The sequence below is a fragment of the Ixodes scapularis genome, unplaced genomic scaffold, assembly GCF_016920785.2.
Source record: "Ixodes scapularis isolate PalLabHiFi unplaced genomic scaffold, ASM1692078v2 PGA_scaffold11__112_contigs__length_91849675, whole genome shotgun sequence".
NCBI lineage: Eukaryota > Metazoa > Arthropoda > Arachnida > Ixodida > Ixodidae > Ixodes > Ixodes scapularis.
Genome location: NW_024609837.1, coordinates 85346157 through 85632690, shown reverse-complemented (window position 1 = coordinate 85632690; position 286534 = coordinate 85346157). Strand labels below are relative to the sequence as shown.

Here is a 286534-nt window from a genome sequence, read left to right as displayed (position 1 = left end):
TCGAAAGACGGGGTCACACATTACGCATCCTACGAATACGGTTTGCAGACAAATAGTAATTCGAGGCACCGCAGCATCCCTGCTTTGTATGTCGCACGGCAACCAATGAAAGGAGCAGCCTGGCACGCGGCTTATGAAACACGGATGCGTCAGTGAGTCGTGTTCGATCGATGTCTGCAGACTGTTTTTTTTGTCTTTTGTATAAGCAGTCTGACACCGGCCTGACTTGGGCATAATATGATAGCTTACAAAAGTAAGTGGTGAGCGCCTGGAGCTGGGCTAGTTGGCTAAACATGCTTCTGAAAGTTTAACCTGAACGTAGAAAACACGGAGCGAGGGAGAAAAAAAAACAGACACACAGCTTTTCAGATTCAGTTACAAAAGTATTCGCAATTGTTAAGCGTCAACAAGTATTTCTCATATTTGAGGATGCATTTATTACCAGTATTACTATAGGTAAAGTAAGATTACATGAACGGCTTTTAAATAACAACGTAAAACCATGTGTGAACGTTGTGCTGTACTTCTAGTTCCCATCAAGAATCACAGACTAAGGGAAATTGCCAAGGGCTTTGAGACAGGGCGGAATTTTCCTCATTGTGTGGGGAGCGTTGACGGAAAACACGGACATATCGAAGCCCTTGCCGATTCTGGAAGCCTGTACTATAACTACGAGGTGCTGTATATGGGTCTACAAATTTACTTTAACACATATCATGTTTTGTAAGAGCGCATGAAGTGAGGTAACATTCGGCTTTTCAGGGTAACCCACTCTATAGTGCTGATGGCCGTCGTGGACAGCAAGTCGAGGTTTATGGCCACAGACGCTGGAGCGTATGGCCACCAAAGTGATGGTGGCGTCTTCAAGGCGTCAAGGATAGGACAGTGCCTCAGTCAAGCTGCCTTGAATTGTCCACCACCAAATCTGCTGCCATCTTCCCATGTTATCGCCGCGTCCGTCTTCGTTGGAAACGAGGCATTTCAACTGAGGTCGGACTTTCTGAGGCCCTGTCCTGGTTGATACCTCAGCGATTATCTAAAAATATTCAACTATCGACTTTGTAGGGCGAGGTAACCTTTAGAATTGTTGCACTTGCATTATAATAACAAAAATCACAGTGTTGTCTTTGTCCCATTTCAAGAAGGGGCGTCTAGAACGCATTCGAAATTTTGGATACTAGATTTTGCATCTTCCGCAGGCCAATCGACCTCCTCCCAGACCACGCCACTGGAGTCGTCCGCGCAGCTTGTGTACTGCACAACTACCTACAAGACGACAAGTTGCCCATGCTAAATGCCAATGCTAATTGAAGTCGACCACTTCAGCAACCTCGTTGATGGCCAGTGGCGCAAGGAGGTCTCTCAACAGACAAACGCGTTCCTTTACCTACCGAGGCTGAGATCGCGGCACGTCGACCAATCTGCCCGAAAATGAAACACAGCGGCCACCGCAGTGAGAGACCTGTACTGCAGGTACTTTGTAAAGGAAGCTGCAATGTCATGGCAAAGGAACCGCGCTGGATTGAAATCCTAAGTAGTGTCAGCGGTATGGTGACAAATCACGAAGTTTTCAAGTTTTTGTGTGTGAGGATCGTCTGACCTATTTCCGGTGGAACAGGGAGCAGAGGCCACCATTAAAACAATGTTCTGCCGCTGCTAGTTAGCTACTTTTGAAAGGGCGCTCTGGTGAGAGACGGCTTCCGTGTGAGGCCCACTAGGACTTTGAACAGAGAAAGTGTAACATCTGTATTGTACCAAGACCGGTGCTACTGGAGGGGGATGAAATTAAGGACTCTCCCTGTTCATGTACGCTATTAATGTGCTTAACTAGGGGTGGACGTAATTTATACTCTACCGCCCGTGGAGGAGTGACACAGTCCTCTCAGATTCTGGGTTGGATAAGTGGGACGAGTGTTTTCAGTGCACGTTCCGCAAGATCCTGAGCTGAGGCGCAGTCCTTAAAGGGAAGCCGGAACACTTCTTAAAAAAAAAATGAGATAGAGCTTGATTCTAGCGTAGTTTTATCCCGTGGATATGAATATCGCGTTCGTTTTCCCCGAAGATGTAACTTAACGCGAGAAAACACGAAAAACACCTGACCCGCCGTGGCGTCATAAGAGGGCCTTTCGGCCGCAAAGCTCGTGTCACTCGAGGGCCGCGCATGCAATCCCTAGCTTGCCAGGTGTATTCCCCCGTACTGGCACAAGTGTTAACATCTTTTTCTGCCCTTCTTAAAAAAAATAGCAAGAGTACGCGTGCATAGCTTTGGTGGACGCTGCTAAAAGGAAGATTCCGAAAACTCCTTTTGTGGCGACACGCTCCTGGAAGGAGGGCCTTCGGCGGCACTTTGAAAATGATTTCCTGCAACCTCCATGCACCAAATTATAAAATAAATAATTTCTATATTCAAGATCCTGGAGGTGAAATGAAGACGATTTAGGTGTGTTTCCTCAAATACAAAACCGCTTCAGCTTTCCTTAAACTTGGTGTGTGAGAGTTATTTGAGTGGTCTCCGAAGTATGTGCATTTAGGTGGTTCAGGTAGATCTGCAACGTGCTGGAGGTAGTGTAGTGTTGAGAGGGAGTGTGTTTGTACACGCCGAAGAAGCGTAGAATCTGCCCTCTTTGCAGTGTGGGGATGGCTGTAGGGGGTTATGTGGTTAAGACGAAACTATAACAGAAGGCACAATGAGTTTTCTTCTCGTCGTGCCTTGCGTTGTAGCTTCCGGGTCAAGTAGGGGTCAATTTCGTCTGGCCATTGACAAGGGGTACTCGGATCGTCGGCGGCGTGCGTAGATGAGCGGGCGGCCTTGCAACACCGGCGCACAATTTAAATATTTGCCTTTTGGCGCCGGTGCACCCCATGACTCCAGCAACGTGTTATGTTCCTCTTTATTCATATTTGATGTTTGCCAAAAAGGTGAGCCTGTACTTAATTTTTTTTTCTTTTGTAATTGCATCTTTTTTGTCTTTTGTTAGTTGTTATCTTTCAACATTTAAAGCCAGCAATAAAAAATCTATTCCTGGATCACCCTTGCCTCATGTCATCTCTCTAGTTCATTTCCACCCTGGACCTGTTGCCTGCAAATCAGTCAATTTTTTTTTAGAAAATGGGTTGTGGTCTTTGCCTCTTTTACGGACAAACTGGCGGAAACTTTTTGAGGCAGGTATAGCCCAAAGTAGGTCGACAGAGTACCGGCTGATTCCCCACAGGGTGAGGTGCTATTTTACTGTTTTCATTGGACCTACGCTGCCCAATCGGGTCTTTACTTAACACAGAATGCGTTTTATCGGCCGACTTTCATGAAATGAACGACACGCTGGACGTGCAAAACACATTCTGTACTTCCTCAGTGTAGGTCAGCATGAACAAGCTAACGTAAATGTTTAGCTTTTTTTTTAATTCAAAACAATATTAGCGATTGCGAACATGACAAAAACACTGAAGATAAAGGAAACGGCATAAATAAAAAAAAATCAGGTTTTCAGATGCAAAAAAAGCCAAAACAATCATGTTGGTGAAATAATCGCAAACTATGCACGAAACCAAATTGTCGCAGGATTTCTATGACAAATGTCACGCGTGGCACGTGTGACATTTGCGTAGGGGACTCATTGAATAGTAGAAAGACCCTTTCTTGAAATCTGTTTCGGGATCTGACACGAAGGTCTGTCCAGAAACCGAGAATCGCTGATCGGCACCTTGTAATTAAAGCCATTTTACACGCGTGTCGCTCGCGTAGCACGCGTTTACATATCAATAGTTGTCGTCACTATACGTAAAAATGTGAAGCTCGATTTTTATCAAGTGGCTTTAATAACAAGCTGGTGTTCAGCGTTTCTCGGTTTCTAGACAGACCTTAGCGTCATCTGCAAACAGATTTGAAGAAAGGATCTTTCAACTATGCCACGAGTCCCTTACGCAAAGTGTTTGAACAGAAGCGTCAATTGTTATCGCCTGGAATTTTACAAAGGAAGCAACCACAACCCTCGCGTGGTACGCAAACGCCAGTTCGTTTTAATGCCGAACTGAAGCTTACATCCCCCGGCGAAAAATATTCACATGGAAGAAGCACATCTGCCGCCCCACCCCCGCAGCGAATTTTGAAGACGACGACGTAGGTGACGCATTTTTCGTATTTTTGGTTCCCAGGTTGCTATGACCACCATGACGTCTTTCACGAGCCGCGTTTGATTGGCTGTCCGTCCCCTTCGCAAGAGCGGCCGTCCGCAAGGAAAGTTTGGCAAAATACGGAGTTGCGAATTAGTCGAATTCGCACCGCAACTGCGTTGTGCCGCAAGAACGGCGTCGCAATTGCGAAATCGCAGGCAAATTCGCACCATGTGAATCAGGCATTACGAGACTTGGTTGTCGAAGAAAAAAGCGATGATTTTGGTGCTGGAACGTGTACGTCGTGATAACATATATAGTAAAATCCAGCTACATATATCTTAATCTCCACATAAAGGTGGAAATTAGTAATGGTTCGCAAGGAGTCGGACTCTTTTTACTAGAGTTCTTGATGTGAAAACGGGTATAAAAGCTGTGTTTGAGACTTGTCTTGTGCGTTATTTTTATCGTTTCGTGTCTCCCGTTACTATGAAAGTTCTTCACCAGCTCGCCAGTGTTTTTGAAGTGTTATAACGGACTGAACGGTTTTGTAGACCGCAAAACGATTAAATGAACACTTTGTGAAATAATTTGATACAAGAGGGCTATATTCGCGTCCGTTTTCAGGCTTCTTTCAAACGTATTTTCTTTTGATCCACACGCCTGGCTTGTTCGTGTCACATCGTGTTTCTAGGGGTCCTTCTTTCTCGTTTCCACGCCGGGACCCAGCATCGGGAGTCGAAGTCGAGCTCCCATCCGGTCGAGTCGGGGAGGCTCTTCTTACGGGTCTTTGCCGCCAGCGTATTTGCTTACACTCCCGAGCTCAAAATCCTTGCGCCCTCGCACATTTTGTTAATCTTGTCATGATCCTCTGTTATGCGTCTAGCCATCGTGGAGGGCGGCGTCGGCGTGATGCGCTTGTAATCGGAGGATCTGCTGCGGTGCAAGGCGAGTTGGTTGAAATCGACGTCAGTCGCTGCAGGTTGTTCGTGAACAAAAAAAAAAAAAAAGAGCTATCGTGCGGCAGCTTGGCGGCAATCCGGTGTGCCTTGCGGGGTAAACCTGGAAATGGTGTAGGTTTGATTGTTCACGTTGGTGATGACTTAAGTGTCCGTGGAAAAGCAGGCCGAATTTCGAGTAGGAAGGCCGTTCGTGTCCCATACCCTGTCCCTGACGCTGTATGAAGCTGGTCGATGTTTTGCATCGTAGGAACGCTTAATGCCGTGAAGGTAAGCGAGGTTCGCGTTTGCAGCGTCGCAGTTCGCGCGGACGTCGCCGACCTCGTCGGGAAGCGGGGAAAATTCTATTGGTCGACGTGGGACAAATTAAGTTGAACAGGAGTTCGAACGGTGATCTCTGGAGTCTGGCGTACGGCTGCTGGTTCACTCGAAAGCTGGTTGCCTGGAGATAATCGCTCCAATGGACGATGTCGCCGTTGACGTTCTTTCGCGCAAACATGGAAGGATTTTTCCGTTGGCGCGTTCGACAAAGCCGTTCGCTTCGGGAGCCTAAGGTATACTGTTAGGGATGCTCTGAATGTGCCTGTCGGCGAAGTACCGCGAAGCCGAACGAGAGGTTAGGACCCTGTCGTTGTCGGTGATGACGGCTTGCGGCGTACCGAATGAGTATGAGTTCTATAAATCGAAGGACGTGCTCGGTCGACTTGTTAGGCACGGGGCGTGCGACAAGCGCGTGGTGAGGCGGAACGCGGTGATAAAATACCTGTTGCCGTCGGTCCACGTCTTGCGGAGGATTTTGCGGCGCGGCTGCCAGCCGGCGACATATTCGCTTACAAACGAGAATAAACAAGACGCCGAAGTACTTGATTCTTCAAACGGACGCTCTCTTCACCCCCCAGCGAAGGCTGTATACCTCTCCAGAAAAAAATAAAATAAAAAAGTGTGTTCCTTTTTATGGTTACTTGGATCTTGTTTTCCAAATTCAAGCGGCTCCGTCCTCTCACCCTCAATCTCTAATTTACACCCCCCCCCTCCCCCCCCCCCCCCCCTCCCCTCCCTCTTCCACGCCAAGCCGCCGCCGATCCGTTGATCCCCGTGCCGTCAACACGACCCGCCGGAGGTACAAACACCGACGCGCCGCCGCCGGCGATTTCTGACCGGCACACAGGTACAGTGTACTAGAATACTTGGGTAGTGTTGGGACCGGAGCGGCTCGGCAACGGGAGCTCGTGAGGACGCGTGTATTGACAGTTCGTGGCGGCGCTGTAGTGGAGTTATCCGGCTCGCGCAGCCCGCCTTTTCTTTCTTTCTTTTCTTTTTTTCTTTTTGAGCGGTGCATGTAGCGAAAGCTAGGAGCGCGAGCTCATAGCGTTGGCAGCTGCCCTTGGTGCACGGGAGCTCGTGCCGCCGAGATGTGCCCTAGAGCAAGGAGCTCGCGCTTCTAGCCTTTCCTGCGGTACAACACAAGGTGAAACAGAGTAAGGGCACGTAAAAATAAATCGGTATTTTCAAATCTTTTTTTTTTAATTTTTGCGGTAGACAGAGGGTTAATGAAATGTTTGATGGGCCATGTTGCAATTGCAGCTTTAAAGGGAGCCATCATTAAAGGCCAACCTAATTTAAAATTTCGCGAACAAACAACAAGCTTTGAGCGAAAGTAACAAGGCGTTCGTTTTTGCTGTGTTCGTCCGTACATTTTCGTTTCTTCCTCAAGCCTAATTATCTCTACCAACCCGCTCGTTCTGTCCTGAGATATTCATCGCTAAAATTTTTCCTTTCTTCACTTAATTAAAAAAACTGCGCGCTGAAAGCGCGAATGAGGTTGTGCTGATATTGATGCGTAGAAGAATGACGCAGTTGTTTCTGTCCCCTCGTCACTAACTCGACAGCGTTTCTTCGGTGGACTCGCCAGCGCCACAGATCAAGACGACTAAGTTACTATTCTACGTATTATTTTCATAACGCGGTTTCTGAATCAAGCGAAGAAAAACAAACTTTTACTATTAATTTTGCCAACCTCGTTGCCTTTTCGCGAGTTGTCGAAATTGTATTTGCCTTCAATAATGACTCCTTTTAAAACTGCAATTGCACCATGGCCAATTAAGCCGTTAATAAGCAAGTTAACTAACAGATCTTGGTTCATTATTAAACATTGCAACGGTTATTCACCCGTTCATTGTCCACCGAGCCCTACAGATATAACGAAAGACGGCATCCACATATCTGCCACATCCTTTTTTTTGTAAGATATGTAAAGTTCTGTAAAGAATAAAACAAAAACACCCTGAATGTCTGCGTGAACCAGATACGTCCCCTGTGGAACCATGGGTCTTTCCCTTCGAAGACCCAGCTCAGGCAAGACTTGCCTGGTTGTCAGAAAGCAGCTGTCGGTTAAATGCATTAAAATCATCTGGTGGGCTAGTTGGCTATACATAATGAGGAAATTAGCGCAAATACAAGGAAGGAAGAACGTTAGGACAGGAAAGAGCGCTACTTACAACTGGCTTTAATTATAAGGTGAAAAAAGAAAAAGAAAACGAACCCGGAGAGGGGAACAAAGTACTGACAAAAAAGAAGTGATACAGAGAGCGAAAATAATTAAGGTGAAAATACAAATTAAAATAATAAAATAATAAAATAGAATAAAATAAAATAAAGGCAGATCTGCAGAATCGCATCGGCAAATGCGCAGGCAGCAGCACTAGCAGCACACACACGAGACACCGGCAAACCCTTTGCGAGCATGAAGAGGCGAACTGCTGCCGGTGACCATCCCGCAGACCTATTGGTCACACATGAGTAACTTGCAGTAGCCGCACACACACACACACTGGACACACCGGCAAATCCTCCCAGCATGAAGTGGCGACACTGTTGCCGGTAACCAAGCAGCAGGACGCAAATATCAGGGGCACGTGTCGAGGTATCTCAGCTCTTTCTCTGAAAGGAAGACTGACGGGGCACTAACACATTTGCTTTCTTCTTTCTTGATCTTGTACGCTTCATAGATTTCTCTAGCTCTTTTGTCATTGAGATGTTTTAACACCTTCGTCTGATTAAACAAAGGGGTACAATGACAGTCACGAACATGCACCGCAAGATGACCAGATGGAGAGGCTTTCAGTGAGAGGTCATGCTCTCTCAATCTATGTATAGCCAACTAGCCCACCAGATGATTTTAATGCAGTTCCTTTCTTCTACAAAGGGCCCTTTTTCGTACTGTAGCTCTCCCCTGGATTCAGTTTCTTTTTATATCAATGTTATCGCCATGTCCACCTGCAAGGCGAGATTCTATTCCTTCGCCATCAGAAATGGAGTCGTCCCACACGACCTCTATGGGTTGTTCGGCTGCGCAAGGCCGTCTATTCAGCATTCCAAGAGGATTTGCAGAATTGTTCGATCTGAGATGTGGCGACAAGTCCGGTACTACAGAACTTGCCTCTGGGTGTTGGCTGGCTGCGGGTACCACGATGGCGGTCAAGGACAAAGACACAAGGCCTTCCTGGAAGCAGCAAGCAGGCTGACGGAGTTTATCTGGTTGTCGTACGTGCCTCAACTCAAGAGCCTTCGTGCCCAAAGCAAGCAGCAAAAAGGCGAGTGTGTCACATTGCTGGATGTCCCTTCTTTACCTGAAGAATTTACGAAGGTCCTTGAAAAAGGTCCAAAATTTTGTACTCCTCCAAAAAAAAAAAAAAAAAGGGAAGGTGTTCATCTTTTGTCAACTGTGCACGACATAGCTTCCAAAACTCATGAAAATAATAAATCCAGATGCATAGAAGACTGTGTTGAAGTCCGGCAAAAAGCTACTGCCTCTGAAGGAAGCCAGACAGTGTTTTATCCGATTGTTGATTATTTCAGAAAAAATGAATTAAACCTAATTATATCTGACAAGGAAGGGGGGTTCGTTGTAACAAATAGAGCTATCTACCTAGAAAAAGCCCAGTGTGCCATAGACAAGAGTTTCAACCAGTTGCAAGGCTTCAGAGCGAAGGCTGTCAAATCCAAGGCCATTCAGTTGTGCAGCCGCCTGGACTTGGTGCCTCTAAGGAAGCTTATCTCCACATCAAAAAAAAGACCAACTGGACATGTTTTTTACTGCAAAAACGCACAAGCTAGGATGTCCTTTCCGAGTCATTGTAACAGAAAAAGGATCGTGGCAGGCCAATATGTCGCGATTCCTCCTCCGTCATCTGTCTACCCTTCCACTGAATGACCCTTTTTTGATTTCAAATTCTGACGTGCTGGTTCAATATCTGCAGCAAAACAACACGTCTGTTCGCTATGGGTTTTCCCTGGATGTTGAAGACTTGTTCTACTCCATTCCGCACGTCAAGCTCTTCACAGCCGTAAGGGAATCCATCGAAGAAAACGGGACCATCTCCTTTCAGAATCAATGTGGCGTTCAGGTCGAATCTTTTTTAGAACTACTGAAGTTCTACTTGTCAGCCACAATTGTCACGTTCAATGATGCATTTTACCTGCAAAAGAAAGGTATATGCATAGGGTCGTGCGTGGCGCCTGTCCTCTGCGACATTTTTCTGGCCAAATGTGATAGGGCTATAGCCGACAGGTTCACTGACGCACATGTCTCACACATTTTTCGCTACGTGGACGATTACCTTGTCCTCCTTAAACAACGACCTGATAGCAACGAGAAGCAGTTTTTGAGCCACATACGATCCACCTTCATCGAGCAAGCAGAGGGTCTTAAGTTCACTGATGAATCACCGGAGAATGCCACCCTCCAGTTTCTGGATTTGAGACTGTCGTTCCTGCAAGACCACACCTGTTGGATGTATTCCCCACGCTCCAAGAAACGACTTTTACCGTATGACTCTGCTCATTCTAAACTCATCAAGAGAGCTATTCTCACTGGATGCTTCAGCACGGCTCTTAAAAAGTCATGTCCGCATTCAGCGGGGGAGAGCTTTGACGCTCAAGTTCACCGACTGAGGTGTTCAGGTTTTCCTGACTCAATCTTATTTGATGTTGCAGAACGTCTGCTCACGTCACAGAAAAGACAACGAAAATCAGAAAAGACACGGCGTCCTGCTATTGTTCCCTATATCCATTGCTTGGCACACAATCTCAAGAGAGTAGCCTCCAAGTATGATGTACAGGTAGCACTTTCAGCACCGGACAAGCTCAAAAAAAAAAAAAAAAACTTTGCCCAAGAATAAACAACACAAAAGAAGAAAATGTTCAATGCCAAACAAGACACCAACATAAGTACGTGGACTGTAAGAGTCATGTCGTTTATGAAGTACCTTTTTCCTGTGGAAAGGTCTATGTGGGGCAGTCGGGTCGCTGCATCAATGTTAGATTGAGAGAGCATGACCTCTCACTGAAAGCCTCTCCATCTGGTCATCTTGCGGTGCATGTTCGTGACTGTCATTGTACCCCTTTGTTTAATCAGACGAAGGTGTTAAAACATCTCAATGACAAAAGAGCTAGAGAAATCTATGAAGCGTACAAGATCAAGAAAGAAGAAAGCAAATGTGTTAGTGCCCCGTCAGTCTTCCTTTCAGAGAAAGAGCTGAGATACCTCGACACGTGCCCCTGATATTTGCGTCCTGCTGCTTGGTTACCGGCAACAGTGTCGCCACTTCATGCTGGGAGGATTTGCCGGTGTGTCCAGTGCGTGTGTGTGTGCGGCTACTGCAAGTTACTCATGTGTGACCAATAGATCTGCGGGATGGTCACCGGCAGCAGTTCGCCTCTTCATGCTCGCAAAGGGTTTGCCGGTGTCTCGTGTGTGTGCTGCTAGTGCTGCTGCCTGCGCATTTGCCGATGCGATTCTGCACATCTGCCTTTATTTTATTTTATTCTATTTTATTATTTTATTATTTTAATTTGTATTTTCACCTTAATTATTTTCGCTCTCTGTATCACTTCTTTTTTGTCAGTACTTTGTTCCCCTCTCCGGGTTTGTTTTCTTTTTCTTTTTTCACCTTATAATTAAAGCCAGTTGTAAGTAGCGCTCTTTCCTGTCCTAACGTTCTTCCTTCCTTGTATTTGCGCTAATTTCCTCATCATTAGTCGGTTAAATGTATTGTTATGAGCGTGTAAGTTTCAGATGGTTTACCCTCAAGAGGATAATGCGCTGCATATTGTAACCATGTATGCGCCGCACATTTTAACCATTATTTGAACGCCGTGTTGTAAACTATTACAACTTTTTCTTTGCCCGATCTACGTGTGCTTATGTTTTCTGCTCAAAATGATGTGAAATAGTTGCTTGTTTTCTTTGAATCTTATAAAGCATTACTTGTTCAGCCCACGTTGTCTCAGTTTTTGGACTTAAGTTCAATGTTAAAACGCGTGATAAAAATTGTCACGGCGTATAAGCCATTTCTTACAAGTGAACGTCGGGTGGTCCTCGGATGGTCGTGGCAGCCATGAAGAAATATAAGATTCTCACCTTTCTGCGACCGTCGCTTGGGTGGTTCGTCTCATAAATGAACACAACAATGAGTGACAAGTGAAGCGAGCTGATTAAGGTCAAGAAATAGAAGACGGGCAGAAAAGAAGACAGAGAAGTTAACCTAGGGTAATAAAACCATACTAAAACAATCTCGAACTTTAGTATGTGCCGCTTTGTTTCATTATAAAATAAGATAGGAAAAAAAAATACTGCTTCCAAGTTTTAGACATCCCTTTCAAATAACTAATGTCCGGCCTTTGCGACCAAGGAAATGGGCATTCCATTTAAAATGCTCACCATCCGACAAACCGAAAGTCGCAGCTAATTCTTCGCTGAAAGAACTTAAAATTCGCTTCTTTAAAGTTGCAATTGTTTTTATGTAAAGGAAAGGTAATGTAGATTGTACCGTCCAATGCATTGAAGCACCATGTTGCTAATGATCGTGCCGCAGCGTAATTGATGCCGCGGTACGACCGCTGGCAGGTCATAGCTGTATCAGAAATCCTATGTGCACTCCACCAAAGCGGCACCAAAGATTCGTATTTTCGCGCGTGCAGCCGCGCATGCGCACACCTTCCGGATAAGGCGCCGGACGCGACACCTGTCGCGATCAATACCACGCGCTTCAGGCGAGACCCTCCGGTCCCAACACTACCCAAGTATTCTAGTACACTGTAGCACAGGTCTACTCGGAGGCCATGCTCTGGGCTGTGTTCCAAAATTTACTCGATCCGACTCCGGAGTAAATTTTTCGTACCGTGGCGTTCCAAAACTTACTCGAGCTCACTCGATGACGTCAGAACTCCCGTTCCCGAGGCGGGTAGTTTACTCCGGAGTAATTACTCACGCTACCCTCCTCGATCGGGGGGTAACGTCGGATCAAAGCGAGTAAATACGTCACCTGATCTGTTCGTCGTCTGCTTTCTGCGCCGACAGCCGTCAAAGCTCGCTTGCTCCGTTGGTTTTGGTGGCGGACGTTCGAAATGACAAAGAATGAGGTGCAGCATGTGTGGTTATTGCGATTTGTTGTTTTCAACGCACGAATTGACTGCATTACATCCAGACCGTGCACCTTCCCCGGGAAGGTATACTTGTTATTGTCAGAGTGCGAGCGTAAACAGGAGCTTCTCCGCATTCTCGTCCTCGGCGCTGGAGGGAATGTCGTATTCTCACGTTCAAGGCTAAAAATATTTGAAAGCAGTAAATGATAAGGTAGTATTTTTTGTTTTCTCTAGAGTGTGTGAAGTGAGAGGATAACGCTTGTAAAGCAGTGAAGGCTTCAAAGATTTTATCGTAATCATATTCGCGTCAAAGTTTTATATCATTCTTGAGAAAGCAACCTCGCGCTGCACCACTACACCGTGTGGAATCAATTTCTGCAAAACATGATCAATGCAAATTACAATGCGTGGAATATATGCGTTTAGGGCAAAACACCGCGTCGTCATAATTATTATCGTCTCTTCGAGTGCTTTCTTGATGATCAAAAAGATCGTCTGCTATTTTCTGCCATCGCTGCTGTGGTTTCTTTTTGTCGTAGCCCAAGACAAAGCCAATCCGCATAGTATCCAGGTAATTAACCCGGCCGTTCCAAAATCGAGTCGCGGATCGTTTACTCGCGATGTCACGTGGTATTACCCGCTGACGTAGGAGGCAGGTTACTCGGGTAAGATTTGGAACATAGCCCTGGTCCTGGCCCTGGTGTAGCGTAGGGTTCCTGTATAGGCTCTAGTGTAGCGTGGTGATGATGATGATGATGATGATGATACTGCGGCTGCTCCCTTTATAACGGGCGGGCTCAAATAATCGTGCCCAAGCCTGGGGGTGAATTCAGCGCCCCCTCTGTTGTGTATGATGCCACCAATCCTCCAGTCGTCTTTTCGTCTGCTCGATGGTCTTCCAAAAGGCTTCAGTAGTGTTGGCTGCCTCGCTTGTTGACGAGAAGCCCAACGCTGCCGCTAGAGGCGGGACACCTTCGTGTAGTCGGTTCGCCTCTTCGGTGGCAGAAGTGGCAGAAGGTCGGATTCTGCCACAACGGAGTATGATGTGCTCTGCGGTTTCGCTCTCACCCTCGCATACTCGGCATACAGTCGACTGCACACTATTGTCGAAGCGCTGTTTGTACACCAGTGTGCGCAGGGCTCCAGCACGAGCCTCGAACAATAGGCGGCTGCCCAAGCTGTTGTCGTACAGCCGCGTCTCTGCCGTGATTTGCTGTTTTAACTCCGCATACATGGTAAGGGTTGACTTTGTCCGGGCAGCCTCCAGCCACTGCACATTCTCCTGTTCGCGGACCCTCTTCCGCACCACAGACTCCCATTCTTTCTCTGTGGTCGCCTCCACCGGTTCTGTGAAGAAGCCGAACTTTTTCTCAAGCTGGTAGAGGCGCTTTCGCCAACGGCTCTGCAGGGAAGTCATATGTGTGCATATGAACAGCCTCTTGGCCCAACGGCACCGGTCCATGAGTCGAAGCCGCCCGTCATAGGAAACCTTGCTTGTCGCCTCCCTCGCTTCGAAAGACGACCAGCCCAGGTCCCCCTGCACTGCCTCATTCGCCAGCGTGCCATGGCAGCCCAGCGCTTGGCGTCCCACTTCTCGTTGTCTGCGCTCCCAGGCGGTTCTTGTGTCACCTGGTACACACACCACTGCGTTGGCGAACGTCAAACCTGGCACCACCACCGCCTTCCACATTTCGCGGCTCACTATGAATCTATTACAGCTCCATAGGCTGCGCTTACGGAGGATGTTAGCTCCCCGTGTGGCGGATTGACGGAGGTGGACGTAATGCTTTTTCAGATAGTCTGCCTCGTTGGACAACTCAACGCCTAGGTACTTATACTTATTCAGTACCGGTAATACGTCAAGCCCCAATCTGAGGCTATCGAGCTTTTCTTTCTCAGTGCCCGTGAATTGTATCACGGCGGACTTGGATGTGTTGTACTTGAGACCAAGCACGGCAGCCTCATCAGCACATATGTCGAGAAGTTGCTGCATCGCCGTTGCACAGCCCGCCGTCAGCACAATGTCGTCCGCGAAGGTCAGACCCGGTAGCACCCAGTTCACGGCCTCTCCATTTTCAACGTGCAGTAGCGAGAAGCCCAGTCCTGATTTTATCAACCGCTCCTCTAGTCGCGCGACATACAACATGTAGAGAAGCGACGAGAGTGGGCATCCTTGGCGCGATCCACGTGTTACGACGATTTCTTCTGTTCTGACCTCTTCCACTTGGGTTGTCACCGTATTGCCTGTGTATAAGCGATTAATAAGCTCAGTCCACTGAGTCGGCATTTCGAGCTGCTCCAGTCTTGATAGAAGCTTGTCGTGTGGAACGCTGTCATAAGCCTTGGAGACGTCTAAGAAGGTGCATATTAGTCTTCTCTCCTCTTTTCGAGCCACTTCAATGCATTGTGTAAGGGTGTACACGTTGTCCTCCAGTCGCCGGCCACGACGAAACCCTACTTGGAGCTCGGTGAGAATACCCTCTTTCTCCGCCCATGTTGTCATGCGCTCTTTCAGGATGCCTGCGAAAGCCCTGTACACAATGCTGGTGACTGTAAGGGGCCTGCAGTTCCGAAGGTAGCGCCGATCTCCTCCTTTCTTCGGCACAAGCACAACCCTACCTCGCCTCCAGTCTCTAGGTACAGGCTGTCTTCCGATGAGAATGTCCGTGAAGATCTCAGCCAGGTGTTCTCTCGAATCCTTTTGTAGTGTTTTGAGGGCGCATGCTGGTATCTCGTCTAAGCCTGGAGCCGTGCTGCTTTTGACGTGGGCCAGAGCACGTACAATTGACACTAGGCCAATCTTCTCGTCGGAACTCGCGAGAGTACATTCCGTGCTGTTCTCTATAGTGATTGTTTGGACCAGCGCCGTTTCCTGTGGTGCGAACACTTCCATCAAATGCTCTGTGAGACACTGGTCAAGCGCGTTCACCTCCAATCCTGTGCGCTCGTCTATGATGACTGGAGTTTGATCCCCGCCGTCCAGGGTTCCCAGGTATTTCCAAAACTTCCTGGGCGCATCTTTCCCACTTGACCGTATTTCCCTAATTTTGTCTAGGTGTGCAGCAGCCAGCTTCTGTTGTACCAGTTGTTTGGTGGCGTTTTTTTGTTCCTGGTACATTTTCCACTTTTCTGCGATCTCGTGGCTGGATCCCGTGTGGAGTGCGAAACGGTGCTGCCGATTCAACTCTTTTCGCAATTGGATTGCAGCTTGAACCTCTCCATCCCACCATCGCTTCCGTCGCCTCCGGCTACCATGACTCTTTGTTGAATGCTGTCTTATCAGTTGTTTTAGTGTATCTACGTATTCCACGTACCCTGATACGTTCTTCCTCTGGTCGCTTTTCTCAAACATTTCAACTACATTAGCCGCAGCTGCGTGGGAAAGATACGGCCGACTTGTGTCATGCCGCTTGTTTCTCTCTTTATTCCACACTCCTTTAGACAGCTGAAGAGTAATTCTATTGTGATCACTGCCTAGGCTATTCTCCCCCGCTTCATCAATTTGGACGCGTAACAGGTATCGCCCCAAATGATGTGAGATCAGGGCATAGTCAATGCAAGATTTGCTGTCGCGTGCATTCCATGTATATTGACCTTCACAATTGGAGCGTAGGTTGATTACTTCTAAGTCTAGCTCTTCCGCTATTTTCCGTAGCATGCGCCCGCTGTCGTCCTCCCGTCCATCCAACTCGTGTATATGTCCATTAAAGTCTCCCATGATTAGCAGATTTTTTCCGGTTTCCATTGTTCGTGCGTCGTTAGCTATATACTCCATAGATAGACGGTTCTCCTCACGACGCGCGCTTCCCACCGAGAGGTACAGAATACACACTGCCACAGGAAAACCTAAAAGTTCCCCAGTTAACCACAAATGTTCCTTGTACCCCTGGAGGTCTCTTTTCCAGTCTGACCCACTGCGCCAAAAGGCCCCCACTCCGCCTCCACGCCGCTCTCCTTCTACACAATTGCATCAGGGTGTAGCGCAATCTAGAACGCCGTCTCTCGGCAACTAGCGGCGAACGCCCGGAGGTTCCAACTGCGGTCAGAAATGCAAGGAGAACGTGAGAAAATCGTTGTTTCTTCAGTATTCTGGGGATTTACGGAATGGCAATCGTTTTTGACATAACAATGAAATATTTTAGAATAATTTGCGCTAAGTTTTGCGCCACGCAAAGACGTAACTTTTTTTTTTTAATTGCCTGAGCGGCATTATGCAGCAGACGACACGGCGACGTCACACCATTCACGTGACCCGCTCCGGCCAACCCGAAAAGCCCATCTCCGCTGCGAGCAAAAATCGTCCGCTTCAAACGCCATTGCCTTGGAAATTGCTTCTCAAAATTTGCACACGCATCCGATATTATTAAAAATTTGATAAAGTGTTTAGCGCTTTACGAACCTCACGACAGACTAGTTTTGAAAAGTTTGAACTCGCGGTTAATTTTTAATCAGCCGTGTTGTGTCGATATCCATGTATTCTCCCATAGGGCGGGCCGCCTCCTGGAACCCTGAGTACCACGTGACTCGCGCCGAGCCGCTCTGTCGGCCATGTTGTCGGCAAAACACGGGCTTCAAAGGATTGCGCTACTCTGCTCCGTAGGAGCTATATAGTGCTCTAGCACGGCCACTCGATCCCCCCTGTTGGTGCGGCCTGCCGATGTTCTTCCGAAAACAAGAGAGCGCGCGTGAGAGGAGAACTTCTCCCATTTTCCGTGGGGGCGCTGCACATCGGTGAGCGTTCACCTAGAACAGTTAGACATGCCACGGCAGTGGCTGGCCCTCGTCCGATGCCTGTATTCGGGCAACGCGGTGACAACAGAGTTGAATGGTGCCAAATCGGAGCAAGTGACTGTAACAAGAGGTCTACGACAAGGCTGTCCGCTTTCTCCTCTCTTATATATACTCTATGTGTCGAAGCTAGAGAGGCGCTTGCTCCAGTCGGGGGTAGGAGTCTCTTTCACCCATTTAGAAAAAGGAGAGCCAGTGAACTGGACGCTACCAGGTCTCACCTTTGCGGATGACATCGTACTTACAGCGGAAAGTGTAGAGTCACTACAGCAGCTTTTAGTCATTTGTGTAGAAGAGGCGGATGCGCGCTGCCTTCGCTTCAACAGCAAAAAGTCGGCAGTCGTGCAACTAGCCGGACCTGAAGAGCCGCGTCTTGGTCACTGCGTGCTGAAGGGCGAACGAATCCCCCTGCAAGGCACTTATAAGTACCTGGGTATTCTACTCACAAATAAGCCAGAATACCTAGCGGAACACCACCTCCACCTCAGAAAGACGGCCGTGCGAAACACCAGTGTCCTTCGCAAGCGTAACCTATGGAGCTGCAATCGATTTCTGGTTAAAAGGGAACTCTGGAAAGCACCCATGGTCCCTGGCCTAACGTTTGTTAATGCTGTTGTGTGCATTCCTGGAGACGTGAGGGACATTCTGGAGCGCCGGCAGCGCGAAGTTGGGAGGCAGGCCCTAGGCTGCCATGGCATGGTGGCGAACGAAGCGGTCCAAGGAGATCTTGGATGGTCATCGTTTGAAGCCAGAGAAGCAGCTAGCAAGATCGGCTACGACGGGCGTCTGCGACTCATGGACCGAGGACGGTGGGCCAAACGACTATTTGTGTACATACACTTGACAGGGATACAGACAAAGTGGAGAAAGCGACTGTACCAGCTGGAAAAGAAATATGGCTTCTTTACTGTGCCCGTGGCTGCCACTACAGAGCAAAAGTGGGAACTGGAGGTGCGGAAGAGAGTGCGCGAGGAAGAGGCTGTGCAGTGGTCGGAGGCGGCCCGCTCAAAGTCAACCCTGCAAGTGTACAACCGCTGGAAAAATGAAATATTGACAGAGACAACCCTGTATGACAATAGCCTGGGCAGCCGCCTGCTTTTTGAAGCACGTGCGGGAGGGCTAAGAACGCTAGTGTACAGGCAGCGTTTTGACCAACAGGTACAATCAACATCATGCCGGGCATGTGGCGAAACCGAGGAAACTATCAAGCATATTGTGCTTTCCTGCCCAAGTCTCGTACCAAGACACCCGGTAGATTGGGGCCAGGCGCCAGACAACGGGCTGCATCTAGACGAGGCACAATCACACGAACAATTTCTGGCAGAAGCCCTCGGCTTCCGAGTTGGGGACACAGGCAGGGATGCTGTGTGCTGGCCCAGTGCGGACTTAAATCGCGCTGCAGTGGCACTGCAGCCCAGCTGCAGCGACGCAGTCGAGAGGACTAAAAGGAGGCTGGAGGACTGGTGGCGAAGAATGCAACAGTAGTGCAATTTTTTTTCTCTCCGTTTTTTTCGGCTAGGTCTGATTTCTATTCAAACCGCCCGCTTCAAAGGGAACAGCCATAAAATCATCATCATCATCATCGTTCCGAGAAGAAGATCAACAACCAAAAAGCGAAAACAAGGAAGTGTTGTGGTAGGTTTTTTGAATATGAATGGTGCGCGCCGTCAACGAAAGTGGCTTGAATTGTACACGACTCTCCTTACGAGGTCCGTTTCTATATTCGGTGTAGCGGAAACCCACTTGAGGGACATGGAAGAACCACCTATAGATCCAGCCTGGTGCTGGACTGGGTGCAATCGAGTTGAAGGAGAGAGGCGAGGGGGAGGCGTAGGACTGCTTTGGTCAAGTCACGGACCAGCGTGGATTCGGACATGTGAGAACTGCAGGGAGCACCTATGAGTACACGGAAAGATAGGTAACGTGCTGACAGCCGTCTGCATCATTTATCTTTCCGTGGGAAACAACCGCCAAGAAGAGAATAACAATATCATCGAGTGTGTTCGTCGAGATATACACAACCTGCCCACAGGTCTCTGTGTGCTGATGATGGGAGATTTTAATGGCCACCTAGTCGAATTGGATGGACGGGAAGATAATAACGGAACCATGATGAGACACTTGGCGGAGGAGGTCGAACTGGAGATCTTGAACTTGAGAGAAGATTGTGAGGGACAGCACACTTGTATGGTGCGAGACCGCCGGACGTGCATAGACTATGCGCCCGCGTCAAAAAGACTTGGGAGCAATCTTCAAAAGGTGGTTGTGGACGAAGGTGGCGAGCGGAGTGTCAGCAGCGATCACAACAGCATTTTCCTGCACTTCGGCACTGTTCGAGGAACTCCGAGCCGCTCACAGCGCAAAGCTGTAACTCACCTACGCGAAGACGACATATCCACTGTCGTCCAAACTTTTGACGAGAGCACCCGACGTATGCACGCACTAAGCTACGACGACTTTGCAATAGAGCTCAGGACCATTATCGCTAATCACTCCACCGTCAAAAGCGCACGAGGAAAACGAAAACTTGTCCCATGGTGGGATGTCGAAATTAAGAGGTCCATCCAAGTACGACAAGAAGCTAATCGGCGACATAGGCAAGCACTGAGGACTCTTGGAAAATATCCCGTGACCTTGCGACTATGGGAGGAATACCGCAAGTGCATGATACAAACGCAGGACACTGTGGAAGCAAAAATACAAGCCCATGACTGCAAGGTGATGGCGGACATCAAAGATGCAGGAAAAAAGGCCGTCGAAAAGTTCTGGAGATATTTGGGATCTTTGGCTGGCAAAGACAGTACTCCAGAACTGCTAGATTACGACAGTGGGTATCCAGTTCAGAATATCGGACAACTTCTTGAGACACAGCTCTACACACTGTTCGGAGTTGCGGATGTAGAAATTTCCTCGGAAAACTGGAAAACTCAAAGCCGAATCATAGAGGACGTTCCATTGTCAGCGTCTAATGATGAATTTGTATCACTAGTGGGACGAGTGCATGTAGACCGTGCACTCGCGCGGTTGAATGGCAACACTTCTCAGGGCTTAGACGGAATCTCGGCTAAGGTGCTGAAGAATTTGAGACCCGATTCCCGCACCCAAATGGCGCACCTGTTTAGCCGTGTAGTTTGCGGCGATGAACCCATCCCAAGGGACTGGAAGCGTGGCGAGTCACATTCATTCCTAAGAAAGGCGGCAACAAACAACATCTGCGTGACTACCGCCCACTCACTGTAACAGCTGTAGCCTACAGGGTGTTTGCAACCATCCTTAATTGGCGCATCTCATATTGGGCCGAGTGTGCTGGTGCTCTCACCGAGCTACAAAATGGGTTCCGCAGAGATCGTCGACTGGATGACAACTTGTTCACCCTCACCCAATGCATTGAGATCGCTCGGTTGGAAAAGCGGAACCTTCTCTGTTGCTTTTTGGACGTTGCTAAAGGGGTATTCACACGAGAGAGAAATCCCGGGGATTTCTCCCCGGCACGCGCGCATCACGAGATGAAAACGCGAGGCTTTTGCACATCGCAAAGCCTGACGTTTTCGTCGTGGGATGCACGTGCCGGGGAGAAATCCCCGGGATTTCTCCCTCGTGTGAATACCCCTTTAGGCTTACGACAGTGTTCCCCATTCCTTGCTGATCAAGCGGCTCCAGCAGCTCGACATGCCGGAACCTTGGGTGGAGCTAATAAAGCGGCTTTATGATGGAAATCAAGTTGTGGCAACGTTCAACGGAGCCTTTTCTGGTGACGTTCCGGTGCGTAGAGGACTACGTCAGGGTTGTCCGTTATCCCCCGTTCTGTACGTGCTCTATACATCCGGCATGGAGAAGGAGCTAGAACACACAGGTATTGGCTTTACTTTGCGACACATGCAACACGGAGACATGGTTGAATGGCGGCTCCCCGGGCTCGCTTTCGCGGATGATCTAGTACTGATGGCCGACAACGTCTCAGATATGAAGAAACTGCTGATCGCCTGCGAAGCGGAAGCGGCTCGGCTTCGACTGCAATTCAATGCCAACAAGTCGGCCGTGGTGCTTTTCTCCGGGCAGGGCGAGGGCCTTGAATCTCTCACCATCCAGAACACTGCGCTTCCTGTTAGTAGCCGCTACAGATACCTTGGAGTGACCCTGACCAGTGCAGAAGACTACCTAGCAGGGCACCATGAAATTCTCAAGGCGTCAGCGCTGAGGAAGCGAAATGTGCTACGTCGAAAGAGCCTTTGGTGCTGCGATCGGTATGTATTAACCCGCGTACTTTGGAAAGCTATCGCTGTGCCAGGCTTGACTTTCGCCAATGCCGTTACATGTGCCCCCAGCGAGATCCGAGAATACCTTGAGCGGCGCCAAAGGGAAATCGGACGTCAGGCACTAGGTTGCCATGGAAGAGTCGCAAACGAACTGGTCCAAGGAGACCTTGGCTGGTCCTCCTTTGAGGCACGGGAGGCCAGCAGCAAGTTGGAATACTACGCCCGATTGCGACACATGAATGGAGATCGCTGGGCACGGCGGATTTTCATGTACATTCACCTAAGAGGCGCGCACACAACATGGAGACGCCGTACCATCCGACCGGGCATGAAATACGGGGCTTTCTCAATGTCCGACGAGCCTCCGACAAAGAAAGAGTGGGTTGCCAAGGTGAGAGAGAAAATTAAGACCGTCGAGGTGAACCGGTGGAGAGCAGACATGCAAGAACACTCAAGCATGCACCTTTACGCGTCTTTCAAGAACACCATTGCTCCAATCCTCTGGTGTGGTAATACGCTGCAGGCTCCTCGCTGAGGCCCGAGGGGGCGCCTTGCGTACACGCCTCTACCGACGAAAATACGACAGTAACGTGACCGACACCCTATGCAGTGTTTGTGGGGAAGTGGAAGAAACTATACACCACTTGGTACTTGAGTGTCCGGCGCTCGCATCGAGCAAGCCCTCGGGTTTACCGAGGAGAACACGTATGTGCAGTGCTCGAAGCGGAGACTCGAGGCCTGGTGGGCAGTACATTGTTGAAACCAGTGGAAACACTCCGCTTTCTAACCTTTTTTTTTTACTTTTTTATTAATTTTTTTGGCGTGTCTATTTAGTAGACGCCCGATTCAAAGGGAATCGCCACATAAATACAATACAATACAATACAATACGGTCTTGTGAGCTGTTTCACCTTATGTTGTACCACAGGAAAGGCTGTAAGCGCGAGCTTCTTGCTCTGGGGCAGATCTCGGTGGCACAAGCTCTCGTGCAGTAAGGGCAGCTGTCAACGCTATGAGCTCGCGCTTCCAGCCTTCGCTGCGGTACAACATCAGGTGAAACGGAGTATAGAGAAGGCGCCCAACGCGCTCTTGCTCCGCTACCCAGATAAAATATCTGCCTGTCATTGGTTTCGCCGATACCGAGGCGCTGCCGCGGTTGCAGAAGGCAGCAAAAATCGCTCCCCCCCCCCCCCCCCCCCCTATGCACCGCTGTGCTTGGCGAAAATATCGTAGTGTCACTCTGCGCTCGCGTGTGTGGTTTGTGTTGGCATTTTGGAAGCTGCCGGAAATGTAAATGCGCGTTCTAGTTTTGAGTGCCAGACGGCGATGAAATATGCCAACTCCACTCGTGACACAGGAAATCCTGCAGTTGATGAAGTACAATGAAGTCTCTTCCGAACTTGAGTTCGCACCGCTGACTTACATGGCTGGCTACTTGGCCTTCGTTTGCGAACAAAAGGTGACCATTTTTATTTGTAGAAATTGTCGTAATTTCAAAGTAATTAGCTGAAACATTCAACCTAGCAAAGCAATAAGAATTTCTCAGTGAAAGCAAGGAAGGCTAATGTGTAGAACCCGCTAAACTTTGCAGGTGACGTGTCCTGAATGCAAGCGCAACTTAAGGAAAATGCATCACATGACGGAGCATATCAGTTCATGTTTAGCCTTGACCAAGGAGGACTCAGCTATCCACGACCTGAAGCTGTCTGGCTGTGCAAGCTCGTTTGCACCTTTGTCGAGAGAGCTCTACAGTCGGCAAAGACTCGTGGTTGTGGAAGGATTTGCAAGGTCCTCTGCAGCGCTGCGGTTCCACACCTTATGGACTGCCCACTGATGTGGTGTGTTAACTGCCGAGACGCCTACCAGAGCGAAGAGCTCTGCGAGCTCTTTCTCAGAAAACTCTTCAGACCTTTTTTTGTCAAATTGGGCTGGTGACCTAAACAGCCTACTAGAGGATATATTGAGGCTTTCGCGGAAGCCTCTTTCCCGAAAGGTACTCCGCTTGTGAACTATATGACTCTTTTGGTCTGTTTTTTTGTGAACAATGAAGTTTATATTGCTGAAGTTATGCACGCGGAATCCGATTTTATATTGTCCTTCACAGATGAATAAATGGCACAGCTCGCGCGTGGGTTAAAACCGGAAATCATACGGCCTAGCTATATCCAACTATAACTCCTATGTTACAGTGGTAATAGAAACGGGGCAACAGTTACGGGAACAAGAAAACGAGAATTCGCTCATACTGCCAGCAGAATGGAGCTTTAACGCGCAGCCTGCAGCTAAGTGAGCTTTTCGCAGAAAGAATCATGTGCTTTTATTCTACACAGATTTGTCACATCATTCATGCAATCTGGCACTCGTTTCAATACGCCTCGCAAGTGGGCTCATTTTCGCCTTCTGCGCATGAGAAAGGAAGTAGCGGTGACGTCAGAACGCCGAGCCTTGGTTGGCTGATCGCGACCCCCTATCTGAGCGTCGTCTGCTCCTTTGCAACGTCGTCTGCTCGCAACGTCGTCTGCGTCTGTCTTACCTTTCCTGCGACTTTCGGAAGTCGAGCGAGCTCGACTTCGCCTTTCAGAGAGGGCAGACAGACGAAATAACTCGAGCGGTACGTTGTTTTTGTCGAACAACTAGCAGACGCGCATCAAGGAGGGAAGTCAAAGGACTCACTGGCGAGGTGTCCCGAGGCGCCGAGGTTTGTTTTCTAAGAACCGAGAGTGAGGGTGGTTAGTGTCCGCAAGTTCTTTCCCAAATACTTTTTCCCTCCTTTCGTGTGCGGCGAGACTCCTCACTCTTTAACGGCGTCGGCGGGTTGGCGCAGTTAAACGTCGTCTGCTTTGCAGCGCGAAACACATGTAGGACGAAACCGTCCGATCCGACGTCCGACCGCGCAATACGACGGTCGGAGGCGAGGGTTTTCCACGCTCTCCGATGCTACGAAAGCCCTCTCCCCCAAGGTCATTCCGGCAGTCCGCATGTCAGATCGGACGGTTTCGTCGTACATGTGTTTCGCGCTTTAGTCTGCTAGTCAAAGCAATGGTTGCTTTACCTTTCCTGCGTCTGTCCGAGATTCACCGCTTTTTTACCGGCGAGAGTCACCGTTGCCTCGGAAAACAAGGAGATGACAAGAGGAAGAGATTGACCTCTTAATCTAAAATTGAGGTCAGCGATCAAAGTATAAGACGAGAAGGGTTCACAAGGGTCGCGCGGGCATATTCCATTCAGCACGCCAGCCGGTCGTGGGCAGACGGTCGCCGAGTCGGAGTGCCTGCTAGGCCTATCTGCCGTGCTCGCTTGGTCATTGTCGGTGGAATTGTGGCCGTCAGAGCTTTTCCCGGGTATTTGTGGATCTAGCGTTCTTGTTCGTCATGGTCTGTTTCAAGTACTTTTTACTTTTTTATTGCTGCTTGAAGTCGGGACGCGTGAGAAGCGCACGTAGAAAAATAAACGTCCGTTGGTTGTCGCGACCGCGACGCTGTCGGCCATGCTGATTTGATCGTAAGAAGTGCGTAAGACAGCTTCGGAGCCGTCATAGGATTTCGTCGTAACCTGCGCAAAACTTACGAAAATTTCGTTTCGTGAATACGAATTTGTTCTCAAGTTTTGTCTTACGCAGATTTTTGGCGTCAGATCGTTTTGTGAACGCTCTGCACTTTCGAAAGTCGCAGGAAAGGTAAGACAGACGCAGTCGACGTTGCGAGCAGACGACGTTGCAAAGGAGCAGACGACGCTCAGATAGGGGGTCGCGATCAGCCAATCAGGGCTCGGCGTTCTGACGTCACCGCTACCCCCTGCGCAAGGAGCAGACGAACTGGCCCTCCGCATTGAGACTTGCAGCTTCACGAAAAAAAAAATCTAAATAGCCACACTGGGCTGGGCCAGGCGTACCGCTCCTCTCTGACTATAGACGCTTTACACACGCGCCAAATTACAGCCGCCATGAGTGACCTTCTCTTGTCTTACCGAGATGCCGAGCAACTGAAACGGTAGTTGACGATCCTCTACAAAGGCCGATGCTTTAGAAAAGAACACAGTTGAATCTAATATTCTCACGGGTGGTGACTAATAAACAAGAAATAAACAGGAATAAATAAACGTTTAATGTGGCGAACTTGTGCCAAAAATATAAGGGTACAAAAGAAAGATAACAACAGAGCGTCGCGGGCGTCGAAGGCGGCGAAGCAGCACGATCAAACGCTGAGGCGAGACTGACTCGACAAGGTCGCGGGCGGCCTCTTATCTAGAGTGCGTCGCTATCTCGAAGATTCGGCGAAAGCGGCTCGAGCGTCGCGTGATCGGGGCGAGAATGAACACGCACTTTCTAGAAAACAAAAGCAGAAGATACATGGATATAAATAATAGAAGTTCCGTGTGCTACATGAATAAACGGGAACTTTCTGGAGGTCCGTGTCCGAGCGTTGCTTTCTCAGCCCTGCGCGCGGCATTACTCCCCCCTTTAAAAGTGCATCGCCCCGATGCATTGTAAAACAAAACAAAATAAAAAAGAACGATAAACTAAAGAGTCTTTTGGAGCACATAAGGTCCACAGTCCTATCGAGCGTAGTACGGCTTCAGGCGCACGACGTGGACGACCTCAGGTCGTGGTGGGCGGCGTGTCGATGTTCGTGTTCCGTCGGGCATCACCTCGTAGTTCAGCTCGCCGAGGCGACGAAGTACCTTGTATGATCCAAAGTACCGTTTCAGCAGTTTCTCAGTGAGGTCGCGGCGACGGATGGGCGTCCAAACCCACACCCTGTCTCCGGGCTGGAAGTGAACGTCCCTGCGACGAAGGTTGTAGCGGCCCGCGTCGACGCGTTGCTGGTCTTGAATCAGGAGTCGGGCGAGCTGGCAGACTTCTTCGGCCCGTTGAGCAACCACCTGGGCGTCGTCGCTCTCACTGTCAGCTGGCTCATGGGGCAGCATTGCGTCCAGCATGGTCGTTACTTTGCGCCCATGCACCAGTTGAAAGGGTGTCACTCCGGTGGTCTCTTGTACGGCCGTGTTGTAGGCAAATGTGACGTACGGCAACACCTCGTCCCATGTCTTGTGCTCCACGTCGACGTACATGGAGATCATGTCGGCGATGGTTTTGTTGAGTCTCTCCGTCAGCCCGTTGGTCTGCGGGTGGTACGCCGTGGTGCGACGATGGCTGGTGTGGCTGAGACGAAGGACTTCTTGCGTCAGCTGGGCCATGAATGATGATCCGCGGTCTGAGATCAGGACTTCGGGAGCGCCGTGCCGGAGGACAATGGACTCGATGAAAAACTTGGCGACCTCAACAGCCGTTCCTGATGGAAGGGCTTTTGTCTCGGCGTACCGCGTGAGATAATCGGTTGCGACGATTATCCATCGGTTTCCTTGCGTCGACGGTGGGAAAGGTCCGAGTAAATCCATACCGATTTGCTGGAATGGGGCAGATGGCGGCGCAATAGGCTGAAGAAGTCCTGCCGGTCTTGTCGGTGGCTTCTTCCTTCGTTGACACTCGTGGCAAGATCGGGTGTAGTGGTGTACTGTCTTCGCAAGCTTGGGCCAGTAGTACTTTTCGCGTATCCTCGCAAGAGTCCTGCTGTAACCAAGGTGTCCCGCCGTCGGGTCATCGTGGCAGGCTTGAAAAATTTCTTCTCGAAGACTGGAAGGGATCACCAACAGCCACGCCGTGTTGTTGTCGCTGAAGTTCTCCTTGTACAGTACGCCTTGTCGGATGGAGAAGGTTGGCAGTGTTCGTACAAAACCGCGGGGAACGGCGCTTCCTTGCCCCTCTAGGTGTTCGATGAGTGCTCGCAGCTCAGGGTCGTCTCGTTGGAGTGCTGCCATGTCGCTTACATCCAGAGCGCCGAGGAAACACTCATCGTCGTCCTCTTTGGTGCAGGCAGGACCGGCCTCGACTGGGGCCCTTGACAGCTAGGCAGTCGGCGTCATTGTGCTTCCGGCCGGACTTGTACACCACGGTCATGTCGAACTCATGCAGTCGTAGGCTCCACCGAGCGAGGCGTCCGGAGGGGTCCTTCAGATTCGCCAGCCAGCAGAGCGAGTGGTGGTCTGTGACCGCGCGAAAAGAACTTCCATACAAATATGGGCGAAACTTTGTTATTGCCCATACGACAGCGAGGCACTCCTTTTCGGTCGTTGAATAGTTCCTCTCCGCGTTAGACAGCGTCCGACTTGCGTATGCGATAACTCGCTCGGCTCCGTCCTGCACTTGGACTAGTACCGCACCCAGTCCGGTGTTACTGGCGTCGGTGTGGATCTCGGTTTCAGCAAACTGGTCGAAATGGCCAAGAATCGGGGGCGTCTGGAGTCTTCGTTTGAGCTCGTCGAATGACCTCTGGTGTTCTTTTGTCCACTCGAACTTTACGGCGTCCTTCGTGAGGTGTGTCAGCGGTGCGGATAGCTTGGCGAAGTCTCGAACAAAGCGCCTGTAGTAGGCACAGAGTCCGAGAAATCTTCTCACGGCCTTCTTGTCAGACGGCGGTGTAAATGCAGCTACGGCGCGGGTCTTCTCGGGGTCAGGTAGAACACCCTTGTTGTTCACGACGTGGCCAAGGAACTTTAGTTCCCCATAGGCGAACCGACACTTTGTTGGCTTGAGTGACAGGCCGGCGGTCTTGATGGCTTGAAGCACGGCTCGAAGTCGTCTGAGGTGTTCGTCGAAATCTCGTGAGAATACCACGACATTGTCCAGGTAGACGAGGCAGCTCTGCCATTTCAGACCTGCTAGCACGGTGTCCATGACGCGCTGGAAGGTGGCTGGTGCTGTACAAAGTCCGAACGGCATCACTTTGAATTCGTATAGTCCGTCGGGAGTGACGAAGGCAGTTTTCTCCCGGTCACGTTCGTCGACTTCAATCTGCCAATAACCACTCTTCATGTCCATCGACGAAAAATATCGGGAGTGGCGCAGTCGGTCTAACGTATCGTCGATGCGAGGTGAGGATCTTCTGTTTATGCTGCCAAATATTCAGACAGGAATTAAGTATATTTTTATTATCATCGATAAATTTGACTTTATGAACTTCACATAACCGCCTGAGACCGACACGGAAGGACGATACTCGAAAATACGCCAGCTGTTGAGTCTTCGGCAACGTGCTTTTGTTAGCTGTTTTGCAGTGTAAAATACTGGGTTGCAGGGTATGCCAAAAAACACTGTGGTCACATGATATATCGGAAGGAAAATACACGAAATGGGCAGAAAGAAGGAGATGACACGCAATTTTTTCTAAATAATCCCTTACACAACGCTTACTGCAAAAAGAGATGCATAGAAATGCATAAAATGATATTCCTAATTAAACATAGATTCCGCGCAGGGCAAACAAAGATTTTATAAATCCTAATATAAATCACTTTTGGGCATCAGCTTACCTCAGCTCGAAACGCCGCGAGATACTACCTCGGGAGGCTAATGTTATCTTAGGTTTTACGTGCACTTGTTTTGGAACCTTACTTCACGACTCTGTTCTTTATCAGTCATGTGCTCCAACATCTCATTACGCTGCCGTATATCATCGCGAGACTGCTATAAATACTACACAACTTTACACCTTGGACGTCTACTGCTGGTGTTGCGAACGTCGCACTTCACCAGAAAGCTGAAGTATTTAACATGGTTTGCACGTGACGTAATCGCACTAGATAGTGGTTGTCATTGCGAGTTGTTCTTGCTGAGAATATCAAATTCGGTGGGGCAAAATGCACGCTGCAAAAGTTTCGCGCTCAGTGCAAGCTGTGTATTTGAGAGGCACACATTTTTCTTGTTGGTGCATCGGCGTTAGGCACGGCGCGAGTAACTCGCACGACGAAAACGTGCTTTCTGGCAAGAGTGTTTTTACAAATAAAAGTTTTACCAACTACCCATCTGTCACTACCGTTTCCAGGCCACGCTTTGTAGTCTGCGCCGAAAATGCGGGGCAGAGGAATCTTTACGGCACAGTATGCTTTAAAACTACCCCCCTCCCCACTCCCTTTTTTTTTTTTTTTAGTTGCTCCTCAAGATACTTTTTGTTCCTCAGGGATTGCCTGCTCCGTATTGAGTGGTGTTCACTCGACAATTATATTTGTGTCACTTGTTAACAGTAATTCTTCCTTGCTTTTACTTTGCACCACACTGTGAAGTTTAAACAAAATACAGGGCGGTCGAAACTTGGAGAACTTGAGAACGACACTCCTGTGAGACTTAGAGCGGCTGCTATCCCCCTGAGGCCACTAGGATCTTTCTTTTCAGGTATCCATCGCGTACACACTAAAAGTTTCATGTAACGTCGGACTAATACGTCACATTTAGACCCTTTAACACTTCTATTCTCGGGACAACTTTTTGAGGCAGTTCAGCAATAACGAAAACATGTTTGGGAGCCTCAAGGGTGGGCATACATGTAAAATGGGTCGTGCAGCATTTTTTTTTTTACCTTAAGTTCAATAAATACCGCTAAGATGTAATCCCTGACGTTGATACCTTACAAAAACATCCATTAGTTTGCCCCTCCGCGAAATGGCAGACAGTCGAAAGAAAGAAATGAGATTGCTTTCCCCTCCTCAACTCGCAATTAGAACTATCAGCCACGTGATCTGATCCTAATATACACACCGTCAGCGTTTATCATAGTCATACGCAGGGTTGGCAAAGCAGAGAGCATGGGCTGATCTTCAGATATAGTTTTAGTTGGGCTACAATGCCCGAACCCCACTAAAGCGACAAACAGAAACAAACGACAGCGGCTAGCCTTAAACCAGAGTATTTCGCGATTTGACGGGCTTCGTAGAATAAAGAAGGCTATGCTCAAACATGAGTATCATGTACACGATGGTACCATTTGCAGGCTTGTAAACGCTCGTGCTAACTTCTCGAGCACCGAACAACTCAAAGCCGTATAAAGGCACCATCGCGAACATGCTGCATGTGTCTGAGGCTTGTCGCTGTCGTTTGTTTCTGTTTCTAGTTCTAGTGGGACTCGGGCCTATCATAATCTTTGAGTTGAACACGAGCCGTCACCCGAATGTTTGGCGATGTTGGTTGTCATGAACTAGAGCATTCGACTCGGGATCATGACAATCGGGTACATCATGGTGTCACGCGACTCTCAGTGCGAAGTTGTGATGTCATGTCACGTCACGGTATCAACAACGTTAATATATCTAGCGACGTCCTTAATTTGAATCTACGCGGTGAGTCACGTGACGTCGCGGGGTCACGTGATGTGACATTACTTGACAGCATGTCTTGACATCATGACGTCACGTGACGATGTGACACATGGCTAATCACAGTGCCAATAAGAAAGCGCCGCAGAAAACCAGGATTTATTATACATTGCAATTCTGTATATGACGATTTGATCAATATAGAAACACAGCTGCCAGTTTTTTTATTCCCAAATAATAAATTTGTAACACTAACAAAAAAAAAAATACCGCGAACCGTTTTGAACCGGTTACCGTTATATTTTTTTCCGGTTCAGTTCCGGTTCAGTTCCAAGATGGCGGCGAAGATTTCGGTTCGGTTCAGTTCCGGTTCGGCTAAAAATAACGGTTCTGTTCCGGTTTTCGGTTCGGTTCGGTTCCGGTTCGACACCCTGGTCGGGCTTGCACTGCGGGTCCTGGGAGGGGAACGCTGCACGGGCATGCGGTACCCCGCACCTCCACCAAAATGTCACGGGTGGTGACTAATAAACAAGAAATAAACAGGAATAAATAAACGTTTAATGTGGCGAACTTGTGCCAAAAATATAAGGGTACAAAAGAAAGATAACAACAGGGCGTCGCGGGCGTCGAAGGCGGCGAAGCAGCACGATCAAACGCTGAGGCGAGACTGACTCGACAAGGTCGCGGGCGGCCTCTTATCTAGAGTGCGTCGCTATCTCGAAGATTCGGCGAAAGCGGCTCGAGCGTCGCGTGATCGGGGCGAGAATGAACACGCACTTTCTAGAAAACAAAAGCAGAAGATACATGGATATAAATAATAGAAGTTCCGTGCGCTACATGAATAAACGGGAACTTTCTGGAGGTCCGTGACCGAGCGTTGCTTTCTCAGCCCTGCGCGCGGCAATATGGCAATAACCTGGCCTGCTATGGTAATGATGAAGTGAAATAAACGGAATAAGAGGAAACAAAAACTGAAGGTCAGTTATGGCGGCGTCCATGCACAGCTGCTGCAAAGCGTCTATATTTCGTCTTACCTTACACTGTAAAAAATTTCCGTAATTTTACAAACAATTTGTCGTAATTCTGACGGACAGTGTGTCCGTTTCTTACTTAACGGACATAAAACCCGTTTTTCGTTAGGTTGCAACCTAACGTGAATAAAATAGTACAGTTGTGTGCCAAAGAGTACCATAGTAGAGGATAAAAGCGTTAGAAGTGCTTTTATCGTCTAATCCTGCTAAGAGCAATTCGTTATAGTAAAGAGGCCAAAGACTATACCAAGAAACCCGCAGTACCCTGCAAAAGGAACAAATAAAAGTGGGGGGAAACACAAAATAGAAATCAATTAAAAGTCTGCAATTCACGTTAAAGCACATAGGCACTGCTCTACCTCAGTGGGAGTGAAGGTAGCGAGTTTCCTGTCTACAGATGTTTTCGAGCTTGTGATGATTGTTAGGGGGGTTCTGCGTGAGTGCAAATAAAGGGATTGCCAGAACAGTGAAGACCACACCAAGAAGGAAGGCTGTTGCTCTACAGTACGAAACGGTTGAAAGGCACCAGCCCAATTCTTGCAAACAACTCCCTTCAGTGCTGTCTCACGAACTTGCAGTTCCACAACGCTGTTTAGGAGGCATAATAAGACAACCCGTTGGAGGGCCACACTTGAGATCAACTCTGGTCGTCCATTGAAGGGCCAGAATTCTAGCCAATGTCAAAGCAGTGAGTGATGCGGAGTGAGCTTGGCTGCCGAAGAATAGTGTATAGTTGCCCTTCGATGAACACTTTCAACTGATCTTACAAGATCAACCTCACAGGAGTCTCATATGGAGCTGCAATACTTTAGGTGTGGCAGGACCAGGGCTGTGAAAGGCATGGGCGTACCAACCGGGTGGTCAAGGGGGGCGCTTGTCCCCCAATTCTTAGAGTGGGGGGGGGCAAGTCATGTGTTTTGCCCCCCCCCCCCCCCCCCCCCCTAAAACAGCCACCACTAGACCACTAGGCAGGGCAGACACTGGCTGGCAGCGCCCAAGGGATACCAAGGGCACCGCTCCTCAGTCCCGGGGGGGGAGGAGGGGAGGGGAAGGGGGTTTAGTTTGCCCCCCCCCCCCCACTCAAAACCAAGTTGGTACGCCACTGGTGAAAGGCACGTAAGTCTGTTATGGCCTGGTCTACTGGACACGCTAAGTACAAAACCCAGTGTTCCGCACGTTTTGAACAAAACTGTCGTCAGGCTGTGCGAAGAAGCATAGCTGGCTGTTTATAGTAGACCTTGTCGATGTTGTTCTGCAAACCCTGGTGGTTTCTTGGGCCACCTGATAAGCGGCACCAGTATCAGGTCGTCCGTTACAGCAGTGGAGTTGATTGCAGGGATCACAATTAATAAACATGTTGAGAACAAGTGGACTGAGCACACTGTACCGTCGAACTGTCGAGTATTTGGGGCCACTGGAAATGGTTCCATGGTATACACTGCACTCCGAGCGACTCAACTTGAAGACGTCTAGTATGCACACATTTAATTAAATCGTGTTAATGAGCACCAGTGGCTCGCTGGGCAGGTCATAGGACTCAGCTTTCACGGAAGCCAGGTAGCATGCACAGTATAGCAGCCCCTTGCCATGCTTGTGAGAGGTTCCAGCTCCAGGTCGTGGCGTCGCCAAAAGGGTAGTAGAAAAGGTACCACGACCAGCACACCCCTACAGTTCTTAGCACGATCCTTTCTCTAAGCAGTGTGCTCCACTGTAGCAATTGTCAAGGTGACTGCCATAAACCGAATCCTGCATCCACGCTTTACATGCCGCTAGAACTGTTCAGGGATGCGTCTCATGGAGTGAGTGAAGGTGCAGCAGCTTATTCGGGACCAAGTGCCCTGCTTGAGAACCACACTGCGAGTTGAGGCAACGCAAACCACGGAGTACAGGGATGGGGTTCGTCTGGGCGGGCCAGGGTGGTGGAACACGGGGGGCAGCGTCGCTGGTTGCCCGGGCAGGCCAGAGTGCGGTGTCCGTACTCGACACAGCTGTTGCAATGATGGGCTCGAGGTTTGTGGGGACGGCAGCGAAATTCAAGGCGGCGGTAGTACACTGTGTAAGGGACATGGGTTCCGATGAAGGTGATGATGGCTGAACCTGTTGTGCCTACTCGCCTTGCTTGAAGGATGTCACCTTGATAAGACTCCAGATCATTGATGATCTCGTCGGGGGTAGGTAGGAGTGGACGGGAGGGGAAATGTTTTGTAAGGTGATATTGGTGATGCGAAGTAGCCAGTTGACGATCGGTTCGTGATGGGTGCGGAGGACGGTTATTTTGCCGGAGGTGGAGCGACACGTCGGTACATGTATGAGCAAGGAGCTGTGCGGCTTGCAAGAACGCCGGCAAACTGTCAAGAGGCAGCGCAGCTGCGCCAGCAGGACGGACTGGGAGATGCACTATAACTACGTGAAGTTCGGGGTCAAAGTCGGCCGGAAGACGAGATTTGCGGGGCTTTCCAGGGGTGATCCATTTCCCACCTTGGTCGTCTCGCTCTAGAGAGATTTTCATGTCCTGTCTCAGGATGGACGCAGAGATATTGGTGAGCTGCGAAGCGGCGATGTCGGCTGTAGCCATATTCGAAGCAGAAACGGGCGTGCCGCTCGCAGAACGAGACTCGAGCGAACCGATCTCTCGGCGGACGTGCTGCGGCGGGCCGACGGAGCGCGGCGATGTTTATACCAGGATCACGTACAGTCGCGTACAGTTCTCTGGGCTTTGCGGAGCCCGGAGAAGACGTCCGCTCTCGTCGGAGGTTTGCAGCAGTCTCCGGACACTGAAGGTAAGGGCGCTCACATCGCAGAGTTCACTATTGAAGGGGGGCTACTGAGGTTTTAAGAGCCACTGATCGTAGCAATCGCATTCCAAAGACACCGCGTTGTCGTAGATTGTTTTTCACCGGATACGTCCTGTAGGGCTGAGGCCAGGGCTGGGGGATCCATCGCCGGAAACGCGGAGGAACCAAGCAACGACGTGAGGCTTGCGGAGTCGGTTCGTGGGTGCCGACGACATTCGAGCAACGCTTCCAAGAAGACTGGATATTTTTTCCGGCCAGGACACAATACTTAGACAGCATGCTTGGGGCTGATGAGGATCGCAAGAGGTGGATAACAGGACAACCAATGCACAGCAAATAGGTCGAGCACGGTACACGGCACAATAGTGGTCGCCGCCATGTCAAATTGAAACGAAGCTGACGAAGCCAAGCTCCAGTTTAGTACACATTGCGCTTCGACATGCTTTATTACAAATAATTTTATAAATCTTAAAACAATTTTTTTATATCTTAAAGTTTTAATTTAAGTCGAATAAAACAAGTAAATTCACGTTGCGTCAAATAAACTTGGTCGGAACTCGGAACCAACGAGCATCGCCGCATCGCCATCGCCATCGTAACAAAACGCAAAAACTTTCAAAAACGAAGCGAGTTTCAAAACTTTCGGGCGCTTTCAGACTTTAGGAACAAGCATCGAAGAACGTTCTTGGAAATAGGAAGTGTCCTAGGTGCCGGCGTGCCCATAAAACCAGCTGTGGATATGAGTCTAATTGGTGAGTGCTCGCTCACTCGTTTTACTTTTTGAGTCCTTTCTGTTCGGAGCGTTTATAACGTGATCCTTTTGTGTGCAGTCGGCGTGAAAGCGAACGTGTGCGGTTCCTTGTCGCACAGGTGCTTTCCGCATTGGATGACCCTCGAGCTTTTGCCAAGGAAGCCACGGAACCGACCTGTCACTGCACGGGCACTCAGATTGCGGGAACGCAACCAAAGGCAAAGGTCCCACCGGAGGCAAGGGGGGCCAAGCGAGACACTTGGTGAGTGTATCAGGGAGCTTGATTTCTGCAAATCGGGTGGCGGCTTGGTACCAGACAGCTAGGCGGTGTGTTTTGCGGAACCCATGACTGCTAAAGGTACCCGTTAGTGTGATGGCGCTTGTATTCGCTTCCACTGTGCGAGGTTAGATTCAAGTTCGATTTTCGTCCTCGGAAACTACTCGAAACATTGCGTGACGTGCGCCTTTAGAAGTAAGGTCTGTATTGATGATGTTGCTTGCGAAGGGTATAAACGAGTTCTCTCTCGACTGGGGCACTGACTTCTTATAAAAAAAATTCTGTGTATGGTGCACTTATTTACCAACCCTCTGGCAGTACTTCACTGTAAAGGTTAGGAGAGACAAAAAAAAAAAAAAAACGCGCATTGACTAGTGTCAAAAGAAACAGAAAAAAAAAAGTGTTTTAAACTACTTCCTACTCAACTCATAAGCAAAGGGAGAAATCACGTGGTCGTATTTCACTGGAACCCAAAGTTATCCCAGCAGTCTGAGAGTCAGCAAGGGCAAAGCCCTGAATAAAATGCATGCTTCACATTTTGGCAAGTGCCAACAACTATAAAGTATAAAACGCATGTAAGCAATTTAGCGAGCAACAAGAAAAGTGAGGGCGACCCTTTTTGCTATCGCTCGATCAGCTGCACGACGAGGCAAGCCACATGAAAGCGACGGGAGCAAGCGACCGAGGCAATGAGCAAAGCTTTCTAGAAATCCAAAAACCGAGCAATGAGAGCTCTCCATTGCTCATTGCCGTCGCTCGCTAAATCGCATACATGCGGTTCAGCTTGAATTGTATGAATGCGAGAGACACATGCAACTCACTTCCAAATGCCTTTCATTTCAGGGCTACACTGCCATTTGCGTCCAAGTGCTGCACGGGCCTCGTGCATTGGCACTTTGACACCACTTAAGAAACTAACACAAACATATCCAGGGGTTTTAGGTTGGGTTAGCCATCCTACAGAAAGGTGCTGCTCAGTTAATAAACGATTCGCTATTTTCCCGAGCGCCCCGGCCCGCCCGCGAGGAATTGTGGGAGAGATTGTCCTCGCCTGGCCGCTCTGCCTTGAGATCGCATTGCCTTGTCGCTTGCCTTCTCTTAATCCTGTTTTTCGATTCCATTACATATTTTTATCTATTCCAGTGTATTTTTTATCGCTTCCAAGGGTTTCTATTCTCTTCTGTACACAATATTTCTTGTATATATATAGTATTTGTGTCTTTATTTTGCCTTTTTCGATGGGAGTGCCGACGTCGTTTCCCGGTATGAGTACTACCATTGCTACAGATTCCTATCGCACTGTTAGCTGTTTGTGTTGGTTCAATTAGACCCGCGTACAGTCGAGAGGAGCCGTTTATGAACAGCCGCGCACATGTCATAGGGATAGGCACAGCTCTGAATCAACTATCGTGATGCGAGAGCCGAGCGCGCTGTGATTTGGCCACCCACGCTCGCTCCATTTACTCGCACTGTAGCGTATGCCTTCGACTGCCGCTTACTTAACTAAGATACAGCACACCGCTGTATCTTAGGGGGGCAGGGCAGGACCCGAGGGTAAGGCCCTGCCCTGCCCCCCTCTCCCCCCCGCGGATCTCACCAGGGGGGGCACGAGCCTCGATGCGCCCCCGAAGTCTACGCCTATGCTTAGAAGCAATAAAATATACATTGGAATTGATAAGGACAGGTAATGGAATCGAAAAACAGAGGATTGAGAGCAGGCAAGCGACAAGGCAATGCAATCTCAAGGCAGAGCGGCTAGGCGAGGGACAGTCTCGCACAAATCTTCGTGCTTGGGGGATTTCGCAAAAGGGCTATTGATATCAAGTTCAAAATGAACAGCACTCTTCATTGATGGCTGATTCACACGACGAACTGATCCACAGACAGATTGATCATGTCCGCGGTTCGTCCGTCTCCCAAGCGCATCCACACGAAGGAGCAGACACGCAAATGACAGCCAGGACGAGCCGAACATGTTTGTGACCACACTGTGGCACTGTTGTCCAAGATCGAAATCGACATTTGCTGCTTTGAACAAGAACTGTGCGCCACTGTTACGTGCGGAGTGAGACATAACACCATGATAGGCTTAGTGCGAAGTGCCACTAGCCTTACTAAACCAAACCATGGCAGAGACAAGCATGGTCCTGCTCGAGGAGACTTTGGCGTGGAGGCGGTGAAGTCCTGGGCCCGCTAAGTGGCATTTGGAGATGCCTCCACTCACTTTGCTCTTGTGCCGTCAGTAGACCACAGCCACAAGAAAGGTCTTGCTGGGTGAAAGATTGATTGGAGATTCAAAGTGATTGTGGCGTGGTAGGCGCGTCTTTACAGAAGCTTTTCGACGCAGATGAGTACCAGATTCTGCGTCGTGTCAGTTGGGCAAAGTTCCTCATGCCAACCTTTTTGGTATGAGAAATGAAATGAAGGAATATTTTGTTGCAATAGTTTGGGTCATTTTTCTTTAAAAGTCTTACTTGCAACTTTCAGGAAAGCACAAGCATTACAGACCAGCTGCCCTCACAATCATGACCCCCCCCCTTTCTCTTCCTGGTAGTTGCTGTCGGTAAGTAACCTGATAGCCTTGGGCTTTTCCGCTTTTCTAATAGAAATTAGCGGTTCTTGTACATGTGCAAAAGTGAAACGTATGCTACTGCCATGTTTGTCAGTTTTGTAACTCTTTATTCCCTCAGACCGCAAATTTGCCTTCAGCTTGGTTCACATGCACAGCACATTCATGGCATCTTGTATCCAAAAATATCTATTGTGGGTTGGATGTGTGTTGGGGGGGGGGGGGGCATTACTTTGCTGGTTGAGTTGGTAGGCAGGAGATTGCGAGAAGCAAGAGGGTGTATAAAATACAACCGTCACTTTTACTATGAAAACCTTTTAATACAGGACTGGCGAAAAAATGAGAACATGAAAAGGTATGACGTCCCGTCCTCCTCTTACTCTTTACTTTCTGTAACCTAGTCTGGTAATTTAGGATCATATACTACTACATAAGATTCAACAACGTGGAAGGTGTTGGTGCACCTTAACCCATTTTGGACGAGCCTCGCTCGTCCACCTAGGGTTGTTCCTAAACCGTTTAGGATGGGTGTAACTCATCCGCGCACTATACCTCGCCCCTTGGCTCTTTTTGGACATCCCAGGCTTGTTCCGAGCATAGTTTGCGGTGCTGCTCAGAGATGGCAACATGTATTTTTTTATTGTACACATTTTTAAGGATGGCGACCGATTGTGGAGACATGTGCAGCTTGGGCTGTACGTGCAATAAATATAGAAAAAACAACTTAGGATCAAAAACTGAAGAAAAAAGAAACGGTTAAGGTAAACAGTGTGCGACATTATTATGCAGTTTCCTCGTTCCTTCGACAATGTCTAATTGGATACGAGACACACTTTTATGACGTGCAGGCAACGTCAACAAAAATGTTTGGCGTGAAATGACACGCCAAAAATACAATATAAGATAGCTATACTGCTAGGACCCATTGTATGTTCCTGTAACCCTGCTAGATTTGTTTTGAGAATGGCGCAATAGTTTCGTGGATAAATCCACTAAAATGTGAATCCCTCGGAGGGGCGGATCCAAACAGAACTGGAGGCAACTGGAGCAGAACTGGAGAACAAAGCCAGCCTCCAGCGCGATGTCTCCTTGCACGCACTGTGGCTATTTTGGCGTCTCGAGCTTCAGTTTTCTCATTTACCTTCCACGTTTCGAGCATGCGGTTTGTGATGATTACGTCTACGACATCGCTCGCCTTGTCAGAGTGTTCGACATTGATTGCAGCAGCGATGAGTATGATTGCTATCAAGAGATGTTGAAAGCTCTTCATTTTGACTGCGACCCGCTGGCGACAAACTCCAGTGACGGCGAGTTACGGACGAACTCGTTGTGGTCACTGTCGCCCGGGAATATCTCGCAGGCGCATGCAGGGTGGAAGGTCAACGGGCCGGCGGCGAGAGCGAGAAAAGCATTTGGGTTACCGAGTTGCGCGAGCGGTTTTGATCGTACCGCGGCAAGGAGAGCTTGGGCGATCATGGGGGCCCCTAGAATGAAAGAGCGTTCATGGTCACATGCTTTATGGGCACCATGATGCGACTAACTTGGGCAGTGTTGCCTGGTCGCCAGATGAAAATGATACAAATTCGTAAATTGAATAGTGCAATTACCAGAGCTCTAAAATTGCGTAACTTGGTGTATATACTACGTAGTCTATGAGCAATCCATTTCAAGAATAATAGATCCGTTTAATTTTCGTGTTATAACCCCTTTAAGTCACCGCAGACTCCGCTGTCCACTTATCGCCGATTCACATGAACTTATCCGCAGATAAATTGATCAAGTGACAAGACGTCAACGGAACATCAGTCCTCCAAGCACATCCATACGGAGGAGACGAGCAGATGACAGCGAGGACAAACTGAACCTATTCCCGGCCCTGCATTTCCGCAAAATGCAGTGATGTGATTGCTGCGCCCATTGCGCCAAACTGCGCCAAGGAGCTAACCCTGCTACATCCTGCTACATTTTGCCAAAATACGGGTAATCTGCGCCAAGCCTGCGCCAAAAGACCAATTTTGGTCGTCTTTCAAAACCGAAACTAAACTGAGTACCGTAATTGAGCATGCGTGAGCTAGGTGGCGCAAGCGGCCGCCCTACAAAAAGTACCCTGTATCAATCGTCCATCCGGTCGTACATAGTTTTTCCCGCCGTCTTTCGTTTTACGCTTTCGTCGTCTCATGTATCTCGTCTCGCGTCTTAAAAAAAAAAAAAAAAATTCAACGAAAGACGCGGGCGTGTGTTGACGCTTCAGTCGCTGCACAAAGCGCTCCTGTACTTTTTGGCCCTAACTCGCGATGTCTTGAATCGATGCGCTCAGGTTCTTTTTTTTGTGTGTGTTTAGCTTGTACCTTGCCTGCCGGCCTGGTAAGCACGTGCCGCGGGACTGTTTCTCGTCGTATGCTGGACAATTACATTTTGAATACAATTTTGCGAACCAGTTGGCGACGGAGCGGAGTGGCATGGTGTCTGTTTCGATCGAACAGCCATCTCGGCTCACGCGACGGAGCACGTGAAAATGCAAGCCTGCCGAAGTTGCCCTCACGTGCATGCGAACATGATTGCACGACAGAGGCACTAGCCGGGACGCTTGCAACCCACTGTTTTACGTTTGCTTACTTTTGACGAAAATCTGGCACGTCGGGAACCAGTAAAATGACAAGCGGTTTTTCGGAATAGCTCGGCAACGCCCAGAGCACTGTACGCTTGTGGGATGTCTCAATGCCTCTTTGGAGACATTTAAAGTGGACATTCATTACTATCTGAAGGCAAAGCGAGGCTTCCAGTAGCCTTGCAGAAAGTTTCGAAAAGCAAAATGAAAAGCACGCGCTAGCCTTAATGCACCTTTGTCTCGTGTAGAATTTCACATTGCACTGCAGTAGTTACGTGTTTCATCAGTCGGGGACTGCTTCCAATTATTATATAACTACAGTAGTCAACCTAATGCTGTGATATTTACTATTAAGCTTGTCGTTTTCAAATAAATTTTAATATGTGCAGTTTGGTTCTTATTTATCTATAACGGGTACATATATATGTATGATTTAACTTAAGCATTGCGAAATGTGTCGTGCCATTGGCATTTCAGTTAAATGTTGAAAGACACCCAGGCGGTCTAACTTGACCATAATTTGTTTATTGCGGCGAGCGAAGTGCCCTTCGTTCGTCCAGCACTTAAAACGAATATGTTTATTTTTCTAAAAATATCTGCTCCAAAAGCCACTTTTGCTGCTCCGAAACACTGTTTTGGGTGCTCCAAAAGTCACTTTTGCTGCTCCAAAACACTGTTTTGCCTGCTCCAAAGGCGACATTTTCTGCTCCAAAACATAGTTTTGGCTGCTCCAAAAGGTGCTCCAAAACGGCTTAGGCCAATCACATCACTGAAAATGCCAACATCGCACTGTGGCACAGTTTTCCAAGGTCAGAAGTGATGTTTGCGACTACGATCACTGTGCTATTATGAAATAGTATTGTGTGCTGCTGTTATATACCGAGCAAGACAAAGCATCATGACAGGCTTAGCGTGAAGCGCTACTAGCTTTACTAACCATAGGACACAAGTATCGTCCTGCTCCAGGGCCGGTTTTCTCGAAGCGATGGTAAACCCATTTTGGTAAACCACGGTGCCTTGGAAAGGAAAAGTACCTAGGTACTGTAATAAACGGCTGGATATAGAACAACAATAATTATCTTTGATTGGGTAATAAGATGCGCCATCTATTGGTGGAACAAGCCAGTCATTTTGTTTATCCTCTTTTTCCGCTGGTTGTTATCGAACTAGTATGGTATTTTAAGTCAAAATATAGTAATTTTGTACTTGAAGACCAATTTATTTGCTTCAGATGGTATGAAGAAATTTTAGCTACTATGCTAGAGTTTGTCGACGAATATTCGAAAATGTAAGAAACATTTCCTTCAATATGTTTCGCCATAAACAACGCATAACTTTCCCGTGTTTCTTTCAGTCTGGCAACGCCGGTGCTGTAGTCTCGTTTTCGTTCCTAGCGACGCATGTTTCTGCGATTCCTGCTGATCTCAACTGTTTGCCCTCTCTTCCGTTTGCCCAACCGATTCGCCGGTGACGAGAAGCTAAGCTTCTCGTCACCGTTGAATTGCTGGCCACCGGGGATATGATAGAAACCTCAATGCTGTCGGCATACTGTCGGCGCACTGTGAACAAAAAAACAGTACAATGTCTCAGCTGTTCACCCGGAACGAAGACTTTATTGAGGGTAAACCCCTTTCTCCGCAAATTAATCGCTGCTCAAAAGTTGGCGTGCATAGTGTAACAAATTAAACGTCCTAGTATAAATATGTACCAACACTCGTTCGCAAAATATTTTTTTTTACTCACCATAAAAACGCTTGCGAGGCTTAAGTACCGTCATATGTCTAGGATCCCGGACTGCTGAAGAGTGATGCGTTCGCGGAATGCTGCCGTCGGTTAGTTTAGTAGTCCCTCTGAACTATCGCTTTGCTTGACGTGCTAATAGGTTGATGGTGAGTCATTAATATAACAGCCAGATCGAAATGAATGTTCAGCAGAACCAAGCAGAACTATTAGCCCTCATGCAGCGACGCCGCGGCCATTTTGCTTCTAGGTACTGCTCCTCCCTCGGCGCCCCTGCTCTTCCAGTCACGTGACCTGGAATTCCCCCTTCTAGGGACAATAGTTAACTTTAAACCACGGTTCGCGTTCGAGAAAACGGGCCCAGGAGGCTTCAGCGTCTAAGTGATGAAGTCCTGGTGTTGCGGAGGGGCATTTGGAAATACCTTCACGCACTGCTTGCTTGTGCACCACTCTTCAGCACACTACAGCCGTAAGAAAGGTCTTGGCTGGGTTGAAAACTGGGTGGACATGCAGGGAAGCTTGCAGCTTGCTAGGCAAGTTTTCACTGAAGCTTCTTGACACCAACCCGGAGGAGTACCAGAACTTGCGGCTTGTCGGCTGGGCAAAGTTCTTGCAGCTTCTTTCACAAGTGAAAAATAAGAATGGTTCGACAAAATGAAACAGCGAATGGACAAAGTACAGTGCACTATCTTTGTTTGGCTCATTCGAAAACCAAAAATATTGCTCTGCTGTTGGTGCTCTACCGCAAACGCTTTTACTGTTAAGGCCCGTTCACACTCTTGCGACTGACTTCGACCGAGAGAGACCAGACCGGTTTTTAAGCCTTTTGCGACTTCTTAGGACCGGATGCGATGCAGCGGAGTTGGACCTAAGAAGTCGCAAGAGGCTTAAAGACCGGTCTGGTCTCTCTCTGTCTAACTCGGTCGCAAGAGTGTGAACGGGCCTTTACTCACCCGCTAAAAATCTGGGCATAGAAGGGCACTTTGCCCTTAAGTCTGGGCGTCTGCTGACGAGGTGCAAATCGGAGGAATAGCCGACATGATGGTAACGTGACAAACGGTCCACGGATGAAAATTGCGATTCAATCCATCGCGTGAATCTGACATTATTTGACAATTGTCCTAATATGATTAATTGATCCCTATTAAAAAAGAACAATTGTTCTCTGAAACAATGTAATGAAGCGAAGTTTTTATGAACAATGCCTGCTCCTTTGACAACGGAATAGTATGAGCCTTGGTATAACAGGAACTTTCCGTAGATCAGACATACATTTATTCCATGCTCAAAGTAAAGACATGAGTTTGTCTTGGCAATGCCAACTTCCTGTGTATGATCTGTAAAAAGTCGTTAATGACCGTGGTCAAGGGAGAGGATTTTCTGCTTTCAAGAACAGGATGGGGTGAAAGAAAAAGTGTCTCAATGAACGCTCCAGCTTATCCACTCAGCCAAGTTTCTGCAACATGAACTAGGCTCTAAGAGAAAGACGTAGGATAAGCACTTCGAAATCTTTAGGATTTGCCAAGGGATGAAATTAATTAGATGCACAAAAAAGTAGACGGAGGAGGATGGCAAGAAAATTTTGGGGCTTGTGTTCTTACACTTGAATTGTTTGTGCAGGAACCATTACTGAAGCAGCACTTCATTCCTGAGGCAATAATTTATTGCTAGTCAAAGCCTGTTTCCAGAAATGCACATCAGGTGAGCGGCTTTTTTTTTTTCTCTTAAACATGAGGTGCTCTTTAACATTGCCCTCCAATCCCAAACCACGGCTAGGAGATTCTTTTCGGCTTCTGGTTGGCCAAAAGATCTTGTCAAGCCCTCTATTTGCGTCCCGGTGTTAGGCATCTGCATTGCCCTAACTTCGTTTGCGCTTTCTTCTCTGTTCTAAACTCCCAAACTTAATTCAAGCAACAAGCATCGATGGCGACAGTCCCTCGGTCATCGGGACACCATCGCTCGGTTTTAGGGTACACGAATAACGACAGAAAGCGTTGAATACAGTCTGAGGACCTATGTATCTTGCACGGAATCCGGCAAGGTGAGTGCGGCTGTTTCTACATGACCCCAATCTCCGGTGGCAGTGGTTTGCTTCTGTAAACTGAAAAGACTTTTCTCCAACGCTATCCTCTCGACCGTGCTCGTAACATTTTGTGAATGGAGCGCACACCGAACTTAAAGGGTAACTGCAAAGAAAAAAAAGTTTTTTTTTAAACAGCCTAATTGGGACAAGCATGTCACAAAACAAATGTTCCGCGAAAAAAATTATTTTTTTAATCAATATTTACGCCACAGGACGTAATTTAGTAGAGTCAGAACCTCTCCACATTTGAAACTCCCGCTCTTTCGACCCCCACGGAAGAGGAGTACGCCCCGCCCCTCACTCTCCTTGCGTTGCGGAGTTGAACGACGCAGCGTCTCGACTTCCGGCAAGATCTGGCAACCACGCCAGGCCGCGGTATTTTTTTTGGTTTGATGCGGTTTGCGAGCACATGTAGCGAAGACGTGACCGGAGAAGTGCCCCTGTGATGTTCCCGGAAGATGGAAAGTATCGTTCGTAATCGTCGTGCGCGCTTTGAAAGCGAAGGGAGTCACAGAATCCACGAGTGCGCAACCACAAGCCAAGGTTCACGACAGCGCTGCGTTGGTTTCGGCGATCTCGTTCTGTTTGGTGCAACACGGCGATGCGACAGAGCTGAAACGTTTGTGGTGTGTGTAATGCGGTGCTAACACGGAGCGAAATTGGTTGTTGTGGGGTTGACATTCAACCAGTTAAGTCCCGTCGTCGTCAGCTGATCTAGTCAAACTGGTCCGGGAGGACGCTGGGAGCGTTTTTAAAAGTAAATCTGCCTCGTTCTGTTTCAAAATGTGGAAGTTTCCCGACGCATACCGTGAGTAGAAAGCTGCGTGCGTTTTCAACAAAATTACGTCGTTTTAATTGAACAATAGACTCCGCATTGTTGTCCTAAATCTGCCGTTTTTATGCTTCGTGTTGGACTGCGTTTGCAAAGCGACGTGTTGCATCGTGTGGTGTGAATAAATTTGGGCACGATTTCGTACCTGCCTACAGATGCATGAACTGAGACCATTTTTATGTAGTGGACATAGTGCTTTTTTATTTTCTGTCTAGTCGCGGACGTTAGGTGCACACGGGGCGAATCTCGACTGCCTCCAGAGCGATATGACGAGAACGTAACTAGACACGTTAGTCGCTACGCGAACGCCCGATTGCCTCCAGCCAAATAGCATCCCTTTCGGGGCGACATGGCTGCTGGAAGGCTCACTGTCGGGATCGCGCATCTGACATCTCCGAAAAGTCAGCATTTGCACGCACAAACAAGCAAAAAAAAAAAAAAAAAACACGCTAAGCAAGCAAAGAGGAAAACGAAAGAACCGCGCTATGAAAGCCAAAACTCCGCGTCGCTTCCTATCACTAACACCTGCGACAGCTGCTAAACACACACTACTTCACTTCAAGAAGTCTCACTCAAGCACCTGGGTCAGCACGAAACGACGAAACACTGATCACTTCGGCGAAACGATTAGTCGAGGTAGGCGAGACAGGCGGGAGCAGACTTCGGCGGCCATGAAAGAATGGCGAAGCTTTTGGCTTTTGTTTGTATGAATGCAAACGGAAGTGCCCGTCTTGTAAACCTTTTGTAAAGAATAATAACTCTCATCACATGGGTTATTCTTTAAACGTAAAAATATGCCGCTCAAAAGGAAATTGCAACATATAACAAAGGTTTAACAACCAAAACCTAAGCTGTCAATCAAACTCTTAGCCAATGAGAACCTTTTGGGATTGACGTCACATAATCACAACTTCGTGGCGCGCGATTTAAAACGGACGAAATAGCCGCAAACTAAAACGAGTCTTACGCAATAAATATTGCTGTAAAAAATGTTTTTTCTCGCGGAAAAATTGTTTTTTGACATGCTTGTCCCAATTAGGCTATTTAAAAAAAAACTTTTTTTTCTTTGCAGTTACCCTTTAACGCTGTACCGTCGATGAACATGGGGTACGCTCGCAAGGTGCGTGCAAGTTTTCTCGAGATAATGGCTGTTTCAGGTTGTAACATTTTCTAACTTAATTTATCTTAATATTGATATTTCAAAGTGTTGACAATGACTCAATTTTATCAACAACGCTGAGTTGAAGGCTCATTTCTGCCGCCGGGTGTGGCTGAAAATTGTCGAAAAGCTTGTTCTATTGGTCTTCCTGAATCACGATTGCCTGAGCAATACCAGAGAGCCATGAACCTATGTTGACCGTCACAATGCGACTAGATACTTATTCTAAAAATTAGTACATAATGTAGCCGGGAAGAAGCCTTCAATTTCTGTTGCTGAAAGTTGAAATATGCTGATGCATCAATTTTGAATCGTTGAATCATTGACCGACTCGCTCCGGCAAAAGGCCCATCTCGACTTTGCTGTTTTCAGCTCTCGACAAAAGACACACTCGTTGGCACGGGATCCTCAAATAAAACGTTTATAAACACCGATGCATGAGCATGTTTCTATGTTTATAAACAGTGATGCATGAGCATGTTTCTATGTTTATAAACAGTGATGCATGAGCATGTTTCAACTTTTAAGCAACAGAAATTGAAGGTTTCTTTCCAGCTACATTATGTACTAATTTTGAAAATAAGAATCTAGTCGCATTGTGACGGTCAGCATGGGCTCATGGCTCTCTGGTATTGCGCAGGAGATTGGGATTCAGGCAAAGCAATAGAACTAACTTTTTGACAATCGCCAGCCACACCTGGCGACGAAAATCAGCCTTCAACTAAGTGCTGTAGATAATAAAATTGAGTCAATGTCACCACTTCGAAATATCTATATTAAAATAAATTCAGTTCCAAAATGTTACAAGCTGAAAGCAAATATCAGGAGAAAACTTGCACACACCTTGCGAGCACACCCCGTGTTCATCGACGGTACATAGCAGCGTTAAATGTGATGCCCACTCCATTCACAAAATGTTCCGAGCACAGTCGAGAGGATGGCGTAGGGGAAAAGTCTTTTCGATTTAGGGACGCAAGCCACTACTGCCGGAAATCGGGGTCATGTGGAAAGCGATGGAGCTTAAAGGCACTGTAGTCGCACTCGCCTTGCCGGATTTCGTGCAAGCTACACAGGCTCTCGGACAGTATTCGACGCTTTCTGTCGTTATTCGTGCACCGTATAACTGAGCAATGGTGTCTTGATGACCGGGGGACTGTTGCCATCCAAGCCCGTGGCTCTAATTAAGTTTGGGAGTTTAAAACAGAGAACAAAACACGAAGGGCAATGCTTACACCGAATACTGGCAAAGCCTCTCATCTGGGGCTTTCACTGTCTTTAACGCTCCAGCAAGGGGGAAAGCGCCGGTAGCCCTTTCCCCTTTTATCTCTCGCACTCTTTTAGTAAAACAGTTTATACACGGTTCTGCTCTGCTTTAACCCCGTTAAACAAATTTCTTACCAAGCACCGGTGCACTGCGGAAAAGCAACACCAGCGGAAGCAAGCTCCACGGGTGTTGCTTCTCCGCAGTGCACCGGTGCTCCGAAAGAAGTGCGCTCAATGGTGCTGCGAGAACAAAAAGTATGAATTACACGAAAACATTGTTCGAGTTAAGCGGCTTATAAATACATTGAAAACGTAGCGGGTCAACCAAAGTTTTGAAATTCGTTTGACTTAACCAGAAGTATTAAATATCCGAGTTTGAATTATCGCGAGCCTACTGTATATACTAAGGGAGATCTGGCTCAATCCAATATGCTTAACATCACTGAATAGTTGTGCAATTTTAATTGGCTAGTTTTATTTCTCAAGCACTTGATATGTTCGGTATTCAAATCAATGCAAATTTTTACTTTGGTTCAATTTATGGGGGGTTTATTTTATATGTCATGTTTAGTAGGAGCTAGGCTAGTTCGTAAGCATGTTGCTCACTTACTTTAACCATGCATGTCATATACAATTTGTTGCGATTGTGTTTGAATGCAAATCCTCTTCTGCTCTTTATTTCAAGCTGCCCTTACATGCACCATGAAGATACCGAGGAGGTCTTCAATTGAATGACAACTTCAAGCACAAGCATGGAGGGGCATCTAAATGGCCAGCACAAGGACAACTATAATGTAAATTTTCTCCAAAGTTAAAGCAAGGCATGCCTTCTTCCAATAAAGGTATTGTGGCGAAACTTCTTAATTGGTTCGTTTGTTGAGCTGTCATCTATAGGAACAGCTGAGCTCACACAAACAAAATCCTCGCAGTGAGAAGTACCGGTTGTGTGCTCTTCCTCTTTTGCAAAACATGAACTTTTTGGCTGAGGATGAAAGATTATTCAAGTTCATATCTACAATGACGGAGCTATGAACTCTCCATACCAATCTACCCCAAAAGCTTCATGTGACTTAGGCTTGCTTGAATATGGAAGCTTTTTGCACTAAATAATGAAACACTTGACATTTACGTCTTTTTGAACTGGACTCTCCGTAAAAACAAGGCATATAATTTTGTAGAATGGCGAAATTTCTGTAGCCCACATTACGGACAGCTATCCATATGAAATGTGAAAGCTGTCCGCACTAAATACCGAAGGACTATACCTTTCCGAATTATATAAGGCCAAAGCTACGAGTCATCCGCACCAGTCCTGCACCTCTGATAAGTCAGGTGACACCCCTGGCAGATCTAGAGCTCTGCCAGGTGAGTCGCCTGATGTATCGGAGGTGCAGGTGGTACGGATGGCTCGAGGCTTTGGCCTTGTATAATTCGGAAAGGTATAGTCCTTCGGTATTTAGTGCGGACAGCTTTCACATTTCCTACGGATAGCTGTCCGTAATGTGGGCTACAGACGTTCTGTCATTCTACGAAATTATATGCCTTGTTTTTACGGACGGTCCCGTTTCTAGATTACGGCAAACCATACCGGCAATATTGAACCGGCAACTTTTACCCGTAAAATGGAAAACGGATAACTGTCTGTAAAGTGAACTACGGACGTTTCGTCATTTTACGGAATTATATGCCTTGGTTTTACAGACAGTCCCGTTTCTAGATTACGGCAAACCATACCGGCAATATTGAACCGGCAACTTTTGCCCGTAAAATGGGGTGAAAATTTTTTACAGTGTAGCATGGACCACGGTGGCATGGACTAACCGCGAACGCTGTGCTAGCGAGAGCGGGTACGAGCGCTCATGCAGCCGCCGAGGCTTCCTTCGAAGCAACTATCTTGCGCTTTTAGCACGCGCGGCTAACAAGTACAGTCGGGAGCAAAAGTTTGCGGGGCACGGGAGCGCGTGCCGAAATGCATCGCCGCGCCCTCCGACGGCGCGCCGCCGCATTAAGGAGACGCGATTTGCGCATGCGCGCCTTTCGTGTTCGCATTCATGTCTTTTTCGCTCGTTTCTTTCCGACGCACTCCTGATCACAGGAGTCGGCGGCCAGGCGCTCCGTCACCCAACGCGGCTGCTGTGGCGGCTGAAGAGGACGCCAGCGAAACGGCAGCTTGCGCCCCTGGCGCCGACTCCGGTTATCAGGAGTGAGTCGGACGGAAACGAGCGAAAGAGACATGACTAGGGGTGTCGCGAACCGGCCGCGGTTCGAGTTCGACCAGGTTCGACTTTTTCGACCTTTTAGTGGAAAGTTCGACGAACCTTGTATTGAGGTTCGACTCGTGTGCGCATGCGCGACAGGCTGGCCAGTTGGCTTCGGATTGGATGGTAATGGCTAAAAGATGAAATAAGTGCAGCGCTGATTGTCTATTTTAGTCAATACAGTACTAAACATTAAGTTATTAACTTACTCAGTGATTAGAATTAGTTTCTTTTAATTGCAGCTGTTCAGAAAATAAAATAACCCCTTGCATAAAAAAAAATTCTCCAAACCTAGACATGCTTGTATTAAAGGGATACTACAACGAAATTTCGGCCCAGGGATCCTGGGTTCAATCCCCACCCCTGCCCGTTTCGATCTGGATGAGCATCGTACCGGCGTGCGGTCGTGTATCACTACTGCGTGGTGCACGTTAAAGACCCCAGGCTAGCGGTTGTACTGCACTGGCTAAATTGCTCATCTACAGCTGGGAGACTCGTCGCCCCTGTGAGGCAGACCAAGTTCTAGGCTGTATAAACATACCACACAACCCAAAAAAAAAAAAAATTTCGGCGCTCATTTTTTGGTCTATATGTGTTCAAAAGAGCAGTATCACATGGAACATACCAATATCTTGTTAAAAAAGTCTCGAAAAGGAATTTTAAAACGAATTAAACGATCAGCTAAGAGCACCTGGTGGATGTCGCTAACGCATCGTTTGTAATGCTCGTCTAGGAACCTTGACAGCTAGTGACGGAGGTTGTCTCGTCTCCGGCCACGACGAGAGAAGGGGGGAAGGAGGAACTCCCCTCTTCCCGAGAATCCCTTTTGTGTGTCGCAGAAGTCGCTGTTGTCCCCCTAGAAGATTATAGAAGATTAACCCGTCACTCAAAATTCGTACAAAAGCAGCCGCTTCGGTGGCTGGAACGACTAGGCCATCCTCTCAACGTCAGCCTCGCCGTAGCTTTGCTCGTCTTGAGACGACCTACGTCACGATTGCGTTGGATGTCACGTGCTCTAAGCTGGGCCTTCTCCGAGCGCTTGCCAGAGTGGACCGTTTCTAACGAAAAATACAGCCACCAGGCTCAAAATACAAACGTGCGATTGTCATTTACGGATATTGTGGATCATATTCAACCCTTTTTTTGAACACGACGGGAATATTTCAAATTTCGTTGAAATATCCCTTTAAGGTCTGGCCACACTGTCCATAAAGTCGAACCGGTCGAATCTGGTGAAAAGTTCGAAGGTTCGTCGAACCGGTTCGACTCAGTCGAACCCCGGAAGTTCGACCAAAAAATCTGGTTCGACAAAAGTTCGCGACACCCCTAGACATGACTGCCAGCACGAAGGGCGCGCATGCGCAAAGCGCGGCTTTTTAATGCGGCGGCGCGCCGTTGCACGGCGCGGCGATGCATTTCGGCACGCGCTCCGGTGCCCCGCAAACTTTTGCTCCCGTCTGTACGTGCTAACGTGAAACGAAGTATAGAGTTCCTCGATATGCTCGCCCGAAAAGAACTCTATCTCTCACCGATAAGGAGCGCCACGGCTGGCGCTGCGGGGTAAAGTAGAACGGTAGAACTATCGCTCTCACCGGCGGAGTCAGGCATACGGCAGGCCGCTCCCAAGGGGAATCCTAATCGAGTGGCCGTGGCTCTAGCCATGCCCGCTTTCGCATGTTTCCAATTTCGGCCGCATGGTGGCACGGTGGCGACACAGTTCGAGCCTCACTTTCTTTGCAGTGCCGGAGTGATTTCACATTTCAAAAAATTGGGTTGTGTGTGTGTTTATACAGCCTAGAAGTTGGTCTGCCTCACAGGGGCGACGAGTCTCCCAGCTGTAGATGAGAAATTTAGCCAGTGCGGTACAACCGCTAGACGCCGGTACGATGCTCATCCAGATAAAAGGGGCTTTACATCCAGATCGAAACGGGCAGGGGTGGGGCTCGAGCCCAATATCCCTGGGTTCTGCAGCGCGAGCTTTCGCTCCACGTGCTCCGAGCTGGTGTGCGCTAGAACACTCGGCCACCGATCCCCCCATTCACATTTCAATATTCTAAGCTTAAAGAACAAAATGGCTAGGTGGCGTAAGCTACCGCCCGATCCAAAGGGCTCAGCTGGATTCATCCATCTATCTATCAATCTCGAAAAAAAAAAAGTGAAATTTGCACTGATCTCTATGACAATTGACATAGAGATCAGTGGAAATTTATTTTAACTTTTTTATCTTTTGCTTTGGTACAGTTACTCTGCACTGCAGACGCGAGCACGAGCAATGCGTGTAACTTCTCTCGTAGCATACTCGTGCAATTTAGCGCCCGTTGCAGTACCCACGAGAATGCTGGGAATGTAGCGCACGTGCTGGCGTAAGACCTAAAACAAAAGGCATCTTGTACAAGCTCGCCTCATTATAATTTTTTTTTTCTTTGAATACGAGGAATGTTAGCGCGTGCGGCGTGTAGACCTACATTCCCAGCATTCTCTTTGATGCCTTGTCGTCGCGAGTCTGCCTTCCGAGTGCCTGCGAAGCTGTTCCAGCATATCGTACGCAGCATCGTAACCACAGATCGCAGCCAACCGGCCAAGCTTGCCAATCGTCGCGACTTGAAGGCCCTCATCTCGCGCAGCGCCCGTTGCAAGTGCAGGTATGTGTTGTGTCACACAGGCGGAAACCATGCAACTGGGGCTGTGTTCCAAATCTTACCCAAATGAACCCGAGTTACTCCGGCGGGTCGTGTCACGTGACAACACAGATTGAAGAACGCTGGACGCGGGTAGGTTTTGGAACGCCAAGGTACCTTGAAGTAAGATCGAGTAAATTTTTGAACATGGCCTGATAGTTCCTCCAGGCCGGCGCAGCCGTAGCCTTGGCTATTAGCCTCGAGTAGGCCTCGAGAAGTTCGCGTGGCGCCCCCTTACGGCGAACCGGGGTGACGTCACGGCGAGGAGAGAATTTTTCCCCGACTCGCCCCGCTCGCCCTGTGGGGGCCGTGACGACGCTAGCTGTCGGCGCGCTCGTTTCTAGTTTTTTTTTTTTTTTTTTTTTTTTTGCATGTTTTTTGTAGGAAGTGTAAATTTTTATATGTGCCTTTATTGAGGTATGGCCTGTAGCTACAGGCGAAACTTCAACCAACATTCGGGATTTGTAACCCAATTTTAAAGGTAAAAGGGACAAGCAGGCTTATAAAATGTACGGAAGCACGTCAATATCGGCCTAACTCAACGTCTTGTACACCGGGTAAATGAAGTCCAGCTCCTCGAAGAGCTTGCGGCACACAACGCCAAACCAGGAAACCGGTGCTGGGAAGCGAGCCGATGCGAGATCGCGGAGCGGAGTCCTCCCCCTGACGTCACGGTACACCTCACCCAATCAGGGCGCAGCGACCGCAGCGACGCTTGTGTTCGCTCTCGGGGCTAATAGACCTGAAACGAAGCGATTTACAGCGCGCGTCCCTGGTTTTGAGAGTGCACGTCTGTGTTGCCCGACTGCGCTGAGCTGTGGAGTTTCTCGTCAGTGGGCTGTGGCAGCCTGCAAAGGCGCAATTCTGGGCGCTGGTGGCGGCTGAATTGCCGCGTTTTCTTTCTTTTTTTTTTTTGTTCTGTGGCGAACATAATTTATAGAGGTCTTTAAGAAAGCAGTGCTGTATTTTTGGGAACAAAAACAAATATTTTAAAGCTGTTTTGGTGAGTCCATGCGCGACAGAACAAATGCAACTGGAATGTTTGTTTCATTTTATGTTCCTCGTTTTACGGCACCATACACTCAGCCGTGTCAATCAATGGAGGTAAAAATATTCGCCCACACAGGATATCCGAACTGCATAGATATTCCCCACCCACAACATGAAATTCAATGAGTCTCATCAATCAAACAACATATATTGTACGTACCCCACGGTGCCGCGTTATCCGGACAGGATTTGAGAAAGGTTTCAAATAAAACAGCATATCCAATATACAGTGTCGACGATAGTCACTTCACGACGATTGGACGGAATCCGGCGTGTTTTGGGAAACATGTAAAAGAGAGCTCCTTTTTTTTTTTTTTTTTTTTTCACAGCTTTAAAGCAAATGAACGAACGTGTCTATTCCGTCCCCACACCCCGGACCCAACCCTATCAGCTATTTTACGCGAAAACCCGGAACACAGCCGGGAAGGCTTTTTTGAGATTATCTCAACAGAAATAATCCTCCAAGAACGTCGAACTGCCTGCGTCGCGGGCTGCTTGACGTTCGCTCTCTTCATTCGTTTCCTGCGAAGGCCGAGCAGGCTACGAGCCCTGGTATTCACTGCTTCTCACAGTGGAAGATAACATACAAAGGTAAGCATCCTAAGCAGGCGAATAAAGTAAAAACTTCCAAGAAAAGCCGGCGAACTCCAAATATGCAAAATGCAGGTGGGGAGTCACGCTGCCTGGGTTTCCACGGCTCAGGCGGGTGCCAGAAATTTCTGGCTGATAGGGGTCGCTCGATTCGCAAAATGGCAGCGGCCAGAGCGCTCTTTTTGCAAAGGTCTACGCTAGGGGTGTCGCAAACTTTTGTTGAACCGGATTTTTAGGTCGAACTTTCGGGGTTCGACTGGGTCGAACCGGTTCGACGAACCTTCAAACTTTTCACCAGATTCGACCGGTTCGACTTTGCGGACAGTGTGGCCAGACCTTGATACACGCATGTCTAGGTTTGGAGCAAAGAGTTATTTTATTTTATGAACAGTTGCAATTAAAAGAAACCAAGTTTAGTCACTGAAGACGTTAATAACTTAATTGTTTTGTACTGTATTAACTGAAATAACCAATCAGCGGTGCCCTTAATTCATCCCTTAGCCATTACCATCGAATCCGAAGCCAACTGTCCAGCCTGTCGCGCATGCACACACGAGTCGAACCTCAATACAAGGTTCGTCGAAATTTCTGCAAAAGGTTCGAAAAAGTCGAACCTGGTCAAACTCGAACCTCGGCCGGTTCGCGACACCCCTAGTCTACGCACTCCGAGCACCCGAGCGAGCGGAGAAGCGAGAAAGGAGTGACCGATGAGCGAAGAAAAAAAGAGAAAAGTAGGATGACGTCACGGTGACGTCAAATATGGGCCGTGTTCCAAAATTTACTCTATGTTACTCCAGGGTAAAGGTTTTGTGCCCTTGGCGTTCCAAAACCTACCTGCGTCCAGTGTTTTTGAATGTGTGCTGTCACGTGATACGATCCTCCGGAGTAACTCGGATCCATTTGGGTAAGATTTCGAACACAGCCACGTTGACCACCCCCGGGTTTACTACGGCTGATCGAATGCCATTTCATTGAAGCACGTTTTATCAAAGCACGGTTCAGAGAAAGCAGAGCCTCAGTTTAGAGGAAGTCCGTTTATCAAAAAGGGGACGCTTTTTAAAAAAAGGCTTTCCTACTTCTCGCCTGTTTCACTGGTGTGCGTGTTAAGCCAAGCCCCCCGCTGCGCTCCCGCCGCTTCGCGGCGGCAGTCTGCGGCGGCTCATTACAAAAATGTTAACTCACCTGATTTACCCGTACACGCCGCTTCGCGGCGGCCAAATTCGCTAAAAGAAGGCTCATCGCCATTTTCTTTAAACTGGGTTCTCTATAAAGGCATTTGATAAACCGGGGTCGGTAAAACGGCGTTCGCTGAAACGAGCTTCTCTAAACCGCATGCCTCCGATCACCCCCTCCGACAACTAGGACGGGTACCGCCGTTAACATCCATGTTCCCTCGGGGCCAAGGAGGATAGAACCGATAGAACCTCCTTGCTCAGGGCACTCTTTCTGTGCTCAAGCGTAGGGTTCTTGTTTCCGCCGCCTCAAAACATGGCGTTACAATCGCCGCCTCTACTGCTGCCGGGCCAGACCTACTTGCCCCTAGACGGCGCAGGTTGTCCTGTCGCGTCCTAGGCGGCCGGTTCAGTGCCGCTCGTACCCCGCCCCCCCCCCCCCCCCCCCCTTAATTTGCTTGCCTGATTTCATTTCTCCTCGATTTCATTCTCGTCTTCTGGGGCTTTTATTTTATATATTTTTTCATAAACCACTGTAGCGCAACTTCAGAGAAGCTGCTCCTCAAGTGGGTAGAAGGCAAGGAGCACACATTTACTTTTCATACATTCTTTATTATTTACACAGTTTTCATACATGAAATGGAAGATATATACAGAGATAAAAAAATTTACGGAAGAATAGAACAGGTGGCACGAGAAGCACTTAAGAGCACACTGAAAGAAATATACATTTATAAAAGATATCGCACTACAGTTTTGACCAGCAGAAACTTCAATGTTTTGTAGACAAAAATTGTGAATTTTTTGTTACTCAGCTGATAGATGACTTGTTTTACGGTTTTCGCGCTTTCCTATCAGCTGCAGACCTTTTCAAACGAGGTTTTTGCAGATCTCTTCTTTTAAAAGGCTTAAATTTACCAAGGTTCATAGCAGAAAATCTGGAGGAAATTCTAGCCGATTGCTGGGCAGAGAAGGTCTTCGACTGTTCTGTCAAAGCACTAAGATTCTTCATCACATTATCCTTGTATACCAGACTGAGAATGCACTCCAGAAAGCACTCAAGCTTGCCCACAAAAGTAACGCAAGGCTCTGTGGCCAAAAAGAGAACACCAAAAATGCCTGTGTCGTCCTGTGCGCTTAGCACGTGGTACGGCTCGATCTGCCTGCGAATTTTAGGTGCAACGTCGCTCATACGTGCGAAAAAACGAAACAAACGTGTGTTAAGTGCTGTGTTCATGGGGTTTCTGCCGCACGAGACTGAAAATCGCAACCAGGATCGCACAACATGAAATGGGCTTGCAACGAAAGCGACAAAAAACAAAACTTTACCTCTCACTTTGGGATTAGAAAGAACGACAACACTTTCGACTTGCTGAAGTTCCCGCACCATTTCGCAGCGCAGCAGCGCCAAGGTATCCTCTTCCGAGAGCACCAGAACTTTAGAAGTCAAATTAGCGCGGACCGAGCGAACACCACGTTTTCCGCAGAACACTCGGAGCAGATGATCACGCTCATCGGATGTCGGCAACCATTGCACCGGTTGCGCCGTTGCTATGGCCACCGGCCCGGCGGCAATGTCGATTGTAACGCCATATTTTGAGGCGATGGAAACAAGAACCCTACGCTTGAGCGCAAAAAGCGCACCCCAGAGTAACACGGATGTTAACGGCTGTACCCGTCCTAGTGGCCGGAGTGGGTGATCAACATATTTGACGTCATCCTGACTCTTGGCGGCCTCTACCGAGATTTCCTTGAATGCCGCTGGCTGCGTGAGCCTGGTTCCTCTTTTGTGTGTGATCAAAGGCGTCGCTGTGGTCGGCCTGCCACGATTGGCCGAATGCTGACTATGACGTCAGCCATAGATTTCTCATCGACGGAAATAAGAGGAATGTAAGAACTTGAATTTTGACAGTGTTGTCAGTGTTCCTTTGAGACAGCAATGATTTCAAGCCTCCACCGTGCTAATTATAAACACCATCGAACTTGTTGCTCGCAATGTGATGACGTGGCGAGAGGAAACCATGGGGGGGCGCCACCAAAACATCCCGCCGCTAAATAGAGAGGACTTCTTTTTTTTAGGTTACCTTCTGCAGCAGTATGACAGGTGGCACTACCTGCTGTGTGCCAGGCTGTCACAACAACACTAGCCGCAGTAGGCATGTGTCCTGGCACCGCTTTCCCAAGAACAATCAGCTGCGAAACGTTTGGGTCAAGAGAATCGACAGAAAAGGTATTTACTATATTTTGAATTTATTGTAACCTATGGTCGGGGATCGAGACACGGTGTTTCTATTGAGGCACGGTGTTTCTGCTATTCAATGATACCAATGTTATACTGGTACGTCATAAAGTTGATGAACAAGATGGGTGCCGGACATTTCATTGAATGCCATTTCATCGAACACCGTTTCATCGAATAAGTGGACATTTTATCGAATGCCGTTTCATCGTATCACTTGACGCCATTTCCTCGAATTTCCCTTCACTGAATTTTGGAGTAATAAATACTTTTACATAATTTACTATCGCTTTTGAGATAGTTTTGACGTCGCTCTAAGTTCACCAGAAATAGAATTACTACCCCGTCAATTTTTCATCCACCTAAACGTTGGCTACTGAATCATAGAAGGTAGCTATCATATTAAAACTTGAGTTGATATGCGACTTATCCTTCTCTGGCGAGGTAGGCGGCTGTTCTTGGCTACACACTTTTTCCCACTTCATCCCTCTATTTCTCCCCCTTGAAAGGCACCTTCTTAAAACAGCTCATCTCTGCAGCGCCATTTTTTATTTTGTATTTGCTGATTTACCTGTATTTTCATTTTATCCTAGGAGAAGAACTTATTTTTTTTTAGAGGATATATGTTCTTAAAAAATATCCGTCTTCCCTCTTCAATAATTTATTGTAACCGACAGAACCATGGACCTGTCGGATCATTGACATGCAGTATATATACTGTAATGCATCTGTCTCCGTGTCCCATATTATGGGACACTGAGACAGATCGCTGCTTCAAGGATGGCTTCGTCTTGAAGCAGAATGGGTCTCTTCAAGGATGAAGATAAACCTATACGCCCTTGAACGGACGTGTGTTCATCACTGCACCTGATGATCACAGCTTTAGAAAGTGTCGGCAGTCTTCCGTTTCTTATTGGCCACATTAACGGAGGTAATAATTTTACTGAAGGTGTCTTCCTTTTATATATGTATAAGTTTATAAATTATAATAAATATTAAAACACTAGCTGCTATTCCCTTGGCGTTAAAAATATTTCCTAGATGTAGAATTCTTATTGCTCAAGTAAGCGGCGTTCGATGAAATGGCGTTCGATAAAACCGCGTTCAATGAAACGGATTCGATGAAACGACGTTCGATAAAATGGCCGAACCCAGAAAAAAAATATGGTTGAAAGCAGGACTCCAAAACCAAACATCAATTGAATAAAATAAAAAAACAACTTTGTTTAGTATTTTTGAAGTTCCGTGTTCTCTTCTCTTGTGGACTGCCATGTTGGTGCACCGTCAGTTTGTGCATTGTGGCACATTGGGGCTCCATTTATCTGAGACGTTCGGTGTTCTTTTATCAAAGGCTCCCCTCTGCAGACGATAAAAAATGTTATTAGCTTTGCGACTAATATGCATGCCTTCATTCTAAGGTACTTTTTCATAGTTGTGTTTTAAGTTTACGAAGAGAGGCATGGCGTAATGCTAATGCTTCTCTTGTGTGCAGGCACCACTGGAAAGCAGTCATTATGGACGCCGACTCCTAACAGCAGAATATGCGGTGCCCACTTCAGCGAAACTGGACGAAAAAAGTACATGGACAAAGCCCCCCGGTTTTTCGGAACCAGGACACTTCCTAAGTGTATGTAATTGCTCTGTTTTTGCTTGCAAGAGTTGTTATTCCTCCCTACTTTCATTCTTGTTTACTGACCATTTTATTTGGGGCGAGATGTTTAAGTGGCGCCACCTCGCGGGCGCCTTCCTGTGACAGAGCCGGTAGGATGCGAGCAGACTATGCGCTATGTCAAAGCACGGAGTGGCTACATGCATATCTATGCTGATTAAAAGCAGTTTATTTATGAAAGAAACATGTATGACGTTTCTTGAGTAATCTAAGGAATAACAGTGCCTCCAAATTGCTTTTTATATAAAAAAAAAAAAATTAAAATGTTCAGAAACAAGTTTGGAGCTTATCATTACAGCTTGCACGGCGTGCGTCGGCTATTCACAGCCTCTCTGGTTCCTGTTTTTTTTAGATCTCTGGAGGCTGCTGTAGAAAAAGGTTTTGCATTCACCAGAGTAAATGACGTGCTGTCTTCTTAGCTGTGCATGTGCACACAATTGTGTTGCAAAGCGCTGCACACTTGTTTTAGCTATTGACCTTGCTGATACCATTCTTCTATCGAAGTGTAACTCACACTTGCTGACGAGCCTTTGCTCGTCAGCAAGTGACACTTAGCTCCTCCCGCATCGAGTATGTGGCAAAGAAGATTTTTTCACATCGCGACTTTTCCTCAAAAGGAAAGAGGAAATTTTCATCAATTCTTAAATTGTCGGACATGGCCCAGCAAATTCGGGCAATTGATTAATTTGTTCTATCCAATTTTTACTAAGCATTGTTTACAAATTTAAAATCGCTCGCTGAGAAGCGCAAATAATTATGCAAACGGTAGTAATCATAGCAGTGTGTATACCTAATTTTTTTGGTTCTTGCACATCTTTTTAAAAACTGGAGACGACTGAGAAAGAAGGAGACAGACACAAAACATCTCGAATGCAGCTCCTAAAATTTACTGACACAACTGTTTTTTATCGTCTCTCACACACACCTCTCCCGGAACTTGCACACGTCTTCGTGACCTTCCCTCATAAAGACGTGTGCAAGTTTCGGGCGAGGTGTGTGAGAGATGATATATAAACGGTTGTGTCAATAAATTTTAGTAGCTGCGTTTGAGACATTTTGTGTTTGTTCCCTTCGTCCGTCGTCTCCAGTTTTTCAAAAATGTGTAACATCAACCAGCTCGCCTATTTACTTACTCTTTCTTCAATCACCGACTTACTAGATTTAAGACTTTGATTGCGAGGGGGTCTTACACGTTTCACGTCGACCAGATGAATAAGCAGGCATTCAATTGAAACTGCTGTTTCCATTGAATTGAAAGTGTTTGTTTGCTGGTTTACGAAATTGAGAAAGTGATCAACTTGGAACCAATAAGGGACCAGCACTCACAAAACCCATTGGAACCAACAGAAGACACAGAGCTGCTTTCACTGATGTGTTTACTACACACACAAAAGGTTCTCAAATTTCGATTTTCTATTTTCAGTTTGATAAGGCATTTCTTCCTCAGGCTAATTTTGTTTGAATCATAACAAAAAAATACACCCTATTTGCCGTGGTAGATGAAGTAGGGTAAAGCGCTGGATATTCTATTTTCATCATCCAGTTTCTTGTACTGAGGTAGAGAACAGCACACCATCATCCAAGCACTTTTGCACCTCAGTACCAAAAGTGTTTGATAATCATGACTACACGTGCCATGGTTTCAGGCTTTGGTAAAATCTCCTACTAATATCACTTCATCAAATAAACGCAACACATGAAACAGGCTTTGCCGAGCATTACCAAAACAGTTGATGAAGCGAGCTGGCGAGCCGAAAGATCCAAGTTCTGCACGGTTTGTCCCAGTCCGTCCTACCCATGACGCCATAAACAATGATGATGATGGCCAGAGAAGCACCCCTTGGAGTTTGCGCATGCTGCTATATATGCAACAATTGATCCTGTAAGTGATGACATCACAACATGGCGCTCCGCTCCGAACAAACCGTTGCATAGGGACTTGACGTGAGGTCAGAAATTGTTCGATAAAAAGTAAATAATCTTTTGTAAGCGCTGCGACTTCTCAATGCCTGATTATGAAAACTTTCTATCGTTTCAGTACCATAAAGCGATGACAAAAGCCCGTAATAAAGTTTCACGATCGGTTTTTCCTCGCTAGCAGACGACACAATGCCTTCGCGGGTTCAGTGGTTCTTTGAGTATGCAACTGCGTTGAATGAACTTGGTGACGATCGACGAAACTTCTATTCTCGGGGTCAACTTTCTGTGGGATTTCGGAAGCGAAAAGAGCCCGTGCACAGCCTTGATCAGTGCTCGAGGTGCAATCGCGTGCAAACGCCTCTCCGTGGAGCTTGCTTCCGCAGTATTTGAGAAGGTGGAAAACATTGGGCTTGTTCGACTTACCTGCATCTCCTGCACCGGTGCAGAAAAGTGTAAGGCCATGTACTTCCCATATCTGTATTGAGATGCGACCGGAAGTATGCCGCCATACCCTTTTCTGCACCGGTGAGGAGGTGCAGGTAAATTAAACGACTACCGTGTAGCCGAATCATGTACGACGACTTGAAGCGTGTCAAGGTTGAAGTGCAGGCCAGCACACGTTTCAAAAATTTCTGATAGCACAGTTGCTTCAGTGCACATCTCTGTGATCAGACGAACTGTCCGTAACAGATATATAATGTTGCAGATGGAAACGGATAGACAAGCGTGAAACAGAAATTTAAAAAAAATTACCGCATCTCCACGTGGTGAATGATGTTGATTGGGGCGAAGCTCTGGTGGTGCTTGTCTGCGTAGATGCTGAGCCGCAGCATGCCGAGCCTTTCGTTCGTTTTCATCCATGTCACGGTACGGTCAAATGCTCAAATGCACATATAGCCACGTTCCATACCACACATTCTCTTTCTGACATGGATGAAAACGAACGAAAGGCTCGGCATGCTGCGGCTCAGTGTCTACGCAGACAAGCACCACCAGAGCTTCGCCCCAATCAACATCATTCACCACGTGGAAATGCGGTTGTTTTCTTTCTCCCCTACACAAGCACGGGAGCACGTGCTCACATGCTCGTGAGCGCGTGAGCTCACGAGCAGGAGCACATGCACCCGACGGCGGACGGACATACGGACATGGCTAGCCCCTAAGGAGCTTCTCCCCTAAAATTTAATCGGCGAACTTGCACCTAGAAACAAATGGAAAGATGAGTGTCGACGGCGGCAGCAGCAGCTAGGGACGATGCATTGGCATGACACCTGGTTGCGAGTCGACAAAGCTGCGCTCGGCTCCTTGTTTACTTCACTGGGCATCTCGAGCCTTCAATCTAGAATCTACGTTGGTGAGCTAGGGAGAGACTGACTAGGCGAGGTCACTCTGGCCTCTTTATCTTTTACACTTGGGGTAAGAGTAAGCTCCAATCTTCTAGAGGCATGGAGAAGCATTCCTTCTCAGTCGTGCAACTAAAGAATCGGTAGGAATTTCTCTCAGTTTGGTGATTACAAGCTAGGTACAAAAACAAAGTTTGGTGTCTCGAACCCCTCAAAGCAAAGTCAAAATAATTGTTCTTTCATTACAATGCACATAAACTGCAAAATCAGAAAGAGGGCCTGACGCTGCTTTGATATCATGTTCTAAACAGATGCTTTTCTCGCTGTATTTCTGGCAGATCTCTATGCGTGTGATGATTTTCGTCAGACAGTATCCCGTATCGCTCCCAAACACAATTTGTTTTTATAAGCGTCCTGCAATGTTCCAAATAAATACAGAATCAAAAGTCTGAGGACTCTTAAAGGGGCCCTGCAATCATATTTAAGCATCTACCTTTTTTGCGGCAAGCCAGCAGGCACGGAGAGAGTAACTAAATATCAGTGCATCATATTTTAACCGGAAACTTGCTCCACCTACGAGGGCGACCCGCATTGCCGAAAGCGCGCGATATGCAACATTGGTCCTGGGCTTACTACTGGTCAGAGCCGCTAAAAGCTTCTTTTTAGCCTAAATACAAAATATAAGTGTCGCAAACCATTTCAATTATTTATAAAAGTAGTTTTTGTTCAGTATTTTAGATCAGAAAAGTAAAGCCTGGTCCTGGCAAAAGGGGCCACACGCAAGAATGGGTATTCTAAAATTATGTGTCCTCTGTATGCAAACGTGCTAGTCACATTTGCATACACTTGGAGGAGGGGCTATGACCAAGGCAGCTGAACTGGATAATAAACGAGATGAGACGCTAATTTAGAGGCTCAAACAATATCGCTGCATGCGTGGCGGAGTGGGCAGCACGTGCAGCTGCCACGTGGAGGAACGAGTTTCGAATCTTACTCGGTTGGTCCTTGTTTTCTTTTTGAGCGTTGTCCTTGTAGAAAGTTTCAGCGTGTTCTCTGCTGCTGTCGTATGTTCTAGATGGGAACATTCCTAAATGTACCGCACGTATAAAAGCTGCAGTAACATGCTGTTTTGGGACGGTAAGTCGTATGTTGGGCCGTGCAGAATGTATCTCTGTCCCTTTTGTCTGATGCTAAGCACCAGTTTGCCTCATAAAACATTTAATATATTCAGTTCTCCATTCATCGGACAGTTTCTACCTTTGGGAATATGGTGTCACATTTGACATACGGAACTTGTGTACCAACACTTTATTTTGGTCATTTACTTCAAATCTTTTACACGGACGAGGCAAGTGCACCTTTGGTTCTAGCCAGTGGCATAGCTGGGAAAGAAGTGCGAGCATTCTCCTTGATGCCGGGCAGGGGGCTCCCCCCTGAAAGTTTTGAGATGTGGGCGTCTGACAATTTCCAGGGTGACTTTTGGTGTTCACGATTCTCTCGTAACTGCACAGCAGTGATTTTGTTTGCGGGTATTATGCAGTTCCGTTGCATTGTGGCACACAGGTCTGTCAAAAACGACAATCCGGGGCATCGTGCGCTTTCAAAATGAGTGTCGTCTTGTTCAGCGGAGGCAAAATATGGAGGTGGGCCGGACATAGTAGACGTAGGCAGCCATCCAGATCAATGGGTGGCAAGGCCTCTGCCACCCACTGTGGGTAGAACCCTACGTGCCAGTGTTATTCGACGAAAGGACTATTGCTCCTACTGGAAACGTCGTAGTGTTTAGCCGATTGTGGATGGTCGACCGCAACAGCACTTTTAGTCGTGCACTTTGCCAAACTAGCTTGTGCCTGCATAGTGCTACACTCCGTTTCACTTGAAACGTGCGAGCGTAACAGAACGTAGAGTGAGATGGGGGCTTTCAGCATCCCTGCCAATTGTGGGCAGTTGTGCGACAGAGCGCTGTTGGGCTCAATATGGTCGTGCTTATAGCTTTGGCTCTGCCGCCACACGGAGCGGGACAAACCCTTTCTAGCTTTTCCCACTGTTGTGTGTTATTTACTAAGTTGCATCTTTGTATGCAGACGTTGCAGCACACCCAAGTGCATCTTACACAGGGCAGCACCACATGCAACTACCACAGCTATTGGAGCTGCAGGTGTGCTCTCTTTCAAATCTCGACCTTGGACAGACAATGACCCGCCCCGCTACCCAGGAGCCTGTACAGCCTGGCTGCCCTTTGATCGACGATGGTGCCCCCGACGCCGGGGACGTCGCGTCTAATGGTGAGCTCACAATCCCGAGATAAGCAGTAGTGAATAATTATCTGAGAAAGCCGAAAAAAGCCCCCAACCTGAGCTGCCCTTAGAAGACATCTCTGTCTGCATCTTCAACTTCTGTTGGCCCAAAACAAAGTTCTTCCCAACTGAACCGTATGCAAACATGATGCTTTCTTCAGAAATTGCATCCATTGTCCCATTTTCTTCCCTTTTTTCTGGTGTTTAGGTCGCAGACACGTCTTCTCAACGTTGAGGAATCCCGTGTTTGTGTCCCGTTTTCTTCAACATAAGCACCAGCAAATGCTGAGTTTTTGTTTGACTACAGCAACTGGCAGCAAAAACACTGAATCCGCGTGGGGGAAAAAAATTATGCATGCTCGATCATTTTGACAAAGACCGGGGAGCACAGTATGTATTGAGCACAAAGTACCACCTCACATTGTCATCTTGCGTCTCAAGGCCACATGATGTCACATGACTTGATAATGTGACGTGGCCATGTGAGCCAATTTCTCTGCTTAACTTGGCGTTTAAATTGATGCAGTGCTTCTTTCGTGACGTTTATGTGTGGCAGTTCTCGGTAATGATGGGCCATACTTTTTCCGAATCGAATGTTTGCCGAATTTTTCTAAAGATTCTGTAAAGACTCTGCCAAAATACATTATTGCCAGACCTAAAAGTTGATATACCGTTTATTCGTGCAAAAAAGATTTTAGGTGTTTTTTTTGTAATGCATATTGACACAATTAATTATTAACTAGATATTCTACAAGATAATTGTATCGGCGTCATTTTTGTGTGTTTACTGGTAATTTTAAAGTGACGTTTTGCAGAAATGGTGTGACAATGGGGTTGGGTTGTAGCAATAAGCGCAGTCAGGATACTCGAGTTTCAGTTTTTATGCTTCATTAGTGCAAGCTTGCAAGTGTGTATTGTTGAAAAAAAGGCAGTAAAACTGTGTTCTATATTCCTCTGCGAGTAACCGTTTCGTGCGCAAAAATGAATGCAACAACTGTTGAGCCTTCCCAAGAAGAGATAACAATATTCTGTGTGTAGTTTTATGCAGATAGATGAAAACCGCGAAATAGCGCTAATTAAAAAGCAATATTATATTGTTTTGGCACAAACTACTTGTGAGCCAAAAACAGGATTGCTTTGATGTCAACGAGAGCTTTAAAGCACCTGTCAGTCAATGTTGCAACTATCTCGTTTCATCACTGGAAAGATCAAATAAAAATCACGTTATCCTAAATGTACCAGATCATTTGCCACTTGTGCAGCGAATTGTGTCATTTTTGCATTCATTTCTGATCGATCTTCTGTTCTTGAGGCTGAAAATATTGAAGAGAACCACACTCACAAAGGCCGACAAACACACAGTAACCATGTCGCCTGCTCTGTATCTCGCCGTGACCACATGGTACTGCACTGTACGACAGTAATCGCACGACCACGCGGCTTCCATTTGCAATTCATGGCCCCGTCGCGTTCTTTCGCATGCACAGACATTTGCCCAATCTTTGCCGAACTTCCCTTCAAAAGTTCCGCATCTGCCGAACTTTGCGGAATCTGAAGTTCGGCAGATTCGGTCCATCACTAGTTCTCGGCAACGATTCTCCGATAGAATTCGGTCAATAAGACATGAATTGCCTTAGCCATCCATCGATGCATTTAATCGGCGCAAGTAGCACAGTGCACTCTGTCTTCAACATTGCTCTGACTGTGTGCGTCATCACCGAGGGGCACTACGCACCGAGGAGCGCTGCGGAGGGGCTGGGCAAGTGGCAAAACTTAGAGACACAGACGGTCATCACCTTTTCTTCCTCCCCGCAGCTTGATTGCAGAGTGACCCATAAGCCACGTGACTTCGATATAGCACTTGATAACTGTGTTCCGTTCTGTTGTGCCTCGCTCCCAGAGTTATGGCGCCAGAGTTGCCACGGCAACAGAAACGGCGGCACTGCAATTTCATCTGGCTTGACTCTGCATTACATCCTGCGTTACTGCCACCTTTGCCATGATAGAGGGTGAAAGGGGCAAATTTTTTTTTTTTACATAAATGGTTGTTTGTTTATTCTATTTAACAGGTGATTCGAATTTAAAAACGGGGTAACCAGATATTCGATTTACCACGGTTAGGCTACTAAATTCGGTTGCAAAACGCTCGCGAAAAGCTCGGCATTTTACTCTAAGAGTAGGGGGTTTCGACAAAGATTAACTTGAGCAAAAATGTCTAGAAGTTTGTGTTTTTTTGGCATGGAACAGTTTTGTCTTTTTGGCATGTTTATCTGTTTTTTAGTTTTAACCAATTCTCTATTTTTGACACCCGACACATGTTCCTCAACGTTTTTAGGTTTTAACCGATTTTGTATTTGTGACGCTGGCGGATGGTTATCTGTGTTTCTTGGTTAAGACCGGAAAGTCTACGGCTTAATTCTGAACTGCAGTCGAGATCGTTTGCTTGAAAGGAATATTTGCTTGTGTAGCCTTCTGCCCAGGGGCTTCACCTTTGTCACCCTCATGTCTTACAAATCAAGGCCGATCTTCAGATGGAATTTCTAGCCGCATGTTCGGGGGCTCAATCCTTGTTTCTGGTGAGAGTGGGCGAGAGAGAGCTTTATCGACTTCTAATTCCACAAGATGTCATAGCGTCTTGCAAGATAAACGTTATTGGCATATAAAAGAATATATATATATTTTTGGGGAAGCTGAAGTTTGAGGTTTTCTCACCAAAATAATGCTTCAATCAATCAATCAATCATTTAATTTTCAAAGGTGAGAAAGTATTGTGCTTGGAAGGTCCAAAGGTACGAAAGGCAAAACAAAGCCGCCTAAAAGGGCACAATGGCCTGCATTGGGGGCAAGGTTAAACTGCACGCGACGCGAGAACCGTCGTCTACTTCTCATCAACCGGCATACGTTGACGACAGAAGTCACATGGCTGTGGATGGGCTCGTTTTAAATGCTCTTTTCCTCTCCAGCAACGGTCACTTTTTGTATGTGGGCAGCAAAGCGACTACATTTTTTTACAAGAGAAGCATTGTTTGTTGATTGGCTGCGCTGCAAAATCAGATTCATTCGCAATACAAACTTTTGTTAGATCACATTATGTGCTAGACTCAATTTATACCAGACGGTTCATGTTTTTTTGGTTGAGTTAGGAGGTGATGGATAAGTGCTTGGTTTCATCTTGCTTCCGTCTGGCAATGTTGCTTCAACGCAGTCGAATCCCCATTCTTCTCTCATGTTAGCAGACGCACCCCCCCACCCCACCCCCCACCCCGTCGCTTCAGGGCAGACGAACCCTCCGCCGACACATTGATTGTCACGAGCCCAAACTGAGTGCTCACGCAGTGCTCACGTCCAATCTGTGGGCCAGATTTAATTATCGTCACATTCTGAAAATCTCCACACCACACACACGGCTATGAAGATTGCGACCGCTATGTATGTGCAAAAAATGAAAGCCGTTTACAACTCCCTGTAACGCCGAATTAGAGCGCAGCTCTTGGGGAGGAGGAGAGAAGGGTACTGGGTGGTTTGGGTAGACCAAGTGACCTCGGGGGGCGGGGGGGGTCATGTGACCTTGGGGGGTCACGTGGCCTTGTGGGAATTACGTGACCTTGGGGTGTCACCTGACGTCGGGGCGTCACGTGACCTGGGGGTCACGTGACGATGCCGATGACGTCATCAATGACGTCACTGATGACGTCATCAGTGACGATCACGATGCGGATAGCGGTGACGTCATCAGTGACGTCACTGATGACGTCATCAGTGATGATGCGGATGCCGGTGACGTCATCAGTGACGTCACAGATGACGTCATCAGTGATGATGACGATGACGATGCGGATGCCGGTGACGTCATCAGTGACGTTGCTGATGATGTCATCAGTGATGATGCCGATGACGATCGGGATGCCGGTGACGTCATCAGTGACGATGACGTCAACGGGGGGTCACGTGACCTCGGGGGGGGGGGGGGGGTATCCCCAGGTCACGTGACCCCGGGAGGGGTCATGTGACCTGGGTAACCATCGTGACGCTCGTGAGGGTAACCCTAGTACCCCTTGTGAGGGCAACTCTCGTGACCCTCGTGAGGGTAACTCTCGTGACCCTCATGAGGGTAACTGTCATAACACTCGTGACCCTCGTGAGGGTAACTCTCGTAACCCACGTGACCCTCGTGAGGGTAACTCTCGTGACCCTCCTGAGGGTAACTCTCATAACCCTCGTGAGGGTAGCTCTCATAACCCTTGTAACCCTCGTAAGGGTTACGAGGGTTAGTAACCCTCGTAGCCCTCGTGAGGGTAACCCTCGTGAGATTAACCCTCGTAACCCTCATGAGGGTTACGAGGGTTACTCGGTTACGCCGACGGCGACGGCGACGCCGCTCAAGCCGGGAACGGGCGCCTAAGAGCTGCGCTCTAAGAAGGTAACCTAACAGAGGCTAATACAGGAAAAGGTCGTGAGGGGCAAGAAGTATTTGTGGTAATAGGAAAGTTTTAATTAAGATGCATGATGCGAGTCCTACGCTATTACAATCCCTGGGAATACTATGTTTCTTCATTGTAATAATCCATAAAACTCAAATGCAAAAAAAAAAAATTGTCAGGCTTAGGAAGAGAGGTTCAAACTTGTGTTGCTTACTTTGCATTATTGCTGTCTATTGGTATCCTGGGGAATGTTACGATATGCGCAGTTTTTCGACTGCAATTAGTCTTTTACAGCGCTTTACGGAGAGAAGGCGAGAGAGGGCGCAGGATGCTCGTGGACAAGAAAGCTAGGGATGTTTATAAAACAAATCTCTAAAGCTTAAATAAGGACAGTTGTATAAAAAGAAAAAGCCAACTACGCTGACTTGATGTAACAATATTAACATTTTAATCGGGCGTTTTGTCTCCCATGCAAGAGACATATCATCAGTGCATGTTCAGGCACTCGGACGAGGGGAGTACAGAAGCGGCATTCACACGCACTTTGGGAAGGGGGCCTCGGCTTGCATTGCAGGCAGATGCGTCACTATGAATGCACCACGACTGCAGAAACTTTTGCGGGCCTCACCTTTGTTCTCGTGCCAAGGTAGCTGCACTCTGAAAATCCAAGCGTTGACCCGTTTTCCAGCAGTGATCCCTCGTTCAGTTTTTGACTTGGCAGCATGTGTGGCCTTTTCTGCGTCTCAGTGTGGTGTGAACTGTGAACCGCCAGGATTGTGACTCATCCTACAACGGTGAGACCGGCCGGAAACATGTCCGTGGCATCCTTGTTGCGACTCCTTATTAACCTATACTTGTTTTCACCTCGAGAGCCGTAGTAAAAAAAGTCCGGCTCCTCGTGGCGAATTACTCATTTCCCCCTTTATGTAGATAATTACGATATATAGAGGTGCATTCTAGATTAGGTACATGTTACCTTATCAAGACCTACACACTTCAAACGCTCAAAGCATTTCTTCCTCCGACAACCAAATCCTGTAAGAACTACTTTGCGCGACGTATGAACAATACACAAAACTTCTTTTTTTCTTGGGGTGAAAACGCTTCCTTTGTGTCTTGGCATACGCCAAATACTTTGGAGCATCTCAGGTTAAACCAGCATCATCTCGTTTCTTTTTTTTAAATATATATTTGTATCCTTATTTTCTTACCATTGTGTAAATGCCCTTTTGAGCCCTCGAGGCACAATAAATGATGACAATGAATTGTTTTTAGTGCACCTTAGCATAAGCTAAAATTTCAATATGGCGTCCCTCCGTTTGCAGAACCCCCAAATTTTATTGAGTGGTACGCAGCCATCTTGTCTCTCTAAAATTAGGTGAATCCATGTCTCTTTTTAATAAACCATGTTAATGGCACCTCTGTTGTGGCTGCTTGACCCGTTTCCGGACCCTTTGTGTAATGCCTTTTTGGGCATTAAACCGAGGCACAATAAATGATGATGATGATAATGAATTGTTTTTATCGCGTTTTAGCGTAAGCTAAAAGGTTACTATGACGTCAACTCTATTTGCAAAACTTCAAGATTGTGTTGAGTGGGACAAAGAGCCTGGCAGCCATCTTGTATTTGTGAAGTCAGGTATGTTGTTGAATCGGTGTCTGTCTTGGGGCTTTGCACCTTGCAAAACATTAGCATTATTAAAAAAGAAGATGTTTACAAATCTCTGTAATGGGAAATTAGAGCGCAGCTCTTGAGGAGGAGGAGGGTGTGCCTTTCCTCTTTCTTCATACCGTCTTCTCCTCCTTCAATTCAGTTTCCCCGCTAAATTTAGCGGGGAAAATGACATCACATGACTTGGTGTCTTGTCCTATGAACAAATTCAGTTTCTCTAGGTTTAATAGGAAAATTGATGTCGCGTGACCTCAACACCATTCCAGTTCCCCGCTACGTGACCTCAACACAAATTCAGTTCCCCGCTAAATTTAGCGGGGAACTGAATTGGTGTTGAGGTCACGTAGCGGGGAATGCAATTGGTGTTGAGGTCACGCAACTTCAATTTTCCCGCTAAATCTAGCGGAGAAACTGAATTTATCTGCTAAATCTAGCGGAGAAAGTGAATTTTCCCGTTAAATTTAGCGGAGAATTGAATTGGTGTTGAGATCACGTGACGTCAATTTTCCCGCTAAATTTAGTGCGGTTGTGCCACGCCAACGCCACGAAACATGGAAACGGGCACCTAAGAGCCGAGTCCTAAAGGGATCTCGCTTTCTTTTATACTCGCAGAGCCAGATTACTATGAGGAATACCGGGAACCTGACAGCCCAGTGCCGCCTCTTACGAAAGGTACGTTGTCGACAACACTTTTTTTTACAGCTTTGGTTTTGCAGCGATATTGGTGGCCAAGTGAGTCCACGCATTGCAACTCAAAGCACTTGAAGCAAAAGCTTGCGCTGCGGAACCCAGGGTTCAATCACCACTTCTGCCCATTTTACTAATTCATTCATTCATTCATTCATTTATTTCACCCTTTAAGGCCAGGTTAGGACATAAGGGGGGATTGAATTGATCAACACAATAGTGACTCAGAGCGGTAACGCGTATACAAAAATAAAGGCAGCAGAGATTACTATGCATGTATTCGATTTAAATGGGCTGGTAGAAGATTATAAAACACTGCTGCGTTGGTGACACCAGCGACAGAGGATGGCAGCTGGTTCCATTCAGGGATTGCATGAGGAAGGAATTGTTTGTTAAACACGTTTGTTTTACTGGAGATTCGTTTATTTGGACAAGAGTTCTACAGGTGGTATGATATTTTATAGGGGGCTTGAGAAGAAGGCACTTGTGAGCTTTGGGCAATGGTAATAAATTTTACAAAGTGGGCAAGCCAGATAACTTCCTCTGGGTTTGAAGGGGTGATAGTCCAAGTTGTCTTTTAGGGAAGAGATACTGGCAGAGTAGACATGCAACGAGCATGGCACATTTATGCAGTCGTGCATTGCTATTGTGGGATGCATCTTAAAGACCCCAGGCTTCATACTGCACTCTCAGGTAAAAATTCCCATTAGATACAATGGGAATTCTAACTTGTTTAATTGGAACCAATTGGTTCTAGTGGGTTCCAATTGGAAGCACACTGGCCAATTGGTCTCACCAATTGGAATAATTTTTCCAGTGGTAACCTGAATGGATTCCAAATGGTTCCCATTGGTTCCCATTGGTAGTGACCGATTGGTTGTTTGAAAACCTAGCGGAGGCATTGGACGGCCATTGGGGCAGGCTATCTTCCCACTGTATAAACATACACGCAACACAGTGACCCTATTCGCTATATGTCTCACTTGTTTTTTTTTTGTTTTTTTTTTTCCTGCTTGCTGAACCCTCAGAGTACACGGATGTGACAAGGGTTACATTTCACTTGGGTACAGGTCTGTAGTGCATAAACTGGCAATTTCGGCCGTCAATCGCTGGCAGCAAATTTAGTGTGATGCCATTCTTTGCAGAGTCGGGGGTTTTCGAAGAGAACCGGCTACGCAACTTCGCAGCAGTGGCCGTTAAGACTGGTCTGTTTCGTTAGTATATATGATCTTATGGCTAGGTGCCATTCTAAAGTTTGCAACCACTTCTACATGCAGAGCCACAAGATCCGAGGGAAGTCGGCGCCGAGGTGGTTTCTGCTGGGACAGGCACATAGCTGTGCTATTTATCTCGCAGTTTAGGGTCTCTGTTGGCCATGAGATTTGGCCATCACGTGCACTGCAGTGAAGAGAGCACCTGTATGCACCATTTTACGCTAACTTGAAGCACGGTATAGTTTGCAAGTAATATATTGTATATAAATAAATCTTTTCAGAAATTCAGTCTGGCCACTTCGATAACAGTCGTCAACAGAGTGATCATCTGTCATCCACATCATCATCATCATGAGCAGTGAAAAAAAATTTAGCATACAATAAATTTTTTTGGAGCGATGCTAAAATCATAAAAATGGTTTTGTTGCACTCTCTAATGTTTGCGGTTTGCTCTTCTAGAGTGGAAAGAACTGGGAGGAGCTTACATTTTATTTTTAACCTCTTGACGACTTTAGGATCCACGAAGCCTTGCTCACCAATAAACCCAACAATAAACTTGGTTTCTTTTTTTTTCCCCGTATAAACAACAAGTACTTTACCTTATTTTGGGTCATTCTTTTTCGTATACATCAATGAGAAAAATTTAGTTTATGCGAGCACTTAGCTATATAATATTCCTTTATCCCTTTATAAACACAATTATACCCCAGATCTTTCCTGAGCTCCCCACACTGCAGATCCTATCACTTCCGCCGATCCACAAGCAGTCCATGAAACATCAGTGGTTGATGACCACTAGTCTGGGACACAGTTATCAAGATGAACGACTCCGCTCCACCAGACATGGCGTGTGTGTTGAAAAATGCCGGCGCACACACTTCCTTGCAGAACACGCAGGAGTCAAGTCCTGCAAACTTCGGAAGGGACACGCAAATGACGAAGCTCAGGACGGGCTTAGACGCGAAAATGCAATGTGCGCAATGCGCCAATAAAAATGAGCACGACGTTTTTATTGCTATCTATTTTTACGAGCATGTGGCATATTTCAAGTGTAATCCTATTCTGAGATTCATCCCACCTCATCTTCCGTCCATGGGCCAAGTTCGACGTCAGCGAGTTGGGCCAAGTTCGACGTCAGCGAGTTGGTCCAAGAGATGTCGGTTGGTCACGCCGGGTTTGCCACCCGCTGCGATTAGTCAGCACCACACCTCACGGGATTGCAGACGCTCGGGAAAGTCGGGAACACCCCAGTACCTCCCCACGCGTTCTGCGACAGAGTACATACCACAGTGTGTCTAGGGTTGAACGACAACTAAAAAAATTTAACCCGATTATTCGCTACCGAATAATCAAATACTTGTTAAATTAATCAATTGCGTCGATCTCCAGGCATAATATGTAGAGTGTGTATTTTCCGGTTTTAACCGAAAAACACCGATAAACATCCGTCGGTGACAAAAATACAAAATCGGTTAAAACTGAAAAACACCGGTGGTTGGATATTTTCGCCCCGGTTAAAACCGAAAAACACCGGTCGTTGCACGTTTCCGACCTAGCGAAACCCTTTCCCCGGAGAGGTTCGTCAAACGCGTTATTTCGTGGATCCTGCATTCTTCCAGTGTCTATGCATGGCTTGCACGTGGCGTCGGTCCGCCCTCCTTTCTGGGGGTGAAAAGCATCTAGTTAACGCAGTGAAAGCTAAGCTCTCACACGCCTTTCCCCTACTATGTCGCCCACGGCCCCCTTTTGTGGAAAAATTAACGCAGCGGAGGGTACGCTCTCGCGTGCCTTTTCCCCATTGTGTCTGGCCAAGTAATGTCGGTGCAAGCCATGTATTCAGAGGTTGCTGTGGTTCCTGGAAGACACTACCAACATCCGTGTCATACAGGGCTACTGAGCTTTCAGAACTGAGATGCGTTCCTTGTTATCTGTTTAGTTTCCATGGGCTTTAGGGGAAACGGAAAAAGGGTTTTGTTGGCGGGGGAGTTTTTTGCTGTATATAAAAGAACCGTTCTGTAAAAAAATTTGCAGACGTGTTTGAGAAGGCGCGTCCGTCCCGCGTCTGCGGGTTTTCTCAACGTGAGACTGGCATCCCTTCGTCGTCACGCGGAGTAGAAGGCCACCAGGGTGGGAAGTAAGCAAAAAGCTCAGGATGACTACGCTACAGATTTCATGGATGAATCGTCGTTCTGGTTCCGCGTGGCAATTGTTAATCCGTGCATAAACGTGGAGCTGCCAGAGGGATTTGTGCCTTATGAAAGTATCTATCGGCTGGTCCTCCGAGACGAGAGCTAGCTGAGTGACCTAGGATCAGAGTTTCTTTGTTACCGCCAGTATGCTGTGACTGGCACCGTTGATCCAGTGTTATTTTGGAAACTTCATTTACCTGACTGTCCACTACTGTCCCAAGCCTGGCTGGACATTTTGGGATTTCCTGTGTCCAGCGAAAATGTGGAGCGTGTGTTTTCGAAATTGCGGGTTGTGAACCGCAAGGAAGGTGCTGCCATGACGGATGCAAGCCTCCCGAAGTATGCTTGCATCGACTATAATAACCGAGTGTGAGAAATATATGCTTCTTCGAGAAGTGTATGAAATATGTGAATAAAATTAGAACTCTCTGTCTGTGATCAATCGCATTTTTTTCCACCGATAATCACCGATTTTAGCCTCGTCATGAGACGTTCCACCGAAATACACCGGTGTTTCGAAAATAAATAAACATCGAAAAACATACGCCAATTTTTCTCACAAATAAACACCGGAAAGTACACACCCTAATAATATGCAATATATAAAAGGACCAAAACATTTGGTGCCTATTTCTCGTTTTGTATAAATGGCAACACAATAATTTGAAACACGCATCATTGTTCTGAAACAGCTCGAGTAAATAAAATGACTCTGCATGCCTTTGAAACGAGTGTTTTAACTTGCAGGATTGGAAATTCTCGTTCAATATGAACGGTATTGTGTAAAACAAAGGTGGAACCAATAGAAAACACAGCCGGGCTCGGGCAAGGTTCGGGCCCAAGCTTTATTGGGCAGGGCTCTCTTCAGCTAAAATAAATATATAATAATAATAAAAATAATAATTCCGGCCCGATCTGATCTTTAATGCAGACATCCTTTGTGCCCTAGGTTTTGATGCAGGTACGGTAAGAATGTTGTGCAGAAATATTTGTGGTAATGTTAATGTTTACTTGAAAATAGTAAAAGATGGGAAAATAAAAGAAGGGTCGGTAAAAACGAGGAAATGTACGCAGTTCGGAAGTGTTTCGGGGCTATCCGATCCGACGGATGGCGTCGGCGTGGTTTCTCGTCATAAGCAGCAACAGGCAGATGACACATACCCCGTCCCACTCAAACGCAGTGGACTCCATTACCCACTAAGCTGACGAATTGGTGGCTTGTTGAGCCAGTCAGCCGTCGCTTTTGCATTGCATGATCACGCTCTTTTCACATACTATCGTGCAGAGAATGGGGTTGAGCAATTAAAGGCGGGCGATTGATTGGTCCAGCGAGTACGAAGTATACTCTCTTCCTGTCGGCTTAGATGTGTGTTGCAGCAACTACTATAGTGGGCGACAGGTTAAAGCTGCAGTTCACGTATACATTGCAGTGCGAAAACAACACTAGGAGCAATGTAGACTTGAACAATGCACTGTTGCAGCACGAAGTCAGTGCTGCATTAATTAGCGTGGCAAGCACTATTTCCAGTGTTGACCAGTAGCGCCGAGCGTAACGGAATCCGCGCCGCTAGCGAGATCACTTCCAACCTCGGTGAGGTCGAGCATGGCCAGTTCCTTGTTGCCACTATTATTTGCTTACTAAACAGTTCCGAAAACCATCCCACTGAGTAGCACTGTGGCCTATTTGTGAACAGGCCTTAGGGTTCAGTAGATGCTTGAGCTTTTGGCCTTTGATAAACGCTTTCTTGCGTGGACAGACAAAGTGCAGTGGGGGGCGACAAGCGGACGCTAGAGGTAAGGTTGCTGGGAACGACCTGTACAGAACAGGAAGCAGACGATGCAGTCGAACAATTGCACTATTTCTCTTTCTCCAGGGCCGTAGGGTAGGTTTTGATAGCTTCCGTGGGGAAGGGAAAGGCGTGCCAAATACCTCCTAAATAAAAAAGCCTTAATGCCAACATTGCTACAATTGGTTACACCGTAAAGGCTGGTTTGCACATTTGCGTCGACTGCATTGTGTCATGCAGCACAGTGCCTCCCTATTGGCTCGTCGTGAGTGTTGCCATAGCAACAGCTCGAAGCAAGCAGTCTTATTGAGGTGCAAGTGGTTGCAGTCACACTCAAATGCAACTGTGTGAACGGGCCTTAACGCTACCAAACCCGGCTAATCGCTGGGCATGCCATCAGGGGCCATATTGCCAAAGCCAACGATTTGCCGGGCTGAATAAATTTCTGTTTTAAAGGGATACTGAACCGAAATTTCAAGCTCGCTAAACAAGGCCGGGCGGATAGGCGGGAAGCTGCAAAACCAAAAAATATCTCTTCTACGGCAATATATATCTAACGGATCGCCATATTTTTTGGAAAAGAAGTGCGCGATTGAACCTGGCCAACGAGACAAGGCACGTCACGATTCTCATTCTCTCTCCTCCGCGCTACATCCCGTCAAGCTGGTGAACCGAAGCGAGGAGGAGAGAAGCAAGCCGCTTCTCCTCATTCTCAAATTCTTCCGGAGGACAGTTACGTTAAAGAACTCGCTTCATTGCGCCCTTTTCCAAAAGTATGGCCATCCCTTTAAGATATTGATGTACGAGTGATGTTTTGGAGTTTGTAGCGTCCAGTTCAACACTTCTGCCGACTTACTTTGCGAAATCCAAATTTCGGTCAGTATCCCTTTAAGAAGCCATTCAAAGATGGCGCACTATGTAGACTTGGGGCATTGTAGCTAGATACATTGCCAACAGATGGCGAGAGTTCTGTTCACTTTGTTTGAGCTTATTGTTTTGTATGGCATTTTTCCCGCTCAATCGCTGCCTGCTTGGAGGAGATGTTAGCGTCCAGTGTACAGTGAGGAATTTCTAACAAAGAAATCATAGATCCTCTTCGACAGGACGGGACGTCTGGTGAGGATGGCGAGTTTTTTGGAGCCTTCTGTCAACGACTGGAGTGATTCTGACAGCAGTTCTGAGTCCGAATCACGACAAGATAGCACTGGTTGTGTGATGCCTAAGCGACCGAGGATGGAGTTCTTCCAGATCTTTCAAATGAGGAAGAATCTGTGAGGGCCTAGTGATTTGCAGACTTGAACGAACCACTTAAAGACCGACGACCAGTTCGCGCTTTCCACTTTTTCTCTGCTTCCTCCTCTCCCCCTTACCCGTCCACCGTTGCCCGTTTTCTCCTCCCCCAAGGCGAGGAGGATCTTCTGCCTTGCAGAATCTCGTGCCTGGTCGTCGGCCTTTAAGCATGTAAGTAAACATGTTTTCTTGTTTTCTGCACTGAGTTTTACTGGAAAAGCTTATGATACAAGCAAAACAGTCGACCTAGCGTGGCGGGTTTTGGGGAAAAACTTGCGGCATGGACGGCCCGGCAGCGCCCGACGCGGGCGGTTGCGGATGGGTTGAAGGTGCACTAAAGATGTTTTTGAGATTGTATGTTCTTGGTGATAACTCCTTCTACGGGATCTTAGCATCCCAGAAATCGAGAAATTATGCTGTGCAACGTCTATTTCATTACTAAAAATGTGATTGAAGTTTGTGCCATGCTCCTTTCTGAGCAGAAAAATCTGGAGCACAGAATTCAGCGAAAGCGCCGACGGCGTGACGATGGTCACGTGTCAGCCAATCGCAAGCGGAGGCACTGCTGGTGCCTCCGCTGAATTTTGTGCTCCAGATTTTTCTGCTCAGAATTGGGGCGTGGCACTTCTATCAGATTTTTAGTAGGGAAATAGACGACGCTCAATCAAAATTTTTGGATTTCTAGGATGCTCGGAGCCCCGTAGGGTACTCCTCCCACCTTTTTCTACTTTAGTAGAGTGGACGCTGGAAAGGAGGTCGCCTCCTTTCCAGCATCCACTTTGCTAGAGTGGAAAGAGGTGGGTTGTCACCAGCTACGGGTTACGCACCCCGGCCAGTTGTGGAACTTCTGCGGAGGGAGGTGTGCCCCCTCACTCACTTCAGTTCGTCTCTCGTCGTTTGAAGCGCCATCTAGACAATTGTTTAAAAACTGTTTTCCATAGAGCATGAGCCAGTATGAGCCATAAAGTATGGTGGAACAGGTGGAACGCCATTTAGACGCTGTGCTTCGAAACTTTCGAAACCTACGCAAGCCGTGGTGAGAGAGAGGGGGTACGGGTACTCTTTGAAGCAGCGTCTAGGCGTCTATGACCAGTCCTGCCTTCTCCTGCGTCATTAAAGCAGGCCACCGAAGGCCAAAAATTACATTACTAACGTTGATATTAAAAACACTTGCTAGGTAGCGCAAGCTGCCGCCCAATTTAAAAAAAAAACGTTTTTTTATCAAACATTATTTTAGAAAAATGAAATCATTTTTTATATATGAATTAGGCAGTTTTAGGTTATGCCAACACTATCTAACAAATCTTTTTTTTTACACACAATTGTATTTATCACGATTGTTGCAATCACAGCCTCGACGCCAGGCGCTAGCAAGATCAGCAAGATCGTTTCTAGTGATGGGACGAATCACCGGAGATTCGGATTCGGTCAGATTCGGAAATTTCCGAACTTCCCGCGACGAATATTCGGGAGATTCGGAGATTCGTCGGATTCGTCGCTGGTTGCAGGCGGCAGCGTGAACCTTGTCGTAAACCTCGCGAATGCGGTTAGTTGTGTCTTTTTTAGGTACTGTTACTGCATATAACCAGATTTCGTCTTGTTTATTTCAACGTATGGTATGTACTGTACTGTCATTCTAAACCCTGGCACGCGCCCAGGTCCCGCTGAGCTGATCGGTGTGGTTGACGTAGCCCTAACCAATGCACTGTCTCAACTTCTGTGCGGTTTCGTGGTGATCGGTAAAATGTAGCGAAATGCTATGCATTATATTTATACATAATGTGGCGCAACGCACAATAAATATATTCAGGCAAAGAAATAAATCGTCTCCTCTAGAGCTGCGTGTAAGGCGCGAGAGCGAGATGACTGTTGCTCGTCACAACTTCCGCGTACCGGCACCAGTGGCGAAGAAAAACTCCGCACTGTCGTCACTGTCGTTTCTTCGTTGTCGGCAGCAAGTTTTGTGTGCGTGAACTTCATTTGATGAAAAAGAAACACAACATAGGGGGGAGGGGTCGGTCGGTCCAACGCAACTTTATTGTTCGGAAACAAACTCTAACTAAATCGAATATCATTAACAGTTTCAGATTGTTTCCTCTGTTCTGATAACAAGACCTCATTAGACACACGTTGAAGATAATCGACTCGAACAAACTCACTTGTGTGGTGGAAATACAAATACACGTGAAAATACAAACTCACTTATGCGCCTGTATTTCCACGTGCACCAAGCATGCGTATTTTGGTCGTAATCCGGAACCGAAACCAATTTTCCCGCGATGTCTGGCTACCGTTCTCGACAAACATCCAAAATAGCAAAGCAAAACATTTTATTTATTACTTTGATATTATATTACAATATTATTTAGTGCACTTTGTAGAATTTAGTGAATTTAATATCACGAAAAGTTGAAACACTCATCAACGTGATCTGGCAACCATGGCAATGCTCCGAATCTTTCCGAACTTATCCGAATCGCTTGAGATTCGGCTACTCTTCCGAATCTTTCCGAATCTTCAGATTCGGCTCCGAATCGAGATTCGGATAAAGATTCGTCCCATCACTAATCGTTTCGTTTCACTTTCCGCTTCGCTTTCCTTTCACTTTGCGCCGAGTGGACCGAGCAGCATGGCAGCCAACGTGTCTGACGCAATGGAATCTATGAGTTTAGGCGACCACGAAAAGGCATGGACCTTTTAACAGTGACCCCGATTTTCTGACGCACTCGCGCCTCGTAATGTTGGTCCCTTCATTTCGGCACGTTTGTGCGAAACGCTTTGGTTACCACCTTGTCTCCGTGCGTGCTTCATGCCGGGTCGGCAAGGTGCGTCGTCTGGACAGAGCTGTCGTTCCCGTCCTAGCAGAAAGTAACGTGCCCCCGACTGACGTAGTTTTTCGTGGCTACCGTGGTCTAGCATTTGGCCCGCTTAACGCATGCTAGGCACTGCGATGCGGTGGGACATTTCGATGTCGTTTGCTGACGCTTGATTGCGTCTTTTCAGGCTGGTGCCGGCAAAGCGAAAGCTGAGGTCAGGGCGCCTGCCCAAGAGGTACGTTTTCAAGCCGGATTCTAGAGATCCGACTTATTTATTTGCTTATTCTTCACGCTTGTTGAGCCATTTCCTTTACGGCCTGGACGGGGCCGAGGTTGATCGCCGTTTTGTCACTTGCAGCCGCGAGAAGGTCATGTAATTTGGGGTGACGTGAGCTAGCAGTACTGCGCCTTTAGAAAGATGTGTTCATTCATTCATTCAACTCTGAAGCTGCACCGTTAAGAGAACAATTGCTGAAACCTTTTTTTTTTTTTTTCGTTAACTGTCTCCCCCTTTTTCTTTTTTCGATGCGTCGTCTCAACCAAAATGCCTGTTTGATATGTATTTATTTATTGAATAGCTTACAGGTTGAAGTTAAATTACACAAAAGGGGGAGAAACATTTGGAGCTGGAGGAAAAGGAAAAAAAAAGAAGTAGAGTACTCGAAGCAAAACCATAAAGCAATCGATGCACAATAAAAAAAATCTGAAATAAAAAAAAAAAAAGAAACGACGCCGTTACTTGATGAGCAAATCGGATCCACCACAATGTTAACCAAGAACCGCAGTGGAACGAGCGAGAAGCTTGAAAACTTTTTTTAACAGTGACGCACAGTCTTGGAAAAAAAGTGATTTGGAGAGAAACCTCTTGGAGACCTCAGAGGGGCAGCCAAAAACTTAGTAAGAGGCTTTTACCGTGTGGCCGGCGTGTTCAGTCAGTGAGAACACGAGTCTTGGCCAAACGCTTGCGTTGCACTCTTGTCCCACATGGGCCCTAGGCTGACCTCTTGCAGCTGACGTGGGAAGTGCAGCACTTGACCTCGTTATGAGCAGGCACCGGTACAACGCGGGGATGGTCTGAGTGGAGAGCATCATAATAGCACCAATACCGGTGGATAATTCCAAGCAAAGCAACAGGTTGGTGGCACGAAATCACTATGTGCAGATGAAGCCGTGGCCCGGGTACATAGAGGAGCGCATCCGCCTCTGGGACGAGCTGAAGGCGAAGCATGATCGGGAGCTGGCGGCCCGGGCGAGCGAGCCGATCAAGGTGACCCTGTTGGACGGACGGGTGCTGGACGCACAGTCGTGGAAGACCACCCCGTACACCCTCGCCGCAGAGGGGATCAGGTGAGCCCGGGACACCATGACTGGGACGGGCGCGTTTACTGCGTCCTCAAAAGTGGTCCCTCGATTTCGGTTTCGTGATGTCTTGGAAGCGTCGGCCGCAACCCCGGTGACATCGCAGCGACGGTGGTTAAGGCGGGCGCCTCTTCCGCTGCAGGTCGCACTCCGGCTTGACGGTCCGTCAAAGCTTTGGCGGCAAAGAGTTGGACCCCGCAATGACGGCGACGGATATGTTCCTTCACACTTTTTTTCCGGGACTTCTATGCCCAACCGCCAGAATCGCTAAGTTCGGCAGCAGGACACTGGGTTTTCTGACGTCATTTGTTGCCACTTTGGGGACCGCTTCTGATGCATGGATGGGATCGGGCGCTAAACACACCCCAGTCAAATGCATTTCAGGCACCGCCGTTGGAGAGGTGGCTTAGCTAAAGCGGTGTCTGGCTGCGTCTCTTTACGACTCTCGCATGGTCTGCCTACTTCACGAGGTCTAAAAGTGTGCAAAATATTTGCGTACACGTCCCGCTCAAACGTAGAACATGCTGTCAAAGTCATGCGCCAAGAGGAGGGGTAGAGGGTTTGTTGCCTTCCCTTCCTTCAGTACAACAAAGTGAAAGGGTGTGGGAGTTTCATTAAGGGGCTCTGAGACTTCGGAACTAGGGTGAATGGTGTCCAAGGGTTAAAAAGGTAAACTTAAAAAGGGAGGGGGATCATAAAGAGCGATGAGAACCGGTACGACAGCACAATACCAGTGTTCTGATGGGCGGAGGCACGTTAGGCTACGCTTCATTCGTAGTTTGCAGAACCCCCCCCCCCCCCCCCCCCAGGCAGTCCTTGTCACTCGAAGGAATGCCGTGGACACTGGCACCTCAAATGATATTATATTGTTTATGCTGAAGGGTTTGGGAGACAGAAGAGTGTAAAGCTTCCCTCCCTCTCGCCCATCTTACCAGCAGACGACAGTACAAGCTTCCAATTACGGGGGAGCTTCGACTCTTGCTTCCGAGCAGCACGAGGGAATTAGTTAATGCGAACTGTTAGCGAAACGTCTGGAATGTTCTAGAAGTTTTTCTGCATTGCAGTAAGGGCCTGGCTGACAGCGTGGTGATTGCCAAGGTGGATGGCGTGTTGTGGGACCTGGACAGGCCCCTGGAAGCTGACTGCTCTCTGCAGCTCCTCAAGTTTGACGACCCCGAAGGTTCGTGTCGTTAAACCTCCTCAAGGTTTGGCAGAATCTAGTCGTTACATTGACCGACATGTCGCCGCGTGCGGGGCAGAGTTTACAAGACGTGCGGCTGTCCCACTCAGCCCAGCTTTCTTTTATAATTCTCCACTCTTCTAGAAAGTTCCAGCTCGTTCTAGGCTGTCGTCGTGTGTTCTTGTTTGGAACATTCCCAAGCTTAAAGGGCAACTCCGCTCAATTCCGAAAAATTTAGGCTTCCATGTGATTCACATTCACAAAGCACTACTAAACAACTCTACGTCTTCGGATTCGCGAAATGTGGAATATTATTTGTGTAATCCTAATTTAAACATCAGCAGATACCGAAATTGAAACTTCGGTTGCGTCAGGCAACATTGGTCTCGGGTCGTCAGAGTCATGGCACGTCACGTCGAACTACGTGGTCTTGTGACGTTCGGGAGAAAACAAAAAACCAAACAAGGTCTTTTTTTTTTTTTTTTTACTTGTTATTGGACGCGGGCAGGTTGCTTTGCATGGCATGGACGGTGATGGCCCGGGGGCGAGGGAGAAGGGGACTAGACGAAAGAGGAGAAAAGGAGCGGTAGGGCAGCGCATCCATGTTACGGTGATCACGTGAAAGCCCGGTCAGCCAACACCGGGAGGAGAAACTCATGACGTCATTGTTCAATTTCGCTCTGAGAAGTAAAAACAAACAAAACGTGAGAATGACGTAGTCATGCCTCTGACGTAGTGGTTCAACGTTGGCCGCTCCATCTCCGTGGCATTGACTGCGCTGGTGATTGCGCCTCGCGCCGCACGCTAGAGTTGGCAGATTTCGGCGACTTGGCTCACTTGAAGGTTTGCTGGCCAGTTTATTAAATATATAAACGGAATTAGATTGTAATATTTGACATGGGGTCTTCCTATGTGATACTGAAGAGGGCTACATAGTTTTCTAAATATAAGAAATGAAGCAGAGTTGCCCTTTAAAGGGACACTGACACCCCCCAAAATTGATTTTTTATTTTTTGCCAGGCGATTCATTATGGTATCAGAAGACTACCCAATCAATATTTTGCTATGTCTCATAGATTTTTTAATAAAATTAAAAAAACGCAACTGCTCGAAACCGAAAGGGAGGAGAAAGATAGAGGAGGAGAGCGGTGGCAGGAAGTCACGTGGGTGTGATAATTTTTTGTCCCCCAAACAACGCATTTGCAGCTTTTTAGAAGCCACAAAAAATGGGTATCATATTTTTTATTTTTAGTATTGTGTGTGCCTTCGATGACCTACGACTTTGATTATATTTGGTGGTTGTGTCTAAACCATAAAGAACAGCACGTGGCCAAAGAGATGAGAGTGAGTGCGACTCAAACCGGCCAGTTCTCGGTTGGCTGTTTTTGGTCGTAAAGAAAACGAATTTCGAGCCGCGAATTGTTTTCTGGATAGTTGGGATCGCATATGTAATGTACAAATCGGGGTGTGACATCTGCACCAATTGCACCATTTTGATACAAACCCAATTTTCTGTGCCTAGTTGCACCATAAACGCGAAATCGGTCGAAATTGCGCCACACTGTGCCAAAGTAACTCAAAAGCTAAAAAAAGAAGTTTGCCGCGACGCTAGATTTAGCGGGAAACAAGAGCTTGGTTGGCAACATTTAATCTCGTCGTAGTAAAGTACACGGCACGGGTACAGGGTGGCGCAAGCAACCGCCGGATCCGAAGATTTCAGCTGTAGTACCTTTCTATTATACGTGGTCTTTTCTCGATTTTCGTTCTACTTTCTGCTGTCATTTCCGACTGCACGCTAATGGTGCGCTGTTAGCGGTCTCGCCGACTGGCCGCTGGAGGTACAACGCACAGGCTATCAAGATGAGCAATACTAAGTATTTCTTTCATCTTGAGAGTAAACCTTTTCTTAAAAGAGCCATTGAGCGCCTCCATTGTGTAATCGTTCATTCGTGTCCGTAATCTCGTCAAAATGGACGGTGCCGTCGCCGTGAGTACTTTTGGTTATCACACAGGTGCTTCCAGAGTGTTAGCAATCGAATGAATCGGTCACAGACCCGTATTTAGCGTGAATGTGGTGCTCGTAGTTTTTCTACAAATTCATTATTTACCTTGCAACTCACTTTTGTGGGGAGTTTTTTTCTACCTGTACGTGCTTTCTACGAGTGTCCGATCGATGTATACTTGTAGTGAAGCTTGTGGAATCACCGCTTTAGAAAGTTTTGCACTACAATTGCGCTTTGGCACCAGTTTGTATAAGCTTGAGGTACCTGGTGCCCACCTAACTTTGCAGCAAGCCTGTTTTTCTTGTCCTCATTTATGCGCTTAGAACTCGCGTGTGCCTTTTCCGTTTTTTTTTTTTTTTTTGTGCATATTGGCGTTGATGACTTATTGGAAACAGGGTGGACAAAAATAATGATTAAAAAAGAAAATCTGATTTATTTGATTTATATCAGATTTTTTTATGATTTAAATTGCTGATAAGCTGCTCTAACATTTTCTGCTCCTAAACTGCTCCAAAGTGTAGAATTTTTGTGCTTCGAAGTTGCTCCAAAATGCATAAACTGCTGCTTCAAAACGAGAATTTTGTGCTCCTAAGCTGCTCTAAAATCCAAAATTTTCTGCTCCAAAAATTGCTCCGAAACCTGTTTCACCTGTCTCACCCCTGAAAAATAAAAACCTCGGCGGGCATAAATACCCTGCGAGTGTTTAACGCGGGTATTAAAGCGGCAGTAATACACTGCTTTGGGGCCGTCGCTCTTCCGTCGTTTGTAGAGGATGCTCAATACCTTCTGTTTTAGTTTGTAGGCGCAAGATTACCTCATTAATTCGTAATACTAGGGGATGACTCGAAGCGATTTACGTGGTAGGAATAATGTCTTATAGGTACGGTATTTACATGTTACTTGTTCTATGCTGCCAGACTTCATTGCTCATTTCTTCCTTTTGAGCACTGGGAAGGAAATGTCGGCAGTATACCCTGATGGTGCACAGTGTTAGCCGACTCTGTGCAGATATATGTTGCAAAATAAAGCGAGGGGAGCATGAACGGCACTTTTATACATGTAACATTGAGAAGACAGACTAATTAAGAAATGATGGTCGATAAGACAAACATGATGTTGGGACTTAAAAGGAGCTGTGCAACAATTTCGGTGCTTTGCTTAAATAATTTGGGAGTTGGTGTCTCTCGACCTTTCTGAAGTAAAGAACAAAAAAACGCTTTTGCCTGCATGTCCTTTTTTTTTATTTTAAGAATGGACAAAGATTGAGGTTTTCGACACCTCTCAACTCCTTCACCATCTTCAGAGTCACGTGCGCTGTGACGTCACTGGGGGTCGTGCGGTCGCAGCGAGAACTCATCCGCTCGTGACCGCGTGACCACGTGCTGGCGCAGCGCGAACAATATGGTGAAAGGAAGAAAGTCTCATCCGGGTCCGGCCATCCCTGTCCCCCTCCAGTTCGCAGTAGCAGATAGAGCTGACGGTTTTGTAAACGTAGGATAGATGGCGCCACTAAAACTCCGCATAATGAAAGTTTTGTCGATGATACCAGGTTTCTGACGCATTTATGGTTACGTTGGAGCGACAAGATTTATAGAAAAGTTACCTTTTATCCAGCAGGTAGTCGCACAACTTGCTATCTTTCTACAAGGTCCCCATTGATGTCATGCTGCATGGTTCTCATGGCTTCCGCTCGCGGCTGCAGGTTGGGGAATATCCTAATTTTTGCCTCGCGATTATGCGGTGGAATTGCAGCATTTTGAAGGAAGGAGGTGCGTTTTCTGTCCTTTGGGACAAGATAAACAATGTCAAAAGTAGAAGAGGCCAATTCCTTTAGCATCAAAATCGTTGCACAGCTCTTTTAAGAACATACATGTGATGACCGCAGTTTATTGCAGAAGTCCGTTTGTGCTCATGCACAAATGGACTTCTGCAATAAACTGTGGTCCTATGGTGAGAAGTCCATTTCATGCTCATGCATATGTCGTTTGCAAGTATGGCCTCAGGATTCCGCCATCTTCCTCGGTTCGGGTGCACTTGGGCGCGTCGGCGTCGCAATCGGATTGTGACGCACCCGAGCACACCCCAACTGAGCAAGATGGCGGCACCCTAAGGCCGTACCTGCAGTCGTGTATGCATCCTCTCAAGTTGTTTCGCATGCAATACATAGTGATTGCACAGCCATATAGTGGTATGATGCTTGTCGATGTCGAAAGTCGTCGCTCTACACTTTTGCATTGTACTCATTGTGCATTGTGGCTCTCAACACATTCTGCATCAAAAACAAAACATCCGAAAAGCTTTTCCAGCGTTCCTTTGGCGCTGAAACGAGCGTGGCACCCGCCCCGTGTTTGGGTGCAGGGCAGCAGGTGTTCTGGCACTCGTCCGCCCACATCATGGGGGAGGCCCTGGAGCGCATCTACGGGGGCTGCCTGTGCTACGGTCCCCCGATCGAGGGGGGCTTCTACTACGACATGCACCTGGACGGGGGCCAGGGCGTCTCGGCCGTGGACCACCCTTCCATCGAGCAGCTCATGCGCTCCATCGTCAAGGAGAAGCAGCCCTTCGAGAGGCTAGAGCTGCCCAAGGAGGAGCTCCTGCGCATGTTCCAGGTGAGGACGTCTGCTTCTAGGCGGAGCCCTTGCAGCGTCTGGATGGACGGACGAATGAACGGAAGTTAACCCCATACGACAGGTGGTAGGTTGTGTCGTCTATATTCGTTTTCACCTCAAGAAAAAAAAAAAGGAAGTTTTGCGCATTGTTCATATGCCGCGCGAAGTAGTTCTTGCAATAGTTGGGTGTCGGGGGCAGAAGCGATGCTTTTGGCGTTTAAAGCATGTACATCTTGCTAGGATAACATATATCTGACCTAAAATATGCTTACATATATCTTAATTCTCTACATAAAGAGGTAAGTTAATAATGGTCCACGATGGGCCGAGCTATTTTTACTACAGTTCTTGAGGTGAAAATGAGTATAGCCTAAAAACTAATATGAAAACATTCAGTTTTTTTTTTTTTTTTTTTCTTTCTTCAAGGTAGGAGCTGGGTTTGGAGAATAACTTTCTAAGAGCCAAAGCTAGGCTAATAAAATTTATGCCGTCTTTGTGCTTTGTTGAGAAAGTAAACTGTACAAGGTTTGAAGCCTCTTTTATCATTATAGTTTGCATTAGAAGATTTTTGCATGTTGCTAGCTTGTGCAAGCTCCTCAGATCTAATAGCACACTCCACCATGATAAAACTTGACCTAAAATGCCATGATGCATGCCTCTGAAGGGTGAAACTTTTGGCTTACTTTTTAGTTGCATTCCAATAAAATTCACACAAAACAGTTCTGTAATTCTTCACTTTTAATTATTATAAAAAAAAAAAAAAAAAAGTTATGTTATTTTCCCAAAAGCCACAGGTCATATATTGATAATCAGCGGCATAGACTTTCCATTTCCCCGGGGGGGGGGGGGGGGGGGGGGGGGGGGGAAGAAGGGGAAGGGGAAGGGGAGGGGAGGGAGGGAGGGAAGGAAGGGAAGGGAAGGGAAGGAAGAAGAAGGCGTTACCTTCTCGCCAGAACTGGAGATTGAAGCTAACGAAAGCAGGCTGAAATTCCATTTCCCATGTATTTTGTCAATAAAGGCAACGTGGGCATTACAGTCTAAGCTCATTATAACAGACCTGGTTACAACGGACATTTGGTTATAACATACTGATTTGTGAAGTTCGGTTGGTTTTCCTTTGCATACCATTGACTCAACTTCATATCTGCATACAACATACTCCTTTTACAACAGACCGAAATCTTGGTCAAAATCAAGGTCTGTTATAACGAGCTTAGACTATTTTGTTTACATGCCACTACTATGTTTCACACTTAGCATACAACGCTGTCAAAGTTACTGGTGCAAGCATGAGGCGTGATCTCATTGATCATTTGCACGCATGCTCGCACAAACGAAACCATAGAGAAAGCCACGTGCTTGCGCCAGTAGTTTTGGCAGCGTTGCATACTAAGTATGAAACGAAGTACAGTTGAACCTCGATCTAACGAAGTCACCAGGACCCGCTAATTATTTAGTTAAATCGGGAACTTCGTAAAATCGAGGAAGGGATAGCTTGCGCATAGGCTGTGCAAGGAATCCGTATTTGTTTGTTAAATCGGGTTTTGTTAAATCGAGGTTCAACTGTATAGAAGCTTGTTACATGGCGCGTAAACAGCGTCTCGGTAAGGATCATGACCCAAATCTGTGAAGAAAGCTATTTCACAGGGGCCTGTTTATTCCCGCTTCTTATTTCCTTTCAGGCTTTTAAATGGTGGATCTCGGGACAGTGACAGGTCAGACATTCAGTGGAAAATTCCCCTCAGACGGAGTTAGATGCGCGGAATATGTTGTCTGAATGAACAGCTGAAGTGCCCGCTTCAGCTATGACAGGCTAAAAAAAGTCTTGAAAGCGTCGCGACATCTCTGTCGGTTTTTAGACAACAAAAATGCTTCTGAGAATAGGAAGCATCCCCGACACAGTGAGTCAGTGACTGATTCTGCAGACCTGCTCGCCAAGAAAAAAATTTTAATTTCTTGCGCGTCTACAAATGAATGCCCTTTCGGCTAAGAAAATATTGTACACATTTTTGATTGGTCAGTGAAGGGCTTTACTACCAGTCTTGTCACCGAACAGCGACTCGAATACTCGTCCAGAAAACAACTTTTGGCGGAAAAATTTGTAACCCCAGCTTCGCACAAGGTATAGTGGTATCAAATGGTCTTTGCTACCGTCTGAGAATTATTTCTGGCCCTCTTAAAATTGAAGTCAGTCGTATAATTAAAGCTTCTTGTGCCACCATTACCCCACTCTCCCCTGCTGCATGTGTTAACAAAATAAACAAAACATGACAATAAAATACACACCAGAAGCCAAATAACAGCATCGCAAAACACAACAAAAACAAAGGGACACTGCTTTGAAACAAAAGCCTGTGGGAAAGAGAGCGATTGGGCCTTCGGAGTCTCTACGAAGGCCAACTTTGGGGAAAGAATAATCATCATGCCCGATACGTGTTCCTTTTGTCATTTTTAAAACGTTTGTATGGACAGTGCGGCGCTAGGCGGCACAATCCGCTCCCCTTTTCCGTTTTATTCTGAATAGGCTTCATGAATATTCCCAGGGAAGGCATTCATACATATACGCCGCAAACAGTCAGTAGAGTAGCAAGTGCTTGATCACTTCCTTTGAGGCAAGGTCACCGGAGCTTATTACCTGTGGAAACTATTTTATATTAACTCCCTGGGTTGAGGCTTATTTGACAAAGAGACGGAAGCAACTGAAGGATCGTGATTGGAGTCCCGGAATAACGAGCGGGGCCAAGCGAAGTTCAATTGAAACTTAAACCGTGAGCCGACACGAACACCGCAAATGGAAACCTAAACTCAGAACCCATTGACATTCTTGAAACGTAAGCCGTTCTCATAGGAAGTCAACTCGCCCAGTTCCGACTCGGCTAAGAACGTGACAGTTCATCCGGTATCCTGTGTAAAAATTAAGAAGAATGGCTCTCCGATGGGTCCCTGCATTGAAAAGCGAAGTCCAGCTCGTCAAAAAGGGATTACACGAGGCGGAGCACCGAAAGGAACGAGCATCCGGGACAGCAAGGTCGCCGCGTGGGGAGCGTGCCTCCAGGCGGAGAGTGCGCGTAGACAAGCCCTGCCAACGGCAACTTGTGTCTGCTAGGGATCAAAGGATTAACACTTTTGGTGCGCCTGCGTATCCACTCGGGGAGTTTGGTACTATATGGGCATCTCAAAATACACTTTACACACAAAATGGCCCGCAAAATTTAGATCCTTGGTGCAACAAGTAGGAATATTCCTGAAATACGTGTTTTACTGGTCACATTTATGCAACAAAATTTTAGACCCGAACTACCCCTGCAGAAAAAAAAAAAGATTCGCTTTTTTGTACTGGTAGTTTAGTCTTGCAATATGTTTGCATAAATGTGGCCAGTAAAACACGTATTCAGAGAAATTTCTACTGGATGCGTCAAACCGCTGAAGTTTCCGGGTCATTCTTTTGCGGAGCGTCTTATTTGGGGACACCAGGTGGTTAGCTGTCACAATGTCCGTGTCCGTTTGTTTATGTCCTTGTCCCTTTTTCTCCAGTCTCGGGTTTACCAAAATGCTCGGTAAAGGCTCCGACTGCTGCAGGTGACCCTTATGGGGAGAACCCACGGAACAAATAACACAAGGACCTTCTCCTCCTCTCCCCCCCCCCCCTTTTTTTTTTGAGCCACATTCCGGGTCTGCCCCCCCCCGGGAAAATGGAAACTCTACGCCGCTGAACCTTAGCAAAGAATATCTCTACAGTGAGAACTGAAAATCTCGGTGTGTATCGCACTGATCATAAAGTAGTCATGAATGTCGTTGTGAAGTAATAAGGGGTGTGGTTAAGTACATTTCACTTGTCTCTGGTTTCACTCTTTGTAGAGCCACGTGTGTGAATTTTCAAGTGACGTCGCAATGGGTAATTGTTGTGGGTGTCGTTTACAGCTTCGCCGTCCAACCACTTTAAAAGCGCGGATTGGAGCCACAGTTTTTTTTGTCATTTCGATCGAAAATTCTTCAAATGCGCTTGTTTTCGGTTGCGTTTTCAGGACACAATAATTAATTTGTTGCTAGGTTGGTTGATTATAACATAAAGGATGAAAAAAAAAAAAAAAATTTTATGTCTGCAAACTCAAAAGTTTTGTCAGTTTTCTCAGACGCGAGTTTGCTGTAATCGCCGAGGCTGGTCCATGTTTGCGCAGTACAACCCGTTCAAGGTGCGCATCCTCCAAGAGAAGGTGACCACCCCGACGACCACGGTGTATCGGTGCGGTCCCCTCATCGACCTGTGCCGGGGACCCCATGTGCGCCACACTGGCAAGGTCAAGGCCCTGCAGGTCACCAAGGTGGGTCGGAAACTCTGCAATGTCGGACTTCTGCGAAGCCGCCCTAGGGCAGCCCCGTGCGGAGCAATCTTTTTCGGCCCCTCAATGTTGCGACCGCTGCAGCTTGCCTACTCTAAAAAAGTGAACACGCAGGCAAGCTGGGGAATTGCTTCCATGTGTCAAACTCAGACGAGGCAAAAAAAGTGTACACTCGCTTCATCTTGCTGACAAAAAAAACAGAAAGCACAGAGAGCACTGTCTCTTTGATCATGATTGTCATGTTACGCTGCGACGTAAGGTCCTGCGACTATGTGCTTTCCTAACGTTCATGTGACATCACTGACACTGTGACATCACGTGACATTGTGATGTCATGTGACGTGAAGTTGCATCGCACAGTCGCATGACTAAGTATATGTGCTTTTCTGTTGGTCACGGGACGTCTTGTAGTCAAGTGACATAAGCTCCCGTATTGTACACTTCCCTGGTGGTGATGCGACACCATGGCACCGTGACATCTCAGACAAACTATATACCGTAAAATCCCATAAGGGCGCTCTTCCCCGAGAGATCGCCCATCCTGTTTTTCTGGTTGAATATCCGTAACATAGAAATAGAGAAGCATCTGCCGCTCCCTGATTTTTGTTGGATATCGCGTGATATCCGATGGGAATCGCATCAACCGCGCGATCTGCGGTACAGGTATGTGTGACAAGCAAGTTTGCCGCAGCTTCACACGTTTCTGTCTGTGATCTGTGCGCGCACCGCGCAGTGTCGTTTCCGCGACATGCTATTTCCCTATGTTTTGTCCGCTATCTGCGACCCCAATGTCAGTTCCCGTGGCGTGTAAGTTTGTAATGGTTTCCTTGTGTTTATCGCACGTGAAACGAATCTGCTGCATCCGCAGTCTGCAGTGTCCTTTCCCGTGACTCAGGGGTTCGTTGCGAATTCCCGCACGTTTATTGCATTTTGAAATGCGAGTTTGCTGTGGCAGCAATCTGCACTATCGGTTCCCATGTCACGTGGGTTGTAGGGGTTCCCCCGTGTTTATCGTTAATGTTTAACGAAGTTTTGCTGTCTCATTCCCAAAGATAGCCCACCTCATGTTTTTCACTATTTACCTCTTCATTTTGTGTGGGTACCCCTTTGGGATTAACGCCACGCTACGCATTGAGAGCGCCCTTGGTATACGCCAGAGTCGGGCAGTTTCTCGAAGGGTGTGTCTCAGCGGGGGACGTCCTCTGTCGCTCGCCGGTGCAGAACTCGTCGGCCTACTGGGAGGGCAAGGCGGATGCGGAGGCGCTGCAGCGGGTGTACGGCATCTCCTTCCCGGACGCCAAGCAGCTCAAGGAGTGGCAGAAGTTCCAGGAGGAGGCCGCCAAGAGGGACCACCGCAAGATCGGACGGGTGCGTGACCACACCCTCCAGACGAGCGAAACGCCGTTTCGGCTTACGACGGACCACAGCACGTCGCGAGCCGTCCTGGTCGATCTAGCGCTCCAAACTTGTTGACGGACCGCGTGTGGGGGGGGTGGGGTGGGGTGGGAGGTGGGAGGTGGGAGGTGGAGGGGGTTCAAGACAGGAGCAGAACCGATACCACCTAGAAGACGAGGCCTGCACGCGACGTCGTCGTTAGTGGACTTGCAGCCCGCGCCGAGCGAAAAACGCATAGAAACTCTATGAGAGACCTTGCGGCAGATGCGTCTGTCTTGGTGTCTCCGCGTCCTGGCGTCATGCTCGTTGCGAGACATTGCGAGATGCGCTGGCGGCGATGCCGACGCAACCTTGGCGCTGCGTCGTCGTTACCGCCTACCAAGAGGATACCGTGCATCCTCCCATTCCACACGAAGCACCCACCCCGAGAATTTGAAACATCCGAAAAAATATGCGCAGTGCATATATATGTAAAAGTGATGACCTCACATGTGCCCATCCCCTATTTTTTTTTCGCGATTATCTTCAAATTTTGAGCGAGCGCTTGCTCGGTATTTTATGGTAGGTTGCGCCGCCAACCTAGGCGATGCAACCTTGGCACAATGGGGCAAATTGTGAGCGCCTTCACATTGGTGGTGCCAAAAGGAAGGAAGAATGTGTTGGAAGAGTGGAGAAACTAAGCGGATGGTAGGTGAGGCGCATTCGTTTTGCCGCAACAAAATGAGGTTGTTGCTCGTAAAATTTTTCTGCTTTTATACCAGGCACAACGCCAGTGTTTTTGCACAAACTGTAGCTAGGAAAACACTACATATAGGCCTTGTTGCAATTGATGTTTTCCTGCTTTTTCGCTGATATCAAAGCGCCGCCGGCAATACGGTCACACCGGGTCCGCGTCTGTGCCCCATTGTTCCGAAGCTACCGGAATGCACGGGACCTCTCCCTCTAGAATATTGTCACGAATGACAGTTGATGAGGCGACGAAAACTGAAGCAAACTAAATATTTAATGGGTCAAACTTGTGCTCAAAATAAAATAGAAAAAGGCTAGCATCGATGGCGGCGAAGCAGCAGGATCAAATGCTGGAGCGAGACTGACTCTGGCTTGCCACGCGGAGCCCCTTATGTACACGCTTGGGCTTCTGGAGCAATCGAGGTTAGAACGTTCTACGCGTAGAACGTTCTAACCTCGAACAAGCAACAGTGTTCTCGAATTTTCCAGAATGCGACAATACAGAAACAACAAAAAGGTGTATCTGCAGTCAAGCATCCAACTGCGATTTTTTGTGTGGGAGTCAAGCACAGTAACTGTTAGGCAACAGGCGCGCTGCCTACTTGGCCAACTGTGCACGCTGCAATATTATATTAACTGTGTGTGCCCTGCACGTCGCTGTGCCTCGCCCAGCCAAAGGTCGCACGACGCTTGCCTGGCGTTGGATTGGCTCCTATGGCTTGTGGCGTCCTTTGCTGTACATTGAAGGGTGAAACGGAGTGTAGTAATGCCTCTGGCACTGAGAGTAAAATAATATTAAACAAATTAATCTAGTACTACCGTTCATTTCTTTTCCACCATCCCAAAACGAGTCTTGTTAGACTCGTTTGCTCATTTTCCCTTGTTCGAGATATGCATCCCAAAGTTTTATCTAACCTGTTTAAGAAAATAAGCTTTTGGTAAACTTAATTTTTTTTTTTTTTTTTTACAAAACATACAATGTTGTTTATACGTTGCACTCCGGTTAGGGCCTGTTCCTTTAGTATCTGGCCAGAATGTTGTCTTTAACTGAACTGCAGGAGCAAGAGCTGTTTTTCTTCCACGAGCTAAGCCCTGGGAGTTGTTTCTTCCAACCCAACGGTGCCTACATCTACAACACCCTGGTGGACATGATCAAGGTAAGGGCCGACGTCTAACCGCTTTGGGAACTCGTCGCTCGCATCCAGGGGTGTAAAAGTCGCTCTTAAAAAGTAATAGGGTTACAGATCACACTTACTAGCCGAGCTAAAATGTAATGAAGATAAAACGTACAGTTACATTCTTCCATTGCTACGTATCGTTGCTTGCAGTCGTTCACAAAAAGCAACCGAGTTGAGTTTCAATTATGGCAGTCGAGTTCTGCTGCGATTGTTCCCCTAGAGCTGGGTTTTCAATGCTCAAAAGATAATGCAAACTAATGCTAAATCTTTGTGGATTTCTGAACATCATTTCATGAAATAACTTAGCTTGACCGTGTTACACATTGTTCCAAAAGCATAACTTAGTTGTAGCTAAGGTTGCTGAAATTTAAATGCAAGTTGGGAAGTACTTACGGTCACCGACCAATTTTTCTAACTTCACAGGGACCGAAAAACTTTCCCAATAATAGTGCAGTCTGAAATATCGGCAGATTAAAACACTTGCCTGTATAATGTCCAAACAAGCTTAAAAAAAGCTGAGTGCCTTGCTTCAGGTTACGCCTGCGCGCCTTGTTTCAGTTACGCTTTTGCTTGAAATCGGCCACTTTCTATTAGCTTGAAAATCGCTGCCTTCTTTTCTAGCAATATGGTCAAGTACTTTCCGTGCTGCTTAGTGACACTTAGCGGCAGCAAAAGAACAGATGTGGCCATGACCTCCAGGCCAGCACAGTCTGTAAACATGAATCACCGAGACGAAATGAAAGACACAATTCCACAATTGCAGTGGCGACTGAACGAAGCAAAACGCTAACAATAATAATAATAATGACGTGCAGCTAAAAAAAAAAAAAAAAAGTTGTATAGCGTTATTTAGCGGTAGGACTTGGCAGTTGCCGAGTAGCACTGCCAAACCAAGCCAATCCATGTGCAGCCAACCTAGAATCCAAGATGGCGGCTTCTCGGTGGTATATCCTGCTGATCGCATGCGACGATTTTGTCAAAAAAATAGAACTTGTGGACTTCAAGCTGTCCGGAACATCGGTCGTGAATACGCATGATTTCTGTTAGGTAAGTCGCGGTTCCTCAAGTCAGAATTATTGGCGTCCGAAAATCTGTCGGCAACTGCAGTTGCTATTCTTGTAACTACCGTAAAATATTGCAGAAGCACCCACTTCGTTCAAGCGCCCACTGCTTACATTTTCCAAACTTCAGGATTCTGCAAATTATACGTTAAAGGGGTACCTAACCGATTTTTTGAGCTACCTCAACTAACTATATTTTCTGACTCCCCGGCCTTTAGCCTTTCCGGTATGCTATTTAGCATCGCGAAATTCATAATAGGTATTGTGAAATCGGCAAATGAAAATGGTGCAAAAACCAATATTCAAATATTCGCGCACTTTTCAGTGATGTGACGTCAGTGGAAGGCAGGCTTGCCAGTCGAGCAAGTAGTCTAAAAATAGAATATGCCCATCATTTGTTCTGTGCTGGAGCGCGGATACGGGAGCGAGCTTCCAAAGCACTCATTTGGCACCAAGAAACTGCTTCAAATCCGTTGGGAACAACTTCTGTAGTAGTTTTGTGGACCTAGGATAGATGGCGCCACTAAAACTCCGTATTATAAAAGTTTTGTCGATGATACCAGGTTTTTGACGCAGTTATAGTTACGTTGCAACGACAAGATTTGTGGAAAAATGAACTTTTATCAAGCAGGTATTTGCACAACTTCCTTTCTTTTTTACAAATACCCTATTTAGGTCATGCCGCGTGCTTCTCATGGCTGCCACTCGCGGGTGCAGGTCGAGAAATATTCTAATTTTTGCCTCACTATTACGCTGCGGAACCGCAAGATTTCGGAGGAAGGAGATGTGTTTCCTGTCCTTTGTGACAAGATAAACAATGTCAGAAGTAGAAGATGCAAATTCTTTCAATGTTAAAATCGTTGCACAGCTCCTTTAGTTTCCTGGCCAAACTTGGAAAGAGGCTCTCTTTGGCGAATTCTCGGAATATTCAAAATGTGCACCACTTGAGAAAGAAGGAAAGCCTCCAAATTGTTGGAGTTATTTGGGAACTGAGAAAGTAGGTGAATTATAAAAAATGTTTCCTGAAATGTTTTTCATTGTGCACCTTTTGGTTTACTTTGTCCCACATTTCACTTGACAAGTGTGCACAAAGCCTGTTATCTTCATTCGGGATAGCTCCGAACGCAGTCTTTCCGTGAAGTCTTCTCAAATGTGCCTGGAATCTTGAATAACAGTTGGGGCATTCAGAAATCAAGTTATGGTAGTGGACCAACTTTTTCCCTAGTAATTTCATTTTGTGAGGGTTGAGATTTGGACTGCATAACAGAGTGGAATGAACAGACCTGGCAGTATCTAAGTATTCTAAGAGGCCACGGTTCACATAACTAGAGCACAACTTGCACTACAGGTCATTAAAGGGCCCTTGTCAAGCTCAGTTCAAACGTTCGATGTAGACTACTGCTGTGCTTTTATGCAATCATTTCACAAGCAAGTTTCGCATTATGTAAAACAAATTTTTGTTTCATCTCTTGGAATGCAGTGTGCATCACACAGCAAAAGCTTTTTCTTGTTTTCCCTAGGCTGAGTACAACAAGCGAGGTTTCCAGGAAGTGGTGACTCCCAACATGTACAACAGCAAGCTTTGGCTCACCTCTGGTCACTGGCAGCATTACCAGGTACTGGCTGCCCCATCAGCTCTTGCTTAGCAGGGGCAGTTGGTTACTGGAATACAAAAAAGCTGGGGGATTTGAGTTTGTTGTGATGTTTGTGCCCAACCAGAGGCCCTAAACTCGTCAAAAATCAAAGTCGGAGCCGGAAGTTTGCGGAGCACGCCGATTGGACGTCGGCGAAAAAAGCGCGAAGTCATCGTCGTGATAGGCCAATCAGTGCGCTCTGTCAACTTTGGATCCAACTTTGTGTTTGACGAGTTTAGAGGCCCAGATGGCACTGGATGCTTTGTGCAAAAGAAATGTGCCTTGCGTTTTGAACAGGTGATGCAGCGGTGAATTTTTGATGACCATTCAAGTAGTGTATGGCCGATGTCCAAACTGATGCGTGTTTTCTTTTTGACACATTCTTGCTTGTTTTAGGGACATTTCTGTTTTCCCCTCAAAACTTGTGTAGTGCAACATGTTGGCATTGTGACTTCTGCAGCATGTTAGTGCAACATCTTGGAATAGCACATGTAAGCCTTGCAACTTACATGTGCTGCATGTTGCACAGGTGCAGCATGTTGGGAGTTATGTTAGTGGCGGTACACTCAAACCCGTTTATAGTGAACCCGAATACAGCGAATTATTGTCTATATCGAACACTGAAATATTAAGAACACAATTGCATGTAAAAAAGTATTTTTATAACAAGCAGCCCATTAGCTATTTTGAACTGAAAACATGTGAGCACCCATCTTGTATAAAAAGAAAATTGAAAATATGCGAGTGCCCCCGCCTCATTTAAAAAGGAATGCTTAAAGTTAAAGCCTCTCAAACAGCAAATAAAAAGAGCAACCTCTGAAAGTGTAGAAAGACACACAGACATGCACAAAAGAAAAAAGAAAATGAGCAAAAAAAAAGTAGGGGTGTGCGAATATTCGATTATACGAATTTGAATTAAATCGAAAGTTCCCGAATAATTTGTTTCACGAATCGAATTCCTAGTATTCGATCACTTGAATATTCTATATATTCGGGTAAAGACGCGCAGTCGGCGCGGAGCTGACAAAAGAGACGTTTTTTTCTCCTGATGCTAGTGCCTTGATGTTCGACAGACCATCCGAGAAGCATCTCTTGGTCCTACCATTGCACAAAAATGTAATGCACAGGTTAGAAAAAAGAAAAGTAACGAACGCCACAAACTTTATAGCACGCAAATTTACTCATGATCGTGGCACAAATCTAACCTTGAATCACAGCCGTTGTTGGGAGGCCGGGATTCCGCGCCATGCCTACTTCTTTTCACGAGCAAAGCCCCTCGTTTCAAATTGCGGTGCCGATGTAGAACACATTTGCCACACTCACAGAAATCGGCGACTGCAAGATCACAAAAAGAAAACCACGTTAACCACGCCGATGAAACCAGCCGAGTTGTTGTCGTCGTCGTCCTCTCGGAACCGCAAGTTGCAAATTCTGATTCGAAACGGAACGGAAAAATAGTGTGCCTAGATTCGAGAGAGTTTCCAACCAGGACTGGTGTGGCGCCTAGGTCAGTGCCCGATGCACGCGCCGCGTGCATGCACCCGCTCGAGATCATGGCTTGTGCTGTCCGGATGTTCTGGGCGGCAGCTTGGGTGCTTGATACATAACAACACAGCGCACAGCAGGCCAAACCAACGACGTGCATCTGGCACACCCCAGCGGAGGACTGAGGATTAATTTGGACCACCTGGGGATCTTTTGACATGCAACCGAAAGCTCGGTTACACGGCACCTGCTCCACAAAAAGAAGAGCGGAGAAGCTTAACTCATCGGATCCGGAAGTAGTCACATAATCCGTAAACTGTGTGTGTGTCATTGAAGCAGCAGTAAGCATGATAATCAAGCTAATCCTAGACAACCAGGAAAGCTAAGAATAACCAGCTGAACCTAAGCTTACGCTACGTATATCCTGGCATAGCCGAGCTAAGCCACTGTTTTTTTTTTTTTTTTTTACTTCAGAATATATTGTTTAAGCCTGTTTATTCAGATTTTATACTTATTTGTTTATTTATATAAAACCAAATCTCGGGTTCCTTCCTCCCCCCCCCTTAAAGTTGAGATCAAATATCGCAAAATGCCCCTCTTTTTTTTAGATATATAAATATAAAAAAGGACATGTTGAGGTGTTAGGTTGTGCTTTTAACGAGAAAAAAAAGGCACGCATGGCTGTAACTTTGTTTTTCTTTGCAATGCTTGGGGTAGATAGATTATGTTTGCACCGTAAAATTAAATCTTTAATGTTTTTTTGTTTTTTTTACCAGAATTTCTATACATTTTGAGCTCCTGTTTTGTACGAGATGCATATTCTGCACCAGGCGCATACTCTGCACATATAATCATATCATTCACAGCACACTTTGAAAAATCCTACAAATAAAATCACTATTCGATATTCGATTGGATGTTTGGCTTTTTTTTCTTAATTCGTTTTGGTATTCGATTCGATAACTACTATTCGCTATTCGCACACCCCTAAAAAAAAAAGTCAAGGTCAGGACACGCTGTTGTGTGCAGTCTCCAGTCGAAGTTTTTTCTCCTCGCCAAGTGCTCTCTTATTGGGAAATTTCAGAGACTGCATGGCTGCTTCCTTACCACCGCTTGCTATGTTTTGTTTGTTAGCACTCTCTTTCGTTTGACTGTGACTTTCGTGTGCTAATCGGGTTCGCACAGGAAATGGCCGCCGTCTTTGTCAATCTTTGACAAGCTGGAAATGTTTCCTTGGCGCAAAGTACAGATTGTAGCGATCGTCAAACTTCTGCCTGCAATCATGGGGCATTCGCGACTGGATAAGTGGCAAGGTTTGCGTGTAACCAGCAGTCTTCTGCAACCAGCAATCCCCGCTGCGGCCTGGCTGCTCTGGGCGGCTCTTTTTTGTTTCTTCTCTGTACGGTTCAGCTGGTTTTGTTTGGACTCCAACTTCACTGGAGAAAAATCACAATTCTTTCGAGGACACGATTGCCATAATGCAGATTGTAGATCTTAGCCCAGATGAAAAGGCGGTCAGTTAAAAGGGTAAAAGATTTTTTCTTTGGTACGCGCCTGGGTTTTTTGATTCTGTTAACGTCCTCGCAGAATAAACAGTTGGAAAGCTAGTTTTTGTTCCGGTGGGAAGCGCACTCAATGCGGTGACCTGCTGAGATTTTGCGAGGGTATGTGTTAGGCAACGATGTTTTGACAACCTGCACTCATCATATGTGCTTGTGGTCTTTGTCAAATTTGAAATAGAAGAATGATTATTTGCTTATAGCAAGCATCAATCCACTCGGTTAGGATAGCTGCAGGAATTTTGTCAGTCACGTGCCACAGTTCATAAATACTGTATGTTGCGGCCGGAAGTGGCAACCCTGGCCAGAGCCGCCAGCCTACTTCCGGAAAGACGAACAACGGTTGTCCGCGCGCGACGCCATCATGCCGACTAGGGTCGGACGTCTGTAACCTGTACCCTAATGTATTCACGTTTCTCATCTCCTATAAAGAACCCGAGTTACAAAGCGTTGTGTTTCCTGACGCGCTAACAATGGCGACGAGGCTCGATAAGGAGAGGACAACCGAACGCCGGTACGTGAACGTCAAGTGGTGTTAGTCGGTGCGTCGGTGGGACCCGGGAACAAAGGAGAAGCGGTGGCCGCCATGGCACAAGCTCAAGCCCTCTACGCCGCGCCGATCCAGTATGACCCAGCGGTGGAGAATTGGACGAACTACGTGGAGCGACTGGAGGCGTACTTCGACGCCAGCGGGGTGAAGGACGACGGTAGGAAACGTTCGATCCTAATATCCGCTCTCAGCCCGGAGGTCTACGCACGACTGCGAAGCTTGGTGGCGCCAAACAAACCGCGAGACGAAATCTTCGACACGATCGTGAAAGTGCTTACGCAGCACCTCAGTCCGGAACCGTCCGAGATCTACAAGACGTTCAGGTTCCAGTCACGAGTGCAAAATGAGGGAGAAAGCGTCGCGGACTACCTGGCCGAATTCCGGAGAATCGCAGACCACTGCGGTTTTGGGGACGCACTAGAGCGCAACCTAAGGGACCGATTCGTCATCGGACTGCGCGAGAAGACTGTGCAGAGGATCCTCCTGGCGAAACCAAAGAAACTTACGCTCAAAGAGGCGCTGGACACAGCGTTGGCCGCGGAGTTAGCAATGCGGAATGCCGACCGGCTTCCCGGCTCAAGTTCGCTACCCACTACTGCGGGGAACGTGAATGCCTTGCGGTTTAAGAAGCACAAGGGACGTCAGCAGAAAACGTCTGGGACGAAGACTGCGCAGCCCTGCATTCGTTGCGGAGACAGCTCTCATGACCCGCCGAACTGTCCGCACAAGAAAACGACGTGCTTCACGTGTAACAAGCAGGGACATTTGGCGAGCCGGTGCTTTCGCACTCAGTCGACACCGGCGATCAACCGAAAGAAGCAGCAGGCCAACCTGCTCACGGAAGAAGCACAGCTAGGACAGGCAGAGGAAACTTTCCACTTGTTCACAGTGCACTCTCCAAAAGCTACGGTTGAGCCAGTCAACGAAGTGCTCCAGTGGGGAACAGTAGAGGTGACCATGCAGGTTGACACTGGCTCCCCTGTGTGCGTGATTTCTAGGGACACCTACTCCAAGAATGCTAAGGTCTGGCCACCCCTACAGGAAACTACCAAGGAGCTCCACTGCTACCTGGGGAAACTACCAGTGCTGGGAGTCCTGGCGATGCCAGTAAGGCGTGGAGACAAAAAAGTGCAAGGACAACTGTACGTTGTGGATTGTACGGGTCCATCCTTGTGTGGTCGAGACGTCATCCAAGCGTTGAACCTCCTGGAAGAGCATCTAATCGGGAGCATGCAAACAAGTGACAACCAAGTACAGGACACGGTCAAGAAGCTGAAAGAAGACTTCAAGGATCTCTTCTAGCCGGGGACGGGGTTGATGAAGGGACCTGTGGCCTACATCAACTTAAAGAAAGAGGTAAACCCCAAGTTCTGCAAGGCCTGGTCTCTTCCCTATGCCCTACGTGACAGGGTAGGAGAAGAACTGGCCTGAATGTGCAAAGAGGGGATATTGCCTCTGGTATTCCACAGTGAGTGGGCAACGCCAGTAGTGCCAGTGACCAAGGCCAATGGAGGTCTCAGGATCTGTGGGGACTTTAAAGTAACCCTGAACATGGCATGCGACATCGAACAATACCCACTTCCCAAAGTGGAGGACATCTTTGCGTCTCTGAAGGATGGCCATTGGTTCTCGAAATTGGACCTTCGGGAAGCCTACTGCCACGTGGCCTTAGATGAAGAATCCAGACAGGCAGCAGTGCTCAACACCCACAAGGGTCTCTTCTGCTACAACCGGCTGCCATACGGCATCGCTTCAGCACCAGCGATCTTCCAAAGGAAAACCCCGCAGGGGGCACCTGTGAAAGCAGGTGTTTGGAGAGTGGCGTCTCCACGGACCCCGAGCCATGCGGGTTCGCCCGCCCACGTATGGCTGTGCGTGGCTTTCCCGTGTCCGGGGAAAAGGGCATCCTGGTGGTTGAGCCGAGCCCGGGGTAGGTTTGGACCCTTCGGGGCCCCCCGGGTGAGGCAATACACCACTTCGGCCCCTGCTTCTCGTAGACGGGAGTCCTGGTAAGGCCCGGCCAGGATGATTCAGTCTAGTCGCCACTTCTACTATCCCCTCTCTGCTTTCACCCTTGTCTTCTCCTCCTTTTCACTCTTCTCATTTCTCTTCTTTCCTTTTCAACTCCTTTGGCGGCAAGGGCTAACCTTGGGTGGCGACAGACACCTTGTCCAGAACCACTCTTGGTTATAGAGACTGGGCAGCACTAATAGCGTAACGTCTTCAGCCAAGCCATTCTTGTTATGGAGCGTTGCCTATTCCCTTGTTGGGCTCGGTGGTGGGCGGTGCACCACAGTTTCCGAAAACCCTCCCCCTTCATATGGGTTCTCAAGCTAAAAAACCTTTTGATTGGGCCCCGAAAAGGGTCCGCACCGAAGCACTGCAGATAGAAAAACCAACATACACATTTTCAAAGTTCCCCAAGTTTCTTGTCATGCACTCTGAGGATGAAAAACCGCTTGGCAAGTCGTCCCCTTTCCTCATTTCAAAAGTGCTTGAAGGAGTGATTGGGAAGAATTACAATGCAAAAAAGATGGCATCTGGTGATCTCCTAGTGGAGATACACAGTAAGCAACAAAGTGATTCACTATTAGCACTAAACTGTGTGACTGATTACAAAGTCACTGTCACACCTCATAGAACACTTAACACAATTCAAGGAGTGATCTCAGAAGACGACCTGCTCGAATGTACAGAAACCGAAGTAGTTGAGGGCCTTTCCACACAGGGGGTAATCGCTGCTCGGCGTATTACCCTTCGCCGCGATGGTGTTGAACGCAAGACGAAACACATCATCCTTACATTTGAGTCAACTACACTTCCTGAAGTTGTGAAGGCAGGATATCTCCAGTGCCGCGTCCGCCCCTATGTGCCAAACCCTCAGCGGTGTTTTAAATGCCAACGGTTTGGCCATGGGTCACGGAACTGTCGAGGAAGTGACACTTGTGCCAAGTGTTCTAGCAAGGAGCACGTTGCTGATGTGTGCGAGAATGAGCCCCACTGTGCTAACTGTAGCGGTAAGCACCCAGCATACTCCCGATCCTGCCCATTATGGAAACAGGAAAAAGAAATCCTCACCTTGAAGGTTACCGAAAATATTTCATACGCTGATGCAAAGAAGCGTTTCGCCTTTGTATCCAAAGGCTCTTATGCCGAGGCCGTACGCAGGGGACCGGTACGGCCAATGGTTTCGACGGGAACTCAGACGTCTACGGACAGTCTGCGCCTCCCGTCGAGGTCTCCGTCCTCGGGAGCGGTGCCAGTGACACCGCTTTCGAACCGTAAGGTGGATGCTGCCTCTTCTGCATCCACCTCAGGGCAGGGGCTAACCCCCCCTGCTCCACCTGGCCCTTTGGCCCCTAAGGGCCGAGGCCTACCCCCTCGCTCCTCTGCTCCCCAGAGGAAGCCCGGTGAGACGTCGAAGCAGTTGGCCCCTAAGGGTCAACCGACGACACCACCGGAAGAGCCCATGGAAGAGTGTGGGCTCAGATCCGACGACGAGGCTATCCTCTCGGGATCGGAGTCCTCCCTCGCTGCTCCCACTACCTCTAGTGGGAAGCAGAATGACTGCGCGAAAAAGAAAAACGCTCCGCGCATAAAAATCGATTTTAAACCTTAGTAAACCGTTTTTTTACCCATTCTTGCAGTTTATAAGTTAAAGTTTATTTTAATTTTAGCACTGCTATGAGTAAACAATTAGGTATCATGCAGTGGAACTGTCGCGGCCTTCTTCGTAATATTGATGACGTTAATTTTTTTCTCGATGAGCTTCGTCCTGTGGCACTCTGTTTGCAGGAAACCCATCTGACCGACAAACACACACAGGTCTTACGCCGGCACCAGGTTTTTAGGAAGGATCGCCTTTCTCCTAGCCCTTCTGGTGGTGTCGCAGTTGTAGTGCAGAGCGGGGTTGTGTGTGCTCAGGTTCCTCTACAAACACCACTCGAGGCAGTAGCAGTTCGCGTTCTCCTTGACCGACTCGTCACCCTGGTCTCTCTCTACCTGCCACCCAACGTTCCACTGCAGCTCCACGAGCTACAAGGACTCATAGATCAGCTGCCTAAGCCTTTTTTAATTCTAGGTGATTTTAACGCCCACCACCCACTGTGGGGTAGTGTTCGTCAGGATTCTCGTGGTGGAGTTTTAGAACGACTTTTATTATCCTCCGGGCTCTGTCTTCTGAATAAAAAGGAGCCAACGTTTTTTAGTGCTGCTCATAACACCTTTACTTCAATAGACCTTTCCATATCATCACCAGCTTTACTTCCATGCTTTTCATGGAAGGTTTTAGATAATCCATTTGGCAGCGATCATTTCCCCATAATTTTAGAAAGTTCAATACCCCTTCCTTCGCTTTCGACCCGCCTTCCAAAGTGGAAATTAGAGAAGGCTGACTGGGCTCTTTTTGGTTTAAATGCCGTACTGGATCCATCGCTTTTTCGCAGTATGTCCCCCGAGAAGCGACGGTGTTTGTCACTGAATGTCTAATTAATGCTGCTGCATCTTCTATTCCGCAAACATCCGGCGTCCTACCCCGGAGATGCAAACCCTGGTGGAATGAGGACTGCAGAGTCACTCGCAGGAAACAGAACAAGGCATGGGGTATATTTCGCCGTTATCCCACTGCTTTGAACCTGATTGAATTTAAAAAATGTAGGGCCAAGGCACGTTGGACACGGAAACAGGCAAAGAGGACATCATGGGAAAAATATATATCTTCTCTAAATAGCTTTGTCCCAGCTAAAGAAGTTTGGGATCGCCTGCGGAAAGTTCGAGGAGATTACCAATCTTTCCGAACTCCTCTGTTTTCTTCCCCCTCTGTATCGCTGAAAGATCAAGCAAATGTTCTTGGGGAGCATTTCCATCTTATTAGTAGCTCCTCTAATTTTAGCGAAAAATTCAAGAAGTTCCAGTCGACTGTTGAAAAGCAGCCCATCTCGATGTCGGAGGGTGGTTCATTTTTTTACAATAGACCATTCACAATGTGTGAACTCAAAGTCGCTCTTGGTGCAAAGAAGCAGTCTGCACCAGGGCCAGACAGACTCCACTATGAAATGTTGAGGAAACTGTCCCCTGAATCTATGAACGGTTTGTTAACCTTCTTTAATCAACTATGGCAAGCTGCTGCCTTTCCTTGTTGCTGGAAACATGCCCACATAATCCCTTTTTTGAAACCTGGGAAAGACCCTTCTATTCCTACGAGCTATCGTCCCATCGCACTCACAAGTTGCTTAGGGAAGACCTATGAGCGGCTTGTGAATCGTCGTCTTGTCCATTTCTTAGAGACTGAGAATTTTTTTGATGTAAACCAGTGCGGCTTTCGGGAGGGACGAGCGACCACCGATCATTTGGTTCGCCTAGAGACCTCTATACGTGAGGCATTTGTACACCGGCAGCATTGTGTCTCGGTGTTTTTCGATTTACACAAAGCATATGATACCACATGGAGGTATGGAATACTTCGCGACTTGTACAACTGTGGTGTACGAGGCCGCATGCTTCAGTGCATACAGAGCTTTCTCAGCGAAAGAACCTTTCAAGTCCGATTGGGCTCCACACTTTCAGATGTTTTTTCTCAAGAAAATGGTGTTCCTCAAGGAGGAGTGTTGAGCGTTACCCTCTTTGCTGTAAAGATTAACAGTCTAGCTAAGGTTATGCCATCATCAGTAACTTACTCTCTATATGTGGATGATGTGCAAATCTCTGTGTCTTCCTGTAACCTCTCCAGTTGTGAACGACAATTGCAGCTTACAATCAATAGAATGTGTAAGTGGGCAGAAGAAAACGGCTTCAAATTTTCTCCTGAAAAAACAGTCTGTGTTCCTTTTTCATTACGCCGGGGATTGTCTCTTGATCCTTCCTTGCATCTTAATAGCATTGAGATATCCGTCCAACAAGAACACAAATTTTTGGGTGTTATTTTTGACAAGAAACTTACCTTTGTACCCCATCTGAAGAATTTGAAACGGAAATGCTTGATGTCATCAAGCATCCTAAAAGTGCTATCGCATATGTCGTGGGGTGCTGATAGGCGCTGTCTTCTACGACTGTATAACTCCTTAGTTCGATCCCGCCTCGACTATGGTGCAGTAGTATATGGGTCAGCGCGGCCATCCGCTCTTAAGATGCTTGACCCAGTACACCACCTTGGACTACGACTTTCTACAGGTGCATTTCGCACATCTCCCGTGAAGAGTTTGTATGCTGATACGCATCAAATGTCCCTTGAGAAACGGAGGCAGTACCTCAGTGTCTCTTATGCTTACAAAGTATTTTCAAATCCAAAGCATCCCTCCTACAGTGCCCTTCATGCTTGCAGAAGTTCACAACTTTTCGAAAACAAGCAGAGCATTGTTAGACCATTAGGCCTCCGTTTATTAATATCCCCCTCCATGAGATTCCCTTGCTTAAAAACACTCATAGGGTTGCTCCATGGGATGTTCTGCCGATTTTCTGTGACTGGTCACTTGCAAAATACAGTAAGAGGGTCATTTCACCACAAATCCTCCGGCAGGAGTTCCTCTCCTTGCAACAAAAATATGCAGACTACCTGGAGTTTTATACAGATGGGTCCAAATCGTCGTCTTTTGTAGGGTGTGCTTTCTATTCCGCCTCCTACAGCAAAGCCACACAAGTTGACTCTAGAGCAAGCATTTTCACTGCAGAGCTTTATGCTATTTTACTAGCGGTCGAACATATACTCGACAATAGTATAATGAAAGCTGTAATTTTTGTCGACTCGCAGAGTGCCTTATTGGCTGTGTCCTCCCTGATGCCCACAAAGAACCGCCTTGCACAACATCTACATGGTAAGATCAATAGCGCCCTGCGATGCGGTCGGGACATTAAGTTCTGCTGGGTGCCAAGCCACGTTGGGATTTTGGGCAATGAAGAGGCGGATAAATTGGCCGTGTCTGCCCAAGGCTCGTCTATAACATTCAATTGCTTACCTTACCAAGACTTGAAACCACTTCTGAGGAAATCTATTTTTCTCAAATGGCAGCTTGAATGGGATACAGAGAGCAACAACAAACTTCACATTATCAAGCCCGTTCTGGGCGTTTGGGAGAGCTCTTACAACAGGGAACGTCGTGTGGAGGTTCTTCTATGCCGTCTAAGAATAGGTCACTCCCGTGTGACACATCAGTATCTGCTTTGTGGTGAGGATGTTGCACTATGTGAACATTGTGGAGAGCTTCTGACCGTGTTGCACATTTTGTGGCATTGTTCGTCCCATCAACCACTCCGTCAATCATGTTTTCTCGAACTTTTTAGGGATCATCTCCCATTTCATCCCTCTTTTTTGCTTGGTGATAAACCTTTAGTTCCATTCAGCCGTGTCTTAGACTTTTTAAAACAAACTGGATATTTATACCATTTGTAAATATGTAGCCTCAAAGTAAACTTTTGTTATAATATGTTCTAAATACATTAAGTTTGGCGCATTATGGCCCTCGTTGCTGCTGCGCCAATAAACTCCTAATCATCATCATCATCATTCCAAAGGAAAATGAAGGCGTTGTTGAAGGACATTCCGGGAACGCAGGTTTTCTTGGATGATGTCTTGGTGGCAGAGGGCAAAGACGAATTCGGGCAGACGCTGCGGAAGGTTCTGCAGAGATTCAGGGAAAATGGCATCCGACTGCGGGAAGAAAAATGTGTGTTTGGTGAAGAGGAGGTTACCTACCTCGGACATAGGATCGACCGACATGGGCTGCATCCATCCGAAACGAAAGTGGAGGCCATCGTGAAGGCTCCTGCACCTCGCAACCTCCAAGAACTTCGGTCCTTTTTGGGACTCATCACATACTACAGAAGTTTCCTGCCTAGGATGTCTACACTTCTAGCTCCGCTCCACAACCTGCTAAGGAGTGAGGTGAAATGGAAATGGGGAAGAGAAGAACAGGCTGCATTCGACGGGGTGAAAACTACCTTGCAGAAGTCCAACCTTCTTGTGCACTATGACCCAAGTAGGGAACTCATTTTGGAATGTGATGCGTCACCCGAAGGCCTAGGAGCAGTGCTGTCTCACTGCGTGAATGGCGTCGACAGGCCTATTGCCTTCCGGTCAAGAACCCTTACCAAGGCTGAGAAGAACTATTCGCAGCTAGAGAAGGAAGCGCTTGCGCTCATTTTTGGGGTAACGAAGTTTAGGGATTACCTTCTCTGCAGGAGCTTCACCCTAAAGACGGACCACCAACCCTTGGTGGGATTGTTCAAAGAAAGCAAATCGATTCCAAGCATGGCTGCAACACGCATCCAGAGGTGGGCACTAACGCTTGGAGCGTATAAGTATGTCATCAAGTACAAGCCTGGGTCACAAAACCTGAACGCAGACGCTCTCAGTCGTCTGCCGGTGGCAACTGTCCCAGGTGGAGCAGAAACCGAAGAGGCCCAAGAGATGGGGGTCTTCACAGTGGACATGTTGGACGCCAGCCCAGTGTCCAGACGACAGCTAGAAGACCTGACGGGGAAGGACCCAACCATGCGGAGCCTACGAGACACGATCAGCAGAGGTTGGCCAAAAAGGCTTTTGGACAGTCGCCTTCAGCCGTACTGGCATCATCGTAATGCGCTCACGCTGGAAGGGGCCCTCATCTGCATGGATGGAAGAGTGGTGATTCCAGAGTGTGCACGGAGGGCATTTCTATTGGAGCTTCATGATACTCACATGGGAGTCAATGCAACTAAGGCACTGGCACGCACGCTGGTGTGGTGGCCAGGCATTGGAGCTTCATGATACTCAGATGGGAGTCAATGCAACTAAGGCACTGGCACGCACGCTGGTGTGGTGGCCAGGCATTGACCGTGAGGTGGAAGAGTTGCTTCACCGGTGCACAGTGTGCCAACAGGCGGCTCCCATGCCACCGAGTAGGGAGCCACTGGCATGGCCAGCAACTAAACAGCCGTGGACAAGAGTTCACGTGGATTATGCCGGACCAGTAGAGGGGAAGATGATCCTGGTGGTGGTCGACAGTTTTTCTGGCTGGATAGAGGCATTGCCAACGACAACAGCGACATCGGCAACGACGGTGGAACTGCTCAGAACCACCTTTGCTCGATTTGGCCTGCCCACAAGTTTGGTGTCGGACAATGGTACTTCATTCACAGGAGCCGAATTCCAGGACTTCGTCAAGAAAAATGGAATACGTCACATACGTACTGCACCGTTCCAACCCCAGTCTAACGGCCTGGCAGAAAGGGCCGTGCGCTCGGTGAAGGAAGGACTAAAGAGGGTGTCTGGTGGGTCCCTCACAACTCGCTTGGCGAGATGGCTCCACATGCACCGCAGAATGCCATCGGGTGGTCGTCCCAAGTCTCCAGCAGAAATGCTTCTGGCCTATCAGCCGAAAGTTCGTCTGGACTTACTGACAGCCCGGGCAGAGAGTCACAAGCCGGCAGGGCCAGCCAACCAGTCGCCTACATGGAGCCGAGGTCAGGCTGTTTTTGCAAGGATCTTTGGTAAGGGACCTCGCTGGCTGAGTGGAACCATCACGTAAGAACTTGGAAACCCCATGGCGCTGGTGCAAACACCTGGTGGGATGATCCGCAGACATCATGACCAGCTACGCCTGAGGCACGAGGTCAACGCACCTGACCCTCTGCATCAACCCAGTGAGTGGAATGAGGATTTAATGTTAGAATGGGGCCTATCCTCAGCGGCTCCAGAGACGTCAAGGGCCACCCTGGAGCCAAGCAAGGAGCAGCGTCCTCTGCGACAACGCCGACCACCCGTGAGGCTGGACTTGTAGTTCCTCATACTAAGTGTGGGGGAAGTGTTGCGGCCGGAATTGGCAACCCTGGCCAGAGCCGCCAGCCTACTTCCGGAAAGACGAACAACGGTCGTCCGCGCGCGACGCCATCATGCCGACTAGGGTCGGACGTCTGTAACCTGTACCCTAATGTATTCACGTTTCTCATCTCCTATAAAGAACCCGAGTTACAAAGCGTTGTGTTTCCTGACGCGCTAACACTGTAAAACCTCGATATGTTTTTCAGGGGGACCGCAGAAAAGAATGTATCATCTGGGAAAACGTAACAACCGATAACGCACTTGGGGTGGCTCTACACGAGATAGAAAGCAGCTCTTATACGATGGTTTATTTTATGCGTACTTACAGGACTGTTGACGACTCGGACATGTTCACGAAAGCGCGTAATATCCACCTGCCGCTTCGAATTAATGTTAAGCGGTACAACCCGTTTCTCCAGGGTGGCCCAGGCAGAGCTCCAGCCTTCAGGCAGCATTGGGAATGTTGAATGATTCATGAAATGTTAGCAAGAATCCCAAAGGCTTCTAAACACAATGGTTTTCTAAGGTAAAAGCAGTGTTCCGATATTTTCACTAAGATTTATATTTAGCATTCATATAATGCCGGAGAGCGGCACGTAAGGTGGGAGATATGTCGGGTTATGCCATCCAACTTTGACAATACTGTGAGTTTTAAATGTCCCCTTTTTTTCTCTCGTTTCAACAGGATAATATGTTTTCCTTTGACGTTGAGAAGGAAACATTTGCCCTCAAGCCTATGAACTGCCCTGGTCACTGGTGAGTTGTAATTGCACCTTATTTAGTTAGTTTGCCACCTTTTCTGTAACGCAGGCTGCATTACGTACGACTGATGTGAATTAAAAAAAAAAGTGTCATTCGAAGTAAAGAAATGATTCTCTGAAAACGAGGTTATCGACTGCAGCAGGTGCAAGTCCACTAATTGAATTCATAGATATTCTCCTCAGCTGTTACAGTTCAGTTGGATCTTCGTTATTGGTCAACGAAATATGGCGGGTGAACGATGCAACACACACTTGCCGAACTTAACGGGATGCAAGCCCGCACGGCAAGTAGCACCGAAAGTTCTCTACCAGGGCACCAAACATATGTTCACCAAGAACATATTTTATGTACTAAAGGGTTTGTCGGTACGACCCAAGCAACAGTTCTGCGGGTCGAGGGTTCGGCACTGAAAACTTTATTCTGGTTGGTTGGGTCCTCATTAGGGTGACCAGACGTCCCGTTTTGACTGGGGGCGTCATTTTTTAGAAGGGCATTTCTGTTGCCACACTGCTTTCTCTCAGTTAAAACCCTTTTGTCTCATTTTCGTGGTAATTTGTATGCATAGTTGCCAAATCAGTGCTAAGCGAGTAGAAGAAATGCAAAAGAATACCTAATACATTTAAAAAAAAATAAACATACAATAAAATTATTACCTCCCATAGAGTAAATCTAGAGCTCTTTCTGTGGTTCCATCTGTCAATACGTTCCGTTTACACGGACGTTTGTTCGGGGCACTTCTTCACATTACTATACACAAACTCAACTCTCCTACGTCACGCCGCGGTGGTGGCGCGTCGGACGCACTTCCGGTCTGGGGCGGTGGGCAGAAGTCGCCGTGCGAGACATGCATTCCTTTTTTCTTTTCGGAGAAACCAGACAAAAAACCTGCTTTCTCGTGAAAATGCTGCGACGGGGGATGTACCAAAAGAGTGTGGAAAGGTTTGAAGATCAGTTTTCATGTGTTTCTGCTAGCTCCGTTCGTCCGAGTACGTGGATAGTAGCCGTGAAAAAGGTAAACCAGACGCTGTCGAACTACGGTCGCTTGTGCGGGCAACACTTTGTGGTCGCCAGATGCATTTGCTTTGTTCCAACATGAACGAGAAAAAACCGCCAAGTTGTCCGGACCACTCACGGGTTCAGTGCGTCTTCAAATTCACACGGCCGCCTGATCGTCCGGACTTTCGTCTGCTCTTTCGAACTTGTCTGCTTTTTGTCGTCTGCTCGTTGAAACAAAAGCGGCCTGTAGACCAAACTTTGACCCGGTCATTGCAATAAGAAGTAATTGCAGGCCCCAAACGACTTAGTAGGCTCGGTGTAAACAGTACATACAAGATGTTGATTATTGGGAACAGTGGCCATCACCGACTTGTTATGCTTGGTCTGTTTCCACTTTCGAATTTCAGTATCAACGTCGATCATCGCCGCTACCTTGTACACTTTTGCCGCACGAGCGACGTCGCGACCGAAAATATCTAGAAGATTCTCATCGTAGTTTTGGTGTCCATTCTGTGGCGTTCACGCAAATGAATTGCCGCACGTCAAATTATTTACGCAAAGTTTAGCGGTGTAACGAGCCTTGATAGTTTCGCTCAGGCGATTAAAGTGGTAAGATATTGCTATGAGGACGTAGAATCGACAATTCCAACGCGAAAAACAGTATGCAGACTTACACAGACGCCGACGGGGGGATCGGTGGCCGAGTGGTCTAGCGCACACCAGCTCGGAGCACGTGGAGCGAAAGCTCGCGCTGCAGAACCCAGGGATCCTGGGTTCGAGCCCCACCCCTGCCCGTTTCGATCTGGATGAGCATCGTACCGGCGTGCGGTCGTGTATCGCTACTGCGTGATGCACGTTAAAGACCCCAGGCTAGCGGCTGTACCGCACTGGCTAAATTTCTCATCTACAGCTGGGAGACTCGTCGCCCCTGTGAGGCAGACCAAGTTCTAGGCTGTATAAACACACACACAACCCAATTATTACAGACGCCGACAACGTGACATTCCAATGGTTTGTGGACGCGGGACGCGGTGCTTCTTGCCCGCACTCCATTTCGCATGCGTTCGAACTGTCGTCTGTTCTTTCAAACTTGTCTGCTTTTTGTCGTCAGAGCGTTCAAACGACAGCGGCCCGTAAACCAAACGCTGACCCGGTAATTGCGGTAAGACCTAAGTGCAGGCCTCAAACCACTTTTGAAGGTTGGTTGGGGTAAGTAGGTTAAGTGTAAACAATAGATACAAGAAGAAGTTGATCATTGTTACCAGTGGCCGTCACCGACTTGTAATGCCCGATTCTACTTGAGGTTTTCAGTACCGACGTCCACCATCTCAGCTACAGTCCACGCTTTTGCAGCCCGAGCGACGTCGCGACTGAAAATAGCGAGCAGAATCTCATCGTGGGAGTCAAGTTTTAGCGCCCCTTCTGCGGCGTCCACGTGAAATGAATCGCCGCACGTCACATTATTCACGCACAGTTTTCCCTCGTTAGTTTTGCTGAAGCCGCTCAAGTAGTCAGACATTGTTAGGAGAACGTAAAATCAACGAATCCAACGCGAAAAAGAGCACAGGGACTCCCACCGACGCCGAAAACAACGCAATTCAATGGTTTGTTTATGGGCGACAGCGGGCTTCTTGCCCACCATCCACCGCGCATGCGCGGCGCCGGTGGCGTCCGCTAGGGGCGCTCCGGTTTGTTTGTAAACATGAGTTGGTGTATATTTGGCACGCTTTGTTTTTCTTTAAAAACTAGGAAGAAAGCTGGTTGCGTATTCAACTAAACTAACAAGTTTGGAAAAGTTTTGTATTTGTACGGTGAAGTGAAAAGAAGCAGAGCTTGCTTTTTCTTTTGCTTCACTGCTTCACTCGCCCCCCACCCCGATGCCCAGTTTTTCTACGCCGCAGATTACGGTCATTCTAGCCATCATAGATCGTGTTTCGGTAGAAACCTTGGGAGCCACGAATACTCCGTCACTGCCGTTTTGAAGACAGCGCAAAGTAAAGACTGGTTGTTACATTTCTGTGTGACTGCAATCGGCTGTGTCGCAGCCAACCGTTCACTGCTTGCAGCGAAAAAAAAAAAAAAGAAAATGACCGCATTTTTACGTGGTGAAGGATGTTGATTGGGGCGAAGCTCTGGTGGTGCTTGTCTGCGTAGACGCTGAGCCGCGACATGCCGAGCCTTTCATTCGTTTTCATCCATGTCAGAAAGAGAATGTGTGGTATGGAATTACGTATGCATTTGAGCATATGACCGCAGCGCCCTCTCGTCTATAAACGTTGAGCCAATGCATGCAAAGGTTAACGCGATTATATACGCCTTTGACCGCAGCGCCCTCTCCTGTATAGACGTTGAGCGGCTACATGCAACCTTTCATCGATGACATCTTCAGCTCTTGAGTTACTACCACATCTCAAAGCCCCCTACTCGTCCTGCAGTCGTGGCCGAGTGGTTAAGGCGATGGACTAGAAATCCACTGGGGTCTCCCCGCACAGGTTTGAATCCTGTCAACTGCGCAAACATTTTTTTTTTCATCTTTTTTTTTTTTTTTTTTTTTTGCCCTACACGAGCATGTGAGCACGTGCTCGCGTGCTGGTGAGCACATAAACTCACGAGCACCAGCAAGATCGATGTGAGCACGGACGCCGGACGGACAAGGCTAGACCCTAAGGAGCTTGGCCCCTAAAAATCTAAAATCCTTCCAATTTGCGCGTAACTAAACCTTCAGTCTAGTTATGCGCAGGTCAGTAGTGTTCCGAGGCTACTTGATAAATTGCGCAAATTGTCTCCTCGCGCCGCGAGTAGCTACGAGCAGTTGAGACGCAGGAGAAAGGACAATCGAAAGCAGACGCGTGAACCAGCCCCGAGTCGTTCTCTTCTCGCATGACGTGTGTCTTCCCGCGTAGCCTGATGTTTGACGTGCGACCGCGCTCCTGGCGGGAGCTGCCACTGCGGATGGCGGACTTCGGGGTCCTTCACCGCAACGAGCTGTCCGGGGCACTGACGGGGCTCACCAGGGTGCGCCGGTTCCAGCAGGACGACGCCCATATCTTCTGCGCCTCCGAACAGGTGAATGCACACCCTCCTCGAGCGCACTCTCCCTTTCACCTTGCAACAAAACCGCCGCGGATACGTCAGGCCGTCCTGGCCAATCCAGCGCTTGGACTGCGTCGCACGACTACGCACCCAGCCGTGTCCCTCTCGAAGGCCGCGCGACACTCGTGCGTCATTGGACTAGCTGCGATGGCTCGTGGTGTCTGTTGCGATGCGTCGTTAGGTGAAGTGGAGAAAGGCTTGTATTTGGCTGGCCACAACTCAACAAAGTCGCACTTGCGGCGCGGACGTAGACGAACAAATTCCTATGATGGCACGTAATCGGAATAAACGAAATGGCACAAAAAAGGACAAAAAGGAGACAAAAAACAGTTGGTACAGCATAGCCCACTTATAACAAACTCGGAAACGGATATAAGAAACAGATTTCAATTGCCTGTTACCTTTTGTATACCTGCAGGGCGACGGGGGCCAGTTTTTTAATGGAAAACATCGGGAGGTCCGCTACGAATACAACGAAAAAAGACAGCAAGATGCTTGGATTAAATGCAGAAAAAGCTATTTACGATATATTTCTAGAAACTAAGGATAAAAACAAACGGCGGCACACCATAACGCAACTAATACGCCCACCACACTTCGTCTGAGCGAGGGAGGAACCCGCGCTACTCGGGAAGTTTTCCCTCTCACAGTACGTGCAACATCCACCGCTGCGCACGTTGTGCGGGGCATTTCGGGTTTTTTGGCATTTCGGCGTTTCCGTTCTGCGTTTTCCCGTCCTCTGGACCCCAGCCCACCATGTTGGCTGCACCGTAGGCAAAACGCTTTATTCTCTCTGGTTCTGCTACATTACCTAGTACCCTAGTCTCGTGATGTGGGTGCGTATCAGCGTATCTACAACTGCATTGCTCTTCTGCTTCTCACCGTCTATGAAGTCCTCTCTAGTCGCGTATTGTGCCTTCTGGACTTGACCACCTTGCTTATTTCTCTCTCCGACTACGAGCCTACGCCAAAGTTTTTGCTTTGGTGGATACCCTTAGAGAGTACTTTGCCGGTGCTGAGCAGGCCGACTCGGAAACAGCCTTTTCCTGCATTTGGACTCAACTCAGCGGGCGATCATGAAGGCATCTCTTACGCAGTGCTTACAGTTGCGGATCGACAGCCACTTTGGAGTGCATTAAAATCTCGTACTAAAAAAAAAATGATCCTTTTTTTTATGGTTAAATATACTGAAAGACTGATGTAGCGACCCGATTTTGGATTCTCGCGGCATTCATTATAAACAGGCTGTACTGTACTAGTTCAGATGTGTCTAGTAATGTGTCGAACCAATTGTGAGGCAAATCGGTGACTACCATAATTTTGCCGGCTCGTGGTTGTCTGCTCTCGCAGATAGCGTCTGAGATGAAGGGCGCCCTGGAGTTCCTGAAGCACATCTACTCCATCTTTGGCTTCACCTTCAAGCTGAAGCTGTCCACCCGCCCAGAGGGCTTCCTCGGAGACATAGAGGTCTGGAACGACGCCGAGAAGGTAACCACATCCAAGCTTCTTGTGCCCACGTCGTGTGCACACTTTTTCAGTAATTAACTGCTTTAAAAAAATTTGCTCAGAGCAGAAACAGTCTACATTCGTAACACGTAGAGTAGACATTGGACTTCGTTCGCACGCATCGGGTCCTACTGTACCACTTGCTTGATTTCAATCACATTCGCAGTGGCAAGAACATTCCTGCCATATTTCATTGTCCTATGTCAATTCTGAAACTTGTTACGAATGTTATAATATGGAAGTCAGTGTATTCGCTTAGAAAAACTTTTTAAAACAAAATAAAAAATTTTGATTTATAGGTGTAATATGGTCATAGGAATACCCATAGCGCATATCCAGCTATTTATTTTGCTGTATTGCATTGGTTTTCATAAGTATAACTCCATAAGAAGAGTAACTTTTTTTTTCATGTCAGCGCTTTTTTTACAAATGTAGTTTTTGTAGCATAAAAGAATGTTAAAGAATGTTAAAAGTAAAAAAACTAACCAGCCAGGCATGTTCCTCACAAAATTCTATCCTTGTTTTGGGAGGAGGAGGAGGAGGAGGAGGGGGGGGGGGGGGGGGGGAGGGAGGGGAGGTCGCCCATGACATGCTTTATGAGGCAGAGGCACCAGCAAAATGAAAGATTTCGAGGGGAAGTGGGTGGGCCCCGTGCCCCCCCCCCCCCCCCCCCTGGATATGTGCCTGTTTTGGGGTATTTGTTGACTGAACTATTCGAACTATTCGATTCAAAATTATTCGGCCAAAATCACTATTCGCTTCGAATGTGATTCGGACCCAAACTTCTCTATTCGCCCATGCCTAATTCCAAGTGCTCCGACCCCTACCCTTTCTTTAGCATCGGAGGACCGAAAATATTTTGTAAAAAATTAGCTATGCAGTGTAAACTAATGAAACTTTCTGGGAATACTCTCTAGATGTGGGTGGATGTAAATAGGACATTTTTTCAAAATCAACTTCTTTTGCAGAAATTGTTTTTTCTGGGTAGTGTCCCCCCCATAAAAAGGCCGGTCACGAGGCCAACGGTTTGTTAATTTCTCGTCCACCGGTCTTTCCCTCTTAAAGGGCAACTCCGCTTCATTTTTGATATTTAGAAAACTATGCAGCCCTCTTCAGTATCATATAGGAAGACCCCATGTCAAATATTACGTTCTAATTCCGTCTATATATTTAATAAACTGGCCAGCAAGCTTTCAAGTGAGCCAAGTCGCCGAAATCTGCCAACTCTAGCGTGCAACGTGAGGCGCAATCGTCAGCACATTCAATGCAACGGAGTTGGAGCGGCCAACGTTGAGCTACTACGTCAGAGGCATGACCACGTCATTCTCACGTTTTGTTTGTTTTTACTTCTCAGAGTGAAATTGAACGACGACGTCATGTGTTTCTCCTCCTGGCGTTGGCTCAACGGCGTCCACGAGATCACCATAACGCGGATGCGCTAGTTTACGCTGCCCTGCGCGTTTATCGCATGTCCGGTTTCTCCGTTCCCCCACTCTCCTCTTTCGTCTTCTCCTTTTCCCTCTCTTCCCCGGGCGATCACTGTCCGCGCCATGCGAAGCCACGTGCCCGCGTCAGGAGTCCTGTACCTCACCCCCACGAACGTCACAAGACCACGTGGTTCGACGTGACGTGGCCATGACTCTGACGACATGGGACCAATGTTGCCTGACGCAACCGAAGTTCCGGTTTCGGTATCAGCTGATGATTAAATTAGGATTACACAAATACTATTCCACATTTCGCGAATCCGAAGACGTAGAGCTGTTTAGTAGTGCTTTGTGAAATGGAATCACATGTAAGCCTAAATTTTTCGGAATTGAGCGGAGTTGCCCTTTAAAGGGATGGCTGTGCCCCTTATTGAAATTCGCAAAAGGGAGATTATGTATTGGCGGTGGCTAATCCACTAAGCCATGCTTACCAGTAAACTTCCGAAGTCGAAAAAAAGAAAGGGAAAAAACGACGCAGCCATTGGTCGCTCAGTGCCATAAGCATCGCACCAAGATCTCGTGGACATCCTAACGAGAGAACTGCTCGCTCGACCTGTCTTTCTGTTTGGGAAAACAGTCTTCCTGCTCTGTATGTTGCTTGACGATCAAGCAGAGAGAAGGCAGTGCATACGACTCCCTTTGCATGGCGGTTGTGGTAGAATCGAGCAATGCATAATTTCATGCTGAATTTTTTTCATTTCTTTTGCAGCAACTCGAGCAGAGTCTGAACGACTTTGGTTACCCGTGGACTCTGAACCCCGGGGACGGAGCTTTCTATGGACCCAAGGTGAACTGTTTCTTTTATATGGTGACTTGCCCCATTCGGTGTTCACGATTGCTCACTTTGTGCCCGTCTTCCAGATCGACATCACCATCATGGACGCCCTGAGGAGGCAGCACCAGTGTGCCACGATCCAGCTGGACTTCCAGCTCCCCATCCGCTTCAACCTCTCCTACATCAGGTGGGTCCATCCGCAGTTCCCGCTGCCACGGCGGCCAGCAGTTCCGAAGCCCCTTTTTGAACGAATGTGTTTCATCGGCTGGATTCTCCGAGAAAACCACCACAGAGGACTGACATTGCATGACGTCATAGTCCTTCGTGTGATATCAGTCGTGTGACGTAACATTACATGATGTTGTGATCTTATAATGTCACACGACACATTACACACACCAGTGATATGTGCCCTGCTCATTCACAACACATTCTGTTCTCCCCAATCTTTGTCAGCATGATGAAGTGAGTGTGCTTTCTGTTGTTTTCTTTTCACTGCCATTTTTATGTCCTTACTATCTTCTAGTCTGGCGGGCTTGACTAGGCAGTTTATCCACTGGCAAGAGATTATCCTTCTTTTGCTTGTTGTTTGGACTGCCTGTTCCCGGGGAAAAAAATTAAATATTGAAGAGGGAAGAAAATGTTTACTTTATAAATACTTTTTCTCTTTTAGCAAAACACCAGCGTGCGTAAAAAGAGGTTGATACCGCTTCCGTGCTTCATTAAATGGGGAGAGTTTATTATTAAGTACTAGCTAGCTAAGCTTTTTTTTTTAAACTTTTAAAATTATATGTTACACTCAGCTCGGTGTCTCAATTTTAACTATCTTTTCTAATTAAAAAATGAAAACGGTAGCGCTAGAACGCTGGTACTCATTGAATTTAGAAGCGTAGGTACAGCTAGATATTTTTGACTGGGTTTTCGTCACCAGAGATATATGTACCGTTCAGACTTGTAATGACTGAAGGGCCGCACTAGTTGGTGTGTGTAAAAGTGCACCGGAAGAATGTTGAGCCCCTAAATGTGCTTTTTGATGAAAGGAGCTCATCCGTGATTGGTCTTTGCTTGCAGTGAGACTGGAGAGAAGAAGCGGCCAGTGATCATCCACAGGGCCATTCTGGGATCGGTGGAGCGCATGATCGCGATTCTCACCGAAAACTATGGCGGCAAATGGTGGGTGTCCCGCAAATTTGACCACATTATGGCGAGAAAAAGGGAAGATTGCGCTTGTTTAGGTTGCGTCTCTTCTAAAAGAATCAACAACCTAAGGCAGAATTGTCTTTCGTTTGCTCGATTCCTTTTTGCACGCCTCATAGCCCCAAATAATTGTAGACCGTAGGGTGACGACAAGCCGGGGTGTTCCTTTTGTATCTTTCCACGTCATCTTGCCTCGGCGTTCGATTGAATGCTGTCAGTATGCACAAATAAATTAATGAAAATTGGCTGTGACCTTTATCTCCGAAGCTCCGAAATTTAGGATATGCTGTAATTAAGGAGCAGTTTTAATTTTTTTAGAAGACATTAGACGGTAATTTTTGGGAAGGTGAAGAACCTATGTATCTTATCAACTTAGCGAGGACTCTGACCTGGTGCATAGGTCACGTGATATTGATTTCCCCGCCGAATGTAGCAGGGAAACTGAATTGGTGTATTGGAGCTTAACGTAGGGTCAAATGATGTCGACTTGTTCACAAAATTTAGTGGGTAAGCTGACTAGGTGCGTACTGGTCAAGTTGTGTAATTTCCCTGCAAAATTTAAAGAAAAAATTAAAAAGCCTTTCATGCTTTTACAATAAGAAAATGTTGCGGTCTGTTCCAGGCCGTTCTGGCTGTCGCCACGGCAAGTGACCATGGTGCCCGTGGGCCCCATGTACGACGACTACGCCCTGGAGGTGAAGCGGCAGCTGTGTGCCGCCGGATTCCGCTGCGACGCCGACCTGGATCCCGGCAACACGATGAACAAGAAGATCCGCAACGCCCAGCTCGACCAGTACAACTTTATCCTGGGTGGGTTGCCCGCCGTTGCTCGGTTGCAGCTTGGTCATATGTCCAATTTGGGAGTCTTGCGTGCCGAACCAACCAAGGGCAAGCACATTGATACTTTAAACCCATGTTGTAACAAAAAAAAAAAAAATTATCTCCATGATACTTTAGATTTATGTCAGCAACCAGCCTGCTGCATTAAATCCTTATTTCTAACTCTCTTTGTTTGCGTTCCGCGCATTGAAGAGCATGCGGGAAGGGCCTCAGCTTGCACTTTGTATTGCTGCACCGCAGTGTTCTTCCGCAGCATAAATCCCGTCTGCTTTCAGCGCCGTCACCATGGCAACGAATGCTGATTCTCCGAATGCCGTCTGCTAGCCAAAGTGTAATAGTTTTGTAATGAGCAGCCGCAGACTGTCGCCGCAAAGCGACGCGAATGCAGGCGGAGGGATGGGTTAACAACGCTTCCCAATGATACATGCGCCGTACGAAAAGGTCATTTGGTGTTAGTTGCCATGGTGACGGCGATGAAAGCGGACAGCCTTTATGCTGCGGAAAAACGCTGCGGTGCAGCAAAACAACACGCGTTCTGAGGCACTTTTACACGCTTTTCAATGGGCGGAACACAAACAAAAAGAGTTCGAAATAAGGACTTACTGCAGAAGGCTGGTTTTTTCCCGCACTTCATAATGTGACGAACGTTACACGAAAAGCGTGTTTTTTTGGCCATCTCGTGCCCATTTTTTTTTTTATCCGTAACGTGATGGGTCTAAACTATCACAGTGCCCCAAGGGCACCTGGCATGCTCCGGTGGAGAACTGGGGGTTAATTTTGACCACCTGGGGTCTGGCTTTGGTCAAGGGGAAAGCAAGAGCGTTCCTGGTTGCTGACAGCTTGCACATAATCTGCCGAAGAGACATTTTTGACCCGCTCGCGAGTTTGCTATCGGACAGTATTTTGGGTGAAAACCTCTCGCAACATACAAATAGTGGGAGAGATCTTGCAGCCTCTTTTGTGCTCGTCTTGGTACTCTTTCGTCCATTGATTGACGTCGGCTCGTGTACGGGAGCGCAACAAATTAAGATTTGCCTAAGAAGTGTAGTTTGTGGCAGTGCGACAACTTAAGATTTGCGTTAGAAGTGTAGGTTGTCAATGGCTTGCAACGTGAAATGGCAGACGATCATAATTTCAGCATGCGTGCGATCTCGCTTTGCCGCGGTGCTCGGTTCAAAGCAGACGATAAACTTTTTTTTGGCCTGTTAGCAGACGGCATACAGAGATTTCTTGTTTTTTTTTGTTTGTTTTTTCGCCTGCGAATGACGCTTCAAAACAGACAAATTGCGTTCTTCGCTCATGTTAGCAGACGAACCATCTACTAACACTATCTTTGCTTGCTCTGCAAGGGACAAGTCGGATCCCGCTCTTGCACTGATGGTAATCAAAGTCTGACCCCTGTGAACAGTAAGATGATGCAATGGACACCGTTCCGTGCATGAAAATGCTCAGAGTCAAACAACATAGCCCCCTTCTAAGGGTTGTTTTTACCTATTTTACTCTTTTTAGACTAATTATAGAAGTAAATTGTGTTCAGAAGCAGTTCTTTCCCAGCACCTGAAATTTGGCAGTTTTTCGGGATTCCTATTACGGCTTTTTGATTTCGTAGCTGGCAAAACGTCTTCTGTCTTCTTCAACGAGGTTTAATCAGGTAAAAGATCATCAACGCGATAGTTACAAAAATGCAGAGGGAAAACCCTATTGGCCTAGTAGGGTGGGGGCAGGAACTGTGTGCTTCTGGTTTTTCAGGCTAGGTGGCACAAGCTACCGCCTCTTACAAAAGGTACAGCCGTTAAGATCCATTCGTCCATGTTTGCAGTGGTGGGCGAAAGGGAGAAGACTTCCGGCACTGTGAACGTGCGCACCCGCGACAACAAGGTGCACGGCGAGTTCTCCGTGGCGGATGTCATCGAGCGCTTCTCCCGGCTCAAGCGGGAGTTTGTTCCCGACTCGGAGGAAAGCTTCTGAAGTGGCTTCCCGATCTCAGTGAATAAAGTGCACCGGCACAGTTTTACTTAGCACGGTGGCTCTTAATCAGTGTTTTGAGGACCCCTTCTGGATCGACAGAAGTGATGGAGGACCCCATTAACCGGAAGGAAGGAGAGGGTAATGGACAATTACAATAACGAAAGTGTAAGTGTAAGAAAAAAAACAACTAAATGCATGCAAGCCAACTTTGAGGCTCTGAAACGGAGAATAATTAATTCTTTTCTTTGAGTGCACATGGTTGAGTCTGTTTAGCTTTGTGGGTCAGCCAACCTCGACTAAAAAGGACAGTTCTACTGGTCGGCTTGACCAAGGGTCTAGGGCTTCGGGCACCTTAAGAAGGCCTTCGAGGACCCCGAAGGGTCTCAGACACTCATTTGAGAACCACCGACCTGGCAGGTGCCCTGTGGCGGTGAAGTTTTTGTGAAGGCCGGTTGAAACACTTGCATTTCAGTGCGGCATGGCGGGGTTGTGATTAGTTTGCAGGCATGAGTTGTATTGCCTCTTAAGGAAGTTGGAGTCTGTTGAATTGCTCTACTTTCGAGTGTGAAAGACTTGCGGCAACACCGATTGGAAGCGGTCGCCCGTTTGAGTTGGGACCTTGCTTGTTTGAGAGAAGTTTGGACTCTGAGCGGGTTGTTCCCTGATTGGGATGGTTTAACAGAATGGGGGTTACTAGAGCTGTACATTGGCACTGCCGACCCTATGTTTGCCCTGGATGCTGCCTGCCGTTGGTAAGTTGCAAGCAGCAATAGTGATTCGTATTGGTCTTTGACTACCTTTCACTCCATTTACATGCCACTGTGCGAACAAGCTTCATGGTAAGACTGTCCATGGTATTATCCTGCATGCGCCTTTGCGTATTTAGATATATCGCACTCCAGTGAAAATTTGTGGTCCTCTGATTTCTATTCTAAAACCTCGGATCCCCTGAACGCTGGGTGCGTGTTGCCTCGGTATAAGCTAAAGCCATTGTTCCGGGTGGTTACGTCGTCCGCGAGGTCTGGAGTTCTACCAGAAGTTCCATTATGGGAGTTGAGGGAAGCCCATTGCTGCAGACTCCTTTTGGGGCAAGCCAATAGACTCCGGGATGTGATCACTGCGTAGTATAGCGAAAGGACACTTCACCCAATGTATCTGTGTACTTTTCCAACAAAAAGCGAGGAATTTGCGCGAGCATTGCACCAAAAGGTAACTTCACTGCTTCGTAGCTGATGTGGTAGGCTCGTGTGAATTTTTAGAACTTTAAATTATCGCTTAAATGCAACGATTTTATCTTCGTATTGAACACTGTACTCTGCAAAGTGTGGTAATATTCTTGGTATGTTTATTTCGATCCTGCAGTTCTGTCGGCAGTAATAAACGGAAGTATTTTACGCATTTGCTTCACAAACAATTGCCAGAGCTAAAGCATTCGATTATTTAATGGTTTCGGCACAGTTATTTTTATGAACGTAGTATTTTTGTTTCAATATAAATTTTTGAGATAAAAATTGCCAGTGACTTTTTCGTGGATGCTGTACGAAACATTTAAACGTGAGTAATTTTTCTTATATCGTGGACGCTTGCATGTGTAACACTGGTACTGCACGAGTGGGTTGGTCAGAACCGTATAGGTTGGTTAGCTCCATTGAGCTGCTTGCCGTGCACTGTGAAGAAGCGACACCCGTGAAGTAGACAGATTTTTTTGTCTCGCTTCACTGCAGTGCACTGGTGCACTGCAGAGAAGCAATATCCGTGAAGTAGACGCCGCAGTTCAGCCGCGTGCTAAGAGGAAAAGCACTTGCCTAAAGCAGGAATGGTGCATTCCTGCTTTAGGCAAGTGTTGTTGGGGAAAAAGAAAAAAAAGTAAAGGAATTTTGTGAACGTTGTTTACCTCGCAGTAAAATTTGCAGATTAAAACTGCACCTAACGTATATGATGGACTGCAGTATGCAGGCCAGTCGAATGAATCCCTGGTCATGATTTGGTTATGCGAATTTGATATTTAAGGAATCAATAGAATGGCTCAGTTTAAATGTACTGTCCCTGCATTGCTGAATCAATGCGGAGCGCAAGTTCGTCTGCTAGCCTTTGCAGGGGTTGTGGCGACGTCAGACCGCCGAGCTCCAATTGGCTCTGATCGAAGGATAGTGGGTAGACCTCAAGGCAGCTTGCTTTGAGGTAATCTGAGCTCGGCGTCTTTCTGACGTCATTGCAACTCCGGCACAAGAAGCAGACGACTTGCTCTCGGGCATAAGGCTGTAAATCCCAAAAATTGCATTCCTTAAATGTATGATGCTAGATTTGTAGTTGCGCAATAGTGTAACAATTCTATCAGACTCCACATTGGACCATTTTACAAATTCGTCGGCTTACAGCACCAAGATATATTCGTGGGTGGAATACAAACAACTTTGCACTCTATCTGCGTACCACATACACTCGTCTTGAAAATGCATGTAGTGACAGCACTAGTCGAAATTCCTAAACATCGAGCATGTTGGTGGCACAAAGGCAGGGACGGCGCCAAAGGGAGGCGAGGGGTGGCGGGCACCTCCCCTAAAATTTGTCCTGCCACCCCAAAAATATGCCAGCCTTTACACCCCCTTTCCCTCACCCTAATTTTCGCGCGCAGACCCGCATACGCTACATGGCTCGTCATTTTTCTAATTTCCTCGTCCCATGGAAAAGGCATTGGCTTGAAGGATAGCCAGCCTAAAGAGGCCTCATACCGGACGTTTTCAACTTCTTCGTGCCGTCCGCTTTATTTTCTTTACGTAGCCCGTGAAGAACGATGCATGAATATCGGTATATATGGCTTGCCAAAGCTAACGAGCGTCGTCTACCAATCAATTCCTCTGTCGCCAACCATGAAAGACTTCCTGAAAGTAGCTTCACCCAAGTGATTACTTGAAGAGACTTGGAATCCCATGCATCTGCACTGCGCCGTCGCTTTGTACCTGCCAGAAAAAGGTACTCAAGGGCACTTTTCATATTCCGACCAAGGAAATCTCTCAAAGTCCTGAGACGCTTGGGCCGACTGGCGAGTTCCCAAGGGGTGGCTTTGATGTATCTTGGTGATCCTGCTTATTTCAAGTCTCTATGGGGTCCTTGAAGCAACTTTGGTGAAGGTGACTGTGTGTGCTTGGGAAAGGGTATAGGTCGGAGCCTGGCGGTTCGAGAACTGCCATGCTCCCATCATTAGTGACCCTGGGGCACGGAGCCCCTTCGAGGGACTATGGGAGATTATGGGTAGATTTCCCCGCTAAATTTAGCGGAAAAATTTCCCCGCTAAATCTAGCGGTAAAATTTCCCCGCTAAATCTAGCGGAAAAATTTCCCCGCTAGATCTAGCGGAAAATTTTTCCCGCTAAATCTAGCGGAAACAATTTCCTTGCTAAATCTAGTGGAATAAATTTCCCCGCTAAATCTAGCGGAACGATTCCCCCAGTAAATCTAGCGGAAAAATTTTCCCGCTAAATCTAGCAGAAAAATTTCCCCGCTAGATCTAGCGGAAAAACTTCCCCGCTAAATCTAGCGGAAAATATTTCCCCGCTAAATCTAGCGGAAAAATTTCCCCGCCAAATCTAGCGGAAAACATTTCCCCGCTAAATCTAGCGGAAAAATTTCCCCGCTAAATCTAGCGGGGACATTTTGGTCACAGGACCTCGGAGGGGGGTCACGTGACCCCCCCCTCGAGAACACGGCGCCCTCAGTACCCTTCCGTCGTCCTCCTCAAGAGCTGCGCTCCAATTTGGCGTTACAGGGAGTTGTAAACAGCTTTCACTTTTTTACAAATAAATAAGACCTGCCAATACACAGAGAAACTTCATGTGATATTAATAAAAAACCGTGGATCACGCCCGAGCTCGTCAGAAAAATAAAAGCAAAGGATAAACTATATGCGAAATTTATCAAATCTCAAGATTCTGCGAAATTATGTACATATAAAAAATACCGCAATCTACTGAATCGAGAGCTGAAGAATGCAAAACGTGAATACTTTTGCAATCTATTGTCTTTTACCTCAGGTAAAAGTGCACGTAATCAGTGGAGCCAATTAAACCAAGTCTTGAACTTAAGCTCCAGGGTACCGGTCACGTCAATAGTAAAGGATGGTTATGAAATTACCGGAGAAGAGCTATGTAATGAGTTCAATCGGTTTTTCATTGACGTCACAAAGAACCTATGTAGCCCACCTGACACGCCTGGTGACTACACATGCCAGGCACCAGGTGTCCGAGACTCCCTATATCTATTCCCAACGTCAGAAAACGAAGTAATTGCCACATTTACAAGTCTCAGGTACAATAAAGCCAAAGATAAAGATGGATTTCAAATCAAGCCATTCATATACGTCGTCGATCTATTGGCCCCAGTGTTAACTCGTATATACAACCTTTCATTTGCCACTGGCGTTTTTCCAAAACAAATGCAAGTCGCAAAAGTCGTCGTTATACATATAGGCGGTCCTACTTCTGATTTGTCAAATTACAGGCCAATTTCCATTCTTCCAGTGTTGTCAAAAGGATTAGAAAAAATCATATATCATAAAATTAACTCTTTTTTAACCAAACATGGTGTCTTGTCAGACAACCGGTTTGGTTTCCGACGAAATCGATCCGCGGAAATGGCACTCGGTCAGCAAAAAGAAATAATAATCAACGCATTTGAAGAAAAACATTTAGTGCTTGGAATATATGTAGATTTCTCTAAAGCATTTGACTTACTCAACCATAACGTGCTAACATATAAGCTTAATCATTATGGGATGAGGGGCGTAAGTTTATCACTTCTTCACTCCTACCTAATGCACCGTAATCAGATGGTATCACATAATTACTTAAGAAACTGTCATCTGGTGTACCGCAAGGTAGTATTTTAGGCCCTCTGTTATTTCTGATATATGTTAATGATATTTTTTATGCTCCCCTTTCAGTAAATATTATTGCCTATGCTGATGATCTTACAATGCTTGTAACAGGAAAATGGTTGGCGAGTTGTCTGCATGTGGCAATCAATTCCTTTCATACTTGCACCAATGGTCCGAAAAAAATCACTTGAAGGTTAATACTAACAAAACTAAAGCTATAATATTTCGAACGAAGAATAAAGTAATATCTGAAGATATTCAACTTCTACTAGGACAAAGCAGGATTAATATCGTACCAACGATGAAATGCTTAGGCGTTGTGTTTTCCGAGACGCTTAACTGGGATGCACAGATTCAACATACACGCATGAAAATGAACAAGATAATTGGTGTACTGTGTCGCCATAGATACTCGCTTCCGACAAGTGTTAAAATCCTCATTTATAATGCCTTTTTACTACCTATTATTACTTACTGTCATATCATCTGGGGAACAACCACAAAATAAAACAAACTCAAATTACTTCTTGCGCAAAAAAGGGCAGTAAGGCTGATTGCGAATGTCTCATGGTGCACGCATACCGAACAATATTTTTTCAAGTTCAGTATTATTAAGTCAACCTCTCTTTATGCTTTCAAATTGTTGTGTATGTATAAGAGTGCTGTCGCGACTAGCAATGATGTCCTGTTAAGTATGTTTAAACTCGAACGCCACACACCCGCATATAACATACGTCACAACATTGCTTGGTCATTGCCATTTTGCCGCACATCTTATCGCGCCCAATCATCATGTTATAACCTACCGCTTTATCTCAACATTCTTTTGCATAATAATATTTCTATAGAAACAACCCCCAAGAAAAAAATTGATCGATGTCCTTCATCTGTTAGATCTACATTTTGTGTAAGAATTGTGTAACTGTTCCTTTCACTAAATATGCATAGTGCCCCATTACGTTGAATGTGTCAGTGTACTTTTTTTTTTTGTGGAAATGTTCTTCTGTTCCTGTTTACTGTTGTCGTATGTAGGGGCGCAGGGGGCCCTCAAGCTGCACCACGCAGCTTTTTCCCTTGCGTCCCATCTCACAATGAGAGATAAATAAATTCCAATTCAATTCAATTCAAATATTGCAGCTTAAAGCAGTCCCTATAGTGGCTCCAGCCTTCCCCGCACTGCTTGCAGTTTTGGCAGTTTCTAGAGATTTTCCACCCGAGGAATCTGCCCGTAATTAGCAACAAATGCAACAATATATGGGGCCTGTGCCCTGCGCGGTTCTTGGAAATAGCAATGCAGCACTGAAATGAGCGACCCTTGGAAGCAAATGCACTCTCTCATGGCATATCTTGCACATTTGCATAACAGTTGGTCCTTGTAACAAATGCGAGGTGTGAATTTTATCAACGGGCTTTATTCAAAGTTAGCATCGCTTCAAGGCTAGATGCCTTCGACGTTGCAGAAATTCTAGTTCTCCACGCGAGATTTTAGATATCAGTGTTTCGTTCTAAGCCGCCCTCGAGGTAAAATTGACCGCTAGACTAAGCATAGTATAGTTTCTGTTCCTTCGCTTCATGTCCAAACGAAGCAGAAAGCTTGGGCTAGTTGATGGAACATGCTTTCAGATGGTGAATACGCACACAAAAGATAGCCACGAAAGAAAGCATACACATAGCGCTGACTTACAATTGATAACACACACTAAAGTTGCAAGTTAGTGCAGAGTGTGTGCTCCTTTCATGACTGGTCTTTCACAATCACTGGATTCTGGCTCCCGCTCTGCTGGGGACAGCCTGCCGAGGGAAAGTGCTCAAGGCAGCTGCAGCGAGGAGTATTGAGCCTGGCGGTGCCAAACAGCAGTCTCGGTGGCTGACAGCAAACAAGGTGGAGCAGCGCGAGGCCCATGCAACGCAGCATTACTCGTGACCGCTCTTTCACGCCTTCACCGACGAGCTCGAGAACCTTGGCTGGACTGCCATTTCTATGCATCTCCGGGTGAAGCGGCAAGCCGTAGCAAAGCGGCCGTAACTGTTCTCACCGCTTGGAAGAGAGAACTTAAAAAGAACCTTTTGTAAGTTTTGGAGTGGCAGTCAATGCTCCGAAAACAGCCTATGCTCTTCAAAGAATCTAAGGCTCTTGGCGAAATGTCAACGTCACTTCCAGTAGATTCCTTTTGAGTCTGCTCTACGTGACAACCTAAAATGACAGCAGAAACGTAATAAAATGATGTAACTCATCAATATTCCATAGCGCAACTCCGCATTTTATTCGGCAATAAAGTTACACAGGAGCCCCGAAATGCAAAAAAAAAACAACAAAGATGATGCCCACGATGTCACGCCGCCGGCGACGCCCCTACTTGTCCTCGTCCCAGTCTCCGCCTCCCGCCTTCGGCTTGGGTCCGCCCGCTGGCTTCGACATGATGATCTGGTCAACACGAAGCACTGTCGACGCCGCATTGGTAGCATACTGCAGGCCCCAGTGCTTCGTCACCAGCAGATCCAGCAGACCGGCCTCCAGTGCGTTCCCCACAGCGTCTTCCTTCAGCCCCGCCGAAGAGTCTCCCTGGTGGTGTGCCGCGCGGAGCTGAGCCAGCAGCTCTTCCGGCCTCGACGCGCCGGAGTTGTGTGCGAGGGTACGTGGAAGCTGTTCCAGCGCCTGCGCGAACTTGTGTGCCGCATACTGCTCTAGCCCTGGCAAGGTTTCGGCCCAGGACGCAATCCTCTTCGCCAGCTCGATCTCGGCAGCCCCGGCACCAACTACGAGCCGACCGTCGCGAGTGGCAGCCTTGAAAGCGTTGACGCCGTCGTCAACAGCGCGTTCGGCGTCGTCGAGCAGGCTGTCCGTCGAACCCCGAAGGAGGACGGTGGCGACCTTGGATCGGTGAGCCCCCTCCTGGCGGAAGACTACAACCGACGTGTCTCCGAGTTCGTCGACGTAGACCGAGTCGCAGAGTCCCAAGTCTTCGGGACGCGGCGGGGTTAGCTTGGGGAGGGGGGTGGCGCCGACCACGCGGCACAGCCGGCGTACGTCGAACTTGGACGTCAGGCGGACAACCATGAGCCCGTGCTTGTTGAGGTAGTGCAGCGCCATGTCGCCAACCTTGGCGCCGGTCACAACGACCTTGGCGCCGGCGTCTGCTACGGCCTTGACCTGCGACTCGAGCAGGTTTTCCTCTCCCCTGGAGAAGTCGCGGAGTTCTTGCGCCGACTGGAGGAGTACTGTGCCCTTGGTCTCCGTCTGCGTCGAGTCGAAGGCGCAGGTGTAGACGGCCACTTTGGCGTCGCTTGCCTTGGTGACCTCGCCCTCGACTTGCCGCTTGAAGACCATGCCAAGCACCATCTCGGAGCGGTCCAGGCCGGCCCCAAGCACCTTGCAGACTCGGATGTTGTCCACGTTCAGAGCGCCGGACTCGGGAAGCACCGCTTCGCAGGCCTTAGAGACGATGCGGGCCAATTGGTCCGCTCCGGCGAGCGGTTTGCTCGACATGGCCGTCCTGACCGCCTTTTCGGCCTGCTCGAACTTGCGTAGGTCGCGCAGTTCGTCGACGGTAAGCTCGGGTAAGATCTCGATCGCCTTGCGCAGGGCGAGTTGGTAACCCTCCGCAACTTGGACCGGGGTGAGCCCCGTGCGAACGAGTTCTTCGGCTTGTTCGAGCAAAGCGCCGGCGAAGAGAACGACGAAGTTGGTGCCGTCACCTACCTCGGCCTCTTGCATCTGCGACGCCATGACGAGCAGCTTTGCGGCGGGGTGCTGGACTTCGAGCTGGTTCAGGATCGCTGCTGCGTCGCTGGTGACGGAGAGCTTTTCGAGGTGGTTGATGACCATCTTGTTGAGCCCGTTGGGGCCGTACGCGGAAGCGACACTGTGCGAGAGCTGGACGCAGGCTTCGATGCTTCGGAACAACGCCTCGTCGACGCCTTGGAAGTGTCGAGAACCTTCTTTGAGCATCTGAGACAGCGCCGTGGTGGAACCTCCGCGGAAAGACATGGCTGATGTTCTGCGTCAAACGTTCCTCGGGAGAAGTAAGGAACCGAGCTGAAACGCGAGTTTGAACACCGGTTTTCGCTGGAGATTGCTCACCTCGTGTTCGCCGGCTCTGACAATGCGCCCCGTCCAAGATTCCCTTATTTGGCACACCGACACGAAGGCGCTCGCGGCGTTTTTTGCGGCTAGTTTCGACTTGAAAAATGACTCGACTACGGCCTCGTAAAATCAGTGACGTCAGACTCAATTTTTCGCTTGCTTTTGCCTTGACTTAGCTTAAAACTTGAAGAGTATATAAATAAGTGCGCTATTTTTAACTACAACTTGTCTTATTTAATTTAGCGTAGATTTATTACGCACTTTTCTAAGCTTGACTGTCGAATGAAACGCTAACTTCGAAACCATCCGAATGCCGCCATAAACTCGTGAGTTTAAACATGGCGGTCCACAAGAGCGTGTCATGCGGAGCAGACCTGCATTTCGCGACCGATTTATCCGAAGCGATCATTTCGGCCGGCAATGCAGGGTACGTACCAAAACTCGCGACGTTCCGGCGACAGGCCGAATCGGGGGACAAACTATACAATCGCGAGCGTTTTTTGCCGGTCCCACGAGCTACCTTCCCTATCGGCGTTCGACTTGTATGCGCTTTTTGTTTTATTTTTCTGTTTCATTGTCATAAGTTAGCCCACGTGCCAGTAGATCCCGTTCAGCCTGTTCCTTTTGGCTTTCTTCTTTGCGCATGGGCGGGACTTTTAGTCACAAAAAGTCCCTCGCTGCAGTTCGTTTTTTTGTGGCGACTGTCAAGGCTGAATACAGTTACGTCACAAACGAATCACGCCGAGCTGAAGAATCACTCGCCGGTTAAGGCTCAAACGCTAGTATATTTGTTTTGAGCCGAGATGAGACTCCATCGAAATATGTCTTGTCAAGAGTACCGGATACGACAGCGAAATCTATTCCTTCGAGTGAGACGCCAAGACTAGAGACGGCTGATCGCGACGTAGTGACTCAATAACAGATTATTTGACGTCCTAAAAAAAAAAAAAAAAAAAAAAAACATTGGTCACTCTAAAATCAGCTTTGTCATAAACGCCCCAGAAACATGTCGATGTTGCAACTGTCCTGTAAAACCAGTGACGTCTCACGATCGTTGCAGTGTTATGGACCCCACATAATGACTGCATTATGTTGCGTCTGTGTATTGCAAAAAAAAAAAAAAAAAATTTACCATAATAAAACTATGTAGTGTCTAGAGTTCCGTCCAAACGGAAGAGTAGCAGACGCAGTAGAGTTCCGTCCAGACGCAACATAGGGAGTATTCACTGGACGCCATATTTGAGGGCGATGTTTAGAGCGCATGCTCGGAACGAGCTCACGTTAACAGGCTGCTAAGACCGGCACTCTTGGTGGAGTGGAATGCACGTGGCGAAAGAACTGTGGAAGCTCGCCGTCAGCACGCGCTCAGCAGTCGCGCAGACGGCTATGGCCGCCAGTGAATACTTTCTTTAACATGTCCAGCAGAGTTCCGTCGAGACGGAACGATAGCAGGCCCAGTAGGGTTCCACCCAGAGGGAACAACAGGAAGCCTCGTAGAACCCCATTGGTTCCGAGGGCCTAGTAGAGAGTATTGTTCCTTTTCGTATCTAAGCTAGAGGAACAATAACAAGCTCTCGGTCAATTGTTCGCAATAATGCGCTGCGATCAAGGGGAAACATGGGAAGTGGAGACAGGGAGTACTCCCTCATTACGACAATGCGCCCAGCCTCTGGTCTTGCATTAGAATAATTGCCATTCCTAACTATAGCTTTGAAAATGATATCAACCACATTCTCTGTATCTGGCTCCCAATAAACTACAAACTCTTAAAAAAAAAGAATGAAAGAAACATCTTTATGGGAGGAGACTTTTAATGAGTATATGAGGTAATAGAGGGAGGGTGTGTGGTTTGCAGAGGTTGGACAAACTGTTTTCCAAGAAGCAGAAGAAATGTTATAGGATTGCTGGGACAAGTAAATTTAAGTTAAAAAAGAAACTAAATTAAAATTAACATGGGAACATTGCTAGTTGTTGCTTTGGAAATGGGTCGGGGGTGGAGCATATAGAGATCAACCCCCGAGTATGCTGGACGAAGCTTTAGTGGCACGTTTCTTTTTTGTCTGGACGGAACTTTAGTGGCGGCAATAGACCCCTTTCAAAATTTGTGTGTCAATTATTAGAAGGTCGGAACCCCTGCACAATGGTGGAACAACTGACATTGTGGAACGTGCAAGTCATTCCATAAGATTGCAAACTTCGGAGTGGGGCCAACGCTAGGAGCCAACGAGTCAATCAAACGCCGTCAAAAGTGGAACGTTACAGCGCACGTCACCTTTTTCTGTAGGTGTGTTTTTTCTGCTACTCCAACCAAACTCGTAAAGTGTGTCGTGATGTTGTGGTTTCAGTCCGCCATTGTGCAGGGATTCCACAGCTGCCAGGAGAGGCCAGTATTTCGAAAGGGGTCTTTAGTTCCCTCTGCACAGAACTCTAATGACGACTGTCGTTCCGTCAGAACTCTAGTGCTGACAATTGTTTACTCAAGACGGAACCCTAGCCACAGCCAAAAGACAAACTGCTTTCATAGAAGTGCAACATTTTAAAATAATATGAATGACACACTTTTCTAACCAAAGACGAGAAACCCTTCCAGAAACATAGACACTCCAAACAGACATAAAGACCTATTACAGGCACAATCTAAAGAAAACCAAATGAAACAGACTTCCACAGGAGGACACAAGTGCTCAAGAGAAATAAGGTGGAAACGAGGTTGAAACAAGGCTGATAATTCCCTAGATTGAGGGAAGAAGTCAGTTGCTGACATTCCTCAAGCATCCCTGTCCTTCATACCACAATAAGCCAGGATGTACCGAATGGCTAGAAGACGCAAGTATATATACCCACAGACTGAAGACGTAAGGTGGAACCATGCTACCTACGTTTGATTGGATTATCCAGTGATAACACATGCACGAAAAAGCGGCAAATGCCGCGATGTTGCGCTTTTAGTGCTGCTTGATTGATGACCGATTGGTTAGGACAGGTAGATGTCTAATTCATTATCTATGGCTCTGAAGCAACACAAAAAACTGCACCAACAAAAGAAAATATTGCAATGTTTTTGTTTTTTGTTTGGCAGATACAAGTTTATTGCCGTCGACATAAGCCACCCGAGATACCGGCAAGAACTGCTGGATCCAAATCCAAAGAGCAAGCCGACGCCCTTCGCGCGATCCGACCTCGTGTTGCCGTCCCAAGGTAAGCTCTCAAATGTGCCAACGAGGTCGTGAGTGGCGTCCTTGCAACACTGGCGGCTGCCTTGATCTTTTCGCTGCCGGCATTTTCTTTTTCGAAAGATATGCTCCAGCGATCGGGTTTTTTTTCTGAAGGGATAGCACAAAAAGAAAGAGTCGATGCGCAAGTTTTTTTAAAATTATCCGACGGGAGCACTTGCAGTGCTTGCAAGCTGTCCGGGTTGAGAGCATCGCATGGAAATATTGAGGACGAAAAGGTGTCGCCTCTTTTCTATTTAATTTTATTTCGCCTGTCCACTCCCGCGATATTCCTCCTGATTTAGGCTCCTATCCGGAGGTCCTTTATAGAGCTACTTCGTAGGACGATGAGCTCTCATTCAGCATTGTAAGTCTGAATCGGAAAAACCGGCCCTTCAATTGCCGCTACCGCCAGAGCAGCCGACACGAGAAATGACCGTCTAGTGCATAACATAGTGCGAACGCGACGTTTAAGGTTCCATAAAGGCATAACAAATAGTAACACCTTCCGGGGTGCATGCGGTTTATCATTTAGGTGGGAACTTTAAAATGTGGGATTGTTGCCATACATGTACGGCAACGACTGCCAGAGGTTTAATTGAACACTGGCGGGCCAGGTGGCGCAAGCTACCGCCCGTTACCAAAGGTACAACCGTTAATATTAATACATCCATCTGGTGATTGCATCCAATGCTACACAAAAGGGCGTTGGAGGACATTGAGGCCTTTTTTACGCGGAATAACTGAAGAGCTAGGGTTTCACGAAAAAGATGTTCCTAAAAAGAGTAGCGCAAAGGTGTAGCACGCTGACTTTAGTGGAAAACGTTTCCTCAGTAAATTTAGCGCAAGTTAGCATGTATCTTGAGCTCAGCAAATCGCATAAACAAATGCCCGGGGCAGCTCAGAGTACACTGCGCATCCTCTGTCCCCAATTTATGTGTAAGATTGAGATGCATTAAAATTTTTCAGTTTTGTGCTATGGAACTAGCTGGGAATTCTGCAACACCGAATGCCCAGACCTTGTAGGCCCGTTTACATAGTGGGTGTTGCACTTTTCTTGATTACCAGTCCTCTGGCTTTCGTCCCTGTTAAAAATGCTGGGCTTATATTTGCATGGTCTTGTTTAAGCACTCAACATACCTGAGATGGGTTTTTTGCAAATGTCTCTAAGTGACGTCAGACCTGATAAGAGGAAACTGCTGCCATTTTTATGGTTTTATGAACACACCACTGATTGGCTCGCTTGTACTCATTTGGTGAACAGCAGAATTACTCCCCCCCCTTCCCCCCCCCAACGACAACGGTTAATTAGATAAGAAAAAAAAAACAAAAAAAACAAAGGGACTGTGTCTTTGCACTTGCTCCTTGGCCCTTCTCCCGACTACTGTCACGCAGTCGGGAGAACTTCTAGTTTATCTTGCAAATTCAGACTTTTGTGTCCATGCTTTCATACCGACTGGTGAAAGGCACAACGATGCAAGTTTCTTTTTTGACGGCACGTAGAATGTAGTCACTTTTAAGTCGGAAAGAGCAGGGCAACATGAGCTTGATTTGACTGCATTGTCACGAGGCAGTGAAGTTGTCTTTACTTCTCCAATGTGCAGACTGGAGCTCCCTGGTGGTCCTAAAGGTTTCTCAGTGGATAGACGTTGATTCGCCCAACGAGACCACTCGGAAGATGTCAGAAAAGGTCAGTTCCCACAGTGTCTCTAATCCTCGAAGAATGCCTACAGCCTCGGGTGTCGTCTTACAGAGCTTCAGGTTAGGACGACATAGTTTGGACTGACGTCTTCGTCTTCCAGTCGTCAGAAAACTTTGCGCGATTTCACTGTAGAGTGTCCGGCAAGCTTGGGACATTCATGTCTGAAAGTTTCTTTGTGATCTTTTCTTGATTCCAGGTGGATATTTGATACCATTCTGGAATTTCCTTTTAATGCGGAGAGCAAGTCGTCTGCTTCTTTTGTAGGAGTTGCCGTGACTTCAGAAAGACGCCGCACTCTGATTGGCTCTGAATGAAAGATAATGGGTAGACCTTAAGGCAAGCTTACTTGAGGTCTACCCACTATCATTCATTCAGAGCCAATTGGAGCTTGGCGTACTGACCTTACCACGACCCTTGCGAAAGAAGCAGACGAACTTGCACTCCGCATTATTTTTCTATAGCACTTAAAAAGTTGCCATCAAAAGGAATAGTATTTTGCAACGTACAATACTATGTTTCACCTTGCGATGGACCGCAGCATTCGCTCCCAGCGAATCCAACCCTGCGAGCGTATTTCGTGGCAATGCACCCGCACTTTGCTGCACCCCTCACGAAGGTCACGCGACGCCCGGAAGCGTTAGTTTGGCTTGGGTGGCGTGTAGCGTCCGTCACGCATTCACTGTACTTGGTTTCACCGCAACTTGGCAGAGAGCGAACGCCCCGACTTCCTCGAGACAGTCGAAGCGACAGAGGCAAAACACGTGACCGTCTTTGCCAAAGGTACGGGGGCGACAGTTTAACGTGAGTTGGAGAAGGGAGGAAGAAGGAACTCCTAATTTATCCAGACCCTCTTTTGTGTGTCCCATACGACGCTTTGTCCCCCTAGAAGGTTAGCCGGTCACTCGAAATTCGTACAAGAACGGCTTGGACAGCACTGCCCGCAACTAGTGAGATGGCGCCACAAGTCTCCCGCCGACATGCTGATAGCCTCACTAAAACCGTAGCCTTCGCCATCTGCCAAGTCACGGTGAAAAGGAGTAGCATCATCATCATCATTTATTTTGCTCAAGTTTGCAAAAGTTAATACATGAGAGAGTGGACATGCATGTAAATATATAAATATAAAAAGCGACAAATGCAACAGTAACATAATACTAGAATGCTGTAATCCCATTTGAGGTGTTAGAGAGGAAAAGGGTTGTAGCTGTTGTAAATGAACAAGTTGGATAGTGCATTTCAGTCTTTTACTGCCGATGGTAATGTAGGCATTCGATAAGAGACTGTGAACGAAGAAATTTTTACGTAATTTAGGGGAATGGTCAAGACGGGGGAAAAGTATGGTGAGGAGGTATTAGTAACGATTTTCTGAAGTGGCTGATAGGGTGATAAAAGATTGGGTGAAGAAAGAGGCGGGATACACGGCGGTGGAGAGAAAGTGTGTCTAGGTTAGCTCACTGGCATAGCACGATTGTTCCACATTAACCTATACAAATGGAAGTGGTGGTGTAGCGTCGCTTCCTGTACATTTCTAAATGTGCCCCAAGATTCCTAAAGGTGTCACCGAAGGAACGTGACTCGCGCAGGTGTTGGAGAGAGAGCTGTGCTACGCCGCGCACGTCGGCGTGCCGGCTATCATCATCAACCTGAAGGGACCCCGCTGCATCAACATGGCCAGGTTACTTCACAACTACCTCCTAGTCTCCACGTCTTACCAGGTAAACGCATCTTTCTTGTCACCGACCATTGTCTATTCAGCCCTCTACCAAAGAGTGCTTTGTGCATTGGAACGAAATGTTTCTTTTCTAGAGTGTTTTTTAACGTGGAATGTGTTTTATCAGTCTAATTCTGTGAGAAAATCATTGCAAAGGAGCATGATGCCGTGATGCCACATGATGCCACATGATGTTGTGTGATGTCACAGTCAAGTGACCTTATGACATCATGGGGCGTCTCACACTCGTAGCGTGTGCCCAGCTCGTATGCCCAGTTTTTGTCAACGTGTTTTGCTTTTTAACACAGGATGCATTTAAAGGCTGGGAACCCTGAGGAAAGTAGGATGGAATGCCACCGAAACTGTTACGAAGCATGTAACAGATACTTCAGAAGACAGTCTGAATAAACGAGCGATAAATTGAGAGAAAAAAATTAAATTCTGAACGCGCCCTAACAGTAATTGGACCAATGACCTTGTGATTGCTAGCTCGACGTTCTACCACGGAAAACACCGTCACGAAAAAAAGGACAGAGTTTGGTATAAAATAGGCAGTGACTATTTCAATGTCCACATTCAATATAATTTTAAATATTATTTTGATGTCCATGATGCCACTTCCTGAAGACGTGACAATATTTTCAAAATCATTTTGACGTCGGCCATCAAAATATTTGTTTTTCTTTATTTTGATGTCTCAAACCTCCAACTTTGGAGCTTCGGAGTTCGGACTGGAAAGTGATTGAATGTGGCGGTCAAACGAATATCATTTTGCTTGCTGGTGGCATTGCGGTTCAACACAAATTTTCCGAAAACAAAGGCCGTGCAGTCTATCACAGTTTTTATTACCTTATAAAAAAATAAAAAAATCTTTTAAAAGCACTACATGAGCTACCAGGCTGCACATAACATTTGTGGTTGTGCCCAACGTTACAGATTGCAGCACCGTTGCTTTTTATTATTTATTTTGCATGTTTTTATATAAACAAAGGAGCTGAATCTTGTATCATAAAATTTGCAGTTGATTGGGCTACAAATTTGTTGTTGTAAAATGCGTGTATCTATCTGTACAACTGTGTCAGAACCTTTGTTTGTACGCACCAGTCAAGAAACATCAAGGAGGCAATGTTTGCATTCAGAACCTTTTATTTAACATCCCAAACATTTCATAGTTAACTCGCTTCTTATACACAAACCAAAAAGGAAATCTAAACTAACCTACTCACAAAAGCCAGTTAATAACAGGGCGGGAGCCAAATGCAATGCGACACTTTGCAGCCATACGAAGACACGCTCGCACGCTATGGAGGCACAAAAAGCGTGCCAAATTTCTCAATGTTACATGGTGTATGCACTTACGCTTGTTACGTGCAGGCAAGACAGAGGGTTATCCAGCTTGCCTTTGTTTTGTATTAAAAATTTAAGTAAGGCGCGTGCCGAAATGACGTAGGAGAGCGCCGGGCGTGTCACATCCGAAAGCATCAGCTGTCGAGTCACTCCCACACATACGCTGAATAAGATATTTCCACCGCCAAGTAGGATCGAAGCTTCTTAGGCAAGCAACACAGGACTCCGTCAACGCATCAACACAACCCTGACAACACCATCAGAAACTAAGCTAAACGAAACTATGAAACGGCTACCACTGCGACTGCTGCATTGACGGGTTAGGTCGAAATTATAAAGCCGCTTCACTTTGACGTTTTGCAGGAGTGACGTCGCAGACATCAAAATAATTTGTGAAATATTTTGACGGTGCACGTTGAAATAGTCACCACCTATGAAATAACATGCTCTACGAAGGATAAATAAATAAAGAATCTGCAATGTTTACCACAAACTCCGAAGAATGCCACGAAAATGCATGCTGAATATACCGCCTCTATCCTGTGGGATTGAGGTGAACCACGCATCTCTTGCTTTCGCTCACATTTGCAGAATTTACCAGTGTTACCAGCAAGCCACGAATTACTCCCCTGACAAAAAATAGTTTGGTCTGTCGAGGAACGGATTCTTGTGACTCGCCTCTTACAGAAATGACAGTCGCTTTCACGTGTCCCTTACTTGTTTGGGTGTTTCCCCTGAATCAGTACTCCAAGTTTTCAAGGAATTAGGGTGGAATGAGGTTTACCAGTAGATACTACATCATTGCATTGTTTCATTGACTCGTGTCTTGAAACGACGCAAGCGCCATTTTTCAATTCTCAGTTCTGTACTCTGTTTCAGGCTAACTTGGCGAACTGTGGAGGCTAGGGCCCCATGACCCAATAAGAGCGACGAAGTGAGGCACATGACCCGACATCACGGGAGCATTTTTGTCACTATGCCAAATGAGAGCCGCGAGGCCCAGAGGAACTGGCTAACCAAGTGTTGTCTGCTCCGAAACCAACTGACTTCGGATGAACGTCCACCGCAGCAACATTTCCATTTGCTAGAATAGCGAACATTTCGTGAACAGTTCATGAGACAACCATACGCTCAATTTAGCCGCGAATCTGTGACGGGTGCTAATGCCAGGGCACAGTGCAATGTAGTACCAAGTGGAAACAGCTGATTACACGACTGCGATCGCCGGCAATCACCAACAACCACGGCGCTACAAGGAGAAAAAAAAATTGGGAGTGGATTACTTTTACAGCGAAGCTGTTTATGGCTAGGGTTCCATAGATTTTTCGCGTGCAGTTACTAAACACTCTACGCTCGCACCGCCGCACATACGCGCTTTCCCCATATAAAATAATCAAAGTAAATAACCAAAATAAATCGTTGACGAACGCACATACAAGATGCCATTTGTTTAATTAAGCTTTTGCTTTATAACAGTTACTGCTGCAGACGCCAGCATGTGCGGCACGTGGAACACCATTCCCTGCATTTTCTTTGGTCTATTCAGTAGATCAGTTATCAATAGGGGCCATTTTCAAAATCAGTAGACCCTCAGGTAGACAATAAAGGTTTCTCAAAGATTTGCCGCTGTGCGACCTGTGTTGGCCATGTCTACGCTTGCACCACCCTCTCTTTGTCGTCGTTCCAAGCGCTTGCTGCGTAGTTTCCTTTCCTTCTGCTCTCCTGGAGTGGCGGTCCCGTCGCGCGTGTCTATTTTCCACTGGGCTGGTGGTCCCATCGTGCGTGTCTAGTTTCCTCTGGCTCCTCGGGGCGGGTCTGTGTCGTGTGCTGAACAGCTTCGCTGGTCATCCACCTCCACAGAGTGGACTGGCTCAGGATTTTTTTTTTTTTGTTTAAATATAATTGAAACTTATAAATTTTGATTATTTATTCTTTAATCTTTGTATCTTCTCATTGAAGCGTGCAAGTTCAATTGCCGTTAAAATAAAATAAAAAAAATTAAAGACGTTGACGATTTCCTGTAATGCCGAATTAGAGCGCAGCTCTTGAGGAGGAGGAGGGGAGGGCACATAGAGAAGGGTATGCCCCTCCTCCTCCATTCCCTCTCCTCTCATTCCCCTTCCTTCCTTACTCCCCCTCCTCCTCTCTCTGCCTCCCTCGTGACCCTTGTGACGTCACTCGTGAAGGTCTTGACCTTCACAAGACCTTCACTGTGAAGGTCACGTTTCTGGCTTGAGCAGCGTGACCTTCACTGTGAAGGAGAAACGGATTCCTAAGAGCTGCATTCTAAAAGAAGCGAAGAACTACTTTTTGTCGTGGACAGTGCTGTTGCTGTGGCGATAACCAGGCACCCGTGGCCTCAACCATGGAGTGTTATCACGAGCCTTGCTCCGGCGCTCTTATTGGGTTGCGGGGGCTGCAGCCTCTACGGCTTGCCAAGTTATCGTGAAAGGGAGTATAGGAGTGACGAGACGACAATTGTATTGGCAGCACTGAGAGTTTCAAACGCGATCTGGAATGCTTTTTGCTATTTTTATTCTTTTTTTCTTTATTCAGGTACCCACTTTGCCATCAGGCATTACAGTGGGGGGGGAGGGGAACAAACAATATACAGACACACTAAAAAATTTGCACATTCAGTGTGTGAGAAACGGCGGCATTGGAAGCTATTGAGACAATGCGCGATAAAAGAAAGTTCCAATCGCGCGCGGTCTCTACAAAAAAGGAGTGTCGCAGTACGTCGCCCCTAAAAGGAATTTCTCTTAATTTTTAAAGCATGGTCGTTCCTACTGGATACGTAAAAAGGCACTTTCATATATTTATCCTTTCCTATACCGGTTTTACCATAATAAATATTCTGTAAAATACCGAGCAAGCATCTCGCATCGCATTCGAAGCTTCCACCGGTGCTTGCATAATTGTCGACTCATTGCTGCCAAAATCGCTCGCTCGGTGTTCCACGTGATAGCTATCATCTGTTGCAACACAAGATCTGCTGTAGAAGCTGTGCGTGCTCACTCGATGGCTGTGCGCAGAGACTCTGAAACATTGTCGAAGGTAGAAAGCTCGCACTGGAAAATGGTCTAAGATATATATCGGTGAGAACACGCAGCACGGTGAACACTGCGACGCGATCGACCAGAAGATCTGTGCAACGCGCAAGTTTGTCTGCTTTTTTAGCAGGGGTTGTGTTAACATTAGAATGCCGAGCTCTGATGGGCTCCGATTGAAGGATGGTGGGTAGACCTCAAGGCAGCTTGCTTTTAGGTCTACCCACTATCCTTCAATCGGAGCCAGTCAGAACTCGGCGCTCTGATGTCCCCACAACCCCTGCAAAAGAAGCAGACGAACTTGCGCTGTACATTGGCGCGCGGTTGAGTAGCCTAGGTCGACAGCATCTCTGCCGTCCAGACGGAGCAACTAAGAAAAAAAAAAAAAGCTAGGGGAAAAAGAAACGAACAAAACAAATAAAATTGTCTGGTACCCATGGCACTCTTTCCACTCGGAGCATCTCTCTGACCCTGACAGATGCTGGCTTGGGAACCGTGTCAGGGATCTCTCCGCTTCAACGCTTTCATAAAGCTGGTATTGCTGCCGTTGAGGCAGGGAATTAGGGTCAGTGACTAAGCGTTGTCTAAGCAACGCGTATAGCGCAAGTACCAAGTTCTACATGACGTGGCGCACCCAGAAAACAAATTTAAAGACGGGCGTGTGTCCGATAGAGAAGTGTGGGAACTCGGGCCCGCAGCAGGTCGTCATTAGCTGCAGAGACGTGTATTGGGAGAGTTTGGCCATTCATTGGTTTGAATAGGCGAGCATGTCGTGGCCATCCATCGGCCGCGAAGCAGCCCCTTGCTGTGGTCGTGAGATATAGAAATGCAACTCGACTAATTTAAGCCGTTTGAGCGTCACTAGAGTAAAAAGGTATAAGTCTTGGTGACTTGTGAGGTTTTCGTCACGTCCATATTCAACGGTAGAATAAATGAGCGTGCTCTCCAAACCAGAGTGAACTGCATAGTTGCGATCATTGCTGCTGCGAGATTGAATGCTTCTATTTCACGCTTTAAATGTTGTTTCCAATATCGCGACGTCGAGGTCTGCTGATCGGTTGACGCTGCGTCGCACTTTGGGTCTGCACTCTAGCCGCGGAAGAATATTCGGTGCTGGCGGCGGCCTTTGCTCTGACCATTGGCCAAACTCTCCCAATGTAGGGCTGTGATTGGCTGCATATTGAGGAGCCATCTGGTGGCACCACTTGTAACCAGGCTAGGAGAGGACTCTATACGGCATCTACGACATACACGGTGTCTATACCTATTGGCCTCGAGATCGACCTAGAGGTGGCGCTACGGTCGCGCTATCATCATCACCAAAGCGGGGATAGGAGAACGGCCGCCCCATAGGCTCTCCGCGTTCGCGCGCGAGACTGCATAGATTCTTGCGTTTATTTTGTCGCATACTATCGGTGGGAAAACAATTCTTGCAGAAAAGGATGCGATATTGTTTGGTGCTTCAGTGAAGATCGAATTGTGTTGCCAGCGTGCGGCCTAAATTTATATAATAGCTTCTGTGGGTGCGTCGTCTGCTCTAGGCAGACGTTGGAAGGGATGGATCACCACGATTGATGCCTGTCTCTGGCTGAACTGGAATATTTATGTTAAATATTTGTTTCTTTTAAAATGAATGTATCGGTTCATCAACATGCAATTAAAAAAACACAATAAATTTCAACCCAGGTAACATAATACTGGTACTGTGGGCTGTGAAATTGCAGCTTCTATGCTTTTCTTAACTTCTAGCTTTTGCAGTAATATTAATATTTAGAATGGAGATAAGTTAGTGCTGTATTGGAAATTACCATGCTATTGAGTTCCTCTGCCCTTTTACTGTGCCAAAGTGTGGGTAAGTTTTCTGAGTCTGAACAAATCTACTGCGTTGCGATGAGGACAGGGTGTCTCTTCTAGTTAAGATCTGCAAACTGAACGGTTGGCAGGACAACTGAAACAAGTGAAACAAACTGTTCTAATATATCTGCCGTGACTGTAATAAACGGGTGTAACCGAGCAACGCGGCAATGTTCCTGTTATTAAATGCTTTTCTCAGGAGTGTGGGTTCACCTGCTTCAATTTTCTTGGTGAGGGCCGCAGATGTCAAGAGGCTAATAATATAAATTTCTGGATAAATAATCTTGTATTCAAACACAGTAGACTCTGCGACCCCAACAAACGACGCGCACCACGACACAGACAGCATCGGCCGCAGTGATACTCTTTTACTGATGAGGGCTAGCCACCTTCACGAGACTTTCCGATCACCCTCCGCACTCAACTAACGTATATCGGGACTGGGCAGTTCATCGATTAACTTTCAGATTATTCGAGTAATGCTTTAATTGCAATTTTGTTTTGCCGGTTAATGGACTACTTCCAAAACTGACGCGCCCCACCGCGGCGAAATTCCACGCAGTGCACTCTGGGAACTAGTTGGCCACTCAGTTTCGGTTTCGACTGAGCAGCTTCACCTCATGCTATCACTCCGCGACCGAACGCGCTGCTTGCGTTTTCGATTATCTGACTTTTCACGAACGTACAATAGACTCATTCTCGAGCGATACAAAACGAAGACCGGGGCACTTTCCTTGCTTCCCGAAACACCTGATATTGTGCGTCCGTATGCGAACGTAGTAAGACGTGGCTAAGTCACCTCACCCTACGAGTGCATGTTTGAGCTCAATTTCAATAATCCCGTCTAGTACCACTGAACTAGAACTGAAATTTGTTAATCTGGAGCCTTATACGTATTTTGCTTGCCAAACGTCAGTTTCTTGTTACTTCATTGGGCGAAAAGAAAGCCGCATCCTCACAGGGTATCAAAGTTGAGTCCAGCGTTTACGCATGAACTTTTAAGGAAACGCAATAAATTCGACCTAACTACTGCACAAAAGTTACTATGATGTCTTCCTCGTGTCATCATATATCTCCCACTCGAATTTTATGCTGGTAGAAGATTAATTTCTCGCAAACGCTGAGATCGGCTAGCTACGACAGAGGCCCTAACAAGCGTCCCCTACTCCTCGCTAAGCCTTTTTGGACGAGCTTTTACTGACGCCCAAGATCTGCGCCTGAACGGTGCGTCTGAAATTATCTCGGCATACTCAGGCAGGAGAAAAAACAAACACAAAACAAATATTATGGCCATTAGCAACCGTCAAACGCGCTTTAAATTCGTTCGAGCACTTGTGTGAAGAATGTCGCACCGTGCGCCGGACGGGCATGAACCCCTATGCTGTGCGCATAGGGGTTCATGCCCATCCGTCGCACTTCCGGGGAACGGTCCGACTCTCTTCACACAAGTGCTCGACTTTTGCTTTTTTCAAAACGGTCTGTATGTGCGAATTTGCCTATATGATTGCAGGATAACTTTATGTGCATACGCGATGTTGAATATTAATGGAATGCAAGCGGGTGGGGACTTCACTTCGTGCAGTGCTGCGGGTCAGTACAGATAAGAGATAAGAAGTGTGTCAAAATTGAGCTTTTCAATGGCGCCTCCGAGTTTTACCTCGCATACTCAGGCATATTAAGAAATACAGTAATTGCAAAAAGTAACATTTCGTCTATGGACGCACGAAACAAACAAACTTCCTGATCAACAACACTAATGTAAAGGCGCGAGCTCGATGTATGCATACTTATTGGTTGCTACAGCTTGTTGATTCGTATACAAGCAAGATCCCCGAGCTTCGCAGCGTCGAGATTCCCAGCACTGGCTCGTCCACATACCTCGATTGGAACACTAACAGGAAGGCTCAAGTACAAAAATACAACAAGCATGTGTTAAGACAAGCTATACGTCTCAGGCTTGTGCTAAAGCTTCGAGGCCTGGCCATTTAGGTTAGTTTAGAGACCACAAATGACGCTCTCGGGACCAGAAAACCATCTCTTGTCGACGTGTCGATCGAAACCGAAACCATGCCACCCTCCTCCCTGGCCAACTAGTTCCCAGAGTGCAACGCGCGCCGTGTTGCATGCAGGGCTTTATGGAAGTAGTCTATTGGAGTCTTGTGCTGGAGAAAGTCAACAAGGAGTAAAAAGTGCCTGCTTTAATATTTTTGACGTCTTTATTTCTTTTGTGACACTGGCTTGCACGGTAAACCATTTCAGCGTGCTTGTCATTTCACCGAGGGTGATTATACTGTTTAAATAATAACTTAAAAAATACTTAACTCTAAAAGGCTTCCCGTGTTCATATTTATGTAGGACTCACAACGTGAAGTTAAGGATGGGAATGCAATATGCCATTTATGACATTAAAACCAGTAAAAAATGTGTAGTCTTAACGTCTTTCATGCTATATGACCGGCGAAAAATCTACATACGGATTTATTGATTGACTAGTCTATTAAACAATAGCGATCAGTCGGGTTAATTTTCTAATGACCAGAAACCCACTCAACATTCAATGCTTTAAGAAAGCTACGGTTTGTGCGAGATAACAAAAATATGTGAGACCAGCGATTGTATACAAATCAACACACTAAGATTATGGAAGCTTTCGACTTAATAATAATCGCCGAATTTCTACGCATGGGAAACGATACAACACAACCTTTAGTAAGAAGAAACGGCAACAAAAGCATGAAACCTTTAATAAGGAATGTCAAGCTCAGCCTGAAACAAGCTTGCATCGTCGAGATCCATGCTTCTGAGCGTGCGCCCGTAGCAGACGACACATGGCGGTATCCCCGTTTTCGCGCGTTTCCAATTTCGGCCGCACGGGGGCGACACGGTTCGATCTCGAGGCGAATATAGTAAGATCTTGCACCGTGCACCGGGGGTCGACCGACTAAAGCTGCTCTCTGTGGTTCTCACCTTGTCGGCGGCCATAGAAAGCTGACGCTGGAGACGGAGCATGTACTGGAAGTCTCATGTCTCAGCAGACTGGCGCATTTTCCGGGGTATAAACCGTGGTTTCTACAGCGGATCTGTTAAGGGCTAGGTTCCCCAGGATCGTGTCTGTGTATGTCGACGCAAACCTACCTGGACAGCTACCGCCATCTATAAGCGACGGCGGCAGGCACACAACCAGGATGGTTTCCGCCGTCGCCCGTAGATGGCGGCAACCTTTCCAGCTATAATAGAAGAATGGATAGTTGGGCGCGTTACGTGAAAAACAGACGACGACGAAAAAGAGGCCCGGCGACGGCTGAACAGCTCCCGGGTGCGACGGCGAGGTTCCGGAGGGAGTTCGTGGAGAACCCGCTTAGCGTCTCGTGCGCCGTGTGCAACCGACTGGTTCGTTGGAAACATACCCACGATCGGCGGCGTGTTGGACAAGAAGAAGCGGGAATCAAGCGCGTGCGCGTTGCGGCAGCGTATCGAGTACAGTTCCGCTGGTCTTCCTTCTTCACGAGAGTGGAAAGGCTGAACGTTTCTTACCCAAATTTCCTCTGGTGCGTCTCGTACGACGGTGTAACGTGTATGCATTTCTTCCTGTCGATATTGGCCTTAACTGCGCGAGACCACTTCGACATTTACGACGAAGGAGCACGTGCTGATGGCCTGCTGTTCCAGCAGTCCTAAGATAATCTGGAGAGGGGTGGAATAGGACCGGTCTTCTTCGCACCTATGCCGGCACACCCGCGGGCTTATCTATGCAGTCTTGCCATGCTAAACCTACAAAAAAAATTTACTTCCACCAAGGTGCACACTACGTACAGTGATGTCTCGCTGATATGGATGGCCCGTTGTACTATGGACAAAATTTTCAGGGACAAACTGGGTGAATATGTGGACTTCTGTCTCATTATTATGGATTAATTTTGGGGGAAACGGATGTGTCTGTATCAACAAAACACAACTAGCAACTTAAAAAAAAAAAATAAACTGCTTTTTACAGGGGTGTGCGTCTTATGCGGCAGTGCAACTTGTAGACTGAAAAACATGGTATGTAAGATTGTTGTTTCCTCCCTCCAGTTGATGTTCCATGCGTGGATAGCGTTGCCGATGGAATGGCCAGGCATTCAAAGTGCCCGCTACGTTTGCCGGGCCTCGGGAGATGCAGACGAGGAGGATGAGCAAGCAGCCACGGAGGAGCCGACGGGAGACGAGGAGCCCTGGGAATGGTGACATGATAATGATAATATATTTACTTGTGTTAATAGTTCTTCAGGTCGAGGCATGGGTCTGTCAAAGCCATTTAAAAGCGCGTCAGCCAATCGCAGGCCGCCTCTTCGAAAGAGGCGGCTTGCGACTGGCTGACGCGCGCCCGTCGTCACGCCGCCGGCGCTTCTGCTGAATTTTGTGCTCCAAACTTTTCCGCTAAGAAATGCGCGTGGCACGAACTTCAATCCCATTTTTAGTAGGGAAATAGACGTCGCACGAGCACAATTTTTCAATTTCTGCGATGCTAAGATCCTGTAGGATGAGTTATCACCAAGAACAGACAATGTCAGAAACTTCTTTAGTGCATCTTTAAAAGTGCCCTGAAGCAACTTTTTTACTGGTATGCTCTTTGGCAAGGGAATCTGAAGCGCTGGATGCAGTGGAAATCGGGGCGACAGCAGCTTTGCAGCGGTTGCGGACCTATTCGCGTTGCTGCGTACATCGCCGCTCCTTTCGCAGCCTGTCTCCTTTCCCCGAAGGGTCGCGCGAACGACCCATCGTGAGTCCAAACCGAAACTGATAAGAGCATAGGAGTGTAGGGAACAGCGCGCAAAAGAGACGAGAACGAAGAAACAAACGTGACGAGCACTGCGCTCGTTACATGTGCTTCTTTTTCGTCGTCGTGTTTTTCGCGCTGTTTCCTACAATGAATTCCCACCAACGCTCCCAACTATCAATTCTTCTATGATAGCTGGAAAGGTTGCCGCCATCTACGAGCGACGGCGGAAACCATACTGGTTGTGTGCTTGCCGCCGTGGCTTATAGATGGCGGTAGCTGTCCAGGTAAGTTTGTGTCGACATACCGGACACGATCCTGGGGAACCCTTAACAGCTCTGGTGTAAAAATGAGTTGAGTTTGGGACGCTCACGGGACTTCTTTGCCTACGTTTCTCAACCCCAACTCAACAGCGCTCAAGTTCCCGGCAAGTCCGGGGAGGTCTCCTGTGCTCGCGAGGGGACAAATTTGTACTTTCGCTTTTTTCAAAATGCGCCGCCGGCGTCGGTGCGTTGTCTGCTAGGATCCACGGGGGCCTTTGAGATCTTAAAGTAAGCACGCTTTAGAATCATGAAAGGTGGGGTGCCTGCGCCGCCTCTTCCACCTCTTGGTGTCGGGTATGTCGACGGGTCTTTTCTTGTTTCCATACTTTATAAACTGCATTTGTTTCTTTTCTGATCTAAAATACCGAACAAAAACTACTTTCATACATAATTGAAACGGTTCATGCCACTTTTTTTTTTTGTATTTCGACTAAAAAAAGCTTTTAGCGGCTGTGACCAGTCGTAAGGCGGGAGCTGGCCAGGACCAACAATGTCACGATGTCGTCACATACCGCGCTCGTTCCGTACCACAGGGCGCTCCCATTGGTGGAGGAGGCTTCCGCATCGTCCAATTAAAAAATGACGCACTGATATTTAGTTACTCTCTCCGTGCCTGCTGGGTTGCCCGAACCCCAAGAGATGTGGAAACCGCAAAAAAGGTAGACGCTTCAATAGGTTTGCAGGGCCCCTTTAAGGTTTGTGGGGCAGCACCCTACTGGTCATAATCACAGTGTCCCCACACACAAACAGTATGAAGGTCACCATGCAATATCCACATTGTAATGCAATAAATGATATAAAAAAATGCACACACACTCACACACAGTAGGGCTGTTTCATTGAGATCTTGGAGAAGTTGTCCAAGTTTTTATGTTTTAGTCTACACCATACTCGTCTTCAGGTAGGACATTGAAGGTGTCATTATAACAATAAGGCAAAATAAGAAATGGCAGAGGTAAATACTAAGGTGAAATAATGATAATATTAAGAGTAAAACGCCGTTCACACACTTGCAGCCGAGTAGGATGGGGAAAGACAAGACCGGTTCTTAAGCCTCTTGCGACGTCTTAGGATTGGATGCGCTGCTGCGGAGCTGGTCTTAAGATGTTGCAAGAGTTTCTAAAACCGGTCTTGTCTCTCTTCGTCTTAAAGGGACACTGACAGGGTATTTATGCTCGCTGAGGTTTTTAGTTTTACGTGACATATGAGAGCTCAACTACCCAGAACAGAATTTGCGGCTCGAAATTCGGTTTCTTTCCGCCCGAAAACCGCCGATCAAGAACTGGCCGGTTCGAGTCTCGCTCACTCTCTTTTTCGCGGTCACGGGCCGTTTTCTAAGGTATCGATGCGACCACCAAATTTAATCAAAGTCGTGGGTCACTGAAGGCACACACTCATTATTAAAAATAGAAAAAAATATGAAACCCATTTTTTGTGGCTTCTAAAAAGCTGTAAATACGTTGATTGAAAAAAAAAGTTCCTCAGACAACCGGAAGCATTCTGTGCGTTCGTCATTTCGCGTATCGTGGGACTCGCTGGGACGGCGATGGCAGCGGACGACGGGCGTGGGACCTCTATTTCAGAACTGTCGTTCGCGGTACCGGCGAATTCTGTCTACCGTTAAAAGAGAAATTTGGGAGTGATCAAAAGAATTGGTATTCATCCCGTACGACACGCCCGGCCACCAAGCCGATTTGCACGAAAACGTCGCCGAGCCGTTGATCCCTTCTCGTGGCTGAAGACATCGCTCGCGCAAACGTCAAGCACGACGTGTCTACTTCGAGTTCAATATGCACGCGTACGATTTCTTTACCAGGTGCGAATGTCCCCAAAGCGTGGTGCTTCCCGACTTTGACCCAGGAGTGCTTTTGCTAGAGAAAAATCGACAGCAAACTTTCCAACTTACAGTTTACCGGCTGAATTTTTACTAGGGAAAGAGATCCTCCAGAAAAGCGATGCGCCAGTAGCTCAGTGGGAAAGACGTCCGGTTTACACGCGGTAGCACCGGGTTCGATCTTCCGTGGAACTTAATTTTTTTTTCTTCAAACATTTTTCGATGTTTACATATATATATATATTTTTACAATCATCACTGAAGAAACAAACAAAAAAATAACAAACTAATGTTGTGGACGATACTTCGCTGATTTAAATGGTATGGGATTTCCGTTTTGACACCTGCGAGCTCACTGTAATCACTTTCCACAAAATGCAAGGAGCATATAAATCAGGTAACGTCCGCTTTCCGAGGTGCCCGTATATGTTCTACAGGACTTGCAGCCACCCGTTGGTCCCGATCCCGTTGATCTTTCGGAAACTCTGTCGCACAATGCCACTTTTTTTCGGATTCAGGAAATGTGAGCCAGCTCTTCACGCAACATCTTGGGTGTATTCTTTTCGGAGCCGATCATGGGAATTCACCACGGGCACTTACTACTCATGTCCAACTCCTCAATGTACAAAACAACTCATTTTGGAGTACAGAACAACGAGCGGAACAAACATAACTGCAAAAAAATCGCACGGCGAGCAGTTCCCGCACGCCCCATCGCACGCCGCATGTCCTGTCGTCTGCTACCGAAGAGGAGAAAAAAAAAAAAAACGCACGGTAGGGTGTAGCCACGTGACTTCCGCCACTCACTCTCTTCTCTCCACTTCTCCGACCTCCGTCGGGTTTCGGTTTCGGTTTCGAGGAGTTGCGTCTTTTGGCTTTATTAAAAAAATACGCTACTCTGTTGCAAAATATTAATTGGGTAGTCCTCCGACACCATAATGAAGCACCTGGCAAAAAATAAAATTTTTTTTTTTGGGGGTGTCAGTGTCCCTTTAAGGCCCGTTCACACACTTGCAACTCCTTAGAACCGAGTGCCTTGAAACCTCTTAAAATTTCTTAGGATGAGAGAACACACTGGCACGCTGGCACCATCTATGCGGTGACCCTGGGACTGCATTTCACAAGAGCGAAGGTTTTGCAGGATTTCCGAAGTCAAATGTGAATAATACCTATGAAAAAGGCTCGTTTATAACAATTTATAAAAGTTTTTCAAGCCAAGAAAGAAAGGATGATTTGCGAGAGAAATAGAAGGTATGCGGTACCGCCGAATTTGCACTGCTACCCAATAGATGGCACCAGTGTGTCCTCTCGTCGTAAGAGATTTTAAAGGGAAGATGGGGCACTTCTGCATTTGAGAAAAAACGCTTGAATTGCGTTCATTTGGCCTTTAGAATAACAGATATCAAAATTATATTTCAATGAGACGTGCCGGAGAGCCATACGAGCAATTTCAAAACAGGACTGAAGCCCCGCCCCCCTAGCCTTGGGCAGCCAAAAAATCCGTCGATGACGTCACATACAGCGACTGTCTTTGGCATTTTTCTCGCGTTTCACAATACTTACGCAGCAAATGGTTTGGGTATTCGGGTTCACGGGGTAAAAATACACTAGAATTCACTTCTAACTCATTTTTTCCAAGAAGCTCCATAGCTTCCCTTTAAGAGGTTCCAAGGCACTCGGTCTTCATAATATTAAGAAGTTGCAAGTGTGTGAGCGGGCCTTTACTCGGTTGCAAATGTGTGATTGGCGCTAAAGTTTCATGCTTTGGCAGTGGCAGCCACTGAAACAGAAACTTGTGTACAGAATTTGATTGGGTTAGTGAGTTGAGCGGATGAGTTAGCGGGTTACCTGAGTGGGTGGGTTGGTGATTCAGTTGTGGGGGTGAATTAGGGACTGAGTTGAGTGAGTGAAGCTATGATTGAGTTGGGTGGATGAGTGAGTTCAGCGGGTGATTCAGTGACTGAGTTTGTTTGTGAGTTGAGGGGATAAATTAGTGACTTTAGTTAAGTGGGTGGATGAGTTGAGGGTGTGAATTAGTGACTTGGATTGGGTGGAGGAAGTAGTTGTTGAGTTGGGTGGGTGAGTGAGTTGAGTAGGTGAATTAGTGACTGACTGAGTTGATTGGGTGGATGATTGAGTTGAGAGGGTGAATTAGTGACTGAGCTGAGTCCTTGAAGTAATAATTGAGTTGAGTAGGCGGGTAAATGGAGTTTAAATTGATGAGTGAGTTAGGAAATTGAGTGGGCAAGGCAGCAACTGATTTGAATGGGAGGCTAAATGAGTGAGAAAGGGAGAGGAAAAGCAATGGTGTTACTGAAGCATCACCGAAAGGTCAGACTCCACCCAAATGTGGCACCAGAGCTTGGGATAAGGTGCCATCGGCAAACTTTTCCTGGTTCATTCACCCAAACTAGCTCATTCACTTAAATTCACTCACTCACTGAGGCAAATTTAGCTCACTAACTCGCATTCACTCACCCGCAAATTCAAACTCACTCACTCACGCTCGTACGATTCTAGTACTATTCACAAATTGTTGCTTTCGCAAGGGAGGGACAGACCTAAGTTGCCCTCGTGAGGCGGAGGGAGTGACGTCGACGACGGTTAGTCGAGATGGCTGGTCCGTGCCGCAGGTGGAACACCTTCCGGAGCATCTGCGGCACGGACAAGCGCCTCGGGGTGGCTCTGCGGCTGTCGGCGGACCTCCCGAACGAGCAGCGGTTGCGGCGCTGGCTGGGGGAGCCCGTGCGCTGCCTCCTGGTGCCCACTTCCCTCTTCATGACCAACAAGAAGGGCTACCCCGTGCTGCCCAAGCCACACCAGGTGGTCATCATGCGCTTCCTCAAGGTGCGTCTGTCTCCCCCATTGGGTTGCTCTGGAAGGAGGAAACTCTCCCTCGATTCCTCCTTTTTCTTCGAGAAATAGCCTCCTCCATCCTGCTGGGAGTAGCTTGGTGACCGGCCCCTCTGGAGAGAGGAGGAAAGTGGGGGAGAGAGGGGAGGGAAAGAAACTGGGAGTTGGCTTTTAAAACATCAGTTTTTCAGGGTGCGTCTAGCCCAGAGTTGGCCATAGAATGTTACTTCTACGAAGTAACTTTAGCAAGCTAAGCCTAGCACAGATTTACCCATAGAAAGTTACTTCTCAGAAGTGTTTTTTTTTTAAAGGTATGTCTATGCCAGAGTTATAAGTAGAAGGTTACTTTCTCAAAGTATGTCTGCACCAGAGTTCATTGTAGAAAGGTGCTTTTTAAGAAATAGCTTTTTCAAGCTATGTCTTCCACAGCATACTTTGTAGGAAGTCACTCTTAAGAAGCATCTCTCTAAGTAGCTTTCTCAAGGTGCATGTACCCCAGGGTTACTCATGGAAAGCAACTTCATAAAAAGTAACATTTTTCAAAATGCTTGTACCCCAAGGTCACTCGAAAACTAACAACTTTGTATGAAGTACCTATCTCAAGGTGCGTCTATCCCAGGCTTACTTGTAGAAAGTGGCTTTCTTTTAAAGTAGCTGAAGGTGCTCTAAAGTGCCCAAACATAAGATACAAACAGATCTGTTTACAGTTACCAAACTTCGAACAAAATTTAAAAGCAACTTCGTTACTCAAAATCCCTTCAAGATTGGATTGAAGTCTTTACTATAGATAGTAAAGGACAAGATTGGTGGGATTTCAGACAAATTGGCCAAAGCCTCAATTCACCTGAATTGAGGCTTTGGTTTCAATTTGTTTGCTGCAGCAGTGGTTGTTGTTGCCTTTTTTTTTATGTTGCATGTGTCGCATCTTTTGTTTATTTTTTGTCCGCAGCTGGAGTGCCAAGTCCTTGTTGAAGGGAGCTGTCACCATGAACACATGAAACTGTACTACCAGTACATTGACCACCTTTACAATGTGAGTTTGAAGCCGTTCAACAGTTGGGGTCTTTGGATCACATTGGGTGCCTGCTGGTTTTGCCTGTCGCTTTGTCATGATGCTTTTCTTTCCAATTGCTGATGAAGGAAATAATGGTTCCACATCAGTGTCCTCACTATAACCATATTTCAATTGCCTGTACCAGTATTATAAGGATCTCTACACTATATCAATAACTTTAGTATATCAGTCTGCGCTATAAAGAGTCTCAAATGCCGTATAATTGTCAGTTGTACATTTTCGATCTTGAAGCACGCATGGAGCAGTTGGCACAAACAGGCGATTGCCGGTTTTTCTCGTTTCTGCTTTTTGTCTTGGAAATGTAAGGCTGTCAGGAAAACTTTTAATATTGCGGTGGAATCGGCCTACCCAAGCCCTCAACATTGTCAGTAAAGATTGATGTTTGGCACAAACTTGCACGAGCGAAATAGGAAAAAGCATCAGTGTCGTGTTACTTGTGTTACGCAGTGCACTTTTTACTCGGTGGGCGGGCTAGAGTCATTGGATAGGGGCTCGGAGTGCCGAAACAGAATTTCGCTGTAGAGCGCACCAGCATCTTGTGTCCACGTGTCAAGTTTCTTTTTGGCCGAGTCGTAATCTAAATGCGGTAGATCCTGATGGTGTAAAATTTGGGGTAGCATTGACAGAGATGCACTGTACAAAGTTTCTTAGCAGACGTTTGTACGCACCTAAAGCCATCTCGGCATGTCATCCCGTATATGCACGGAGGACAATGCGATGCGCTGCGTGCGGTACCATCAGTGCCACCTTCTGAACGGACCGCAAAGCTTGAGAGTGGAACGAAGTGTGTGAAGCTGCAAACTCTAGGCTTTGACTGAATGGCTGTTGTCGATGACTGAACGAGAATGGCAGGGAGGCTTTTCAGGTGTCCCGCCTCCTGGGCGATCTTTGTACCTACGATAACACTTTCTTGTCTCATTAGCTCTGAGTATGTACACCGAGGAAGTTTAAATACCCCAGGACCAGGCACAACGTCACGCTCGGCGATGCCGGAAAAATACTTAAATCCCAAACTGCCTGGTGCAACAATACCGCTCTCGTCGTTTGCTCGCCGCTTGGCCGCCTACGTTAAACTTAGGCTCCGTCGCTTTGTGCTTGTGGTCTGCTTCGCCTGCCTACCGTCACGGCTGGCTTTCGATACGATCTGTGCACTGATGGAAGGCAATAAACGTGAGCCGGAAGTAGAGCTTCTACAGCATTCTCAACCTGGTGGCACTCTTGGCGTTTGTGAGCACGGCGCCCAACATGCCCGATTTCCAAAGCCGCACTACAATGGCTCGTTCTAGACGCCGCTCCCGGCACACCGTCTAGAGCAGGGGTCTCAAAAACGCAGCCTGCGACTCGCTGGGGCGCGGCCCGCAGGTAACCGGCTAAGAGTCCCGGTTCCCATGTCTCGAGCGGACGACATGGCATGTGTCATAGTAATATAATCTCGACGATTCATTTTTGCTCGAAAGGTAGCTTTGCTCTTCTAACGTATTTACATATTTTTTTACATATCCGCGTTCATTTTCCCTTTGTTTAGTTTTATTTTTGTTTCCCAGGTTTTTCTAATGTACAATAATTCCGCTACTAGGCTGCAAGCGGGAACTATTTGTCGAAAGATGCATCTCGGCTGCGCGAATCTTGCTCAGCAGGAGCAACTGCCATAGATAAAGCTACAACCTCAAAATTCTCGCCTTAAAAAAAGAAAAAAAAAATGTCGCCATTAAAAAATATTACTATTAAAAGAGAAGTATGTTTTCAGTGTTGTGATAAAAATCATCAGGAAAGCAAGAACTGTCAAATTAACTGATTCCTGTTTAAATACGCGTTGAGCTTCGTTAATTCCCGAGGGAATTGAGCAAGGGGAACGACAGTGTACTTGCTCTCTTGTCCCAATAAAAATGCCAGCAGGTTGGAATGGCGATGTCTTTTTAATTCTCACCACATCAGATCAGAGCCCCAAAGTAGTCATGTAAACAACTTAGATCTAAAGATGCCAGTGTCAGAGCTGAGTTTACAAAAAGCGTAGAGCACGAGGTCTCTTCCCTTTTAAATAGTTTCACCCCCCCCCCCGGTCTAACGTTGGCCCTCGGCCTTTCCCACTGTGGGATATGTGGCCCCCACACTCAAATGAGTTTGAGACCACAGGTCTAGAGTGTCCGCCGCAGGCCGACTTCTCGCTGGCCAGGCAAGCGTTGGGCCATGAATCTCTCGTGTTGGACACCGATCCGGTGGACGTCGTCACGTAAATGGGGGGCAATCAAATGCATTGCCACGGCGATACCACGGCAACGCGATTGTTTGCCCCATGTTTACGTGGCGGCGGCCATTAACTGCGTTTGTCATTGGCCGAGACCGAGGGGCATTTCGTAGCTACACCTGCTTTCGTTACACTTCGCTCCTGATATGTAGAATACGAATGCCACCTCCTGCCCACCGTAACTTCCTTGGTGTGCACGCAGCCAGTGCACGGCGGAAGGCAGCGAGCGCATGCTAGAGGTTGGGCATTCGAAAGAGACATCCTGCCATTCTCATTCTGCTGTTTTCATCCTATCAGTTGCTGTAACAAACTGCACTTTTTGAACAAGCGAGGGTCGAATGTTTCTGTTGTGGTTGTTTTTCAGACTCAACCGCCGGACGATCCATTGGCCGAGTTTGCAAAAGGCTTCGAGGACCACCTCCAGACGCCACTCCAGGTGCTGGTTGCAGTGTAGTTTTCTTTATATTTTAATTTATTTATTTATCGAAATACCCCTAAGGGCGCGAGAGGGGCATTACATACAGTGGGGATACATGTAACACTTACGTAGTCGCAAAATATTGTAAAAAATAAAAACAAACATAAAAAGGTACGCAGAATCATGCTAAACAGAACTTAACGAAGAATAGCATGGCTCATGGTCACGTACACAAGCAGCTGGGTCACACGCGCAAAAATAAAAGTACAGGTGCTGCTTAAGACCACAAAAATAAACACAAAGCGATGGTCACGGCAATGATTCACGCAGTAACGCTACAAAAGCGTTGTGCTTTCTGGTGAGAGCAATTACGCTTGACAGCCCATTCCATTTGGCCGTAGGCTGTAGTAGCGGGGAGAACTTATACAAGTTACCGTAGAAAACCGCGCATCCGCCCATTCCACACTAAGCGCCCATTCCCAAATTTGCAAGATCTGAGAAAATATGCACAATACATTTATGTGTAACATTGATGACAGGGCAGGCACCCATCTCTTATTTTTTTGTGATTATCTCCGAAGTTTGAGTATTAACGACTTTATAGTTGAAATAAACGACTTGAGGATCATCAATCACACACACAGTCATGTTTTCGATTTGGAAGGTACAAACAAGGTCCAGAACAGCATTTTTTGGCGTAGGCTCATTGAGGAGCTGTTAGCAGTTGGGGTAATATTGTTGTAGGGGGTTGCCAAAAAATGAGTTCTAAGAAAATGTATATATTTATGTAAGCTATCATAATTCAGTCTAATCCATTCCAATGTAACCAATAAATTGGATTCAATGCAAAAAAAAAAAAAAACTCGTTTAAGAAAGAAAAAAGCTTTTTTGATGTCTTGCGTGTGTTGTACAAAATGTTATCACACTATGTGGTGTGAATAGCCTTTGTCAAAAGTTAAGAGCCCACTGTGCACATGGCCAGGCCAGGATCGGTCCTGTGCGATGGCGGCTATAAAATGGCTTCTCTTAGTGCCTACCGTAATATCCCGAGAGATAGCCCACTTAAAATATCAATAGCAAATCAGATGCAAATGTGAGGTATAAGCTAACATTTGGTGTGACATAAAAATAAAAGTAAAGAAATGCTAGTTTTTGGATCTGGTAACCCTAAAAAAATTGCTGTGTGTATGTCTATACATCCGGAAGTTGGTCTGCCTCAGTGGGCGTCTGGTGTCTCAGCTGTAGATGAGCAATTTAGCCAGTGCGGTACAACCGCTAGCCTGGGGTCCTTAAAGGGATAGTACAACGAAATTTCGGCGCTCATTTTTTGGTCTATATGTGTTCAAAAAAGCAACATCACATCGAGCATAGCAATATCTTGTTAAAAAAGTCACGAAAAGGAATTTTAAAACGAATTAAACGATTAGCAAAGAGCACCTGGTGGATGTCGCTAACGCCTCGCTTGTAATGCCCGTCTAGGAACCTTGACAGTTAGTGACGGAGGTTGTCTCGCCTCCGGCCACGACGAGAGAAGAGGGGCAGGAGGTTCTCCCCTCTTACCGAGAATGCCTTTTGTTTGTCACAGATGTCGCTATTGTCCCCCTAGAAGATTATAGAAGATTATCCCGTCACTCAAAATTTGTACAAAAGCAGCCGCTTCGGTGGCTGGAACGACTAGGCCATCCTCTCGACGTCAGCCTCGCCGTAGCTTTGCTCGTCCCGAGACGACCTACGTCACGATTGCGTTGGATGTCACGTGCTCTAAGCTGGGCCTTCTCCGAGCGCTTGCCAGAGTGGGCCGTTTATAACGAAAAATACAGCCACCAGGATCAAAATACAAACGTGCGATTGTCATTTACGGATATTGTGGATCATATTCAACCTATTTTTGAACACGACGGGAATATTTCAAATTTCGTTGAAGTATCCCTTTAACGTGCACCACGCAGTAGTGATACACGACCGCATGCCGGTACGATGCTCATCCAGATCGAAACGGGCAGGGGCGGGGATTGAACTTAGGATCCTGGGTTCTGCAGCGCGAGCTTTCGCTCCACGTGCTCCGAGCTGGTGTGCGCTAGACCACTCGGCCACCGATCCCCCCTGGTAACCCTCAAAGGTTGTGGACTGCGCTGTCCAGTCACCAATGTCCGCTTATCTCGCGCCATGGTTAAGTAACGCCGTTTTTGCCGAGGTCGCCATTGGCCAGGGCCCTGAAATCACTGGAAGTGATTTCTTTTGGTGTTTCTGAAGAAAATAGCGAATCACGCCAAAAATAGGAGGCAGGCTATCTTTCGGGGGTGGGCATCTCTCCGGATGTTACGGTCGTTTGATAGCCTGGAGGAATGGATGATGCGTAGAGCCCTGCGTACATGCAGATTACCTGCAGTCTGTCCACAGATATCTGCAGTCAACTGGTGGATGTGGATAAAAATGAATCAGATTGGGGGGATTGCGGATCGGATGTGGATGCCAGGGGATGCAGATGCGGATATCTGCAGGTTTGGACACCCATTTTTGTAGAGGCAGCCCACGAACGTGTGCGACTGCAGAACTTAGAGTGAACAAATGAGTGGTATACTATGGAGCGCATCATTGAATGTTTCGCAGGAGCAAATTACTCTCTCGGCAAAAAGGTGCCAATTGGGGAGGAAGTTGTTCTTTATGCCAAGAAAGACCCGATTCTCACGAAAGATTGCTTTAGAGCTTTCCATGTCACCAAAAATGCTGCCTTTTGATAAAAGAAAAAAAAATGCAGGGGCATTAATCGTCCCGGGAAAGTGCGTTCTTGCTCGGCAGGGAAAGAGCAAAAAACATTCTTGGGCAAAGAAAACTCAAAACGTACAAGCCACAAAAAGGTAGAGCCTCCTCGGCAAGGGAAATGTCGCGTGTATGTGTGTTTTTTCTCTCGACAGTCGGCTAGTTGCTGATAAGTATGTGGTTCAAAGCATGCAGTTTGGGGTTGTGTTTAAAACTGAAAACGATAGGTGTTGCCTTTATCGAATACTGCAATATTATCCCAGTGATGTACTTCCTTCTTACCACATTTATACAAGAACTTCGCTGTGGTGAGTTCAGTGGGAGTTTTGCTCTGGATTAACACAAGATAAAAACTGACGGTTAGGATCTTCTGCCCATGCAACCTGGCATTTTCTCATTCGAGAACAGCTCTACTTCGTTTTTTTTTTTTTTTTTTTTGTATTTAACAAAAACATGGAACTTTACTCATAACGTAAATATAATTGAACAAAATATTATAAAATGACTTTCCCCATATTCCGACTCGAAGAGTTCTTCATGCAACGATAAGCAAACAGCTTATAAGTAGAGTTTTGTGTTTTCAGATAAATCAATAAAATCCGAAAAGGATTCACCGGTAAAAATGTTTCAGATATAAATTTATTAAAAAAAACTCAGAATTTAGGGCCGGTCAGGTGTAGAAATTTAGCTGGTTTATATGTTTTCTCATATCGTGGGGGTTTTTTTAGGAGCTTTTTGTTACTACATTAGTTGCTGCAGAAGAATGTATTTTGACCCCTTTCCAGAAGAAAAAAAAAAAAAAAAAAAAGCAATAACCTTTTTTGGGTTTTAGTCGAACACTTGTGACCTAACATTCCGCTCCACTTAGAGCCTTTTTCCTGGACACGTGTCTTTCTCAAACGTTCATCAGCCTCTCCAACCTTTTTTTTTTGTTAAAAACTGGACCTGTCATTTGCATATATGTGAGCCAAGGAATGCCTAAATTTTGAAGTAGTTGGCAGCAACAATATTATTGTTCGGAAGTTTTAGCGCATTAAGTTACCATGGTTAATGGGAAGGGCAATCCAGAGCACTTGATACCGGAATTTCAATTGGCACATGCGTGCGAAGAGAGCTTGTCTTGAGAGAGATGTTTGAATTTAACTAAGGGTATACTTATTTTCGATAAAGTGATTTATATCTCGAAAGGCTCATTTCTCGTCATTGTCTATAAAAATGTTGCATGATAAAGCTTGTGAATTGCTTTTCTGTACCTATACCAATGGCGGTAAACATACAAAAAACTCTGAACTTCAAGTGCCATAAAAAAGAAAGCTTTGAAAAACACTGAATTTTCTGTAAAAAAATAAACTGTGAAAAGCTCCCTTTGAGTTTGCTAAAAAATAAACTTTAATTCACGCTTCATTTCGTGTAACATGAATGTGCAAACTCTAGATCGGATCCGGTTCGGAAATTTGCAGATGCAGTTCGAATGCAGTTACAATAATTTAAGAACATTGCGGATGCCGTTCGGGTGTGGATAAAGAGTCTGCGGATGCGATTCGGATGCGGGTGATGAAACTCTTGCCCGCACAGGACTCTTATGATGTGTATGTGTTTTTGCCGGCAGCCGCTGATGGACAACTTGGAATCGGTTACGTACGAGGTCTTTGAAAAGGATCCCGTGAAGTACACTGAATACCAAAGGGTAAGCATTAGTCTCCCCAACATATTGTCCTTTCTTTTTACAGTGGAGCTGTTAAGGGCTAGGTCCCCCAGGATTGTGTCCGGTATGTCGACACAAACCTACCTGGACAGCTACCGCCATCTATAAGCGACGGCGGCAAGCACCCAACCAGTATGGTTTCCGCCGTCGCTCGTAGATGGCGCCAACCTTTCCAGCTATAATAGAAGAATGGATAGTTGGGCGGCACGTTAATGGGAGTTCATCGTAGGAAACAGCCCGAAAAACAGACGACGACGAAGAAGAAGCACATGTATCGATTACAGCTCCGCTGGTCTTCCTTCTTCACGAGAGTGGAAAGGCTGTTTAAGGCAAACAAATTTCTTTAAAAAAAAAAGCCTTAAAGTTACACTAATGCGGTTTGTGCAAGTGAGTTATACAGCCAGAGTCCCATAGATATAGGGGGCTAATCGTAACGATCAGTCTGCTAATTAACTAAAATATGTTAATGAATGTTTTAATTATTGAAATAAACATGTAGTTATATTTATAAATTTGTTGAGTGCCATCGAAAACAAAATCGGTCAATATCAGAAAGACTTGAGAAGCACGATGAAGCGCTAAAGTTACTGCTCGTGCAGCAGGGCTTCCAAGGCTTGAGGCCCAGCGTCAGAAATCTGGACTCGTAAATTTCGAGTCGACGTGTTACACACCGTTTTAAAGGTGACTCGCAGAATTTGGAGACCTTGTTGGGTTTATCAAATGCAGCAAACTGATGGAAGTTACCATGATTGTAGAACTTCGTAGTGTTTCACTGGTGTCCGATTTATGAAACATGCTCTTTTATGCGCCACTCTTCCGAAGTGTTACTTTTTCTAAACGATGAAATGTTCTTGAGCACGAAAATTAGGACTCTGCACAGTAATTGCTATCGTGGCACCCACCGGCGTGATGTTGGCTGCCATCTTCAGTGGTTGCGCCGTCTCGGCAGTTTGATTTGATTGTGGTGAAAGTTAGCTTTGTGTTTAACAGGACCATATGGAATACCGGATTTATTTTAGTTTTGTGTGTTACAGGCGATGTACTTGGCGCTAATGGACAAGGGTGAGGTAGTTGGCAAGTCTACAGGAATGTGAGTTGATTTGTTAGCTTGTGAACTCCTAGAGTGGGGTTCCCCTGGGTACTCTTATGGTACCTGTGAGTGCCCAAATCGTCTGGACCATCCTCGTTTCTAAAGCACGAGCTCTCAGACTGGGTTACTAGGAGCCCAGGGGCACCCTGAGTATTCTTGGGAGCTTTCTGGGCTCCCGGATTTTGGTTTCTAGCGTTCCATCGAAACACGTTTTGTGGAACCGTGTTTCGTATATAACTATACATTGACACACTTTTCGTGGACAGTGTGATGTTTCGTAGATGTAGGCCTGTGATGTTTTGCTGACACCATATTATTTTTTACTATGTAGCTTGTATTGGGGGGGGGGGGGGGGGGGGGGGAAGGATTATTGGCTTCCTTTTTTTTTTTTGCCGGAAGATGCGGAATCTAAACCCAGGCAACTCCGGATAGGGCAAAAAACGAATTCCCCGACCCTAGTCCTTGGCTGATTGCGCTACGCTTGGTCGTCCCTCGCTTCGCTCAGGGAGAATTGAATGTAATTTCCGACGCCCAAGCTAGCACCGGGCCTCGTTGGAACCCCGAAGGGTTCGGCAAGCTAGGCTACGATCCAGGTGGCGGTGACTGAGAGGATGTGCACGGAAAGAGACTCTTTCGACGAAGCGTTGTGCGGTGTGTCGACAAAACGTTGTTCGGCAAATAGACTGCCACTGCCCAAATTTCATCGCCTTCCCTGCCCCTAAGTCGAGCGTCTCTCGTAAGCAACGAGCGACGTTCTGTTGCGGCACGATGGCGCACATTTTGGGAAGAAAACAGCGGCAGAAGGAGATGAGAGGTAGCGTGTTCCTTGCATAAAGAGCACTTAAGTATTTGTGTCGGTTATCGTGACTCGTAAGAGATGGTGCGCAGTACCGAGGCACCTCCGGTTTGTTCAGATGCAACCCGACCTTAAACCCTTGACAGCCGATTGCCGACAAACGTCGGTGCCTCTCGCAGCACGTTGATGGTGGTCGGCGCGGGTCGCGGGCCACTGGTACGAGCTGCCCTGAGCGCCGCGGAGTTGGCGCACCAGAAGGTCAAAGTCTACGCCATCGAAAAGAACCCCAACGCCGTGCTCACGTGAGTGTGCTTCCGTTCTTGTGGCACTTGCGAAACATGACGCGCATCGCTTTAATAGAAGCACGGTGCCCGCAACGTGTCTTCGGTTGGTGCTTTTAGCGTCCCATTTGTACATCCCAAGCGGCCCCGAAGTGGCAACAAACGACGTCACAGAAGCGTCACATTGTTGGACACCGCAATCCTGGCAGTTGGTGCTAGAAGCCCAGGCAGAAAGTGACATGTGACGCTTCAGACTGAAGGCTGGATCGCATGCACAGTATCAAGAACGCTGACACTGACGAGAAATTTTAAAAATGCTATGCCAGGTCTTTTGACTCTACACGACACCTATTCAGGATGACTCCAGATTCCACTCAAAAGTGCGTAAGCATTGAATTGTTTGAAATTACCAATCACTAGGGAACTAAAGGCACACCATTTCCATGATTTCTTGAGTGCAGGCCGGGGTGAGAGATATAGCAAGTGGTCTATTGAAGAAACAGAGATTTAAGCATGTTTATGAATATTTATTTTTCGATTGGGCAATACAGGACTAGAATTCACTTGAAAACAGTGTTGTTGCGCTATCTTAAATTGATAATTTTACCGCTGCACTTAAACAAGATATTTTCTTAGACCGCTCTTTGTGTGCTCGTTTTTGTTCCAAGTATTTTAGCAATGTAGCACTCCTGCTATGGATCTCAGTTGAGAGCCAGTATTGCTAAAATAAAAACTACTAAAACAATGTGAATTGTGAGGACTTTACTCCAGAAAAAAAGGCATTAGTTACTGGAGTGAAACTTTCGGACAGTATCCATCAGGATACTTGAAAGCTGATAGAACTACCTCTAAAAAATGTCCCTTTAAGAAAAAAACAAAAAGAGTTGCAATTTTAGCAAGGTATTTTCCTTCAGTATGTTCTCATGAGCGCGTCTTTATGCGTCCTGCAACCCAGGCTGCTGTCCCAGAAGGAGGAGGTGTGGCAGGACCGGGTGACGGTGGTCTCGTGCGACATGCGGGAATTCGAGGCGCCCGAGAAGGCGGACATCTTGGTCTCAGAGCTGCTGGGGTCGTTTGGGGACAACGAGCTGTCTCCAGAGTGCCTGGACGGCGCTCAGAGGTTCCTCAAAGGTGAGAGAGAATCGGTTAATTAGGAATTCTCCCATTTCCGTCACTGTCACGGCAGAGGCAGTGGTAACACGGAATGTGTCGCGCGTTGCTTCGCGGTGATGGTGCGTGGAGGAGCTTGGTATGCATGTTGCGCCATGTGCAGCCACGCTCGTTTGACTCCTCCTTGATGACGAGACTGTAGTGCTGGATTTTGTGCACCTCCTGCCAGAGGTTGACGGGGGGCGTGGGTTGAACGCTAGTGCTACATCGGCATTGGGTCGTGGCTCGTGTTCGTTGGGTGAGGACTCGAGTCCCAGCCCAACGTTGACCCAGCAGTTGTGTGACACTCTTCTGCTAAAGGGGTCGGTGGTAAAAGGTGAACCTGTTGACTTTGTCCCCGGAGATCCGACTTTTCCTGGGTAAACGTTCGCTACATGCCCCTCTCATCATGCCTTTCTAACACACAATTCATGTCATGCCTTTCCGACACACCTTTCTCATCATACCTTTTGGAAATATCTTCCTTGTCATGCCTTTTTCATCATGCCTTTCTCGTCGTGCCTTTCTCAGCATGCCTGTCTCATGCGTTTCTTGTGATGCCCTTCAAACATAATTTCTTCTCATGCCTTTCTGGGCATGCCTCTCTCATTGTGCCTTTTCAATGTACCTTCCTCGTCATGCCTTTCTCACAAACAGTGTCAATTGCTCTCCACCAGAGGACGGCATCAGCATCCCCTGTTCGTACCAGTCCTACCTGGGACCCGTCCAGTCACACAAGTTGTACAGCGAGGTGACGGTGCTACGCGAGAAGGACAAACACCCTCTGGTGAGCGCACGCTCCCCTCACTCACCCAACCCATGTGCCGTCCACCGTGCGGCTATGTGGGAATTCAGGGGAGATAGCTCGCAAACTGTCGTGATTTCGAAGCTCTTCATGCCCGACGTGTGTTGAGGTATTTATGTTAATGTCGCATTTCTCCTTGCTTTCATGATGCTTAGACAAGTAAGATTTTGGTTGGATCGATGGTTAACGGGGAACTATCGCACAAAAAAGAAAAAGCCGAGAAACTTTATATTGCAGTTGGTAACAGGTCGCTCCGAACAAAGATACCTGATGAATAGTGAGCACAAGGTGCACATCAGATTTGTTTCCTTTTATTTCACGTCGATCTAGATAGTCTTCATCTGGAAACATTGGGAAGCCTTGTTTCAAGCCTCAAGAGATGTGTGTAGGTTGTTGGACTGGAAAATCGTCCCCCTTCTTTTGCAAGATCACTTGGCTAAAGGAGAGCATCTCACTAAACGCAGCAATGTCTATACGCTCGTGTCATGTTGCAAAAGGTAAATTTTTAACGCTCGTATCGAAATTGCTCCTTGGTCCCTCCTGCCATAAATTAGTTTTGCTTCGTTTCCGTTCACTTTCTCATGTTTAAAAAATTAAAGACGTTTACAATTTTTTGTAATGCCAAATAGCCCATTTGCAAAACGTACGGCAGGGGATTTTGGGAACCCTCGGTACACATCACACGCTTTTTCGTTGCGACTCCGCGACTGCGTGCGAGTAGCGCCAGCAACCGCCAGCAGCTGTCGCAGCCATCCACCATCCCGCCAATCCGCCGGAACGTTGTACATCCTCGGCGGCGCAGTAATAGTGTAAACGCATCGCGATGGGTGAAGCTATTCACTTCTTTGAATACGTTGTTTGTTGTAACTTACCTACATGTCTGGCAGTGTCACTTAATCCACTTACCTTTCACCGCAAACATGGTAGGGTTCGGCTAGGTTCGACAAAGCGTTGGTGCAGCAGATGACAGAGCCAGTACAAAGGAGAGGGATGAGATAGGGGCAGCCTCGCAGAATAGCCAACGCGATACCCTCTCTTTCATTTCTGTGTGCTCGTCACTCGTCCGAATCGGCTCTCGGCTGCTCGAACGTTGTTGCCATGGTACCCTGCTCCTGCTTGTGTATACCACGTGGTAGCGGGAGGAAAGACGATGGGTGGGGGCATACTGAGGACTCCCATAATTCGTTGCACGGTGCGCGCGGGTTTTTAGGATTTTTGCGAAGGGTCTATTAGAGCGCAGCTCTTGAGGAGGAGGGGAGGGTATGCTCATGTGATTTCACGAGGGTGACTTCGCTCGTGACCATCGTGACATCACTGGTTACCTTTGTGACGTCACTGGTGACCCTCGTGACGTCATTGGTGGCCCTCGTGACGTCATTCGTCACCCTTGTGATGTCACATGTCACCCTCGTGACGTCACTGGTGACCCTCATGATGTCACTGGTGGCCCTCGTTACGTCACGCGTGAGGTCACTGGTGGTCCTTGTGACGTCACTCGTGGCCCTCATGACTTCACTCGTCACCCTCGTAACATCACTTGTGGACCTCATGACGTCTCTCATCAACCTCGTAACATCACTCATGGCCCTCGTGACGTCACAAGTAACGTCGTGTGGTTGCACCGACGGCGACGGCGACACCGCTCAACCCGAAAATGGGCGCCTAGGAGCTGGGCTCTAAAAAAATTGACAATGAGATTTGTATTTCACTGCCTGCGGTACAGAGTTAACCCCCACGTTAGGCTTCTCTTATGAATACCTTTTCAAAGTAGAATAAAAAAAAACTGTTGTATTTTAGTTTATTAGGTAATTAAACTGTTGTATGCAGAATTGTGTTTAATGACGAATGCAGCGGACGCCAACTCCAGTTACGGCGTTCCAGGCATGCAATGCCATGTCAGCATTGCCACAGCCTGCTTTTGTACTGCTCCTTTTTTTTTTTTTTTTTTTCAAAACTTTTGCAACTATTGTGTTTATTCAAATATAAGTCGACCTTTTTTTCTTTTTTTTTTCGGCAATCGTGACTAAAGAATTTTGACCTACATTCACGACCAAATTTTGCGACCGTATTGGAGGCATGAAGCTATCGAGTCACCGAGCCGGCGTTGCCGTAGAGCCGCGCCGCTTCTTGTTTCAAAAAGCTTTTGGTAAACAACCAAAAACAACCGCGGTGGCCGGTGCCTCTCTCGCGCGCACCCCTTGGGCGTCGGATTTCGCCATCGCGCCTCTAGCGTTCGCCTTGCTGGGCAATGGGGAACGAGAGGAACGCGATGTGCCATGCACTTTGCCCTCCATCCTCGCAAACGCGCACAAAAAAAAAAAAAAGATGTTACTTTTGTTAGTTGCTTGAGGCGGCTCGGCTCGCGTGTTGCTCATGGCGAAACGGCGGCTTTGCTTGCGTCTTTGTAGTTTGTCTTTCGTCTCTTCGCACCTTCTTTCGTTCCTTCTTATCGTCATTTTACAACGGTGTCAGTGAAGTATTGTTGCAAATTTGCGAGGATGTCTACCAAGCTGACGAAGCTTTGGACGACGATGACATGTCCAGAAGTTCTGACGGTGATTAAGTTTTTGGCATCGCCCCGTGATTTAGCTGAGAGCGATGTAAATAAAGGTTTGTTTCTTTTGCCCAAAATTCCCCCTGGTCTTAAAAATAAAAAAAAAGTCGACCTATATTTGAATTGTTTTTGTTTTTTTTATTCTCGGTGGGTCCAACAAATAGGGTTCGACCTATTTTCGAGTTAATACGGTAGTTTATTTTTGTGGCTATTGTTGTGTTGCTAGCAGAGCTCGTACCACAGGGTTTTGGCAGCCTTTGCTGCCGAAACTCAATTTTGACCATGGCACGCTTTGCTCGCTTTTTTTCTAGGTTAAATTTACCTCAAAACGGCGAAACTGCATTCGTGCTAACAGTGTTGTAGAGTATAACGATGACGATTATCATCCCTGGAGAAGGGGAACAAGGGGGACAAAGGACAAACACAAATCTCCAAACACAGCTAGGTGACTGGTGCGCGACCGAAAAAAAATAACCGCATCTCCACGTGGTGAATGATGTTGATTGGGGCGAAGCTCTGGTGGTGCTGATGATACTGATTTCGTTCATAAGTAGTGCTGATGGTGCTGATCTTTTTTTTATTGTTCATAGGTAGTGCTGAGTTTGGGTTACGTTTCGACTTCATTATTACTGCTTTAGGGCCGGTGAAATGCAGAGCCAGTGGTTCTTCTAGCGGATCAGCTTGGATCCACTAGAAGCCGTGCGAACGCATCTCCGCCGCTTAAGTCAATGGTTCATGTCGGAAAGAGAATGTGTGGTATGGAACGTGGTTATATATGCATTTGAGCATTTGACCGCAGCGCCCTCTCGTCTATAAACGTTGAGCCAATGCATGCACAGTTGAATGCAAATATATATGCATTTGACCGCAGCACCCTCTCCTGTATAGACGTTGAGCGGCTACATGCAACGTTTCATCCATGACATCCCCAGCTCTCGAGTTACTACCACATCTCAGAGCCCCCCCTACTCGTCCCGCAGTCATGACCGACTGGTTAAGGCGATGGACTAGAAATCCATTGGGGTCTCCCCACACAGGTTCGAATCCTTTTGACTGCGCAAACATTTTTTTCTTTTTTTAACAAGACAGATGGGATGGCAATTGATATGAGCACGAACGCCGACTAGGCTAGACCCTAAGGAGCTTCGCCCCTAAAAATCCACCTGGTCCTGGTATCGAACCAGGGACCTCTCCATTTCCAGTGGAGCGCTCTACCAACTGAGCCAACCAGGAGTTAAACGTCAGTAGAGCAAACAAGTTTTATCAGCCGCCTCCAGTTTAACACCAACACTCACTCTTGTTGGTGTTAGGCTGGTGGCAGCTGATAACACCAGTTTGATCTACTGACACCTAACTCCCGGTTAGCTCAGTTGGTAGAGCGCTCCACCGGAAATGGAGAGGTCCCTGGTTCAATACCAGGATTAGCCGGATTTTTTCGGATGCGCACCAGTCACCTAGCTATGTTTGGAGATTTGTGTTTGTCCTTTGTCCCCCTTGTTCCCCTTCTCCAGGGATTATTATCGTCATTATTGTCCAGCACGCTTGCACCTTTGCATTTAGTTGCATTATCACTGTAGAGTATACTTTGTGCATCCCTTTCAAAACCTGCTCGTATATTCCTCTTTTTCCCCGGCTTTTCTTTGTTGCAGACCTCGTTTGAGACGCCTCACATTGTGCGCCTCCACAACGTTGCCATGCCTGCCAGTCCTCAGCCCCTCTTCTCGTTTGTCCACCCCAACAGAGGTCTGACTTTGCCTTTTCATTGTTTCACTTTAAGGATGGTGTGACAACTACTTGCAGTGATGGAGCTGCGGTGGTTTTCGTTTAAATGTTTGCTGGGTTGGCGCCATTGCCATGTCAGTTGCCCTGTTAAATGCCTATACAAGCTTTACGAGCTTACCACATCTTCACACTTACTGTGTCCACATTTGTCTTTCACTAAGGTTAGTCTTCACTATATTCAATATAATATCTTTATCTAACCCTTCATTGTTTCTTTCTCACTTTTCTTACGTTATCATGCATAACTAGGCAACTTATGAGAACAGATATGAGGGATTGACGAAAGCAGGGTCACTATACTCATTCTCACCTCAAGAAGCGTAGTAAAAAAAGTATGACTTCTTGCGGGGCATTACTAATTTACCTCCTATGCTAAGAATTGAAATATATGTAGGTGCATTTTAGGTTATATATATGTTATCTTATTCAGACGTACTCGTTTCAAGCGCCAAAAGCATCGCTACTGTCTCCGATGACCAAATCTTTTAAGAACTATTTCACGCAGCGAATGAACATGGAGCAAAACATCCTTTTTTCTTGAGGTGAAAACGGGTGTAGTATTTTTCACAAGCGTGCACAGAGGAGACGAGGTCTCATGCCCACCCAAGCAGCTTTCTCATGCTCTACATTTAGCCTCGTGCAATGCTGCATGAAGTTTTGTGATCCAAGAGAAACGGTGGCACGAAAAGCGGAAAAGCGACTCTTGTGGGCAAATTTGTGCAGTTTCGATCGGACCCCACGAGTTTCCAGGTGACTGTAGTTTTCGAGATTTTTCGTACGACGGGCCAAACAATTGCCCGTCTCTTCTCAGTGAGTCATGAGGTTTTTCAAAGTTGTATGGTCCCATATTATATGTTGACTTTCATTTTTGGTTTTTGCAGACAAAAAGATTGACAACAGCCGGTACAAGAGCCTGAAGTTTGAAATCGAGGACCACTACATCTTGCACGGGTTTGCCGGTTACTTTGACTGTGTCCTGTACAAAGACGTCACCCTGAGTTAGTCTCACTTCTTTGTTCTAATTTTTTTCTGTACGGTTTAATTCAATTCAATTCAGTTTCATTGACTTTATAGTTGGGGATAAAAAGAAAGGAAACTAAGCAACACAGTGTAGCTTGACAGGTACCTGCCCTTAAGATGTGATACTGTAGTTTTGTCAGCACATGAGCTAATCAGTCACCCAAAAAAGTTTGCAACGAACAGTTCACAACATCAGTGGTTCTTTTAAAGTGTATTGCTATTGAACAGTTGCCTTATCTGACCATTTGACATTCATTCTATGTGAATATACTTTTTAATAAGCTCGTCTATAATGAGACTAGTCGGCCCTCTCCGAATTACTGCTCAAATAGTGGGGATAACACAGTGAAACCTTGTTCTATGTTCCCTGCACTTGTACAGTTGTTTTTTTTTTTTGTTTTTTTTTTGTTCTTCAGGCATATATCCCAACTCACATTCACCGGGCATGTTCAGCTGGTTTCCCATCTATTTCCCCATCAAGGTCAGTCGTGCGCTTGCTCTTATAGTGTGACGGGCATCGTATACCGGTGTGCGGTCGCGTAATCGCCAGTGCGTGATGCATTAGCAAGGACATCCATTGAGTATTTGGTTTTGCCTTTTGGGGATTCTCGGTCGATCTGCAACCTCTACAGATTTTGGAAATCGAGAAATTTGCTTGAACGTATGAACAGCTTTGAATGTGGAAATCGCGGTGTAGGATTCCTGCATCGGCGAGCTCGTAAATAAGCACCCTCTTAAAAAGGCTTGCCCGGAAGGTACGAAAGACGCAGTGTTCGCCGCGGACACGCTTTGAGCAAGTTAGAAGCCCGTCTGCTTCATACGCGTGCGGGCTTCGAATGTCTGCGAACAGTTCTTGCACGACCGACATGACAAGACCGTCCTTTGTATGGCATGTAGTTGAATCTTTATAGTTTGAACTTGAGGGGGACCGAAAATTCCTTTGAATAAAGTAAAAGTTTGAATTACCGGGAGTTTTCTCCCGTACAGATGTATAAGATGGGACCCGCAAGTTAGTTTGAATTAAGAGAGTTTAAATTAATGAGATTTGACTGCACTAGCAGTGCGGACCGCAGCATTACGGTACGCGGCTGCGACGGACCCCCGACCGTTTCAGGACCCTGTGAGTCTCCCCAAAGGATCGACGCTCGAAGTCCACTTCTGGCGGTGCGTGACGCCGCGCAAGGTGTGGTACGAGTGGCTCGTGACGCAGCCGCAACTGGGCACTGTGCACAACCCGTGCGGACGTTCCTACACCATGGGCCTCTGACGACCGCAGCCGACCAGCGTCAGTTCCAAGGACAGACTAATGCAAAGTGTGAGTCGGTCGCGGCGCAGAACATTCTTTGGCGACCAAGTTGGTGCGAAGTCTGCGCCGTCGACGCTAGTAAATGTGATGCTTTTCCAACGTGTTTTCGTCGTCCTCGATCTTTTTTTTTTTTTATGTTTTGTTTGCTTGCTTGGAAAAATGGGTTTTTGTGGAAATCTGTTTTCTTACGATGCTGGCTCAATCGGCTGGTTGTGTTCAACCCTTTGCTCGTGGCATTGGGTGTTGTCTGGATTGTTGAGAGTGCGCAAATGATGTCTTTTTCGTCTGTTGGATGTAATTTTAATCGGGTTACATCGTTGTTGTGCCAGGCTGTGTTTGTCACGAAACAAGATTTCCCGTAAGAAAACTGGCTTTTTTTTGTGTTCTTTGTGAGGGTTTGTCTTGTCTATCAAGTTTTCCTGGTATGAGCGACTACCTCTGCTCCTTTTGTTATTAGACGTGTCTACAAACTACCTTTTTGTTATAGTCTGTCTTAGTAGGTTTAGAATAAGCTCCTCCTACGAAGCACTCTGCTCGTCTTGATTTGTACTTTCCTCCTCCCAGTGTTCACCATGTTGGAGTGGAGAGCTTTGTGGAATGAGCTTGTCCTTTATTCTGAACCTGCAACAAACGAGTGGTATATTAGACATGTTTGTAGCGACACATTTTCTACTTGTTTTGTCTCTCCATTCATCCATGCAGGCTATGCGGAGCGCAAGTTTGTCTGCTTCTTTTGCAGGGGTTATGGTGACGTCAGAATGCCGAGCTCCGGTTGGCTCTGATTGAAGGATAGTTGGTAGACCTTAATGCAAGCTGCCTTGAGGTCTACCCACCATCCTTCATTCGGAGCCAATCAGAGCTCGGCATTTTGACGTCACCACAACCCCTGCAAAAGAAGCAGATGAATTTGCGCTCTGCATAGTTTAAAATCGACGTTATGAATGAGTTCTAAATGTGATGCTGGGAACGAATGAAAAGCGGTGCAAAGTAAGTGCTTCTTTTTTTCTTTTTTTTTTAGATTGTACTCAGTTTTGCAAAAGTTTGGACTGCAGAAGTGTGCAGTCGGTGTGTATAAACAAGGTGCAAACTCTGGTCACTATTATAGGGGGCTGGATAGCGCATAGCCGCTCTCGGACGGGTTTACTACGGTTGATTGAATGCCATTTCTTCGAAGCACGTTTTAGAGAAGGGGCATGTTTTATCGAAGCACGGTTTAGAGAAAGCAGAGCCTCAGTTTAGAGAAACTCCGTTTATCGAAAAGGGGACGATTTTTAAAAAAACGCTTTCCTACTTCTCGTGTTTATCACTGGTGCACGTGTATCACTGGTGTGCTGAGCTCCCGCCGACTCGCGGCGGCAGTCTGCGGCGGCCCATTACAAAAATGTTAACCCACCTGACTTACCCGTACACGCCGCTTCACGGCGGCCGAATTCGCTTAAAGGAGGCTCATTGCCATTTTCTCTAAGCTGTGTTCTCTATGAAGGCATTCGATAAACCGGGGTCGGTAAAACGGTGTTCGCTAAAACGAGCTTCTCTAAAACGAGCTTCTCTAAACCGCATGCCTCCGCTCTCCGACCAGGGCGCAAGCAACGTTAGATTAGGTCAGTCACTACAACTCGCCTCCCGTCGTTCAACGTGGCGGTAACCGCAGTGTATTCTATGGGATACATATGTTTCGAAGTACAGCGTCTAGATGGCGTTCTGCCGTACCCTATGGAAAATACAGTTCGTAAACTAAAATCTAGATGGCGCTTTGAACGATGGGAGGTGGACTGAAGTGAGTGAGGGGGGGTACCCCCTTCCGCAGGAGTTCCACAATTGAGGTAATCTAGTAACATTGGGCGCAAGTTAAGCCACCGGAAGTTTGATGCTTGTCCCGGAAGTCTGGCGTCTGCTGGGCTTCCAATGCATTCAGTGTATGTTTTGGTCCGTACTTTCTGGTGTCTGAGTGGGTTTTAATGATCGTGCTGCGAATTAAATCCCGAAATTGAGGCATTTGAACTTGGGACATACGCGCACTTGATCAACTAGAATCTCAAAAATGTTTACATTGAATGGCTTCCCATCATGCTTCTCTGGTCTGCATGCGCTCATACTGTGCAACAAGCGGGCTCTCTTGAGCTGAGCAGCGAAAATCCAGCGCCCTCGATGCTTTTCGAACTAGCACTCTGAAGGGTTACAAAGCCTGCCAAGCGCTTGCTTCCGGTGGCTTCATACCCGTTTGCTGAATACGCCATCAAGACCCCTCTGAAAGATTTGACATGTAGTCGACAGATGGGTGCTTTCTGAAAGAAAAAAAAAATATTTTTTTTTTTTTAGCACTGCCGAATTTGTAGAAACTTGGAACAGTCCTGGTGGTTCAGTTTATTTATATCTAAAACAACTTAACTTGTGGGACTTTCGGCAAGGCAGAAAATCATGCCCTTTCTCTTCATATATACGTGGGAAAGGGAGGAGTATTTGAACATGGTTGACTGGTGGTTCTGGCAAATTTGGGGGTCAAGGTAATTCATAATATAACCATGTATGACGTAGATAAAATTACGCTTGTAGTGTGGTCGTAGAGGCCAACAGTAAAATCTTAGTGAGGCAGGTATTTGCGGTCGAACCATCAAAAACTGACGGTTCGTAGCACGACTCACGAACTAGATAGCGCGAAATGCTGCCCTATTGCGAAAAGGGGAACAATAATTGTGAATTTATATAGGACCGGCCTTTTACTTTAATAGACTACTTCCATAAAGCCCTGCATGCAACACGGCGCGCGTTACACTCTGGGAACTACCGTAATATCCCGAGTCATCGCCCACCCCCCTACCAACTGAAATTCATTAAAAAAGTGGGGTGAGCCATGTCTCGGTGGGTGAGCACAAAGACTTCAAAAAAAGCGGAAAAAACCGCGTATTTTTCTCTGCGTACCTAGCGCTGATGCACAAGAGATACATCAAACTCAAAACTCGATCTAGTTTCATTGTTTTATAGAAAAGAATGTTCACGAAAGAATATTTTACTATAGCGAAGTCCGTTGCTTGCATACGCGCTAGAAACACCGCCGATCTGCATATAGCGCGAACGTTTGTTCTGTGAAAGAATGTCACCACTATGTTCTCCTAGTTGGTAAAAAAAAAAAAAAGAAAGAAAATAGAAAAACCGACCATACGCAACGAGCGAGCGAGCGGACCAAAGAAGCGACCAAGAGCAATGCTGGGAAAGCCGGCGGTCGCGTTGGCAAATACTTTGGCGTCGGGCCAAATCGGGCGCCTTGTCAATTGCAAGCTCTTGCGCAACTATTTTGTTCGGTGCGTACATACGTGCGTCCGTGCACGGCGGGCTATCAATGCACGGTTGGGACGCTCTGCAAACGTCTGTGTAGGGCGTTCCAGCAAAGCTTTATTTACGCGTTGGCTTTGCCTAAAATATTGCACAACCGCGGTCGCGACAGGCGAGAAGGAGCGGGTTCGCGGTGACCTTACTTCGGCCGAGACAGACTTTGACCTAACACTCCGCGGTTACATTAACAAACTCTTATTTTGTTATCTCCTTTGTTTTCTTTTCGCACGGATACACAACCACTTTGGGGTCGCTCACGGAGGTAAACAAAAAGAAGTGTCTTTCCCTCCTTTGTTTTACTTTGTCACGGACGTCCTCGAACTGTAAGGTCCGCGGCTGCGTCATTCGGGTAGGATGAGTGTTCGCGGATCATCGCAGAGTCCGCGCTGGGGTATTTGAAGGGGTGGGCGATGACTCGGTGTTTTTTTTCGGAAATCGATATTGGCCCAAAAAATGGTGTGGGCGATGGCTCGGGGATGGGCGATGACTCGGGATATTATGTAGTTGGCCAGGGAGGAGAGTGGCATGGTTTCGGTTTCGATCGACACGTCGGCAAGAGATTATACACAGAGCCGTTATTGTATGTTTTCTCGTCCCGATAGATCCGTTGCTCTGGGGCAGGGGGCGCGAGCTCATCCGGAAGACTTATGCAAGACGCGACCAGGTTATGCTGGCTGCATCATCCGTGTGGTGCTGTAGCGTTCGATTTTGCACGTGCCTCTTTCGAATACAAGCAGCTGTCAACACTTGTAGATGCGCGGTAACAAAACGCTTAAAGAAAGTAAAAAAAAAAAGACCGGAATTCTGGAGCTCGCGGCCGCAGCGTTACATTAAACTTTCCTTTCATCTTCGCTTTCTTTCATAGCTTCCTCGAGCACGTATATTTCACTTTACGTGATAGCGAAGCCGAAGCTACTCGCAAAAGCGCGTCCTCCTGAAAGCTGCTCGCACTGCACGAGCGCGCGTGCCTGGCAGGGACGCTGAGAGCTCGCAGGTCGATCATTTAGCCTCTGCTACGCTGGCACTTAGAATGGAACGGAGTAGAAAAAACTCTAGTGAGAAAGTGTATTGATGCAAGTTCGAAACGCGAGCCAAATATTATATTTTTCTCGCCTGGAGCGCTGCTCAAAACTTCAGAGCGAGCCATTTGTGGTCTCTAAACTAACCTAAATGGCCAGACCTCGAAGCTTGAGCACAAGCCTGAGACGTATAGCTTGTCTTAACGCATGCTTGTTGTATTTTTGTGCTTGAGCCTTTCTGTTAGCGGTTCGAGGTATATGGACTAGCCAGTGCTGGGAATCTCGACGCTGCGAAGCTCGGGGATCTTGCTTGTGTACGAATCAACTAGACTCCAGTAAGTATGCATACATCGAGCTCGCGCCTTTACATTAGTGTTGTTGATCAGGAAGTTTGTTTGTTTCGTGCGTCCATAGACGAAATATAACTTTTTGCAATTACTGTTTTTCTTGATACGCCTGTACTGCCCCGGACAAGGAGGTTAGAAGTACTAGGAGGGGGCACGTTGCAATATTGGTGAAGCCTATATATATATATATATCTATATATATATATATATATATATATATATATATATATATATTTTTTTTTTTTATGTATATATGTTTGTGTAGCGGGTACAGTGGGCCTCTATGGCATGGGCAATAGCCTTTTCACTGTCGCCCGGGTTTTAGAAACCGAATAAAGCATTATTATAACCAGCCATAAAAAGTTTAAACGATTTTGTGCCCAGCGTGACCGCAGATCCCTCTGGCGATTGGTGCGCGTGACATGTCACGTGTGAGATGGATGGTTGATTGTAGAAGGACTCCTTGCAGGCTTGCGCGCGCTCCGTCCGGTAGGTTTTATCAGATCGAAGGCTAGACTGTGGTGTATTACCCCACAGCAAGACGAAGGTCTAGCTACGGTCACGTGATGTGGTCACGTTGGCATGGTAAGTGAGGAGTGTAAGGAGGAAAATGAGAAAGAGGCGAGGCGTCAAGGGAGCATATGGCTTGTGGAGGCTACGCGGCCGACGTCATGCCCTCTCCTACCCTTCTATTCTCCATGGCCCCGCAGCACTGCACGAATTCGTGAAGTCCCCACCCGCTTGCATTTCACTAATATTCAACATCGCGTATAGGCATAAAGTTATCCTGCATTCGCACATACAAACCGTTTAAAAAAAGCAAAAGTCGAGTACTTGTGTGAAGAATGTCGCACCATTCGGTGGAAGTGCGCCGGACGGGCATGAACCCCGGTGCGCCAAACGAACGAAATTATTCAAAGCGCATTTGACGGTTTCTAATGGCCATAATATTTGTTATGTGTTTGCTTTCTTCCCCTCTGAGTATGCCGAGGTAATTTCAGACACATCGTTCAGGCACGGATCTTGAACGTCAGTAAAAGGTCGTCCAGAAAGGCTTAGCGAGAAATAGGGGAAGCTTGTCTCCGTCGTAGCTAGCCGATCTCAGCGTTTGCGAAAAAAATAATCTTATATCAGCATAAAATTTCAGTGTGAGGTATGTAATGACACGAGGAAGACATCATATAGTAACTCTTGTGCAGTAGTGAGGTCGAATTTATGGTGTGCGCCAACGCTGGCTTAACTTTGATACTCCTTTGAGGATGCGGCTTGCTTTTCGCCCAATTAAGTAACAAGAAGCGGACGTTTGGCAAACAAATACGTGTAGGGCTCAAGGTGACCAAATTTCAGTTGTAGTTCACTGGTACTATACTTCGTATCAGCTTCGGTCCAGACGCAGCCAAAGCTACAAACGCGAGCTCCGGGCTTTCAGCATCCCTGCCAAGCACGCGCGCTCGTGCAGTGAAAGCACTGTTCTGAGCCACATGCTCGAGCTTGTAGCATCGGCTGCGTCTGGACCGAAGCTGAAACGAAGTATAGACGCTTTACACACGCGCCAAATTACAGCCGCCATGGCTGACCTTCTCTTGTCTTACCGACATGCCGAGCAACTGAAACGGTAGTTGACGATCCTCTACAAAAGCCGATGCTTTAGAAAAAGACACAGTTGAATCTAAGATGGCAGTAACCTGGCCTGCTATGGTAATGATGAGGGGAAATAAACGGAATAAGAGGAAACAAAAACTGAAGGTCAGTTATGGCGGCGTCCATGCACAGCTGCTGCAAAGCGTCTATAGACGGGATTACTGACACGAGCTCAAAGATGCACTGGTGGGGTGAGGTGACTAAGCCACGTCTTACTACGTTTGCATACACGCGCACAATATCCGGTGTTTCGGGAACCAAGGAAAGTGCCCCGGTCTTCGTTTTTGTATCGCTCGAGATTGAGTGTATTGTACATTCGTGAAAAGTCAGATAGTCGAAAACGAAAGCAGCGCGTTCGGTCGCGGCGTGATATGAGATGAAGCTGCTCAGTCGAAACCGAAACTGAGTGGCCAACTAGTTCCCAGAGTGCACTGCGTGGTATTTCGCCGCGATGGGGCGCGTCGGCTTTGGAAGAAGTCTATTAAAGTAAATGCTGAGTAAATGCATTACGTACTTTGTAAAACATAAATAGTAAAGTTTAAGTGCACGTATAGTTTTCTTAGATTATTTCAGAAGTACATCATGCTTGTCAAGTTACGAAGAAACTGACTGCTACCGCCAGATTGGAGTCCGGCCGCTTTATTGGCTTTATTGCCAAAATTTACCATACCTCCTGCATGGCGTAGGGATTTGTTCGATTTGTTATGCGGCTTGATCGGCTTGATTTCGGAGTGTGAGGCGTTGACGCGACTATACGTATTTTTTTGTGAGAATTGATCGAAGCACGGCCCCATCGAAAACCAAAGGAAGAAACATGACGGAAGGCCAACAACCGAGCTTGAGTGAGTAAATTGGGACGTTTGTTAGAGGCTGCAGCTCCAAAGCGAAACTCCGAAGTTAGCAACTGCCACATGCCGGTACTTACCGAGTTCGTTCCTGATTTGATATGATAATATCGTAGATATTATTTTCAGGGACGCTACACGAGTGAAATTATGGTTTATTCATTTATAATTTATATCGTACGAAAGGTACTGTAAACGCTTGAATTGTGTCCATGAAGCAACGCGTGCGTGGGGTTGCATCATGTTACACCGTCGGCACAGTTTCTCGGTTGCAATCTGCCAAAATCGACGAGACATTGGTCTCGTACTACTAAGCTTCCCCAAGAAGCACACATCTACAAATGGCATAGAAGGTCACAAAACAGCTAAGTAACACAGCTGTCACAGCTGTGTTGTTTAAATTAAAAACACGAAGAAAAAAAAAGTGCGTTTTTTTTAATATATACATACATACATACATACATACATACATATATATCATGGCTTGGCATGTTGAAGTGTCGGAACGCACTGCAATCTGGTCGCTTCACTAGCACTTACCACTATTTAGCATCACTAACACACAACAGCTTCACCATTGGTAGAACTTTTCCAGGAAAATCGAATATATGTTCAGTCATTACCCATGCCAGCACATTTTATACTATTTATTTAAGTTCATTGCCTTGTAAGTATTACTGTTTACTGTCTCAAGAGGTCACTGTCACAAGATATTACTGTCACGAGAGATTACATAGTATCATAAATAACCGAATAAAAGATGATGTGAGCCTATGCCCCACCTCCTGCCATCTCTCAATCCATTTTGCCTCCCCCCAAATGCCATAACCTTCAAAAGAAAAAGAAAAATGATAAACTTGGTTAAATCACGTTTGTAGCCCGAGTAACAAACCTCTTGTAGACGTGCCTCATGCAATTTGATGATGATGTAAGCAGGCGTCAAGACTGAGGAGTGAGATCACGTAATTGAGACTTGGAATCCATAAGCAACCATGCAGAGTCCCTGTGCTTGCCTCATGTAAACACTCCTCATAAACAGATAGTCAAGCGAAGTGAAATCACCTACACTTCCAGCAACTCGGACAGCTTAGGCCCGCTTCAGACAGGGCGATTTCTCCCAGCAATTTGACTTCGCAACACCAGCAGCACAGGCCACCCGTTGACGCGCAGCAACCGAATTGCTACAATTTGGAAATCATCATTAAATATAGGTTTTCTTGCACTATTTAGACACAGTTACGCGCTATAAACATGTTTTTATAATGATTTCAAGTAGGGATCTTGAAATATTGTGGCCATTTGTCTGAGTCACCGTCGGCAAGTGGTGAATCTGGTAATACATTTCCATTCAATCTAAATTTAGGATTAAAAATAGTTAGTCCGGCTCGAGGAAAGTTTGTGACACCCCTAGTTGCAACATAACTGTAAAGGATGCTTCACCTCCAAACAACGGAGAAAAATGGCGCTACTATATCGATGCATAATTTTTCTAGCGCCGCAGAATCGGACAGCGAGAAACGTGCGCTTCTATAACCACATGCATTTGCTTGGAAATAGCAAACATGACGTAGCTGTAACAGCGCGCTACAACAAAGGCTATAAAGGAGCGAACAGAACAAGACATACTTCTACAGCTTGCTGTGTTGTTCGTTCCTCTTCAGTCTTCCTTGTTTTGCGCTGTTGCAGTTACATTATGTTTGACTCTCACCAATTAGCCCAGCTTTCAATTTCATTACTTTATCTCACTTTGCAGTATTTTACTAGAGGAGGGCTATAGTCCTGCTCCTTACGTCAGTGGGGGCAAAGCCTCTTCTGCATATCTTAGGTTGCAACAAACTATAGCGATGAGAAGGTGCAAATGGTTCTTCCAGCACCCAGTGGGAACTTTCGCAGACTTGTTCACAAAAATGCTGCCGACCAACAAAGTAGCAATGTTTATTTTCAAAGCGATAGCTTTAAGGAGCTTGTGTCGCAGAAAAGCCGGCATCGGTGGGACGGAAAAATCTTGATTGGTCGATAAGTAATTAATTCCCCTTAAAGAAAAAATTTTTAGAGTTTTAGGCGGAGCGGGATCGAACCCATGACCCTTTGGTCGCGAGCCAGACACGCTACCGACTAGACCATGCAGACGCACTTGCACGGCTAGTGAACGAGCAGTGGTAGCGACTTCTGCGACACACAAAAGGGATTCTCGGGAAGAGGGGAGTTCCTCCTACCCCTCTTCTCTCGTCGTGGCCGAAGACGAGACAACCTCCGTCACTAGCTGTCAAGGTTCCTAGACGGGCATTACAAGTGAGGCGTTAGCGACATCCCGCAGGTGCTCTCTGCTAATCGTTTCATTCGTTCTAAAATTCCTTTTCGTGACTTTTTAACAAGATATTGGTATGTTCGATGTGATACTGCTCTTTTGAACACATATAAAACCAAAAAAATGAGCGCCGAAATTTCGTTGTAGTATCCCTTTAAAGAATGCGACGATCCCTGAGTAGCAATGGTATCATGTATGCTTGGGTGTCAAACTATATAATGTAAATAGATATAGTGAACAAGTTTTGGAACTAGAAACATGTGCAACTTTTGACCATTTAGAAGTACTACGACGTTTTTGAGTTCTTGTTATTGTGAATGTCCCGTTGTTACATATCTGGGACTACTACTTTAAACCGTTTATTATGAGACGGCTGTCCTGCATTTCAATAAAACCAATTATCGGAGAAAGCGAAAAAAAAAAAAAGAAACGGTTTTTATGAACGTGTAATTGGTAGCTAAAACCATAAAAATTAAAACCATAAAAAAACTGTAACGAAATCAATATCAACAGGAAACGGTATCTGTAACCGAAACAATATATTTTTTGGTTTGTGTCCCCGGTGATGGGGCACCCATCACTGGATGAAAGGATACCCTTACTGAGGTCATATTGCTCATTACTCAGTTCTCTCCACCTCAAATATTTCAGAGGCGATTTACACGTCGGAGGCGTCTGGCAACGACGAGTCCGGCGACGGATCTGAGGAGCGTCCGGTGAGGACACTTCTGCAGGTAAGAAACAAAATGTGAAGGCTGAGTATTCATGGTTGCTGTAAAAAGTAATTTTAATTTCAACTTGGAGCAGGTTTGTATTGGGACGCTAGCTATGCTTTGAGAGCACAAGTCAAGTGCCAGTCATTTTGATAACAGTTACAGTCTTTAGGAGCTAGTTTTGGAGCGCACCAAAACCTAACGCTTCGAAGCAACCCACAAAAAAACAGTCGCGTCCACATTCCTGCTGCCCGCTTCACGGCACTCTGGAAATGTGAATCTAAATAGACACGCAGGCACATTATTAATGCAGAATGTATTTTACCAGAAGCGAAATTGCGATCCGTGTCGCGTCGCCGTCGTCCCTGTAGCTTGGCGACGGAAGTGACGCCATCACCTAAATCTAGCGGGCTAAGGTTCGGCTAAGTTGGGCGGGACACCACTATAGTTTGCACGGTCATGTGGCTGGCACCGCAACAGGCCACCGTGTCTTGTCATGGTGTCGCATGACTTTGGGTCCCACGACTTTCAGTGGAAAGTCACAGTTTCTCGTGATGTCACTGTGGCAATGTTATTAGGTCTCGTTACCTTGGGCGTCAAATTGTAGTGCAACGTGATAACAGGTCACACTACAAAATCACGTGACCACGTTGCATGACGTCACGACCCGACACCGCATGTTGCAGTGCTGAGATTTGCACATACGTAGCTAATCCATTCTGCATACGGGACGTTTAGGCGGTAGATAGAAGGAGTGCCTCAATTTTCACTAGTATTGTTGTATTAATGCAATACTTACGAAGGCCGGTCTGCACAATTGCGTTTTCTTACGACAGAAGTCTCGTGATCTCTTACGATGAGATAACACACTGTAGTATTTGCGAGATCATATGGGTGTACTGTCTTTCGAGAAGTGGCTAGCGGAGCCGTACTTGATACACTGTGTGGTTCTTTTTTGTCGTCGTCTGTTTTTCGTGCTGTTTCCTACAATGAATTCCCACCAACGCGCCCAACTATCCATTCTTCTATGATAGCTGGAAAGGTTGCCGCGATCTACGAGCGACGCCGGAAACCATACTGGTTGTGTGCTTGCCGGCGTCGCTTATAGATGGCTGTAGCTGTCGAGGGAGGTTTGTGTCGACATACATGGACACGATCCTGGAAAGCTTAGCCCTTAACAGTTCCGCCGAAAAAAAATAAAACCTTTCTAATTTGGTCTCCTTGTTTTTAAAGGCAATGAAGATAGCGGGAAGTGAGCCTTTCCCCACGATCTACGGAGACGGCAAAGACGACGAGGTAGGTACTGTCCCCGTTGCCGACCTTGGAGGAGGTCCAAAAACGCCAGTTTGATCCCCTTTTGTCATTGCTTTCTTTGTCCCAGCGATGGACGGTGGTGTCCCAGTCGCAGATCAAGAAGGTGAAGAAGATTTGGGTGCGGGAGCAGTACAAGAGCGCCGACCGGGAGAAGAAGGAGGCGGACGACAGCGCCCGGCGGGAGAAGAACCTCGAGGAGGCCAAGAAGGTCGTCATCCGCATGGACCCCAGCCTGCCCGCACCTGTCCAGGTCGGCACTTCCTCCGTTTCTGTTTCCGCTTTTTCTAGACGGAAAGTTTTGGACTTTCAGGAAATACCGCTTAGCATTACTCCTTGACATTCGTAACCTGTGAATAGGGTTTTGTGTTTTCAGAATTCATTTTCCTTAGAGATAAGGAATGCGGTTTTGAAGGACGAAGCAGCCTTGCAGACAGTTTTGTTGAGGCTGTGTTCCTATTAAAAGAAAACATAGCTGTAGGTAATGTTTTTCTTTTTTTTTTTTCCGTGAAGGTCGTGTTTTTCTTATTCTTCGATAAGTTTTTTTCGGTTTTCCAAGGTTTTGCAATACCAGTAGGAACCCTACCTATGAAACTAGTTATTTTTCGACGCAATGGCAGCTGCATAAAAAATGAGAAAAACGAGCGGCGTACTTTGTCCCCTAAGCTCGCAGCCAGAACAGGTGGCCACGTAATCTGATGGCAATGCTTGTTATAGCCGCGTGCCAGGGCAGGCAAAGCACAGGCACGCGCCGAGTTCCACGCATTGTTCTAGTTTGGCTATTGTCGTCATCGACAGCCATTGAGCATGAGTTACTACTTGAATGCATGTCGAGGCATTGATTGTCACGAGAACAGATGAAATGCACTGCTTACGTCCACTCTAGACTGCATTTAAATATTATCACCAAGGGTATTGCGAAGCTTGCGAACGAAATCCTGAGAATTGCATTGTTGACGACGTAAACATGCAATTCCACAACTTCCTCGCCGAGTTTTCAAAGGAGATACTGAAAGAAAACGTGCACTTTTATCCTTTAAGTTACGCAGCGACAAAGAAGTTAGGGGTCAGTGGCATTGCGTGCGAGTGTACTTGGGTCCCACTTGTGCCAAGTAAGCTTACGTAAAGTGAGAAGCATTCCTATCCTATAGCGTTGCACGGCCCCTTAAGCCCTTGGCTACTAATCACTCGAGTTGCTCGTGTCATCCGTTGCAAACCAAAAACCTCGACCACAAGTTTGGCTTGTGCTTTAATTTTTGAACTTGTTTTGTGCCCTCGCCAGCAGGTGACAGCGCTACCACTGTTGCTCCGCCCCTCTCGGGTTCTTCTCTTTCCAATTTCCCCCAGAGAAGAGTCTATTGGGCCCTGGGAAAAAAGAACAATAAAGATTTTGATGCCAGCAAGTGCGGGGAAAGGCTGCATGGCCTCAACACGAAGGTTCACTTTAGCTGGTAAAGAAATACGCGAACTTTTATTTGAAAGTAACAAGGGCTCTACCATTTCCGATGACGAGTTACCGTCGGCTACAGACCTCTCTTCGCCCAAATCGTCTGGGGAACCATGGCGGAACGGGCACAATGTTCCGGCCGGGTTAGAACTTGACACCAAAAACAAGGGGCTAGGGTCTCACCTGCCCCAAGCGGCAGACACGCCCAAGTCCACTGTGGGTATGCGGAAAAGCGGCAGATGCGCTGCCCACTAGCCCGGCGCCCGGCGCGAGACGTCACGAGACAGGTTTGTTGTGACGCAGATGCGTGCTAGGCAGCAGTGCGTGAATAGGCTATGGCTGCCAACATAGCGAGAACGGCGGCGCATGTCTCTCGAACGCCCGGCTTCCAGCACACGCTTTGTGCCTTCCCTGCTTGCGGGACAACAGAAGTTCATCCCTGCCGTCCTCGTCTCGTCGGCGGCAATGGTGGGCTCGATCGATTTACCTGCACCAGCCCGCTCCAGTGCAGAAAAGTGCGGGGCAATGTGCTTCCGGTTGTGTTTTCAGGATAGGCTACAGTCCTAAGTCAAATACGGCAATGCACAACGAGTGCAGACGGTGCGGGAGGTGCGGGTCGAGCCCACGGTTGTTTCTAGGTCTCGGCGAACGACGACTCTGGGTGTTTGGTTTCCCGCAGATCAAGGTGCGGGACGCCTCGGCCCACCGGGGCAAGCGGGTGAAGCTGTTCGGCTGGGTGCACTTCCTGCGGCGCCAGGGGAGGTCCCTCATGTTCCTGCTTGTGAGGGACGGCACGGGCTTCCTGCAGTGCGTCCTCAACGACGAGCTGGTCAGTCGGTCCGCTGGTGGAGGCCACGGCGTCGTTTGATCAGTGTGTTCCAGAGCTGTAGGAGTCATTCTTCGGGAGTGACTAAGTCACAATTACGGAGTTTCCTTAGCCGAAATGTACCGAGCATTTTAAGTGACTTTATTTTAGCGGGCTCAATGTTCGCAAATTTTTCCAATACATGGGATGAGAAAATATTTAACGAGCACAAAATTTCCCGATTAGGAGTAATGTATGCCGTTTATCCATTACCAGTGGAACTTGTATTTGCGCAATAAATTTTTGTCATATGTCTGAAATTGCGAGGCTCACGAACATTAGACCCTCGCAAAAATTAAGCTTTTTACTGTAAGTCAGGAATGCTATTAAGTTTTTGTTACAGGTGTATTTACACTTGGCGTCAACTGCACTACGTTGCCAAGGGTAGGTTAGCTTCCTGCACTACTGCGAGAGCACATTCCTTCGTCTTGCATGTCGTTCGCATGTGCGAACCACACAGGAGACACCAAACAAAGCTATGTGCACATGCAGGTGCTGTAAACAGCTTAAAGGGGCACTGAAATTGTTTCTGAGATCATTATTTTATGGTGGTGACGTAATCTATGCGCTGAAAGCATCCCAAAAATCGAAAAAGTACTGCCGTGCGTGGCCTATTACCCTGTTAAAAAAAATGTTCAGAGGTTGTCGGTGGCAGCGGTGTGCAGGGTTTGCGGTTTGCTTTTTCATCGTGAGCTACGCTGGCGTGCACTGGGCTACACTGTGCTTTGTCGCGTTGCGCATGGGGCCGGAGTAAATACTCCCGTTCGCAGCCAACATTGGCCAATGCGATCGGGCACGTGCCCTCATCGACGTTAGGATGCGCGACATTGACGAGGGGAGCGCAGTGGAGACAAAATGCTATGGCCCGCCACAGCTAGGTGGCGCAAGCTACAACCCATCTATCCATCCAATGGAGTCGGGCGGGCACATCACTCTCTGTAGAGCGGAAAGCGAGGAAAAATATAGTTTGCCGGTTTCGAAGCAAAATTTCAGTATTACGCTTTTTACACCATGAACATTTTGCGTCTTTGTCAAAATGCAATGCACAACGTGCTCAAAACTAGGTATAATGATAACGATTGTGATCTACATTGGTCCAGAAAAAGAAATAGAATGTGAGGGAAGAGAGTTTACATTATTTTTATTGCCATGAGATTAGTAGGCAATGTTGTAAGCTGGAAATAGACATAGATGTTAAGTGACACCTATTATGCTACATAACACCAAAAAATTTTTTTTCAAAAAACCTCATTTTTGCAAATTTCTCAACTGGAGGAAATTGCTCCCGTAAATATGTCACTTTATGTCAACAAATACATAGCTTATATCACCTATATTGTATATTGCAATATCATACTGCAAATCATTAATTTTTTTGTGCACATGAAATATTCTCAAAACCCATGTTGCACAAAATTCACGAATATAGTCATGTACAGTGTCTTTGATAGACTTGGAGCACTGCGGAAGCTAAAGTAGCCTCGACACTGTAGCTCCAAATGGTTGGCGCCGAGCATATAGTTGCAGCTCACAATGAGTAACCGAGTTATGCTTGACTTATACTTTTAAAATATCCCGCGACATCATCAAGCGACACAATCGTTGACCAAAGTTGGTTCAATTTCCATCCAGCTCAGGAGCTATATTTGTCCCAGTTTTCTTTTTTTTTTTTTAACCAGCTCTTTGCTCGTGGCAGTCTGAGACTGTGACTAAATGAATGGGGACTGGTAGATTCGTCAAGTTTGAGACTAAGTTGCAAGTTGCTCTAAAAAATGAAGCCGAGTTACAGCTGCTGTCACGGATATTTCATTGTAACCTGGGATGTATAGAGTTAGTACTTCAATATCTTCAAGTGGTATACTTGTTGCCATTGGTCCATTACTCTTCTAGTGCCACACATACAATGCGCTGGTGCTGACCACGGAGTCGACGGTGTGCGTCTACGGCGTTCTGAAGGCCGTCCTTGAAGGAAAGACGGTGAGTGGACGTTTTCTAGGTTTCCAAGTGTTCTTGTTACTTATTAAAGTGTGGCCTGCGATTGGAAAGGGATTTGTTTCTTTAATAAGCCACTCGCGATTAAGTCCAATCTAATCATTCTCCGTCTAGTTCGCTCCCGCATGTCACTTTGGTGTCCATTGTGGATTATCCTGTGGATTATCTTTCTTTCCGAGAAAACTTGAAAAAAATGTAACCTGAGTAAGATTCTGCAGGCTGTGCTATTAAACTGCTTTGCTGGCATAGAGGGGCATGTTGCATTGTCTTCGAAGCTTTTGGGGAAAAATTATGACTATTGCATCAGAGCTTTTGATGACACGATAATTAAAAACCTTGAGACAAAGGAAAAACCTTTTTTCCAATTTGTAAAGCACCTTAAAAACGAGGACAGAAGGAAGAAGAGAAAAGACCAAGCTTGGTCTCTTTTCTCTCGTGTCCTCGTTTTTTAGGCGCTTTACGAGTTGAACATCTGCCAACTAGCCACCGATCCATTTTACTTTTTCTCAAGGTTTTTAATTATGCCTGTGCACCAGCTCGCCTGCGTTTCGACTCTTGTTCCTGATCACATGAGCTATTTTATGCTCTTGTTTTGTTCCTGTTAAATAATTTTTTTTTGTGACGTGTCATTTTTGTACAACAAGCTTTTCTCTCCCTTAAATGTTTAAAAAAAACCAGGCACCGGGAGGGCACGAGCTGCACGCCGATTACTGGGAGTTGGTTGGCGACGCACCAGCCGGGGGAATCGACAACGTGCTGAACGAGGTACCGTGGCGCTCTTGCGATTGGGCCTTGTGATCGGGCTCGCCATTTCCCAGGCTAAGGCATAGTTAAGGTATGGCCGAGCCATACATTGACGTATCGCCCAGCCTGTTACAATAACGAACATACCGTAATATCCCGAGTCATCGCCCACCCCCCAACCGCCTGAAATTCGTTAAAAAAGTGGGGTGGGCCATGTCTTGGTGGGTGAGCACAAACACTTGAAAAAAAACGGAAAAAACCGCCTATTTTTCTCTGCGTATCTAGCGCTGATGCACAAGAGATACATCAAACTCAAAACTCGATTTAGTTTCATTATTTCATAGAAAAAAAATGCTCACGAAAGAATATTTTACTATAGCGAAGTCTGTTGCTCGCATACGCGCTAGAAACACCGCCGATCTGCACGAACGTTTGTTCCGTGAAAGAATGTCACCATTATGTTCTCCTAGTTAGTAAAAAAAAAAAAAAAGAAAGAAAGAAAAGTCTACAAGAAAATAGAAAAACCGACCAGGCGCAACGAGCGAGCGAGCGAGCGGACCAAAGAAGCGACCAAGAGCAATGCTGGGAAAGCCGGCGGTCGTGTTGGCAAATACTTTGGCGTCGGGCCAAGTCGGGCGCCTTGTCAATTGCAAGCTCTTGCGCAACTTTCTTGTTTGGTGCGTACATACGTGCGTCCGTGCACGGCGGGCTATCAATGCACGGTTGGGACGCTCTGCAAACGTCTGTGTAGGACGTTCCAGCAAAGCTTTATTTACGCTTTGGCTTTGCCTAAAATATTGCACAACCGCGGTCGCGACGGGCGGGAAGAAGGAGCGGGTTCGCGGTGACCTTACTTCGGCGGAGACAGACTTTGACCTAACACTCCGCGGTTACGTTAACCAACTCTGATTTTGTTATCTCCATCGTTTTCTTTTCGCAGGGATACACGACCACTTTGGGGTCGCTCATGGAGGAAATGCGTAAACAAAAAGAAGTGTCTTTCCCTCCTTCGTTTTACTTTGTCACGGACGTCCTCCAACTGTAAGGTCCGCGGCCGGGTCATTCGGGTAGGATGAGTGTTCGCGGATCGCACAGTCCGCGCTGGGGTATTTGAAGGGGTGGGCGATGACTCGGTGTTTTTTCGGAAATCGATATTGGCCCAAAAAATGGGGTGGGCGATGGCTCGGGGATGGGCGATGACTCGGGATATTACGGTACTCGCGGTTCATGTCGTGTCTCGATCTGCAAGTTTACGAGCGCTGTAGATCAAGTGCATGGCAGATCAAGAATGTGACAGAGCTTGATCTGCAAGTTTCCATCGTTCACATTTACAAGTCTAGGTTTGTAGATGAAGCAGGTCTCAGTGCTTGATCTATAAGTTTACAAGCACTTTCACAAACAGTGCCTGTAAGCTTGTAAACCGTTCTGTTGCAACAAGGTGGAAGGTCAACTTGCTCCCCAAAAACTGGACCACTGGGTGCTCTTTCTTTTGAGTAATGCAAAATGGGAAGATTTTCAGTGCCGTCGGAGGACATGTTGGCAGGTCAGAGCTAAGGCGGGTTTTGGTGGCAGTGCCCAACCGTTAACTTATCGCGGAGAAGGAAACATGAAGTTTGTAGTTGGTTACTCAGTTTTTCAATTGTATACATGGTTCTAACCATTTTGCAGTATGCCTCATGCAAGACCCTGCTCATGCTTTCTTCATGTTGGGTTATAGCTGCATTCTTCGGTTCTCATTATTGGATTTTTATTGTTTCAGGAATCGCACGTGGACATCATGTTGGACAACCGCCACCTGGCGATTAGGGGCGACACGGTGAGTGAGCTTCGTCCGGTAAAAAACCATGCAGTTGTTCGGTTAGTCCTGGCGAGGACGAATGAACCATAAACATCCTAAGGCAGTTGAATCTTGAGAGTCAAGTATACCAAGAACTATAGTAGTGATAAAAAAGAAATGCTCTAATCAAAGCCTTGAAAAATTGATCCAACATTTCAAAACTTGCTTTGTTTTTTTTTCTGCGTTTTTTAAATGTTAAGTCACTTATTTTAGGGCCGTTGTTGGAGTATTTCTCTTTTACTACTATCGTTCCACCCAACTAGACAGATTTCTGTTTAAGATGTTTACGTTCCAGTACTAAGTACTATGCCTTCAATGTCTAAAGAGTGTTGGCATGTTCTTCTGTTTTGAAGTACAAAGTTTTGGACAAAAGTAACTAGGGAGGGATATGTTAGTGTGTTAAGCCAGCTTTCTACGTACATCATTCGTAAGACATTTTGTTTTAATTAATGCACCATAGTTGTGGGATTTATGGTAGTTTTAGGCGTTCTATCACGGTCTCAGAGACCTGGTGACATGGTAGGGAAAGACGATTGGTTAATTTCAGATACTAATTTGAGCAATTAAAGGATGCAACTTCAGATCAAGATACGTAGGGAAGTTTAGGGATCCAACACTCGTGAAACCATTGAATCAAGAATCTCGTCCCTTTCTCTCTGTAGAAAGCTGTAGTATATATATATATATATGGGTGGTTTCATCTCAAATCGTGCAGGCAAAAATGGTCGAATTTTTAATTTTGATGAAAAAAATATATGTTATGGCGCCGTTTCTAAAACCGCAGTCGACACAAACCGCAAGTTCGTCGGATTTTTTGTTCTCGACTTACGAATTTTTAAAGAGGCCGCGGCGAAAAGCAGTGTTTTTCACACCCGTCGTGGGTCGGATGTTTCGCTTGATCTCCCGCCATGGATTTTCAGTCCACATTATATTATCTTTTTTGAAGCACTCTTTGGACACATTTAAAAGGCTCCAATACCATGAAATAATTTTAGGCCTTTTGCTTTTTTTCTGAAAAAATGTCAAAAACGCCTCCTCGGTCAATTGTTGACGAACTTTGACAATTAATTACTGGAGATCTACTTGGGTTACACCGATATTTTTTATGTCCACGGAGAGCCCAAAACACGCTCTTTATATTTATTATAAAATGCCTTTGCTGTATAAAATATCCTTTGCGGTACGTTTACGTTAATATTATGCAAAAACCATAAAGCACCATTTTTGAAATTGATTTTCTCAAAAAACCCATTTTTTATTTTTTTTATTTTTTGTTCAGATGTAGATATGATAGTTGTCTACACGAAAATCAAGCCTAGAAAGTGTATATTTTGTTCGTATGTTCTACATTTAAGCATCAATATCGTACAAAAACGTGTTTTTACGGCTCGAAATGGACTTGCGAATTGCGCGTCTTCACAAGCTTGGAATTTTTTTTTTCTTTTTTTCAACGTTCCCACATAAAAATGAAATACAGTATTTTCACCCAGATATATTTATTGATTATTTAAATTTTATTATAGGCGGCAAGCTACATCGGAGGAGTTCCAAAAAGAGAAAGCAACACTTATTAACAGACCAGCAGGTGTCGTAAATTTTTAACGTGTAGGAGTCGGCAGACGTCTTATTGATTCGGGGCCCTCATTGGCCTGCATGAACGTCCCGCCCTTTCGGAGCCAGCAGATGACCACGACCTTTCGCTCTCGTTGTGTTAGATGGGACGGCCCGTGACAGTAAAGCGAGCAGCGCACCCTGTGTCACGAGGAGTGAAATGGTACGATTCTGTCGTTGATGCAGCGAACAGTGTCAGCCACCCAGGAGGAGTCTGTCAGAGTATTGCACAAGGGAAAGCAAAGGAATCGTTGCCTGAAAGGATGAGGACACCACGGCTTTACAATGTCGACGGTCAACAACTGTTCTGCCAGCCAAAACAACGCCGCGTGCGCGCTAAAACCGGCGGCGCGGGACAGAAATCCCGCAGACGCACACACGAAGATGGGCCGGTTTCGTTAGGGATGTGGGGGAATTTGAAACCATCCATCCGTGCATGCGTGAAACGATACCGCCTGTTTGCCCTAGCTTCGAGCGCCCTATCCTTACCTTGAAACGGCCGTGCTCTCTCTCTCTCTCCGGGGAGATCCGATAGCACCGAAGGGTTATCTATTAAACTTGAGGAAGAAAACGAAAAGGGAGTGTTTAAGTTTAATTATCCCCACCAACCCGCTCGTTCTGTCCTTATAAAGGGTTATCTCTTTTGGAAACAGCAAAGCCCGGAGACTGACATCAAAACGAGCGTGTTGGTAAATATACTTGTGTTTGTATTCTGCCCGGAGACTAGTTGGGTCGAAGTCAGCCTCCTTGTCAACTATAACCGTTTGTGAAGAGTGGGCTTCCCCTGAGATGAAACGTTAGCGCCGGCTGACGTGTTCTTTTGAAAAAGGGAAGGGGACAGAGAAAGTTTGAGTAACTGCAGAAACTACCTCGAAAGCTCCTCTCCCGATATGAAGCTTGAAGCATAGTCTCGGTTACCTTCTCGCGCATCGCCTGCTCGAATCTATTCTTCACTTTCTTTCGTACAGCCACTGTTCCGCATAGCCGTCGTGGATGTGCGCAATAGAGGGAGGAACAGATTAGAGCATCTGGACGCCGTCATCCTGCCAGACTTCAATGTCGTGGGACCGACTCGTGCGTGTTTCTTCGCCCCGCTGAACTTTGTTTCTCGAATGCGGTTTTTTCTGAACGTTCTTTTTTTTTTTTTTTTTTCAATGTTTTCTTACTAACTGTTTGTTAGCACTGTTCGGTTGTTGGGTTTATTTCGTCATGGCGTAGCGGCCTGGCGGTGATGTAGAGAGCGTGTTCGCACGCATTTGGTTGCGTCCCGTTTAGGGAATGCCCGGGGGAGTTGGTTTTTGTTCTTGCCATGTGCGGCTGAGTTTTCCCGTCTTTATTAAATTATTGATTTTTTTTTTTTTATTTGCGTGCCGTCGATTTCTTTGTCTGACTCTCCACCAGGCGTGGACCTATCGCCTTGCCACCGCTCGAACCTAAATACTTTTTTTTTTTTTTTTACGCAGTTTTCGTTAAGATCGGAGTTGGGCAATTTAATTCCTATTTATTTATTTTTATTTCCTACCCCTCTCCATGACACACTCTCTGTGTGTTTCGGACCGTTTCTATGTCACCACTTTTGTGTATTACGGAAGTGAAAGGACATTCCCTGGTGACCTGTGCGATGTGCTGTGAGCAAGCCCCAGTGTTTGGTTTCGTGAAGAATTGTATATAATATATCGACAATGTGGTTACTTTCTTTGTCTTAATAATATGACAGCTAATAGCTAGTCGTGCTAGTTTACTTTGAAAGGTTTATAAATCGAAACAATACAACGTCTGTGCCTTTTGGTTATTGAAAGTCTACTAGGCCTGCTGATTTGGTTAGATATATATCTCTTGGTTCCCGCTCTTATCAAAACATACATAAATATTCAATACCACAAAATCTGTTTATAATTGATTACAAAATGCAGAAGAAAATTCAAGAAAACTTTTTCACAATTCATAGAGACGCATGGGTCGCTATGTCTGACTTAGGTCTTGCAAAACAAAGATGTCTTTTTCCGATATTGAGGCCTAAATATAAAACATGCAAACAAAATATACACTTTCTAGGCTTGATTTTCGTGTAGACAACTATCATATCTACATTTTAACAAAAAATAAAAAAAATAAAAAATGGGTTTTTTGAGAAAATCAATTTCAAAAATGGTACTTTTTGGTTTTTGCATAATATTAACGTAAACGTACCGCAGAGGATATTTTATACAGCCAAGGCATTTTATAATAAATATAAAGAGCGTGTTTTGGGCTCTCCGTGGACATAAAAAATATCGGTGTAACCCAAGTAGATCTCCAGTAATTAATTGTCAAAGTTCGTCAACAATTGACCGAGGAGGCGTTTTTGACATTTTTACAGAAAAAAAGCAAAAGGCCTAAAATTATTTCATGGTATTGGAGCCTTTTAAATGTGTCCGAAGAGTGCTTCAAAAAAGATAATACAATGTGGATTGAAAATCCATGGCTGGAGATCAAGCGAAACATCCGACCCACGACGGGTGTGAAAAACACTGCTTTTCGCCGCGGCCTCTTTAAAAATTCATAAGTCGAGAACAAAAAATCCGACGAACTTGCGGTTTGTGTCGACTGCGGTTTTAGAAACGGCGCCATAACATATATTTTTTTCATCAAAATTAAAAATTCGACCCTTTTTGCCTGCACGATTTGAGATGAAACCACCCATATATATATAGTATTTATAATCAATGCAACATAGTTTTAGAGGTATGTGGTATCTTTTAGAGATCCAGCCGTGGTTTCAGAGATTTGGGGGCATTGTAGGGACACAGAATTGTGGTTTTGGGGAAATTCAGGGACGCAACTCGTGAAACTTGTCTCGCTTTTCCCCGGGCAGCACTCCAAGATCATGTTCGCCAAGTCGGCAGTGATGCAGTGCTTCCGGGACTACTACTTCAGCAAGCACTACGTGGAGGTGATTCCGCCCACCATGGTGCAGACGCAAGTCGAGGGGGGCTCCACCCTTTTCTCTTTCAACTACTTCGGGGAGGAGGTGAGTCCATGATTCACACAAAAGCACACTTCTTTTTGGTTCTTTTGAGAGATTTTTCCATTCATGTGTCTGCACATACCCCATGGCAGGACATCAATCAATCAATCGGTTCATGTTTTATTGTGCCCCCAAATGGCTGGCAGGCCTTAGGAGGATTGAAAAGGTACATGGTAAAAGAAAGAAAGAAAAAATGTCAGTGATGGGTAACATGAGACATAGAAACTTGACCCTATCACGCGACATCACTGTTTCATGTCGCACTGCATCCGGTAACATGATGTCATGTGACACCATGACTCGACGCCGTGATATCACGTGAAGTCATAGCATCGCATCACACCACGACTTCATGTTGCGACGTCACATCATGTGACATCAGTTAATAAACAATATGCTCTTAACTCCCCGAAACAATTGTTTAATGTTGTCTATATAAATTTATATGATCAATCCTTACGTACTGCCTTCCATGCATTATAAGACTATAAGGGCAGAGGTCACTGTCAATTCAATTACACAAATGCATTCTCTTGTTTTTTGTTACCTCAACTTCCGAGATTGGGTGCAAGTAACACGCTTGTAGGCCCTCATAAGTGTCTGGTTTCCCAAGCTTCGAGCAACCGCAGGTTTCCTTTTAGGAATAAAGGATTTGCAAGGGTAGGGTGCCTTAGGAAGTAATGTGTACATCTCGGTAGCTCTTATCAGGAACGTGGTAAGTTGGACTAGTTGGTGATTGTTGGACACAAAGAAAAAATTGGCTGCATGTCTGGCCATTCTGGCAAATGTGTTTAAATGCAGTAGCTTTATAGGGCCATCGTTGGCAAAAAGTGTTTTGAAACAAAATAAAATGTAGTTTCATACCCCAACAACCACTGCAGTAGTTGTTGGGCTTGTTCTTGACGGTGTTGCTACTGTCTTCTGATTTGGACCTTATACAGAGCAATGGTTTATGTACCGAGAAGTATGTAACATAGTCCAGGAACACCTCACGCGAAGACGCGATCGATGGTGGTCGGTTCCGCTCCTGGTCATCAGAACCCTGATGTTGAGGCGGGCGCCCGCATTTCTGGTGGCATTGTGAAGGCTAGAGGCTAAATGGTGTGCGTAGAGAGGAGGTGGGATTTGTATGGAAACAGATCACGACACATTTTCTCTTTGCGACACTATGCACGCTTCCCTTCAGCACCCCCTGGATACAAAGCATTTCAGCTAAATTTTCTGAGTCGCCAAGAGAGGGAATGCGCGCTTTCCTGCCCTTTCCGCTCCTTGTTCCGCACACTCTTTCTACATCGCCTGTTTCTGATCCTATCTTTCTTGCCCTTTCTGTCTCTCTCCACTCGACACGCTTTCTCGCACCACCTGCGTCTGCTCCTCCCATTCCTGCTTGCGTTTTAAAGATTGTTTAGCGGTTACGGTCTGTCCGACCTACCTATAAAGCTACCGCTTTAAAACAGCACTCAAAGGGATGGGACTAAAGGAACGAACACAGAACACGCACTGTGTGTTCTGTGCTGTGTCTGTTCCTTTGAGCACCGTTTTTCATCATGTTCATCAGGAACAGCTGGAAGTTGCAACTGATTTTGGAAACTTGGGCATCATTGATAGGGCATCCCCAGTCATCTTTAAAACTATGTTGAAGATGAAGCAGTGTAAACTTGTTTGATGTAACATTAAAAAAAAAAAAAATTTGTTTCCTACATTTTATTTTTTAAAACAATATTTCTAAAATGTTATTTTTTATTTAATTTCATTCTATGATACCGGAACTTAATGTAGAATTGGAAAGGGAAAAGTGTTCCCAACCTTGCGTCTAAAATCCACTCCCTTCATCATGCCGGCTGCAAGAGTTTGACTGCACAATGAGCTCTGTTTTTTGGGTAGACCCTGGCTGGCAGTGCTCTGCCTCGTAGTTTGGAGCTTGTCTCTCACGCTGACCGGCGGCTGTCTCCTCGTACAGGCATACCTGACGCAGTCGTCGCAGCTGTACCTGGAGACGGTCATTCCATCCCTGGGTGACGTCTTCTGCGTCGCACAGTCGTACAGAGCCGAGCAGTCGCGGACTCGGCGACACTTGTCCGAGTGAGTACCTCTCTTTCCATCGATCCGACAAGACGTCTCAAATTTCTAAAACTGCACGTTTTACGGTAAAATATTGTCTTTTTTTACCGCAAGAATGGGCTATGCATCGCCGGACGTCTTCGTCCAAATGTAGCGCCAGCATTTCGGACCAGATGCCAAAGTTTCAGAACTAACTGTTATCTTAAAATAGGCAGGAGAAACTGTTGGCAATTTATAAAATGTAGTCCCAAGAAATGCCCTTTCACGTGTGGCAGCACGTTTTCATATAGGGGCTCATGTAAAAACGGTGAATCAATATGAAAACATTGATAGTGAATATGCGTGAAAACAATGAATGCAAACTTGCGAAGGCAACGAGTGTAGGCGTACGTGAAAACGACAAACACGAGCGAGTCAACGTATGTCAATTTGCTAACCCGCTTGTACATTGCACGCAGGTTCACGCACATAGAGGCAGAGTGTCCTTTCCTGACTTTCGACGAGTTTTTGGACCGGATTGAGGACCTTGTGGTGGGGGTCTGCGAGCGCATCCTCAAGTCGCCGGCCGCAGAGGCCGTCCTCGAACTCAACCCGGTGGGTCAATCGCGAGTCTCATGCATTCAATTTATCCCCGAGTCTGGGGCTCGATTTTGGTCGCAGCAAGATCTGATGTACCTCTGACAGAGCAAGCAAAGACAGCATTTGTAGATGGTTCGTCTGCTAATGTGAGCAAAGGATGCGGTTCGTCTGCTACGAAGCGTCGTCTGCAGGCATTTGCTACGAAGCGTCGTTCGCAGATAAGAAAATAATACGTCGTCTGCAAACATACGCGAAACAAGCTGATCGGACGCAGGCTCGTATTGTGACCGTCTGCTGCTTCATGCTGGAAGCCATATGCAACTTGTGCTTCGTTTGCAAATCTTAAGTTATTTTTGCTGCTAAACACAAGCCGACACCGACTGGTGGATGAAGGAGTGCTAAAGACAAGTACACCAGAGTGCACTCACCTCTCTCACTTTCGTTGAAAATATTGGCAAGACGTTCTCACTAAAATATTGCGCTATTTAGAACTCGCAAACGGGCCAAAAATGTCTTGCCACAAGCCGTGGCGCCACGTCCAGTCGGCAGCCAACAACCCCCTCGTTTTCACTTCGACCGAAATTTAACAGCTGGGTTCACGTTCTGTCGAGAGTGAGAGGCCTCGCCAAGAAGCAAAAAACTGGTAGCGTGCCGGAGGCCTCGTAACATTGCCTCGTGGTCCGAATCCGGCCAGCAGGCCGCTAGTTTCCGATCCCTCTTAGTCCCCCAGCGCCTCGAGTGCGCGTACGTGCGGCCAAATTGCAACGAAAGGCGACGAGCGCATTCTGGAGGCCGGGAGTTTGTAAGACGCGCCCCGCCGTTCTCACCTCGGAATTGTCGCAGCTGTCTCGTAGCCCATGCGCTCACCCGCGTGCCGAGGTGTTTTTCACCGTTGTAGTAGCATCTGCGCTAACCCGCAGTCGTTACCCACCGTCCGCCCGTCGCAGGAGTTCAAGGTGCCCGAACGCCCGTTCCTGCGGATGCAGTATTCGGAAGCGATCGAGTACCTGCGGTCCCACAACATCACCAAGGAGGACGGGACGTTCTACGAGTTCGGCGACGACATTCCCGAGTCGCCGGAGCGACAGATGACGGACCAAATCAACCGGGTTCGTGTCGTCACCTTTGTCCCACCCGCTGTTTTGCAGCGACAGCCGTTACGAAGGCTCCCCAACTACATTCGCGGCTTTGGTGTTGTGCCTTCGCCTTCGCCTGCGCTTGCGCTTGTTTCTTGCTAAGCGGCAATGTCTTCTGCTTCTTTGGTTGGCGGAGAATGGCACCACACTTTCCTCCCCAAGGAACTCAGTTTGCGTGTAATGTAGGATGCAGAACAACTCACCACTCGTCACAGTTTAGTCTTGGGCAGGGACGTTGACATGCGTGTTCTTTTCCCACATGTTTTGGTGACAAGGGGGCTGTGTCGCGTGTAATCGTATAAAGTGGATATGCACAAAAGTGGGTGTTAATACGCACAGTAAGGGCTGTTGCTGTCGCTTCTTTGCACGTTGAAGCAGAGCTGCAAATTTTTCTTTTTCTTTTTTTTTGCAAAGGTCGGCGTTGTTTTTTGTTTTTTTGACCCATTGTTTTTTGTCGTTTTGTTTCTCTCACTTTGCAGCCCATTCTGCTGTGCCGCTTTCCCGCCGAATTGAAGGCATTCTACATGCAGAAGTGTGCGGACGACCCGCGGCTGACTGAGTCGGTACGTCATGGATTCAACATTGTTGGCTAAAACCATTTTTTTTTTAATGCCGCTAATGGTGTTTGCTGGATCAACCCAGCAAACACCAGCAACACGTTGCTATGGGTATTCTTCTCACGTCGTACCATTTCAACGACAAATGCACCACCTGTCTGGGTAAGCACGCTTTTACGAGTTCCACTCCATACAGTAATCCCTCGTTATAATGAAGTCAACGGGACGGCAAACAAATTCAATATAAGCGGTAATTCGATAAAAGCCATAGAGCCGAAAAACGGCATCACCAGCCTTCTAGGTGGACTGAAACACTAACAAACACTCTGACCGTATATTTAATCAAACAAACCTTAGTTATGAACAACAAGCGGCAGCTTCACCGAGTAAAAAAAATTAAGCGGAAATCACCGATAATTTTATCCGGGCATCAGTTCTCCTCCAACTGCTCCAAGCACTGCAGAACACTGTCACTGCCGCTGCACTCCACTTTGTTTTGAAGCAGCTGTAGGATGTTTCGCGTGTCTGCAGTGTGTCTGCCTCCCAGTGATGTGATTGCTGCGCCAATTGCGCCAAACTGCGCCAAGGGGCTAACCCTGCTACATCCTGCTACATTTCGCCAAAATATGGGTAATCTGCGCCAAGCCTGCGCCAAAAAACCAGTGTTGGTCGCCTTTCAAAACCGAAACTAAACTGAGTATCGTAACTGAGTATGCGCGAGCTAGGTGGCGCAAGCGGCCGCCCGACACAACGTACTCTGCATCAATCGTGACATTTTAACCCTGGAGCCGGAGAAAAGAAGGGACGTAGGACAGGCAAAAAACTCCAATCTCAGTATTGAACCAGCTTGCCTGCACCCTTGGTTTAGTTACATCAATCGCCCATCCGGTCTCGCATGGTTTTTTCCGCCGTCTCTTCTTTCAGGCTGTCGTCGTCTCGTGAATGTCGTCTCGCATTTTTTTTTTATTTATTTATTTATTTTTTATTTTTACAACGATAGATGGCGGGCGTGTGCGGACGCTCCGACGCTAACGTGCTGGGTACCTGCCATGCAATCACACTGAAACGAAATTAAGTTTTTGTGCGGCAGGAGTTACTTTTTGAGCTGAAGCACTCGCTTCTGCAAGCAACGGCCGTGGGAAAACTATATTTGGTCCTGCCTACCAGTCCGCACGTCGCTACAGAGATGGAGCTTCCTAAACTGAAACATAAGGACCGCCGCATATTCATCAACATTTCTGTTCTTGTTTAAAACATACGCTACTACAAAAAATCCCTAAATAGTTCGAAGTCTGCTGTGTTTAAGTATTGATTACCTAGGTTTCTCTTGGTGGGCTTTCTTTCGAGGGGGACCCCGGTACGTGAAAAATCTGTCGCGCAAGAAAGTTTGTGAAGAGAAGTGAGCTAAAGCAAATAATGCAATATCTGCACGCTGAACCCGCACAGCGCGCTTGTTTGTCTCGAGTTCAGTCGTTGCACAAAGCTCGAAGAACGTTTTGACCCCGACTCGCGATGTCCTGCATCGATGCGCTCAGATTCTTTTTTTGTATGTTTAGCTTGTACCTCACCTGCCGGCCTTGCAAGCACGCGCCGCTGAACTATTTTTTGTCGCATGCTGGGCAGTTACATTTGACACATTTTTGGAGACCAGTTGGCGACGGAGCGGAGTGGCATGGTTTTGGTTTCGATCGAACAGCCGTCTCCGCTCGGGCGACGAAGCATGTGCAGCTGCAAGCCTGCCGAGTTGCCCTGACGTGCATGCAAACATGATTGCACGACAGAGGCACCAGCCGGGACGCTTGCAATCCACTGTTTTACATTTACTTTTGACGAAAGTCTGGCACGTCGAAAATCAATAAAAACGGTGGGAAGCGGTTTTTCAAAATTTTTCGGCAACGCCTAAAGCACTGTACACTTGTGGGGTGCCTCAATGTTTCTTTGAAGACGTTAAAAGTGGACATTCATTACTAGCCTCAGCCAAAGCAAAGCTTGCAGCAGCTTTGCCGAAAGTTTTTGAAAAGCAAAAATACCCGCTAGTCGTGCAGCACCTTTTTCTTGTGTGCAATCTCGTATTGCGCTGCAGTGGCTATGAGTTTCATCGGTCGGGGACTGCTTCCATTTATTATATCACTAGTAAACCTAATGCTGGGATATTTACTACTAAGCTGGTCATTTTGAAATAATTTTTAATATGTGAAGTTTAGTTTTCAAATAAATTTAAATATGTGAAGTTTGGTTCTTATCTGTCTATTGTGGGTACATATAAAGGTATCATTTAACTGAAGCATTGCAAAATCTGTCATGTCATTGACATTTCATTTACATCTTGAAAGACTCCTAGGTGGTCGAACTTGACTATAATTCGTTTATTTCAGCGAGCAAAGTGCCCTTCGTTTGTCCAGCACGTTAAACGAATATTTTTTTTTATTTTTCTAAGAATATCTGCTCCGAAAGCCATTTTTGGTGCTCCGAAACACTGTTCTGGCTGCTCCAAAAGCCACTTTTGCTGCTCCAAAACACTGCTTTGGTTGCTCCAAAAGGTGCTCCAAAACGGCTTAAGCCAATCACATCACTGGCCTCCCTTTTTCGAAGGAAGACAGACTCGCTGGTACCGCAAATGACATTTCTGAAGGAGAGGTCCCATGCTCGTCGTCCGCCGCCATCGCCGTCCAGCCCCACGATACACGATACGACACCATGTTGAAAATTACACAGTGGACACACAGAATGCTTCCGGTTGTGTAACTTTTTTTTTCAATCAACTTATTTTCAGCTTTTTAGATACCACAAAAAAAATGGGTTTCGTATTTTTTTTTTTTTTCTATTTCTTATATTTAGTGTGTGCCTTCAATGACCCACGACTTTGATTAAATGTGGTGGTTGTGTCTAAACCTTTGAAAATGGCCCGTGACCATGAAGAAGAGAGCGCGACTCAAACCGGCCAGTTCTCGATCGGCGGTTTTCGAGCAGAAAGAAATCGAATTTCACGCCAAAAATTCTGTTTTGGGTAGTTGAGTTCTCATATGTCACATACAACTACAAACTTCGGCGAGCATAAAGGCTCATTCACACATTTACAACCGAGGACAGTGTAGACCGCATATAACGTATGTCGCGGGAGTCACGAAATTCCGCACTATAAGCGGTACCGCGCTATAACCAAAACATCAATTTTTCAGGCCAAAATACATGCTATGAGACAGCTTACCTTTGTAAAAGAATTTACTTTATGTTAGATGAAAAATAAAGCTTAGTTTGAGGAAAGTCTTTATTTCACCAGACTAGTACACTTCTCTCTCAAGTGTGTCACACATTTTGAAAGAAATGAGCAACTTTTGCCTGGCGCAGCCTTTTAACGGCGTCGCGGGTTGCGGACGGACATTGCGAGCATTCAGGATTGCTAACCCTAATCACTTTTCTCCGGCGATAAAAACGCGTGAAAATTCGCATCCTTTATACGGTACGCGCCAGTAATACCTTCAACTTGAGCACAGGCATGAAATGCTCCCAATAAGAAATCCGGGCGATGTTCGAAAACACAAATGCTTAGAAAGCACCACTGTAGTGAAAGTAAACAAACACGACGACACGGGCATTTCTGCCGTCTTGAGAATGCCGCCACGACATCGCCGCTCGAGTAGGTGGATCTTCCCTTCTAGTACGTGCTGGGTTATCATAGCGACACACAACGAAAATTCAGTCAAGGATAGCGTTTTTATGCGGAACGATGAGCTTCCACCACGCCGTCTACGTCTACGATCAAAACCGACGCCATGTTTGCGGATAGAAGCAGCCGGCCCGCGACCGGCATGCAACGCGCGCGAACACTTGTCCTCGACCTGCAATTGGTCTGTCGTTGCGGTTGTTTCCAATGCAGCGGAGGTATGCACGCACGTGAACGACATGTGCGTGCGTCCCTCCGTCGCTATGGCAACTGAAGTCTCTCTCCCCGCTTCTTTGAGCAACCTCCTTGCCCCGCGAGTGCCGCTTGCGGCTCACGCCGTTATCCAGTGTTGCACAGAGAAGCGTGCTCGCTGCGCCAGTCAGTCGGCGCGGTCGGCGGGCTGTTGCAGAAACCGCACTATAACCGGTATTTCCCTTCGCACGCCTGCATTTTAAGCGGTATGTAAATACATGGAGTTCTATGGGAGGCGAACCGGTGGTTTAAAAAAGCCGCGTTATACCCGGTTCTGCACTATAAGCGGTTGTGTTGTAAGTGGTCTATACTGTATGACCGAGAGAGACAAGGCCGGTTTTTAAACCTTTTACACGTCTTAGGACCAGCTCCGCTGCAGCGCACCCGGTCCTAAGACGTCGCAAGAGGCTTAAAAACAGGTCTTGTCTCTCTCGGTCATGCTCGGCTGCAGGTGTGTGAACGAGCCTTAAATATTGTCAGTGTCCCTTCATTGCGACACATTTGAGGATTGTGTCAAAGTAGCACCACATCCTTATTGAGACTGGCAATTTAAATGTTCCTCTTGTTCGTACATGGCACATTTCTGTAGCCGCTCGTTCCACCTCCCTCCGAAGCCCCAAGGCGAGGCGTCTGTTGCACATTGAGGTTGTGGCCACTTTGCACTCAAAATCCCGAAGACGTGAGGCGGCTAAGGTAATCGCTCGCAGAAAGAGCGCAGGGTCACAGCAACAATGCAATTTCGGTGCCGTTTGATTGGCTCCGTCTAATCGTGGCATCGGCTGCGCTAAGATTTCGGGGGAAGCGGAGTATAGTTCTCCGACGCTGGTACAAGCCGCTTGGCGTGGACCTTTTGGGGTCACGCGACTTTTAGCCTCGGCTCAGAATTATTTTTGCACCGAAAACGATACGGTTCCGTAGTGGTAGTAAAGTTCATTGTGAAAGCATACGAGAAAAACAACTGAAAATGCGGGATCTCTGGCCGTACAACGACGAGTTTCCAAACATTGGTCTGCATCCGTGTAGGGTGTCCAGCTTTAAAAAGTGGCAGTGTCCGCAAGACCCATTCTCCGAGGGTTCGATGCGGAAAATTTCGGAGCCCCCTTTAGGGTTACCTCCTCCGTCAAAAACCTTCTTCACCATCACTTGAATCGCTAACATATTTTGTGTGAAAAGCGAGCAGAGAAAAAGCTGCCTCAATAAACAATGTGCGGATGGGCACGCGAAATTCCGCTCATCCAAAAAGAAGTAAAAAGAGTTACACCATATTGCATAAAGCTATAAAATGAAAGGCATAAAGCTTACATGACCGAGAATAGGCGGTGCAAGACAAAATTGTCAGGGCACACTCGTCCGCGACGGGAATATATTTTTGTCTGGCAACGTGCAACACACCACATTAAAGGTGCCCTGCAATCACATTTAAGCGTCTACCTTTTTTGTGGTTTCCACGTCTCTTGGGGTTCGGGCAAGCCAGCGGGCACGGAGAGAGTAACTAAATATCAGTGCGTCATATTTTAACCAGACGACACGGAAACCTCCTCCACCTATGGGGGACGCCCGCAGTGCCGAAAGCGCACGAAATGTGACGTCTTTGGTCCTGAGCTTACTACTTACTGGTCAGAACCGCTAAAATCTTTCTTTTTGTCGAGATACAAAATATAAGTGTCGTGAACCGTTTCAATTATGTATGAAAGTAGTTTTTGTTCAGTATTTTAGATCAGAAAAGAAACAAATGCAGTTTATAATGTCCGAAAACAAGAAATGACCCGTTGACATACACGCCACCAAGCGGCAGAAAAAACTGCGCATACTAGAAAGGGCTAGTGGGATGAGGCACCGACGAACGGTGAGCGTAGAAAGGTCCCGGATGTACGCGGCGGCGCTGCGGTCGTATACCGGCTCGAGGATCCGACCGGTTCCGGGTGTTCCGAAGGCTTTCGGTGCAGGCTTGGCTGGCGATTTTGCCATCTGGCGGTATGGCAGCGCGAAGTGGCTCCCAATCTGAACTGATATTTACCCCGTGTTTGCTGTCGTTTGTGGCCAATGAAGTGTTATGCCAAATTAAATTAAGTCTTTCATCGTGCAGCAAATGCAATGCGAGCCGCCCTGGCCGCCCGCTTCATACAGCCTATCCAACGCTTGCTTTAGTGGCGCCCTCTCGAGCCGTCGACACAAAGTGCGGCAGTTATGAGCGCTCGATGAGCTCACTATCCCTCCTCTAGTTCACGGCCACTCCAAGCCAGGACCTACGACGTCATGAAGGAGGTTATTTTTTGCTTGTTTTTGTAATTCCAATTTGCCTATACCTTTTAAAATAAAGTGAAATTTGAGAAATGGAAAGTTTCATTAAGTTACTACGTTCAGTGTGCTCAGGATTGGTGCAAATTAAAAACTCGTCAAAAAGTTTTTCAAGTGGACGAGATATTGATGATGACCATGAATGCAGGCGGATCTTCTGATGCCCGGTGTAGGGGAGATTGTGGGCGGTTCCATGAGGATGTGGGATGCCGAGGAGCTCGTGCAGGCCTTTCAGCGGAAAGGCATCGACCCCACGCCCTACTACTGGTACATTGACCAGCGCAAGTACGGCACCTGCCCCCACGGCGGGTATGGGATGGGCTTCGAGCGCTTCGTCACCTGGGTGCTCAAGAGGCACCACATCCGGGACGTCTGCCTCTACCCGCGCTTCGTGGGGCGCTGCAAACCTTGAACACTCCAGCTTCGCCAAATAAAATAAAAATATGTTGCACAACTACCTTTTACCTTCGAGCAACCCTTTACTGCCGCGACCCATAGCCGAGAAACTCCTTCCGATCTCAACATTGACAACAGTCGGGCAGTTTGGGAGTTTATGTAGCTTGCAAACAATAATCAACGTCTTGGGAGGTTTAACATTTGGAAGCTCAGGGAACCCACCAGGGTACTTTGGGGTAGCCCATGTCCCTAGGAAGGCAATTCTAAGACATGGGTATGCTTTCTCAAACAGATCTCTAACTGGCACGATTGTTACAACTTTACCTTTGTCCCCTCGGTCTGGCTGGTGACCACGGTGCAAGAAAGCTCGGGTGGAGTGATGGCACTTCCAGAGTCAACCTTTCGTTCATGTTTCTTGCCGTATTGTACAACTGTGTGACTGCCATGCAGTGACACGGCAGTGTACGTGCGGCACCAGGGGCACATCTCCGACTGGCATATTTTACCGCATCCTCGTTTATGGCCCTTCGATTGCCGCCCAGTGACAACACGTTTGTTCGCCGTGATCCTGGCGGTAGCAGGCTGGCGGGGGTCAATGTGACAGACACCAGTTTAGCAGCCAGCCACTGACGGAAGCCACAGTGGTGGACGCGAGGCGGCAAACAACCACAAAGGCAAACATTGCGTCCGGTTACCTCCATCTCCAGGACGACCACAAGCGCGACATGCCGGCAATTGCGATGTAGTTTGTTTGCACTTTGAAAGCACTTTCAATGCATCGGCGGTGCGGGATGCAAAACACGCCAGTCGAAGTTGCGCTCTAGGCGCAGCGGTGGTATACATGGCGGACGCGTTTTACTGTAGTTCGTTCCGCAACCGGCCAGCTGACAAACTTGGGTGGCCGCGAGTTTGGACGCTACAACGGCAGCGCACATGGCGGCCCTTCTACAAACCCACCTGGATTGCAATAAGTAGCACGACACACTGGTTCTTGCAATATATTTTGTTGCCCGTTTGGGGGATGGTGACTCTATAATCCGCAGGAAGTGAAGAGACCCGCTAGGACACGAGCTCTGAAATTGGAGTCCTAGAAATACTACTCTGTTTTTTTTTTAAACAACCCAGGCGTTCCTAGAGTACCTCAGTTTGCCCGACTATCACTGTTTCTAAGGAGGCTGGGATCCTAGTTTAGGCATAGTGACCTTACCCAAGGATGGTTTTCTACAAGACGAAACAAACGGAAGTCTGTTAGAAGTCCAGTTTTAGAGGGAAGCCGTTATGCGCTAGGAGCTGGAAAAAAATGCATATGCGGATGATGACACAAAGTTCTGGATTGGTCGTGGCAAGTATGAATAAATAAAAAGAAAGGGCCACCAGCATGAGTCAGCTTTCTCTGGCATTGTGAGATAATGAGGTCCTGAGCCCTTGTTATCTCTAGGCATCGTCCTTGACATCGCCCTTGAGACAGTCCTAGACGTCGTCCTCCAGGCATTGTCCTAGACGTCGCAAAAATAACAGCTTCGCTGGTCCTCCCATCTTCATGTGAAGTGGAAGGGCTCTACAATTTTCTGGTAACCCTCACTGGTTTACTTTCACCCCAGTTATAAGGTGAAAGCCCTACTTGTCTCATTACGCGAAAAGGCGTCGGCGCTGGGCCCGAAGGATGGTCATTAAAATGTCATCAAGCGCGCTTTGCTCAAGGTCAAGGCAGCTGTGCCCCAGAAATAAAACGCAAAGTAAAGCACAGCAATGCAAATGCCTCGTCACAGAAGCTATCGTGAAGCCGGTGGGGTTCTCTGCACCTGTGCACTGGAGGAGCGTGATGTCACTGCCGGAGCGCCATGTGAAGAAGGAAGACGGGGCACTCTGCTTGTAGGAATGCTTTCACGGTAGTGCATAAAGTAGGTCACCGGCCGAGCTAAAAACTTGGCATACAAGAACCAAAAGAGCAGAAGCAGGTGGTGTGAGAAAGAGGAGAGGAGCGGAAAGGGCAAGGAAAATAGGATCAGAAACAGGTATTGTAAAGCGTCGCTGGCACTCGTGTTTGATCACGTGATGTGACTGGCGGGTGTAACTCATCAGCTCGGAAAGACGCATTGCTGAGTTTTGTGTCCAAACAGTGGGGACGTGAACGCTGTGTCAGTGTTCGGCTCGCACTCATTCATTCAGTGAGGGCACTAATTCCAGCTGAACATTGATGCAGTACTCGAACCATGACTTCCATCACTGGAGTGCAAAACCGGAAACGGTTAGGTGCCGGCCATGTAACACCTTCTGTGTTAATAAAACAAATGCAAGGACAAACAGACACTCCAGGCTACAAAACAATATTGTCCCTCGGACCTTCTCTTTCTGCCGCTGCACCAACTAGTACAACTCCACGACCGCACTTCGACGGACCTCCTCCGCCGCGGCTTCCATCTTCCCGTCTCTCGCAAACTGTCCCAAACTGACCCGCACGTGGGTCTCACTTGCTGAGGTACCCGTCGATCTTCTCTAGCATCTCGGGCACTGCCTTGAAGAGGTCGGCCACCAGACCCAGATCGGCCACCTGGAAGATGGGCGCCTCGGGGTCCTTGTTGATGGCCACTATCGTTTTGGAGTCCTTCATGCCTGCCAGGTGCTGGATGGCCCCCGAGATACCGACTGCGACGTACAGCTCCTGCGAGGAATGTTAGTGGTGACGCGCAAGAGCTTGGTACTCGCTACAGAGGAGAGACTATAACACGCTTTAAAGAGACTGAATTCCCATAAGCATTTCTTGAAGCGTCTGGATAGGGCATGCATGTCACAAAGTACTCCCCCCACCAATAAAACAGTACCTCGGTTTTGGCAACCCGAATAACCTTCCGATAAAATAAAGGTAGCCAACAAGGCATATTCGACATGTGTGCAAGAAGCGTGCAGTGTCTGTCCCTTAAGCCAGTGAAACTAAGCCCTTCAAACAATTGCCAACATTTGGGAGAGCTTTTTCTGGGCTTCCTTCTCAAACAGTGCCAACAAAAATTCTTTCAACAATTCTGGAATGCCCCGAGCTATGCCTGCTGTCACTTCAATTTAAAATATGCAGAGTTCACATGCCGCACGAAGTGGTTCTTACAAGGTTAGGTTCTCGGGAGAAAAAAAAAAATGAAAACCGCCTACCACATCTAAAGCATGTACGTTAAAAAAAATTACAGTAGGACACGCAAGACTGCTTACATGTAGGAAAGCGAAAGCATTATAGTCCCACGGGAGAAATGTTTTCCAAGTACGGCATCTAGGACAACCTCAAGGTCCACTTCTAGGACGACCTCTATGACAACGTCGAGGACGATGTCTAGGACGACGTCGTCCTTGAGCATACGAATGAGCGGCGCATGCTTTATGTCATATTTTTATGGCCATCTTTCGGGCACAATGACGCCGCTTTTTCGCATAATCAGACAAGTAAGGCTTTTGCCTTAATAACAAAAAAATTTGCAGCTACCTTTGTATTCAAAGACCTATATAAGCATGATGGGGACTATTTATCTGCAATTGTTTAAACTGTTTGGAGGACATTAAACGGTCGTTCCGGGAGTGAAGAACCTATATTTTTACCAATTTGGGGGAAACTGAATTTGTGTGTTGGAAGACAAGGTTGTGGGGGGGGGGAGAGAGATGTAGGGGACTGGAGGAAGGTGGGGAGGGAGGGAAGAGGAGAAGGGAGGGGTGGGGAAGGCATTCTTGTAGATAGGAGGAATCTGATGTGCCACGTAAAGTATATTTCCCTGCTAAAGTTAGCGTAGAAATTGAACTGTTGTATGGCTGAGGGCAAGTTCGTCTGCTTCTTGCGCAGGGGTTGCGGTGACGTCAGAACGCCGAGCTCTGATTGGCTTGAGTGGAAATATAGTGGGTCTCCGAGACCCACTACCTGGGCGCCGTCTGCTCCTTTGCAACGTCGTCTGCTGTTCAAAAGCTGCCTTTCCTTTACGAGAGAGCTCGACTTCGCCTCCCAGAGAGGACAGACGAAATAACTCGAGTGGTACAATCTGTTTTTGTCTAACAACTAGCAGACATATATCAAGGAGCGAAGCCAAAGGACTCGCGGGCACGGTGGCCGACCCGCCGAGGTTTGCTTGCTAACAACCGAGTACGAGGGTGGTTAGCGTCCGCAAGTTCCCTCCTTTTGTGTGCGGCATTGAGTGCATCGCGGAAGTTGTGTCGTAGACTCGCTGACACCAAGAAGTAATTATTGTTTTTGTTTTTAACGAAATTTTAAGGAAACTTATTTTTCTATGCCCTGTTATTTAAACAGACGAACACTTGCTCGGGGGTAATCCGATGGACTTCAATTAGCCCTCTGTATTTGCTCCAGTCACTTTTTCTAAGCTTACTGTTTCAACAGGCGGGGATAAAAACACGCTGCTTCGTTCAGTGTAGTGCGCGTGTGGCCCTGAACACCTAAGGGCATCACAGACCTGTTGTTGCTCTGTTTCGTGCGGCTAGGAGTCGCTTGTCCCTCTAAGAAGGGTGCAAGGTGCAGAGAACCAAGCACCTCTTTAATAGGCTAGAGTCTCGTTCGTTATCGGGATTAACCAGACAAATCGCTCCACCAAATAAGAACGGACAAGCACCACCATCAAGAAAGAGCTCTCAATTTGTCAATCCTGCCACAAATTTAAAATGCGATACACCGTCGTGAATGCGCCCAGCACATTCGAAGACGCAGCACGTTTTCATTTTCCCTGGTAACACTGCCCCTTGGACAGTGCCTGATTGGAGCCGACCTCTAAATCACACAGGACAGAAGCGGAACATTTTTTTCTCTTTTTTTAAACCAGCAACTACGCGAAGGACTCACGGCTACAGCCACAGCTGCTACAGCACATTCACCATTGCCGACGCCGAGATGTTTATGGTTTACATCCGCGACGCAACCTGACCCGCCCCACACCCCCTCCTCTTCGAGGAGGCGGAGCTTAGTATAACCTCCTCTCCCACCTTGACACCTCCTTTCCCATGCTCAGAAGACCGAAATGCGCCCACTTGCAAGGCGCATTGGTCACGAAACATCAGGTCATGTGGCATTGATTTCCCCCGCTAAATTTAACGGCCAAACTTAATTGGCATTTAAGTTCCAAGAATATTTATGCTAGATTTAGCGGAGAAACTTAATTGATGTAAAGTCCATGTGACATCAATTTTCCCACCTTGTGCGTGGGCACATCACGTTAAGTCCCATGAAATCAGTCTCCCCACTAAATTGATCAAAAAATGCATGAATGGACGAATGGGTTGAAAAAAGTTTGAGATGGGGGTTCAGTTTAAAAAGCATTTCATGCTTCTAGAACTGACATTAAACGCACAGAGTACCGTAATTGATCACACAAAGGTGGAAACCACAGCTCATTACGCTCCGTGCAAGCAAAAGCCGAGGCTACAAGCACGAGCATGTTGCCCGAGGCGCTTGCACTGCACGAGCACGCCCACTCGGCAGGAATGCTGCAAGCCTAGAGCTCGCCCTTACAGCTACAGTAGCATTTCAAGTGAAAGAGAGTGTCGTAATGCTCACCATGAGCCGCACATTCTCGAGGCGCGAGCGGGTACGTCGGTGCAGAAATTCTAATCTCGTCTCACCCGCGGAATTGCATCTCGGAGGTCCACTTACGGGAGCCACAATCTTGCCCGTCTGTCCGACCTGCATGTCGTTGGGCACAAAGCCCGCGTCCACCGCTGCCCGCGACGCCCCGACTGCGGCGCCTATCTTGTCTGCGAGGTCGTACAGCATCTTGAAGTTCTCGCCGCTCTTCATGCCTCGTCCTGCATAAAACGTGGCGGCACAGCGACCGGTTTGTCACGACCCGCACCGCGAATGCGCAGGTCTACAATATTATCGCAAATAGTACTAGTATCTGCAGAGAATGTCTAAAAAAAAGTTACCCATTTTGTAGCGTTAGCTACACTGGCCGAGGATGAGCAGTTTTGCGTGGCCCTCATAATGAGCCATGCTCATTATGCGGAGCGCGCGGTGGAGCTCCACATATTGAGCACGCATAATGAGCACGGCTCATTATGAGAGCCACGCGAAGCCGCCGCCGCGCTCGCCTCGCCGATCTGCGCATTCCAGAGGAGTGACGTCATAGCCGCGGCAGACGCACTGGCGCTGCCGCGTGCCCAGCTGTGCGCCTCCGTAGCGCAGTAGCCAAGCCCAACGTTGCACCGGAGCCGCTTGATAGCGCCTTTCGTTTTGTGCGCATAAGCTCACGCTACGTATATCCTGGCATAGCCAAGCTAAGCCACCGCAAATTTTGTTTTTTTTTGCAAAAGTAATTATGCATTGCCTAATGCTCAGTCTTCCCCCAACTGGAGTGCTGGTTGGAGGGAGGGTGCAAAACGGGGCAAGACGCACCTCCATATACAGCACATTGTAAAAGGGTCGAGTGTGAATGATGGCAGGTGTATGTTACATCCGCAGCACCATTTAAATTGTGTATTATAGCGTAATATTGTCTTCATTTTTTTTTTCTTTGGAGGGGAGTGGGGGAATGCATTTTGTTACATTGTTTTGGGAGTTAAGTGTTCCCAAAAATGCCCGAAGCTAGGATTTCAAATTGCTTGGTCGGTTTTCTTCTAACATTGAAAGTAAAGTTTAATTTTAGAGGATTATGAACGGTACAAAACAAGTTTAAATCCAAAAAAATAATTGTATCTCTGTGTGCTATTACAAAGGCTACAGAACCTAACGAGGCATAAGTGAAAATTCTAGGATGAAAATCTTTGAGGCCAAAGATTTCCTATACACCAACATGCAGCTTTAACGTTGCGGTGCTGCTGCGGTGCCGCTGCTGTCGTCGCGGCGCAGACACTTTAGAAGGTACTGGCTCCTGCGCATGCGCAGTGCCCGCACTTGGTGCGGGCAAACGCAGACTTGTTTATAAAGCGGCGTGTCAGTCTGTACGTCTTGCGTTGGCACAAAGCAAAAGATAGCTCACCTCCCGAGATCACCTTCTTGGCACTGGTCAGCTCCGGCCGTTCGCTCTTGCTCAGTTCCTGGCCCTCAAACGCCGACAGCGTCTGGTCAAACTCCGCAGTGGGGGCTGCGTGAAGCGCAATCGTCGACAAAATGGGTCGATGCCATAACAAAGAATACTGTACACGACTCGGTTTCTGCGAGGACCTAACGTTTGCGAATTACGCAACCCAACAAAATATTACGAAAAGTTCATCACGCCAATATGTTACCTCATGGTAACAAGCACGTAGCGTACCATTTCAAATCGCAAAATTTTGTTTCTGCAAAGTATTCTTGAAACTCAGAAATTGAAAAAATCTCGAAGCAAAAGTAGTTTCTGGTACTTTTAAAGCCAAGCTCTTAGGTGCCCGTTTCTGGATTGAGCGGCGCCACCGTCGGCGTAATTGCGGTGGAGTTTTTGCACGGTGACGTTTCGGCACCATGCCGAAACGTCGCCCTCGTGACGTCACCGGTGACCCTGGTGACGTCACTCGTCCCCTAATGCACTGCGGTGACGTTTTGGCACCATGCTGAAACGTCGCCCTCGTGACGTTTTAGCATGGTGCCGAAACATCACCGCGGTTACGCCACTGGTGGAGGAGGGGGAGGGGAGGAGGACGAGGAGGAGGGAAAATGAAGAGGGGGAGAGAGGATAAGGAGGGGGAGGAAGAGGGAGAGGGGAGGGAAGGACGAGGAGGGAGGAGGGGTATACCATTTCCTCACTGCCCTTCCCTCCTTCTCCTCAAGAGCTGTGCTCTAATTCGGCGTTACAGGGTGTTGTAAACGTCTTATTTTTTTTTTTAAAGGGGCGGTGCAATGATTTTATGATTAAAAGAATTTTCATCTCGTCATTTTTACATTGTTTATCGTGTCCCAGAGAATAGAGAAAACACTTCCTTCATTAAAAATGTTGCGATTCCGCTGCATAATCGCAAAGCAAAACTCGAGCTTTTTCCCCCACCTGCAGCCCCAAGTGGCAGCCGAAGGAACTACGGCGGAAAGATTACGTGACCTCGCTCGGCTCTAAGCTGCAGCCTAACGCCCGCTAATGCACACAGAGGGAGGGAGGGGAAGCGTCCTCCGAGATAGCACACGGGAAGCTACACGGCACTCCGAATGACGTCACTGGGAGTGCGACCAGGTGTGACCCTGAAGACTGGGAGTGAGTTGAGGGGTGCCCGAAATACCAATCTTTATCTTTTTTTTACGCAAAAACTAGGACACGCAGGCGAAATCGGTTTTCTGTTCTTTACTTCAGAAGTGTCAGGGGGCAACTTCCACAAATTTTTGACCGAAGTCCGAAAATTGTTGCACCGCCCCTTTAAAGGTATACTTGTAGTTTGATTGGAAGTTGGGCTAAATGGAGCGATACAACTATTTGCAATGTTTTCTTCGAGTGTAGGTATTAGTTTTAGATAGTAACTGTTTATTCTTTATGCAACAGGGGCAATACAAATGCAATACTACTGGACTGAGCAAATGAATTGGCAGTAGTATTTAAAAATAAATAAAATGCAAATGCCCCAACTTCGGCCTCCAGCTCCTTATTCACGAGGCATCCTAACGTAATGGTTGCTGACGGCAATACGATTAGAGCTAACTGTTCACGACCAACGAAAGCGTTTAGGTCCCTCGAAACTGAACGGCAAATGTGTGCGACTGTGGCCCCGTCGTCGGCAGTGACGAGTGCGAGGAGAGAAGAACAAAAACGGAACATGGTGGTGTAACGACGTAAAAACGAACACCTACCGTCTTCCGAAGCGGCGCCAGCGCCCGTTAAACCAACGGCCTCGAAGCATGTTCCCCGCACGAGGAGCACTTTCACGGTATCCTTGGCCTTGAGCGTCTGGACTGCGTTTCCTGCCGCGACACGGAAGATCCGATCATCAGTGGACGAAGCCAGGAATTCTTGCTCGTCGGTATCTTGTCAACGTTAGGGCTAGAGTCTCTGAGTAAGCTAGGCTTTGAGCACGGGTCGTCTGACTTTTCGACCTCAAGATGCTCTCGCCTGCCTCGCTTTATAGTCAAGGAGCCCTTCCCGGTCTTGACATTGATGCAAAAGAGCGGGGCAGAAGCCAACGCATCTTGTAGACGGTAATGCAAACGGTAGCGAGCATTTCGCTCACTGTTATGCATCAATCAATGGCCCAGATCTGCTAAAATACAGTCTAAGCTCAGTGTAACAGACCTGGTTACAACAGACATTTGGATATAACATACCGATTTGTGAAGTTCGGTTGGTTTTCCTCTACATACCATTGACTCAACTCCATATCTGCATACAGCATACTCCTCTTACAACAGACCAAAATCTTGGTCAACATCAAGGTCTGTTATAACGAGCTTAGACTGTAGGGCTTTAACTGGGAAAACACTTTACTTGGAAGCAGGGACGTTCGAAGAGACTTGGAAGGTTCGGGAACCGACAAGGGTACTGTGGGGTCCTAGGAACCCAGGGATTCCCCAGAGTACACCCTCAAGGATTCTCCAAGACCCGAAGTACCTCCAATTATCCCCGTCTCTAAAAAAAAAAAACTTCTCTCCAGTGGAAGCTTTATTTCTTTTTTAAACCTGAGCCGGTGATTCTCAAACGGGTGTCTGCGGACCCTTTGGGGTCCCTGAAGGACTCCTTGGCGTCCGCAAAGCCCTCAACCGTCGACTGACCCCGAGATTAAATAGACCAAACCGTGCGTGTCGAATGAGAGCACAGTTGATTATTCTCCACTCCCAAGCTTCGATGTACGCAAGGTGAAACAGAGTATAGCAGCAAAACTCTGAGGCATGCACGCACAAACAATAACTCCGCAGTCTCTCGACACAATCAGATAGAAGTGCTTCGCCCTAATTCGCCGACGCCGAGCTGTGCCACACGTATCGGTAAATATTTTTGTCCGTTTCATTAACATTAGACTGTCTCAATATCGCTGCCACTTGTTTAGTCGTAACTGCACCGTTAATGCCACCGTCCCGAACGTTTACTGACTTTGCGCCGCCATCTGCAAAAGAAAGGTACGGCTCACAATTCCTGACACCAAACCGTTTTCCAACGATCCAGTAACTGCCGCACAGGATTTCCGTTTCGTTCCGGCTCGGGTTGAATATAAAATGCCCGATTCCGGTTACGTTTTGTTCAGGCTCGGTCAAAAATAACGGTTTTGCTACAGCAGTTGGGTTCGCATCCGGGTTTGGTTCGACATCCTGCAATCAGAAGGGATGGGCGTTCCCTGAGATTGAAATGTTTGAGAAACCCTGGCTTAAAGGAACATTCTGGCGTTTTTTTCATAGTCCCCGATTTCCCTGAAAATGTGCTAAATACACCAACAAACATTGCAAAAATAGGCCCCCAAATATTGGGCCAAAAAAAAATTTTTTTAGAAATTTATTGATATTACATAGTTGTGAATTGTGTTGTGTGTATGTTTATACAGCCAGAAGTTAGTCATCCCCAATGAGCATAGTTGTTGCAGGGCTAAGACCATAACGAAGTTGCAACGTACCCGCGTAAATGGAGCGCACAAATGTGTCGGGAGACTTGATGTCCAGCACGTCGGACACGGGAGACACGTCCAACTTGGAAGCCACCCGTGGAAGTAGGTTCTGGAACGAAGATAAGCGTTCAATTGTCTTTCTATTCCACCTGCGGTTCCCGGCAGGGTGAGGACGGCGGGGAGAGGTTTCGGTCGTCCCGCCTCCGGTGCGAGCTTCCAACCTTCCATAACAATAACGCAAAGACATTTTGCGAGTCTCCCCGTTGTTCTCGTCCTGCCACCGACCGTAGTAGCACACGACACGAAAAAACGCTCGAGGTCGCCTTGCGTTCCTGCGAGTAAGCTATGACGCTTGGAACACCCGTTTCCAACCGGTGTGCTCAGCACCCTGAAGTAGAGCAGGCGCTTCAGTGTCCCCAGAAGGGCAACAAGATGCAGCACAGGGGACGGCGAAAGAGCACTTTGGACTACCGTAGTCCTGGCAGTGCATTGAAGAAGCACCGGCGACGAAGACGAGCAGAAGCGGACATTGCCCTTGTCTGCTCACCTTCTTGGTAACCCACGGGCTGCTGGAGTTTACGGCTGCGGGGCAAGCTACGGCAGAATGCAAGTCTGCTGTATCTACGTTCCTCCGCTGCCATGCCGCCGCCGGGATTACGGAGATTCACGGCGTTATACGCGTTGAATCTCCGTAATCCCGGAGATTCAACACCACTGTACAAGCCTAGTCGAGAGTACGGGCTGAACCGCATTTTTTTTTTGCCCTGCATACGTTCCGGCTTACGTACGGGCTTTCGCACGCTTTACACAATAAAGATGTCTGCGTCATGCTTCGAACGCAAGTACAGAAGGGGTCCTCCTTGCCTTGCCGAACGCAGTGGAAGCAGCCACAATGTGCGTGAACTGGAACTGTTTGCAGGAGGCCAGCACGACTGGTGTGATCCGCTCTGCGAATGCAAACAGAAAAAGGAAAGAAACAAAATTGATTTCTCTGGGCTTGTGTAAACAACCACTACAAAGCTGTTGAGAAACCACGGCGAGAAATTCTATGCAAAAACTTTGAGCGTAGTTGTTTGTATGTTTACTTGTGTTTCTTTTGAAGACTAAAGTAAGATTGTAAGCAGCTTTGGCAGTGCAAAGTTGACAATGCAGAATGTGAAGAAAAAATGAGTGAAGGCAAGCTGTTGGAGGTTTATCACGATTCAGGAAAAACAAGTTTTCCTTATCATCACTTTCTTTTAGATTCTTTCTTTTTTACTGTCCCTTCTGCTATTGAAAACTATTGTTTCCCTTACCCAGGCTAATTTACATTGTATAAAGTGTGAGCTTTAAAGGTACGGTAGAACCTGCGTCAAACAAATCGGTGCTAACAGCAATTAATACACCGAGCAAGAGCGCTGCTGAAATTTGGTCCATTAACCATGCAATTTTACCTGTTTGTGAAACTTAACTGGGGTGCACAGATTCCTAGACAGCATGAATTTTGTCAGTCATCGAAATGTGGCAATATGCGTATTTGCGCGCATGAATCATTTGGCCAGGGCGGTGCGAACTGCTAACCTGTGGTTTTTAACTAACGTCACACATCAGTAATTACGCAAGCGCACAACAACACAAAAGTCATCCAGATTGGAACAATTGGGGGCGAAGAACAGACTTCATTGAATCTGTCTGTAACTGCATGCATCCTCAAAGACACTTCAATCCCCTACAGGATAGGAACACTAAATTCGGAAGCGATGTGAAAGATTGCACTGGAGGCGGAGCAACTGAAGAACCTCCCTGCCATTCTAATCCTGGCAGTGACTAGACTAGACTACAGACTCACCGGGCAGAAGGCCATCGAAAGCCTCGTTGTCGGCCACTAGCAGCTTCATCAGTCCATCTGCTTTGCTCACCTCGGAGGCCGCCTGCCACAAAAACACCGGCAGACGATTCTCAATCTTTTGCGGTCGTGCACGTCAAGCCGTACCCCAAGGAGCATTTAAAGTTTCTCTTGAAAAGTCGCAGACTTACAGTTCCTTTAACTGAAACACAATTAAGTTACCAATATGGCTATCAATGCAGAATGTCATTCTTACGGAAGCTAAGTCAGATCTCGCAAGCGTCGCGTGTGTTGGCCGCCTGCAGCACAGCAGCGCCGCATCGCATGACACTGCTCACACCACACGACGCTAAGGCGTCGCACGACGCCATTTAAAGAGATACTGAATCAAAACCCAAAATATACCTCTCACGTACAGAAATAAGTTAAACGTGATTAACTCAATCTGCTAATGACAATCGCACGCTTGTATTTTGAACGGATGGCTATATTTTTTGTTCCAAAAGGCCGATTCCAGCAAGCGCTCAAAGATCCGCCATCGGAAAGCGCGACGCATCCCATGAGACGTGACACCGAATGGCCCAGCACGGGCAAAGCTGCTTGGGGGTTGGCGTGGTTATGAGCTCCGCCACTTCAGTGTCGTCAATGTCTTAGAACCTGGCCGTTCTCGTTGCCCCTCCCCGCTCCCCGCAGGAGCTGACTAGGTCAAGAGGGAGGGGAAATCAGGATCTCGACAGGGCTCGCGCGGCTGCAACTTGCTGCCATACTTTCGTGGAGCAGACCTGCTTTTAATGGGATACTTTAATGAAATTTGAGATATACACGTCATGTTCAGAAATAGGCTGAATATAATACACAATATCCGTAAATGACAATCGCACGTTTGTATATTTTGAGCCCGATGGCTGTATTTTTCGTTATAAACGGCCCACTCTGGCATGCGCTCTGAGAGCGGCCAGCAGAGAGCATGTCGCATCCGATGCCATTGTGACGTAGTCCCTCTCACGATGAGCAAAGCTGCAGCGAGGCCGACGTTGTTAGGATGCCCTAGCCATTTCAGCCACCGAAGCGGTCGAACCACGCCAGCGATTGGGCCACTGCAACTAACCGCAAAGATGCTTTTGTGTGAATTTTGAGCGACGGGTTAATCTTCTATTGTCTTGTAGGGGAGAACAGCGACGTCTAGAACACAGAAAAGAGAGTCCCGGTAAGTAAGGAATTTCGTCCCTCCCCTCTTATTGTGCTGGCCGTAGAGCAGTCGGGATGACGTCAGATTCAAAGCTTGTATAGTTCTAGGCGATACAGTTACCTTCACTACCTGTCAAGGCTCCTAGATGGGCGTTACAAACGAGGCTTTAGCGACATCCACCAGGTGCTCTTTGCTAGTCGTTTAATTTGTTTTAAAATTTCTTTTTGTGTCTCTTTTAACAAGATATTGGTGTGCCCAATGCTCCTTTGAACACATATAGACCAAACAATAAGCACCGAAATTTTGTTGTAGTACAGTAAAGCCTCGTTATAACAAAGTTCAAGGAGCGGTCGTAATTATTTCGTTATAACCATTAGTTTGTTATAGCCAATGTCCATTTCCCACTATTAGCGAGCAAGGGGAATTATGATTGCTTTGTTCTATCCATTAGTTTGTTATATCCCATTTTGTTATAACGAGGTTTAGTTGTATCTCTTTAAGGTCATAGTGACGTAACAACATTCAGTTTATTCCTTCTAAACAATGTTTTGGTGCCTTTTCAAGCAAAAAATTGGTGTCTCCGTGGCGTGGCCAGAACGTGGTTGACAATAGGTACTAGAATTTCGTTGCAGTATCCCTTTAAAGGGACACTAACACCACCCAAATTTTTTTTTTTTTTTTTTTTAATTTTTTGACAGGTGATTTATTATGGTGTCGGAATACTACCCAATTAATATTTTGCTACAAAGTCACATGTTTTTTTTAATAAAGCCAAAAAACGTAACTGCTCGAAACTGAAACCGAAACCCCAGCACCGCACAAAGAAGTAGAGAGGAGAGAGTGAGTGGCGGAAGTCATGTGGCTACACCCGACCATGCGTTTTTTTTTTTTCTTCCGGCTGCAGCAGACGAAATGCGTTCCGGGATTCGTTCGCCGTGCAATTCCTTTGCAGTTACGTTTGTTCCGCTCGCTGTTCTGTACTTCAAGATGAATTGTTTTGTACACTTAAGTGTTGGCAATGTGTAGTAGTAGTAGTAGTAGTGAGTGCCTGTGGTGAATTCCCGAGATCGGCTCGGAAAAGAATGCTCCCAAGATGTTGCGTGAAGAGCTGCCTCACATGTCCTGCATCTGAAAGTGGCATTGCGTGGCAGAGGTGTCGAAAATTGAATCCCATACCATCTAGTTCAGCGACGTATCGTTCACAACAATTTTTTTTTTCAGTGATAACTGTAAAAAAAAAAGAAATGTAAACATAGCAAAATGTTTGAAAAAAAGAAAAATGGTACGCCTACACTAGGGATTGAACACGTGCCCACTGCGTGTGAAGCGGACATCTTTCCGCTGAGCTACTGAAGGAACTCTTGATATCTAGTAATGCAGACGGTCGACTGCATGTCGGAAAGTTTGCTGCTGATTCCCTCCAGTGCATACACTCCCAGATTGAAGTCGGGCAGCACCACGCATTGGCCACATTCGCACCTAGTAAAGAAACTGTACGCGTGAGTATTGAACTCGATGTACGCACTTCGTGCTTGACGTTTGCGCGAGCGATGTCTTTGGCCACAAGAAGGGACGACGGCTCAGCGACGTCTTCGTGCAACTGGCTTGCTGGTCGGGCGTGTCGTATGGGATTAATAGCAATTCTTTTGACCAGTCCAAAAGTTCCCTCTCGAAGGAAGACAGAATTCACCGGTACCGTGAAGGACAGTTCTTAAGTAGAGGCTCCACGTCTGTCGTCCACTGCCACCCGCGAGTACCACGAAACGCAAAACGACGCCATGTTGAGAATTATGCAGTGAACGCACAGAATGCTTCCGGTTATCTGTGCTACCTTATTTTTCAATTAACACATTTGCAGCTTTTTGAAACCACAAAAAAATGGGTTTCATATTTTTTTTTTTTTCAATTTTAGTATTGACTGTATGCCTTCAATGACCCACGACTTTGATTAAATTTGGTGGTCGTGTCGAAACCTTAGAAAACGGCCCGTGACCATGGAAAAGAGAGTGAGCGTAACTCAAACCGGCCAGTTCTTGATCGGCAGTTTTCGGGCGGAAAGAAACCAAATTTTGAGCCGCAAATTCTGTTCTGGGTAGTTGGGCTCTCATATGTCACATACAACTAAAAACCTCGGCGAGCATAAATACCCCGTCAGTGTCCGTTTAAAGGGGTGGTGCAACAATTTTCGGATTTTCGCCAATCAATCGCGAGAATAGACCGATCTCACCGAGTGTTTGGTGCATGCGTGACACCGCCATAACTTTAGCTCAAAGAAGGAAGACGGCGGTGCACGATAGGACTCGTGCCATCTCGTGCTGTACATGCGCAGAGCTTTAGCAAGGTTGCCGCACGTGCAGAAAGACTAATCCCTCGATGCTTTGCGGCAGCGTAGTCAAACTGGCTGTTGAGATCGGTCTATTGGTTTGTGTCGCTTATAGAATGAAGTACAAAAAACTATCTTTTCTTGCACAAGCTAGCTTTTATATTCAAAAAAAAAGAATCTAAACAAATGGAAGGTTTGGGGTAGTACTCAACTTGCACAGTCTTTCGCGTGAGGTGCACATGTGTTGTCACTGGGAGTATCACATTCAATTCTATATTCAGGACCCCCAGCCCTCGACTTCTGAAGGTCCGATTCAACTATGATACCTTCCACTGAAGATTGAGGCGAGCGACCGAGACAAAAGACGGTTCGCCATGAGAAAGACGAGAAGGGTAGCGGCAGAGAGAAAACGGTTTCGTTCACTTCCGAGAGATCACTGACTGCCACGTGCAGCTGCAGTACGGAAAAACAAATTTCTTCCTTCGGGATAATGGAGCTCATTAGCAGTATTTCCGGGGGCGGAGGGCACACTTTATCTTACTTGTGCCAAGATAAACAATCTAAAAATATAAGCTGCAACTTTTTTTTTTTTTTTCACAATGAAATTGTTGCACTGCCCCTTTAACACCACGACCTGACCATGTCATGTGACAATTAATCAGTCTGGCAATAAAAAAAATGTATTGGGACCCCCCCCAACACTTGCATGTTGCAATTCTGCATGTGACAGCTTAATTGATAGATCCAAATACAGTCGTCAATTTCACGTAACTTAACTGCACAAACCTTTATGCAATTAAGTCACGAACCATAAAATCCTAGGCACACCGAAATGCCTTGTCAGCATCCCTTCAAATTTAGTCTCTCGTTCCATTCTGTCACGAGCTCCGCCAGCCTGCAATTGCCAGACGGGAAGACAATAAAGAAGCCGCACCTTCGAGATGCCCTTGCCGACGACGAGACAGGCGACGTCTCCGCCAATTTTCTTGGCAGCTGCGATGGCGCTGAGCGTCGACGGCAAAAGCTGGCCCTCATTGTGGTCCGCGATCACCAGGGTGCTGTTGTTGCGCGACAGCGCTGTTGTGGCCAGGCCCTGCAATCGTTCAGTCGAGTTTGGTGGAAGTCGGCAAACAGAAGCGGCTGCTTTTAACTTCCCAAACTAGAAACGTTTTTGGAATACCCAGGCTTCACTCTTTCTGGCATGCCATTCATTACCTCTATTTTCAAAATAGCCATTGAGAGAACAGTAAAGGAAGGTGATGCCAAAACCAACAATCAAATTTTAATGCGCACTCCAGCAGAGCGACGTCGCATGTTGTTTAGCTTGCAAGTCAAGCGGGAAGCCTAGATTTTCTGGTGTTTTAAGCATGCTTTTTTGTTGTTTTTTTTTTTTGCTGGCACAAGTTTTGTTTTTGTAAATCGTCAGGAACGAGCTGCACTGCCACCATATTATACAACATCTGACATCATGTTTTCGCTGTTGTCAGTAAGGCGTCTCAACCTTTCAGACCAAATTTGAAACTTTAATAACTTTGTGAAAACAAACGATTGCAACTCGTAATTTGGGTTGCCGATTTCGAAATCAAAATTTTGCCAGAACACTGACAACGTCCCCAAAAGTGTTTGTATTTTTTGCCAGGCGATTTAGTATGCGATCAGAAGACTACCCAATCAATATTTTGTTACAAAGTCGCATCTCTTTTTAATAAAGTAAAAAAAGCGCAACTGCTCAAAACTGAAACATGTGCACGGAGGCTTGGAGGAGAGTTGCCGGAAGTCAGGGGCTATCACACCCTACCCAGTTTTTTTTCTGTCCGTCTGCTTCTCGGGGTTGTCAAGCAGACGACGACAAGGACGTTGCTTGAACCGTTTGTTGTGCGATTCTTTCGCACTTATATCCATTCCCCTCGCTGTTCTGCGCCTGAAGATCGATTGGCCGGTACCACGAACGACAGTTCCGAATGAGCCACGCCACGTCCATTGCAACATTGGTTCGCTGTGCGTCGCCTTTCCGGCGCCCAGCCCGCAGTACGTCGCCATATTGAGAATGATGTGCACATCTACTTCCCGTCATCTGTGCAACAATTTTTTTTCGATCAGCGTATTTGCAGTTTTTTGAAGGTCATGAAAACAGGGTTCATATTCTTTTCTATTTTTAATATTGATAGCGTTCTTTCGATGACCCACGACTTTAAATGTATTTGATACACATAGTTTGAACACCACGTGTAGAAAAGAGAGTGAGGGCGACTGAAATCGGCCAATTCACGACCGGCTGTTTATGGGCCGAAAGGAAACAAATTTAGTAGCTGGGCTCTTATAGGTCATGCTTGAATAAAAACTTTGGTGAGCATAAATATCCTGTTAGTGTCCCTTTAAGACGTCGTCTGATGCGTATAGATTTAAAGTGGCTATTGGTTGCAGTTGGCTCATTACTGTTTAATAAAACCGGTATGTTACAAAATAACATCCTTTTTTCTCCCCTTCTAGTTCGCTGCTTCTGGGGCAAACAGTTCCATTGCATTTCTACCTCTGGCAAGACTATACACAGCTTGCATAAGACGTCATCACACCGTACCAATGGTCGTTCCTACTTCTGCCGACTAAGGCAAACTTGGTGGTGTGGAATCTATGCAGCAGGAAGAAGCAATCTATGCACATAGCAGCAAGATCCTTCACAATACCCACTGACGTGATATCAGTGCGAGCCCCCCATGTACACTCCCTATCACTTTAAATGCGGGCGTAGCAGAAGCTACAAGAGCGAGCTCCAGGCTATCGGCATCCCCGAGAAACGCGCTTGTGCAGTACAAGTTTGTAGCTCCGGCTTTGCCCGCACATAAAGTGCGCCAAAGTATATGCGTGGACCATCAAATTTCAAGAAATTATACTTCTTTTGTTTGTTTGGCTAATGGGTGAGACGGTCCAATAAAAACAAAGGGGGGGGGGGGGGGCATACCTAAGGGTGAGGAGGATGACTGTGCAAAACTAAATTTCACTTTTTTTTTTTTTTTTTTTTTTTTCTTTTTGTGTCATGACTGTCGCTAGAATGCATCGCACTGCGCTCAGCTCTGCACGATGCATGCATTATACAGACTGCGTAATTTGAAAGTGGGACTATGTATTTTGTCTAGAAGCTATCTCGACTGCCACATGTTATAGAGATTAGTAGCATTCTGGACCGCTTGCGGAATAGATAAGGACACAGAACACGAGGATTGTACCGGCCTATAAAAAATGTACGTATCATTTCGAGTCCTCGACCATGTCGAGACTTCATTTTAGTAGAACTTTTCGGTGGCATTGATTGGAATTCGTTCCCAACACGATCATTTCCGGGATACGTACAAGCGAGACCAGAGTCGAGTAGTACTTAAATCGGGAAACGAAATCTCCCAGATTTGTGTCAATATCGCGAACCGCTGGGTTGCACTTGAAACAAGCCTAAACGGAGGTTGACGTTGGTTAAAGTTCTCGCGTTTAGACAAATGTGGCATTTCACCTGAGCGACATTTCTTTGCAGCAGAAGCCTCAGCGACAGCATGTTCGATGTTTGGAGAGAACTTTCCAACGGTCACGGAAGGGTTGCGGAATGGGAGAGAAAGTATGACGAATGTCCTTGGGGGAATTTTCACGAAATCGCCGGGCGCATCACAAGCCACTCGACCGACTGTGTCCACTAAAAAGACGAGTGTACTTTTTACTCTCAAGGTGGCGCTAACCGCTAACCGCGCAATCATCATTATCGTTACAAAATGTGTTACCTCTGTCGTGGTTCGAATATTCTTTTAATGGTACCGCTACTTGACCGGCTTGGTGTGTTTGGCTTGTGCTTCGACTTTCTATGAATCTGACGGATCTTACGTGTTTATCGGTTTCGGATTCGCGTGTTGGTGGGACGGAACTTCGTTCGTTTTTGAGCTTCCGGTTTAAGCAGTTTAAGTGTCTAAGTTGCCGTCTAATCGTGTTTTTGGATGGTCAGCTGCTCGCTTTCACAAAGTTTTGCCGTTTTGCTGTCTGCTAGCCGTCCGCTTTTCTTTCGTTTAAATCTGATATGCCGAGTTCTTCGAAGTGTCACAAGTCTCTGACATTCCAACGTCTCTGAGAGCTTGACACACTGGCTGATGCAACAAACACAGCTACGTATACAAGGTGTGACGGTTACGTTTGCGTCCACGTTATCGCCACGCGATCAAAGGTTTTCGCTCCTTGCAGTACTGCTGCAGTTGTCTGCTCCGCACGTATTTGCGTGGGCTGCATCTCCGCAGTCACCGTGACTGATCCATAATGTCGGGGCTTCCAGGAACCATCTTCTTGTTCGACGTCGACGGTACGCTCACTAAAAGCCGGCAAGTGATCACGCCCGAAATGTCCAGTTTCTTGCAGCGGCTTCGCGCCCAAGTTGTTGTTGGAATCGTTGGTGGTTCAGACCTGGGCAAGATCGAAGAACAGATGGGTGGTTCGAAGACGCTAGCAGACTTCGACTACGTCTTTTCTGAAAACGGCCTGGTGACCCACCAGAAAGGAAAACTCGTGAGCAAAGAAAGTTTTCTCAATTTCCTTGGCGAAGACAGGCTGCAGAAGCTCGTCAACTTCTGCCTTCGCTACGTGGCGGACTTAGAGATCCCCCAGAAACGAGGGACTTTCATCGAATTCCGCGCCGGCCTCCTGAACGTCTCTCCGATCGGCCGCAACTGTAGCCAGTCGGAGCGAGACGCTTTTGAAGAGTACGACAAGGAGCACGGAGTTCGGGCCGCCTTCGTCAAGGCGCTGCGGGACAAATTCCCGGACTATGGTCTTCAATACTCCATCGGCGGCCAAATCAGCTTTGATGTGTTCCCACGGGGCTGGGATAAAACCTACTGTCTTCAGCGGCTACTCGATGACAAGTTCACCACGATACATTTCTTCGGCGACAAGACGTTCGAAGGGGGCAACGACTACGAGATATTTGTGGATCCACGGACAGTAGGGCACACAGTGACATCTCCCGAAGATACCATGTGTAAGGTTGAAAAGCTGATAGCTTCCCTCAACGCCGCAGCTTGAGGGTTTGGATACTCATTACAGTGCTCTTGACATCGACCCATCGTCAAATACGAACATGTTCCTTTATAAAATAAATCGTGTTTACAAACTGAAGTAAAGGTTTACGTTTACGGTGTGAGTGTTTTGTTACGGCGGGCTAAAGCAACGTTTGTCCTGCAACTGTTACAAGTTTCCAGGGTAAGCTGGAGGTGCTGGAGGATAGGCAGGACAGGCTTGACATAACGTCTGGTCATGTCCAGTATTTTGACCGTTCCTTCGGTGAATCCACTTCGCTCTGTAGATTTTTGGTGTTTTGTATAGTTCACTATAAAATTGTACACTACAATTATGATAATAATTTCGTTAATAAAAACTCGCGTTTTTGACCAGATATCATCAGTGGTTTGACGGGTTTCTCTATGCGGCAGCGACTTCAAAGTAAACAGTCTGCGAACCCTGAGAGACGCCCTTTGCTTTTGCACCTTTTGCATTTCTTTGTCTCTTTGCACACCGACGCATCATCATCGGGCGGTAGTACGTGCTACACGGCTCTCCAGTACAAAGAACGTTAGTCTTGATCTCCGATTTCGAAGTTTCACACTGACATAACATGGCACGGCGGAATACCGAAGAACAGGGGTGCGTATATTTCTCATTTGACGCTCTAACAAGCGTGAAAACTCGCTCACGAAGTAGCTAGGACTGTCGCACATAGCACTATCGCGGAACGTTTTGTCTTTGGTGGGTTTTTGCCGTTTTTTTTTTTTTTTTCTTCCGCCCCGCTCGGCGGCTTTTATTGCGATAACTCTACGTAACCTTGCGACGTAGGTGATGCTAGCCGATTTTTGAACTTTGGAAATAACCTTACACGACGCTCTGCTTCAATTTCTTCGATCGGAAATTTTGGTCGAACGCGGCCGCCGCGTTCGATCGAGGAAGCCATGGCTGCGTGTTTCCAGAAATCGGCGCAATGGTGGCCACAGCGCGGGAAGAACGGAACATTTTTTCTCTGCCGATTTTTCCTCAAAGACCGAACCGATTCAGGCCCGAATACCCTCGTTTTCATCTTTGTTTTTCGTACCGCGAAGGTATTCGGTAATTGAAAGTGCTTCTGTACGATAAAGAACCGATTTTCGGCGGAGTTCGGGTGACTGATTGCCGGCGATCTGTTAAAACACGCCGTCTTTTTTTTTTTTTTTTTCCCCCTCCTTTTTATGTTGTGTGGTAGCGGTTCTTCGAGATTTCCCAGTGATGTCTGGTTGTCGTCGAAGGTCGATAGCGAATAATAACGTTCTTTTTTATTTGTTTTGCAGGAAAATCTTCGTTGGCGGTCTCAGTTGGGAGACTACGCAAGGTAAGCTTAGTTTCTTTTTCTTTTTTTTTTTTTTTTCTTGTCCTTGTCGCGAGCCGTCGCTCGCGCTGTCAACGAACTCGCTTGGGGAGAATTCGTCATCGGCGCCTGCGTCGTGCCACTGACACATTGATAAGAATCGCGTTTCAGGCAGACGGCGCCATTTTTTATCTTTTTTTTTTTGTGCATTTTTATGAAATCACAAACAACGACAGGACACGCGGGCTTCTGTTTTGTGTGAATGTTACGGCTTTTCAGAAAAGTAAGGTTCGTTTGACGTTGTTGTTTTTACAAAAATGTTTCATCTTGACAAAAGAAAAAACAAAAAAAAACTGCCCGTTGAAAGTTTATTTTACAGCAACCTGAACTTGTTTAGGATATCAAACAAAACCTCCATTTAAAAAAAAAACAAACAAAAAAAACTGCCAAGTGAAAGTTAATTTTAAAACGATCTGAGCTAGTTCAGAACTTAAGTATGCACTACTCAGTTTGCCTAGAGACATGAAGCCCTGAATCAGACTTCTTGTTTAGTTAAATCAATTTCTCTGTTGTGAGCGTGGAACGGGTGCAGCACAGTTCGCATTGGCATTGTATAGTTTTCCTATGTCCCACTTGGCTCTGGTAGGGAGGGAAACAAGACTTGCACCTAATCTCCCGGAAATGTGAGTCCAAAAAGAACAAAGGAAGTTGGCATACCTTTGAGTGACTGAGGTTGAAAGTTTGCCAGCGTGCCCGTGTGTCCCCTATTATTTTTTACACCTTGGTCTGATCGGAATAGGCATACTGGGGACAGCCTATCAGCTACAAGAGGAAAAGAAGAGTATGGGTAACTGTTTGGCAAACAAAACACTTCTCCAGAGACACAATATATTTTATTCGCATGGAATGCTAGAACAGTCTCTGGACGTCACTGAATTAATAGAGAGCTTTAGTAGCTTGTTCCAATACCTTGGATAACAATGCCCGGTGCTCCGCTGACACCTTTGTGCGTGTGTCGTATCGTAAACTACGAAGCCTCTACTAATGTTTCGACACATTCGCAGAGAAATACAAGTGAGGTTAACCGGAGCTTCAGTACTAGCAGGAAGGTGACGTCATAATCTGCGATGCCGTAACCGCTTCACTCGTCACAACAGCGCCGGACGAGGTTTCTTCTATCATCATACATTTGGTGGTTACACAAAGTTGTATAAATTCTAGCCGTTTTGTCGTGAGGACATGCCTCGGGCAGCTCGTTACTTCTCGACCGTCCCGAATGTGCGGTTTAAATTTGCTGCTCAAAATCTGACTTCCTTCTGCACATAAACTGCCCAGTTTTCGGACTGCCGTTGTCACGGGGGAGAGAACCACCCAATTTTGAGCAGCAAGTGTTTCCTCACGACGTATGGAAGAACCAGGCTTGCACGCCTCATAGTTTCCTTTTAGAAGGAAAAAAATTGCCATCTATAGAAAATTGGGAGCTTCCTGGGACGGTGAGGAATGAGCTAGGGAAGTTAACTGCCCGTTTCACAGCCAGTTTTCGGCGGGAACAGCGAAGTCTCTTCTGCCTTCCTCCGTGTGTTCCAGTACATGGAACACATCTCCCACTGGTCTGTTTACTGTGCCCTAAGAAGTGGTCCCTTGATTCCCGCCCAGTGACGTCTTGGAAGAGTCACGTCGTCCGTGGCCACGATCGTAGCAGTGTCGTAGCAGGAGTGGTAGACGTAGCAGACGCCTGTTCTGCTGCGCACTGCTGTCCAGCTAAACAGTCGACGAACACTAGGGGGTTGGGAAGCCGCGACGACAGCAGCGCTTACGTTCGCTCAAAGTTTTTGCCGGGACTGGAAGCACCCATTGACTGGGATCGCACCCGCCATTTGTTTCTACTTTGGGGTTGCTTTTGATGTATGGGCAGGATGGCACGCTAAGCACACCTGTCGGAAACTTGTTCTGGGTACCATAGTTCTGGAGGAAATACTTTGAGCCATCTTTTTGTGGATTTGTGGAAGCCTGCTTGCTTCGTTGTAGGACGTGCGAGGCCAATAAAATATCGCAATAATAAAAAAAAAAGACTAGGTTCCTGCCACCTGTCCCCTGCCGGAAAACAGGATTGTAGCCGGGGCCCTTCGACAGCGGCGTGCAGCTGTGTCCCGTGTGCTCGTGCTGTGCGAGCTGGTGGACACAGGTGTGGAGAGGGAGAGGGGGACGCCTCGCTTCCCTCTCCCCTTTGCAATTAACTGCCAGCAGTTCCGTCCGCAGTGGCTCGCACGCGCTGCCTTTCGGGGTTCACCTACATACCACTGTTTGCCGAATGATCTCGTTTTCTGTAGCCTCTTTTTTTTATTTACGAGCTGGGAGCTGAACAGGCTACTGGTCCCTGTGACGATTTGCTGGATTGCTTATCTCCGCTGCGAGTCCATTGCGCGATTGCGGCCACCGGTGGGCCCTCTTATGTCACCCGCTAAGGCGTCGTGAAAGCTGTCGTCACGTGACAACAGATGCAAGGTTCACGTGATTACATCCTCGACAATGCTTCAGCAGGTAGAGTAAGATGGACGATGGGTGGCTTTGGTCGCACAATGGGCTCGAAGCGGAGATGATCAATCAAGCAAATCGTCGTAGAAATCAGTGGAACATACCTTTTGCTAAATTACCCAGCTGCCGAGGAGAATGCTAGACGGATGCCAATGGCCGTACCCTTTATAGCGGGCAGTAGCTTGCGCCGCCTAGTGTAGAAACAAGTATGATTGCAATTATCACTGGGCAGTGTTTGATATTGCCGGCTGCCTTTGGGGGATCGGGCAAGGCAACTAAAAACATTGCCCCTCAGGTTGGGCAATGTTTTTCCACCAATCTTCTAACCGCCCGTTTGTGACTATTCTTTTCTCCTCCATTCTTCCACCCTCGCCCGCAAACGTTGGCGCACACATTACTCGAGCTTGACTTACTTGCGTCAAAGATGTGAAATGGGACCTTGCTGAGATAAGGCGTCTGCCAATGTGCCATTTGTTTTGGATTTTGCTCAGGGAAAGTTGCTGTTTGGAAATGATAGCACGTGTGGTGCGTGAAACTTGTATATGTGCTACGCGTGTGTGCCTTACACGTGTGAAAAATTGGAAGTAAATTGCTGAAGTGGCGACCATGCCATTTGTTTTGGATTTTGCTTGGGGAAAGTTGCTATGGCAGAAGCTAGCATGTGCAGTGTGGCAATTTAGAAAAAAAGGTCTGTTTGGCGGAGGAGGTTTTGATGTTCTACGAATGCCTGTTCGTTCATCTGCAAATTTCACGGGCGATTTTGCAGAACTTTCCCTGGTAGAAACCTTTGACGTAAAATGGCCTTTGGTGCACAGTTGAATTCTAAAGCAGGGCACACGTTCAGCTACAGCAAAGTCCCACCAAGCTGGTCCTCTAATTTCAGTCACTTTGCATGTTTTTTTTGTTTTTTTTTTTGCAAATATGCGATTGCTTTTTTTCTGGTCGTGGGTAAAATGCCCGCTTTGTGTGGATTTTGTTACTTTTTTTCCTGAGGAGACTGACATACATAGAAAAAAAGCTGAATAAATGTGCTTTTTAAATGATACTAACTATGTAAAGTGTATGGGGCACAAGGACACGAAAAGACAGGACAGTGGGTGGTATACTTAATAGTCACTGCTGGTGTTTTAATAAAAAAGTCTGAGGGATCCTTGCGTATTTTGATTGAAACGCTGTCCCGTCTTCACCATATCCTTGTTGGTCTTTTGCGCTTTATATAGCCCACCTTAACATTTTGGTACATTTGTATGATGAAAACTACAAGGCAAGAACTTGATATCCACAAAAAATTTAATTACTAGAACAAATAGAAATGTGGAATATACAGGATGTTCCTTATTTTGACAACAAAAAGGTTCCACAAGAATTAGGATTCTAGCTCAAAAAGGTTTCAAGCTGCCAAGAAGCTAGTCAACCTTCACGACCGATACGCCATTTGGCAAGCCAGTTTCTCACTTTTACGAAGCACATGTTACTGACCTTACAGCGCACAAATATAACACACTATTTGTGCGCTGTGGAGTTGGCAATGTGTTCAATCAACTCCTCACCCAAGCTGCAGTTTTGAGAAGTACAGGTCTTGGCAACTAAAATATGATCTGGATTCACGACCAGACCCACTGCTGCTATTAGAGTCCAAAAAATCGATGCAGGATTTGTGAGCTGTCACACTTGCGAGTGCGTGCCCAACTTGTGCCAGCAGATGTGAATTAGAAATTAGTCTCAACAAGGACATTGCTGTGGAATATCTTTTCTTTCCAAGAAAATTAGGTTTATGCATGACGGAGACATTATCAGAGCGTCTAATGGGAAAGGATTTTGCGAGATATTTCCATAGTATGTTCCTTCGAAGCGAGCCCAACTATAGCGGTGACCGGGTCTTTCGCCCTTGTCGCGGGAAGAGCTGGCAGCCATCCTAGGCCAAGGGTCATGACGCGCCCGCTCTTTTTTTTTTTTTGCGACTCCAGATGGCCTGTTGAACTACTTCAGCCGCTTCGGCGAAGTGGTGGACAGCGTGGTGATGTGCAACGAGACGGGCCGGTCGCGAGGCTTCGGCTTTGTGACCTTCAGGGACCCCAGCTGCGTGGCCACGGTGCTCGCCGGAGGGCCCCACCAGCTCGACGGACGCACGGTAACGCTCCTTCTCCTCTCGCCCGTGCGACATAGTTTCCACGACGTGGACCTCGACCGTGGAGTCCAGTTTGTGCCGCGAGGCCCTTTTGTGCTCTGGCGTCTGCTTACGACCGGCGTGTCGCAATCTCTTCTGTCGAGATGAGTTCTGGGGTCGGCCCACCTATGGGCCGACCCTGGAACTGCGTTTCATTGGAGGGAAGGTTTTGCAGGTAAAAAGAATGCATACTGTTAATGAGAAATGGTCATTTACAACATTGTCGAATGATTTTCAAGCCAAGGAAGGAAGAATGATGCGCGAGAAAAGATGTGTTGAAATAATGCTGTTCCATGGCTGCTCGCTGTGGAATTGAGCGAGTGCCGGAGCTTCCACTTTGCTCTCAACCTGTCGCCAGCTATAATGATGTCGGTCTTGCAAGTGGAGCGAGGTTTCTCGTCTGAATTGTAACCGTGCCCCGCTTGCCTCGCCCCGCAGGTGGACCCGAAGTCGTGCAACCCACGCGGTGCCTCACGCCCCCAGGGAGGCGGAGGTGGTGGCGGCCCACCGAGGGTAAGCTTGTCCGTGACCTCGTTCCGGCCGTCATTGATTTGCATCAGGGAAGCCCCGGGGCTACTGGGAACTCGATTTAGTAATCTGCGGTACCGCGACTGGCTACTTGGTCAATGTTGTCACCACAGCTGTGCTGATTCGTGTAGAAGTACAAATGCTGGAGGAAAAAAAACCTGAAAAATTTTATTAGTTCTTGAAAGCAGATGTAAAGCCCTTAGCGTGGCGTTTAAATTACTTCGAAATTATACGGCTCCATAGGTCTCAGGAATTGTATTAATCTGACTGTTTTCTCCGTGGTGGCTTCTTCGTCCCCGTGCCCGTCCGTTAGGTTCTCCGGGGAAAACTCCTGCGACCCATTTGCGAGTTCACGATCAATCAACATTTTAGTGAGAATGCGCACGACCTCTCACCATCGTACGAGTAGTGAGAGGTCTTGCGGATGCCGACATGCTTGTTCTTGGTACTCCTTCATTTGGTGGTCGGTGTCACCCCGTGTTTGGCAGGAAGACAACTTGATATATGCAAATGAGTTGTGGGATGTGAACGACTTGCAATGTGAGATAGCGGACGATCCCAACTTCAGCCTATGTTCAATCTCGCTTTGCCGAGGCACTCACTTCGTAGCAGTTGTTGCACGTTTTTTCCGATGTGTTACCAAACAACATACTTTTTTTCTCCCTTCTTTTTTTTTTTTTTTGTCTGCAAATTTTCATTTCGTAGCAGACAAACTGCATTCTTCACAAGTACTATCAGACAAACCGTCTGCAGATGCCGTATCAGCTTGCTCCGTGAGAGGCTATTTAGACCTTGCTCTCACGATGACCTAAATTTGACCCTGCCATGACCTTGGATGCAGGGTGGTGGCGGCGGTGGCAGGAAGGGCAGTGGCACCAAGATCTTCCTGGGCGGCCTGCCTGCCAGCGTGAACGAGTCGGACCTGCACGCCTTCTTCTCGGAGTACGGCAAAGTGAGTGCGAGCTGCGGTTCCATCTCGGGGTCTGTCGTCGGGAGTCCTCCAGGGCCGCTCTGTGGTTGGTTCCCTTTGTGTGAAGTGAAATGCTGCACGGTTGGAATACAGAATTGTGTTCTTGTCGAAGTTGGAGAGTCGCTTCACTACGAAGGAAGTACCGTTGGGCGCACAAGGAATAGTTAAAAAAAAAGAAAATATACAAAAAGGCGATTGAGGACTTTCAGACACTCCGAGAGGCTTTGTGGGAGCTCCAAGAATTGCAGCCAGAAAAGAAAAGGTTTTAGCATGTACAGTCATGTCTCATTAAGGGGGGGGACACCACCTTAAAATTGCTATTTTTTAAAAAAAAAACTAATTTTCCTATTTTAATGTATTGTGGTTCCACAACTAATGGTGTATGCTCCTGCAAATTTTTATTGCAATATGTCAATTATTTATGGAGAAATCAACTATATTCCGTAAGTCACATGTTTTTAAACGTGAAACTTCCGTTTCCTGTTTTCAAACTGCTGTAGCTTTGCACCGGTGCACCCTGGAATGATGATCATACTCTCGTTGGAAAGAGCAGTTTTTCACAGTTTCAGTACATTCAATATCTTTGTTCGAGAGTAAACTCTGTTCGGGCAAGAACACCATAGAAGGCCCACCCTGATTGAACACAAAACTGACTAAAACCAGCATTCATTTATAGAAAGTCACGTGGGTGTGTCTGCTTTGTATTTCGATGATGCCTGCCCCGCCCATACTTGCTGATGTTGGTCCGTGTATTGCAAGCATACCCAATTCCTCACTCATTTCACAATCGATGTCCAGGTGCCGACAACAAAACGACAGTCTAAGAGTGTTTTAAGCTCGGACTCACTCAGCAAAGCCATGCAGGAGATTGGGTGTAAGCGGAGGGCACCATCTACGCTTTTGGTGCCTTTTAGTTGCCACCACCACCAGTAAAAGCAAGCGTAGTGGTGTGGAAACTTCAAACGGGTTTTTCCTCAGTTTCACTTCTTTGCAGCAACTATTGTTTTAGGAAATCTATCGTTTCAATGAATCTCAATGTATTCTTTGCTGTGGATATTTCTGAACTGAAATTTAATGAGAGGGGGCTAGATATTTATGTTTCTATTTAAATACAGTTCTTATTGCCCAAAAAGTATACAGTTTTGATGAGGAGAAAATGCCCCATTATGAGGATTGCTTTTTGAAATTGATATTTTGCCTAGAAAAAAACTGATTTTAAGGTAAAGAATAGATAGCGCCACTCACCATATGTTCTAGCTAAGGCTGAAGCTTAGAAATGCTGAAAATTCTCCAGCATTTTTATGACAGATTTCCTCGCCAAGTGAGGCGACTTACATCAGTAGCTGTGTACGTCGTGTTGATTATTGAAAAATAGTCCTACAGAGATGAAATTTCATAGAGCGCAATTAGGCAACGAGATCAACAGACCCTCCAAATTTCATCAATATTGAGCAACTGGTTTAAATGATGACAATACCGCATTTACTCGATTCTAAGCACCCCCTTTTTTTTTCACACCCGCAATGTTCAAAGAGAGGGGGGGGGGTGCTAATATTCGGAACATGCCCCGAAAATACGAAATTTGCACAAGAAATATGAATTTATTATAATCAAAATGAAAGAATAAATGTTCTAAAGGAAATAAACAAAAGTAAAGACTGGAGAGCAACCCACTTGCCATCAGTTTGCGCCACGGTCGACTAGTTACTCTTGTGACTGGTCTTTTGAGGATGGTGTAGGGCGCAAGTTATCGACCGTCGGCTGTGATGCGCAGCATTGTGGTCACCCTTGGCTTCTCATAGCCAGTCGTACGCACTTTTACTTCTCGGGCGCCTACTTCGTTCCCGATGCACGTCCTTGGCATGTCAATGTACACAGAGGTTTCATCGGCATTGCCGATCTGCCAGAGTCCGCAGCGAGACTTGTGACGCAACTTCATCACATAACGTTGGAAGTTGACAAGCTCTTCCTCGAAGTCCACCGATAGGTTCTGGCAGATAGTGGTGCGGCGTCTCAGAGAGAAACCGTTCCTCTTCATCATCCGCTCCGCCGAGCCTCGGCTTGCGCGGAAAGCTGCACTCCGAACTGTTCAGCAGCGCCGTGATTTTCGTTGACTTCCGCAAACCACGTGCACACAGTGAACGGAGTACGATTGCGACGCGGACGAATAGGCTTAACAGACTAAACAACCGACTGCAGCAAGCACAAAGAGACCAAACTGACAAAACATCTTCAAAGGAAAGTACGGCAACGCACCCTCTTTCGCAACCTGCACAGATGCGTAAGCTGAAAAGGGCAATATGTGCTGCCATCTATTAACTGATGTTGAAACCAAAAGCCAGCGGCCGTTTGCGACTCCGGCGCTCGGCGATACCGGCGTCTCCGATCTAAAATTTCTTGTTGAGAGAGGGGTGCTTACATCCGCATGCAAACTTATTTTCAGGTGTTTATGTTTGAAAGAGGGTGCTTAGAATCGCGAAAATACGGTATTGTTCATCCCGTTTTTGCTTGAAAGCTTTCCCTATGGGGATATAGGGAAATTGTTTGGCTACAAAGAGGACAAATACACACTTTTTTAAGTCTTATTGTGGGGAGGTGGACAAAGGAGTCTTTATTATTGAGGCCCAACTGTGACAACTGGTATGTTCTGAGAGGGAATCTGAGCGTCTGCGTTTTATCTCTTTTCAGGTGGTTGAGGCGATCATCATGTACGATCAGGAGCAAAAGCGCTCGCGTGGTGAGTTGGCCGCCCGATTTCGTTCTAGCCACAGCACTGTGAGATTGTCGAGTTGTGCGTTAGAAGTGGCTTAGTGCTGGTTTTGCGCTTTTGCATTGGTGCGTCTTCGAGGCAGGTTCTGTGCAATTGCATTTGAGTTGTTTAAAGGGTCAACCCAGTCTTTTTTTCTTTTTTTTTTTTTTGTTAGTTGTGTTGATTTGGAGTTTTGTATATTAACATTGTGTTATTTAGTCCTGATACAAAACAAAATTTTGGTATGGATGTTTTTAATAGCGTAGACATTGTTTTCTCGACGAAATGCATAGTCGGCCCTTGAAGGAGTGTTAGTTAATGTACCTTGTCTCGTTTGAAATGCTTTTGTAATTTTTTTTAGGTGTTTATTACGCAAGCTTTTTCTCCGTCTTCTATAAACCTTTTTCTATGCCGTTCTATTTTATGCGTTCATTTCACGGGGTGCCGATGAACCTCGTTTGCGGCTAGCCGATATACTTGTAGACTGGTCTTGCATGGTTTAGATTTTAGGGCTCTGTTAGCGCTGCATTTATGCATCAAGTTTGTGTCTGTGTGCACCGTATTGATTGCATTCATTGTGCTAGAAATGTCTCTGCTGTTCCGCCATTAACTCTGCTCTCGTATAACCTTGGCTTTGCGCTCTCATTCTTTCGCTTGTAGAGTCTGATCTAGAACTATCTTATTTTGTCGAGAACTGGCGTTGACCCTTTTCACAAGCAACTGTGCAAAGAAAAATGAATATCTTTGGCTTTTATTGGCTCCCGTATCGTTCGGGAGCTCGATACAAGCCTCTCGTTGCCAGCAAGCCGAAAGAGCCGTACATAGAAGGAGATGTGGGTACGGTCCGTTTTGCCTTAGGATTGGGCCGCAGTGGACGTTACGTGCCAGTCCAGCGCTGCGAACTTGTCACGTCGCCACGTGTCTGCGTGCATTGTGGCGGCTCCCAAAAGTGTACAGATAGACGTTGGCCATTGACACCAACAACACAAGCTAGGTGGCGCCTGTGGCGCCTAGCTTGTGTTGTTGGTGTCAATGGTGTTAGCGCCAGCTGCTACCCGATTTGAAGTGTTCTGCCGTACTCGTCCGTTCACGCTCGTTCTACGTACGGCTCCGGTTGGCGACGCGTTTTCGTCCTAGGACTGTGCCGAAGTGCGGCCACAGTGGTGACGGGTAAGTTTCCGAGTGCAGTGTTGCGGCGCACCCCCCACGATGGCCGTGGAGGAACGGGTGGCCGACCCCTCCTCTGCAAGAGAGAGAGATCACCAACCCCACACACGGAAGTGCGGCCGGCTCGCCGGCGCAAAAAGACAAGAACCTGCTTCTCTGTTTTTTCTCACTTGTTTTTTTTTTATCGGAGGCTCACGCTTCCCCCTCCCCTCCCTGCGGAGCGCTGAAGTGGGTGTGTGAAGGCGGGCCAGCAAGCTGGAACAGATGCGGGTGGCTGTGAAACGAAACGACGCTACTTCCTTTTTCAAGGGCTACCGTCCCCCTCGAAACGGTAACTAAACTGTAGCTAGGCATGCTCGTAGCAACTTACGTACACCTAGCGCTAAGTCTTTGCTAGCCTCTCATGCCGTAGGCAACCGACCGGAGACGAGCCCCCCGAAGGAGCGGTTTGGTGCCGGTTCGAGATCGAGCTCGGCCGTCGCGCCCCTTTTGGCGAGCGCGGCGATTGCTAGCCTCGAGATCGGAGCAGCTAAGTAGAACCGGCGGATTACGGCAACACAATCTTGTCTGAGCGACAGTAAAATGTATATGTAAAAGAAGACTAACACTAAAAGACGAGCAGGAGTAGCCGAAGCTAACGATTAGTAGCCACGATTAGCCACAACCGAATGCGGACCTCTTGCTTGCCTGTACGGGGCGAAAGCCTACGCCCTACCCCCGTGGGTTCCGCACGGGCGTGTAGCCTGGAAGCCATGCGGCGTCGTGCGTGCGACCTTTTGGGATCGGGCGTGGCGTCCGGTTTGGGACGTCTGCGGGGTTGCGAGAAGTTTGTCCCGGCCGCCGTCCCACGCCGGAAGGGGAGGGTGTTTGTGTCTTTCTGGTGGGAGTTGTTTGTCGGAGAGTCGCAAGAGTGTCTGCCTGCCTGCTTGACGGTGGGTGTGCGGGGGACTGTGACGAGCGGAGGCCTCTGTTGCGTCTGGGTCGCAGGCTTCGGCTTCGTCACCTTCGAGACTGAAGACCCCGTCCATCAGCTGACTGGGCAGCGCTACGTCGAGATGAGCGGCAAGCAGGTACGGTGATCCCCCCGACTCCTTTAAATGCCTGGATAGGTCGGAAGTCGCAAAATAAGCTTTCCTCGAGAGCATAAAAGAAATATGATGCAATACTCTCATTGAAAGTGCAGTCACTCGTGCTGTCTTCTACAGTACCACTTGTTCGCAGATGTGATCTTTTGAGGCCGGTTTGTCGCGCTTCAGCATAAAGACGCTCGCGAGGTCTATTAGTCTTGTCTGCAAAATAGTTGTTGCGCAAGTTGACATGCGACATGATGACCTCCGTGACACGATGGCTTGTGTGATGTCAAATACTGCGGACGGTACTTGGAAGTGTCGAAGCGGTCGTTTCGTAGCAACATTGGACATTGTCTCAACGGAAAGCATTTTTATATACACAATCGTGCTGGAGAAGCTGGAACTAAAGGGGTTTGAGCAAGCACCATTGTTTTATATGGCATAAGTTAAGTTGGCACGAAGACCACTTTTTGCGAACAAGGGGGAACCCCACGGACATTCTGCCAAGACTGCTCAGTTCAGTCTGTTTTTGTCTGCCGTACACCAACGTGGAATCTGAAGACTGCTCAAAATGCTGGTAGCTTTTCTGCATTGTAGTAGTGAAAACTTCCCCGATTTGGGAACCAGTCGCATGTCTACGAGCCTTACCCTGATTGCGAACGATTCTTGTTGAAAGTTGTGAATGGAGGACACGTTTGGTGCTGTATGGCAGAGGTATTGATGGTGCTGCAGCATATTGGTGTGTGCCGACCATCTTTGTTCTTGGTGCAGGTGGAGTGTAAGCGTGCCGAACCCAAGGAGAGCCGCATGCCCAAGGGTGGCGGTGGCGGCAGGGGTGGCTGGGGAGGCCAGCAAGGTGGCGGTGGAAATTGGGGCGGGCCCCAGTGGGGAGGAGCGCCCAATGGCGGCGGTCCCCCGTCTTCCGGCTATCAAGGCGAGAACCCCTTCCCACTGCGACACTTTTCTGTTGTGCGTTGTTTTGGGGGAGTTGGGGCGAGTAGGAAACCTTTTTTAAGGCCTGTGCAGTGATGTTTGGTTGGGCACGTACAGTCCAACCCGGCTATATCAAACCCATTTACATCGAATTATCCTTTATATTGAACAATTTTTGTGCGCGGTAATGTTACAGTGATAATATATAGCAGAAGTTATGGTTACATCAAACAAAAATAGCTGCCTCTACTGATACAGTATAGACCACTTACAACGTAACCGCTTATAGTGCAGGACCGGGTATAACGCGGTATTTTTAAACCACCGGTTCGCCTCCCATAGAACTCCATGTAATTGCATACCGCTTAAAATGCAGGCGCGCGATGGGAAATACCGGTTATAGTGCGGTTTCTGGCACAGCCCGCCGACCGCGCCGACGACCGGAGCAGCGAGCACGCTTGCCTGTGCGACACTAGATAACGGCGCTGACGGCGCGAGCCGCAAGCGTTGCGCAAGCGGCACTCGCGGGGCAAGGAGGTTGCTGGAAGAAGCGGGGGAAGCGAAGAGAGAAACTTCAGTTGCCATAGCGACGGAGGGACGCACGCACGTATCGTTCACGTGCGTGCGTCCCTCCGCTGCGTTGGTCGAGGACATAGAGTTGGTCGTAGTCAAGGAGAAGTGTTCGCGCGCGTTGCATGCCGGTCGCGCAGCTGCTTCTATCCGCGAACATGGCGTCGGTTGTGATCGTCGATGTAGACGGCGTTCATCTCATAGCGTAAAAGCGCTATCCTTGACTGTGAATTTTCGTTGTGTGTCGCTATGATAACCCAGCACGTACTAGACGGGAAGATCCACCTACTCGTGCGACGATGTCGTGGCGGCGCTCTCAAGACGGCAGAAACGCTTGTGTCGTCGTGTTTGTTTACTTCGACTACAGTGGTGATTTCTAAGCATTTGTGTCCTCGAACATCGCCCGGATTTCTTATTTGGCGCAGTTCACGCGTGTGCTCAAGTTAAAGGTATTACTGGCGCGTACCGTATGAAGGATGCGAATTTTCACGCGTTTTCGTCTCCGGAGAAAAGTGATTAGGGTTAGCAATTCTGAACGCACGGTACGTCCGTCCGCAACCCGCGACGCCGTTAAAAGGCTGCGCCAGGCAAAAACCGCTCATTTCTTTCGAAAGGTGTGACACACTTGAGACAGAACTGTACTAGTCTGGTAAAATAAAGACTCTCCTCAAAGTAAGCTTTATTTTTCATCTAGCATAAAATAAATTCTTTTACAAAGGTAAGTTGTCTCATGACATGTATTTTGGCCTGAAAAATTGATGTTTTGGTTATAGTGCGGATTTTCGCGACTCCCGCGACATACGTTATATGCGGTCTACACTGTATATCGCACTGCCAAGACCACCGTTTTGCTTTGTAAGCCGGTTTTCCCCCAACGCGAGCGTACGCATTAGGAGAAAGCCAGCTTGCAGAGCAAGCTGGCTTTTGGGGGTGGGGGGGGCTGGGGCTGGGGGCTGGCTTTCTCCCAACGCAGTTGCCTGTCTTAGGGGAAAGCCAACTTTCAGAGCAAACAGTGCTCTGCAGGAGTAGGTGCTCCTTGCTCTTGGAGTCTGTCAATAGCATAGAAAAATATTGTTATTGCAAGTGCAATGAAGCAAAAGCAGCAGGAGTTGCAAGACTATTTCATGGTGTAATACAGTGGTTCTCAACCATTGATGATTCGCGGACCCCTTGTAGATCGCCGGAGATGGTGGAGGACCCCGCTCGTGGTTAGCAGAAGGGGAAGGTATAGGTAAATTATGATAGTGATTTAATAAATCAGGGGTGGAATGGCTGCGCCATTTGTGCCATTTTTGGATCCAAGACGCAATTGGACCCAACACGCGATTCTTGGACACGGACTGACTGCATGCCATCCGCAGGTTATTCCGGTGGCGGCGGTGGCGGCTACAACAACTGGGGCGGCGCTCAGTCGGGCGGCTACAACTCTGGCGGAGGAGGTGGTGGCTATGGCAGTTACGGCTCGGGCGACCAGAGCTACTCGGGATACGGTGAGCTGCTCCCTTCCGGCGTGGCCGTTTTTTATTTTTTCGGAAACGAGCGTTGAAGTTGCCCGTTTTTTCCTTTTTTTAGGTTTTGGTGTTTACGGTAGGTATAGGCGAGTTTTGTTACTCGACTTTGTAAACGGTTCTCGGGGTTTTCGCTCCTGGATGTGTTTTGTCATGATGGGCCGTCAGTTCTTTCTTATGTGTAGCAGCGTGCGAGACTAAGCGATGGAAACAATGTTTTGTCTTTTGGTGTCGCATGTTGTTTTTTTTTCAGTTTGGGCGACTTCTGTTCTGGAACACTTCTTCGTTGTTACAAGATAGCGAATCTGTGTATAGGCTGTCCCCCTTGATAATTCACGAAGTTGTTTTCGCCACATAAATAAGATGCATTGCCAAATGCTGATTTTCCACCCAAATAGAGGAGCCTCCGAGGCTAAGAAATTTTCTGAAATTTTGAATGGAGAAATGGCGGTCGACGGATCTCTCGGATACATGGAACCGAATGACGCCGGTTACCGGAAACGAGCTTCATTTTCGCATAGAAATTTTCAGAAAGTAATTTATAACTTGAATGTGAGAACGACGTCTCATTTAAACTGCAAGTGCTACAATTAGCACTTAAAGCGTTCAGCAATGTGCAATTTATTTTTGTGGTGAAAAAAAAAAGGGGGGGGAAACATTGTAGCTTAACCTTGCACTTTATGGCACACACTAGGATAAAAAAAAAAAAGAAATTAATAATGAACTTTGTATGTGATAATTGTAAAAAAGTGAAGGTTTGAGTTTCAAATGAAAAGAAGGCGAGTAAGGCCGCCGCCTCATATTACCAAGTCTCGATAAGTACAGTAGAAGAAGAAAGGTTGTCCTAGTTTGGAGGCATGCAGACTTTTTTCCCATAGAAGTATGCTTCTTTGCCTAATGAATCTTCCTAGCAAAGCATGCTAAAAAGCTACGGAGACCAAATTGCGTTTGGCGTATGTGAAAAAAAACTTGGCACTTACTGTTTTGGACAGAAGTGATTGTCGGCTATACAGTATAGACCACTTACAACGTAACCGCTTATAGTGCAGGACCGGGTATAACACAGCTTTTTTAAACCACCGCTTCGCCTCCCATAGAACTCCATGTAATTACATACCGCTTAAAATGCAGGCGCGCGAAGGGAAATGCCAATTATAGTGCGGTTTCTGGAACAGCCCGCCGGCCGGTGCAGCGAGCACGCTTCCCTCTGGCTTCCTTGTGCGACACTAGATAACCAAGATAGCGGCACTCGCGGCGGGGCAAAGACGTTGCTCGAAGGAGCGGGGAGAAGCGAAGAGAGAAGCTTCAGTTGCCATAGCGACTGAGGAACGCACGCACGTGTCGTTCACGTGCGTGCGTCCCTCCGCTGCATTGGAAACAACCGCAACGACAGACCAATCGCAGGTCGAGGAGAAGTGTTCGCGCGCGTTGCATGCCAGTTGCGGGGCAGCTGCTTTTATCCGCAAACATGGCGTCGGTTGTGATCGTCGACGTAGACAGTTGGTGGAAGCTCATCGTTCCGCGTAAAAGCACTATCCTTGACTGTGAATTTTCGTCGTTTGTCGCTATGATAACCCAGCACGTAATAGAAGGGAAGATCCAACTTCTCGTGCGGCGATGTCGTGGCGGCACTCTCAAGACGGCAGAAACGCCCGTGTCGTCGTGTTTGTTTACTTCGACCAAGTGGTGATTTCTAAACATTTGTGTTCTCGAACATCGCCCGGATTTCTTCTTTGGAGCATTTCATGCCTGTGCTCAAGTTGGAGGTATTACTGGCGCGTACCGTATAAAGGATGCGAATTTTCACGCGTTTTCATCGCCGGAGAAAAGTGATTAGGGTTGGCAATCCTGAACGCTCGCAACGTCCGTCCGCAACCCGCGACGCTGTTAAAAGGCTGTGCTAGGCAAAAGTCGCTCATTTCTTTCAAAATGTGTGACACACTTGAGAGAGAAGTGTACTAGTCTGGTGAAATAAAGACTTTCCTCAAACTAAGCTTTATTTTTCATCTAACATAAAATAAATTCTTTTGCAAAGGTAAGTTGTCTGATGGCATGCATTTTGGCCTGGAAAATTGATGTTTTGGTTATAGTGCGGATTTTCGCGACTCCCGCGACATACGTTGTATGCGGTCTACACTGTACTTCCTTTTCTTGTAATTGAGAGGCAGTCATCCACTGTGGAGGAAACTAGTCACTTGGGACCAGGGTGTAAGATAGACAGGTGGGGAAACGGCCCATAGAAGCCTACCGCAGCGCCGTGACCAGATTGTGTACTCGTCTGCTTGCGGGTACCCCCGATTTGCGACAGATGGCGCTGCGGCGAGAGGAAAAAATCTGAATCGTATTTGCGTGGAACTCGATGGGAGAGTATGCAAAATAAACCGAGAGCACAACAGTCCTCCATCGAAAATCTACGAGAAATCATCTCCGTCAGTTTAGCCGGTCGCCACCGGTCGCCCACCCGGAGTGAGAGTTTGCGGTGCTCCACATAGATGGCGCCACAGACAAAGAGAAAACCGAGGGGGACACAATCGGGTCGCTCATTTGGCTCTCGTTTCTCCACCTGTCTATCTTACACCCTGCTTGGGACACTCAACTAAGCGGTTAAATGTAGAACCTGTCGGTGCCCTTAAAGATGAAAGTGTGAGAAAAAGTGCTAATGTAGTACCAGTACGGGTGACGATACATAATTTCGTTTAGGTTGTAAATTTAAACTTTTCTCATTGCACGAATCACTTTTGCAACAAATTAATGAATGCATTTAGGCTACCGAACTCGCCTGTATTTTAAAATTTCCAGGGCTATGGCAATTTTAAGTCAAGCATGAATTAATTAACGGAATGAAATGAGCTTTGTTTTGATAAAACCGAAATAGTAGGTTGGTGCGTTCTATCTTATTTGAGTGCGAAGCCCATTTCCGAGGCTTCCAAAGATGCGAGTGGTTGTTTTGTCGTCAATTGTGCAGGCTCCTACGGGCAGCAGACTTCCAGTTACGGACCCATGCGCACTGCCGGTGGCTACGGCGACACTTCCTACACCGCCACGGGTGAGGGGTCTTTGCACTTCCGGCGTTGGCCGGCAGTTCTGTTCGGCTGGCGGGTCCAGAGCATTGGCTTTGCATGTCACTTTCACCCAGAGACGAGCGTTGATGGGGAACCGCCACGGTAGACTCTTGGAACGCCACTCCGGCAACTGATCATGCGCGAGCTCCCCGCAGTCGCCATGTGATAATTCGAGATCCCCACGGTTTGATCACGGTTGATCTAAGATGTGGGGTACAAATTTATTTTTTTTTTCTTCTCAAAGCCTTGATTGAAAATTTGTGTTCACATACGGTGTTCAAAGCTGGTGGAGTGCCATTTTCAGTACGTATTTGTTGGGCTAGTCGGACATAAGACATTTGAATTAGTTAACGTAGGGGTCGTGTTGCAATTGGGGTATTCACGGCCTTCACTTCTAGAGGCCGGACCATTCGAAAGAATTCGCAAAAATATATAGGCTGTTTGGATGATGTTGATAAATTTTCACGTTTTGCAACTCTATTTGCAAATTGTGCGCAAGCAGCGCACCGCAAGCCCCGCCCACAGCAACGCTTAGAAGGGTGACAGTCGTGGCAACCAAATAGTCGCCTTCTTGGTGGGTAGGCAGACGACGCGAGTCATATTGTGACTGAAACCCTGGGTCTCATTAGCGCAAGAATGTGTGCAAATAAGACCCAGGAAGAGCCCATCCTCTAGCAGCAGTGTAGCACAGAATATTTTGTGCCAAGTACAGGCACTGTAGCTTGGAGGCATTTCCACTAACGGCGTACCGAAAACTTGCAGGCTACAACGGTGCGGCAGGCAACGGGGTTGCACCCGCAGCTGCAGCGCCCACTGACGGCGGGCAGGGGTACCACCCGTACCGAAGGTGAAGAGGGACTTCCAGGCCCCCCCCACCGAGAGGAAGACACATCACGTCGGTCGTTTTCACTGCTCCACCCACTAAACAGCAGCCCACATACCTTGTGTACATTTTTTCCCCCCACTTGACTAGTAAAAGGAAACTAAGCGTGCCCCCGGGCACACCAAACCGCCGCCTCTTTAATGTGTCCGACATGCAGGACACGAACACTGCCGGTGTGCGTTTCTTTCTTAGGATTTTGGGCATTATTCTTTTGCCATGGGTTCAACATTATAATAGACCTTTCATTAAATTAGCCAAGCATCAAAGAGAGTGTTGGGAACGTGGGTACACGCACAGCACATGCTCGCCTTTCCTATAGAGAAGATTCAAAGTAAATTACCGAAATAAAGTGTCTGTGGAATGACGTGCGAAGTGTCAGGTGGTTTAGATTTTTGCTTTCGAACAGTTGCAACTGAAGATGCCAGCACATGTACCTATGTTCCTGGCATTCTTTTTGTCGCTCGGGTAATTCAGCAAAAGGTCTATCGGCTATTTATCGTAGCTAGTGCGTGCATAGTACTGCAAAACGTTCAGCCTAGCTCTGGACCAGGAGTGTTCAGCGTTAATTGCCACCTCGTTTCAACTCTGCGCACCGCGTTGTAGTGCAACGCAAAGAGTCGTGTGGTGCAGTTGGTCGCAGGGACGAATGCAAGTTCGTGAACTAGCAGGGATGGAACTGCTGCGCAAGTGTGCGCCTAATGACTTTTCATGTGCCGCACTGATACAGTAAGAACAGTTTCGCCAAGGTGCGCCCAGACAAAAAACGAGCCTCATTAAAATTGGCCATCTCGCAGTTTGTCGGCAACGTTGACACCGGACCTTGGGCCGAAATGAGACGCCTGTGGATCCGTATCCAATTCCCTGTGTCTGAAGTTTGCTACGGCCAACGTTAGCTGCTGCTGTTGCATGCTCGCCATGCTTTCCTGAAGTCCCCGAGTCACTTCATCTGAAGATATAAATAGCGAAGCAAACTGCAACTATTGCAATCCCGCAACCAGTGTTAACTCGGCCCGCGCAGGTAACTTTAACAAAGAAACGAACAGCGAGGCGTAGGATGGAGCAAGGTACGAGCTGCCAAGTTGTGATTGCGCTTTGAAGACTATGCGCGAAGTCAAGAGCTGCCTCAAGCGATTTGGCAGTGATGTCACGAAAGTGCCTTTGATAACAGGCTTGGATAACAGACTGAAGTCTCATAAAGTTGACACAGAAAGGCTAGAGGTCGAAAAGCAAGATGAGAGGCAGAAGTGTAAGAACAGTGATCAGGTACAAAGAGAGCTTGTCTTCAGGAAGAAGAGCAACAACTTGGTGCATCATCTGTGCGTGGCCTATGCTTGAGCATGCACAGTCGTTGAGTCTGGACAAGTGCTGTTGGTGGAGGCTAATGCGAAATTGGCTCAGAATCTCACATCCATGAGCAGTTTACAAACTCCCAATAGATTTATGTGTGCAAGGACATTTATCATCTTTTTCTAGTCACTGAAAATTGAGACTATTTTTGTACCGGCATTTTATTTTATGGTACACCTCACTAGTTAATGCTTAGCAATTAAAGCTATTTGTACCTGTTTATATTTACCTCTTTGCAAGTAGGTTTTATCACGTTTCACACTGTCGTGTGAAATTTTTCTTCATGTATTGTGCAATTTGCACGTAACTTTCGGAAAAATATTAAACTAAAACGTTTATTGAAACTTCCAAGTTCACATGGAATTGTCTATGTGCTAGTTTTGAAAACCAAGTGACATTTGGCCTCCATTTCAACATTCTTAAAATTCGTATGCTGCTCCAGGACCTTGTTTGTGCTGCTCCCAGCCTGCTCCAAACTGCCTTTTTTTTCTGCTCCCTCGATTGCTCCAAAGCTGCTTTGCCCAGTTCCATCCCTGGACTAGCCTTTAGGGGAGGTGAGAGTCTTTGGCGACAAAAATACCTTCCCAAATTGCACTGAAATTGATGCTGAAACACAAATTGTGGACTGCAAATGTTCAGGAGGGGAAATTGCAAACAACCACACAGTGTGCCGCGATTGACAGCTGCTGCGTTGCGGAAAGGTACGTTGAAGGATATTCGCCACCAGTGTGCTGCACATTGTTTGCAAGGGGTTCTTTGCTTTTAGTGGAACAGAACAGTCTCTCCAGCCAGTTCGCCTATGCTGCCGCAATGCATCGAGGGAACTTTGGCCTTTGTACACATGCAACAACCTCGCTGGAGCTCTGCTCGCGTAGATGACGAGGCGGCAGGAGCCCTCTTGTGCGCTGTCGTTCGCCCTCCATGAACTAAAGTTCTGATGGCATTGCACATGTGCCAAACATTTGGTGGAACGATTGTATGGGGTCAAAAAAAACACTGACTTGCTTTTTTTTTTGATTGAGGGCGTTTACGACTGCACCTGCGGTGGAAGAAGCAAAATGCTGTGTAGAGGCAAAGAGCAGACGAGAACAGAACCTGGGCACTAAACTCTGTTTGCCCTTAAAGGGTTCTTCGATGCCAGTCTTCCTTCTTTCTGGTATGCTGCATAGTGCCGCGAAATTCAAAATAATTGTGAAAAGTGGCAAGTGCAAAGGATGCCATAACCAACATTCAATTATACCCATGCTTTTCGGTATGCAGGTCGAGCAGGCAGTCGAGAAATGGAGTATGCCGAGATTTGTAGTTGGGAACAGTATCTACAGTCCAAAGAATGAACTTTTCTGCCTTCCCCTGATGTCTGTTTCATAGGTTCTCCCTCCAATGAATACAAAGGTCACTTTCTTAAAAAGTGGGATCGGAGACAAGTTGGAATCCATTGAAGCGGAACAAGGAGCATTTTCAGTGAACTCTTTTCGACTGTGGAGAGATTTGAAATGGGCGCATCACGCTTGTGGGAGGAGTTTCTCCTAGCTTCTTGGGGACTTGTAACCGACTATAGCAAATTTTCAGGCAAATCGGGGATTACAAAGAAAATGCTGGAATACTCCTTTAAGTCGAGAAAGTTTGCTTGTATCCCACCATAGCTAACTAGCCGCATTTATGTCCAGACCATTGTTGACCCGAAAACTGATTACTAGAAGTGGGCGTAGGTGTTTAAGAAAAAATTGCAAATCAAGTTAATTGGGGTGGGTTATCTTTTGGAATCGGCACCAAACATCTGAACACACTTGAGTAGTTTCATTAGTTTTTATCAAAAAATAAGAGGAAACAAAAAAAAAGAAGCTCTGCCTATACTTTATAAAGGTACGGGAACCGAGCCAGCTGTACTCCGTTTGTTCGCAAATGCGATCGAAATGAAAGCTAAGAGCACAATGTTTTGTATTTTTTTAACAGCACTGCACACAACGATGACCATAAGAGTCTCCTGCACGTGGCTTTGGCTTTTTGCAATCTCTACCATCCTCATCTTATCAGCGACTTTAGAGTTCAGAATGCAACGAAGGCGGGAAGATGGTGGAACTGTTAACAAAAACCTCCGTGGTCATCAATTGTTCTTTTTTTTTCCCCCGAGAAGAATAAAACCCATGCGCTGATGGAAAAGGCTTGGGCTGCCACATATGTGTGCAGTTGTCTGCTGACTAGAAGAATGGTTTGTGGATGACAGATGCTATACACAATACGTTGTACGGCTGGGTCTTACGAGAGAAACGACACACTTGGCCAACGCACGCGTCTCGTGACGCGATATTGAGGTCACATGACGTGGCACACGCACAGCGGGTGCCCACGTCGTTTGCAACATGTTTTGCTTGCCTCGGAGTTTTTCGGACACGTTTTGTTTTGGTATGTTTTAATTTGCCAGTGAACTGGACTGACACCTTACACCAATAGACCCGTTGCAAAACATGCAGCACAGTCCGTGGTGCTAAAAAGAATGGTTGGTACAGAACAGGTCGCAGCAGACGAAAGAAATGTGGGTGAAGACTCCCCCTTCAGTGCAAGCTCGCTGGCTTCTGCAGTGCTTTGGTTGTGCGTGCCTGCACCTTCAGACTTGTGTTAGCAAGGGCGGAAAGCTTGCGCTGAAGGTGGAGCTTCTAGTCTCAGCTTAAGGGCAAACGGGGCATAGCAACTGTGCCAACCAGTGTTGCGGGATGGGCACCACCATTCCATTCCATTTTGGGGAACACGAGCATCCAACCATTCCTTTCAACTCCTTGGAATGAGAACACTGGGCCCATTCCCACTCCTGCAATGGCTGAACTCCACCATTTCATTTAATTTCTAAACATAGAAAAAGGCAATTGACAGCCACATTGTGCTACTGGAAAGGAGCAGCAAAAGCTGCCGACGTTATCAAATGAGGAGGCTACTACAAAAGTATGCAAAAGCTTACTCAAAGGACTAGTTCTACTAAGCTCAAGTGTAGTTGCACGAAGCACTTCGCGACGTCGATCACGTGATTAAGCTTAAAGGGCTTTCGAGTCTCCATGGACGGCAAAAATTAAAACGACCCATTTTTTCCACAAACAGACGTGGTTGGCGTGTTGTTCATTTGACAAGGCCTTAAAAATGTCTATACCCTTTTTTCACCTCAAGTTGTTCATATGCGGCGCAAAGTAGTTCTTACAAGATTTGGTTGTAGGAGGAAAAAGCGATGGCTTTGGTGTTTGGAAGGCGTACACCTTGATAAGATAACATATATCTTATCTCAAATTCACCTACATGTCTTAATTATCAATATAAAGGGGGAAATTAGTAATGCTCCGCGTGGAGCAGGGCTTTTTTTACTACGGTTCTTGAGGTGAAAACGGGTGTAGTTCATGCATGGCGCAAGAAGAAGGTATACACCTTGCTCTCTACTTCGAAGGTCTACCTTGATCTCTTGCTTAGCAGCAAGTAACACACACATCATGGCTTTTTAGATACTCGCTTTCACCTAGCAATGGTTGCTACGAGCTACACGAGCCAATCCTTAGTTCGTAGCTGTCTTGTGACTTCGTGCTCCCTTCGTCGCTCCACCCAACTGGAAGGACACTAGATGCCCTCTGGGCTATGAATTGGCTCCTGTGGCTCGTAGTGTCCTTTGCGGTCCATCGTAACGTGAAACAAAGTACACAAGTGCACGCCTCCACGCCGACACCAATCGGTGCCGTACATAGACGTGAAATGTAATTATTAGGGGCGAAGCTCCTTGGGATTTAGCCTTGTCCGTTCGGCGTCTGTGCTCACATCGACCTTGCTGGCGCTTGTGCTCGTGAGCTCACGTGCTTGTTTAGGGACAAAAAAAAATTTTTGTGCAGTCGACACGATTCGAATCTGTGCGGGGAGACCCCAATGGAGTTTTAGTCCATTGCCTTAACCACTCGACCACGACTGCGGGACGAGTAGGGGGCTCCGAGATGTGGTAGTAACTCAAGAGCTGGGGATGTCATGGATGAAACGTTGCATGTAGCCGCTCAACGTCTATACAGGAGAGGGCGCTGGGGTCAAATGCGTATATAATCGCGCTAAACTTTGCATGCATTGGTCAACGTTTATAGACGAGAGGGCGCTGCGGTCAAATGCTCAAATGCGTATATAACCACGTTCCATACCACATTCTCTTTCTGACATGGATGAAAATGAACGAAAAGCTCGGCATGGCTGCGGCTCAGCGTCTACGCAGATACGCCACCAAAGCTTCGTCCCAATCAACGTCATTCACCACGTGGGGATGCGGTAATTTTTTTTGTTTAATTATTATTGAGATGTCGACATGTTGTAGCAGCCGTTCAGTGAAAACTGAGGAGCCGACGCCATTGTCACGAATATTAAATTGACTTTGTGCCGCCATGCGCAGTTCACATTTTATTACCCATTTTTAATGAATTGGCAGCCGCCACACGAGATTACGGCTCCATTCCGGCTTGGGTTCAGTATCAAATGTTTGATTTCGGTTAGTCTTGTTCCGGTTTGACGCCCTGGTTAATGCTAATCTCGCATGATTACCAGTCGCTTTGTCACGTCACCAGGAAGGACACCTTGTCCATCTACAATTATTTAGTTTTGGTTGCTTCACCGAGGGCGCGCCATTCTCCTCCTCGAAAGAGCCTAAGCCAGTGAGACAGTCGAGGGGTCGGTCACCTCCAGTGCTGTTCCAAGAGCCCCTTACCACGCACATAACGAGTTGCACCATCAGCCCATAGGCCCTAGATGAGAATCGACACAGTTCACATAAAAACCGAGCCCATTCCATTCCGGGCTGAAGTTCCATTCCCGTCGTAAAAGTGGGGAGTCAGTCCAGAGCGGGAACTCCGCAACACTGGTGCTAGGGGGGGGCCATGGGGCCCGGGCCCCCCCTGAAATTTTCCATTTTGCTGGGGTCTCCTCCTCCCCTCCCCCTCATGCAGCATTTAGTCATAAGCAACCCCCCCCCCCCCCCCCCCCCCAAAAAAAAAAAAAATCCTGGCTATGTGCCAGGCTGTCCTGGGATTTTTGCAGAAGGTCTATCGTTTCTTGACATACTAGCACTATACCCTCGTTTTGCCTTACAATGCACTGCGGCGGATGCTACGAGTCGTCAATCCAGTTCTCTGTGCGTTGCTCCGCCTAACATGTAGATAATGGAACATGCTTTGAGCTATGGATTGGCTCCGGTGGCTTGTAGTGTTCGCTGGGGTATATTGTAAGGTGGAGAACAGTAGGGGTCTAGTTGCCGGCACTGGCTATGGGTAAGGCAACTCGCTATTTGCCTCAAAGTGCACATCAATGGCCACCAGTGAATGCAGGAGAAGCTCCACTGTCAGGATGGGCCGTGCCAACGGGTCATCCATTTCAGATGTTGGTAATGATTTTCACCATTGGAAAATGGCACCACGAGATGCCATTTTCACCAAAAAATTTCGCAGGACCTCTCACGGCACCTTTCTTACGTGTAGAGGCGGTTTTCCAGCTTGGTCAAGTTTTTTTGCGCTGCGACCGACCGTCTGCCAGAGCAGTTGGTGACACAAAAAAGAATCACCTGGCGCTCAATTTCTATATGTGCAGGTCTTTATTTGGTCTTAAGGCCGTCGGCAGACATGCTGACGGAGCCCCCAGAAATGACACTATACTTCGTCTCATCCAACGATGGACTAAAGGCCAAAGCTACAGGCAGCTAGGTCCAATCACGTTCAACGATAAGCTATGACATGCTTAACATTGATTAAGGGTGCTCCTAATCAAAATGCGCTGCATCATTTCTGTAGCTTCGACACTGCAAAGAGCCTGTATGTCCTGGCTCTCTTTGCAATGTAAAATTGATGAGTCACTCAGTAACGTTCATCGAAGCGAAAACCAGGCAATTTCTAAGTGGCTCGTGATTGGATCTGGTGGTTCGTAGTTTTTGCCTTTAGTCCATCGTAGGGTGAGACGAAGTATAACAACTAAATATCTGCGTGTAAACAAACAAAGTGGCGGAAGCTGTTTATCGACGGCAAAATGCGATTTGCCGGAAAGAAAAGGGCGTTTTGTGGAACCAGGTTGCCGTCTACTTCCTGCAGCACGTCGTGGCAACGAATCCAAACCCAGGGTGGATTTGTTGTTTCGCAATCTTCACCTCCAACACCAAAAAAAATTGTTAAAAAGAAAAAAAGAATGCAACTTGGGGGAAGTTTTTAACTGCCAAATCTCAACTAAATGCAAAAAAAAAGAAAAAAAAAAGAAAAAGGTTTTTATTGAATTGTAGCCACGTTGTCTTTGGCAAAGTTTGGGATGCAGCAGAGAAAATAAAGTATTCGGGTCGGGCAGGTCTGCTGACCGACCCATCCAAAATAAAATAAAAATTACTCTTTGCAGGAATGTTTAGCGGCATTTCAAATATCCGTCGTAGCTGGGAAATTAAGCCAGTGCAGTACAATGCCTGAATTAGGGATAGTTGGTATGACATTATGAGGTACACTGTGCTGTGAAGCGCAGAGTACCTCGTATTTTGTTTTATAGTTTATGTATTCGGTGTAACTTTGCAGTGCAGTATACCTGATAACAGCACACTACCGCTGTTAGCCTGGTCTTAACGTGCATCACACAGTAGCGAATGCACGGATGCGCACCAGGACAATGCTTATAGAAATCAAAACGGATATTGGCGGGGATCGATCCTAGGATCCTCCCTGGGTTCAGCAGTGCGAGCTCTCGTTCCACATGCTCCTAGATGCGGCGAGACAACACCCATGGCAACCGACCCGCCATTTAAATGTCTGGTCTATGAACGCTATTTTCATGAACCATGCTACATGTTGAGGAGCCAATGTAGCACTCGTGTTCAAAGATTTGACACACGCTGAATGGGTGGGCGATTGTTTAGTGGAGGTGCTTTGAAGCACCCATCACATTCTGGCACGTCAGCCAACACAGATGAAGCAGTGAAAAAAGCTCAAACAACAATTGAAAGAATTTGGCAGTTTCGTTTCGTACCACGTGAAAGCCTATACTCAGTTCACCCTAAAGCTGAGACTAGCAGCTCTGACTTCAGCGCGAGCTCGCTGGCTTCCACAGTGCTTTGGTTGCACGTACCTGTGCATTCACACTTGGTGTTAGCAAGTGCAGAAAGCTCGCGCTCAGTTTAATGGTGAATGGAGTATAGGAAGATATTGAAACTTTCTCTCTGTCGTGATCCTTTTTGTTGTGAATTTCTGTAGATTGTAATTAAGAGTACGAGCTGCCGCTCGTGTCTGCCAGATTGGATACCGCGTCCATGAGCGCCAAAGGCGCCACCTTGAGCACCTCCACGCGCCCGACGTCGAACCAAGCGGTCACGTGAAGCACATCCACCACACAGTAGTAGAGACGGTCCGAACAGTTGTTTTTCCGGTGGAGCGAACGCGGGTCCGCGGACAGGAGTGCTGTCAGCGCTTGCCGCGCCTGCGTGCCGTCTGCCAGGTGGTGCAGGCACAATGGACACTCTGCCTCCTGGCACTCGTCGCGTCCGTGGAAGCGGGCAAGGTCGCCCAGCGCGGAAGGCGTGAAGTCGACACGAAGACCGCCCAACGAGGACGGGGAAGACGACTCGCCAGAGATCCAAGAGGCACATCTGGTCGTCGTCATGACACCATCAGGCGGCGATGTCTTGCCGTCTCGTGCCATTTGGTTCGGCGCGTCGTATTCGGGGATGTACGGCTTGATGTCGAGGATCGGAGTTCCGTCTACTAGGTCCACGCCGGAGATGTGCAGGGTGCCGTCTGCAAAAGTGGCACGGTCATGTCTCGTTCATGTGGACACCCCGTTATGTAGACGAAAAAGTGTCAAAACAATGCCTCTTTGTCTCGTTTTTCTTTTTAGCGCAGTTTTCACTCTTGTAAACTCAATATTTTTTTTCATTTGGGATTACAACTGTTTTCAGTTGGAATGTCAACTCCGGCAATATTTTTTTTTTTTTCTCGATATTGTGTGAACATTTATAAATATCATGGCTGAAAGTTTGCTTTCGGGCAAAATTGAAACTATCTGCTAGAGGGAAGGCAACACTGATCATCAGCCGTACGGCAGCAACGTGACGTTATTGTGGTGCTGCGTTGCGCAGTACAACCAATCAACCGCAGCTCTCCTGTGACGTGACATCACAAGGGTGCTGCGCCAGTGTTTCCGCCCGCTTTCCGCCCGCTAAAGAACAGCTGGTTGCATCTTTAAAAATGGTTTCAGTGGAGTACACGGCTTCACTTTGATCTAATATTTCAGCCGTGATCACAATTCGTCCCACTAAAGAAATACCAGTCCTCCATTTTCGGCCGCAATGTCTAATGAGACGTTACAATCGAAAATAGCGGGCAGAACCTCAACACGTCCATTCTGCGGCGTCCATGCACAATCGATTGCTGTACGTTGCATTAAAGGCGCGAAGAGTGGGGTTGTAACGAGCCTCAATAATTTCGCCGAGGCCATTAAAAGTAGTCGGACGTTGATAGAAGACGAATCTACATTCCAACGTGGAAAGGAGACTGGAGGCTCACGCCGACAACATCGCATTCCGATTGTTTGTTGATAGGATATGGTGCGCTTTCTACCCACAATGCATTGCATGCGCGTGGCGCTGATGGCGTCCGCTAGGGACACTACAGTTTGTTTGTCGACACGATTTGGCGCATAAAGCCGTCGGTCTCGTGCCAATGAGCCGTGAACACAAAATCTCCAAAACTGCAGTAAAGGCTACGCATCCAAGAAAGCTCATTGTCATTTTGCAACTTGCCTTTGACCGCGTCCAGCCGAACCAGGCTGAGACCGATTGGGCACGGCCGGTGGGGCGATCGCGTTCCAAAGACACCGACAGAGCGGCCGTCGAGCCGCGGCGGACGAACCTTGCTCTTGTAAGCAAACGTGCCCGACTCCGTCTTGTTGTTCCGGTCCAGCACCGACAGCAACCTGCATAGAAGACCGGCGTGCAACCGGCGTCGGTAATCGGTCAGCAAAGTGTAGGTTGGTTCCGGTCGGTACGAGCCAAACTGGGGCAGTGTGTGTCGCGGGGGTATGATTGAGTGCGAGCACGATACGTTATATGGTCGCCGACGAGGCGAGAACGGCAGGGAGGAGCTTTGGTCGCTAGGGACTAGTGATGTACCGAATCTGCCGAACTTCAGATTCGGCAAAGTTCGGCAAATGCCAAACTTTTGCAGCAAAGTTCAGCAAAGATTCGGCAAAAATTTGGAAAATGTCTGCGCACACGCGAGAACGTGACGGAGCCTTGGATTGCAAATGGACGCCGTGCAGTCATCATCGTTGGTTGTTGGTACAACCAGTGGTTACAGTGCGGTGTGGGGAAGGCAACATGGTAACTCTGCGTTTGTGAGCGAATGTGGTTCTCTTCAATATTTTCTGCCTCAAAATCGACCAGTAATTTACGCAGTCCACTGCGCAAGTGACAAATGATGCAGTGCATTCTGAGGATTCTGAGACATTGGCCGACAATTACATTAAAGCACTCCTCGCAATTATAAGAATTCTGTTTTCGGCTCAGGAGTAGTGTGTTTGAAAACAAAACAATATTGCTTTTTCAATTAGCGTTATTTTGCGATTTTCATGTATCTGCAGAAAACTAAACACAGAACTTTAATGCTCGACGTTGCGCATCCGACATTCACTCTCCCCATCTTCCGAAACGTTTGTGTTTTAAAGCACAGTGTTAAAGCACAGTTTTAAAGCAAAGTGTTTTAAAGGCATTTTAAAGGTTAAAAACCAGGCGTTGCGAATATGGGACGTACACTTTCATGCAAAGCTGACGTCAAGTGACTCAGATCAAAGAACATACATATTTACAATATTATTATTCTCTCTTCCGGTAGCCGCCTGGGTGGCTCCGAAGCGAGAGCACCCTACGGATCCCCATGTGGCGGGTTCGAATCCCGACCGAGGTGCCCGCAGTATGACGGAGGCTTATTGCGGAGGATGCACCGTGTGGCTCTTGGTTGCACGTCAAAAGACCCCCAGGTGGTCCAAATTAATCCTCAGTCCTCCGCTGGGGCGTGCCAGATGCCCATCGTTGGTTTGGCACGTAAAACCCCCAAATTTGACTCCTCTCTTCTGGTGAAGGCTCAGTAACCGTTGCATTCGTTTTCGCGCACAAAACAGTGACTCCCAGAGTAAGCAAGAACGTAGCGTTATTGCCTTCATTTTAGCAATGTACACACACATGTAGGCTTGCGCTGATGATGTTTCAAAACCAAAACTCTCATAGCGTGATTCGTGACTGCGCCACGCTCACTTCTACCAAACGTCGTCGTCACGCCACTTCCGCAAGGAATCACTAAAATTGCCAGTAAACACACAAAAACGCACCGATAAAATGATCTTGCAAAATATCACCTTATTTAGTAAACATGTTGCATTTAAGTTAAGAAAAAGAGAAACATAAAACCTTTTTTTCACCAGAAAAAAACTAAATATCAACCAGTCTGGTAACAATGTATTTTTGCCGAATCTTTAGGAAAGTTCAGCAAAAGTTCGGCTTTGCCGAATCCCAAGATTCGGCACCGAACTTTTGATTCGGCAAAAGTTCAGCCCATCACTACTAGAGACACAAGCCTTTAGCCTGCAAGGGACCTTTGGCCAGCCTCGTTGATTGCTCACGACGGGAGCGCGCGCTGGCACCATCTGTTGAGCAACTTGCGATCTGTTTCCTAGTTTTTTGTGCACGTCATTCTTTCACCGTGGGCTTGAAAAAACTTTCTGACGATGTTACGACCAACCGTTTCTCACAAATATTAATTTGATTTTGCGAATACTGCATAATACTGCATAAGTACTAGCGAATAATGCTAGTAGAGCTACATTATAGATGGCGCCGACGTGCTGGCGTGTTCCCTAGACAGCCTAGATATCAAACCGTAGTCAGCGTTTGCAATGCGGAGCACAAGTTTGTCGGCTTCTTTTGCGGCGGTTGTGGCGACGTCAAAACGCCAAGCTTTGACTGGCTCCTATTCAAGGATAGTGGGTAGACCTCAAAGCAAGCAGCCTTGATGTCTATACACTATCCTTCAGTTGGAGCCAATCGGATCTCGGCGTTCTGACGTCACCATAACCCCGGCAAAAGAAGCAGATGAACTTGCGCTCCGCATTCAATGGTGATAGCCTCCTACAGAAATTGGTCACAAGTGCGCGTGTGCCGCGTTTTTGCATGGCGGGTGGAAAGGCAGAGACGTTTGCAGATGGTCAATGCTTTCGGCACCTCGCCGCACACCCGTATTGCCCACACGGCCCACAAACCATGTGACTCAAATTGAGCAGTCCGAAACTATGTAATACAGGCTCTCTAGTCCGGGCTGGCCCTACACCATCAAGCACCCTGGGCAAACTCTAACCGTGCCCCCCACCCCCCTTTTTTTTATACACCCTTGTCTGCTAGGCGCATCGAGCGCCGTGTTCGAATCATTCAAAATGTTAAAAAAAAAATTTAAGAAAAGGGAGGGGATGCAGTGTCGCACCCCTTTTGATGGTGCCCCAGGTCGCCCACCCCTAGGGCCAGCTCTGTCTTTAGTGTTCCCTCGTCGTCAGGCTGCACAACACCGCACAATGCGCCCGGGGGTAACCCAATGCGAGTGCGTGAGCCAGCCTTAAAGGGGCGCTAAAACAACTTTCTGCGATAGTCTATTCACGGTCACAAGTCAATTTATGGGCTCTAAGCATTTTTAGAAAACCAAACATTATGTTCGCGTGTGACCGAATTCTTTATTAAAATCAGTATTAAGGATAAATTGTCCCAAAACTATTGCAGACACCAAATGGCGGCATCGAATGAGGGGAAGCCAACGTTACTAGAACACTCAGTTGGGAAAGTCGCCGTCGAAACTTGGGCCGCTGGCGTCCACCGAGACCGAGCTAAATACGACAACAGCGCCACTCTTCATCATTGGTCTGTACTGTGGTCACCTTGAGCTTTCAGAAAGCATGTTTTTGCATAAAAACAAACGGAAAAGACTCTTTTTGTATGAAATGCATTTTGCGGCACAATTAATATTGTTTTTATACAACCATGCCTCAGCGGTGCTTTCAGGTAGCGCGTCCCGACCTAGGTGTATTTTAACTTGGGTAGTAAGACGCAGCGCGTCCGCTTGGGAGAGGGGGTGGCACCCCTGTAACCTCTTCCGCTGCATCTGTTTCAGCTCCAAAATGGCCGATTAAAGCCAAAATAGAAGTCACGTGCAGTTCCTCGAGTGGCCGCTGCGGGAGGATTGGCGGCGTTGTGTTCGTCATTAGCTCGGTTCTCGAGGAAAGATCGGGGCCACTCTTTCAGATAAGTCTCTATGGCAGTTTTCCCAACTGAGTGTTTTAGTAACGTTGGGAAAAGCAGAGAAGCCCTTCTTGTCCGATGGCGCCACCTGGTGTCTGTGATTGCTCAGAGATAATCAATCTGATGCCGATTTTAACAGACAAATCGACCAATGTAATGTTCAGATTCTTTTAGTATGCTTAGAGCCCATAGATAGAGTTATGATCATAAAGAGACTATCGCAGAAAGTAGTTTAGCACTCGTTTAAAGGGTCATTGATAGGGTATTTATGCTCGCCAAGGTATTTATTTGTGCATGATATATGAAAGCCCAACCACCCAGAACAAGGCTCCAAATTAGTTTTCTTTACGCTCAAAGACCGGCGATCGAGAACTGGCCGGTCTGAGCTCATCCTCTTCTCCAAAGTCATGTGCCGTTCTCTATGGTTTATACACACACACCAAACATAATCCGTCGTGGGTCACCGAAGCGACACACTCAATATTAAAAATAGAAAAATATAATACCCATCTCTTGTGGCTTCTAAGCCACAAGCCAACTACATTAAGCCAACTACATTAAGTGAAAAAAAAAAGTTGCACAGAGATTTAGAAGCACTCGGTGCATTCTCTGTGTAATTCTCAACGTTGTGTGGTATTGCAGGAGTTGCGGGTTGGACGGCTGGACGAAGGAGACTAAGAAATGGCGGCTAACGACGGGCGCGAGACCTGTGCTTCAGAACTGGAGTGCTTGACGCTTGCTTAATTTTTGCGTTTTTTGTGCAAAAAAAAAAAAAAAAAATTAATTACTTGTTTGTTGTTTATACAGGACGAGTTAAGTATGCCAGAACACGACGACATTGTTACCCACTGTAGATTAGCAATTTAGCCAGTGCAGCGAGACTGTTAGCCTAGGGTCTTAAATCTGCACCACGCAGTAGGGATACAAAACCGCACGCCGGTACGATGCTCATCCAGATCGAAACGGGCCGGGGCTGGGGATTGAACCCTGAATTCTGCAGCGCGAGCTGCAATGTGCAACGTGCACCGTTTTCATAGCTTCGCACAACCGGAAAAACTCTCCTCCTCCACATTTCTTCTTCCTCCCCAATCCAGTTTTGTTTCTGGTTTTGAGCAGTCACATTTTTTTTTACTTATCAAAAATATCTGTGTGCTGTAGCGACATATTGATTGGATAATCTTCTGACGCCATATTAAATCGACTGGCGAAAAATTTAAAAAGAATTTTGAGGGGGTGTTAGTGTTCTTCAAAGAAAGTCCCTTTTCACTTTAGCAAAGCAAACGTTGGAGAGGACAAAACAACCAGTCATAGTGAGTGGCAGAGAGCTTTGTGGGAGAGGCTTGTAGTGCTGTTCTTAACCTGTAACAGACTTCCTGGTGTGAAGTTAAAAGAATCTTCCGTGTGTTGTGTGTTGCAACAGTGTGTTGCAATTAAGCTTTTAGGAAAAGGGGTGAAACTGGCTGAAATTTACAAAAAAAAAAAAACAGTGATGAGACCCTCAGCTGCAGTAAGACATTAGGGTTTTGTAAAGAGTTTTGAATGATGACCCTAGCTGTTGAATGATGACCCCAAATGGTTCTGGGAGTGCGAAACACCTGACCTTGGACAATCGATAAATTGACTGCCGGCCACTTGTGCACGAGACAAATCTTCCTCTGGGGACTGATGAAAATTCCTGGTGAACACCTGTAGTTCTGAAAAGTTTGGCTGGGACTCGTCTTTCATCAGTAAGAGCTGGAGTCCTTCTATGACACGTCGACACATGACACTTCTATGACACGTCATGGAAGTGTCATCTCGCCAACTGGGATCCTGGCAATGTCATGGCAGCGGTGGTGAATGTGGCACATGCCTGTCCTGATATGGGTCGCTCTCCATCCACGGAAACAGTCCGAAGTCGCCATGCTGCGGCACCCTCACTTTTTGTTGAGATTTCTGGCACCAATCGCTAGGACTTTACCATCTGACAATGTAATGCGTCCGCTTCTGCAACGTCATCTTTTGCCACTTTTGACATATGGGCAGAGTAGGATGGAGAACGCACCAGCTGAAGAGGCTTTCCAGTCACCGTACTGGCACTACGGCCTTGTTATCCCCGAGGTGTTGCCTCAGACCACGGTGCAAGACACTCATGGGTGTGGAGCCCATGCGCGTCGCAGCTGCAAGACAAGTCCTCTCTTTACCTCGGTTGCAGGCGGCACCACCAGATGACTCTTTGACAATGGGCTAGTGGTAGCCTGTCGTGGGCCCTGGTCCCCAGGCCCAGTCCGTAAAGTCGTTACCCGAGTGTGTCACGTCATGGTAGAACTTCGCACTTGCGCTACGCGTGTTGTTTAAATGCAGCTTTTTCGTCCAACCCTAGTTTCGTGCCTGAACGGTGGCAAAACGGTTTTGCGAACGCATTAAAGTGAAAAGATCTCTAGTGCGGTGTTCGAGCCAGCATCCGTCGAGGTCGGAGCAGGTGCGCTGAGCGGAAAGCACGTGCGACTGGGTGCCAGTGTAAATGCACTTTTTTTTTTTTTTTTTTTTTTTCTTCTTTTTTTCTTAGTTGTGCTATCTGGTTGGTGGAGATGCTGTCAGCATACACTACTTGGGACTTTATCTGGTTGATCGCATCATTGCATTCGCAGTGCCGCCTAAAAAGTAGCTTATAACCGTGACCCAGGTCATCTTTTTAGGGGGAACGAGAAGATGCTGGAAAAGGATGTTTTGCATGCAAGCCGCACTGGCACGTCAGCGCCTACTACAGAATGAAGAGGCTAACCAAACGTGTGAGAACTCCTCCAGCCCGTCCAGGCAGTGTTGTGGGCGGTTGAACACCTCCTTGTCGATAGATAGAGTGGCACTGCTTTGGGAGCAGATGCACGCTTGGCGCGGAGTGGCGTTCTTGGAAGGAAAGGCCGTCCGGATACGGCCGATCGGAGCGAAGACGAAGGCGCCGTTTTCTTTGCCAGCCTCTGTGGAGAAAAGAAAACCACAACAATGTTGCACATTTTTTTAGGAAGCTGCTTGTGACTGCTAGTACTAGTAGAACATGTTTATTAAGAGAAGAAAAACAAAGATAGCTTGACTAGAGTCGTTTTACCTTACACAGTGAAGGAGCAAGTCCATGATCCAGTCTTCATACCATAAGGGTCATCAATTTGCAACTCCTTACAACGAGATAGCATACCCGTGCCGTCCATTGGGTAGCCTCACCCACTTCTGGTTGGCACATATTTGCTTTCTTTCACCTTGGGATTGAAGCAATCTTACCATGTCCCATGGATAGTGCACATATTTGATCTCACTAATACTGCAAAATCTTGTCTTAATCTTGCAAATACTGCAAAGCCTTCAAATCCTGGAAAAACCGTAAAGTGGACCAGGGCTGTTCAATAGATGGCAGCAGTGTGTTACCTCGTCGTAAGCAGCTATGAGCAGTAGCAGTACGGTCAGCCACGCCCAAACTCAAATCTGTCAAAATCAAGTCAAATTTGGGGATTTTACGTGCCAAACCAACGACGGGCATCTGGCACGCCCCAGCGGAGGACTGAGGATTAATTTCGACCACCTGGGGGTCTTTTGACGCGCAACCGAAAGCTCGGTTACCACGGCGCCTTCTCCGCAACAAGCCTCCGTCAGATTGCGGGCACCTCGGCCGGGATTCGAACCCGCCACATGGGGATCCATAGGCCTGCGCTCTCGCCTCGGAGCCACCGAGGCGGCTAAACTAAAATTTGTGAATCAGCCTTTACTCTGCAACAGGTTACTTTTACATCTATATTATTCCGATAGTGCCGCTTCAATAAACTGTGTTGTGAGCTGAAGTGAACCATGCACGATTACTGAGGGTGTGCAAATATTTAATTTCATTTATTGCTTCCTTAAAGGCCCTTTTGCAAGGGCATTAAATGAGGGGGCTAGCAGGCAGTAAATTCACAACGAAAAATGTATGCCTAAAAAAAAAAAATCGCACAAAAAATTAAAAAAAAATTGGTAAAGAAAACAGATTTAAAAAGATTTTGCATTTTTCCCTTTTCTTAGTATCCAAATGTTGGTTTGAATCAAACAGCACAATGTCCTCCCTAGCCTCAATGCTGTTAAAAGAGACGTTCTCGTGGCTTTCACCTGCACTGTGAAGGTTACGAATGCAGCGGTGCTGTTCGATTAGAACCACTATTCACACAGCCCTAGTGATAACACTTAAATCTCTGCATTATAAGGATAGGTTATTACTTCAACCTTTTCAGCTCTAAACTGGCCACACGCGGTATTATAGAGCTGGTATTCACCAGTATTCATTAAATGACAATGCAAATTGGTGAAACTGTTTCAGCATATGCTTGCCAAGGATGAGTGGCCGATTTGGCTAAGCCGGCCGGTTGTTCATATTTAGGGTTCTGCATTTTCAGATAAATCCAACAAATCTGGTTATCAAGAAAAAACAAACAAAAAGCTCATTAGTCCTTGAAGTTACAATAGCAAAAGAGAGAGAGAGAGAGAGAGGTCATCTTGATTGTGATTTATTGATCAAACCAAATGGGTGTTCGCTCGCCTCAGCCTTCTAGGCAGGTGACGCTGTATTTGTGTCGCCACGCCCCTTTTTTTGTAGCTTTTTTTTTTTTTTTCTTTGTTGCTTTTGAAGTTTTGGTTGCTGGTGAAGCCTTCTCGAAGTCCTCCCTCCTGCTTCTTCTTCTTTTTTTTTTTTTTTCCTTTGTTCTTTCTTTTCTTTCACAGTGGCTATTGATGGCCGGCAGAGCTCCCGGCGCAGGTGTTTGGTAACCGGTGCATATGTGTAAGAGCCTGGCACGCTGCCGTGTATAGGCACCTATCCCTCGTGCAAATAAATTACAATTACAATTCACTCAATCTGCATTAAAAAAAAAAAAAAAGTGGGTGTTTTACAAACACGCTTGGTTTTAGCATAGAGTCAGTGCTCCCGAGTTTAGTCCTGTGGAGGGGTAGTTTCCTTTCACATTTCAAACTAGTGGCAAAAGGGGGATTACCGTTTATCTCATCGAGGTTAGCTCGAGATTCAGGACAGTGGGTCATTGTACTTCTGGGTCCCAACAAAAACAACTAGCATTTGGCTTTCCAGTTTCAACCATAGAATTAGTGTTTTTGAGTGACGAATGGATTTGTTTCAATGCCACTGGAAGCTACGAACCCTCAGTTTTTTTACGAGGACTTATAAACTTTGCGTGTCTTAAAGCAAAATATTCATGGTCAGCGATTTTTTATAAAATTTTCACCATGTACTAAATATCCACCCAAGAGCATGCCTACAAAATATTTAATAAAAATATTCATATTCTTCTGAGAAAATTAATTTTGAAGCTTAACACCTCCATAACACTCACTCCCGCTCTACTGGCAACAACGAGCTGGGCCACTCGCGACGTCAAAGTTGTATCCGAGAGCAGACGACGCACCCTACTCCAGTGCATTCTGTGTTGTAGCAATAGTGAGTGTCTGCGGTTTTGGGAATCTCGTCTGGTTTAGGCTGTTTGCAGCACGTGATAGATGGTGGAGGGAATGGGCGATCGGCTGTAGGGTGCCAATCACCCATTCCCTCCACCCCCCATCGCATTGTGGAGTCCGACCGAGAGGTGTCTGCGACGTAAGTTGGTTCGAGCAGACCGACCGGAACGCTGGCTCCTAGCGTTCGCGTGATGCCAGAAAACAGTTTACACCTTGCTTGTAAATGAAACCTTCCGCGCCTTTCTGCTTTGAAGCGACATCTGGGCCCACATGTAGACGGAATGCGAATGCAGCCCCCATGGGCAGTCCCCTCGGGGGTCGATGCCGGTGGATCGCCCGAAATCTCGTGCTGAAATTCTTGAAATATTTGTTGGTCATTGCTTGACTAAGACAAGCTCGGTAAATTGTAGTCCATTATTTCCCGCGGACGATCGCAACGGCCTTCCAACTGCCTTTGACGCTTGGCGAAACAGGCTCAAGCTGCGCATGTCAAAAGATGGCAGACCAGTAATGCTGTAAGGTTAGTTTCGGTTTTGATTATATCATATTTCTACGATTAAGAGTTATTTTAAAATTTCGGGGGAAATTTCCTGCTTTAAGCTCAGTTTCTTGCACTCTTTTAGAAAATGTGCTTAGTAGCTAAAAACTCCGGTCAATATTTTCAAATTTTGGATAACTACGGTTTTCAACTCAGTCAGTTTCGCTAAATGACCAGGTATATAAATTTTTTTTTCGTATTTTGAGTAGTTTTATTGATATTATGGCTCAAATTTTGGTTGCAAGCGTCTACGGCAAAACCTGAAGTATTTGCCAGAGAGAGATGGCAAGACTGATCATCAGCTGTATGGCTGAGACGTGACGTCACGGTGATGCTGCTTGACTAAAAGCTAACCTGCTTGCGACCTGCTGAAGAGCAGGTGGTCGCATCACACGCGTCATTTTCTATGAAAAAATTGTCATGCTCGACCGTTACACGTAGGTTAAAAAAATTTCGCAGCCCCAAGGGGGGTCATTGTAAAACTCAAAAACAAGAATATTGACGGAGAATATTGTCCAAGCTAAGCAGGGCAGCTAACAGTTGTCTTATAAAATAAATTTATGTCGCCCGACATCACAGATTGCCTCTTTCGACGCCAATCTACGTCACACATCATGCCAGAGCCATGTAAAGCAAAACGAGCTACTCCCCATATAAGCTCAGAACTGGCTCCGCTCGATTCGAGGCATCGCCACGGCACGAGGGCAGACTACCGCCAAGCGTATGCCAGCATACCGCCAGCGTAGGAAGCAGCAGAGGCGACGGCAGAGAGACGGGGAGCCCACTTCTACCGCGGCCCCGCAAACCACCGCCAAACGCTCCGAAGTCTAGCGTTTCAGCTCCACATTCAGCGATCCCCAGTCTTGGTCAGCACAATCAAGCTACACTTCGTTTCAGCTTAAGTTCAGACACATCCGAAGCTACAAGCTTACGGGACCGGTCGAGCAGCATCAAAAGTGCAAGTCACCGGGCCTTTTCTGTTTTGATTGGTTCAGCAACGATAGAATACATACAGAAACGTGACGGACACCTTGACGGTACACTTTTAACGCCGTCTGATTGGTCCTATCAGCTTGTAGCGTCGGATGCGTCTGGACTTCAGGTAAAACGAAGTACAGTGCAATCCACTTACAACGATACCACATGTAACGATGTACTGTTTATAACGATCGGTTTCTAGAGTTTTTAGACTAGAAACGCTCAGTTTTTAGTCCAGACACAACAATGATCAGTTATGACGACTGAGTGTACGGATTTTTCAATATTGTTATAAATGGATTGCATTGCATGATACAAATTATTATCCTTTTGCCATTCGACGCGCCTTTCACCATGCGACCCCACGCAGTCGCATGGTAAAATGGTGGAATGAAAAAAATTGGGATGTGTATGTTTATACAGCCTAGAACTTGGTCTGCCTCAACGGGCAACGAGTCTCCCAGCTGTAGATGAGAAATGTAGCCAGTGCAGTACAACTGCTAGCCTGGGGTCTTTAACGTGAACTATGCAGTAGTGGCACACGACCGCACGCCAGTACGATGCTCATCCAGATTGAAACTGGCAGGGTGGGGATTGAACAGAGGATCCCTGGGTTCTGCAGCGTGAGCTTTTGCTCCACGTGCTCCGAGCTGGTGTGCGCTAGCCCACTCAACCACCAATCACCCCCAATGGTGGAATGGAATAAGAAAAGGAGCTTCTGACCGCTTCCCACGAGGTGATGTGCCGTGGGAGTGGACGGGAACAAAGGAACGTGCTGCGGCGAAAGAGCCGGCTGTGGCGGCAAAGGCGCGGGCCGTGGCACAGGCGGTGGCAACCTTGCTCGTGGTGCAGTGCGGACGCGCTTTGGCTTCTTGAAGCTAAATACAGACGGCACGGCATCGTCGCGCAGCATCCTCTGTCCACTGGCCACGTTGGGAACAAAATCTTCGGTCACAAAGTGCTTCGAGCACACTTTGGTGGCCATTGACACCTGGAAGGACGGCCCTTCGTCGCGCTTTATGGCGACTATCCATCTCTTGCGGGTGTCTTCGTTTCGTGGGAACCTATGAAACGATACCTGCAAATGCAGATCAAATTTTGTTAAAATATACAAATAAATCCCTTGCACAAGAACAAAACAAAAGAATGTTGGCAACATTGTGTTGTATGTTTAGACAGCGGGAACTTAAGGCCAGTTCAAATGTACAGCGCAGCGCTACCTCGGCGCTATTAGTCAGTGCTGGGAATAGTGCTGACCGTTCTGATGTAGCACTGACTTCGTGGTGTATTAGTGATACAGCATTGCATTAGTGCTCAAGTCAGTGCTGTGCTGTCTGCGAGAGTTGGCCCTTAGTCGGCCCCAGTGGGCGCCTGGCTTCTCCGCTGTAGATGAAAAATTTAGCCAGTGCAGTTCTACTGCTAGCCTGGGGTCTTCAGCGCGCATCACGCTGTAGTGATGCACAACCGCAAGCCGATGTGATGCTAGTCTAGACCGAAACGAGCAGGGTTCTGCAGTGCGAGCTTTCGCTCCATGTGCTCAGAGCTGGGGCACTTTAACACGCTTAATTATCTCACATAAATAAAAAGAAGAAAAGAAGCCAATTAGATGTTTGCATTTAGCGGGAAGTATGTTTACCAGCGTGTGTCGTGCTCAAATACATAGACCCGCATGAGCCCTTGCTAGCACACAGCCATCATAGATTTTGCGCAAGACCTACATTAATGTTGGATCAACATTGTGCAAGTATGCTCATGTAAGTTACATTTGAAAAAAAAAAAAAAAAACTACCTAAAATATTTTTTTAAGAACACATTTTTAACAATGTATGCTATCGGAAAGTTTAAAAAGCGAAAAGTTTTAAACATTCATTTTTAACTTTTGCCATCAAAGCTAAGGTCAGGAACACTATCCATGATAATGAGTCAATGAGCAGAGCCAGTTTGTGGGGTTTCTATACTGAAATTTTGTAAGGATTGCAACTGTTAACTGCCTTCCTGCATTTTAATGCACTTGTTATGAAAAGTTGCTGTACCTTTGACTTGAACTGGCCACTATCATTACTGCTTCTAAACGACAATTTTCCTGAGTGTTGATTTTATGTAGTTTTATATAACGCTTCGAAGGACTAATTTATATACTTGAAACTTGCATGGCACCCTCTTTCAGAGCTACAAATATGCCCCGTAAATTTCATAGAAATAGCTAAGGCTAGAAAGGTGGTTCACACTGCATCGTTTTTTTTATGTGACGTTAGAGTCACCGAAACATTACTGTTTCGAATGTCGTGTGGCAGGCTATCTCCTGGAACTGATAGCCATGTCTTCATAATTTGTGTATAAAAAAAATAAGGACTGAATATGGTCGCGAAGTTAGACAAATTCACATTTGAAGACATCGCGGCGACCCAGAATAAATATGAGCCATATGTTTGTGAGCACGGTTCTTCAAATTGTGACGTCGCTTGCCATCATGATTTTTTTTGCAAAGTAGCACACCCAAGTTTTTAACGCGAAAGCGACGCCCCAAAAAACAGTTTTTTGCAAAAAAAAAAAAAAAAAAATAGAACATTGCAGGAGTGCAGGAGAACTCTTTTTTTTAAATACTGTAAACGACTTAATTTTCGCGAATTTCGCTAATCGCCTCCGATTCGCGATCGTCCCGCGAACAATTCAAAAATCGCGAAATATTGAGCCCGCGAAAAATAAGCTGTTTACAGTATTTAAAAAAAAAGAGTTCTCCTGCACTCCTGCTATGTTCTGTTTTATTTTTATTTTTTATATATATATATATATATATGTGCAATGCACTTAGAACATGAAAAAATAACGCAAGCTATGATGAAACATATTTGCGAAAAGAAGACTCCCCTAGCACCATGTCTTCTTGCGAAGCATAGAGATCGTACATACTTTGCGAAGCCGATCGTTACAAGCGGGAGCGGGTTGCGCGGGCTTGTGCGCACTAAAGTGCGCACAAGAGGCGCGTTCAAAAGCACGGGGCTTTCGTGTGTACTAAATCGCTGACATGCGCATCTTTGAAACCTGGCGCGCAGCGAAGCTACGTGCTCACGAAGCTCACTGTACAGCATCCGTCAGTCATACTTTGCGGCCTTCTACGGAGCTGAAACTAGCAACTCGGGCTATGAAAACTGCAAACTTAAGAATAGCGAACGCAAGCGGCCGAAAGCCCAGGGGCAACGCTGGCTTTCGCACTTGTTGGCCGCGCTATCAATCGTCTCCGCGGTTTGTCGTCAGACAACGAAAATATCTACGAGTACGTACCTTAGCACCGGACGTGTCCAAATAGCCACTCTGCTTGCAGAGGGGTACGCAGCAGTACGTCGGCATCGCGGAAACAACGCGTGTTTTCGCAAAGGCATGCGGCGAGAGCGACGGACGCGGTGCTGACGCTGCGTAGGTTTCCTTCAACATGGTGGCCGGCATAGGTGGATGGATATTAACGACTGTGCCCTTCAGAACGGGCGGTGACTTCTGCCACCTAGCCTGAAAGCTAGAGATTCTCTAATACAAAAACGCGCACCCACGGCGAGGGAGGCGCTAATTTTCCCCTGTTCAAGCCATGTCGGCGTTACCCCCAACACCAAACCCACTGGGAGACGGGATTGTGATATTGAGACTGGGCCGGAGCCACGTGGGAGGGAGTCTTAAGTCTCCTCTGTCCCACCTGTTCTGCAGCAAGGTGGTTATTTGGGCCAGTTGGTTCATTGTCTTAAAAGTACTACTTCATTCAATTTTCTGGACTGACGAAGGCTAGCGGGTTGAACATGAATACATAAAATTGAAAGAATAAAACACAGAGGACAAGAAAGTGGTTGTCCTGTGGTTATTCTTTCAATTAATTTCCACCCCCACTAACCTCCTCTTTGTTGTACTCTACTAATAATTAGGGTTCCGTGTCTTCTAACAAATCCTAAAATTTTCTTCAATTCGATTCTATCCGAAAAGCTCAGAATTTGGAAATCATAATATGGCAAAAAAAATAAAAAATCAAAGAAAGCAGTTTTCTTCAAACAAGTTTGGCCAGAGTACAGGTTCAGCGGTCATCAGGAGAGGCCTCCCCAGATTCTTTCAAAATCTCCTAGTACTGACCCAAGAATTGGTTCATTGTTTATCCAGTCAGAATTCGTTCAGGACAATGGGTCATTGTGATTCTGGGTCACGGCACAAACCATGCACTCTTTTGGTTTCTAGATTGAACTTCTTAGAGCAAAGTAAATTTTTTAGACACAAAAGAATGAACAAATAGGACGAAGCACAGAACATGCCACGTTTCAACTATACAAGAGAGAAACTTATTAACATGCTTTGTTTTTATTTAAAAAGAAGCTAGGGTTGATAACCGTGATTTCACAAGAGGGACAGCTGAGGCTTCCGTCTCACCTCCCCTCTTCATGCAGCCGCGGGAACAAGCACTAGCATAGGATGAAAAGAACAGCTTTCCAACGACAACATCAAGTTCAGTTATTTTAAAGCGTCCTTTTCAAGTTTTGTCGTGGGACAGTCAGTATTACTAATGGCAAGGGCGCCAATGTTATATGGTACACATGCATTCTTATAAATCTGGGGTAGGTTTATTCCACCTGCCGGTTAATATATATTTTTATGTTCACTTTTGAAAATTCGGAAAAATAGCAAAAATAAATTCCGTACTTCGTCCATCCTCTCCGGTTTAAAAAGAGAAAAGAGAATCTAACAAAAATAGTTTACGATAAACTCCAAATTTTTGGCAAAAATTAAACTAAAAAAAAAAAAAAACACCCTCCGAATTTCACGAGAAAGAAACTCCAAAAACACGAACTTCTAACTAAAATGCACCCTTCCATCTTCTCTTGGCGAAATCCAGGACCCCAGGTACGTCTGTTGCCCCTTCGCAATGTCAATCTGTTCATCCAGCACTTCTTCAACAGGTAATTTCATAGACATGCGACATTTTATCGACAGTTTGTTTCATCAAAAAGCTTCTTGCGTTTGTTTCACCGACACACCTTGTTACGCTTTGTCGAACACAACCCTGCTGTTTTTGCAACAAACTTTTTGCGTTGTGCCTGGTTTTATGGGGGAAGAGAGAAAGGGGCACCGAGGCTTAAGTAAACATGCTTCAGTGAATCACATGCCAGCCTTTAGCAGCTTTCAGATTTGAATACACACTTATTAAAATACACCTTGTCGACAAAATGTTGCAGGAGCATGCGTCCACGAAATGTCACAGTGTCAATGAAACATCTGTTCATGAAAAGATGTCCATGACGAAACGCTACGGACCTCTTCTGGGAGGGGGGTACTAAGCTCTTTACAGTTTAGGATCACATGTTCCTCCCTTTCCTTTTTACATATCGTGCACATTTCATCTGTATCTCCATTCCTCTCAAATATATTGTGAAAAGTAAAGGTGACAGGGGGCTATTATTTTATTTGACATACTGTCAGTCCTGATTAGAACTTTGACAGGAGTGGCAACGAGTTACATTTGCTGCTGGCACTGTGGTTTCAGGCTCCCATGTTAAAGTATACTCTTTTGTAAGAGACCTCACGAATTCCATACATAAACCTGAATCTTTTAGCTGTGTACACAGAATTTCTCGATTTACATTGTCATACACTCCTTGTATGTCTAAAAATGCCATCCATAACAATCATTCACTTGCCTGCGCTATTTCGATACGCTGTGTGACAGCATACAAATCACCTTCTGGTCTTCCACCTTTACAAACGTTATACTGGAACTCTCCCAACATTTCTTCTGTTCCTGTCCATTCTTCTACTCTGCCCTTTGCCACCTGCATAGCTAGTCTGTATAGGACAGAAGTTACCTTTATGGGGCGGTAGAATTCGATGAGCAGATGCCTTTACCTTTGAACAGTAACCCTATCCTTCTTTGTTGCCAAGTCTAGGGTGCCCAGGGGCGGATGCAGGAATTTCCTGAGGGGGGGGGGGGGGGGCAGGTGTTGGTCAGCATATCATATGTATAGGAACCCCCTCCCCCTCTCCCTCGTTTCACGCCCTATTTTACACATGCAGAAATCAAGAGGGGGGTCAGGACATCCAGACCCTCCCTCTAAATCCGCCCCTGAGGGTACCTTCCCCTCAACAATTCTTTCCACACTTGTCGGGGCTTAAATTTAGTTGTTTTGCCTAGAAGTTTAGCTAGTCTCATTGGTACGCCATCTGGTCCACTTAAGGTTTCTGCTGACAGCCTGACACCCTACTTCCATTTCTTTTCCGTTCTCTTGGAGTTATCCGAGGTACTTGACTAGGGTTGACTTGGCCACCAATACAATCTATCCATTCCATGGTTTCTAGATGCTTCAAGTCTGAGATAATTTCCTCAATCAATTAAGAGATCAGTGATAGCAGTCTATCAAAGCAACACTTGTTTGCAAGTGAAGTCATAGGACAGTTAGTATTGTCAATGGTGAAGATGCCAATGCCAAGCCCAGATGAAGAAATATAATTGATACTGGTGAGTTCTTATGCATGTTGGGTATGTTTATGCCCGGATATTATTTATTTCATTTTGAAGTCTAGGTTAGGTGCAAAAGCTTCCATACAACACCCCCCTTCTCCGATGCAACTAAACAAGGGATCAGAGAAAAGCCTGTTTAAATAATCTAATTTTGGAAACTTGGAAGCATGGCAAAATTAATTTCAAGCTTTGGAGAATAGGGTATCCTTTAAAATACACAAATTGATTCGCCCCAAACGTTTGGCAAAAAATAAACTCGGAAAACACGGAACCCTACTGACCCTACTCATTATTACAAATAATAATAATAATAATAATAATAATCATTATTATGTGTTATTATTAATGTAATAAACAAAATTAATAATAAAAAACATGGTTTGCATGCGACGCCACTGCACCATGCTGGCGGTCATTGCTACTTGCTCTTGCCAAGAAAAACAAATTCGGTGGTGCATGTATAGATGCTTTACAGCAGCTGTGCATAGGCACTGCCATAACCGACCTTCAGTTTTAGACTTCTTTTTACTAGTTTACTTCACCTCATCATTACCATTGCAGGCCAGGTTATTGCCATTTTAGATTATACTGTGTCCTTCTCCTCAGCTTTGGCCTTTATGAAGGCTCGTCAATGCCTGTTTCAGTGGCTCGGTATCTCGGTAAGACAAGAGAAGGTCAGCAATGACGGCTGTAACCTGGCACGTGTGTAAAGCTCAGCAGCAAGACCACCACAATGGTTGCTGATGTGACATCCAGTGGCGTCACTAAGGGGTGCGGCGGGGGGAGTAGACCGCCTCGGGTACAGCGCTCATTGGGTGGATGGGCAGTGAAAGGGAGGGGGGGAGGTGTCATGGCGGGCCACCGCCCCGGGTGCCACTGACCCTAGTGATGCCTCTGGTGACATCGACGCTAGAAAAATCTTGTGCGGGATGGTTCATCTGGGCACTGTGTACTCCTTGCTGAGCAATCTTCAATATTGAACTGCCACGATTTATTCGCAACTTTCAGCAATGGTGGTACTGCTGTGTGAGAATTGCTCTCCTTAGCTGCTGGATGATCGTCTGCCAAATGAAGGTGCTTGCTTACCACTTCTGACGTGGAAGTATCAGGTACAGCTCTTATGTCGCTCGTATTTCACAAAACTATAGTTACATACACGTTGCAGGCCCAACCTCGTACTGCTGTACTACGACGATCATCCGGATAACAGCCACTTTGATAGGAACTAGCACGCCCCTTATGCGGGGAGCAAGTCGTCTGCTTCTTGCGCACGAGTTGCAGCGACGTCAGAATGATGCCGAGTCCCGATTGGCTTTCATTGAAAGGATAGTGGGAAGACCTCAATGCAAGATGCCTCGACGTCTACCCACTATTTTTTTTTGATCAGTGAATAAGATCTTGGCAGTCTGACATATCATCGCAACCCCTGCAGGAGAAGCAGACAAACTTACGCTCCGCATAGGGGGTGAAAGTTGCGAATACGGGGTGGTGTACAACGTTTTATTCACCACAAAAATAAACTAGGCATCGCTGAATGCTCAGTCAGGGTTCAAATGTAACGCTAGCGGTTCAAAACCAGACGCCAAAGATTCCGAGCTTGCCATTCAACGACTCAAATGTTATTGAGTGATTTTCGGAAATTTTAAATGAGTAAAGGGCAGCCGACGAACCCCACGGATACATAGAGATGAATGGTGCAGGCTTTCGGGAACGGTCCTCATTTTGTCGTTGAAATTTTCCGAAAATCGCTTACTTTTAAATAGTGGTTAGTTCTCGAACTTCGGCACCTAGTCCGCACTGCTAGTGCTACATTTGGGCACCAAACTGAGCGTTCGGCGATGCGTCGTTTACTTTTGCGGTGAAAAGAAAGCTAATCCTTTTCTAGGACAAGCTGTACTGTACCAAGCTGGCATAACGCGAAAAGCCCCTGGTCGCTTGGTGCTCAGCTTGGTCCACCATCATGGCGGCTCTGGCTGGTGACAGCGTGAAACGGGCTGTAGTAAACTTTACCACGCTTCTCAGGTTCGGGAGGAGTTGGTTCGGCTTGCTCCGTAGGCTGAAGAGCTTTCCTGATGTCGGCGCACTGAGTTTTGAATTGAACGTTCATGGCGCGGAGAGTTTTCCTGCATTGAATGCAAGTTTACGGGTGAGACCATTGCAAATGTCACAAAATTGTTCTTAGGAACAAAATCGCGACGCACTTACCGCAAGTTTGATATCTCGTTTCGGCACACCGTCAACTCGCGCTGCAGCGATTCTACAGAAGACATTTGAAGTGCTCAAGGCGCAAGGGCGCAAGCTTCGGCGACTGCTTCTCTGATCGGCAGCTGTTTACGAGAGGAAGTGGCTATTTTGACACCTGTGACAACAAAATGTCACTTCCGGTATGTGGGACGTTATTTTGAAGACGGGTCCGTTCAAGGAGGGGTCCGTTCGTGTAGCGTTTTTTCGGCTGAAATTATCAGTTATTTTAAAATTCACAATTATTATGTTTATCATTGGTATTTGTAAAATATTTTTAGGTTGGATGGATGGATAAATCAGAGCCGTGTATCGAGAGAGTTTGGTCAATGGGAGGCGCGGGCAGAACCAGGGCTCGGAAAGAGGGCTTGGCATACTCTCTTGACCAACAAGAAGCCGAAAAGAATCCCCTAGCGGTGGTAGCGAGAAACAGTTCTGATCAAAGGTATATGTTCGTATATGGTTTTAATAAGCGCGCAAGAGTGAAGCTTAGTAACTCTTTGGTGGTTGAAAATAGGGTGTACGTGATGTTTCGATCATGATCATGCAGAAAGATGTAAGAAACGAATGCGCCGCTCAACTCTGTTTTGCTCAGAAAGAGTGTGACCGCTCGGACGGCAGATTCCCGGCCCTCGGTGCTTGGCGTACAAATTATGCCGATCGTTCCGCTAGTCGCACTTTTCTACCATCATTTTGGATGAGCGTGATCGAAACATCACGTGTACCATATTTTCAGTCACCGAGAGTTACTCTGATGCACTTATCAGGTTTGTTTCTCGCGACCACCGCCAGGGTATTATTTCCGGCTTCTGGTTGGTCACATTCGAATTTCTGAAGACGCCCTGGAACACGCCCAGCCCGCTTTCGGCCAATGGCGCCTCCTCATTTGTCTCCTATACTTCCCAACGAATGTCCAAACCAGTGGTCCCAGTGGTCCAAACGTGGTCCAAACTCTCTACATATACGGCTCTGATGGTAATCAGAGTGATGGTAATCAGAGTAACGGGCGGCAGCTTGCGCCACCTAGCCTAACATTTTGTCATCTCTTTTCTTTTAATTTGTATGAATTTGTCATAACAGACCCCCCTCTCCTTTATATTAAATTTATTGCTTATTTTTATCTGTATTTTTTAAAGAGAATGGCTAAAATGTCTTTTGAATCTTGTGGTGACTCGCGCCACCCGCGCCACCTAGCCGATGACGATGACGATAATAAACCCTGGAGAAGGGGAACAAGAGGGACAAAGGACACACACAGATATCTAAACACAGCTAGGTGCGCGACCGGAAAAAAATCCGACTGGTCCGGGTATCGAACCCGGAACCTCTCCATTCCCAGTGGAGCGCCCTGCGGCCCTGCCATCAGGGACTCCACTGGTTGCGATTAGGGGTGTCGCGAACTTTTGTCGAACCAGATTTTTTGGTCGAACTTCCGGGGTTCGACTGAGTCGAACCGGGTCGACGAACCTTCGAAATTTTCACCAGATTCGACCGGTTCGACTTTATGGACAGTGTGGCCAGACCTTAATACAAGCATGTCTAGGTTTGGAGAATTTTTTTTTTTATGCAAGGGGTTATTTTATTTTTGTGAACAGCTGCAATTAAAAGAAATTGATTCTAATCACTGAAGAAGTTCATAACAATTTTTAGTACTGTATTGACTGAAATAGCCAATCAGCTCTGCACTTAATTCATCTCTTAGCCATTACCATCCAATCCGAAGCCAACTGGCCAGCCTGTGACGCATGCGCACACGAGTCGAACCTCAATACAAGGTTCGTCGAACCTTTCATTAAAAGTTCGAAAAAGTCGAACCTGGTCGAACTCGAACCGCGACCGGTTCGCGACACCCCTAGTTGCGATCCAACAAACATCCAAGATTTTTTTTTTTTAAGTATTTTTCTTGTTGCTTACGTCACACACTATGGCTTACGTAACTGCGGTGACTGCGGCACCACAGACCTCCTGGTATGGGCTCCTCGCCTTGTGTGGTGTCGCAACTCTTTCCGAGTTGAATAAAATATCATTATTATTATTACCAACTGAGCTAACCAGAGCAAGCAGGTTTTATCGGCTGCCACCAGTCACCAACAAGGGTAAAATGGCTTGCATTTTAAGGTTGCAATTAAATGCACAGGTGCAAGCGAGCTGGACAAGAATGACGAAAATAAGCCCTGGAGAAGGGCAACAAGAGGGACAAAGGACAGACACAAATCTTCAAACACGGCTAGGCAACTGGTGCTCCACTGGAAACGGAGAGGTCCCAGGTTCGATAGCCGGACCAGGCGGATTTTCCCGGTCGCGCACCAGTCACCTAGTTGTGTTTGAAGATTTCTGTTTGTCCTTCGTCCCTCTTGTTCCCCTTCTCCATGGATCATTTTCGTCATTCTTGTCCTGCTCGCTTACCTTTGCATTTAATTGCATTATAATCATAACCTAGCCGATAACGCATCAAATTTACAAAAGTCAACGTTGCAAGTCTACTGAGGGGGTCCCCCTCGAACACCCCAAAATAAACAAACCTGTAGCTTTTGGTTCGTTCATTTTTATTAAAGTCCGCAAGTGAAGAGTGAATGCTCAAGTTGTCCATACCGACAAACTAGCAAAATGTCAATTTTAAATCGGAAGTCAGCACGCTACAAAAGTGCGAGCAATGAAGAACCAAGCTCCTTTATGGGTAGCTTATTTTGATATCAAGGGAGCATACAATCATTTCAGCCAGGAGAAATTCTGGGGTCGGTTGAAGGTGTATAACTTACATGCAAAATTGTTAGGTTTCTTCAGCAGGTGTACACATGACAACATGGTAGTTATAACATGGGAAGCAGACTACACAACCCAAAGCAAAAAAAAAAAAAACAAAAAAAAAGGGCTCCGGCAGGGCTGTCCAGCTGTCACTATTCTTTATGATATATCTCAGTGAAATGGAAAAGAAGTTAGATCGGAGCAACTTAGGTTTTGATGTGAGTCATATGGAAGGAGGGAGAAATGTAGTACAGGTAATACCAGGACTGGATGTTTGCAGACAAACTTATGGCAGATGACCAGGATATATTACAGGAACTAGCTGGAATATGTGGAGAAGAAGGGACACGTTGGGCATGAGTTTTATTAGTGACAAGTCTGGAGTAGTGGTGTTTCATGATGAAACGAGGGAACCCCTGAGGATTCAAGATGTTATAATAGACCATGTAGGAAAATACAAATGGGTGTCTGACTCAATGAGGGAAGGAAATATCTAGAAAAACACGAGAATATAATTAGAAAAGGGGAAAGAAATTAATCTATTATGAAGCTCAAGGCACTATGGAACTATAACAGATATGAAGTGGGCAGAGGTATATGGAAAGGAGTGATCCCAGTTAAAAATACCCATTGGTTCCAATTGGTTTTTCTAATTGGTACCAGCTGGCGTAACCATCTGTGTTTTCGGACTCCCAACTGGAGAAATACCCATTGGCATTTTTTCCAATTGGAACCGTAACCAATTGGTTGTATTCCAATTGGAACCATAACCATCTGTTTTCTGACTCCCAATTATAAAAATACCAATTATTATTTTCCCCCATTGGAAGTGTAACAAGTTGTGTTTTGGGACTTTCCAACTCGAAACTACAAAAAGAGCCCACTTGCTTGTTTTTTAGCTACCATTCATTGAAACAAATCTTGAAGCAAGAACAAGCAATTAGCTTAACTGGACATTCATTATATGCACAGGATGCAGAACAGTGAAGAGTATATGTCAAATGAAAGCTTTATTTTGACTAGCAGGATACCTAAATATTACAGATTGAACGTTGAGACCAATGTTTCGCGGAACTTGGATGCAGTTGATGACAGGATCGCCATCTCATTCATGCTCAGCTCTGCCTCCTGCATGTCGAACATGAGTACCAGTTAAGTTGCATATCTAAGAAGCATTGTGAAAAAATGTAGCAAAGTCTAGAGCTACAACAAATGGGTAAACACTTGGCTCACATGAGGTCAAAGTTGTATGATGCTCGACGCGTCATTAAAGGGGCAGTACAACAAACCTCGTACTTTCAGTAAATACAGCTTTTGATTATTCATTGACATTCACAGCCTATAAAACACATAGATTTTCTATCCTCGCATGGCAGTTTCACAAGAAACAAAAAGAAATTAACAGCGTTTACCTCCTAAACTTGCGAATAGAGCAAGTGACCACATGATCTGAAGCTGATTACATGCCACCTATGTTTATCATATCCACACCCTGTAGTTGGCAAAGCACAGTGCACACAATGAATTCCACAGATTGCTAAGGCTCGGCTACTCCTGTCGTCGCAGTAACTGAGCACCAGCCACTACTTGAGTGCGTGCCGAGGTATTGTCTTAAGCTCAAATAGAATGCTCACGCTGTGCTCATGTCCACTGTATGAGCCACACTTGAATATTGTCACCGTGGGTATCACAAAGCTTTATGGCAAACTCCTGAGGATTGATGTTGTTGACAATGATGACAACACTATCCCCACAACCAAAGGAGAGAATAAAAAGAGGTATTCGCTTTTACTCTTTAAATTATGCGGCAAAAAAGAAGCTCCTTGGTCAGTGGCATTGCATGCGAGTATTTCGGGTCCCACTGGTGCCAGTAAGCTTGTGTAGAGTGAGAAACATTCGACATAATATTGTTACACGGCTCCTTTAAGTACAGCGTTCCCCCCAAATGTAGCATCAGCGGTCCGAAACCAAATGCCAAAGTTTCAGAACTAATTTATCTCAATTAAAAGTTATAACTGATTTTCAAAAATTATTACGAGAATGGGGCACATTTTTGATAACTGGCACCATTCAGCTCCATGTATTCGAGAGCTGTTGCCAGGGGCGGATTTAGAGGGGGGGGTCCGGATGTCCTGACCCCCTCTTGATTTCTGCATGTGTGAACTATAGGGCGTGAAACGAGGGGGAGGGGGTTCCTAAACAAATAATACGCTTACCAACACCTGACCCCCCCCCCCCCCCCTCAGGAAATTCCTGCATCCGCCCCTGGCTGTTAGCCACCATTTTCCCACTAAAATTGACACCTGTACTTCATTCTCCTACTGAAATTGACACCTACTCACTTTTCCACTGAAAACTGAAACCTGTAATTAATTAACAATGCACTCAAGATTATTAACTAGTAACTGCTCACACCACAATTACAACTTCTGAAAGCATGACACATAATGTGTTCACTCTGTCTAAAAATACAAAAAGTAAATTAAGACATAATCTCAAAAGCAAATTATGGATATTAAGGTAAACTGTGGCAAGTCAGTGCTTTCAGGAGGAATTCATAGTTTCTTTTTTAGATGTGCCTAAAACACTTTTTTTTCACTGACATTTCATTACACTGGGTAACAAAGACTTTCAAGCGGACAGCTCAAAGGAGTTTGTTTTGTGGAGCTTCATTCATTCAGGCTCCTACCCTGCACTGACCATATAGCTAGGAGTGTCTCAGGATATTTATTAATCAGAAATCGCCTATTTGCAATGCAGCAAGCATCAAGAAAAGAAACAAAGAAGTTTCCTTACCTTGCACCCTTAAACTTTGTTATCCATCCTTCGCGCTCCAACGAGGCGGCAGGCCAAATGAAGTAATTATAACCACACTACTCAGCACTCGCAGCAATAAAACATGACTTGTTGAATCTCTACTGTAACCATGCAGCAGATGTGCGTGCCATCCACTGATCTCAATGACAAGTGCCATCGCCCATCGGTATGATCGGAGCCATGTGCGCATAGAGATCACACGCGGACGCCATCTTTGTTTGCCCAGTGTGCACAGATGCTTCCAACGATTCCCGCCGATTTTAGCGGAAAAAAAAGTTTACTTGCGATATTTAACAAATCGATTACAACACAATGCAAAAAAAAAAAAAAAAAAAAAAAAAAAAAAAAAAAAAAAAAACCCTTCCGCTTTTACTTTTTATGTACAAATTGTCCTCATTTTGAGATTGAAAAAAGTATGGGCAGGTGATCCGATCAGACCCGATAGCGATATCCGATATAATGCATGCGCAAAGGAGGCGTCGAAATTATCGACAAAAACTCTTCAGTGGAGATTTTAGAAGATTGTTTCAATGCCTTCGATACAAAAAACAATATTTCTGAAAAAGGCCATTTTTACATTCACCAACATCTAGAGAATATCCCCAGAAAGTTTCATTTGTTTTGACTGCATAGTTTTGTTATAAATTATTTTGGGTCCACCACTGCTGAAGAAAAGCTAAAGGTTCAAGCACTTTGAACACATTTCTCTCCAGCCGAAAACTATTGTTTTGCAATGGCACAAAAAGAAAGGCCCACTCATTGTTTTTGCTAACTGGAATTTAATGGGCAACGCAACGGTGACTGATTATTTTTTTTTTTTTTACAAATACAAAGGTCTATTTGATTTGTTAATGTGATGTTGGTATAAAAAAATTACTTTAAAAAAATTGTTTTCTCAGTTGCACTGAAAAAAAAAAGTTGCATATTACATTAGTTTAATTCCCAGTTATAGTTTTCCTAAACAATGTCAGTGCGTTCCTGATAAATACGACTAATCTTTTGTACAATTTATGTATACACAGATAAAAATTTGAATGTCCGATGATTGGTTTAAATCCCAATAAGACTATTTACTATTTGGAAGTTGTTTATTTCAATTAATATTGGAATAATTAAATACTCAATGAAATGGCCAATTGGTGCATCACATACCAATTGGGCACTGCCATTACAATTGGGATCTCAAAACAGATGCTAAAGGAAAACATTCCATTTGGGACAACCAATTAGAAAAATGTAACCCAATTGGTATCACTGGATACCAATTGGAAACAACTATCCCAACTGGGATGACCAGTTGGAAAAATGCATCCCAGTTGGAATGGCCAGTTGGTGGATTAGGTTCCAATTGGAAATCTCAATTCCAATTGGAGTCACCAATTGGAAAAATGTAACCCAATTGGTATCACTGGATACCAGTTGGAAACAACTATCCCAACTGGGATGACCAGTTGGAAAAATGCATCCCAATTGGAATGGCCAGTTGGTGGATTAGGTTCCAAATGGAAATCTCAATTCCAATTGGAGTCACCAATTGGTAATGCCAAAACCAGTTGGATTCTGTGATTCCAACTGGGATTTCTCAGATTCTAATTGGTACCAACTGACTTTCCAATTGGAACCCATGGGTATTTTTAACTGGGATGGTACCAGGACTGTCTTTTGGCAATGGGGTACTATGTATGGATTAGAGAAGCGTACTTGAAGCCAAATAGCAGAAGCATACTTAAGTATGCTTCTGCTGTTTGGGATCTTAACACTGAGAGCCTCATCAGCGCCTTGGAAGCTGTCCAGAATAGATCTGTGCGTTTCATTCTTTCTAATTACCATCGTACACCAAGCTTGACCTCTATGAAAAAATGCCTATCCTTGCCAACTCTTTCTTTACACCGAAAGTTTTATCAATTAAGTTTATTTCAGAAAATCCTAAATACTGAACTCTTATTGGAGCCATGCTACATATCATCATGCAATGATCACATACATAAGGTCGAAATTCTACAGTGCTACACTAATAGGCCTACTACAGATCATTCATACATTGTCCGTCTGCTGACTGGAATCACCTTTCCACATCCATCGCCACTATTGTTAATCCTGTTGATTTTAAAAATGCTGTATCCATACTACTAGAACTTGATTCGTGATTTGAGTGTTCTATTAACTTGTACGTCATTATCCCACCCCCTCTGTAATGCC

General features: G+C 46.8%; 9 protein-coding genes and 2 non-coding genes across 14 annotated transcripts; 6 read left to right on the top strand and 5 right to left on the bottom strand.

Annotated features, from left to right (window-relative positions):
- The first annotated feature begins 52288 nt into the window (after positions 1 to 52288).
- Positions 52289 to 73289, top strand: LOC115324401 (THAP domain-containing protein 11). Of its 2 annotated transcripts, none has more exons than XM_029984980.4 (8): positions 52289 to 52690; positions 57619 to 57769; positions 59271 to 59405; positions 64795 to 64995; positions 71713 to 71772; positions 72816 to 72857; positions 72933 to 72992; positions 73065 to 73289. In XM_029984980.4, exons 2-8 carry the CDS (start codon positions 57637 to 57639, stop codon positions 73121 to 73123), a joined length of 690 nt encoding a protein of 229 aa, XP_029840840.2. In that variant the 5' UTR covers positions 52289 to 52690; positions 57619 to 57636; the 3' UTR covers positions 73124 to 73289. The 2 variants fall into 2 exon arrangements, with proteins under 2 accessions (XP_029840840.2, XP_042145005.1); XM_042289071.1 differs by having other exon boundaries at positions 72933 to 73001.
- Positions 73290 to 80820: 7531 nt separating this feature from the next.
- LOC8038376 (threonine--tRNA ligase 1, cytoplasmic) lies at positions 80821 to 124632 on the top strand. 2 transcript variants are annotated; one of them, XM_029984989.4, is made up of 17 exons: positions 80821 to 80953; positions 81271 to 81318; positions 82246 to 82430; positions 83507 to 83622; positions 87984 to 88234; positions 92413 to 92556; positions 93796 to 93942; positions 95757 to 95855; positions 98458 to 98553; positions 112644 to 112714; positions 116620 to 116782; positions 118160 to 118297; positions 120512 to 120589; positions 120664 to 120764; positions 121649 to 121750; positions 122397 to 122584; positions 124434 to 124632. In XM_029984989.4, the coding sequence occupies exons 1-17, from the start codon at positions 80897 to 80899 to the stop codon at positions 124580 to 124582; spliced, it is 2133 nt and encodes a 710-aa protein (XP_029840849.2). In that variant the 5' UTR covers positions 80821 to 80896; the 3' UTR covers positions 124583 to 124632. The 2 variants fall into 2 exon arrangements, with proteins under 2 accessions (XP_029840849.2, XP_029840848.2); XM_029984988.4 differs by having other exon boundaries at positions 80834 to 81092.
- A 7058-nt stretch (positions 124633 to 131690) lies between these two features.
- Positions 131691 to 133657, bottom strand: LOC8038374 (T-complex protein 1 subunit theta). The gene has a single exon (XM_002412552.4). The coding sequence runs from the start codon at positions 133440 to 133442 to the stop codon at positions 131808 to 131810; it is 1635 nt and encodes a 544-aa protein (XP_002412597.2). The 5' UTR covers positions 133443 to 133657; the 3' UTR covers positions 131691 to 131807.
- Position 133658: 1 nt separating this feature from the next.
- LOC8038377 (protein arginine N-methyltransferase 5) lies at positions 133659 to 175269 on the top strand. The gene is made up of 17 exons (XM_029984990.4): positions 133659 to 133965; positions 136618 to 136736; positions 138355 to 138440; positions 140036 to 140167; positions 150486 to 150634; positions 155961 to 156174; positions 157130 to 157213; positions 159865 to 159936; positions 164288 to 164365; positions 165418 to 165473; positions 166449 to 166571; positions 167506 to 167681; positions 168377 to 168486; positions 172708 to 172801; positions 173722 to 173838; positions 174277 to 174341; positions 174975 to 175269. The coding sequence occupies exons 1-17, from the start codon at positions 133877 to 133879 to the stop codon at positions 175125 to 175127; spliced, it is 1917 nt and encodes a 638-aa protein (XP_029840850.2). The 5' UTR covers positions 133659 to 133876; the 3' UTR covers positions 175128 to 175269.
- On the bottom strand, positions 172219 to 172291 carry Trnas-gga. The gene has a single exon. It is a non-coding gene; the product is annotated as a tRNA-Ser (tRNA).
- Positions 175270 to 181919: 6650 nt separating the features above from the next.
- Positions 181920 to 209188, top strand: LOC8041739 (asparagine--tRNA ligase, cytoplasmic). The gene is made up of 14 exons (XM_029984992.3): positions 181920 to 182345; positions 185308 to 185390; positions 186603 to 186665; positions 186751 to 186933; positions 188807 to 188956; positions 190883 to 190969; positions 191663 to 191749; positions 193488 to 193544; positions 198031 to 198186; positions 200144 to 200265; positions 200703 to 200838; positions 201771 to 201932; positions 202439 to 202522; positions 208879 to 209188. The coding sequence occupies exons 1-14, from the start codon at positions 182318 to 182320 to the stop codon at positions 209140 to 209142; spliced, it is 1662 nt and encodes a 553-aa protein (XP_029840852.2). The 5' UTR covers positions 181920 to 182317; the 3' UTR covers positions 209143 to 209188.
- A 2256-nt stretch (positions 209189 to 211444) lies between these two features.
- LOC8041738 (probable electron transfer flavoprotein subunit alpha, mitochondrial) lies at positions 211445 to 228728 on the bottom strand. The gene is made up of 9 exons (XM_029984993.4): positions 228430 to 228728; positions 225862 to 226020; positions 221419 to 221500; positions 220455 to 220537; positions 219600 to 219699; positions 217852 to 217962; positions 216083 to 216187; positions 214759 to 214910; positions 211445 to 211788 (listed from the first exon to the last, which is right to left on the bottom strand). Exons 1-9 carry the CDS (start codon positions 228469 to 228471, stop codon positions 211594 to 211596), a joined length of 1029 nt encoding a protein of 342 aa, XP_029840853.1. The 5' UTR covers positions 228472 to 228728; the 3' UTR covers positions 211445 to 211593.
- A 138-nt stretch (positions 228729 to 228866) lies between these two features.
- Positions 228867 to 230089, top strand: LOC8041737 (phosphomannomutase). The gene has a single exon (XM_002414924.3). The coding sequence runs from the start codon at positions 229215 to 229217 to the stop codon at positions 229974 to 229976; it is 762 nt and encodes a 253-aa protein (XP_002414969.3). The 5' UTR covers positions 228867 to 229214; the 3' UTR covers positions 229977 to 230089.
- Positions 230090 to 230400: 311 nt separating this feature from the next.
- Positions 230401 to 249553, top strand: LOC8041736 (heterogeneous nuclear ribonucleoprotein 27C). Its single transcript, XM_029984994.3, has 11 exons — positions 230401 to 230594; positions 231269 to 231309; positions 235788 to 235951; positions 236426 to 236500; positions 237357 to 237467; positions 240174 to 240222; positions 242389 to 242471; positions 243243 to 243405; positions 245336 to 245464; positions 248448 to 248528; positions 249307 to 249553. The coding sequence occupies exons 1-11, from the start codon at positions 230566 to 230568 to the stop codon at positions 249393 to 249395; spliced, it is 1014 nt and encodes a 337-aa protein (XP_029840854.1). The 5' UTR covers positions 230401 to 230565; the 3' UTR covers positions 249396 to 249553.
- A 5076-nt stretch (positions 249554 to 254629) lies between these two features.
- Trnaf-aaa lies at positions 254630 to 254711 on the bottom strand. Its single transcript has one exon. It is a non-coding gene; the product is annotated as a tRNA-Phe (tRNA).
- Positions 254712 to 257767: 3056 nt separating this feature from the next.
- Positions 257768 to 279097, bottom strand: LOC8041734 (tRNA (adenine(37)-N6)-methyltransferase). Of its 2 annotated transcripts, none has more exons than XM_029984996.3 (5): positions 278738 to 279097; positions 278543 to 278655; positions 265834 to 266026; positions 259536 to 259708; positions 257768 to 258531 (listed from the first exon to the last, which is right to left on the bottom strand). In XM_029984996.3, exons 1-5 carry the CDS (start codon positions 278800 to 278802, stop codon positions 257999 to 258001), a joined length of 1077 nt encoding a protein of 358 aa, XP_029840856.2. In that variant the 5' UTR covers positions 278803 to 279097; the 3' UTR covers positions 257768 to 257998. The 2 variants fall into 2 exon arrangements, with proteins under 2 accessions (XP_029840856.2, XP_029840855.2); XM_029984995.3 differs by lacking the exons at positions 278543 to 278655; positions 278738 to 279097 and adding exons at positions 270772 to 271126; positions 273331 to 273722.
- Positions 279098 to 286534: the final 7437 nt, after the last annotated feature.

Coding starts and splice junctions, on each gene's coding strand:
- LOC8041736 (XM_029984994.3), top strand. CDS start 230,566: ATGGCACGGCGGAATACCGAAGAACAGGG. Junction 245,465..248,447: donor CCAGAGCTACTCGGGATACG/GTGAGCTGCTCC, acceptor TCAATTGTGCAG/GCTCCTACGGGCAGCAGACT. Junction 248,529..249,306: donor CACTTCCTACACCGCCACGG/GTGAGGGGTCTT, acceptor GAAAACTTGCAG/GCTACAACGGTGCGGCAGGC.
- LOC8041738 (XM_029984993.4), bottom strand. CDS start 228,471: ATGCTGTCGCTGAGGCTTCTGCTGCAAAGAAATGTCGCTCAG. Junction 226,021..228,429: donor TGCAAAGAAATGTCGCTCAG/GTGAAATGCCAC, acceptor GAACGATTGCAG/GGCCTGGCCACAACAGCGCT. Junction 217,963..219,599: donor TGTGCGCTCCATTTACGCGG/GTACGTTGCAAC, acceptor GTGTCGCGGCAG/GAAACGCAGTCCAGACGCTC.
- LOC8038376 (XM_029984988.4), top strand. CDS start 81,006: ATGTTGGTCCCTTCATTTCGGCACGTTTGTGCGAAACGCTTTGGTTAC. Junction 98,554..112,643: donor GTCACTGGCAGCATTACCAG/GTACTGGCTGCC, acceptor TCGTTTCAACAG/GATAATATGTTTTCCTTTGA. Junction 120,590..120,663: donor GAGCTTTCTATGGACCCAAG/GTGAACTGTTTC, acceptor CCCGTCTTCCAG/ATCGACATCACCATCATGGA.
- LOC8041734 (XM_029984995.3), bottom strand. CDS start 273,492: ATGCCGGCCACCATGTTGAAGGAAACCTACGCAGCGTCAGCACCGCGT. Junction 266,027..270,771: donor ACATCACCTCGTGGGAAGCG/GTCAGAAGCTCC, acceptor TTTTCTCCACAG/AGGCTGGCAAAGAAAACGGC. Junction 258,532..259,535: donor TCGGCTGGACGCGGTCAAAG/GCAAGTTGCAAA, acceptor CCACTTTTGCAG/ACGGCACCCTGCACATCTCC.
- LOC115324401 (XM_042289071.1), top strand. CDS start 57,637: ATGACAGGTGGCACTACCTGCTGTGTGCCAGGCTGTCACAACAACACT. Junction 64,996..71,712: donor CGGGGACGTCGCGTCTAATG/GTGAGCTCACAA, acceptor TTATACTCGCAG/AGCCAGATTACTATGAGGAA. Junction 73,002..73,064: donor CGTTAAGACTGGTCTGTTTC/GTTAGTATATAT, acceptor TTCTACATGCAG/AGCCACAAGATCCGAGGGAA.
- LOC8038374 (XM_002412552.4), bottom strand. CDS start 133,442: ATGTCTTTCCGCGGAGGTTCCACCACGGCGCTGTCTCAGATGCTCAAA.
- LOC8041737 (XM_002414924.3), top strand. CDS start 229,215: ATGTCGGGGCTTCCAGGAACCATCTTCTTGTTCGACGTCGACGGTACG.
- LOC8041739 (XM_029984992.3), top strand. CDS start 182,318: ATGACGGAAGGCCAACAACCGAGCTTGA. Junction 185,391..186,602: donor CGGTGAGGACACTTCTGCAG/GTAAGAAACAAA, acceptor TTGTTTTTAAAG/GCAATGAAGATAGCGGGAAG. Junction 186,666..186,750: donor GAGACGGCAAAGACGACGAG/GTAGGTACTGTC, acceptor TCTTTGTCCCAG/CGATGGACGGTGGTGTCCCA.
- LOC8038377 (XM_029984990.4), top strand. CDS start 133,877: ATGGCGGTCCACAAGAGCGTGTCATGCGGAGCAGACCTGCATTTCGCG. Junction 133,966..136,617: donor ATTTCGGCCGGCAATGCAGG/GTACGTACCAAA, acceptor TTTGTTTGGCAG/ATACAAGTTTATTGCCGTCG. Junction 159,937..164,287: donor ACCTCCAGACGCCACTCCAG/GTGCTGGTTGCA, acceptor TTTTGCCGGCAG/CCGCTGATGGACAACTTGGA.